General features: G+C 42.1%; 4 protein-coding genes across 10 annotated transcripts; 1 reads left to right on the top strand and 3 right to left on the bottom strand.

The window, feature by feature from the left end:
* Positions 1 to 15282: 15282 nt before the first annotated feature.
* LOC103286268 (S-adenosyl-L-methionine-dependent tRNA 4-demethylwyosine synthase TYW1) lies at positions 15283 to 137552 on the bottom strand. The gene is made up of 13 exons (XM_028145385.2): positions 137423 to 137552; positions 133692 to 133793; positions 131416 to 131610; positions 130203 to 130490; positions 114225 to 114342; positions 108079 to 108131; positions 87358 to 87476; positions 83677 to 83786; positions 64796 to 64973; positions 60509 to 60644; positions 37377 to 37487; positions 30093 to 30260; positions 15283 to 16431 (listed from the first exon to the last, which is right to left on the bottom strand). The coding sequence occupies exons 1-13, from the start codon at positions 137510 to 137512 to the stop codon at positions 16210 to 16212; spliced, it is 1890 nt and encodes a 629-aa protein (XP_028001186.2). The 5' UTR covers positions 137513 to 137552; the 3' UTR covers positions 15283 to 16209.
* Positions 137553 to 140956: 3404 nt separating this feature from the next.
* On the top strand, positions 140957 to 147668 carry SBDS (SBDS ribosome maturation factor). The gene is made up of 5 exons (XM_008141505.3): positions 140957 to 141293; positions 141933 to 142062; positions 142917 to 143117; positions 144490 to 144654; positions 145923 to 147668. Exons 1-5 carry the CDS (start codon positions 141166 to 141168, stop codon positions 146049 to 146051), a joined length of 753 nt encoding a protein of 250 aa, XP_008139727.1. The 5' UTR covers positions 140957 to 141165; the 3' UTR covers positions 146052 to 147668.
* Positions 147669 to 160577: 12909 nt separating this feature from the next.
* Positions 160578 to 182737, bottom strand: TMEM248 (transmembrane protein 248). Of its 2 annotated transcripts, XM_054714815.1 has the most exons (7): positions 182461 to 182737; positions 172299 to 172473; positions 168900 to 169185; positions 166788 to 166938; positions 165570 to 165753; positions 164065 to 164208; positions 160578 to 163554 (listed from the first exon to the last, which is right to left on the bottom strand). In XM_054714815.1, the coding sequence occupies exons 2-7, from the start codon at positions 172455 to 172457 to the stop codon at positions 163534 to 163536; spliced, it is 945 nt and encodes a 314-aa protein (XP_054570790.1). In that variant the 5' UTR covers positions 172458 to 172473; positions 182461 to 182737; the 3' UTR covers positions 160578 to 163533. The 2 variants fall into 2 exon arrangements, with proteins under 2 accessions (XP_054570790.1, XP_054570791.1); XM_054714816.1 differs by lacking the exon at positions 164065 to 164208.
* Positions 182738 to 192895: 10158 nt separating this feature from the next.
* Positions 192896 to 279127, bottom strand: RABGEF1 (RAB guanine nucleotide exchange factor 1). 6 transcript variants are annotated; one of them, XM_054714811.1, is made up of 12 exons: positions 278817 to 279127; positions 276232 to 276401; positions 272499 to 272677; positions 271692 to 272064; positions 227839 to 228024; positions 225123 to 225289; positions 216654 to 216823; positions 208488 to 208569; positions 207479 to 207611; positions 205201 to 205292; positions 199739 to 199995; positions 192896 to 195701 (listed from the first exon to the last, which is right to left on the bottom strand). In XM_054714811.1, exons 1-12 carry the CDS (start codon positions 278958 to 278960, stop codon positions 195303 to 195305), a joined length of 2352 nt encoding a protein of 783 aa, XP_054570786.1. In that variant the 5' UTR covers positions 278961 to 279127; the 3' UTR covers positions 192896 to 195302. The 6 variants fall into 6 exon arrangements, with proteins under 6 accessions (XP_054570786.1, XP_008139729.1, XP_054570787.1 ...); XM_008141507.3 differs by lacking the exons at positions 271692 to 272064; positions 272499 to 272677; positions 276232 to 276401; positions 278817 to 279127 and adding an exon at positions 255929 to 256024; XM_054714812.1 differs by lacking the exons at positions 271692 to 272064; positions 272499 to 272677; positions 276232 to 276401; positions 278817 to 279127 and adding an exon at positions 255296 to 255419.
* Positions 279128 to 288358: the final 9231 nt, after the last annotated feature.

Below are 288358 nucleotides of genomic sequence, written 5' to 3'. Positions count from 1 at the left end.
GGAAAACAAAGTTGCGATTTAGAGAAAATGTCCAGTTATTTGGAGGAAAGCTGAGATAGTGAGGGTCGGGGCCAGGGCTCATAAAATGGAAAAATCATTTGAAAGCTTTTTAACAATAGAGGGAGGGTGGCAGGGTAGGGGAGACTCAACCCCCCAAGGAGTGACTTGTCCCCACCAAAACTGCCAGGGCCAGGACACACGCCTGCCTCTCCTCCCCAACGAGTTCGAGTCAGGATCACCGCAGGCCGGGAAGCGGTCCCTGAAGGAGATAAAATCTACCACATTATAAACATACCTTCTTTTATTTTTTTCCTTTAAAGGGGGTGTTTGTGTGAGACAGTGATTTTTTGGTGTTTTCTTATTTTCCAATGAAATTATACACACACACACACACACACACACACACACACACACACACACAGTGTTAGCAAACAGACAGTAAAATGCGTGTGCAGGGAGGAGGGTTTGGTGTGACTTCCCCTGGTTTGTATGAAATAAGTTTTAGTCCTTCTGGTCACCCAGCCCTGCTGCAAACAGCACACCGATACTCTGCCTCCAGGATAGTCCGCCTCCTCAGTACGCCCTGTCATAAGATGAATGACATCAGCGTCCCCTCCTGGAACATGGCCTGACGGAGGGCGTGCTGGGAAGAGTGGCGCAGGACGCAGTGGCCAAAGAAATGACCAATTTGAGACTCTGAGTCCATGAGTTGTCATAATAGAAGGCAGACAGGGCCCGTTGCTGTTGCTGTAGGTGCTGCCTGTCCCCTGTGAAAGCTTTGGGAATTAAAATAATAGGCTTTTAAGAGCCTGTAGAGATCTACTTCCCTCTGGCAACACTCTCAGGGTGACATCCTTACAGGTCAGCAACTCACATTCTCCATCAGCCAGACCCTGGCCTGGCCCAGCTCAGCACGAGCTCAGCATGTCACATTGGAGACTCTGAGAAGGGAAGGGAGGGCGGGGTGGGGGATGCCAGACCTCGCCTCCTTCCAGGCTCCACCCAACAACCGGAGCCTTTTTACAGGCCCCATGGGTGCCCTCCCCATCCCGGCTTCCAAAGGAGTTTCCTTGGGTTCCCAGCTTTCTGACCCACCTCCTTGGCCACCCACCAGGCTCGCCTCCTCCCACAGGGCATGGAGAAGTGCATGGAGCCCCAACATTGAGCTGCACCCCCTGCCCGACTCCGCATCTCGCTCCTCCAATGCACCGTCTACAGGGCGTGACTTGGCCTGGGGCCTTAGAGTCCCCTTTCCCAATGGCCACCTGGCGCGGTAGCTGCCGCGGCTGCAGCTCCCCATCTTGCTAGCACTGGTTTTGCTCAGGTGCCAGTCAGCGTTCCCTCTTGGCAGGAGGCAGGCTGGGTCCCTGGCCTAATGGGCCTGCGAAAGGCGGCTCTGGCCAAGGAGATGCACGGGGAGGTCCGCGTGGAGCCTCTGGGGAAGGCATCCCTCCCTGAAAAGGGCGAGAGCCGCGCAATGTAGTCCTCTGCTGCCCCGGCCTTCCTGCCTTTGACGCTGGAGCGATGGTGACTGTGTTGTGAGGACAGTGACATGGGAGGCGAGAGAGGGCCTGGGTCTCGGTGACATTGCTGAGCCGCCGAAGCACACGCGGAACACCCGCCATCTGAGAGGGTAAATGTCTTCTGTTCAAGACACAGCTCAGAGGCCACCTGCTCGGTGCAGCTCTCAGTTCTCCGAGACCAAGGCATTTCTCGGTCCTGCTCCCTGTTTCCGAGAGTATTTTGCGTTGACCTCACTGAATTTTAATCTCTGCCTGGTGGGTGCTGCTCTCTCCTTGGAGAGGGTAGGGGTTGAGTCTGACAGTGTGAGGCGCCTCTTCCAGCTCCCAGAACAAGAACGCGGCCCTCACCACCGGCGCTCCATACCTGCTGGGTGTGCGGATGAGCTGCACAGGCAAGAACAGGTGTTCTGTGGCCCATGGCGTTGTTGTACACCTTCCGTCCTGAAAGAACCCACTTCCCAGTTCAGAGGCTGAAAACGTGCTCTCAGCCTCTCTTGCCGCTGGGGGTTGCCAAGTGACCCATTTCTGATAAATAAAACTTAAAGAGAAGTCTCCAGGGGACTTTCCCCCTTCTCAATAAGTAGCACAGCTCGAGAGACAAGAGCTTTCTTGTCCCTTTCCTTCCTGCCTTTGAACACAGCCATGAGAATGTGATGCCAGAGCTGTGGCAGCCCTGTTGAGACCATGGGGCCAACAGCCTGAAGAGAAAACCCAATCCTATATAATAAAAGGCTAAAATGCAAATTGACCGAACGGCAGAACAACCGGTCGCTATGATGCACACTGACTACCAGGGGGCAGACGCTCAGCACAGGAGCTGCCCCCTGGTGGTCAGTGCGCTCCCACAGGGGGAGCGCCGCTCAGCCAGAAGCCGGGCTCACGGCTGGCGAACCCAGCGGGAGTGGTGGGAGCTTCTCCTGCTTCCGCAGCAGCGCTAAGTGTGTCTCCTTCAAACTTGCCTACAGGATTGAAGGAGACAGAGGTACATCAGGCAGCAGAGGGAGAGTGTGGGCAGCCGTGTCAGGCCGAGGGGCCTGCACTTGCCTACAGGTTAGAAGGAGACGGGGGAGGGTTTGGGTGGGTGGGACATGCTCAGATGTGCACTCGGGAACTCTCACTCGGGCTAGACAAAAGGGGGAAGATGGAGTTTGGGGTGAGGCATAGTGACAGTTATGACCAGTGCCTGTCATTTCAACCCTGAATCTGGAGGGTGTAGGCCATGCACCATGCCTGGCACACAGGCACAGCTCAATCAATGGCCGCTGATAATATTTTTACGACAATGAGCCCACCAGCTCCATCTGCAGGCTGACGGAACTCACCCAGGGGGCTGCTGCCGCTGCCAGGCTCTGTCAGTGACGCCAAACACCCAACCCAGGGCCACAGCAAACACTTGCCAATAACCCACTGCCACAGGCCTGTAGCTGTGCCTTCCCCTCTACCAGACTCTACCCCCACATTCGCCTCCACATTCTACCAGACTCACGAGGGCCTTGCTTTTCACCCTGAAGCCCAGCTCCCAGCACTGACTCGGGCTCAGAAGCACTGATTTCAGGTTAACTGGGGAGGGTCCAGGTCAGAGAAAAGGCAGAGAAACCCAAGTCCCAATGTCCCAGGTGCCTCGGGGCCTTTCACCAGGAATTCTGTGCAGCAATACATGGCAAGAGTGCCAAGACCACCCTTCGCCCTGCAGACAGCACAACCTCATCTCAGTTCTCTTGCTAAACTCAGATGTGCTGAATGCCCTCAACACAGTGCTCAGTTCACCGTTTTAAAGGTCTAGGCCAGCCCTAACCAGTTTGGCTCAGTGGATAGAGATGACTCAAGGGTCCCAGGTTCGATTCCATCAAGGGCATGTACCTTGGTTGCAGGAACATCCCCAGTAGAGGGTGTGCATGAGGCAGCTGATCGGTTTCTCTCTCATCGATGTTTCACTCTCTCTCCCTCTCCCTTCCTCTGTGTAAAAAATCAATAAAATATAATAAATAAATAAATAAATAAATAAATAAATAAATAAAGGTCTAGGCCAGTGGTCAGCAAACTGCGGCTCGTGAGCCACATGCGGCTCTTTGGCCCCTTGAGTGTGGCTCTTCCACAAAATACCACGTGCGGGCGCACACGTACAGTGCGATTGAAACTTCGTGGTCCATGCGCAGAAGTCGGTTTTCAGCTCTCAAAAGAAATTTCAATCGTTGTACTGTTGATATTTGGCTCTGACGACTAATGAGTTTGCCGACCACTGGGCTAGGCTTACCCTGTTGCCGTGTAATCATGAAGCTGCTCCGGAGCGAACTGGACTGTGGTTGCGCTCCTGGGCCCTTCTCTCTGCCCCCACTCACCCCTTCTCCAAAGGGGAGGTCAGGGGTTCCCATGTTGGGGGACAGCCAGGCCATCGAACTGCCCAAGTGACAGGCAGATCAATGAACTCCTTGTAGGAAAGGGGAGGGGAAGAACTTAGCCAATATAGAGTATAACTTTCTAGTAGTTCTCACCGAGCCAATTAAGTGGCTACGCAGTTATCTTCTCAGTAAGGAGGAAGGTGAAGGCATTATCAGGGCTTCATGGCGTCTTGATAAGAATTTGCAAAAACCAGAGACAGAATTGCAGGACGTTTGCCTGTTCCGATTTTCTACAATACACGCTGTCTCTGCTTGTCCAGAGTCGTTTCCCTGAGTCAGTTGCAAACATATTTGCCTCACAGTGAGCTCTGTGGTCGCTCTCAGTCTGTCTTTCTCTAACGTCCAGGCCAGAATTCCCATGAATACAACTCTAAGTGTATGAGGTTCCTCCTAAACGAGAGGGTCTTTTCCTCTGGAAAATTAATGAATTTACAACCCTGTACCCAACATCTGCAAAACCTAGTCATGAAAGTAACAGGATTTACTGTAAAGGGCGAAAGCACCAAGCAGGCTGCTAGCCAACAAGACTTGTCTCTGCCAACTCCCATCAAGTCAGTGGGCCCAGGAAGAGTTCATCAATCTGTGTTTAAATGAAAAGTGAGAAAAATAACCCAGCACACTGAGATAACAAAAAAGATTAAATAATCTTCCAGCTTTAAAAATATGCTATTTTGAATATATTCAACTCCAACTATAGGCTGAATTCCAATTTCAGCACCTTACTTAAGGAAAAGGTTAGAGGCTTACTCCACAATTAGTACAATATACATTTCCTTATGAGGAGAAACCAAGATGGCGCCATAGGTTAAACACCTAACCCGCAGCCGGGCACAACAATTTCAAAAATACAACTAGAGGTCAGAACGGTCATCGTCCAGAACCACAGGAAAGCTGGCGGACTGAAATGCCCACAGCTGGGGAGAAGGAGAAGGCCACGGGGACAGTCGGGGGAGCCGCAAAAGCCTGAGGTATGGAGAAACGGACGGAGACACGAGCACGCGCGCCTGCGGGGAGGATAGAGCCGGAGAGGAAGGGGCGGCTGACGGCCTGGCCGGCGCTCACTGGCAGGAAGGAGATAAAGGCTCCGGATTGCGCTGAGCGCCGGCTCCGACTGCACTGAACCCCGTTCCGGGCGAAACCCTGGGAAGCCAGGCGCAGGCTGGGGGAATGAATCTGGGCTGTGGGGCGCAGGCACAGAGGAGCGGCGGAAGGCAGAGCTCCAGAGGCGCGCACAGGAAGGGGCGCAAAGGACGGACTGTTGCCTGCGCCACTGAACTGCCCTAGCGGGAAGGAGACAAGGGCTCCGGACCGTGCTGAACCCCAGTTCCGACTGCACTGAACCCCAGTTCCGGGCGAAACCCTGGGAAGCCAGGCACATGCTGGGGGAATGAATTTGGGCTGTGGGGCAGAGGCACAGAGGAGCGGCGGCTCCAGAGGCGCGCACGGGAAGGCGCGCAGAGGACGGACTGTTGCCTGTGCCACTGAATGGCCCTGCTGGGAAGGAGACAAAGGCGCCAGACTGCGCTGAGACCCAGTTCCAACTACATTGAAACCCAGTTCCAGGCAGCGGGCGAAACTCCAGGGCGCGTTTCTCTCAGAGGTGTTTGCAAGGAATACAGAGGGACACAGACACAGGAGCCTCATGTCTCCTGCACAGCAACTCTTCCTATATAGACAAAGAGGGTCCTCATGGACAATTGGCCTGGAGGACAATTCCTCCTAGTGACACCAACAACAATCAAGACTTAACTGTAGATACTCACTCAGTTTCGCAACTGTGCCGCCCCCGCAGGCCGCCCGGCCCGGGGCACTGGGGACGCCGCGGCGGCAGCGGCGCCCGGAGCCCGGCGGCCGCCCAGCGCCCATCCCCGCCGCGAGGCCCCCGCGCGCCTGGTTCCGCGGGCCGCGCGCCCCGCACACCGGACGGAGGCCCGGGCGCCCTCTCCGTGCACCTCCCGGCGCCACTAGACCTCAGTAGAGTTGACTGAATTCAAGGGATTAAGAAGAACAAATTGGGGAATTCGAAAAAGATGACGGCGGAGGTGAAGGCTGATGTGTTGCCTCACATGGCAGTTTCGGAAATACAACTGGAACATGGACTAGTGAGGGTGGCGACTGCTGCTCGCGTCTCCCCAGACCGGGCGGCTGCTCCTCTCAGTCAGCACCGCAGCCGGGGCCATGGGCTCGTGGGCGCCGCAGCAGCTGCTGTGGCGGCGGCCGCGGACTCGGCGCAGCGGCTCTCTGTGAAGGAAGAGACCATCATTCTGCAGGAGGGGCGCATCCGCGCCACCGACCTGGCCGAACTGCGCAGTGAGATCCTCGAGACCCCGGAGGCCGCCAACACCGATTTGGAGGATTCTTAGGAGTTCTCATCTTACATTCAAGCCCTTTAAGCCATTTTGACAGAGGAGAATCAAGAAGGCGGCTAAGTTAAACAAAGGAACTGCGAACTCCACCGCGCACAGCAATTTCAGGGGCACGAATGGAGGACAGAGCCTCTGCCATCCAGAACTACAGGAGAGATGGCTGAATGGTAGATTTATAGCTAAGAGGGAAGAGGAAACCAGCGAAATCGGAGGGGATGAGGTGTGGAGGCGCGTGGGTCTGGTTGGTGGCGGGGGAAAGGAGCTTTTGTTCCAAACCTAGGGGAGATTAGCTCTCCATCACACTGAAATCCAGCTTCTGGGGACCCGTGGGAGACCCAGATGCCTGCGGGGAGAGGCGGGACTCTTGCGGAGGTGCCAAGCGCCCCTGGGTCTGGGGGAGGCCGCGCTCCCCTGGGTCCGAGTGAGGCCAGGGGTCCATAGATCCAGGTGAGGCCTCGCGCATCTAGGCCCGGGTGAGCCCAAGTGGCCCTGGGTCTGGGAGAGGCCAAACATCCCTGCGACCAGGTGAGACCATGTGTCCCTGGATCGGGTGAGGCCTCGTGAACCTAGGCCCGGGTGAGCCCAAGTGGCCCTGGGTCAGGGAGAGGCCAAGCGTCCCTGGGTCCGGGTGAGACCATGTGTCCCTGGATCCGGGTGAGGCCTCGTGCACCTAGGCCCGGGTGAGCCCAAGTGGCCCTGGGTCTGGGAGAGGCCAAGCGTCCCTGTGTCCGGGTGAGACCATGTGTCCCTGGATACGGGTGAGGCCTCGTGCACCTAGGCCCGGGTGAGCCCAAGTGGCCCTGGGTCTGGGAGAGGCCAATCGTCCCTGGGTCCGGGTGAGACCATGTGTCCCTGGATCCAGATGAGGCCTCGTGCACCTAGGCCCGGGTGAGCCCAAGTGGCCCTGGGTCTGGGAGAGGCCAAGCGTCCCTGGGTCCGGGTGAGACCATGTGTCCCTGGATCCGGGTGAGGCCTCGAGCACCTAGGCCCGGGTGAGGCCACGTGCCCCTGGGTCTGGAAAAGACCAAGCGCCCCTGGGTCCAGGTGAGACCATGTGTCCCTGGATCCGGGTGAGGCCTCGTGCACCTAGGTCCGGGTGAGCCCAAGTCGCCCTGGGTCTGGGAGAGGCCAAGCGTCCCTGGGTCCGGGTGAGACCATGCGTCCCTGGATCCGGATGAGGCCTCGTGCACCTAGGTCCGGGTGAGCCCAAGTCGCCCTGGGTCTGGGAGAGGCCAAGCGTCCCTGGGTCCGGGTGCGACCATGTGTCCCTGGATCCAGATGAGGCCTCATGCACCTAGGCCCGGGTGAGCCCAAGTGGCCCTGGGTCTGGGAGAGGCCAAGTGTCCCTGGGTCCGGGTGAAGCCAGAGCCTGGGTCCGGGTGAGGCCGTGTGCCCCTGGATCCATCCGGGTGAGGCTGGGTCCCAGGCCCGGGTGAGACCACGCGCCCCTTGGGTATGGGTGAGGCCACGTGCCCCTTAGTCCGGGTGACGCCGTGCCCCTGGGTTCGGCCGAGACCAAACCAGAGGGAGTCGGACCTCCGTTACCGCCATTTGTCCACCATCCAGAGCTGGGGGGTCAGTGCTGACATGTACACATAAGGAACTACTGGACATTGAAATTGAGTCTCAAAAGAACTGTTGGTCCAGGGGGAAGCTCGCTACAGACTGATTCATTTGCCTGTCAGCATAACTATTATTGCTCGTCTCACATTCAGTGCTTATTAGTATATATCTAGTGACATATGATCTCGCTCATCTAGGGGAAATGATGAACAACATAGACTGAGGAACAAGAACAGAACCAGAAGCAAGGAGGCATCGATCGGACTATCGGGCCTCAGAGGGAGGATAGGGGAGGGTAGGGGGAGGGTGGGGGGAGGGGGAGAGTTCAACCAAAGGACCTGTATGCATGCATATAAGCCTATCCAACGGTTAAGTTCAACAGGGGATTGGGGCATGCGTGGGGAGAGGGGTGGGATGGGAATGGGGGGATGAGGACAAATATGTGACACCTTAATCAATAAAGAAATTTAAAAAAAAAAAAAAAACAATATACATTTCCTTATGCCGTTTAGCATTAGTCATTAAAATAATACATACCCAGCCGTATGTTTCTTCACACAAATGGTTTTTGCATAATTAAGATAACTGTGAGTTTGGAGTCTCTGTTTTAAACTTGGAATTACATCATACGCTTCTGTGATTAGAAATCCTTCAAAAACGTTCCCTGGTGCCAGCGCCCCACTGAGAGTTGGTGAGGTCTCCGATGGCCCGCACCCTCTGGCCATTTTCCTGTCCCATCCCTAGTTCACCTGTCCCTGGCTTCTGGCGCCCTTGGCAGTCTTTTCTTGACCCGCCCTCCTCCCTGAGTTGCTGTGACTGATGGCTGGTTTCCCTCCTGTCTGTCTCCCCGACTATTCCCCCAGCTTTCCCTGCCTGGCCACTACCTGCTGCGGCTCCTGGAGGCGTGGCCTCTCCTCTTCTCACTTTATTGCGTCTCCTCAGGTCATCTCAGGCCTCCTTGAGGCTCTGAAGATAACTTGCGATGATGATTTACACATTTCACCTTCCACCCCAGACCTGTATGCCTGACAAGTGTCTCCACCTTCCCCTTGGAAGTCAACGCCTGTGTGTCCACAAATGAACCCAAGATCTCCCCCAGGCCTGGCCCTTCCAGGATCAGCCAGCGGGAGAATGGCACTATCTCCGTTCTGTTCAAGCCAGAAAGCCAGGAGTCACCCTGGACATTTCATCCCTCCTCCCCAATCTAACCGATTTGTGGCCAAATCCCTGTCACCTTCTAAGGTCCCTTTCAAACCCATCCTCTGGTCTCCATCCCAACCCCCAGCGTCAGCATGCAGGGGTGTGCACTGCGCAGATGCCACCACCCACGCCTGTTCTACAAGAATACTTAGCAACCCACCTTCCTGTTAGGTCTCTCCAAGCCATTTTCAACCTGCAGCTAGTGACCTTATGAACATGCAAATCTAACCATGCTGTTCCTTTGCATCATTGCTCTTAGGGCCTGGCTGGGTCTAGTCTCTCTGGGTCATCATCACCCACCATGTTCCCCTGGTTTCCCCGCATGGCCTGGCCCTTTCCAGCATCCTCCAGCCACTGTGGCCTTCCTGCAGCTGCTCAAATGTGCCGGGACCCTCCCCCACAGGGCCTTTACCAGCAATGTCCTTCTTCCCCACCCACATCTGGGATCAGGATTCTTCACATAGAAGAATCCTGATCCCAGCACAGTCAGTGCACCCCTCTCAAATTAGGAAATCTCTCAGTTACAGTCAAAGAGACTGTCCCTCTCCAGAGCATTATGATGGTGATTAACACTTATTTGTGTGAATCTTTGTCTTTGGTGAATGTCTGTGAGCATCATAATGGTAAGAATTATGTTTCCCTCTTTTTTTCTTTTTCCAATGAAACCTGTTGAGAACCGCTGTTGTAGAGCCTAAGACCATCGGAAAACACAGATATTTACATTACGATTCATTAACAGTAGCAAAATTACAGTTATGAAGTAGTAACGAAAATAATTTTATGGTTGGGGGTCACCACAACATGAGGAACTGTATTAAAGGGTCGCGGCATTAGGAAGGTTGAGAACCACTGCTATAGAGGAACACAGGCGAGTGCAAGAAAGCCGGAACAAGAGAGTGCCATGAGCCATGAGAGAGAAATCCTTTGGGGAATGATGTATCCCCAAGTTTTCACGGGCTTGTATTGGCTCCACCTCTTCTAGCAATGATTTCTGACCCCGGGTTTGACAAGCACCTTCCCTAGGTCACCCTAATTTCACTGCACAAACATCCATCCTCCCTTTTTTCCAGTCCTTTCTTCCAGGGATCTGCAGGGAGTGGACTGGTGGTCCCCTGGGGAGTGCAAACTTACAGCTTCCTGGTGAAGCTACCCAATGACAGGCCTATAATGTCTGGCCTTCCCTTTGCTCCTTTCCTGTTATTAATAACCAGCTAATTACAACAGTGTCAATTTTATATTTAGGTTTCCTGGCTTTTGCCATTATAATATGCTATAAAAATAACTTTAAATGTATCTTTTTCTTTAAAATTATTCTGTCATTTGTTAAAAATAAAGGCTGTTGGGACCTGGCTGGGTAGCTCAGTTGGTTAGAGCATGGTCCTGATATACCCAGTCAGAACACACACGAATCAACTAAAGAATGCATAAATTAATAAACAACAAATTGATTTCTCTCTTTCCCTTCCTCTCGCTCTCTAAAATTAATTTTTTTTAAAGTTAATAAGTGAAGGAAGAAAGGAAGAAAGGAAGGAAGGAAGGGAGGAAGGGAGACAGATAGAAAGACAGGCTCTTGACGCTGAAACTGGTTTGGCTCAGTGGATAGAGCGTCGGCCTGCGGACTGAAAGGTCCCAGGTTCGATTCCGGTCAAGGGCATGTACCTTGATTGCCGGCACATCCCCAGTGGGGGGTGTGCAGGAGGCAGCTGATTGATGTTTCTAACTCTCTATCCCTCTCCCTTCCTCTCTGTAAAAAATCAATAAAATGTTTTTAAAAAAAGAAAAGAAAGACAGGCTCTTGGTATACATTGCCAAACAGCTTTTGAAACGCCTATATTCTACCTTAATATAATGATAGAAAAACTATGCTAATTTAATGAAAAAATACTTTAATTTGCATCTTTGTTTTGTAGCTACCTGTACTTCCTCATTGATAAAACTTTATGCCCTATGTCTTTTGTTTATTTAACCAGCCAGGTCTTCAATTTTTTACATTAAATTATATGAGATTTTAGAGTAAGGATTTGTCAATTATATTTTATGCAAATTATTGTTCCAAATTTTTGCCTTTTAGTTTATGTTTGATATTAGATACTTAAACATACCCCACAAAGAGTTTTTGACCTTTCCTTTATGAGTTCTTTGTTTTTATAGTGGTTCTGAAAGTGTGGTCTCTTAGCATCATTTGCATAACCCAAGCCTGACAGAAATGCAAAATATTCACCATTCGCACCTACAATATCAGAAACTCGGTTGGGGGCCCCAAAATCTGTTTTAACAAGCCCTCCAGGTGATTCTAAGACATGAGGAAGTTTGGGAGCCACTGGTCAAGAAAGGCCTTCCTCACCTAAGTGTTTTTGTTTCATTTTACTCTTTTTTGGTATTTAGTATAAACAACAGAACTACTTTTTCTTCCCAATCCCCATTGATTTATGATGCTTCCTTTGTCCCATATTGGTTTTTATAAGCACATTCAGGTTTACCTCTGCTTTCTTTTACAGCTTTTCTGAGTTGTATTTCACATATCATAAAATTCTCTCATTGAAAGTGTATAGTGTAGTTTTCTGAATAGCCTTGAGAAGGCTAAAAGGGGCTAATTCTAATGTAACCCTGATATTTGGGGGCTAATGATCTGAATCCATGCCAGCAAGCTCAGTGTACATTCTTGATAACCTATAATTAAGTCACTACCTCCTTCCCAGATACTGGCCTTGCAAAACCTGTTACTGTGAACAGTGCACTGCCCCGGAGGGAGGGTTATTAACGCTGGCGCCAGGCTAGACCATCAGATATGGCCTGGAGACCCCCAACATCTGGGGGCCTTCTTGCAAGGCCTGAAAAAGGACCAGAAGCATAATCCATATTTTCGGGACAAAGACCACAGGGAAATATAAAGGAAAGCCCCATGCATGTTTCTGCACTCAGATTTGGAAGGCTATTCCCTGAGTCCGCTGGTGTATTAAACAGTGTCCCTCCTCTTCTTTAAAAGCATCACTTGGTTTTCTTTGGTCTTCTGCAACAGTCACAAGGCTGTGCATAGTTACTTAAATCTGATTTTAGTTACTTATATCTTTTGTCCTTGGTGAGACTACCTGAAGGTTTGTCAATTCTGATTCTTTACAAAGAACCAACTATTAAGTTTCACTGTTGTTTTTTTCTATTGGTTTTCTTTCTATTTCATTATTTCTGCACCAACATTTATTATTTTCTTGCTTTTCCTTCCAGTTTAGTTGTTCTGTGAGGGGGCTGCTTCCATGCCGGAGCTGGCCCTGCCCACCCTGGTCTGGAAACTTTCGAGTGTCAGCCCACCTCCAGGTCCTTGACTCCCCCAGGAAAGATTTCAAGGACAAATCAGAGTGTGAATAAAGCAAGTTTTATTCAAGTAGAAAGAGAGAGGCCACGGTGAGGGCACAGCTGTGAAAGAAGCGAAAGTAAGCATCCAGGGGAGCGTGAGCCAACTGGTGAGTTTGCGCATGCAGTCCGTTAGTTCTTGGGCTTTTATGTTCCCAGGATGGCCTCCAAGCTTTGTGGCGCCGAGTTCTGACTCTGTCGTCTGGTTGGGAGGCGGTTGGGTTCCTAATATGGTCCCTTCTGGTAGTGTCATGGTGTTTGTCCCACTCCGCCCCTTCTACTTGTGATGTCAGTTTTCTTTTTTCTTTAAATATATTTTATTGATTTTTTTACAGAGAGGAAGGGAGAGGGATAGAGAGTCAGAAACATTGATGAGAGAGAAACATCGATCAACTGCCTCCTGCACACTCCCCACTGGGTATGTGCCCACAACCAAGGCACATGCCCCTGACCAGAATCGAACCTGGGACCCTTGAGTCCGCAGGCCAACACTCTATCCACTGAGCCAAACCCGTTAGGGCTCAGTTTTCATTATAATGATGGTACAATGAGCTTTGGTTGATCTCTGATCAATATTACCTCCATCCTGGGATGATCTGGTTCTAGCCAGTCCTAGTTGTTCCCCTCTACAACCAAAACGGGTTTCCTGCCATAAAATGTTTCCTCTTTGATCAGAGGTGGGGGCTTTGGTGAGAAGATGTGGGCTCCTACTTCATTCCATTTGTCTGGATTTTTTCCCTAACTTCTTTCTATCCTGCCTCAGTATTTTTTCTAGTTCCTTAAGATGGACAGTTAGGTTATAGATTTGAGGTATCTATTTTAATACAGGCATTTACAGTTATAAATTTCCCTCTAGCAACATTCCATGTTTTGGTATGTTGTGTTTTCATTTTCTATGATCTCAAAGTTTTTTCTAATTTCCTTGACCCATAAAGGTGTCTTCTGTTATGTTAATGAGCTGGCTTTTGCTAAAGCAGCGGTTGCCAACCAGTGGTCTGCGGACCACTGGTTATCCATGAGGTCCGAAAGGTTGGCAACTGCAAGTCTAAAGGCCAATTCCCAGGGCAGGGCGTGTCATTCAATCATTCGATCAGACCTAACAGTTACTTTTACCAGTGCTCTTTACTTCTTCATGTGGCTTGGAGTTAGTTTCCGGTGTATTTCCATTAAAGCTTGAATGGTTCCCTTTAGTATTTCCTGTAGGGTAGGAGTGCTAGTGATAAATTCTCTTGTTTTTGTTTATCTTTTAATGTCTTGACTTCTCCTATGTCTTTGAAGGAGGATTTAGCTATAGAATTTTTGGTTGAAAGTCTTTTCTTTCAGCACTGGGAAGGTATCAGCCCACTGACTTCTGCCCTCCATGTTTCTGATGAGAATTCAAGTTCATTTTATTGTGGTTCAGTAATTTCTCTTAATAACGATTTTCAGTTTGTTGTGCAGCTTTAGTTAAATGATAGAATTCTAAAAGTCTTTTATTTTAGTTCATATTTTTATTGTTTTAGAGGGAGAGTTGAGTTCACTAAAGTCCTTTCCCTGTCATTTTGGAAGTTGCTCTCTTCATAGTTTTAATTATTTTAGATAACATGTTTTAATATCTTGTAAAGCAATTTTCCTTTAATAATTATTTTCCTGTAAGTTTGTAACTATTCATACCCATTTGGGTAATTTTTCAGGTGAATGTTAGAATCATTGGCTCAAGCTCCAATGACAATTTCCAGTGGTCATTTAGGAGGCTATTTTTAAAACAAGTCACCTTCTTGGAATATTCAGGCTTCCCATCCTCTCCTACTTTAATACTGCTCAGGGAACGTAATGAATTTTTTTCATGTGGATTTCACTGTAGTTTTCCTAGGCATTTCAATTTTGTTGTTGTGACTGTGAACTGTGATTAATATGCCATGTCATTTTTTTTTAAATATAAAGCAAACATTTCCTGGGGGGAATAAAAACAACTCATTTGTGTACCTAAGGTTAATGAAGTCAGGAGGGCTCTAAATGCAACTGAAAGGTTTTTTTGTTTTGTTTTTTCTTTGAAGCAACAGAGTATCATTCTCCAAGTTAAATCTTGAGCAGAATCTCATACATAAAAAATAAAAGCGTAGTTGCCTGGTTGAAGAAGATGAGGGCGCCAGCTGGTTTTTCTCAGTGGTTAGAGCATCGGCCCATGGACTGAAGGATGCAGGTTCGATTCCAGCCAAGGGCATGTACCTGGGTTTCAGGTTCAATCCCCGGACCCGGTTGGGGTGCTTTCCAGAGGCAACCAATAGATGTTTCTCTCTCACATCGCATGTTTCTCTCTCTCTTCCCCACCTTCCTCCCTCCCTTCCACTCTCTCTAAAAATCGATGGAAAAAATATCCTCGAGTGATGATTAACCAAAATATTTTAAAAAAGAAATGGAGGATGAGGGATGGTCCAAAGCCCTGCAGGCTCTGCCTCCTGCCTCCTCCTTACTGCAGTCTCTGCAGTATTTTCCAACAACTGGCTGCCTGGTTACCTGTCACAAATAGGAGCTCATACCTGAGTTTCAATGAGATCCTGCCTCCCTGAGCTAGGCCACTCTCAGCTCGTCTCTCGTAAGTCAACAGAACAGGAAACTGAACATAGGCTTGAAGATGTGGTCGGTTCAAGAAAGAACATGTGATTTCTGTGATAATTTGTCACTATCCCATCCTATGTCACAAAAGAGAGAAGTGTTTTGACTCTATGACTTAGAAATACAGGGCCAATGTGCAACTAAATAAGTAGGTGGATTATATTATGTGTGAATTTTACTCCAGCAGAGAATAGAGATATTAATGAAATACTGATAAGGAGAAAATATTTCTGATAGGATTAGAAGCATCTTTAAAACAAACACTCAAGAAAATCTGTGTTCTAAATGTCTACAAAAGATTTTTATTACTAAAATTTTTAGGATAAAGAAATTTTAAAAATAACTATAATACTTTAAAAAGCTATTATTTCATGTTTACAATGAGAAAAAACTTGAACCTTAAAGAACAGACTGAGTCAAGTACTTAGGGCAACAAGAGTGAAAGAAGATGGTCAGACCTGCTATACATGTACTCATACGAGGCTTAAACACTGACTTCTTAAACAAAAAGCAAATTGTACTCATGTTTCCAAGTGTGTGAGACTAACTATTCAATGACATCAGATGGCAATTCTTCTTACAGAAAAGAGCTTTTACTCTAATTCAGCCCATATATTACCCTCTCTGGCAATTTGGGAACAGAATGATATCTAGTCCAGTTTTAAAACCCATTCAGTTTCTAAAGGGTTGGTACTAAACAAAAATTTGAAGTAATATATGCAGTATTTTAAAATAACTGAGAATTATGACAACTTAAGTTAGTTTCAGATATAAGATCTTAGAGGGAGTGGATACACTTACCTCAGGGCCGTACAACCCACAAGGGCTATAGCCGCAAGGGGAAGAGGAAGATACTCATTCCGTACAACCTCAATAGCATTCTAAGGAGGGTTACTAATTATAACTCAAAACTGTCAGTTAAATCCTAATAATGAGTGTGTATACTCCCCCTCGCTCCCATGTGAATTTCTTCTCAGAAGGAAAATCAGAAAAGGGACTGAGTTCTGGAAAGAAATGGCAAGGCTATGGAACTCCAAGAGTGATGCTGTCTCCTCAGTCTCAGGACATGACTTGTATCCTCAGGTTCTGCCTTACAGTCTCCTGGGTATGAAAATATAATTTGTGTAATTTGTCCTTGAAAAAAATCACGGTGGAGTCTGAGAACCCTCTGGGGCCGTTAGTTTTTGTCCTTCAGTATCCTAAATGCACATAATCTCAACATCCAGAAATATTCTTTGATTTGTTCTTCCTCTGAAATCTTGTGTCCTTGGGATCAAAGCCTCTTTCATTAGCACCAAATAAAGCCCAGTGAGGAGTTTTGGCCATGTAATCCTCTGTGCTGAAAGTTTTTAATCCACCACTGTCTTCATATTCCTGGATAAGCTCCTGGAAGCGGTTATAATCAATCCACGTCCACCATTCTCTATCAATCTTAAACTAGAAAGGAAAAAAGTAAACAGGTCAGAAGTAAAAACATCCATTAAAAAAAATCAAATAAATACCAAAAAAGTTAAAAATGAGCCTGATCTTTCATCCCTATTGTGATAAAGAAAATTTTGTCATGCTTACATATCAAAGCAAAATAGTCAAAGGAGAATTTCTGTTACCTTAGGACTCTAGCCAAACTGAACCTGGAAGACCAAATTGCTGAATCAAGAATACATTCTGGAATTGAAAGTCAAGTTTATCTTGAGCAATATCAATGAAAGAAGATTAAAATTTCACTTTCAGTTAGTTTATATTCAATATTATTTTGTATTAGTTTCAGATGTACAAGTATATACTTTGCAACTATCCCCCCAATAGTTCAAGTATCCACCTGGAACCATATATAGTTATTACAATATTACTGACTATATTCCCTATGGTTTACTCTACCTCCCCATAACTATTTTCTAATTACCAATTTGCCCCCAACTGCCCTCCCCTGCTGGCCTGGTCACCCCCAACTGCCCTACCCTGCTGACCTGGTTGCCCCTAACTGTCCTCCCTGCCAGTCTCATCACCCCCAACTGCCCTCCCCTGCAGGCCTGGTCCACCCCTGCAACTGTCCTCCCCCACCGGCCTCGTCACCCCCAACTGCCCTCCCCTGCAGGCCTGGTCCCCTCCCCCCCACCGCCAACTGCCCTGCCCTGCAGGCCTGATCACCCCCAACTGCCCTCTCCTGTAGGCCTGGTCACCCCAACTGCCCTCCCCTGTAGACCTGTTCCCTCCCAACTACCATCCTTGCAGGCTTGGTTTCCCCCACACACACACACAACTGCCCTCCCTTACAGGCCTTGTCCCTCCCAACTGCCCTCCCTTACAGGCCTTGTCCCTCCCAACTGCCCTCCCCTGCAGGCCTGGTCCCCACCCCCCAACTGCCCTCCCCTGCAGGCCTGATCACCCCCAACTGCCCTCTCCTGCAGGCCTGGTCACCCCCAACTGCCCTCTTCTGCAGGCCTGTTCCCCCCCAACTACCCTCCCCTGCAGGCTTGCCCCCCCCCCCACAACTGCCCTCCCTTACAGGCCTTGTCCCTCCCAACTTCCCTCCCCTGCAGGCCTGGTCCCCCACAGCTGCCCTCCTGTGCTGGCCCATAACTATTTTCACCCTGGTCACCCCTAACTGCCCTCCCCCTGCAGGCCTGATCGCCCACAACTGCCCTCCCCTGCTGGCCCAATCACCCCTAACTGCTCTCCCCTGCAGGCCTGATTGCCCACAACTGCCCTCCCCTGCTAGCCATCTTGTGGTGGCCATCTTGTGTCCACATCGGGGTGGCCATCTTTGACCACATGGGGGTGGCCATCTTGTGTGTTGGAGTGATGGTCAATTTGCATATTACCTCTTTATTACATAGGATGATTTTTACCCTTCATTTCGTTTATGTGGTGTATCATATGAAATGATTTGCAGATATTGAAACTTGCATCCTCTGAATAAATCCCACTTCATCATAATGTATGATCTTTTTAATATATTACTGAATTCAGTTTGCTAATATTTTGTTGAGGATATTTGCATCTATGTTCATCAGGGATACTGGCCTATAATTTCCTTTCTTTGTAATGTCTTTATCTGGTTTTTGAATCAGGATAATGCTGGCCTTGTAAAATGAGCTTGGGAGTCTTTCCTCCTCTCGAAGTATTTGGAGAAGTTTGAGGATAGGTGTTAGTTCTTCTTTGAATGTTTGGTAAAATTCACCTGTGAAGTCATCCAGTCTATGACTTGTGTTTGTTGGGAGTTTTTTATTACTGCTTCGATTTCATTGGTTATAATCAGTCTGCTCAGAATTTCTGTTTCTTCTTGTTTTTTAATCTTGGAAGATTGTACGTTTCTAGAAATTTATCCATTCCTTTCAGATTATTCAGTATGTTGGCATATAATTGTTCATACTATTTTTTTATACTCCTTTGTATTTCTGTGGTGTCAGTTGACACTTGTCTTTCATTTCTGCTTTTATTTGGGTCCTCTCTTTTTTTCTTGATGTGTCTGGTTAAAGGTTCATCAATCTTGTTCATCTTTTCAAAGAAGCACCTCTTGATTTCCTTGATCTTTTGTATTGTATTTTAAACTCTATTTTATTTCCACTCTAAACTTGATTTCCTTTCTGCTATTCACTTTGGGCTTAGTTTGTTGTTCTTTTACTGGTTCTTTTAGGTGTAAATACATTGTTTATTTGAAATTTTTCTTGTTTCTTAAGGTATGTCAGTATTGCTATAAATTTCCCTCTTAGAACTGATTTTGTTGTGTCCCATAGATTTTGGTTCTTGTGTTTCATTTTCATTTGTCTCAAGGTATCTCTTTTGATATCTTCTTTGACCTCATTGTTAACCCATTTATTGTTTAGTAGCATTTTATTTAGCCTCCATGTGTTTGTATGTTTCTCTGTGGTTTTTCATCTTGTATTTAATTTCTAGTTTCATACCATTGTAGTTGAAGAAGATGCTTGATATGATTTCAATCTTCTTAAATTTATTGAGACTTTTTTTGTGTCTTAACATGTGGTCTATCCTGGAAAATGTTCCATGTGCATTTGAAAGGAATGTATATTCTGCTGCTTTGGGTTGAAATGCTCTGAAAATATAAATTAAATCCACCTGCTCTAATGTGTCATTTAAAGCTGATGTTTCCTTGTTAATTTTCATTCTGGAAGATCTATCCATTGATGTTAATGGATTGTTAAATTCACTACTATGACTGTATTACTGCTGATCTCTCCTTTATGTCCATCAAAACTTGCTTTATATATTTGGATACTCCTATGTTGCATGCATGTCCTTGTGTCTTATAGCCTTTATTTTAAAGCTATTTTTTCTTATATAAGTATTGCTACCCCAGCTTTTTGTTCATTTCAATTTGCATGAAATATCTTTTTCCATCTCTTTACTTTTAGTTTGTATATGTCTTTTGATCTAAAGGGAGTTTCTTGTACACAACATATACATGGGCATTTGTTTTCTTATTCATTCAGCTACCCTATGTCTTTTGATTGGAGCATTTAACTCACTTACATTTAAAGTTATTATTGATAGGTATGTATTTATTGCCATTTTATTATTAATACTTATGTCCTCTTCTTCTCTTCTTCTTAAATAGAAGTACCTTTAACATTTCTTTTAATACTGGTTTAATGGTGGTGAATCCCTTTAGCTTTTCCTTGTCTGGGAAGCTCTTTATTTCTCCTTCAATTTCATATGACAGCCTTGATGGGTAGAATAGTCTTGGTTGTAAGTCCTTGCTTGTCATCATTTTGAATATTTCATGCCAGTGAATATTTCTGGCATGAAAAGTTTCTGTTGCAAAACTCATCTGACAGTCTTTTGGGAGCTCCCTTGTACTGTAACTCCCTCTTGACATCACTGGATAAATCCTGTAGACAAAAAATCAGCAAGGAAACAGCAATCCTAAACGACTCACTAGATCAGATAAATTTAATTGGCCTCTTCAAAACACTTCACCCCAAAGCTTCAGAATATACATTCTTCTCAAGTGCACAAGGGACATTTTCAAATAGACCACATATTGGGACACAGGCAAAGTCTCTTCAAATTTAAGAAGGTTGAAATCATATCAAGCATTTTCTCAGACTACAACGGCATAATATTAGAAACAAACTACAATAAGAACAATCTAAAATATTCAAATACTTTGAGGCTAAATAGCATGTTATTAAATAACTAGAGGCCTGGTGCATGAAATTAGTGCATGGGTGCGGGGGTCCCCTCCGCCCAGCCTGCACCCTCTCCAATCCAGGACCCCTTGGAGGATGTCCGACTGCCGGTTTAGGCCTGATCTCAGGGATTGGGCCTAAATTGGCAGTCAGACATCCCTCTTACACTCCGGAACTGCTGGCTCCTAACTGCTCACCTGCGTGCCTGCCTGATCACCCCTAACTGCCCCCCCCCGCCAGCCTGATCACCCCTAACTGCCCCCCCTGCCAGCATGGTCGCCCCCAACTGCCCCCCCACACTGGCCTGGTTGCTCCCAACTGCCCCCTGCTGGCCTGGTCGCCCCTAACTGCCCCCATGCCAGCCTGGTCACCCCCAAATGCCCCCTACAGCCAGCCTGGTCACCCCTCACTGCCCCCCCCCGCCATCTGGTTGCCCCCAACTGCCCCCACTGCTGGCCTGGTCACCCCTAACTGACCCCCTGCTGGCCTGGTCACCCACAATGGCCCCCCCACCAACCTAGTTGCCCCCAATTGCCCCCCCTGCCAGCCAGGTCATTCCAACTGCCCCCCCCCCACTAGCCTGGTTGCCCCATGCAGCCTGCTGTTCAGTCATTTGGTCATCCCTCACTAACCCCTCTGCCAGCCTAGTCACCCCACGCAGCCTGCTGTTCAGTCATCCATCCTGTTGTTTCAGTCGTGACGGCCCCTGGTTTTTTAGATATTGGGATGCTTGGGTTACTAAGGAGATCAAAGAAGAAATAAAAAAAAAACAGCCTGTAAACAAATAACAATGAAAACAAAACAATCCAAAATCTATGGGACACAATGAAAGCAGTCCTGAGAAGAAAGTTCATAACATTACAGGCCTACCTCAAAAAACAAGAAAAATTGCTATTAAATTATCTAATTCTACAACTTAAAGAATTAGAGAGAAACAATAAAAGCCCAGTGTGAGCAGAAGGCAGGAAATAATAAAGATCAGAGCAGAAATAAATGACATAGAGACCAAAAAAATAATACAAAAGATCAATAAAACCAAGAGCTGGTATTAAAGGATAAACAAGATTGATGAACCTCTAACCAGGACCACCAGAAAGCAAAGAGAGAGGACCCAAATAAACAAAATCAGTAATGAAAAAGGTGAAATAACAACAGACCCCACAGAAATACAAAGGATTGTAAAAAAATATATATATATACTATGAACAACTCTATTCCAACTAACTGGTCAACCTAGAAGAAATGGACATATTCCTAGAAAAATATGCTCTTCCAAAACTCAATCAAGAAGAATCAAAAAATCTGAATAGGCTGATAACTATGGAAGAAATTGAGGCAGTAATCAAAAAACTCCCAGCAAACAAAAGCCCTGGACCAGACGGCTTCACAGGGGAGTGTTACCAAACATTCAAAGAAGAACTAAAACTTATCCTCCTCAGACTATCCCAAAAAATTCAAGAGAAGGAACACTTCCAAGCTCTCTCTATGAAGCCAGTATTACCCTACTCCCCAAACCAGATAAAGACACTATAAAGAAAGAGAATTACAGGTCAATATATCTGCTAACATAGATGCTAAAATCCTCAACAAAATCCAGCAAATCGGATCCAGCACTACATTAGAAAGATCATACACCATGACCAAGTGGGATTTATTCTGGGGATGCAAGGATGGTACAATATCCATAAATCAATAAATGTGATACATCACATAAACAAATTGAGAGATAAAAATCACAAACTCATATCAATTGATGCAGAAAAAAAATTTGACAAACTCCAACATCATTTCTTGATATAAACTCTCAGCAAAGTGCAAATAGAGGGATCATACCTAAACATAATAAAAGCCTTTTATGAAAAACCTATAGCCAACATCATATTCAATGGGCAAAAACTAAAACCATTTCCCCTAAGAACAGGGATGCCCACTCTCACCACTTCTGTTCGACATAGTACTGGACGTGCTAGCCATAGCAATCAGACAAGAAGAAGAAATAAAATGCATCCAAATTGAAAAAGAAGAAGTAAAACTGTCATTATTAGCAGATGATATGCTATTGTACATAGAAAACCCTAAAGACGCCATAAAAAAACTACTAGATTTAATAAATGAATTTGGCAATGTAGCAGGATACAAAATTAACACCCAGAAATCTATGGCTTTTTTATACACCAATAATGAACACACAGAAAGAGAAAATAAAATAACAATCCCATTTACCATTGCACCAAAAAAATTAAGATACCTAGGAATAAACTTAACTAAGGAGGTAAAAGACCTGTACTCAGAAAACAACAGGACGCTGAAAAAAAGAGATAGAGGAAGACAAAAACAAATGGAAAACTATACTGTGTTCATGGATTGGTAGAATCAACATCATTAAAATGTCCATACTATCCAAAGGAATCTATAGATTTAATGCAATCCCATTAAAATACCAATGGCATATGTCACATACCTAGAACAAACTTTCTAAAAATTCATATGGAATAAAAATAGGCCCCGAATAGCCACAGCAATCTTGAGAAAGAACAACAAAGTTGGAAGGATCACAGTACCAGATATCAAGCTATATTACAAAGCCACTGTTCTCAAAACTGCCTGGTATTGGCACAAGAACAGACATATAGATCAATGGAACAGAACAGAGAATCCAGAAATCAACCCAAGACATTTTGTTGGATTAAATTTGACAAAGGAGTCAAGAGCATACAATGGAGTCAAGATAGTCTCTTCAATAAATAGTGCTGGGAAAATTGGACAGGTACATGCAAAAAAATGAAACTAGACCATACACAAAAATAAACTCAAAATGGATAAAAGACTTAAACATAAGATGGGAAGCCATAAAAATCTTAGAAGAATCCAAAGGCAGCAAAATACCAAACATATGTCATAGCAATATCTTTACCAAACAGCTACTAAGGCATTGGAAACTAAAGAGAAAATAAACAAATGGGACTACATCAAAATAAAAAGCTCCTGCAGCCGAAACCGGTTTGGCTCAGTGGATAGAGCGTCGGCCTGCGGACTCAAGGGTCCCGGGTTCGATTCCGGTCAAGGGCATGTACCTTGGTTGCGGGCACATCCCCAGTAGGGGGTGTGCAAGAGGCAGCTGATGGATGTTTCTCTCTCATCGATGTTTCTAACTCTCTATCCCTCTCTCTTCCTCTCTGTAAAAATCAATAAAATATATTAAAAAAAAAAAAAAAGCTCCTGCACAGCAAAAGAAACCATCAACAAAACAACAAGAAAGCCCACTGCAGAGGAGAACCTATTTGCCAATGTTACATCTGATAAGGGCCTAAACTCCAAAATCTATAGGGAACTCATACATCTTAACAAAAGGAAGATAAACAATCCAATCAAAAAATGGGCAACGGACCTAAATAGAATCTTTTAGAAAGAAGACAGAAGGAAGACCAAGAGACACATGAAAACATGCTCAAAGTCACTAATTATCCGAGAGATGCAAATCAAAACGACAATGCGGTACCATCTCACACCTGTCAGAATGGCTATCATCAACAAATCAAACGACAAGTGTTGGCGAGGATGCGGAGAAAAAGGAACCCTCGTGCACTGCTGGTGGGAATGCAGACTGGTGCAGCCACTGTGGAGAACAGTATGGAGTGTCCTCAAAAAACTAAAAATGGAACTCCCATTTGACCTAGTAATCCCACTCCTAGGAATATATCCTAAGAAACTAGAAACACCAATCAGAAAGGATATATGCACCCCTATGTTCATAGCAGCACAATTTACAATAGCTAAGATTTGGAAACAGCCTAGGTGCCCGTCAGCAGATGAATGGATCAGAAAACTATGGTATATCTACACAATGGAATATTATGCTGCCATAAAAAAGAAGGAATTCTTACCATTTGCAGCAACCTGGATGGAACTGGAGAGCATTATGCTAAGTGAAATAAGCCAGTCAATGAAAGAAAAATACCACATGATCTCACTCATTTGTGGATAATAAAGAACATTATAAACTGATGAACAAAAAGATAGATACAGAGACAGTAAAGCATCAAACAGACTGTCAAATTACAGGGGGAAGGTTAGGGAGAGGTGGGGGAGATAAGAGATCAACCGAAGGACTTGTATGCATGCATATAAGCATAACCAATGGACGCAAGACAGTGGAGGGTGAGGGCATGTATGGGAGTGGGGTGGAGGGGGCAATGGGAAGATACGTACACATGTAATACCTTAATAAAAAAAATGAAGAAAAAAATGGGCAAAGGACTTAAAGAGACACTTTTTGAAAGAGGACATACAGAAGGCCAAGAGACATATGAAAACATGCTCAAAGTCACTAAACATCCAAGAGATGCAAATCAAAATGATAATGAGATACCATCTCACACCTGTCAGAATGGCTATCAACAAATTGACAAGTGCTGGTGAGGATGCGGAGAAAAAGGAACCCTCTTGCACTACTGGTGGGAATGCATACTTGTGCAGCCACCGTGGAAAACATTATTGAGTTTCCTCAAAATATTAAAAATGGAACTCCGATTTGTCCCAGTAATTCCACTTTTAGGAATATATCCCAAGAAATCAGAAACACCAATCAGAAAGGACATATGCACCCCTATGTTCATAGCAGCACAATTTACAATAGCTAAAATTTGGAAACAGCCTAAATGCCCATCAGCAGATGAGTGGATTAAAAAAAATTGTGGTACATCTATACAACGGAATACTATGCTGCTGTAAAAAAGAAAGAAGTCTTACCATTCCCAACAGCATGGATGCTAAGCGAAATAAGCCAGTCAGAGAAAGATAAATATCGCATGATCGCACTCATTTGTGGAATACAATGAACATAAACTGATAAACAAAAGTAGAGCCAGGGACAGAGAAGCAACAAGCAGAACATCAAACATCAGAGGGAAGGCAGGGGTGGGGGTGGGGGTAAGAGATCAACCAAAGGACTTGTATGCAAGCTTATAAGCATAACCAATGGACACAGACACTAGGGGGATGAGGGCATGTGCTGGGTGGCTGGGGAGAGGTTAATGGAGGAAAAGGGAGACATATGTATACCATATGTAATACTTTAAACAATAAAGAATTTAAAAAGAAAAAAAGAATGTCAATTCAATAAAGGGAAATAATCCAATTTGCACTCTCAGAAAATTGCTTCTCAAAAGTAATCCTATATAATAAAAACCTAATATGCTAAGTGTCCGGTCATCTGGTCATCCATTCAACCAATCAAATCATAATATGCTAATGATATGCTAAGACCTCTCAACCGCTCGCTAGGACAGGCACTGATCACCAGGAGGCAGATAGTGACCGGCTGACCAGTTGCTGTGATGTGCACTGACCACCAGGGGGCAGACGCTCCGATTGGTAGGTTAGCTTGCTGCTGGGATCTGGCCAATCAGGACTGAGCGAGACAGACCGGACATGCCCTGGAGCCTTCCTGCGGTTCCTCCCTGGCTGGCCAACCTCGTGCACCGATGGGGTCCCTCGGCCTGGCCTGCACCCTCTCGCAATCAGGGACCCCTCGGGGGATGTCAGAGAGCTGGTTTTGGCCCGATCCCGCAGGCCCGGCCGAGGGACCCCACTGGTGCATAAATTTGTGCACCGGGCCTCTAGTTATAGAATAATGACCAGTAGTTAAGAAAACAGAACGTACATTAAGAAAAACTACTAATTGAACTGTGGAGGCTTTTAATTCACAGTATTTATTTGATACTCATTCATGTAAATGTGTAATATGTTGACACTTGATTTATATACAGACAAATCTTGTTATGCCACTGTCTTTTTAAAAAGAACCTGATTATAAACCAAGTTAACAACTAACAATTTCATATCCTAGTTGAGAAAAATATTAAAAATGCATAGCTTCCTGGATAAAGAATATTACAATATGCTGAGTTTAACTGACATCTGATTTTTAAATATTTTTTATTATAGTTGGCACAAATATTATATTAGTTTCAGGTATATAACATAGTGATTCAACATTTATATACCTGATGTGATCACCACGAAAAGTCTAGTAACCATCTGTCACTGTGCAAACTTATTGCAATATTATTGACTATATTCCCTGTGCTGTAATGACATGTGATTTTTTTTTTAACCAAAAGCTAAGAGCTTTAGGAGGGAAAATGCCAAACTAATGAAAGACTTTATCGATGAATTATGAGAAATTTTTTTCTAATAAGATCATTTTTTTAAATGGTGCCCCAAGGGCTCTTTGAACTCTAAAATTCAAGATGTAAAGTCTATATTTCCTGTCATTTTCCCTCCCAAGACCGACTGCTCTTGAATGTTCTCTAGTGCTACGAAAGCAATCACTGTCAGCTCCAGGTGCTGAACCTCAAAACTAGAGCCCTCCCTTCCCTGACCCCTCATATCCAAAATATGACGAAGCCCCATCAATTCTTCCTTAGCAGCATTTCACTATGCCCTGACACAGCCCTAACACAGGCCCTCACTTCTAGGACTCAGCAACAGTCTTCCAATTCCAGTGTTTGAGGTTTCCAAATTCTGTAGACTGCTTGAGATTACTATGCAAACTGTAGAATAGAGCCCCATTATCTAGGACATATGGCCTAAATATCAAACCTCCATCTAGAGGCTTTTCATGAAGTAGTTCTGTCATATGACTTCCATGCTATTTCCTGTCTTATTAACACCTACTTAAGCCTCAGGTCTCCTCATTAATGTCCTTTGCTCTGGGAAGATTTTTCCGAATCACCTGAGACTGTGACAGTTCCTCTACCACAGGACTTCACTGTACCTTGAACTTGCCCAACAAGAGCATATTATAATTGCTTCAGAAGTTACCTCCCTCATCCTACTCAACCCTGTCAAGACTGCTTGCTTTGTGAATATATACCAGGCCAGGGCTTCTCATAGTTCTAGATGCTAGAATTCTAAGACAAAGGTTCCAGCAAACAGCCATCTTCTCTCTATGGCTTCACGTGGCCTTTTCTAAGGGTGTACACAAGGTTGGGTTGGGAGGTTGGGGGTGGGCATGCTCTAGTGTCTCTTCATAAAAGAAAACCAATCCTATCAGATTAGAGCCCCACCCTTATGGCTTCCTTTAGCATTAATTACTTTCTTAGAGGCCCCATCTCAAATACAGCTACACTAAGGGATCAGGACTTCAACACATGAATTTTGAAATGACATAAACATTCTGTCTATAACAGTAGGCGACCCTTAAATTAGCCATCAGGAGGAGAACCAAGATGGTGGCATAAGTAAATGCCTGTACTTGCTGCCTCCCACAACCACATCAAAATTACAACTAAAATACAGAACTATCATCCAGAACCGAGGGAAAGCTGGCTGAGTGGAAGTACTACAACTAGAGAGGTAAAGAAGAAAGCACAGAGACTGGTAGGAGGTGCAGAGGCGTGGAATAGGCTGGTCTGGCACCCAGGTGTGCCGCTTTTTTTAACTGGGACAACATCAAATGTAACAACATTCACATCATAGGCGTTTCAGAAGGATAAGAAAGAGGGGACGATATGAAAACCTAATCCTATCTAATAAAGAGTCCTGGCTGGTTTGGCTCAGTGGATAGAGCGTCGGCCTGCAGACTGAAGGGTCCCAGGTTCAATTTCAGTCAAGGGCATGTACCTTGGTTGTGGGCACATCCCCAGTAGGGGGTGTGCAGGAGGCAGCTGATCAATGTTTCTCTCTCATCGATGTTTCGAACTCTCTATCCCTCTCCCTTCCGCTCTGTAAAAAATCAATAAAATATATTTAAAATAATAAGAATAGCTGAAACCAGTTTGGCTCAGTGGATAGAGCGTCGACCTGCAGACTGGAGGGTCCCAGGTTTGATTCCGGTCAAGGGCATGTACCTTGGTTGCGGGCACATCCCCAGTGGGGGGTGTGCAGGAGGCAGCTGGTTGATGTTTCTCTCTCATCGATGTTTCTGGCTCTTTATCCCTCTCCTCTCCTCTCTGTGAAAAATCAATAAAATATATTTTAAAAATAAATAATAATAATAATAATAATAATGATGAGGGAATATGCTAATTGACCCTCATGCCATCGCAATGATGGAGGTGCCCACAGCCAATAAGGAGGGAATATGTTAATTGACTGCCACACCCTCAAAGATGGTGGTGCCCACAGCCACAAGATGGTGGCGCCCAGTCCCCTCAGCCCCGCTGGGGCACCTGCCTCTGGAGTCCCCCAGTCCCCTCAACCCCCCAGCCACCCAGGGCCTCCCGAGACAGGTAACCAGGGCCAGCCGAGGCTTGCGCTGCCGGCAGTGGCAGCAGCAGAGGTGAGATGAGGTGTCGCCTTCCCCTGATCGCCGGGTTGCCTCCTGCCCCTGATGACTCCTGGACTGTGAGAGGGGGCAGGCCAGGCTGAGGGACCCTCCCTCCAGTGCATGACTTTTCATGCACTGGGCCTCTAGTTGTAGAAATAACGATGGAAAATTTCCCTAACCTGTTGAATGAAACAGACACAAAAGTCCAGGAAGTACATAGAGTCCCAAACAAGATGAATACAAAGAGGCCCATCCCAAGACATGTCATAATTAAAATATAAAAGGTTAAAGACAAAGAGAATCTTCAAAGTAACAAGAGAAAAGCATTAGTTGTGTACAAGGGAGCGCCCATAGACTATCAACTGATTCTGCAACAAAAACTTTGCAGGCCAGAAGAGACTGACATAAAACATTCAAAGTGATGAAAAGCAAGTACCTACAACCAAGATTACTCTAACCAGCAAGGCTATCATTTAGAATAGGACAAATAAAGGGTTTCCCACATAAGAAAACACTAAAGGACATGAGTTCATCACCACCAAACCAGTATGACAGTAGCCCACCCTTGATCTTTCTAATTTTTTGGTATTAATCTACCTTTATGGTGATATAATTCACATACCATAAAATTCAACCTTTTAAAGTACACAATTCAGTAGCATAATGAACATGTGCAACCAACACCACCATATAATTCAAGAACATTCTCATCACCCCAAAAAGAAATCCCATAGATATCAGCAATCACTTCCCAATCTGTTCTTCCCCTAGTCCCTGGCAACCACCAATCTACTTCCTATCTCTATGGGTTTACCTATTCTGAACATTTCCTATAAATGAAATCATACAATATGTGGCCTTTTGTGTCGGGCTTTTTTCACCTACCACAGTGTTTTCAAGGTTCATCCATGTCTACTACTTTAAAAAAGCATTTTTAATGGAGAATTTGAATTAGAAACTAGGCAGAGTAGTATAAACCTCTATGTATCCATCATCTAGCCTCAACAACCCCCAACCCATCCACACATCACGTACCTCACCTAAATTGCATTCCAGATACTATATTGTTTCTGTGTAAATATTTCCATAAGGACATTTTATAATAGCTGTTCTAACACTTAGCCTCCTGATCAGTTTCCCTTCTTATTTTAATGGCCTGCATCTACAAAGAGCTGAATTTTTTCTTTGCTAGGCTTTATTTACTTAAGAAATACACTGGATTCATATATCCTGCCTAATAAAAGCAGCAAAGGGGTAAAATGGAAATAGAGTCATGAACCAAAATCTCTGATCTAAAATATGATAAATACCTCAGTATTTCTTGACAGTCAGAAACACTCATATGGAGGTTGTTTACTGTTTAGTTTTCCCTCGTCACTCCGGAAAAGGCCTAGAGGTTATCACAAGCAGTTTTGCTTTTGTTTTTTAGCATGCACCCATTACAATCCAGAAAGAACTTCAAATGCCTATGTGAGGACTAAATACAAAGTAATTTCACACAAAAGAGCGTTTATGAGCCCAACAGACAGACTTTAGGGTTTTTTAAATTATTGTTTTAGGAAAGGTAGCAAACAAGCAGATATTCACTGTTATAAGGTGAGGGGGAAATTAAGAGGAAAGAGAAGAAAGGAGAAGGAGAAGGGTGGCAGAAGAATTCATATTCAAATTACTTTTACCTTTTTGTGAGCAATCAGGAGGCAATTGGAATGTTCATGTTCACAAGCAATTTCATAGTCAGGGATCAGATCCACCAATTCACGGACAAAGCGTACTACTTCCTCATGCCAGGGCACGTTGGCCATGGTAAGACTGCTTGCTGAACTCTCTCCACAGTAGGTAACACCCTGTGGAAACATTACAATAGTTAGAGACAATTACAGACCTGTTTAAATGTCATAGAGAAAACTTCAGAGCTAAAAAGGCTTCTAGAGTTCATCCAAATCAATCCCATCTGTATTTTAAAGTGAAGAAGGTGATACAAAGATGATAAAATTGCTTGGGAACTAATACAAGGAGTTAGTGACAAGGACAGCACTGGCGCTCCCGGGCTGATCGATGTTCTTTTCACTCTATGACAGTGCTGGTGCTTGAGTACCTGTGCTTTGTGTCATGTATCACAATATTATTTGAACCAATAACATATCTTTCCATTCAGATTCATTTGGGATCTATAATAGATTAATTCTCAAGGGATGACAGTCCCCTAGAATAATAATGCAGGCATAGTTGACACCCATAAAAATTCACTGAACAATTTATTCACTGGGAAAATAAATTGAGCTCCCATTTTACGGTACAGTTTAGATTTGAGGATGGTAAATTTTATGTTAAAGGCTGGATAGGGATCCCATTATTAGTATTTATTCTTTAAAGATATCACTTTGTAATGCATTTTGTACACACACACACACACACACACACACACACACACACACACAATCACACACACACATTCATGCCAAATAGGGAAATACTTATGTGGATGTGTATACATGCATTTAAGCACACCTACATGTATCTCACCTCTATAGAAATTCTTATTCAGTGAGATAACTTTGGTTCTGTTTTGAACTCTACCTGACAGCCCAGTCATATAAAATCCAAAAGTTTCATAACTAAGTTCTCTACTGGTAGATTACATAATGATAAATAATTCATTTTTAAATAATATTGGATATCTTAACTCTGTAGGCTCTTCAAATACCCCAGAATCAAACTTTCTTAACAAATGGTTTGAATATTCTAGATATGCTACTACTAAGTAGGGAATACTGAAATAAAAAACGTGCACCACACACACACACAACCTCTCTCTCTCTCTCTCTCTCTCCCTCTCTCTCTCTCTCTCTCTCTCACACACACACATACACACACACACACACACACACACACACACACACACACACACACACACACTATCATTAAAGGGGGTAGAATGACATTAATGAAAAATCCACAAATGAACTCTGCAGAGTGACCCTGACCCTACAGATGGCAGAGCCAGGACTTGGCTGAAAACTCAGATGAGCTCTGCAGAATGCTCTGTTCCAGATGGCTGTGCAAGAAGATTGCTGGTCTACTAGACTGAGATGACCTTTGCTGGACACAAACCTTAGGTGACCCAGCTTAGTTCTAGCAAACAAGAGAATCTTCTCTATTAGCCCAATAATTTATTGACTTCATTAAATTGAGTCTGAGTTGTCAGTGAATTAAAAAAGCAAGTAGTTTTAAAAAATCTTTAAGAAAGCATGGCTGAAAAATTATGCTAAACATACCCAAATGTATGAAAATGATTTATTGATTGATAAAATTGGTCACAAAAACAAACTTTACTTCAATTTAAATACTGTTTATGATGCATGAATTATATGAACAGCCATGTATGAAACAGTTATTTCAAAGGAATTTATTTTAATATTTAAAAAGCAAGTTCATTGAAGCAGAGGTTTTTAGATAAGATCTTATATTCATGACAATGGATTTGGAAAATGTTTAATATTTCTTATTCAGCAATAAATCATGAAATATTAAGGATATATTTGGCTTGGAAATGAAATTAGAGAATGAATACCACACAGTTCATTATTATGTCTTCACATAATATTTCTCTACACATTCGCATGATGCTTTATAGCACTTTCCAAAGCACTTTCACATAAAAGTTCTCATTTTAACCAAACCAAATCTGCTGGCGTCGGCAGTACGGGTAGCTTGAACCACACAGAGCCTGAGCCTTCACCACGACAGAAATGCTATGGGCAGAAACTGGTTTCAGTGAACTGGTCTGTGAAGTCACTTTCGGGAACCCCTGAGCCCTCACTAGCATAGCTCCTAATGCCTCACTCTATGGTGCTCTCTGCCTTGGCTTATTCACTTCTTCCAAACTCTGGTCTACCAATGACTTGTGCTGACTTTATTCCTGCTCACTTAACCCTGAACTATCTAAAACCACTATCAGTCTCCCTCATATCACGGCTATCCTTCTCACCTCACCACCACACCCCACACCCTCCCCATTTATTACCAACATCACGTTCTTTCCTCACAACTTTGAAAAAAGAACAACCTTAAGAAAACAGATGGCACAATGTGGCAACTGGAAAGTAGTCCTTCACTCCAGAATCTACAGGTTGAGGAGTAACAAGCATACCCAAAGAAAGTTCCCAAAGAACAGGACCATTTGTACATCTTCACGTTTGTAGTGAAAAGCATAGCCCACACCATTTTCAGGGTATAGGAATGACATGTTTTGGGTATAATGCTGCAGAATGTCATTAAAAAACAAACAGCCCAAGCTTCTCAACATGGCTTCGAGGCCTCTTCTTCTCTGGACCCCCAACCAATCTATGCTGAATGACCTAAAGATCAAGTAACAAACTCTTCTATGATAAGAAACCCCAGAACTCTTTTCTGATCTAATATAAAATTTCATTCATATTACGCAGAATTTGTCTCCTCTTTAATGATCATGAACCAACTGATAAACACTAGTTAGGTATTACCATGTACATGAACAACTGGTACTATTCCTTATCTTCACAGAAAGAGTGAGGCTATGCTAACCCATTTGTTTTGCAAGATGCATTCTGCAAGGATTGAGTTCTTATAGACAGTTACAGTGCAAAGGGTAAGAGAGTCTTGTATCATTTGGCAGTACAAGTAATTACTGAGTACTTACTATTCTCAAGGTACAATGCCAGGAGAGAATACAAAGGCAGTATTTCATTTATAAATAGTGTTATAAAAGTTTTTCAATGAGACAAATGTTTGTAACATGAAACACATTTTCACAAACAAGCAAGCCAATAATGCTGGTTGAGATTCTCGGGATAGCAAATAAAGGCCTATTTAAGCCTAACAAAGCTAAAATATATGTTAATTTACTGGGCATATAATAGAAAAAAATACTTTACAAGACTAGCACTGAAAGAAAAGAGGAAATCAATGTAATAAATAGCTTCTATTGATTTAGTTTAAATAAATGTGCTTAATGGAAAGTGAGTTAAACATTTACTGAATCCAGGCATACCCATTACCCCAATGAATTTCTCAAAATAAAGCTATTACATTGCTACTATTATTCTAATTTTAATCTTGAGGAAGTTTAGACTCAAGGAAGATAGTAACCTGTCCTAGCTCCTTCAGCACCTTTCAGGAATGTATCAAACCTGTGCTCTTGCCCTAGCCGGTTTGGCTCAGTGGATAGAGCATCGGCCTGCGGACTGAAGGGTCCCAGGTTCGATTCTGGTCAAGAGCACATGCACAGGTTACGGGCTCGATCCCTAGTAGGGGGCATGCAGGAGGCAGCCAGTCAGTGATTCCCTCTCATCATTGGTGTTTCTATCTCTCCTTCTCCTCTCTGAAATCAATAAAAATATATTTTTAAAAAGCTGTGCTGTTCCCTCTTCCCCACTTGAGACACCAGTGTGCACAGACTATGAGGGACTCTGGCACCCACCACATACACACACATCCAGGAAATACAGACAAAGGATATGAACAGTACTGTGTTTGCTTCTGCAAAGAGCCCCAGGCATATCACTAACCCAGGGTCAACTGGCACTATCCATTTCACATCTTCAGAGCCTTTTTGTGACCTGGAGGCACTATTAAATTTTAACACCAACCCCTTTTGAGGGATAGGTCCTAGAAAACTTTTTCACCAACAGCATAGGTAAGGGATAAGTCTCCAAGTGCCATTCTGTGCCAGTGGGTAAATTTTGTCCTAATTCAGTCTTCAACTGAAGTTAAAAGCACCTAGTCTTCTGTGCTTTAAGCCCAAGTCCTGTCTCTGCCAGAGCTGACCTCCACACTTACACTGAGTGGCCAGATTATTATGATCTCTGAACACATAATAATCTGGCCACTCAGTGTATATCCTATGTAATAAAAGGCTAATATGCAAATTGTCCCCTCGACCAGGAGTTCGACCAGCAGGCAGGCCAGCCAACCGTCCATGTCCCCTCCCCCTGGCCAGGCTGGCCGGACCCCACCCATGCACGAATTCATGCACCGGGCCTCATAACTGTTTAAGCTAAAAATCCAGTGCTATTATTGATTCCTTTTGTTCTTTCACTCCCTACATATCATCATCTAGCAATAAGTTCTGTTGGTTCTACTTCCAAAATTTATCCTAAATGCAGCAACATTTCTCCAACATATATTACCAATGACCTTCTCCAATCCATCACATGTCTTGTTTGGACTAAGCAATAGCTTTGTAACTGGTCTGCCTCCTTCTATTACTGCCCTCTATACTCTATTTAAGACAGCAGCAAGGTATTGTTTTACAATCATAAATCAGACACATGATTCTCCAGCTTAAAACACTTTGGAAGTACACCTAGTATAAAGAAAAGCTTATCATGAAATTTGGTATAAAATCCAATTCTCTTACCCTTGCTTGAAAGACCTAACAAAATCTAGCCCCAGCCCACTTCTCTGATTCATCTTCTGTCACTGCCAACTCCAGCCGCCCCACAGAGATCACATAGGACCTCCATATACTATCTGTGCCATTTGCTCAAATGCTCTAATCCCAAGCCTTTGCATATTATGTTGCTTCTTAGTATTTAGATACCAGTTTTGAAAGTCATCTTCTCAGAAAAGCCTTCTGGCTTATGATATCTAGAACAGCCAACCACAATATCAGCAAAACAATATATGCGTCAACCCACTTATAGGAATCCATCCCAAAGAAACACTGGCAAAGCCCTGGCTGGAGTGGCTCAATTGGTTGGATTCCCAATCAGGGCACATATCTAGGTTGCCGGTTCAATCTCTGGTCAGGGATGCATACAGGAGGCAGCCGATTGATGTATTTCTCTCACATTGCTGTTTCTCTGTCTCTCTCTCTCCTCTCTTCCCTCTCCTCTCCTCTCCTCTCCTCTCCTCTCCTCTCCTCTCCTCTCCTCTCCTCTCCTCTCCTCTCCTTTCTCTTTCTCTTTCTCTCTCTCTCTCTCTCTCTCTCTCTCTCTCTCTCTCTCTCTCTCTCTCTCTCTCTCTCTCCCCCCCCCTTTGCTCCCTCTCTAGAATAAAAATAAATAAACCCAATAAATAAAATAAATGAAATATTGGCAAAACCATGACACAGATAACCAGACATTACATGCCTCCTGCTGGAAGTATACAATACCACCAATGAAATAATCTTGAAATGCAAACACACACACACACACACACACACACACACACACACACACACAAGAATCTGATCAATCTTCTCTTTTCTTATTTTATTTTATTTTTTCCATCTCCGTTTATCACCTAGATAAATCAATCTTTTCTTGATCTAACTACCAATCCACAGGAAATATAGAAAACATAGGAAAATACAATCAGCAGAATCTAAAATATAAATATGGGGAACAAGCCAGGATAAATAATCACTTTCTTCAACAAAATAAATTACAAAGAGGAAAAAGCTTATGGAAGAGAAACTAGATTAAAAGACATTTAAGAGAAAAATAATGTATTTACAATGAATGGTCCTTTTTGGATCCAGATTTAAAAATACCGTTGAGCCCAACCAGCATGGCTCAGTGGTTGAGTGTCGCCCTATGAACCAGGAGGTCACAGTTCCATTCTGGTCAGGGCACATGTCCAGATGCAGGCTCCATTCCCAGTGTGGGGCATGCAGGCTCTCTCTCCCTTTCCCTTCCACTCTGAAATCCATATATATATAGTTTAAAAAATACTGTTGAAATAATTGGTACAGTTTGAAACCTAACATGTGCTAATACTTAAAAATGATTGTTAAAGTTGTTTATTTATGAGAACAGTATTTTGAATAAGTGTTTAAAATGAATATACATCTTTCAGAGTTATATATTTAAACAATTATGAATCAATGATATAATGTGGGGATTTGCTTCTAATAATATGGTAAAGTGAGAAAATGGGTAAGAATATAGCTGAAACATGAGATGACAATTTTTGAAGCTGGGTGATGGATAAAGGGAGTAAATTAAACCAGTTTCTCCACTTCTTATATGTTTGAAATTTTCCATAATAGAAATTTATTTAAAAGCCAACCAATTATTCACTATAACACTTCAATTTCCCAGCATATTAATGTTACTACACTTGACCCTTGAACAGTACAGGTTTGAACTGCACAGGTCCATTTATTGACACAATTTTCTCAGTAAATACCATAAATGTATTTTCTCATCCTTATGATTTTCTTAATAAAATTTTCTTTCCTCTAGCTTATTTTATTTTAAGAATATAGTATATAACATATATAACATATTATATACACTGAGTGGCCAGATTATTATGATTTCTGAACGCATAATAATCTGGCCACTTAGTGTGTGTGTGTGTGTGTGTGTGTGTGTGTGTGTGTAAATATATATATATTAGAGGCCCGGTGCATGAATTCGTGCATGGGTGGGGTCCAGCCAGCCTGGCCAGGGGGAGGGGACATGGGCAGTTGGCCAGCCTGCCTGCTGGTCAAACTCCTGGTCTAGGGGACAATTTGCATATTAGCCTTTTATTATATAGGATATACAATAAGTGGCCAGATTATTATATGTTCAGAGATCATAATAACCTGGCCATTCATTATATATCTTAATCAATTGTTTATATTATTAATAAGGCTCTGGTCTTAGTAGGCTTTTGGTAGTTAAGCTTATGGGGAATTAAAAGTTATACACGAATTTTCAAGTGTGCTCCTAACCCCGCATTGTTCACTGGTCAACCGTATGTAGTTTCTAATTACTCAGTTTGTGATGATTGTCTACCTCTCACCAAAATAATATTTTTGTGAGAACTAATGCTCAGTTTTTACTGCTACTATCTCCAATGACTAGAACAGTGCCTGGTTCTTGATTAATATTTCTGAATGAATACATAAACATCTGGGCCTCCCACAGAATCTAAAAATGTTAACTCGAGGATGATTAACAAAGCGTCACAGGAAAAGGGCACAGCAGTGGCCAGCAGGGGCTTACCTTCACTTCGATGAAGTCAGGACGCCCTAGAGACACCAGCTCAGCATAGGCTTGGAGTTCATCCACATTCCATGCTTTAACTAGAGTCAGTCTGTAGACAGTCCGCTGTTGCTAAAACAAAGGAAAAGCCAACTTTGTTTTATCTCAGTAGAAGTGATACCTAGGAAGACTTTCAAATTCCTTCAACCCATAGAGAACCCAGGTAAGGTGAAATCCAGCATGAACTTCTATAAATTGAACTCATATCTTTTAGAAAAATGGAAAAGGTATAAACAAAGTAATAAGATTCCCATAAGCCTTACAAAGGCAAAGATTAGCATATTTCTTTTCTTTCACTCACAATATCTAACAATATTAGGCACCCAAAAGGTTCTTGACAAAGACCCATTGAATGAGATTTAGTAAAGAACAATAAGTTGACCACATAGTTTTAGATTGTGAAAAAAAATTAGATTAAGGAAAAGTAGCCAGTTACCAAAGGAAAAAAAAATGAGCAGCTTTCCTGGCATAGAGTGTGAATATTTATCTATATTTTTTGAAGTATGGTATGAGACAGGGATTCTTTCTCTTCTATGTGGAAATTGAACGAGTGTTAAACATTGAATAATTCATTCCCTACTCCATGATTTGTAATGTCTGCTCATTGTAATCAAGTTTTCATATATTCATGGATGTTTCTGAACTTTCTACTCTGTGATATTAGTTTTGTTATCTTGTCACAGTACCACACTAACTATAGCTTTATAATAAGACTTGATATTTAGCACAAACAACCTTGGTTCTTCAAAATTGTTTTTCTTCAAAATCAACTTGCTTGTTCTTGGCCCCTTAATTCTTTTTCATATTTATTTTAGAACTAGAGGCCCATTGCAGGAAGATTCCTGCAATAGGGCTTCCTGCGGCCTTCTCCGCCACCCCGTCTACTTCCCTCCCATCTCCACAGCCCTGCCTGCTTCCCACCCTCCTGCTTCCCTCCCTTCTCCGCAGCCCCACCTGCTTCCCCGCAGCTTCACTCCCTTCTTCAGTGCTTGGCTTCCTTCTACACTGTCCTCAGTCTTCGCTCTGTGCCTGAATATGCAAATTAACTGCCATCTTGGTTGGGTTAATTTGCATACTAGCTCCTGATTGGCTGGTGGGCGTGGCTTGTGGGAGTAGCGGAGGTATGGTCAATTTGCATGTTTCTCTTTTATTAGATAGGATTACACACACACACACACACACACACACACACACACACACACACACCTTTCCTTTTCCTTGCATTCTCATGTTGTAAATTTCTGTGTTAGCATGTTAGTAGTTCTCAGGGCACTGGTCGTTTTTACACTGTGAAACCTGTGCTGTTCAATATGCCAATAGAGCCACCCCTTCCAACCTACCACCTCCAAAGGATGGAGAAATACTGCTCTGTATTACTCCTTTGCTTTCCTGGAATGTAAATACTGCTGCTTTTTAAATTCTCTAGAGTGTTTACTTACAATCTCTTACTTACCCTGTTGGCTGCTAGTGCGCCTAGCCTGTTCTGTCTGTGCATTTTGTACTTCTCAGCTTTCTCTGTGGTTTTTCAAGCAATCAAGTTAAGTATCCCTTTGACCATATGTCCATTAGATACATTATAATATACAGTTGTGTGTGGGTATTTATGTATTTATATAAAATACTAAAGGCCCGGTGCAGGAAATTCATGCATGGGGGGGGGGGGGGTGTGCCTCAGCCCAGCCTGCACCCTCTCCAATCTGGAACCCCTTGAGGGATGTCCAACAGCCCTCTCACAATCCAGGACTGCTGGCTCCCAACTGTCCTCCCCTGCAGGCATGGCCCCCCCAACTGCCCTCCCCTGCTGGCCTGGTCCCCCCCAAATGTCCTCCCCTGCAGGCCCTGTCCCCCCGCCAACTGCCCTCCCCTGCAGGTGTGGTCCCCCCCCAACTGCCCTCCACTGCAGGTGTGGTTCCCCCCCCCAACAGTCCTCCCCTGCTGGCCTGGTCCCCAACTGTCCTCCCCTGCAGGCCTTGTCCCCCCCAACTGTCCTCCCCTGCAGGCCTTGTCCCCCCCCAACTGCCCTCCCCTGCTGGCCTTGTCCCCCCCAACTGTCCTCCCCTGCAGGCCTTGTCCCCCCCCAACTTCCCTCCGCTGCAGGCCTGGTCCCCCCCAACTGCCCTCCCCTGAAGGGCTGGTCCCCAACTGCCCTCCCCTACAGGGCTTGTCCCCCCCGAACTGCCCTCCCCTGCAAGCCTGGTCCCCCACCCCACAACTGCCCTCCCCTGCAAGCCTGGTCCCCCCCCCCAACTGCTCTCCCCTGGAGGCCTTGCCCCCCCAAGTGCCCTCCCCTGCAGGCCTGGGTCCCCCCCAACTGTCCTCTCCTGCAGGCCTTGTTTCCCCGCAACTGCTCTCCCCTGCAGGTCTAGCCCCCCCTCCCCAACTGCCCTCCCCTGCAGGCCTGGGTTCCCCCCCCCAACTGTCCTCTACTGCAGGCCAGGTCTCCCCCCCCCAACTGCCCTCCCCTGCAGGCCTGGGTCCCCTCCCCAACTGTCCTCTACTGCAGGCCGGGTCTCCCCCCCAACTGCCCTCCACTGCAGTCCTGGTCCCCTGAACTGCCCTCCCCTGCATGTCTGGGTCCCCCACAACTGCCCTTCCCTGCAGGCTTGGGTCCGCCCCAACTGCCCTCCTCTGCTGGCCTAGTCACCCCCACAACTGCCCTCCCCTGCAGGCCTGGTGTCCCCCACAACTGGCCTCCCTTGCTGGCCTGGTCACCCCCAACTGCCCTCCTCTGCTGGCCTGGTCACCCCTAACGTCCCACAACTGCCCTCCCCTGCAGGCCATCTTGTGACAGTCATCTTGTGTCCACATGGGGGCAGCCATCTTTGACCACATGGGAGTGGCCATCTTGTATCTTGGTGTGACAGTCAATTTGCATATTACTCTTTTATTAGATAGGATATGTGTGGTTTCACCCTCCTCCTACTACTACACAGAGGCAACATCTTCCTGCATATTGACCACGTTTCCAGGAGGATGTCAAGCCCTTCTTTTCTTTTTGCTACTGGAAGTAACTTATGGAAGTGCATGAATCTTCAAATTAACTCTGGCCACACTCTGTCTCATATTGTTGCTGATATGCATGGTCTTCTGAGGCTCTGCTGAACCTAAGGCAAATATTTTCCCACTTCCTTTACTACTAGTAAGTTTCTGGTCTTTGAGCAGGAGAATTTTTTTAAAGCACTTGCTATGATTGATAGCTGAGATCAGGCATGCCAAGTGACTGATAAACTGATCCAATCTCAAGAGTCAGAACAATTAAAAGATGTGTGTGTATGTATATATGTTTTCTGATCCCACAGTTTTTGTTGTCTTTCCTTGCAAGCCTTTTTTTCTGTGTATATACATATATATGTGCCGTTAATACTATGACACATGTACAATTTTGTTTTTAGCTTTTTAAAAATGTAACACTATTACATTAAAATTACCTTTTATCATTTCTTCTAAAATAGTTATTCTCCATGGAAACAAGGAAGCAAACAAACAAAAACCACACACCCCTCCCCCCTCTGTACTCCTCCCTGAGAATCACACCTGCATGAGCTCTTCTTTTGGTAGGAGTGTGTTTCTTTGCTGTGTTGGGATGCACATCAGTGTTTTGAAATGTCATCTTCAGTGTTAGTTCAATAGTGATATCATAAATCGTGTAGCCATTTCTTGGGATTGAACATCTTGAGACCTTATAATATATCATTATTATAAATAAAGCTGGAACAAGCATTCTTATTCATCAGTATTTGTCCACAATTTTAATTATTTCCAAAGGTTAAATTTTTCCAAAAGCAATTATTGGGTCAATAGATTTGAATATTTTTCAGATTCTTTAATCATGTTGCCATGTTACTTTCTAAAATGTTTGTACTGAATTACATTTACCATCAGTGAATTAGTATGTCTTTCTTGCTAACTCTAAGCAGTATTGAATATTGCTATTACAAAAAAAGAAAAAAATCTGTGCCAATTAGATAAGCCAAAGCGGTACCTAATTACTGCTTCAATTTGCATTTCTTTGATTACTAATAACTTGGTGCCATATTTTAGAAGTCCATTTTATCTTGTTTTGACATAACTTCAACTCAAGTTCATCTTCAGTTGCAACTATCATGATAAATCATTGAAATGAAGAGCTGTAGCCCTGGGATAAACTAATATTATCCAGAATGTATAGCATTGAAAGCTGTCTAATTAGAAGCAACAGAATTCTAACTCATAACTGTATATTTTTAACATTTTATTATAAATTTTTAAAACACCCAAGAAAAGAAATAATATCATAAATTTCTGTATAACCATGATTTTAGCTTTGACAGCTGTCAGCATTCTACATTTCTTATTTCATCCATCTTCCTACTTTTTTTGGTGTAGGGAAGACATTGGCATATTTCAAGTTAAATAACAAACAATATTATTTTATCCATGAATACTTGTGTAAACAATATATATAAGGACCTTTAAAATTTGAATGCCTCCCCCAGCACTTCGTATATAGGTTTTTTTAAATAGGATTTATTATTAGAGGATATCAAATATACAGAAAAGTGTACAGAGCTTAAATGAATAGCTTGATGAATTATTACCATTGTAATCTCTAACCTCAAGAATTTCCCTTCTAGAATTAATTCTAAGTAATTCATCAGAAATGTGAGCAAAGATGTGCATAGGTTTTCACAGTGATATTAAACAATAGACAAGTTAAGAAAATAATGTCAAATCCACTTTATGAATGACTATGTGCCAATTAAACTTGATGTAATAGAATACTTACACAAAGGACTGCAATATAGTTCTCAGTGAAAAAAAATCAATAAGCTAAATAAGCTTCCACTTTAGGGAAGTAGAGAAACAAGAGCAATTTAAGCCTATGCCAAGTAAAAGAGAAAAATAATAAAAATTAGAGCTGAAAGTAACAGAAAACCAATAGAGAAAAATCAACAAAATCAAAACCTTGGTCTTTGAAGAAAAAAAAATCAAATTGACAAATCTCTACTGAGGCTAACCAAAAAGAGAGAGAGAGAGAGAGAGAGAGAGAGAGAGAGAGAGAGAGAGAGAGAGAGAAAGAAGATATAATTTATCAATATTAAAAGTAAAAATAGAGATCTCATCACTACTGATCCCCTGGACAATAAAATGATAATAAAGGAATACTAAAAACAACACTATTGCCAGCGAATTTTGAAAACATAGATGAAAAAAAAACACACAAATTCCTTAAACACAAAATGCACACAAGAAGAAACAGATCAACTGGATGGGAAAGTATATATATTTTTGAAATTGAATCAATACTTAATAACCTCCCAAAACAGAAAGCAGCAAACCCAGATGGGTTCTACCCAACATTGAAAAAATAAATTATGTCAATCCACCACAATCTCTTCCAGATAACAGAAGCAGAAGGAATACTTCTCAACTCACTCTGAGGCTAGCGTTACTCTAATGCCAAAAACAGATAAAGGCATTTAAAAAAAGAAATATATCTTTCATAAGCATAGATTTTCTTTTTTTTTTAAATATATTTTATTGATTCTTCACAGAGAGGAAGGGAGAGGGATAGAGAGTTAGAAACATCGATGAGAGAGAAACATTGATCAGCTGCCTCCTGCACACCTCCCACTGGGGATGTGCCCGCAACCAAGGTACATGCCCTTGACTGGAATCGAACCTGGGACCCTTGAGTCCACAGGCCGAAGCTCTATCCACTGAGCCAACCCGACTAGGGCTAGATTTTCTTTAAATCCTCAATTTATAAGTAAATTGAATCCAACAATGTATAAAAATAATATACACATGTTCACCAGTTGAGATTTATTCCAGGTATTCAAAACTGGTTCAATATTCAAAAAGTTACTTAATATCACATATCAACAGACTAGTGTAGAAAAATCATGTTATATCATCATATGAATTGATGCAGAAAAGCATTTGACAAATGCCAACACTTTTTCATGATAAATTTCTCAACAAACTAGGAATTAGAGGCATTTCCTTAACATTATAAAAAAATACTTATAGAAAATCCTCAGCTAATATCACACTTAATTGTGAAAAACTGAATACTTTGTCCCTCAGATTGGGATAGGCAAGGATGTCCCCTCTTACCACTCCTATCATGGTACCAGAAGACTTAACTAGTACAACTGACAAGAAAAGAAAAAAAAAGTATAAAAGTTGGAAAAAATAAATAAAGCTGTTTTTCTTTGCAAATGACATGATACATAGGAAATCTGAAAAAAAAATGACAAAATAACTTCTAGAACTATTATGTAAGAATAACAAGATCATGATACAAAGTTCATAAACAAAAATCAATTGCTTTCCTATATATTATCAATGAACAATTAGAATATTAAATTTTTTTAAAATACCATACAATAGCACCAAAAAATAAAATACTTATATATAATCTAACAAAGCTATGTGTAAGTTCTATATGTAAAAAACGATATAGATCTCATTAAAGAAAATCTAAATAAATAAGAGATATTTCATGTTCATGAATTGGAAGACTCAATACTGTTAAGAAGTCACTTCTTCCCAACTTGATCTACAGATTCAATACCAACTTGATCTACAGATTCAACCAAAATCTCAGCAAACTAGTCCTATATAATAAAGAGCTAATATGCTAATGGTCATCATGCCATCACGCCGTAACAACTGATCAGCAGGAGGCTGCATGTGCAGCAGGCATGCACAGGTGGGCGGGGACTTGACACTGCGTCCTTCCGGACAAAGCCACAGCGGCTGCCTGAGGCTCAGGCAAGCCGTGGATGGCGACTGCTGCTGCCCAGGGCCAGCCCAAGGCTCAGCAAGCTGTGGATGGCAGCCACTGCTGCCCAGGGCCTGCCCAAGGCTCAGGCAAGCCGCGGATAGCAGCTGCCACTGCCCAGGGCCCAAGGCTCAGGCAGCTGCGCGGCTGGCAGTGGCAGCAGCAGAGGCATGATAGGGGTGTCGCCTTACCCTGATCATTGGGTCGCCTCCCGCAGAGGGAGGACAGAGGCAGCAATAGCAAGAGGGTGATGGGGGCAGTGCCTTCCCCTGATTGGCCTCAGGGAGTGGGCCTAAGCTGTCAGTAGGACATCCCCTAAGGGCTCCTGGACAGTGAGAGGGGGCAGGCCGGCCTGAGGGAGCCCCCCCCCCAAGTGCATGAATTTTTGTGCACTGAGCCTCTTGTTTGTAGATAAGGGACAAACTGACTGTAAGGTTAATATGGAATGGTTACAGACTTACAATAGCCAACACTGTACTGTAGAAGAACAAAGTTGAAGGATTCACACTACCCATTTTCAGGGCTTACCATAAAGCTACAGTAATTAAGACAAAATGGTATTGGTGAAAGAAGACGTTTAGATGAATGGAATAGCCAAGAAATGGACCATATAAATATTGTCAACTGGTCTTTGACAAAGGCGTGAAGGCAATTCAACATTTTGTCTTTTCAGCAAAATGGTCGTAGAACCTTTGGACATCATCCTATATAATAAAACCCTAACATGCAAATTAGGAGGAGAAACCAAGATGGCGGCAAAGGTAAACAACTAAACTTCTGCCTCGCACAACAATTTCAAAACTACAACTAAAAGACAAAACGTCTATCAGCCAGAACCACAGGAAAGCTGGCTGAGTGGAAGTTTTACAACTAGAAGGAAAGAGAAAGGAGCATAAACGCTGAAAAGCTGAGGTACGAAGGCACGCGAATCGGGCTGGTGGCGGGCAACGGGACGCACGGCTTTTTTTCAACCCGAAGGGAGACAAGCTCCCAATCACTCTGAACTCCAGTTTCTGGGGACACGCGGGGGACCCAGACACCTACGAGGAGAAGCTGGACTGTCGGCCATCGGGTCGGAAAGTGAGGGTGACTTTTTGCAGAGGTGCGCCAAGCAATCAGTGTTTACTGCGCTGGAGCGCGGGATGCGGGGACTTGGAAACACGGAAGGGCAGAGAAGGCTGGCTGGCAGCCATCACTGTTTGCCACACCCTAGCCTAGTGACACCCTGAGACCCCGCCCCGCACATTCTACAAACCTGCCCAGGCTCAACACAGTGGCTTTTGCATATAAATGGCCTGCCCTGTGGCAGCTTAACCAAATAAACTGCAGCTCCAGTCAGACTGCTCTAAAACTGCCAAATCCCAAGCAAAGAGGAGAAAACTGTAGTTCTTTTTTTTTTTATTTTTTTTAATTAAGGTATTATATGTGTAAAACTGTAGTTCTTGCTGTAGCTCCTGCTGGGTGGCCTCAGACAGTAGCTGACCTGCACCCCATTGGAGATCCAGGAGCTAGTGTATCTAGTGGTCTGTGTGAGACGACACCAGATTTCAACTACTCTCATAAGGGACACATTCAAGAGGCAGACTCAGTGAGCACCAAAGCCCTACTAGAACAAGTCCTGCCCCATAAACATGTCTCCAGCACAGCAATTTTTCCGTTATAGACACAGCAGGTCCTCACAGCCAATTGGCCTGGAGGTCAATTCCTCCCAGTGACACGAACAACAATCAAGACTTAACTACAACAAGGCTGTACACACAGTCCACAAAGGGGTGCACCAACCATATAGGACACCTAACACACAAAGCTACCCTACCAACTCAGGGAAGCAGCGAAAATGAGGAGACAAGGAAACAGATCAGAAACAAAAGAAATGGAGGAGAACAAATGACTGGACATAGAGTTCCAAACCACGGTTATAAGGTTTTTCAAGAATTTCCTAGAAAAGGCCAATAAATTTAACGAGACCCTCGAGGGTATGAAAAAGGACCAACTAGAAATTAAACATACACTGACTGAAATAAAAAATATTATACAGCCCTGACTGGTTTGGCTCAGTGGATAGTGTCGGCCTGTGCACTCAAGGGTCCCAGGTTCGATTCCGGTCAAGGGCATGTACCTTGGTTGTGGGCACATCCGCATTAGGGGGTGTGCAGGAGGCAGCTGATCGGTGTTTCTCTCTCATCGACGTTTCTGACTCTCTGTCCCTCTCCCTTCCTCTCTGTAAAAAAATCAATAAAATATATTTAAAATATATATATATATATATATATATATATATATATATATATATATATATATTATACAGAGACCCAACAGCAGACTAGAGGAACACAAGAATCAAGTCAAAGATTTGGAATACAAAGAGGCAAAGGTCACTCCTCCAGAGAAGCAAGAAGAGAAGAGAATCCAGAAAGTTGAAGATAGTGTAAGAAGCCTCTGGGACAACTTCAAGCGTACCAACATCAGAATTATGGCGGTGCCAGAAGAAGAGAGAGAGCAAGACACTGAAAACCTATTTGAAGAAATAATGACCAAAAACTTCCCCCACCTGGTGAAAGAAATAGACTTACAAGTCCAGGAAGCGCACAGAACCCCAAACAAAAGGAATCCAAAGAGGACCACACCAAGACACATCATAATTAAAATGCCAAGGGCAAAAGACAAAGAGAGAATCTTACAAGCAGCAAGAAAAAAACAGTTAATTACCTACAAGGGAGCACCCATACAATTATCAGCTGATTTCTCAACAGAAACTATGCAGGCCAGATGGGAGTGGCAAGAAATAGTCAAAGTGATGAATAGCAAGAACCTACAACCAAGATTACTCTACCCAGCCAAGTTATCATTCAGAATTGAAGAGCAGATAAAGAGCTTCAAAGATAAGAAAAAGCTAAAGGAATTCATCACCACCAAACCAGTATTATATGAAATGCTGAAAGGTATTCTCTACAAAGAGGAAAAAGAAGAAAAAAGTAAAGATAAAAATTATGAACAACAAATACACATCTATCAGTAAGTGAATCTAAAAATCAAGTGAATTAAAAATATGAGGAACAGAATAAACTGGTGAATATAATAGAATCAGGGGCATAGAATGGGAGTGGATTGATAATTCTCAGGGGGAAAGGGGTGTCTGTGTGGGGGGTACTGGAAGAGACTGGCCAAAATCATACACCTATGGATGAAGACAGTGGGGGGAGGTAAGGGCAGAGGGAGGGGTGGGAACTAGGTGGAGGGGAGCTATAGGGGAAAAAAGGAGAAACAACTGTAATAATCTGAATAAAGATTTATTTTAAAAAATGCAAATTAACCGAACGGTGGAACAACTAGTCGCTATGTCGTGCACTGACCACCAGGGGCAGACGCTCAATGCAGGAGCTACCCCCTTGTGGTCTGTGCGCTCCCACAGGGGGAGCAGGGCTTGCGGCTGGCGAGCGCAGTGGCAGTGGCGGGAGCCTTTCCCGCCCCACTGCAGGCAGGCGGTCAGGAGCAAGGGGTCTCGGACTGAAAGAGCCCCAGACTGCAAGAGGAATGTCTAACTGCAGGCTTAGACCTGATCCCTGGGGGGAGTGGGCCTAAGCCAGCAGGAGAACATCCACCGAGGGGTCCTGGACTGTGAGAGTGCACAGGCCGGGCTGAGGAACAACCCCCCAACAAGTGCACGATTTTCGTGCACCGGGCCTCTAGTATTAAATAAACAAACAAACCTAGATACAGACCTTACACCTCTTACAAAAATTAACTAAAGGAAATCATAAACCTAAATGTAAAATACAAAACTATAATACTTCTAGAAAAAAAACACAAAAGAAAATCTATGTGAACTTTGAAATAAGTTCATAGATCCAATAAAAACACAATTCATAAAAGAAAAAAATTGGTATGTTTGACTTTAATACTAAAAGCTTCTGTTCTGAGAAAGATAATGTTAAGAGAATATAAGACACACAGAAAAAGAAAGAATTCACTGACATGGACAACAGTGTGGTGATTGCATGAGGGGGGAGGATGGGTGAAGTAGATGAGGGTATATAGAGGATAAATACTGAGGGGAAAAATAATAAAATAAAGGGAAAGAGTGAGAGAATATAAGATAAATCAAACTGAGAGAAAATATTTGCAAAACATACATCTGATAAAGATTTTATATCCAAACGATACAAAGAAGTCTTGAAAGTCAACAATTAAAAAAGAAAGCAATTAAGAAATGGGCAAAAGATCTGAACACACAACTCAAGAAACAAGATACATGGATGGCCAATACGCATATTAAAAGATGCTCAACATCATTTACCATTAGAAACCTGCACATTAAAACAAGATGGCACTGTGTGACTGTTAGAATGGATGAAACTAAACAACTAACAATACAAAATGCTGATGAGGATTCAGTACAACAGGAACTCTCCATGGCTAGGGGAAATGCAAAATTCTACATCCACTTTTGAAAACAGTTTGTTATAAAGTTAAACATAGACTTATCAACACAGCAATGGCACTCCTAAGTATTTACTCAACTAATTTGAAACTTATATTCACACAAATGTTTATGGCAGCTATACTCATAATCACTCAAAACTGGAAGCAACCAAAATGTCCTTCAGCAAGCAAACATATCATCTGTGTTCCACTCATACAAATATTATCCTATCTAATAAAGAGGGAATATGCTAATTGACCCTCACACCATCGCAAAGATGGTGGTACCCACAGCCAATAAGGAGGGAATATGCTAATTGACTGTCCCGCCCTCAAAGATGGCAGCGCCTACAGCCAATAAGGAGGGAATATGCTAACTGACTGCCTTGCCCTCAAAGATGGTGGTGCCCACAGCCAATAAGGAGGAAATATGCTAATTGACTGCCACACCCTCAAAGATAGCAGTGCCCACAACCACAAGATGGCAGCGTCCAGTCCCCTCAGCCTCCCAGCCGCCCAGGACCGGCCCAAGGTGCAGGCAAGCCTCGGATGGTGGCTGCTCAGCCACCCAGGGCTGGCCTGAGGGACGACAAAATGACTGAACATGCAGGCTATGTGGGGCGACCAGGTCGGTGGTGGGGGGGGTCCATGAGGGGCAACCAGGCTGGCAGGGGGGGCAGTTGGGGGCGATCAGGCCGGCATGCAGAGGCAGTGAGGGGCGATCAGGCCAGCAGGGGGTGGCCAGTTAGGGGCGACCAGGCAGGCAGGCAGGTGAGCGATTAGGAGCCAGCGGTCCAGATTGGAGAGGGTGCAGGCTGGCTGAGGGGACCCCCCCTCCCCCGCACCCTGTGCATGAATTTCGTGCACCGGGCCTCTAGTTAGTGATAAAAAGAAATGAGGTATCAAGCCATGAAAGGACATGGGACCTTAAATGCATATATGTAAGCAGAAAAAAACCATCTGAAAAGGCTGCATACTATATGATTCTAATGATATGACATACTGGAAAATGCAAAACTATAGAGAGTAAAAAGATCATTGGTTGCCAGGGATTTGGGCAGAGATGTGGAAACTTGAACAGGTGATGCACAGGAGATTTTTTAGATCAGTGAAACTGTTTTATATGATACTATCATAGTAGATACAAGGCACCATGCACTAATCAAAACCAGAGAACTTTACAGGACAATGTTAACCTTAATGTATACAAACTTAAACTCTGTGGTCTTCTTCCCCAAAACCCATAACCACAGTCAAATCATGAGAAAAACATCAGACAAATCCCAGGTGAGAGATATTCTAGAAAGTACCTGACCAGTATTCCTCAAAACTGTTAAGGCATCAAAAACAAGGGAAGTTGGGAAAAAGAACCGCCAAGATAATCCTACCTAGAAGAGACTAGTGAATGTAATGTAGTACCCTGGAAGGAATCCTGGAACAGAAAAACGAAATCTGAATGAAGTATGTATTTAATGCATCAATATGGGTTCATTAATTAAAATAAACGTACCACAGAAATATAAAATGTTAATAATAGAGGAAAATGGGAAGGGGAAGGAACTCTCTATACTGTCTTTGCAATTTTCCTATAAATCTAAGTGTTCTAAAATACAAGTTCATTTAAAAAATTAAAACATGTTCAACTGTTTATAATAAACAAATGGAAATAATTATCAATCAGGAAATGCTTAAATAAATGATGAAATAACCATAATATAAGGTGCTATTTAAAAGAATGAGGTAAAATTATTTGTATTCAAACAGAAAGAAGTACAAAATCTATAATAATAAAAGCGTAATATGCTAATTAGACCAGACAGCCGAAAAGACCTTCCGGACATCCTTCCAGACAACCTTCCAGGCGAAGCCGGGGCTGTGAGGGCCGAGGCAAGCCGCTGCAGCTGCGAGGGCCGAGCCCCTTGCACTAATTTTGTGCCTCGGGCCTCTAGTATATTGATAAACAAAAAAAGCAACCTGTGCAGTACAGGGGTGGGCAAAAGTAGGTGTATACTTGAATTCAAGTATAGTTTACATAAACGAAACATGTCAATGAAGGTAATTCCTAAAGTAAACAGAGATCCTTTTGGGAAATAACATTTAAGGGGAAAGGGGGTAGGGGCTCAAACAGGGCAGTTTTAGTTTTTATACTTCTGTACTTTACATGAAAGTAATTTTGACAAAGTAATTCTTTTCTTAAAGCAACATATAATAAAACATATACAGTATAATGCCTATAAAAATATATATACATTGCTTTTATAATTAGGGGAGAACCCAAGAAACAGAAGACAAACATCATCTAGCAACTATGAAAAGTGTGAATTAAAAGTAAAAATGAATTCCTCCTGAGGAAGAGTGGTTAGAGAATAGCAGGGCTGATAAGAGCAGGGAGAGGAGGAAAGCAAGCCTGCGAAGGCAGCTCAGTGAAGCTGCAGAACCAGTCTAAACTGGCCCTGTCCTCTTCCTAAGGAGACACTAAGTTGTTTTTCAGAGATAACAGAACAAGGCCGCAAATCAGGCAGTCGGACAGTCAGTCGTGCACTAGAGGAAGAATTTGTCCTAGAATAACATTTCAATGTCATCAGGTAGAAAGCCAGCCTGTACTACATACTAAACACCCTCCCCGCCCCAAAATTCATGGGACGCATGAAACACCATGATCTCCTAGTGCCTATGCACTGAGCTCTCTTCATGCTGGAATAACGGAACTCTATAGCATATGCATAACTTCCCCGCATCTTCTTTAAATGTAACTCCAAACCCTCGGTGGGGTAGACAGATTTGAGTCTTGCCTCCTATCTCCATGCCATGGACTTCACAATAAAAGCTTTTTCTTTTCTCAAAAACCAAGACTGTAGTATGTTTCTACACACTTGCTTGGTAGCAAGTGTCACTCATTTAGATTCCAACGTGCCAACAAAACCACCAAGCAGTGAGTGTGTCTAGGAGACACATTCAGTTAGAAAACAGGAAACAGAGTTCAGGAGGGGTAACAGGGAAGGGCTGGGGAAGAGGGAGAGGAAAGAAAAATGTACTCAAGCAGAATCATAATATCAAGAATGAAACCTGCCGAAACCGGTTTGGCTCAGTGGATAGAGCGTCGGCCTGCGGACTCAAGGGTCCCAGGTTCGATTCCGGTCAAGGGCATGTACCTTGGCTGTGGGCACATCCCCAGTAGGGGGTGTGCAAGAGGCAGCTGATCGATGTTTCTCTCTCATCGATGTTTCTAACTGTCTATCCCTCTCTCTTCCTCTCTGTAAAAAATCAATAAAATACATTTAAAAAAAAAAAAAAGAATGAAACCTGAGGACTAAAACTTGGGAGACACTTCCCATTGAGAGGATGGAAGAAGCTTAAAGGGGGAGAAGGCGGCAAAGAACAAGAAAGAAAATGAGAAGAGTGCAATGTCCTAAGAAACCACAGGAGGAGAGTTTGAACAGTACTCATTACTAATTTAAGATTTGTAAGATGGTATCAATATTTTCTATTCAATGACTTCCTTTGTCCTTTTATTTAATAAACATAGTATTTATTTAATGAGCACAGTATTTAGAAGGGCTTTCACTGATTCACTAAAATTCCCAACTTCAATCTAAATTTTCCTTTAAGCACTAAATTCTTCAAACTTGACTTTTCCTACTACATGAATTTTTAGAATATAGTCTTTACCTATGGTAAAGAAACCACTGTATTCAAAATGCAATTCCATTTAGGCTCACTTGGTTGGGCATCATCCAGTACATCAAAAAGTTGCCAGTTCAATTCTAGTCAGGGCACATGCCCAGGTTGCGGGCTTCGACAGGGGGCAGCCAATGGATGTTTCGCTCTCACGTAGATGCTTCTCCCTCTCTCTCTCCTCTCGCTCTCTCTCTCTCTCAAATGCAACTCCACTAAATGGGACCATCTAGAAAGGTGACTGGGATATGGTTTTGTGGGCTGTATTTCTCTACTTCCCTCTCAGAGATTTTTATAAAGAGTTAAGTTCTGAAAAATAATGTGGTCTCCAGGCTTCTGTCCTCAGTCCCTACCTCCTACCACCTCTAGAAACTGGCAACCAGGAGTCCCAAAATAATCACTGCCTTTCCCGTGGGGAAAATGGGGAAGATGCACTTGAATGGGGTTCTAAATATACAAGTGGACCTACAACTGCAGGATTCTCCAGTGTCTTCGGTGACAACCAGATATGTTCAAAGTACATAAGTCAAAATATGGCAATTTTCCATCATGAGCCAGGAATAGGAAAAAATAAAAATGCTTCTTAGGGTAATATAAAATGAAGGCTTCCTTCAGTTGATGAACTGAGCCTCCCAACATCTTGAGATACATTTCACAAGTTAGGAGGAAGATAACTAATATATCCCTCCACCCACCCCACCCCCCTCAGATTTTTAATACAGGCCTAGAGATTTGTGGGGGGTTTTTGGAGGGGGGAGTATTTTATTTTATCAACCTCCAAATCTAGAAGCTACCTCATCAGAAAAACTCTAAAAACTGATGGAAATAAAGCTAATATACTCCAAGGGTTACTCAAATTGTATTTACATGATTTTTAACATTTCTAACTTGTCAAAGGTAAAACACCTTTTTTACCCACTGTGTGGCTGGATGAAGTGAAAGTGCAAATGACTGAATATAAATAGTATGTATCTCAATCCAATATCTCAAGAGTATGAATGAACTAATGGCATACTTTTTTTATTCCTATGAAGGTGGCAAATGAATGTTTGCCACATATACTAGCTTCTTAAGGGCCATGTCAGAAAAGCAAGTTATCTTCACATTGCCATAAATCAAATATAAGTCATAGTTTCCACAATCTCATTTCCCTAATGCACTAATAAGGGCCTTCAAATGTCAATTTGAGAAAGTGCTTCCTTTTTTCTGGGTTCAATAAGCAAAAGAAATTCGCTTCTGACCATTCTTTTTAATTTCCCTTTCTCCCAAACTCTTTTCATAAATCAAACACAATGATTCTCATAAAATGGTTCCATTCTAATCTCCAAAATGGCAATACCTAAGCTAAAATTTTAAAGATAAGCCTTGAGATGAATGGCCTTGAATGATTCCATTTGGAAGAAATTGAAGAGGATGAAATCTATGGCATGGCAGGCAAAAAGGCCCATTGGTCTCTTAATGATGGGAGAATGAAGACTTTTTTTTTTAATTTAATAAGTCTTTATTGTTCAGATTATACAGTTGTTCCTCTTTTTTCCCCCCATAGCTCCCTTCCACCTGGTTCCCATCCCACCCTTTCCCCTTACCCCCCCCCCTCCACTGTCCTCATCCATAGGTGTACGATTTTTGTCCAGTCTCTTCCCGCACCCCTCACACCCCTTTACCCCTGAGAGTTGTCAGTCCACTCCCTTTCTATGCCTCTGATTCTATTATATTCACCAGTTTATTCTGTATATCATATTTTTAATTCACTTGGTTTTTAGATTCACTTGTTGATAGATATGTATTTGTTATTCATAATTTTTATCTTTACCTTTTTCTTCTTCTTCCTCTTCTTAGAGAATACCTTTCAGCATTTCATATAATACTGGTTTGGCGGTGATGAACTCCTTTAGCTTTTTCTTACCTGTCAAGCTCTTTAGCTGCCCTTCAATTCTGAATGTCAGCTTGGCTGGGTAGAGTAATCTTGGTTGTAGGTTCTTGCTATTCATCACTTTGAATATTTCTTGCCACTCCCGTCTGGCCTGCATAGTTTCTGTTGAGAAATCAGCTGACAATCGTATGGGTGCTCCCTTGTAGGTAATTAACTGTTTTTCTCCAGCTGCTTTTAATATTCTCTCTTTGTCTTTTGCTCTTGGCATTTTAATTATGATGTGTCTTGGTGTGGTCCTCTTTGGATTCCTTTTGTTTGGGGTTCTGTGCGCTTCCTGGACTTGTAAGTCTATTTCTTTCATGAGGTGGGGGAAGTTTTTGGTCATTATTTCTTCAAGTAGGTTTTCAGTATCTTGTTCTCTCTCTTCTTCTGGCACCGCCATAATTCTGATGTTGGTACGCCTGAAGTTGTCCCAGAGGCTTCTTACACTATCTTCAAATTTTTGGACTCTTTTAGCTTTTCCAGTTGAGTGATTTTTGCTTCTTTGTATTTCAAATCTTTGACTTGATTCTTGTATTCCTCTAGTTTGCTGTTGGGTGTCTGTATAATATTTTTTATTTCAGTCAGTGTATGTTTAATTTCTACTTGGTCCTTTTCCATATCCTCGAGGGTCTCTCTCATATCCTCGAGGGTCTCGCTAAATTTATCAGCCTTTTCTAGGAAATTCTTGAAAAACCTTATAACCGTGGTTTTGAACTCTATGTCCAGTCGTTTGTTCTCCTCCATTTCTTTGGTTTGTGATCTGTTTGTCTCCCCATTTTCGCTGCTTCCCTGAGTTGGTAGGATAGCTTTGTGTGCTAGTTGTCCTATATGGGCCAGTGGCTTGGCCTCCCCGGTTACCTGAGGTGGACACTCTTGGTGCACCCCTTTTTGGACTGTGTGTACAGCCTTATTGTAGTTAAGTCTTGATTGTTGTTGGTATCAGTGGGAGAAGTTGACCTCCAGGCCAATTTGCTGTGAGGATCAGCTGTGTCTATGCCGGGAGACAGCCTTATTTGACTAGACTTGCAAAATTGTAAAAGCTTCTGTGCTCAGCTTGGATGGGGCGGAGTTTCAGGATGGAGCTTCAGGGTGGAGCCTACAGCCTTGGCTTCCCGTTGGCCCTGCCCTATAAGGTTCCTGGGTCTCAGTGTCCCTCGGTACTCGCTGCAAGCACCTCTGAGAGAAAGGCACCCTCGAGTTTCGCCCACTGCCAAACAGTCTAGTCTCTCCCTCAATGAATCTGGATTCCCAGATTCTTGCCCGGAACTGGGGTTCAGTGCAGTCGGAACTGGGGTTTAGCGCAGTGTCGGGCTTTTGTCTCCTTCCTGCTAGAGCAATCCTGTGGCACACTCAACAGTCCGTCCTCTGCGCGCATTCACGTGCGCACCTCCGGAGCTCTGCCTTTTGCTGCTCCCTTGAGATTCCGCCTTACAGCCCAGATTCCCCCAGTATGAGCCTGGGTTCCCAGGGTCTCGCCCAGTACTGGGGTTCAGTGCAGTCTGGAGCTTTTATCTCCTTCCTGCTAGAGAATGCCAGCCAGGCACTCAGCCACCCATCCTCTCTGGCTGCGTCCTCTCCGCACGCGCACGCCCGTGTCTCCATACCTCAGTCTTTTACAGCTCCTCTGATTTTCCTTATGGTTTTCTCTTTCCTTCTAGTTGTAGGATTTCCAGTCAGCCAGCTTTCCTGTGGTTCTGGATGATGTCCATTTTGTCTTTTAGTTGTATTTTTGAAATTGTTGTGCGAGGCTGCAGTTTAGGTGTTTACCTATGCCGCCATCTTGGTTTCTCCCCATGAAGACTTTTTTGATATCCATTTGTGGCAATAGGTCTCAATCATTTTTAGCCCGACAGCACTTTTGATAAACATAGAAATTTAGCTTTAATGCTATTTGAAATTTCAAAGTAAGCAGCACTAAAAAGAAATGGAAAGTAATGGTCATTTTTTAAAATGTCTGTTCAAACTACCTAGGTCCCTTAGAGCCATGGTCGGCAAATTGCAGCTCACGAACCACATGTGGCTCTTTGGCCCCTTGAGTGTGGCTCTTTCACAAAATACCATGGCCTGGGTGAGTCCATTTTGAAGAAGTGGTGTTAGAAAAAGTTTAAAAAATTTGGCTCTCAAAAGAAATTTCAATTGTTGTACTGTTGATATTTGGCTCTGTTGACTAATGAGTTTGCCGACCACTGCCTTAGAGTGTCCCTCGCCAACCCTCTGCCAGATGAAAATCTATGTGCATAGATCACTAGGAATAACTCTACCTTTCAAATAGGCCTTGTTAAGTGACTGTAGTTTCAAGTTGGTGTCCACACTATCACTAATTCTTTTTAATCTTACTAAAAACATTGTGCTGAATGAGTATAAAGAATCCCGAGGCACTAATGAAACCATTACTCTAGAAATTAGGAATAAGGAATAAAACATACCTCTAAGATACAAAACGATCAACTATCTCTTACATCTTCCTTTCTACCTACATGTTCATGTTCAAACCTCCTACACTTCAAGCAATCAATAACACCTCCCAAACAAACCCCAAAGGCTCCTGTCTTGTCTCCTTTCTAAGATACCATTTGTTCTTTGTCCTTCTTACAAGCATTATGCAATCTGTCTCCACCAAACCATTGAGATTATTTGGTAATGAGGATCAATAACTTTCTATATGTACAATATTTTAATCTCCCTCACCACTAATTGATTTGTTCTTTTATCTTGATTATTTCCTTCTTCTCAATAGATTCATTTTGTTGTTACCTGTCTAATATTTGAATTTAATGCTTAGTTCACTGATGGGAGATAGCTAGTTGCCTTCCAGTACTTTCCCCTTCTTCTTCATTAGCAGAATGCCTAAACTATGTAGAGACACAGTACACTCAGCAAAAATATTATACTTCCTAGCCTTCCTCAGCAGGATGTGACTAAGAGACTCAGTTCTGACCAATAAGAGCTAAATGGAAGTGTTATGAAAATCATCTTAAAAAGAAGAGTGCCCTTCTTGTACCCATCCTTGTACTGCCTGCTCAAAATGAAAGCTGTAATGCCAACATAATGACTGGAGCGCTAGCAAATATTTTGGACCAGGAAGAAAGTCATATGTTGACTGTCAGGAGAAAGACAGGAACCTAGGTCTCTGATGATTCTGTGGAGCTAATGAGCAGGAAAAAACTCGCCTTCTCTCCTGTGTTTCTCCTTTACTCTCACACTGCTATCACATTCACAACACCTCTGAACCTAGTTGTGTGGGGGCTTTTCCCACACCAAGCAATTGTGTGACACCCACTGGGTATCCTACCATTTAACTCAATTCTGGCACTATCTGGAGACAGTGTCGGATCCCGCAGGTTAAGGACTCAGTCCACAAGTCTGCTCCCACCCCACTTTAGATGACAATTGCAAGTCCAGGTTGTTACCTGTGCAGAAGCTGATCAGCTGGAGGTTCCCACAATCCCCATCTTGGCTTCAATTAATTTGTTAGAGTGGCTCACAGAACTCAAGTAAACAGTTTATTTACTGTCTATCGGTTTATTATAAAAGAATATGATAAAGGGTACAGATTAACATCCAGATGGATGAGATGTGTAGGGCAAGGTATATATGTGGCAAGGACTGAGGAGCTTCCATGCCCCTTCCCAGCACCTCCCTATGTTCAGTAGCCCAGAAGCTCCCTGAATCCTTGGGAGTTTTATGGAGGCTTAACCATATAAGCATGACTGATCATTAACTTAAATTTCCTACTACTCTCCTCTCTCTAGAGAAGTGGGGAAGGGGGGACTGAAAATTTCAAGCTTCTAATTGTGGCTTGGTCTTTCTGGTGACCAATCCCCATCCAACAGCCATACAGGAGCCCACCCAGAGCTATCTGATTAAAACAAGAGATGCTCCTGGTACTCGCATCAATTAGGAATTTACAAGGGTCTTAGCGGCTCTGTGTTAGGAACCAGGGGGGGCAGGCGTGTGTGAGCGCGTGCGCGCGCGCACATACACACACACACACACACACACACACACACACACACACACATCTCACAGTGAGTAAGATGAAAAGACTAAGCTATCTTTAACATGAAAGTCATGGAAAAATTTTAATAGCATGACAGAATGCTTATGTCCCAACATTAACAAAAATAAGACGCATATAAAATTGAATCATAATCATACGTAAGAAAGCACTCCTGTCCTCACTATCCCCAAAAAAGGATTAAATAGTACTTCAAAATGTCTCAAAGTCCATGAATTACAGGTAATTTCTTTCCTTGCTCCTTTACATTTCTCTTTACTTCCCCAAAGTTTCTATAATCAACATGTAATATTTTTATAATCAGAACTAGAGGTGGGGTCCCTCGGCCTGGCCTGTGCCCTCTCACAATCTGGGACTCCTCAGGGGATGTTGGAGGCCTGGTGCACAGATTCAGCCTGATCCCCACAGGCCAGGCTGATGGACCCCACCAGTGCACGAATCTTTGCATATAAGATCTTTGGTTAATCTCTTCCTGCCCTCTCCCCTTCCCCCTGAGATTCATCAGTCTGCTCCGTGTTTCCATGCCTGTGCTTTGAGCATCTGCCCTCTGGTGGTCAGTGCATGTCATAGCTACCAGTCGAACGGCAGAAGGGTCAAATGGTCGGTCACTTAGCACAGTGGTCAGCAAAGCGCGGCTCGCGAGCCACATGCGGCTCTTTGGCCCCTTGAGTGTGGCTCTTCCACAAAATACTACGTGCGGGCACACACATACAGTGTGATTGAAACTTTGTGACCCATGTGCAGAAGTCGGTTTTCGGCTCTCAAAAGAAATTTCAATCGTTGTACTGTTGATATTTGGCTCTGTTGACTAATGAGTTTGCCAACCACTGACTTAGCATATTAGCCTTTTATATATAGAAAGATATTTTTATAATAAGGTTTAATAGTAAATGTTTATTTAATCTGAAAATTGTTGGCCACATGGATACACTGGTCTATTGAAATATTAGATACAGAGTGATCTCATTAATGTACAACAATGACACATTACTCCAATAATGTCAGGTCAGAGCATGATCACATTTGTAGAAAGAGGGCTAATGTTCAGTTTTTATATGCAAACATGTATAAGACAGAGAATTATTTTTGTCTTTTTTATTTTCAAAAATGAGATTTCAAGAATATTGATTTTATTGCTTAAACTTGAAAAAGGATTAATTACTTCAACTTCCTACTAGATCTTCAATTTGGCATAATAATAGGCCAACAGAAACACGTCTGGTCACACTGCTGATAAAAGTCTACTGCCAAAGGTAGACAGTGTTGTCTTGTACAAGATGGATTTCTCTTTTTTAAAAACAGAACTGTATGACAAATAGTTGTAGTGAACGGAAATTGAAGCTAACACATTTTTTTGCTGTTATCTAGAAGGAATTGCTTTTTAGCCCCACATACTCAAGTACCAATAGATTTCTGGCCTCATATTTGAAAAGAAACATTTTGACAAAGGATAAAGATCTGGAAAAATAAATATCATACTTTCTAAGTGTAAAAACACAAAATATGCTACCTTCTACTTTGGGTTGCACTAGCTCATAAACACACTTGAGACAAATCAAAATTCTTTCTTTATAAAGTTCAAGAAATTATCTTCAAATGCCTTTCCTTGTTCAGGTATACGAAAAGACTAAACAAGTAACATAACAGTATAGATGTTCTAATTAAAATACCTGGAATAGTACTTTTTAAAAAAAACTGAAATGATATCAGATTATATTAGTAATATATTTGACCTACCTAATATAGTTACAGCATACAAGTTTTCTTTTTGAGTTTTAAACAACAGTAAAACAGACCTTTCGTGATAGTATCTACTATACCAATAATATCAAATATTCAAAAGGCAATAACAGCCCAGCCAGTGTGGCTTAGTGGCTGAGTGTTGACCTATGAACCAGGAGGTCACGGTTCAGTTCCCATTCAGGACACATGCTCAGGTTGTGAGCTCGATCCCCATTAGGGGGCATGCAGGAGGTAGCCAGTCAATGATTCTCTCTCATCATTGATGTTTCTATCTCTCTCTCTCCCTCTCCCTTCCTCTCTGAAATCAATTAAAAAAATATATTTAAAAAAACAAACAAACATATACTATATGCTGACACCTCTTCTAGGGTTGCTATGAACTGCTATTCTCTCCCCAAATACATGAAGGACATATATATTACAAACTTAAAAACTCAAATATTTGTTAAACAATAAAAGCTGAAGATTTTATTTAGTCTTTTTCCTTTAAACAAAAAAGAAAAAAACCTCTACTTCATTTCATTTTCTTTTAAAGATGTCATAATTTTTACCTTTGCTGCCAAGGCTTTCAAACTGTCCAGGAATCTTTGCCAGAAGTCCTTGAAGAGTGGGCGGTCAATTTTCTTCAGGCTGTCTTTGCTGCTGGCATCCACACTGACGTATAGCTGGGTAACCGGTTTAAGATTCCTTGGTAATTTAAAATTAAAAACAATAAACATAACAATAAAAAAGTGTTATGCCTATATCAGGCTTTTCGTGACGTAAAATTTACAATCTGTAATAGATGTGGCTATTAAACATTTCACTGCGTCTAGAGGCTTCTACTTCTCCCAGAAGACTGAAACAAGGATTTTAATCATGTGACAGAATGGGATGTTAGTTGATTGTTTTTTAAAATGACTGGTCACCATCCCTAATAAACTGAAAACATTCAATTACTTAAAACTGGTCCCTCTTCAAACAATAGGTATTAGCGGAAAATACACAAAAGAAGATCTGGCTTAGTCAAGGCTTACACATTTGAAATCTCACAACTATGTGGGGTCTGTGCTGATGGACCACCTTCCATCATCAATTCACTCATGGAAGTTTTCTAAGGAACAAGAAACAACCCCAAAAACCCAAGCCTTCTTTAAAGGGCAGAAAAACCACACAATGCCTCACCTATACCTGAGGGCAGAATTGGGTTCAAAGCCAAGCTTGCGTGGGCAATGACTATTCCGGGAGCTTTAAGCAATGCAGAGCTAGAACAGCAACCAAGCACTTACAAAGGACTCATTCATTTCATAATGTCATTCTTATCTACTAGATTTCTTGCCAGTTTTGTTTTAAGCCCAGATTGTACTTTTTCCAAAGTCTCTCTGTTCTCCCTTCAAATGGGCTTCATAATTCATTTTCTTCAATAAATTTAGACCTAGAAGGAAGGAAATCCCCCTTTAATTATCCTATGACCAAATCCTTCCACTATTAATTTTCTATAACTATTCTACAATTTGTATTTACCACTAAAATCTTACTCAAGCATTTTTGTTTCAAAGTCTATGCATTTTTAAAAACTGAAATATAATTCACATGCCATAAAATTCACCATTAAAATGGTTTATGTGCTTTTTATGTCTATCAGTACCAGCCTTATCAATCTTTGAGTGTAAGACCTTGAAGGATAGGAACCATATTTTTCTTTTTATCCAGCCATAGAGGCAGACACTGAAAGCTACCTTTTAGGTGACTTCAGCTGACAGCACTTTTAAGGGCATGAAGGCCAAACAAATTATTGCAATGATCTGGCTAAGTGACATATGGAAAAATCAGAAAGGTCTCATTGAAGGTAGAGAAGCTCTAAGCAAAGTTAGAAAAGAAGTGATTAAAATATTGGCAGACTCGCATTGCTTTAATCCCTCTTCAGCACTGAGATTCAAAGGAAATCCTTAAAAGTTCAGTAATGTGTCACTACTGAGCAAAGGATATCAATTACTAAAAATGCGAAACAATAGCATATGTAATGACAGCATCCTGCCTCATCACTATTTTGCTGCCACCTCTTTAACAACAAATAAGCTATGCTACCTTAACGGTACTTTATGTTCCACAAAAAATAAAAAAGACTACTTTAATGGATACTACTGGCTATCATTATCTGATACTTATGAGACTTTGTTATAAAGCTGTCTGATGCAAAATGGGATCTGGCCTGACCTCTTCACTATGACTCCATAACTACTTAAGATTATGAACAGTAAAATTCCAAAGGCCATGGTTATTTTACAAACCTCCATCATTTGCAAAAAAGGAAGCCCTGGACACTGACAGTACCAATAAGAGACTTTGTCAATACTAAATGTCTGAGGTGCCATAATGAAGGAAGTCTACAGATCTCTTGCCAGGGAGCAGAGAAAGAACGGAGAAGAGGGAACATCCCTGGGAATTATAACTCATTCAAAAGCAGTAAAAGGACCTTGGAAAAATTTTCTGAACTCAGTATCTAATGTTTGTCTGGTATGGGCCTCTATTCCCCAGGACAGGAGGAATTAGACTCGCAACATAGTCATTTGTCCATTCTATACAGAGACAGCATCATTTTAATTCCCCAAAACAAAAGATGTTTTATCCTTAAAATCATCAAAATAATTGCTGTGCCTGAGAATCTCACGTTGCTGCTGAGAACAATATAAAGGATTATACCAATATCATCCTAGCCCAATATCCAGTGAAAATGCCCAATGAATTGTGAAATGATTATTGTGATGACCCTTCATCCTGCTAATTTTAATTCCAAGTTGAGAATGATCATATATGAAATGCATTGTAATTGAACATAAAAATCCCTCTCCCTTTTTCTCCCCTATAGAGATGTAGGCCTACTAATTTCTACAGAAAGGAAAAAAGGGAGAGGGATTTATGTTTGTAAGAAATCAAATGGATTAAATAGTAAGTTTGATTGGACAAAAAAAAAAAATCCCGAAATGACCCAAACTTTCAATTCCAGATTCCCTAAGACAATTGGGAGTTGTCACATCAAGCCAAATAATTTGGGAGGAAGAGAGAATGAGAAGATTTACTGAGTACTCATCATGTACTGAGTGCATTGTCCTATGTTTGACCTTTCCTGTTCAGTTCACTGAATCCTCAGAATAAACAAGGTAGTTGCTACTTATGCCCATTTTAGAGATGATGAAACTAAGGTTCAAAGAGATTAAGGAGCTTGTTCAAGGATCCACAAAAAAGATGTGGATAATCTTGTATTTAATAATCTCAACAACTAGATTCAAGCCAAGAAGTACTCCAGAGCCTGTTTTCCTAGCCTTGTGCCACAAGGCCTCCATCAAAATGGCCAGATCACAGGCAGTGCAGACGGAGCCTCTCATCACAGAAACCCAAAAGTAGTATTTCAAGCCTCACAGCAGTATATCTCTAAGTGTGCTCGGAGCCATCTGGATCAGCAGCACGTGGAGCCCTGGCCAGCGTGGCTAAATGATGAGAGTGTTGGCCTGTACACTGAAGGGTCTCAGGTTCAATTACCAGTCAAGGGTAATTACCTCAGTTTCGGATTCACTCCTGTCCCCTGTCAGGGCATGTGTGGGAATCAACCAGTCGATGTGTCTCTCTCACATGGATGTTTTTCTCTCTCTCTCTTTTTCCCTCCCTCCCTTCCAGTCTCTCTGAAAAGCAATGGGAAAAATATCCTCAGGTGAGGATTAATAAATGATTTAAAAAAAAAAGGAAGCACATGAAAATGCAAGTTCTTGGGCCTCCCCCAAGAATGAATCAGCCTCCAGAAATGGGGCCTTAAAAAGTATATCATTATTTTAGTTTCAAGAACATCTCAACATTGATGAAAGAAATTGAAGACACAAATAGATGGGAAGATATCCCATGTTCTCAGATCAGAAAAATTAATATTGTTAAAATGTCTATAATACCCAAAACCATATTTAGATTCAATAAAATCCCTATCAAAATTCCACTGGCAACTTTTTACAGAAATAGAAAGAACAATCTTAAAATTCATCTGGAACTATAAAAGATGCCGAATAGCCAAAGTAATCCTGAGAAAGAATAAAACTGGAGGCATTATTTCCTAATTTCAAACTATACTACAAAGCTATAGCATTCAAAACAATAGGATATTGGCATTAAAAACAAAAACAAACAAACAAACAAAAAACACCCACATATGTTTATGGAACAAATCGAGAGTCCAAAAAATAAACCCATCCATGTATGGTCAACTCATATTTGACAAGGGAGCCAAGAATTCTCAATGTGAAAAGGATAGTCTCTTCCAGAAATGATGCTGGGGCAACTGAATATTCACATGAAAAAAAATGAAATTGGACCCCTATATTATACCACTCAGAAAAATTAAGTCAAAATGAATGAAAAACTTAAATATAATACCTGAAACTGTAAAAGTCCTAGAGGAAAACACAGGGAAAAGCTTGACATTTTGGTCTTGGCAAAAATGTTTTGAATATGACACCAAAAGTGCAAGCAACAAAAGCAAAAATAAGTAAGTGGAACTATATCAAACTAAAAAGCTTCTGCACAGCAAAAGATATGGTCAACAAAATGAAAAGGAAACCTACAGAATGGGGAAAATATTTGCAAATCAATATCCAAAATATATAAAATCTTCAAAAAATTAAAAATAGAACTACCATATGATCCAGCAATCCCCCTTTTGGGTATATATCCGAAGGAAATGAAATCAGTATCTTGAAGAGATATATGCACCCCAAACTTCAATACAGCATGATTCACAACAGCAAGCCATGGAAACAACCTAAGCATCTGTTCACAGGTTCAAGCAGCATATCTTAATAAGCTGGGTCACTCACCTGATTTCCACAGGGAATTGTGCATTTGTGACCAGGAAACTGGATATTTTACACTCATGGAGTAGCTTCAAAAACCTGTTGATTTCTGGGTACATGATGGGTTCTCCCACAAGGGACAATGCACAGTGCTTTACTGTCATTCCTTCTTTAAAACGTTCTTCTTTGACACCTGGTACACCTGGAAAACACAGTGAAAATGATCGTGCTCAGTAAGGCATATATAGAGGATAACTACTTTTATTTTTCTTTATTAAAATGTTTACATTTTTCCAAATGGTTCCTCGATTTTAGAAGGTGAATTTATTTTTTATACCAGCCAGATAATAAAAAATGAGGGCCCAAGGGAAAAGAAAATCTAGAATTACTGAAACAGGAAAATCAGTCAGCAATCTCGTTCTTAGTTTAAGTACTAATTAAACTACGTCAATACAAGCAGGCAAAACTAACTTTATTAGCTAGTTATTGAGAAACACAGAACATATTACATTCCTTAATTTGCTTAGCTCTGCATTCTTTCATGTTTGTTTAAGTAAATGAACTCAATATATCTACACTAGATGCCCGGTGCATGAAACTCATGCATTGGGGTGGGGGTTGTCCCTCAGCACAGCCTGCACCCTCTCCAATCTGGGACCTCTCAGGGGATGTCCAATTGCCAGTTTAGGCCTGATCCCTAAACCGGCAGTCAGACATCCCTCTCACAATCCAAGACTGCTGGCTCCCAACCGCTCACCTGCCTTCCTGCCTGCCTGCCTGCCTGCCTGCCTGCCTGATTACTCCTAACCATTTCTGCCTGCCAGCCTGATCACCACCTAACCACTCCCCTGCATGCCTGATCAACGCCTAATTGCTCCCCTACTGACCCAATTGCCCCCAACTGCCCTCCCTTGTTGGCCCGGTCACCCCTAACTGCCCTCCCCTGCCAGCCCGATTGCCCCTAACTGCCCTCCCCTGCAGGCTTGGTCCCCCCCAACTGCCCTCCCTCCCCTGCAGGCCCAGTCACCCCCAACTGCCTTCCCCTGCTGGCCTGGTCACCCCCAATTGCCCTCCCCTGCTGACCTGGTTGCCCCTAATTGCCCTCCCCTGCTGGCCTGATCGCCCACAACTGCCCTTCCCTGCCAGCCATCTTGTGGTGGCCATCTTGTGATGACATGGGTGTGGCCATCTTGTGACCACATGGGGCGGCCATCTTGTGTGAGCATGTGATGGTCTATTTGCATATTACCTCTTTATTATAAAGAATAAGGAAAAGCCTTGTCTAGACCATTCACTTCCCCCTTCATTTCTCAAACTGTTACTTTGCAAATATTAATAAAATTGAAAACCTCTAGCTAGACTCACTAAGGAAAAAAAGAGAAAAGACTTAAATAAACAAAATCAGAAATAAAAGAGAGACTTTGTAATAGACACGACAGAAATAAAAAGAGCTATACAATAATACTATGGAAGTCTATATGCCACCAAATTTGATAACCTAGAAGAAATGGCAAGTTCTTAGAAATATATAACTTTCCTAGACTGAACCATGAAGAACTGGAAAATCTAAACAGACCAATCAACAGTAAAGAAATTGAAACAGTCATCAAGGCGTCCCAAAAAGTAAAGTCCAAGACCATATGGCTTCAATAGTGAATTCTACCGAACATTCAAAGAAGATTTAATACCTATCCTTTTCAAACTCTTCCAAATAATTAAAGAGAGGCAACACTTTTAACTCATTTTATGAGGCCAACATTACCCTCATACCAAAACCTGGCAGGACAACTCAATGAAAGAAAATTACAGACCAATATCTCTGATGAATATATCATATCAAATATAACAATACATTAAAAAGATAATAAACCACAATTAATTGTGGTTCATCCAGGGGCACAAGGATGGTTCAACATATGCAAATTGATCCATGTGATACACATTAACAAAATAAAAGATAAAAAATCATATGATCATATCAAAAAATGCTGAAAAATCATTTGACAAGTGACATCTATTTATGATGAAAACACCCAATAAAATGGGTAAAAAAAGGAAAGTACCTCAATATAATAAAAGCCATATATGATAAACCCTCACGTAATACACTCAATGGCAAAAAACTGAAAGCTTTTCCTCTGCAATCAGGAGAAAGACAAAGTGCTCACTCTCATCACTGTTATTCAACATAGAACTGCAAGTCCTAGCCAGAGCAATCAGGTAAAAGAAAGAAATAAAAGGTATCCAAGTTGGGAATGAAGAAGTAAAACTGTCACCTTCTACAAGATGACATGATTCTTCATATAGAAAACCCTAAGGACTCCACCAAAAGACTACTAGAAATGATAAACAAATACAGTAAAGTTGCAGAATGCAAAATCAATATACCAAATCCATTGTGTTCTTATATACCAACAACAAATATCAGAAAGGAAAATAAAGACAACAATCCCATTTACACTTTTAACAAAAATGCCTAGGAATAAACTAAACAAAGAGAGTAAAGGACCTGTACACTGAAAAACTATAAGACATTGTTGGTGGGGGAGAGTAGGGGGGGGATTGAAGAAGACACAAAGAAATGGGAAGATATTCCATGTTCACGATTTGGAAGAATTAACATTGTTTAAATGGCCATATTAGCTAAAACAATCTACATATTTAAGCATTCCCCATAAAAAATCCCAATTGTATTATTAAAAGATATACAACAACAAAATCATAAAATATGTATGGAATCACAAAAAACACTGACTGGATAGCCAAAGCAATCTTGGGGGTGCGGGGGAGAAGAGGTGGGGAGGGAGCGACAAAGCTGGAGGCATCAGACTCCCTGACTTCAAATTATACGACAAAGTTGCAATAATCAAAACAGTAGAAAAACAGACCAATGAGACAGAACCTAGAGCCCAGAAATATGCCCATATTTATGGGCAACTGATTTTTTATAAAGAAGTCAAAAACATACAATGGAAAAAAATAAAGCCTCTTCAATAAATGGTGGGAAAATTAGAAAGCCACATTCAAAAGAATGAAACTAGACTTTTATTTGACATCATACACAAAAATTAACTCAAAATGAATCAAAAACCTAAAACAATAAATAGAAGAAAATATGCCGAAACCGGTTTGGCTCAGTGGATAGAGCGTCGGCCTGCGGACTCAAGGGTCCCGGGTTCGATTCCGGTCAAGGGCATGTACCTTGGTTGCAGGCACATCCCCAGTAGGGGGTGTGCAGGAGGCAGCTGATCGATGTTTCTCTCTCATCGATGTTTCTAGCTCTCTATCCCTCTCTCTTCCTCTCTGTAAAAAATCAATAAAATATATTAAAAAAGAAAATAAAGGTACTAAACTTATGGACCTTGGTCTCAAAGAGGATATAGAAATTTGACACCAAAGGCAGAAAAATAAAAGTGAAAATAAATAAATGGAACTATATCAAACCTAAAAGCTTCTGCAAAAGAAACCATCAACAAAACAAAAGAAACCATCAATAAAACAAAAAGGCAACCAACTAAATAGGAGAAAATATTTGCAAATAATACTTCCCTTTAGGGACTAGAGAATATCCAAATTATATAAAGAACTCAACCAACTCAACAATAAAAAAACCAAACAATCCAATTTTAAAAATGGGCAGAGGATTTAAAACAGACACTTTTCTCAAATGCCCAACAAATATATGAAAACATGGTCAACTTCACTAGCTATAAAGAAAACATAAATCAAAACCACAATGAGATATTAACTCACATCTGTTAGAATGGTTGTTACCAATAAGACAAGAAATAAGTATTAGAGAGGATGTGGAGAAAAAGGAGCCCTCATACACTGCTGATGAGAGCGTAAAATGTTACAGCCACTACAGAAAAGAGTATGGAGGTTCCTCAAATATTAAGAATATATCTAACTACCAATATTACCCAGCAATCTGTTCTTCTGGGTATATAACTGGAAAATTTGAAAACATGTATTCATTCAGATACATGTAACCCTATGTTCATTGCAGTATTATTCATGGTATCTAAGACATGGAAAAATCATAAATACTGGATAAAGATATATACAATGGAATATGACTCAGCTTTAAGAAAGGATGCCAGACATATAGATCAATGGAATAGAATAGAGAACCCAGGGAAAAAAAAAGAAAGGATGAAATGCTGACATTTGGGACAATGTGGGAGATCTTGACAGTATCATGATAAGGGAAATAAGTCAAACATGGTGATAAAGGAGACTAGATTTTGGGTAGTGAGCACACAATAGAATATACAGATGATGTATTACGGAATTGTACACTTGAAACTTATATAATGTTATTAACAAATATCACCCTAATAATTTTAAAAGAATCAATTGATGAAATATTCACATTAAGCAGATTAAACAAAAACATAGATAATTTCATTTTTAAAAAACCTTGTGGGTAAACTTTTTAAAGTAATAATTCTGGGATTTAACAACTTCCCGTTTTCTTTTTACTGAAAAGGTCTTATCATGCACAGAGGGGGAGGAAGCTAATTTTTTCAAAAGTAAGGCCTTGAGAATAAAGCCTTGATTCTCTCATTCAAAAAGCACAATGCTATTTTGTGCTGAATGCCAGAAGCTATTCCAGTGTTCCTCTCAAAAACAAGGTCCTGGGGGACTCAACTTCATGCCTTCCTTCACTGTCCTCAAAGAAATGTGTCAGAAAATAAGACATCCTCTAAATTTCTAATGGAAAGAAGTCCTGGAGCAGGAAGACAGTCCAGGGAACAGTAGACATTACATTTCATTAGGAATCTATTCCTCACTGTCTGTCTGGGTCTTTCTGTATCTCTCTCTAGCACAATCTGTTCTCTTGCTTCCCTATACTATATCCCTTTCACAACTAAACCCTGCTTTGTTATTCTGATTTATTTTTATTGTTTTTTTCTGAAGTATGTTTTCTGGCCTTTCTCTTAACCTGAACAGCCACATGATCCTGGACAATCACTAGTCATCAGATCAACTATGAAGCATACCGCATCCTCATTTCACTGAAAGATTCCAAAGTAGTAACTTCAGATTCCAGGCATTTCATTCTAATGTTATAGCAATAAGCTACATAACACAGAAATAAACATGATATATTAAGCATAGAGTATGTCTATTTCTTATGGGGGGGGTGGTTAATAATAAATATTTGTTCTGAATACTTTCTTATGTATTTTTTATCTACACTAATAAAAGAGTAAGATGCAAATTGACCATACCTTCATGACGCACACCAGCCAATCAGGAGTGAGTATGCAAATTAACCCAACAAAGATGGTGGGTTAATATGCATACACAGGCACCAACATGGCGATGACACAGGTGTTCTACACCACCCCAGCTGCTCCAGGCCTCTGGGCAGCGTAGGAAGACGAAAAGGTGGCTCCAGGCCGGAGCAAAGGCAGTGCCAGCAGCCAGAAGAAGGAAGGCCCATTCTTGCACGAATCTCGTGCATTGGGCCTCTAGTTGAGTTATAATTGACATATGAATATTCCTATTTTTAAAGATTGAACCAATTTTTAAAAAATATTCCCTACTTTCTTTTTATAACAACACAGTTCCTGACCAAAGATCTCCTAAGAAACCCTCCTGGCTGAACATCATATACTATATGTTTGCCATAGCAACTGCCACTGTGAGGTGTTTCATAAATAAGCTTTAGAAAACAATTAGCAGGCAGTGTTCTCTTCCCCGCCTCCACACTTCTTTTGGATGTGTACTTCAGCATACCTCCTTTGTGAAAACTTTTTGGAGATCTTTTATTTTTGCCTTACTTCACTTTCAGCTTAAACTATAGATAAAAACATCTAGCAACAAATGATGTCTTTTCATCTTTCACCTTCAGCACTGAGGCCATTCTAATAAGGGTTCATTCATGCGATGTCTGTTGAACTGATGGGAAACTGAGCTAAAGAAACCGAAACCCAGCCCCAGCCCCAGCCCCAGCCCCTAATGGTTTAGCTCAGTAAATAAGAGTGTTGGCCTTCAGACCAAAGGGTCCCGGGTTCAATTCCAGTCAAGGGCATGTACCTCAGTTGTAGGCCCCTCCCTCCTACAGGAGGCAACCAATCAATGTGTTTCTCTCACATCAATGTTTCTCTCTTTCCCTCTCTCTTCTAATCTCCCTAAAAATTGATGGAAAATATCCTCTGGTGAGGATTAAAAAAAAAAAAGAAACCCAGCCCCATTCTCTAATATTTGGTGGTGAGGGTGGGATGGGGCAGGCAGCATTATAAAAAGATGCTGAGTTGCACTAAAATCTGACCCATTTGTAATCAATATAAAGTTAATTCTGCATATGTATAAAGTGAAAGCTAATAAAGGTCATGAAAAGAAAGATGGTTTAATGATCCCATGAAATAACTGAAAAGACTGATTGCCCTCAGAAATGAGAACAGAAGCACAAAAGGAAGCATTTAAAACATCAAAATATCTTCAAAGTCTGTTCAAGGCTGGCCACTCAGCTAAAGCTGGAAACTCAGAGGCAACAATACCCACAAGTATCATCCTCACAAAAATAAGATAATAAAATGACTGGACCAGATGCAGGGGAGAGAGCAGGTGTTCATCCTGGGGGTGGGAAAGCACCCTATGAAACAAAGGACTCCATGCCAGAGTAGGGGAAAGTGTTAATGAGTTAAGAGTGGACCTCTAAAGAGAAACTCAAGTGAAGAAACCCAGAATATAACAAACTAAGAAGAAAATCGCTTTAAGCTTTTGAGAATTACCTGTAATTTCCAATTTAAAGAAATTCTGTTCTAAGCCTTTCTGTTTCTTTTTTTTTTTTTAATATATTTTATTGATTTTTTACAGAGAGGAAGAGAGAGAGATAGAGAGTTAGAAACATCGATGACAGAGAAACATCGATCAGCCGCCTCCTGCACAACCCCAACTGGGGATGAGCCCGCAACCAAGGCACATGCCCTTGACCGGAATCGAACCTGGGACCCTTCAGTCCGCAGGCCGACGCTCTATCCACTGAGCCAAACCGGTCTCAGCTAAGCCTTTCTGTTTCAACATGAAATTCATTACTAAAGATTAAGTTAATTGTTCAAACCTCCAAATATCAAATTACTGTGTTATATACCTGAACTATAGTACTAATAAATCTATTTCAATCTCACCTAATCAAATTCAAATATCTTTTCTATAGGAAAATGTATCCCAAGTTTCAACCAAGGAAACCAAAAATACTTTTCCTTTTTTTTATTTTTTTGTTTGTTTTAGCTTTTTAAGCCACAAGGGGACACAGGGTATAGTACTGGGGCTCTAATAAGGAAATTTTAATACGGGTTTGGAAGAACACAAAGGGGAACTAGTTTCCTGCAGGGCATCTGTGAGTAATGAGATGAGCCACTTCTCCAGGCCAATCTCTATTGAGTTCAGATTTGGAGAAGACAGAGAACAGACTCTCCACCAGGAGCTGAAATTAGATCTAGGCTTACATTTCTGCACCTTTAGAGTTGAAAAGTAGGATGCATGTCAGAGCTGCACCCAAAGGGGTATTGGATTCAGAAGAGGTAGAGTGACTTACATGAGCCTCATCATCCTCAGTCTGAGGCTGACTATCCAGAAATGAGGGTGACCTGTTCTATTTATACCCTGTCCCCTAGATATGAAAGAAAGATAGAACACAGAGATTTCACTGACTGCAGGAGGAATTCAAGTTCATAAAAAAGAGAATTTCAGACTATAACCATTGATAGACTGAAGTTATAAAATTTCCCCCTTAGAGATTCTAACTGCTATTCAGGATTCATTTGGCCATAGACATACTCTCTATTCTTTCTCTTGACAATCCAAAAATCCTATATCTGTCATCCCCCTTCAAGACCATATTTTTTAATAGAGAGGAAGGGAGAGAGAGAAACACTGATTGGTGCCTCCCGTATGTGCCCCGAACAGGGATCGAACCCACAACCTGGGTATGTCCCCTGACAGGGAATCAAACCCACAAATTTTGGTGTATAGGATGATGCTCCAGCCAACTAAGCCAACCAGCCAGGGCAAGACAATATATTTTTGAAAACTCGTTTCTTAGGCCATGTGAACTTGAAGACAAACCATTTGAGGTGTCTACTGATTAAAGTAAGCACAAGGTTACTAATGAGATACACCTTTCTGCATAGGATAAGGCTCCCTAACAAGTTAGTCAGACAACAGTCAACTGAAGGTCATCACCACCAATTCACTGTCAAAGGAGACCTTACGTTGGAGTGGGGTGAGGGGGAAGATTTTATTCAGTGAAAACAGCTCAATTGTGAAACAACTCTGTTGTGAGACAGCTCAGACATGAAATAGCAGTCAAAGTGGCTCTGGCGTTACAACACCAGCTCCAGTATTACAGCTTTGGCTGGTGAAATAGTCTTTGATGGTAACAAAGTATGCTCTGTTGAGGTAGAGGTGAAGCTGGCTTATATAGAGAAGACTGCCCACACCCTGGTCCCTGATTGGACCATTTCTATGCAAATAACACTAAATCCACAGTTTGACCAATCCAAACAGCATTTTCTTGGTTGGAAAAGAGCCACTCTGATTGGTTGGTAAAGATGGAAATGAAGATTTAGTGGCAAAGCCCCAATTGGCTGGGGCAGTTCTTCAGCTCATTGGTTGATTTATGAGCCAAGGAACTTATTTAAAAGGTCCAGGAACATGGTACAGAAGGTAGGCAGCGTAGTGTAGCTTTTTTCATAGGTGCAAAGAGCATAAGAGGCCTCTGATAAGCTATGACTATAGTCTCTGTTTATAAATTTGAGACAAATTAAACATTAAGAGTCCTTTTTAACAGGCACATTCATTCTCAGGGTCAACATAACAAAGAGCATGTGCACACTGAGCTCACCTAACACATGCTATAATGTGAATAAGTCTGCCTCATGAATTATTCATTACTTATTTCCATTTAAAGTGCATTTGCAAAAGTGTTCCTGTCAGAAGAATTACTATCAAAACTTAGATTGTCATTCTGTGTCAAGGACATCTCAGAATGGAAAAATGAATGTCTACTCCTCAGGGCTGCTTTCTCCCCACACAAACTGCCTGGGACATAATTCATTTAGGAAGATTCTCAGATGTCCAGAAAACATACATCCTCAGTCAGCATCCCATTGTTTAAGGGTTCAATTAGCTCTTTAAATGTCACCACAAAAGGCCCTGGCCCTGAGCGGGTCTGCCTAAGCTGGCCTATAGTATTGGGTTCCTGACTTCATGCAGGAAAGATTTTGCAATAAGAGTCCAGGTGATTTTGAGAGTATGTTTATTAAAGCTGGAGACAGTGAAACTGAAGAAGGGCTTAGGATAGAACAAGCGACAGGTGAGAGCCTAAATGGGGCTGCTTTGGCTCCCTAGAAATGTTATAGGAAGGGAAGTGAGCCAAGACGGGGCTGTGGTCAGCTGGGAAGTAATAGTCACAGTGACAGGAGTGAGCCAAGGCTGGGCTGACGTTAACTCAATGAAAAGTCAGAGAAAAGAGGGCCTTGGACACAGGTTTGGGGGTAAATCTGGGCCAAGCTGATGATGCCTGCTGCTCTCCTGGGTTGCAAGTCTGGTGGGGACCCTTAGAGTTTAGGTGAAAGTTCATTCTCGAGAAAAAAAGGGCAGGAGCCAGACCAATGTGTGGCTCAGTGATTGAGTGTCATCCCATGTACCAAGAGGTTACTGATTCAATTCCTGATCAGGGAACATGCCCAGGTTGTGGGCTCGATCCCCAGTAGGGGGAGTTCAGGAGGCAGCCCATAGATGTTTCTCTCTCTCTCTCTCCCTCCCTCTCCCTTCCTCTCTATCAATAAAAACAGAAGCAGGCAAATTAGCTGGACCATGATACCCAGATATTTAGTTAAACTTTATTCTGGATGTTTCTGTGAAGGTGACTTTTGGATGAGATTAACATTTAAGTCAGGGAACTCTGAGTAAAGCAGAGGCCCTTCACAATGTGGATAAACTTCATCCAATCTGTTGAAAACCTTGACAGAACAACGGCTGACCTCCCTTAAGCAAGAAGGAATACTGCCAGGAGACAGCCTTTAGATTCAAACTGCAACTCTTTCCAAGGTCCCCAACCTGCTAGTATATACCACCACATTTTTTTTTCCCTGGACAATCATGTGAGCAAATTCCTTAAATCAATCTCCCCATCAATCTCTCTCTCTCTATCTACACAAACACCCACCAACACAAGATTCTGTTGACTCTGTTTCTCTGGAGAATTCTGACAATACATTATCCAAAGGAAAACACAACTTTGCCTTAAAATTTATTTAAAAGTATACAGTTTATTTGAAGAGCAACAATACTATTATCTAAGTCAACAATAGTCTAAGACAGTGATGGCGAACCTATGACACACGTGTCAGCACTGACACGCATAGCCATTTCCGATGACACGCGGCCACTAAGGCGGCCGCATGCCAAGGATAAAACATTTGCTGCTCCTGAGGATGAAACATTTGCGAAATAATGTTTTTTTCCTCAAAGTGACACACTACCCGAGTTATGCTCAGTTTTTTGGTGAAGTTTGTCACACCAAGCTCAAAAGGTTGCCCCTCACTGGTCTAAGAAAAGCTATTCAAACTCCAGATGTGGAGACTTACTAGTAGTTTCATTTAACTTTCCCAAAGACTGATAAAAGACACTACTTTATCCAAATAAGAGAAAGTAATGTTTTTAAAAAGTTGTTGAGATTAAAAAATCAAGATGAAATATTAAAACATTTATTAACATCTTTGAAGATGTACAAAATTATATCACAGATAAACTTTCCCCAGAAAATTCATATTTATTATAGAATTGTATACCTGAAATTATATAGTTTTATTAACCAATGTCACCCCAATAAATTCAATTTTTAAAATAAATTAATTTTAGCCTGGTCACTTGTGTGATTCCCAGTCAGGGAACATGCCCAAGTTTCATGCTTGATTCCCAGTAGGAACCGTGCAGGATGTTTCTCTCTCCCTCATCGATGTGTCTATCTCTATCACTCTCCCTTCCTCTCTCTCTAAAAATCAATAAAGTGGAAAAATTAAAAATAAAGAGTAAAGGTATAATAATTGACTATACATTATTACTGATCTTAAATCACTATTTGCATTACTTCCCTCAATTTCTCATAAGAAATAAGAACAATGATAAGAAGTACTATCCTATATAATAAAGAGCTAATATGCAAATGGTTGTCACACCCTCATGCCATTACACCTTAATGGCTCAGACACTCAACGCTGGGGAGAGAGGAATGGGGACCAGCCAGGCACAAATGAGCTCACGAGAGAGGAATGGGGACAACCAGGCTGTGGCCCAGGAGAGGGACAAGCTGCCCGCCCCATGGTCCCGGGCACCAGCAGCTGTGCCTGCGCCTGTGGCCCGGGAAAGGGACAATCCACACGCCTCATGGTCCCCGCAGTCCCAGGCACCAGTGGCTGTGCCTGTGGCCCCGAAGAGGAACAAGCCGCCTGCCCTGCAGTCCTGGGCACCAGCAGATACATTTACACCTGTGGCCCGGGAGAGGAACAAGCCGCTCGCCCCACGGTCCCAGGTGCCAACGGCTGCGCCTACGCCTGCAACCCAAGAGAGGGACAAACTGCCCGCCCCATGGTCCCAGGCGCCTACGGCTACGGCCCGGGCAAAGCCGCCTGCCCACGGTCCCTTGCAACTGTGACCAGCCTGGGCGAAGCTGGCCTGGGTCCTGGGTGCCTGCAACCAGCCAGAGGAGAAAATCCTGGGTCCTCGGTACAGGGCAAGGCAGAGCCATTAGGGGCAATCAGGCCAGCAGGGGAGCAGTTAGGGCGAACAGGCTGGTAGGGGAGCAGCTAGGAGCGATCAGGCAGGTAGGCAGGTGAGTGATTAGGAGCCAGCGGTCCTGGATTGCAAGAGGCAGTGGGGGATCCCCCGAGGGGTCGCAGATTGGAGAGGGTGCAGGCCAGGCTTAGGGACCCCCCCACCATGCACAAATTTTGTGCACCAGGCCTCTAGTCTTATATAATAAAAAACTAATATGCAAATCGACCAAACAGTGGAACGACCAGTCGCCATGACATGCACTGACCACCAGGGGGCAGACGCTCAACACAGGAGCTGCCCCATGGTGATTAGTGTGCTCCCACAGTGGGAGTGCCACTCAGCCAAAAACCGAGCTCACAGCTGGCAAGTGCAGTGGCAGTGGCATGAGCCTCCTGTGCCTCTGCAGCAGTGCTAAGGACTCCTCAGGGGATGTCCAACTGCCAGCTTAGGCCTGCTCCCCAGCAGATGAACATCCCCCAAGGGTTCCCAGACTACGAGAGGGCACCGGGCCTCTAGTCCTATATAATCCTACCTAATAAAAGAGTAATATGCAAATTAACCAAATTAACCACTACACCTACAAGCCACGCCCACCAGCCGATCAGAGCAAGTATGCAAATTAACCCCAACCAAGATGGCTGCTGCCACAGAGAGGAGGAGGGAGGTTTGGGTTTCCCTGGCAATGGAGGAAGCCAAGCTTTCCACACACCCTGGCTGGCCCAGGCCTCCACTCAAGGCTACAAAGTTTCAATTATACAAGATAAATTCCAACAGAAATGGCGGCAGCCACAGAGCTGCAGAGAGCAGGAGGCTAGGGTTGCCCCCGGCAATCGAGGAAGCCAAGTTTCTGCAGCCCTGGCCAGCCCAGGCCTCCGCTTAAGGCTACAAAGTTTCAATTATAGAAGATAAATAAAGCCCAGATACCAGGGTCTCCACTTGGGTCGCCAGGGGGCGTGGCCAGCCTGCAAACCACCACAGGCCCCTCAACCAGGCTGCCCACGCCCCAAGGGAACCCCCACCCTGATCTGGGACACCCTTGAGGGCAAACCAGCTGGCCCCCACCCATGCATCAGGCCTCTATCCTATCTAATAAAAGAGTAATATGCAGATTGACCATTACTTCAACACATAAGATTGCTGCCCCCATGGGGTCAAAGATCCTTCCCCCATGTGGACACAAGATTGCCACCACAAGATGGCCAGCAGGGGAGGGCAGTTGGGGGCGATCAACCTGCAGAGGAGGGCAGTTAGGGGTGACCAGGCTGGCAGAGAAGGGAAGTTGGGGGTGACCGGGCCTGCAGGGAAGGGCAGTTGCAGGGGACCCAGGCCTGCAGGAGAGAGCAGTTGGGGGGGGAGCAGGCCTGCAGGGAAGGGCAGTTAGGGGTGACCAGGCCTACAGGGGAGGGCAGTTAGGGGCAAACAGGCTGGCAGAGGAGCAGTTAGGCATCAATCAGGCTGGCAGGGGAGTGATTAAGGTGTGATAAGGCTGGCAGGCAGAAGCGGTTAGGAGCAATCAGGAAGGCAGGCAGGTAAGCAGTTGGGAGCCAGCAGTCCTGGATTGTGAGAGGGATGTCCGACTGCCTGTTTAGACCCGATCCCAGTGGGCCCACTCCCGGGGGGATCGGGCCTAAACAGGCAGTCAGACATCTCCCGAGGGGTCCCAGATTGGAGAGGGTGCAGCCTGGGCTGAGGGACACACCCCCCACCCCGTGCACAAATTTCATGCACTGGGCCTCTAGTTCTATATAATAAAGAGCTAATATGCTAATTAGACCAGAACAACTGTCTGGACATCCTTCCAAATGAAGCTGGGGCTGTGAGGGCAAGCCAGGGCTGTGAGAGGCTGTGAGGGCCAGCCAAGGCAGCCGGGACTGCGAGGGCCGAGCCCCTTGCACGAATTTCATGCATTGGACCTCTAGTAAAAGAATAATATGCAAATCAACCGAACAGCGGAACAACCAGTCACTATGACGCACACTGATCACCAGGGGGCAGACACTCAATGCAGGAGCTTCCCCCTGGTGGTCAGTGCGCTCCCACCAGGGGAGCGATGCTCAGCCAGAAGCCGGGCTCATGGCTGGCGAGTGCCGCGGCAGTGGTGGGAGCCTCTCTTGCCTTCACGGCAGCTCTAAGGATGTCCAAGGGCCAGCTTAGGCCAACTTCCTAAGCCATCAGTCGGACATCCCTCAAGGGCTCCCAGACTCCGAGAGGGCACAGGCCAGACTGAGGGACCCCCCTGTCCCAGTGCATGACATTCAGGCCAGCAGGGGAGGGAAGTTGGGAGGGACCAGGCCTGCAAGAGAGGGCAGTTGGGGGCAATCAAGCCTGCAGGGGAGGGCAGTTAGGGGTGAGCAGGCCAGCAGAGGAGGGAAGTTGGGGCCTCTAGTCCTCTATAATATCCCTTACAATAAACATAATTACAGCAGGTTCTTGGATAACATAGTTTCATTCAACGTCCTTTTGTTATAACATTGATGAGAGAAAAAAACTTGATTCCCAGCTGAGGCTACTGTCATGTGGAGTTTACACATGCAGCCCATGTCAGTATGAATTTACTCTGGGTACTCCGATTTCCTCCCACATCCCAAATATGTACTGTATATGGTAGGTGAATTGGCATGTCTACATTGTCCTAGTCTGAGTCAGTGTGGTTGTGTGTGAATATGTGACAGGAGAGTAAGAAGCTAGGAAAGTTCCTGGGCAAGTGGGATAGAGAAACTGAAACAAGAAAATAAAAAAAGGACACACAGTTTAGACACCTTGCAGCCAACTTGTGAATCACAAGACCTTATCTTCCCCAGCCATGGACACATGAGAGCAAATGGTTAATACCTCTCCCTCTCCTCCCTAACCAGAGAATATATAACTTCAATCACCCTGGGGGGAAAGGAAAAGGAAAAAGGGGGAATTTTATCTCACCCACTGAACAAGAAGTTAGCCATCTAGGACATGCCAAACAAGATGACCAGGTTTATGTACAAACATCCCAAGAAAAGTCACAACAAAGGAAAAGGGATTTTGAAACCTAACCTGCTACCCAAGATATCCACCAGAGGAACCTTGAAACCTATGAGAAGATGGATATAAAACTCCATGAATCACCCCCGGGTGCATGCTCAGATTAGCTAAGTGGGCCCCTGGTGCTACATGGCAAGTATCTATACTAATAATAGACTAGGGCCGTCACAACCAGACGGACGACCCATCCATGCCGGAGCTCTGCGCAGGTGCACTGGGCCAACCGTCAGGCCCAGGAAAGCAGAGTCCGGGCAGGAGCTCCGCGCAGGCGCACTGAGCCAACCATCAGGCACAGGAAAGCGGAGTCCGAATGGGAGCTCTGCGCAGGCGCACTGGGCCCACCCCACCGCCAGGTGCAGGGAAAGCAGTCTGAGTGGGAGTGGCCCAAGCACATGTGGCCAGGTGGCCTCGGGGGGGCATGTAGGTGGACGGACCACACTAGACGGTGCCAGCAAGCTGCACGGAGCGCCGCAGAGGTACAGAGCTGTTAGGGCAGCAGCCCACGGGGGCAGCGAGGCTGGGGTGCCAGGTAGGCCCCAGGTCCTCAAGGTGCCACCAGGGGAACATAGCCATCCAGAATGGGAGAAAAAGCCCTTCTTTCCAGAAGAACACGGATGGTTTAAATGTGCATAGAGAAACTGTAGCGGTATCAAAATGGCTAATCTGTTCCCTGAGCCACCTATCAGTACCCGACCACAGGCTTCACTGTGTGGCGTAGGCCTGGATGTGGGCCAGGACGTGGCCTTGGCAGCCGGACTCACCCATGGCGTCGCCTCAGCATCACAACTTCATGACATCACCCACAAAGGCCATCGCTGCTGGTCTGTGGGCCCCGGTGAGCTGGCCCCGTGCATGCTCGGGGCAGCGCTCTCTGTGTTTCCGTTGAAAGGACACCATATGTGATGGATGCTGTTGATCCCTTAAGGTTGAAACGGGCAGCCTAAACTTGCTTATGACGTAATTTTTTCTCCGTATTTTACCGCACAGTCTTCTCAGGCTCAGGGAACCGGCAGCCACTGGAGCGCCAGCTTGGCCATCCTACACAGCCAGATGCCACCAAGAAGCACAGAAATGCCAAAGCCCCAATGGAACCCGTTGCAAAACAGACCCCAGTTCACATACTGAAGCAAAAACAAGAAAACAGTGGCACCTGTTGAACCTCAGCTGAGACTGTGTCCGTGGGTCTGTCTGCAGGGTTCCTGCACCCTGGCTGTGGCCCAATGGCCAAGGAAGCTCTGCAAGCCTTGATTCTGGAGTTACGGATCTTAGCAAGTAGGCAGGTGCACAAAGGTGGAGTCGAAAATAGTAAAGTTAGACTGTGTGTGAGTGTGTGCATTTATACACATATATGCCCATTTCCCCTAGTCTTTTTCTGAGCTGTTTGAGCACATGCTCTACACATGACAGGATGCCTGGATACTCCCCTGTGTATTTCCCAAAAGCAGACACTCCTACACAACAATTCTCCACCCAACCACGTAAGGAAATCGCCATTCAAATGGTATTAAGGTTCAATCCACAGACCCCATTTGAATTCTGACACCTGTGTCAACAATGTTCCCATTCCCCACCTAGGATGGGTCCTCTGTCATTCCTGTCCCTGACAGTTTTTCAGTTTTAATTACAAATCATAGACTTTTGCCCTAAAAAAATTAAAGAAATCAAAATAAAGAAAGACCTGCTGTCACTCTGATTTAGAAGCCAGCGATCCCGGATTGTGAGCAGTCAGACATCCCCTGAGGGGTCCCATATTGGAGAGGGTGCAGGCCGGACTGAGGGACACCCCCCACCACCGTGCACGAATTTCGTGCACTGGGCCACTAGTATTTTTAATAAATTTGCTTGCCTTGCTTCATTAATAAATTCGCTTGCTTTGCTACAATGTTATTATCTGTCACTCGTCTAAAGTCTTTCTTACCAGACTGACAAGAATTGAGGAGAGGACATCCCTCTCCCTCTGACTCAGGGGGCTGTCCATTAACATCTTTTCTAGGTCCAATAACAAGTGGCCCTGTGATGGAAGGGCATTCTGTCCAGGATTGATTCCCACCATGTGCCCTGAACTGCTAGGAGAGGCTCCAGACACTCATGACTTTGAACAGGAATAAGCAGGTTGGAAAATAATTATCTCACTTGTTTTTATTAATCTTTTCTAAATATATGTATAATTCACATTTATTTCAATGTTTAATAATAAAAATGTTTTGATTTTTTTATTCAGAATTTTGGTGCCTGGTCAGTGAGGCTCAGTGGTTGACAGTCAACCTATGAACCATGAAGTCACAGTTCAATTCCCATTAAGGGCACATGCCACAATTGCAGGTTCAATTCCCAGTGGGGGGCATGCAGGACACAGCTAATCAATGATTCTGATCATTGTTGTTTCTATCTTTCTATCCTCTGAAATCAATAAAAATATTTTTTTTAAAGAAGTTTGGTGATGTTTTTGTGACTAGAAATATGCCATAGGAACTAAACTCTTGCTTATTTCAGTTGGTCTATGGTAAAACTCGTTTCATTATACACTGTTTCACATAAAGGCACCGTTTCGAAGAACTTATCGACAACTTATTGCAATGAGGACTTACTGTAAATGTTATGCTGAGTTCTTATGTGAGCCTCTCTAACAAACTAACTGAATCTGAGGAGGAGGTTTTGGAAACTTCCCACTTACAGCCAGTCAGTCAGTCAGTCAGTCAGAAATACAGGTAACAACCTGGACTTGCAACTGGCGTCTGAAGTGGGGGCAGTTTTGTCGGACTGAAGCCTTAACCTGTGGGGAACAATGCTATCCCCAGATAGTGTCAGAATTGAATTAAATTGCAGCACAGCTAGTCAGTGTCTACTGAGAACTGCTTGGTGGTATTGGGAAAAACACACTTCAGAAGCACTATAATCTCAAGAAGCAGTGAACTGACAGAACAAATTTCTTTGCATAAAAGAATCCCTTCATCTTAAAAACACTAATTACTGGGGTTTATAAATATGATGTTAGTACCACAAGAGTGCCCACATCAAAATAACCTTGGTTGGAATTAATTTTTTATTGTTGCATATGAAAGGAAAGAATATCAGAGATAAGGACTTACAAGTGGTAGGTGGAGACAGAAGCACAGAGATTTATTTAAAAGAGAGCCTAACAAATTTCAATTCATCATACATAGCTGCCTTTATAAAACCATCACTTCATACATTCACCTATCTACAGCAGTGGGTCTCAAAGTGTGATCCCCAGTTCAACCACAGCATCACCTGTCAGAAATGTGTATTCCAGGTCCTCACCTCAGACTTACTGAATCATTCTCTGGGGATGGAGACCAGGAATCTGTGTTTTAACAAGCACCCCAGATGATTCTGATGCTCACTAAAGCTTGAGAACCAGTAATCTCCAGTAAAGTCAAATACCTTTAAGATAAGGCAAAACAAAATCAGGAAATTCTAGAAACTGAGTAGCAGAATTTTACTACATTATTATGGGTCATGTGGAGGAAACATTTATCCCTCCTTTTTTATAAGACATTTAATAAAAAATGCTTTCTGAATACCATCTAACTGACATTACTTAAGAATTTTTCCAGAGATCAACCAAAGGACTTGAATGCATGCATATAAGCATAACCAATGGACGCAAGACACTGGTGGGTGAGGGCATGTATGGGAGTGGGGTGAGGGTGGGGGCAATGGGAAGATATGTACACATGTAATACCTTAATAAAAAAATGGGGCGGGGGAGAATTTTTCCATGATCTAAAATTTTCAGTTCACTCATAGGTTGCTTTGTGATCAACAAAACAAAACAAAGCAAAAGTTTTCAGAGAGGACAATGATACATTCCCAGGCAAAACGTGCAGGCTGAGGCACCATATTATAAATTGCTAAGCTTAAAATTAAGTTTTTTAGTTCTTCCATCACATGGGACATAAAACTCATCAGTAAAAACTAAAAAGGGCCAATGTATATAATATTTCTATAAAACCTGCACTTATCATATGAAAATTTGCCAAAAGGGACAAAATCCTACCAAAGAAGCAATTCCTCTGCCAATTTAATTCAGGCTATTAGCATTTCTTCCTACAGGAAAAAATAAATACCTTTAAACTGCTTGATCATGTTCTGATGGTTTTCAATGGCTTCCTTTAAGATCACTTCAGGCTGGTCCATCTTCCACCGCCATTCAGTGCCCACTGGATTGGTGTGGTGCCTAGGAAAAAGAGGCAAAAGTTCTAAAGTACTCTGTAATAAGATCTCAACTACTCATCTACTATGATGAAGTAGTTAATAAAATCATAAAATCAGGGTTGATTTCCCCCTAAATACTTGGCTGTTTATAGCTGTATTTTCTTATTTAATTAGAAATGAATTTAAGTCATGACACCTAGAAGAGAGCGATGGCTAGAGAAGTGCCTGGCTGAGACTGAGGTTTAACCATAACAATATCAAATGTGCACCCCTCTCTCCCAGCCACCCACTACCAGGTTAACAAGCATCTAATAACAGTAGAATATTGCCAGAATAGTTGTAAGATCATAGTGACAGACCCTTCCTGAGAGGCATTGCGATGGGAAGACCTAGAGCTTAGGAAGGATCAGATATTGGAAAAAAAACCTCTGGCAGACCAACCTCCATGCTATATACAAAGTAACCCTAAAGGAAATTTAAGGCAGTGATACACTGATGGTATTCACAGAAACATCAAACCTTAATTCATTCCCAAAATCTTGATTAAATTAACTCAAACTCCAAGAAGAAAGGCCTAGCAGAAAGAAAATGCGGGCCAACTTCAAACTACAGAAAACATTTACCTCAGTCTCCAATGCACTAAACAAAGTGTCTCACTTGAAACAAAAACTTATAAGGTATACAAAAAGGCAAGAAAAACAATACACTTCCAATAGAAAGCGTCAACAAAACCAAACTCTTTATTTACATACTAGAGGCCCGGTGCATGAAATTCGTGCATGGGGGGGCAGTGTCCCTCAGCCCAGCCTGCACCCTCTCCAATCTGGGACCCCTCGAGAGATGTCCGACTGCCCATTTAGGCCAGATCCCACTGGACGGGCAGTCGGACATCCCTCTCACAATCCAGGACTGCTGGCTCCCAACTGCTTGCCTGCCTGCCTTCTTGATTGCCCCTAACCGCTTCTGCCTGCCAGCCTGATCACCCCCTAACCATCCCCCTGCCAGCCTGATTGATGTCTAACTGTTCCCCTGCCAGCCTGTTTGCCCCTAACTGCCCTCCCCTTCAGGCCTGGTCCCCACCAACTGCTCTCCACTGCAGGCCTGGGTCCCCCCCAACTGCCCTCCCCTGCTGGCCACCTTGTGTCCACATGGGGGCAGGATCTTTGACCACATGGGGGCAGCAATCTTGTGTGTTGGAGTGATGGTCAATCAGCATATTTCTCTTTTATTAGATAGGATAGAGGCCTGGTGCACGGGTGGGGGCCGGCTGGTTTTCCCTGAAGGGTGTCCCGGATCAGGGTGGGGGTTCCCTTGGGGCGTGGGACGGCTTGGTCGAGGGGCCTGTGGTGGTTTTCAGGCCGGCCACGCGCCCTGGTGACCCAAGCGGAGGCCCTGGTATCTGGGGTTTATCTTCTACAATTGAAACTTTGTAGCCTGGAGTGCAGCCAAGCCTTCTGCTTGCTCTGTGGCAGCAGCCATTTCTGTTGGGGTTTATGTATCTTCTATAATTGAAACTTTGTAGCCTTAAGCGAAGGCCTGGGCAGGCCAGGGTGTGTGGAAAGCTTGGCTTCCTCCATTGCCAGGGGCAACCCTAGCCTCCCGCTCTTTCCAGCTCCGTGGCTGCTGCCATTTCTGTTTGGATTTGTTTACCTTCTATAGTTGAAACTTTGTAGCCTTGAGTGGAGGCCTAGGCTGGCAAGGGCAGGCGGAAAGCTTGGTTTCCTCCATTGCCTGGGAAACCCAAGCCTCCCTCCTGCTCTCTGTGGCTGTAGCCATCTTGGTTGGGTTTATTTGCATATTCACTCCTGATTGGCTAGTGGGCGTGGCTTGTGGGTATAGCAGAGTGATGGTTAATTTGCATATTACTCTTTTATTAGATATGCTATGTATTTTTAATTGATTTCAGAGAGGAAGGGAGAGGGGGAGAGAGATAGAAACAGCAATGATGAGAGGGAATCATTGATCAGCTGCCTCCCCTTAGGATTGAGCCTGCAATCCAGGCATGTGCCCTGACCTGGAATTGAACCGTGACCTCCTTGTTCATAGGTCAACGCTCAACCACTGAGCCATGCCAGTTGAGCAAAACCAAACTCATTTGATATAAGTGTTGGCACTATCTGACAGGAAATTTTTTTAAACTACGATGAATATGTTAAAAACTCTAATAGAAAAGGTAAGCAACATGCAGGACACTAACACCAGGGGGGGTGAAGGCATGAGTGGGGGGGGGTTGGAGGGGGCAATGGGGGGATAAGGACAAATATGTAATACCTTAATCAATAAAAGAAAAAAAAACATCACTGTAAGACCAACTAAACAACACCAGTTAAAAGACAGATTGTCCAAACTGACTTTTAAAAATCCAGCAATTCTATGCACAGGTGTTTAACCAAGAGAAATGAAAATATCTGTCTACAAAAAACTAATGTCCACAGAAGCTTTATTCATAATTTAGTCAAAACCTTGAAACAACTCAAATAGTACTCAACTAGAGGTGCACAGATAAACAAATGGTGCTAAACCATACAACAAAAAGAAACGAACTACTGATAAACCTAAAAACATGGATGAATCTCAAAAATATTTTACTGAGGAAAAATAACAGACATACAACTGCATACTGAATGATTCATTTTTATATAGTCTATACTAGTATAAAAAGCACAGTAATATATATCGTCAAAAAACAAATCAGAAAATGACTAGAAGTGGGGCACAAGGGAATTCCAGGGATAATGAAAATGTTCTATGTCTTGATTATAGTCACAGTCACACAGGTATACACATTTACCAACATTCATTGAGATGTATATTTTAAATAGGTGCATTTGGTTGTATGTAAATAAAACTTCAATAAAGTTGCTTTTTTAAAACTGATCCAGCCAAACACTTGTTTATAAGAAACACGACTAAAATATACAGACACATAAAGGTTGACGTTGCATAAAGAAAGAAAAAAGATCTGGCAATTGTTAATAACAAAAAAGAAATCTAATAGAGTTATATTACAATCAGAAAACACACATTTTAAGGCAACAAACATTACTATGGGTAAAGAGGACCACTAAATAAGGACTACAAAATAATGATAAAACAAACAGTAACAAAGAATAGAATTTATGGCTATTTTAATATATGACCATTAAAAATATAATCAAAAAATATTTACAATTGAATAATTAACTAATCAAAATCGATGGAGTGTAGCTAAAGAATACTTAGAGGGAAATTTACAATTAAAGACTTATAGAAGATTGAATATTACTGAGTTAATGGTCCAATTTAAGTTAGAATAAGAACAGAGAAACAAAAACTATAGTTAGTAGATTAGTAAACAAAAAAGTAAAAGTATAATGAAGAGAATACACAAAGCTAAAATCAAGTTATTCAAAAAGACTAAAAAACTTGACAAGCCCCTGATAAACTGGTCAAGAAAAACAAACATATGCATTAATATATAATATTAGGAATGGAAAAGGGATTAATTACAGGAACATCAAAGCTTTAGGTACATTTGAGCGCCGTGTTGGGCAGAAATTGATTATTACAGATCATTATATATTTGGCCACCATGGCCATTTATTTTTACTTACCGCCAACAGAAGACACATTTATTTGCACATGCTAAGCTCGGGGTGGTTTCCATGCAACGATGGCTTTCAATACCATAGAATGTATGTTTATAGCAACCTCCTCTTCCTCGGAGCATTGACTGTAAGAAAAAAAAAAATGATAATTTAAATAAAATCCTCAAATCACAGAAACACCAAGGCATCATTTTTAGGAAACCATGTGTTTTATAACCATAAATAGTCCTAATAGCATCTGCACGATGCATAACATTAACACTATAGTATTATAGTGTTCTGATAATGATTTGCATTTTCTAAAACTCAGTGAAATAAACCTAAGATTCATTAACTCTGAAAGCTCTATAGAAAGGATCATTTATACTTTTATTTTTCAAATCCATCCAACTGTCTCAAATATTATCAGTTCAAAAATACTGAATGCAAAGGGATAGATAACACAGACTCCAGAAAATGCAGAAGCCGGTCATATGAAAGAGTATCTCTGCTTTGAATAAAGAAGGGTGGGTAAGGGAATCCATCCGGGAGCATATTCCATGTCAACTGAACAGTAGAATTTGAACATATTGAAACTGTTGAGGAGACAAGCCACATGTATAACAAGTAGATTTTTAAAAAAACAACACCACTGTTTAATACGTGAGTGGTAAAACCACAACAGTAAGAAAGGGTAATCTGATGAAATACTGCAAGATATCAAGCTTTATAAGGTATCATAAGAAAGATTTGTCCGAAAGCTCTGAGTAAGATTGGCTTGATTTCAGTAAAAGGGAAATTTGTGAGGAGTTTACGCAAGAGAAGTCCTAATGACAGCCCATAATATCAATGGAGGAGAGGAATAGGGTACTAAAGAGGTACAACCACTGGCATTCCCGATCAGAGGGGCGAAACAGAGGAAGTCATCTAAGATAAATGAGAATTTAAGCCTAAGTAAATGAAATATCATGGTATTAACAACAGCAACAACAAACACAATTAGGTAGTCTTTATACATATGTTTGTGTATACACATTACATTTCACATGTCAGTGTACTAATATTATAATGCTGTTCACAATGAAAGAAAATTATATATAAAATCTATCAGCTTGATTACTATGTCAGTTGATTAGGAAGTCTTTTACTTTTTTGTCCTGATAAAAGGACTTCCCCCTCTATCTCAATACAGTTGACCCTTGAACAAAACAGGTTTGAAATGTGCAGGTTCACTTAGATGAGAAATTTTTTTTTCAATAAATATTGCATATGTGCTTTCTCTTCCTTATAATTTTCTTAATAACATTTGATTTTCTCTAGCTTATTTTGTGGTGAGAATACAGTATATAATACATATAACATACAATATATGTGTTAATTGACTGTGTTATTGGTAAGGCTTCCAGTTAATAATAGGCTATTAGTAGTTTAAGTTTTGGGGAAGTCAAAAGTTGCACGCAGGTTTTTGACTGTCAGGGTTGGGGAACAACCTCCATGTTGTTCAAGGGTCAAATGTACTTGCATTAAGAGCAAAAAAAGGAGTGAAGGAAGAAAAATATTGTTCAGAATAATAGTGTTTACAAACTCCTCAAAATTTCCAATAAAATATTCAAGAAGGCAAAGAAAACATTCAAGTCTTGTAAATAGCACTGAAAACTGAAAGTCCAACAAATCCCAAACACTGAGTAATTTCCACTATCATGCCAATGGAGAAACAGTTGAAGACGTGCATATTTTCATTGTTTACTGAGTAGTGAATATACCCAAGCATACTGTGTACATGGTGAATAAGATACAGCCTCCAGTCGCCATGTTATCCCTCAGTGAAGGAAGGAAGCCTCAGGCCCAGCAGGAAAGCAGAGCATTTCTCCGGCCAGGTCACTTGTTACAAGGATAGGGTGGTGGGGAGGGATCTCTATCATTTCACTTTCACTTGGCTACCCTGATATCTTTTGGCAGGAGCTGGGAACTGCATGTCTAGCAGGAAAGGAGAGTACTTGTCCAACTGCTTATTGTTAGGGGGGCTCCCAATCGAACCCCTTTCCCAGTGGTGCTGGTCTCCCCTGATCTTGTCGAAGAGATTCCCATTCTATACTGGGGAAGAATGAGCCTCCCTGGTGGCCATCTGTTGCAAGATCGAGGATCAGGACATTGGGGTTAGAGTTGCCTTCTTCTTTAGGTGGGAGATGTAAGACATCCTGCTGCTGTTGTCCCTCTGTCCTGGGTCCCAAACCAGCCAGGCTTCCTCTAACCGCCTTTCAGAGTTCTTGTTTGGATCCCTTTTGTGTTTTTCATGGTTTAGAATTGTGCGTCTTAGGAAGGAGCAGGAAGTAAAGAGTTGATGCCATCTTGTCCAAACCAGAAGTCCTCAGACATTACATTTTCAAAGGAAGTTCTCCCACATCTGAAAATTAGTGGAGGATCAAGGTAGAAAAGGAAAAGACTGGAGAGCAACACATGCATAGAATTCATGTTAAGAATCGAGAAGAAAAAAATATAGATAGCCTCAGATTCAATAATCAATGAATTCTTATCCTTGAGGTAAATAAGAGCCTGAGAAAATACAACTGTAGCCTTGCAGAGCCACAGTGAATGAAGGCAAGATACCACAAGGCAGGCTCTGTGCACATCAATTTGGAAACAGAGGTACAGGGAGAAGGATGGAGGCATACAATGTTCGATGGGTCTCTTTGAATGTCTTGAGAGAAGAGGCACTGACTGTCTTTATTCTAGACTCTCTCTTCAAAAGGGTTTGTACAGTGAATAGCCTTGGAAGATAGTGTCTCTTTCTGCAGCAAAATGATAGCTATGCCTACTGTCCAGTATAATAAAAATGTGTCTCTCAAAGGGAAAAGCCAAGCCGAATTATTCCCAATTATAAAAGATTCATATTCCCTAAGTGTGGGGGGTCCGCTCCTATAACGTACGTATAGATGTTATCTGGTCCCCACAGTGCTGCTTTATTGGAACTAGGGCTCAAGAACCAGAGAAAATGATGATATTCTGGCTACTGCTATTAGTATGAGTAACAAACTGTCCTTATCCTCTGCCACTATCCATGAAACTGTGGCAGGCTAACTCGTTAGCTTTCAAGTACAGTAAAATTTCAGACTCTTCAATTTTTGACAGGGATGAAGAGCTCAGTGCAGAGGTCGATAAACTCCATACAGCCTATGCATCAAATCCAGTCCACTGTCTGTTACTGTAAATAAAGCTTCTTGAGATAGTGTCACTGCATTTATTTATTTGTTTGTTTGTTTGTTTGTTTATTGTCTATGGCTGCTTTTGTGCTACAATGGCAGAGCTGAGAAGCTGCAGCACAGGTCATATGACCCACAAGCTTAAAAGAGTCACTATCTGGCCCTTTAAGAAAAAGTTTGCTCACCCTTGTCTTAGGTACTTTTTTCATACTATAGTGCAAAATAAATTCCAAACTGTTTAAACACACACACACACACACACACACACACACACACACACACACACACACACACGATTTGGGGAAGATGGAGGAGCAAGAAGCACCATGAATCTGTTCTCCACCTAGACAATTACACTGTTTGAAACTCTGGGATCTGTTGAAGGCTTGCCAACTTTCAGGGGAAGGCTTGGATGGTTCATTTCTGTCAAGTATAGCTCTTAGCACAGTAGGAGCTACCCATACACCACCACCAGACACAGGGCAGGCAGCTGTGCACTCTTCCTGGAACAGCTTGCACACAGCTTGTGGGAGCTAAGGTAGGTAAAAATGACCCTGTCCTCCAATATTGGGGATCTGCACTCTGATTCCTGATTGCTGCTTCTAAACATAGAGGTGCAGACAAAGAGGTGGGCAGATGTTGCACCTCCTCCCATTTTTGTAAGCACTCCCCCTCCAGCTGACGTGACTTCCAGGAGATTTAAAGGGACACTCCCTCTTCTTAATTGCCCTTCATTTGTTGTTTTCTCCTTTCAGGAGCTACACATTAAAGACTAGAACATTCTGCCCTAGCTGGTTTGGCTCAGTGGATGAAGCGTTGGCCTGCAGAATGAAGAGTCCCGGGTTTGATTCCGGTCAAGGGCACATGCCCGGGTTGCAGACTCAATCTCCAATAGGAGGCATGCAGGAGGCAACCAATCGATGGGTCTCTCTCATCATTGATGTTTCTGTCTCTCCCTCTCCCTTCCTCTCTGAGCTCAATAATATATATATATATATATATATATATATATATATATATATATATATATATATATATACACACACACACACACACATATATATATATATATATATGAAGACTAGAACATTCAAAAACAACTACATATTTGGGAAAAAATTAAAAGTGACTGTACATGCCTAAGGAAAGGCTCAGAATAAAACTTAAGATGACATTAGGTTTACAACTCAGCCTGATCCTCAGTACAGAAACAGTCTACAAAAATAAAACAAAAAAATAACAAAAAACAAAAACTCTGGGAGTTACCACATTACTAGATTCAACTGTCCAATGTTCAAAAACAATAAAATCATAATACATACAAAAACACAGAAAAACATGGCCCATCAAAGGAAAATCAAAATTCAACAGAATTTGTCCCTGAAAAATACTTTATGGCAGATATAATAGACAGACTTAAAAAAAAAAAAAAACTGTTCTCAAGATGCTCAAAGAATTAAAAGAAGATGTGGAAAAAGTCAAGAAAATGATGTGTGAACAAAATGAAAATATCAATAAAGAGATGAAAAAGCCTTAAGAAAAAAACAAAGAAATTCTGGAGTAGAAAAGAATAATAATTTAAATTAAAAATTCACTAGAGGGATTCAAAGGCCTATTTGAGTTCACACAAGAATCCATAACATGAAGATAAGACCGTGGAAATTATCAAGGCTGAAGAGCAGAAATAAAAAAGAATGAAGAAAAGCAGAGAGCTCATCTAACCTGAGGGACATCATCAAGTGGAACAACATGTGCATCACGAGTGTCCTGGAAGGAGAAGAGAGAAAGAGGCAGAGAGAATATATAAAGAAATAATGGCTAAAAATTTCCCATCTTTGATAATAGACATGAATATAAATATCCAAGAGGCTTAACAAACACCAAGTATGATGAACTCAAAGAGACCCACACCAAGACACATTATAATCAAATTTTCAAAAGACAACAACGAAGATCAAATCTTGAAAGTGGCGAGAACAAAACGAATCATCATATACTAGTACAAGGGACCATCTACAAATTATAAAATTATCTACAAATTTATCATCAGAAACTTTGGAAGCCAGAATACAATGGACCAATATACTGAATGCTAAGTGAAAAAAACTATCAACCAAGAAATCTATATCTGGCAAAGCTGTCCTTCAAAAGTGAGGGAGAAATCAAGACATTCCCAGATAAACAAAAGTTGAGGTAGTTCCTGACTACTAGACCGGCCCTGAAAGAAATGCTCAAGTCCTTCAAGAAGAAATGAACATTAGACAGTACCCCAAAGGCATATAGAGAAATAAAGAGCTCAAAAAAGGTAAATTACATGGGCAATTATAAAAGCTGGTATTATTATAACAATGTTTGTAACTGAACTTTTTGTTTTCTATATGATTTAAGAGTCTAACATATATTTTTAATTAGTGAAAAGTTTGCATTACTATAACTTTGGTTCAATCTTCTTTTCAACATAATTTAGGAGGTTAATGCATTTAAAGAAATTATTAGTTTATGTTTTAGGGCTCAGTAATTTTGTGACACCAACAACCAAAAGGGATGGTGACAACGCTATAAAAGAACAGAGTTTCTGTATGTTGTTGAAGTTAAACTTCTATAAATTCAAGTTAAATGTTATAACTTTAGGGTGTTACATGTAATCCCCATGGTAACCACAAAGAAAAATAGCTATCATATACACAAAATAAAACTAGGAAGAAATTTTAAAATTTCACTAGAAAAAAAATCAACAAAACACAAAAGAAGACAAGAATGCAAGGAATGAGGAACAAAAAAGCAATAAGGCTTATAGAAAACAAATATCACAATGACAAGTCCCTCCTTACCAATAATTACTTTAAATGTAAATGGGTTAAACTCTACAATCGAATGATTAACAGGATGGATAAGAACACATGATCCAACTCTATGGTGTCTACAAGAGACTCACTTTACATCCAAAGACACACATAGGTTGAAAGTTAAAAGATGGAAGATATCATATGCAACTAGTAACCCAAAGAGACCACAAGAGGCTATACTAGTATCAGACAAAACAGACTTTAAGTAAATAAATAAAAAGACACAAGAGGGGAAGAAGGACATTATGTTAATAAAAGCTTCAATACAGCAAAAAGTAATAATAATAACAGTTATAAACATTTACACACCTAATGATAGACCATCAAAATATATGAAGCAAAAAAATGAACAGAATTTAAGGGAGAAATAGACAGCTCTAAAATAATAGTTGGAAATTTCAATATCCCACTCACAATAATGGAATAAACAACACAGAAGATAAGTTAGGAAAGAGATGACTTAAACACAATAAATCAACTAGATCTAACAGACATATACAGAACACTACACCCAACAACAACAGCATACACATTTTTCTCAAGTGCACAAAGGACATTTTCCAGGACAGAACATATGTTAGGCCACAAATTAAGTCTCAATAGATTTTAAAAGATAAATATCATACAAAGTATCTTCTCTGATCACAACAGAATGAAGTTAGAAATCAAAAACATTTTTTTTAATCTGTAAAGTTCACAAAATTGTGAAAATTAAACAAAACACTTTTAAACAACCAATGGATCAAAGAAGAAATCACAAGGGAAATTAGAAAATACTTGAGATGAATAAAAACAAAGATATACCAAACTTATGGGATGCAGCAAAAGCAGTTGCTAAGGGGGAAATTTATAGCTATAAATGCTTAAGAGAATGAAAGCAAAACAGAGGCATTCTCAGGTGAAGAAAAAAACAGAATGAAAGCAAAACAGAGACATTCTCAGGTGAAGAAAAAAACAGAATGAAAGCAAAACATAAACATTCTCAGGTGAAGAAAAACTAAGAGAACCCATTGCCAACAAACCTGCTCCAAGAGAAATGCTAAAGGAAATTAAAGCAAAAGGATGGGGAATGTACAGTATGCAAACACTAATCAAAAGAAAGCTGAGATGGCTATATTAATATCAGATAATGTAAATTTCAAGGACTCTTACCACAGATAAAGAGGGACATTACATAATGGTAAAAGGATATATTCACCAAGAAGACATAACAATCTTAAATGTGTATGCACCTAACATCAGAGTTTCAAAGTACATGAGGCAAAAACTGATAGAACTGAAATGAGAAATGGGCAAATTTCACAATTAGGGTTGGAGTCTTCAACATTAGTTTCTAAGAAATAGAACAAATAGACAGAAAATCACCAAGGATATAAAAAGGCTATTATCAAATCAACTTCTGATCTGGGTTTGGGTTTATTGGAGTTCTATTTGGGGCCAGGGAGAGGGAAACAGGAAAAAACAGGCAAGTCCCCTCCATCAGCATCCTTAGGGTAATGTTTTTCTGGCTGAAAGAATCTCCTACTCTCCAGTATTCCATTCAAATGATACAGGTTTAAAAAATGAAGATAGCAAAGCCACAAAGCACTTGGTAGAATGCTTGCCAGGCCCTTAATCTTTCCAGCAAATACTCCTTGACATAGAACTGGGAAAAGAAAAAAAAGTCCAGCTCAGTGGTTAAGCATCGACCTATGAACCAAGAGGTCACGGTTCGATTCCCAGTCAGTGCATGTGACTGGGTTGCAGCCTCAATCTCCAGTGTGGGGCATGTAGGAGGCAGCCAATCAATGATTCTCTCTCATCACTGATGTTTCTATCTCGCTCTCCCTCTCACTTCCTCTCTGAAATCAATAAAAAAATATTTTTAATAAAAGAAGAAAAAATCACACTTCCTGTGCTTTTCTTAGCATTCTCATCTAAATCCCTATCCATTGTAAGTTGCCTCAGTTTGGCTCAGGACTTTGCACAGTTCAAATTTTGTCATTCTTCTTTATGACTGTTTTCCCTGCCACACCTACCAAATCAGCAGCAAACCATGACCACTTTCTTATAAGTAGCCAATATCATCTGGTTCAGGTACCTACTGTTGCATAACACACTGCCCCAACACTCAGAGGCTTAATATGACACATGTATTATTTTTTCTATTAATTCTGTGGGTCAGCTCAGTGTTTTATCCATGCCTTGCGGTGTGCATTGAAGTCACTCATGGAACTGCATTCAGACGGAGTTTGGCTGGGGTTGTGCATTCAGATTTCTGACAGTTGATGCTAGCTAGCTAGGGCACCTTGCTCCTCCTTCACTCGGGTACTAGACTGGCTTCTTTATAGCACAGTAGCTGGGTTCCCAGAGGAAGCATTCCAAGAGGACAAGCCTCAATGTGCAAGTGCTTATCAAGCCTCTGCTTGCATCGTGCTTGCTGATACCCCAATGACCAAGGCTGGTCGCATTGCCAAGCCTAGAGAATTAACTAAGCGTGTGAATACTGGGAGTCATGGCTCATGGAGGGCTACCCAGTTAATGGACTCCTACATCATTTATACTAATTATGTTCACCTCCAAGCCTTAAGGCAAAATGCCTCACATTAGTGAAATTTTATTAGTTTTCAAAAAGCTTTTACACTCAATGTAACAGCTAACAGCTCTGGATCAATTTTTTAGCTTAGTACAGTGGTCGGCAAAGCCGCGGTTTGCCGCTCTGTTGACTAATGAGTTTGCCGACCACTGGCTTAGTATAACAAAATCCTTTTAACATTTGGTGATTACTGCAGTTCTCTGGATAGGCAAATATCCTGATTCTAGATATTTAATACATGTTTACCATATTCTGTGATAAGTGATCCAGAGGAAAAAATGATTATACTTCAACTGTATACACCTTTTTTATAGAAATCTATAGTTTTTACCTAGAAAATCAAGTTTAACCTATTCAAAAAAACAAATTTTTTAATTCTTTAAATTGAAATCAAACTGAACTATATCAACCAAATATCAAATTATTACCATAAGCACACAAGTATACAATTTATTCAAACAACTTGAGAACATATTTGAATGTACACTTAATGAAATGCATTCTACAAATGGAAGGAGGTACAAAGAACGACTTTCCCTCTTAAAAATTATCAAGACCACAAAGAACTTTTACTTATGTGGTTTATATCAACCAATATATACATATTAGATATTAGGACCTAACTTTATACTATTTCATTTAAGATAATTATAAGCCTATTACACAGTAAAACAAAAAATAGTATAAATCAGCTGGATTCTACATAAGTTTCTGCATTCCAACTACTGTGATATGTTGTTTCAGTTAAGCTATATGAACAAAATCAGGCCTCACATAGATACGCAACTGAGTAACAAGGAGGAGTACTTTTAAGAACTTTTTCAGAAAATTGTGAATACTACACCAACACTTGTCAAGTGGTAGTTTCATAAAGATTAGCTGCACTGTAGAATCTGAAGCCATATTAATGAACATTTCATATGTTGTTATATTAAAAGCTACTTGCCTATCTTGTACTTTGAATATGATTTTATAACATCATGCATTGATCATTTGAAAAATATTGGGTCATTAAGTTATGCATATCTTCCAAATATTAATACATTTCATTGTATAACATTTTAAAAATCACACTTTTTAATATCACAATTATCTCTTCATTATTGGGAGGCTTTCAAACTTATGACAGCTATTGTAAGTTTTCCAAAATTTTAATTTTCATTTTAAAACTCAAATTTATTACTAGCAACAAATACTTTCAGTTGTTTCTTTAAGTGGCAGGTTCACTTTATCTTTAAAAAAGCACTTGCCAAATAAATAAGCCTCAATAACCATAGTTGTTCTTTGATATAAAAATGACATTCCATGAAAACAGCAACTTACAACTTCAGTGCACAAATGCTTTTCCTGAAAACAACTATATACTTTGTTATGCAACAAAAATGCTTATGCATATTTTCAATATCTTCATACAAAACATTAAAAGTACAGATACTCAAAGGTAGAGATTTTTTTAGTTAATAATTTTTGCTACTTCATCAAGGTAATTCTTACGTGAAACTGGCATTTAAAAATAAACAGGGAGCACATGTACCTTGACTACTAGTACAGTATGGTACACGGCCTTAATTCATTCTAAACGGTCAGCACATTTATGCACCATTGCTTTTGCACTATTAGTTCAACTGTCTCACAGCAAAAAAAAGACAATATTACAGAAATATTATAAAAACAGTTTGACCTCCAGTACCCCAAAGGGAATGCAGATCACACTTTAAGAACCAATGTTTTAAGTTAATGGCAATAAGTATGTCAATGATAGAAATCAAGAATTTTGTGGAGGGGAAAAAAGTGGTATAATTATAAAATCAAAGATTTTAACTGAAAACTAATGTTAAAATTGAAATAAGAGTTCAACAACTTTGGAAAACTGTTCATATAATACCTACTAAAGCTAAACATATGATTAAACAATTCCACTCCAAGGTGTATACCCAAGAAAAATGAGTGTTATGTCCAAAGACTTGTACATAAGTGTTCACAGAACTGACTTTATATAAAACAGCAAAAAACTTGAAACAATCTACATGTCCATTAATAAATGAATAAACAAATTATGGGCATATCCATACAATGTAATATATTTAGCAAGAAATGAAGCATTGATACACATAAAACATGCATGAATCTCAAAATAATTATGCCAAATAAAGGCAGGCATATCAAAAAATATGCATTAATATATTAAATTCCAGAAAAAATAAATTTACATACAGAGACAGAAAGCAAGTCAGCAGTTGCCTGGGCACAGGAGCAAAGAGAAAGTTGGTTTACAAAGAAACACAGGAAACTTGAGGTGGTGTTTGTTATCTTGATTTTGGTGATGGTTTCACTACTACATATATACATATATACATATATATGTATATATTCCAATGGGCAATAAGGCATAACATTTGTATAATGAGGAAGAAACTGGCAACTGCTTTCTGAGAGATACAGAAAAAGAGCTTTGGAATCAAAAAATAGTCAAAAGCTACTTCCTGTTATAGGAAAAAAGGAAAGCTGCTTTAGTTATGAATTTTGGTAAAAAGGTCAATTGTACCATCCCATATGGTACCCACTAGGCATGTGTGGCTATTTAAATTTAAATGAATTAAAATTAAATAAAATTTAAAATTCAATTCCCTTGTCACACCAACCACAGTTCAAGTGTTAAATAGCTACATGGTTAGTAGCTGTATGAGTTACATGGTGAGGCAGGTATGTGGCAAGGTATCAAGTAATAAGTATTGGGTTAGGTGTTAGATATACAGTTAGTAAACTGTACTGTATAATGCAGATATAGAACATTCCCACCACTGCAGAAAGTCCTACTGGACAGAGCTATAGAGATGGATGTATATGTGGCTCCTCTCACTATTACCACCAGTACACCACTCACTCCACTGCTGCCTTCCATCCACAGAACGCTGACTCTAGTTTGTAAGTTCCCAAGGGAAGAATGCTTCCACCATATTCCAGAGAAGATGTATCAATGAACAATTCTCTATGGTGGTTTTGCACCTCTTAACTCAACTTTAGTTCCAGACAATCTATAGGGCAAACAGCCTTGGAAGATAGGGTATATCCATCCAGTGTAGAGGGCGGATTTGCTTTTTGACCAGCAAAATAAAGATAATGTCTCCCAAATGAAAAGATGCTCAACATCACTAATCATCAGAGAAATGCAAATTAAAACCACAATGAGATACCACCTCACACCTCTGAGAATGGCTATCATCAATAAATCAACAAATAACAAGTGTTGGTAAGAATGTGGAGAAAAGGGAATCCTCGTGCACTGTTGGTGGGATTGCAAATTGATGCAGCCACTATAGAAAACAATATGGAGGTTCCTCAAAATATTAAAAACTAGTAGCCCGTTTGCACGATGATTCGTGCAATAGACCTTCATACACCTGGCTGCCTGCACCAGTTTTCTGCTGGCACTGGGGACCCAGGCCTTGGCTGTGGCCACCGCCTTCTACCTTCTTTCAGGATCCCGGCTTGGCCCTGGGTGGTGGCCTTGGGCTGGCTGCACCCAGCATCCCTGCTACCCGATCTCAGGAGCAAGCCGACCCCCCAGGTCGGCTCGCTCCTGCCATCGATGGGAGCAGGCACCCGGCTGGCGCCCAAGGCCCGGAAAGCCCCAGGCGGCTTTCCGGGCCTTTGGCTCCTCCGCACCCCAGCTTCCCTGCGACCCGATCGCAGGAGCGAGCCATCCCCCCAGGTCGGCGCAGACGCTTCCCTGCAATGGTTTCCTGGTGGGCGTGGTTGGTGGGTATGGCTTGGTTGGTGGGCGTGGCTTGGGCGTAGCGAAGGTACGGTCAATTTGCATATTTGTCTATTATAATGAAAGATAGAACTACCTTATGACCCAACAATTCCACTTCTAGGTATATATACAAAGAAATTCAAAACCTTAATTCAAAAGGATATATGCACCCTTATGTTTCCTGCAGCATTATTTACAATAATCAAGATATGGAAGCAACCCAAATACCCATCAATAGATGACTAGTTAAAGAACATACATACAGTAGAATATTACTCAACCATAAAAAAGAATGAAATCTTACCATTTGCAACAATATGGATGAACCTAGAAGGTATTATACTAAGTGAAATAAGTCAGACAAAGACAAATACCGTATTATTTCACTTACTAGTATATATGAAATCTAAAGAACAAAATGAACAAACAAAACAGATTCAGACTCATAGATACAGAGAACAAACTGAGGGTTGCCAGATGTGAGGGGGGTTGGGTGGGCTGGGTAAAACGGGTAAAGGAATTAAGAAGTACAAATTGATATTTACAAAATAGTCATGGGATGTAAAGTACAGCACAGAGAATACAGTAAATAATATTGTAATGACTATGTATGGTGCCTAGTGAAACTAGATTTATTGGGGGGGGGAATCACTTCATAAATTATAAAATTGTCTGACCACTATGCTTCATACTTGAAACTAATATAAAATAATATTGAATGTCAACTATAATTGAAAATTTTAAAAAGATAATGTCTCCCTCCCAGTTAAAGGTAGACAGGTTTGCAAGGAACGCTTTTATAAGATTGGGGGTTTCCTAAGCTCCAGGTTTCTCAGCTGCAACGTAAATGCACTGTGCACCCAGCATTCCCCTGGGCCCACCTACACATCACCCTCATAGCATTTGGAGGGCAAAGGAATCAATGTGAACATAGAAGCTCAAGATGTCTGCTGTGCTTTGTCTTTAACCCAGGAGTCCTGTGCCCTCTGTCAACACTATGAAACTCTGCCAGGCTAACGTGTTAGCTTGTGAGTAGGGTAAAATAGCAAACCCTCCAAAGTTCTTGATAGTGAACTCTATAGCCGGGCTCCTCTGAGCTCCTCATGCCATAGAAACAAACATTCTGTCAGGAACCAAGGGGATCTCCGGGGCATCTCTTAGTACTCCCCTAAACAGCAGTAAAAGTTAGGATTGCAGGAAGGGCCACTATTGGCTCAATTCTTCATTGACAGACTGGATTACCCACCTGATAAGGAAGAATCATACTGTGAGATATTGATGGAACACAAAGGAAACATGGCCTAGTTAGTGAAAGAAAAAAAGTGATAAAATACCAACTATGACCAGGTGACCAGGTACAAATATGAGGAGAGCTGTATCAATCCATAATGTCTTCCTTGCTTTGATATATATGTTCACCCTCTCCTCCAACTAACCTATATAATAAAAGGTTAATATGCAAATCGACCGAACGGCAGAACAACCAGTCACTATGACGCGCACTGACCACCAGGGGACAGACACTCAACGCAGGAGCTGCCCCCTGGTGGTCAGTGTGCTCCCACAGGGGGAGCGCCACTTAGCCAGAAGCCCTGAGCCGGGCTCACGGCTGGCAAGCAGAGGGGCAGTGGCAGGAGACTCTCCCGCCTCTGTGGCAGCACTAAAGATGTCCGACTGATGGCTTAGGACCGCTCCCCACGGGGAGGGGGCCTAAGCCATCAGTCGGACATCCCCTGAGGGCTCCCAGACTGTGAGAGGGCACAGGCTGGGCTAAGGCACTTCCGGAGTGCACAAATTCCAGGCACCGGGCCTCTAGTTTTATATAAGACTAGAGGCCCAGTGCACGAAATCTGTGCACAGGGGGGGGGGGTCCCCTCAGCCCAGAATGCACCCTCTCCAATCTGGGACCCCTCGGGGGAAGTCTGACTGCCGGTTTAGGCCCAACCATTTGGATCGGGCCTAAACCAGCAGTCGGACATCCCTCTCACAATCCAGGACCACTGGCTCCTAACTGCTCACCTGCCTGCCTGCCTGATAGGCCCTAACCGGCCTCCCTGCCAGCCTGATCACCCCTAACTACCTCTGCCTGCCAACCTGATCACACCTAACTGCCCCCCCCCCGCCGGCCTAGTCGCCCCAACTGCCCCCCCTGCTGGACTGATCACCCCTCACTGGCCCCCCTGCTGGCCTAGTCACCCCTAACTGCCCCCCTGCCAGCCTGGTCGCCCCTTACGGCCCCCCTGCCGGCCTGGTCACCCCCAACTTCCCCCCCCGCCAGCTTGGTCACCCCTCACGGCCCCCCATACTGGCCTGGTTGCTGCCAACTGTGCCCCTTGCCAGCCTGGGCGCCCCTCACTGCCCCCACCCCCGCTGGCATGGTCGCACAACGCAGCCTGCTGTTCGGTCATTTGGTCGTCCCTCACTGCCCCCCGTGCCAGCCTGGTCACCCCATTCAGCCTGCTGTTCAGTCATTTGGTCATCCCTCACTAACACCCCTGCTGACCTAGTCACCCCACATAGCCTGCTGCTCAGTTGTTTAGTTATCCCTCACTAACCCCCTTGCCAGCCTGGTCACCCCACGCAGCTTGCTGTTCAGTGGTTTGGTTGTCCCTCACTAACCCCCCTGCTAGCCTTGTCACCCCACTCAGCCTGTTCGGTCGTCCGTTCAGTTGTTTTGGATGTGACGGTCCCTGGCTCTTTATATATATAGATGGGTCAGTGGTAGTTATCCGTATATTACCATTCAGGCATAGGATCTCAAGAGTATTCTCCCTTTTAAAGGCAGAGTGAATGCATCTTCCCTTGTATGTGTAATAGTTGCAACAAGTTAGGCAGAAGCAAATGTTTTACAGGTAGAAGGGTGTGATTAGATGCTGAGTATCCAAAGAGGTAATCTGTGCTGTTAATACTCAGCCCTGCCTGCCCTTCTAAGCAGCGACTAGTAACCCTAACACAGTATTTCTGATTCCCTGTCTGAAGGATTCTGATTTAGACTCCACCAATGAGAAGAAAATGGATTTAGAAGGCAAAAAGGAGAAACTATTATTCATCTCTGGCAGCAGCTGGCAGACACAAGGGCATACAGCAAACATCGGTCTGCAGCAGCTTCCAAGGAAGTTCCTGGGAGACATTCGCTTTAATGTTGCCAGCAGCTCGGGTCACTTGAAGCAGTGTCCTGGGAGTCTAACACTGTTTCATTTTCTCAAAGCAAAGCAGTTCTCTTTGACCTTCACTACCCCAGGTCTTCCAATGGCTTGGTCAGCGTATTAAATCTCTTCTTGCTAAAATATCCAGGGTGTTTTCTGTTTTCCTGACTGACACAGATGGGCAGGGTTTGGTCAGGTGGAGATTAGAGTGGGGAAGAGAAGCAGGACACATTGTATGAAGGTTAAATGGAAAATAAAGCTGAACACGTGGGTCAGAACTTGTCCAGCTAAGGAGGGTCTGGATGAAGACAGAATACAAGCAGCGTAGAGAATAAGAGGGAAGGTTGCTATTTCACAGGAAAGCCTCTCTGCCAAGCTCTCTGAGCAGAGAACTAAGAGAGCAGACAGAGGCCAGAAAGCCAGAGAGGACTTTGGGCTCCACATATTCAGGGAATAATAGCAGGAAGGCTAGTATGGTTAAACTGAAGCCGGAAGAGCAGATCACACAGGGCCTTGAGGACTTGGGCTTTTGTTCTGAGTGAGATGGGAACCCCTGAAGGTTCTGAGAGCAGTGACATGACCTGAAACATCTGGCTGCTGTGTAGAAAACAGACAGTGGATGATGGCAAGAGCGGACCCAGGATAGCAGTTAGGAGATCACTGAAATAAAAAGGACATATTACAGTAATTTGGACCAAGGTATGGCAGTATAATTGGTAAAAAGAAGTTGCATTCTGGATATGTCTCGAAAAAATTTGCTCATGGAATAAATGTGGGAGGGTAATAAAAAAGAAGAAGAGTAAAAAGGACTCCCAAGTTTCTGGCCTGAGCAATTAAAGGATAGTTGCCATTAACTAATGAGTGAGGACTGAGGAGAACAGATTTAGGAGAGGAAATAGGGAATTCAGTTTTGACATGTTAAGTTCAAGATGCTTATTACACGTCCAGCTGGGTATGTTGAGTTAGAAATAATGGAAAGTCACTGTAGGCTTCCAGAAAGGAGCAGCAGGATGGGACCTGTACTTCAGAGATTAATCTGGTTAATGTCAGATAAACTGGGCAGGGAGACAGTGTGGAGAGGTTCACTGAAAGCCAGGAGTAGAGGGAGGAAACTAACTGCACTGCAGAGAGCTTGAATCTCAGGGGTGGCAATAAAAACAGACTGGGGCAGAGGTTCTCAATGGGGCCCACACCATCCCAGGGGGTATTTTGGAAATCCCTGGAACTATTTTTGTTCTCATGATGGTTAGGAGGCACTCTTGGCAATAAGCAGGAGGGGCCAAGGTTTTCACATCTTATGCAACGCTCAGGAGAGTCCAATGCAAAAAAAAAAGAAAGAAAAGAAAGTGGGGAAAAAGTCTACTTCCTTTCAAACTACTCACCAGAACTCCATACTTGTGAAAAACCTGATTATAATTATTTAAACCTAGATACCGACTTCATTTTACAAATAAAGTATTTTCTGCACAATTTATCCATATACTGAATTTTCTAGTAATGCAGCTGCTATACAAACTGAGGAAAGAAGACACCTTTTTATAATGTAAAATTTCGCAAGAAATTTCACCAGTCTGGAAAAAAATGCCACAGAAAACAATACTGTTTCTAGTATTTAAGTCACTAACCAAATAACCGCATATCTGCATAATATGTGTAGGCATCACCTACAAATACATTATAGAAGAGATCTGAGATGCTTTGGTAGACTTGGAACCAAATATTTAATTAGACATGAAATGCAGGGTTCTCACTAATCAAAGTTGTTTTAAAAAGTACTATCGTCATTCTATATATTGTTAATTTTTATAGCACAATGATGAGAAATCTGTCTTGCAATAATTATTTGAAATTGAATTTGCTTATTTTAGGGTTGTCTGTCATTTTTAAATCTTACTCTGAAACTATCACCACACTTCTCTCAGCCACTCTTACTACCATTTCTGTTTCCAATCCATCCTCTATTCCCATTGTCACTTAAAGGATATTGTTACCAAAGTTTTGTTATAAATTAATGACAGAATGCAGATCTCAACTCAACAAGATGTGGAATTTCAAGACAGGCAATATATTTTCAGTAACAATACATCACTACTCCTTCTAAGTCACAACATAGAAATTGTCCTGATTCAACACAGAAATGAAGACCCATTCATTTGCAAGGACATCCGACTTTCTCATTTTCCCATTCTGAAAGTCTGTGACTTGCTGTTGTGTTAGCCCTATTTCAATTAGGGCTATTTCCCTCTTTCCCTGTTATTTTACATAAAATAAGTCTGGCTTGTTTTGTGTGTGTGTGTGTGTGGAGGGGGGGGGAGGTGTTGTTTCTTGTTTTGTTTTTTTCAGAGAGGAAGGGAGAGGGAGAGAGAGATAGAAACATCAATGATGAGAGAGAATCATTGACTGGCTGCCTCCTGCATGTCCCCTACTGGGGATCAAGCCAGCAACTGGGCATGTGCCCTTGACCAAAACAGAACCTGGGACCATTCAGTCTGCAGGCCGATGCTCTATCCACTGAACCAAACTGGTTAGGGCTAGTCTGGCTTGTTATTAATTATTGTACAGAATAACTTCTAGACTGTTTATAAACATCTCTTAAACTTATCCTATATAATAAAGAGCTAATATGCTAATTAAACTGAACAGCAGAATGACCGTCTGGACGACCTTCCGGACAAAGCTGGGGCTGCGAGGGCCGGCTGAGGCTGCAAGGGGCTGCGAGAGGCTGCAAGGGCTGGCTGAGGCAGCTGGGGCTGCGAGGGCCAAGCCCCTTGCATGAATTTCGTGCATCGGGCCTCTAGTCTATATATATGAAAGGCTAATATGCTAAATGTCCGACTGTTCGACCGGTAGCTATGACATGCACTGACTCCCAGGGGGCAGACGCTCAATGCACAGGCATGGAAAAATGAAACAGACTAATGAATCTCAGAGGGAAGGGGGTAGGGAGGAGGGTGGGAAGAGATTAACCAAAGATTTTATATGCATACTAGAGGCCCAGTGCACAGATTCGCACACGGGTGAGGTCCCATGGCCTGGCCTGTGGGGATTGGGCTGAAACTAGCAGTCCGACATCCCCTGAGGGGTTCCAGATTGCGAGAGGGTGCAGGCCAGGCCGAGGGACCCCACTGGTGCATGAATCGTGCACTGGGCCTCTAGTTCATCATAAAAGCTGATGGTTTCATTATCCCTTCTAATGTAACAGTGTCTTAGCATTTCATACAGAAATACAAACTATCCTAAATAATAAAAGGCTAATATGCAGATTGACCAAATAGCAGAATGACTGGTCGCTATGACGCACACTTGACCACCGGGGGGCAGACGCTCAATGCAGGAGCTGCCCCCTGGTGGTCAGTGTGCTCCCATAGGGGGAGCACTGCTCAGCCAGAAGCCCTGAGCAGGGCTCACGGCTGGCGAGCACAGCGGCAGTGGCAGGAGCCTCTCTCGCCTCCACGGCAGGGCTAAGGATGTCCAACTGCCGGCTTAGGCCTGCTTTGGGGAGCAGGCCTAAGCCATCAGTCAGACACCCCCCAAGTGCTCCTGGACTGCGAGAGGGCACAGACTAGGCTGAGGGACCCCCTCCCCGCAAGTGCACATCTCGTGCACCAGACCTCTAGTTTTAATATAAAGTACTTCCTTTTTTCTCTCTTTATGTTATAGCTAGGGGAGAACACTGATTCTTTTAAAAATTATGTAGGTGAGATTATATTTGTAAATCTGTAAATTTAACCTAGCTATATAGTAAAAGGGATATTACAAAATACTGGTTATCAGCAGAAGGCATTGAGTCTGACATTACTGAAAATCACTGGATTGGAAGAAACAAATGTGGGATGTTAGAAGCATTACAAAAAAAAAAAAAAAGACACTGACGAGTATGTTGAATGACAGGTGTTGGAAGTGTCATCAGTTGGAATGTTCAAATCCCTCATGATGAAAGCAGAGGAATAGGAGTGAAAAAAGGAAGAAAAGTTTCTCAGATATCCACAAATGATAGCAACTGGCTTAGGGAGCAGATGGCACTAAAAGGATACAGCAGAGAAATGCTGAGAATATACAATATTCTGAAAACAACAGGCTATGGAGAAGCGGATTCCCTTGGAGAGGACCAGCAAGGCAGTTGAAGTAGTAAGCAAAGGTCAGCTGTGGATTATGGCATTGAGGGCAGAGGCATTCCAGGAAAAATAAAATAAAACAAAACAAAACCACAATGCTACCACTTCACACTCACTAGAATGGCTAAAATTAAAAAGACCTGCAATACCACATGATGGTGAGAATATGTAGCAACTGGAACTTTCATGCATTTTTGATGCAAGTATAAAATAGTACAACCACACTGAAAACAGATTGGGAGCTTCTTATAAAGTTAAATATATAGCTAGTAAGTCCACTCCTAAGTATGTACCAAAGGAAATTAAAATGTACGTTCACAAAAAACCATTGTACGAAAATATTTATAGCAATTTTATTCATTAATAGCCCAAAACTGAAAAACAACCCAAATGTCTACCAAGAGATTAAAAAGTGATATGTTCATATTACTGAATAGTACTGAGCAATAAAAAGGCATGAAATGATACATACTACAACATGAACAAATCTAAGATACATTATGCTGAGTTTAAAAAGCTACTTGGCAAAAATAAAAACTACACATGATATAATTCCATTCATATGAAATTCTAGAAAAGGCAAAATTAAACTATAGTGAGCGACTAGAACAACTGTTTCCTGACTGTGGAGGAGAGGGTATTGACTAGAAATAAGCACAAGTAAACTTATGGGATAAGAAAAATAGTCTATATCTTTTCTTCTAATCTTTATGTTTATTATTGACACTATTACCAATACCCCCATTTTCCTCCCCTTTGCCCACCTCTACCCAACTCCCAGGCCCCCTTCCTCTGGCCATCACCACACTGTATTCTGTCTCTATGGGTTATGCATATATGTTCTTTAGCTAACCCCTTCATCTTCTTTCATCCAGCCCCCCTCCCCTCCCCTCTGATAGCTAGCTGTCAGTCTGTTCCATGTATCCATGCCTCCGTTTCTATTTTGGAGTGGTGGATAGGGTTTCTTACATCCATAAAAATTTGCTGAACTCATTTAACAAATTCATTCAAAATCATTATATTTTATTAAATGTAAATTGTACCTTTAAAATGGTAAAATTCATTGATTGCATATAATAGCCACACAAAAAGTGCATAAAGACAAATACCTTTGTCCACCTGCAAAGTTTCACACCAGAATGGCTCCCAATCAACTGATAACCTAAATGGAAAAACAGTGAACACAAAATTGAATTGATTCAAAGCCTTATATCAGAAGGTGCTTATAAAAGAAGCAAAATCTTTTTCCATTGCTTAAATAATGGTAGACAACAATCCAGTGGCAGAAATCATTAAAAGTTTAATTCACCAAGATGATAAAACAATTTAAAATGTGTATGCATCTAATAACATACTCTCAAAATACATAAAGAAACAACAGGCTAATCTAAAATCATAGGGAGAGATTTTACTATCTCTCAGTATCTAACAGATCTCACAGACCAAACTCAGTAGAGCTTTAAGATCTGAGCAGCACAGCAAACCTAATCAAGGACACACAGCACTGCACTTAACAACCACAGAAATGCTTTTCAAAGATGCAAGGAACAGCTATAAAAATGAACCACAGGCTGTGCCATAAAGTAAAAGTAAGTAACAATATATTTGAAATGAAGAATCAGCCTGGCCGGTTTGGCTCAGTGTTTGAGCATCAACCTATGAATCAGGAGATCATGGTTCAATTTCTAGTCAGGGCACATGCCCAGGTTGTGGGGTCAATCCTCAGTAGGGGGCATGCAGGAAGCAGCTGATCAATGATTCCCTCTCATCATTGCTGTTTCTACCTTCCTCTCCCTTCCTCTCTGTAATCAATAAAAAATTAAAAAAAAAAAAAGAAGAAGAAGAATCAGAGGGACAACAGGAGATTAAAATAAAGAAATATTACTCAAAAAAGTGGAAAAATCAAATTCTAGGACCTAACGTGAATTTTCAGCACCACTCTACAACCTATCATTTAAAATTTTTGAAACACATAAGACATGAAAAGCACGGAAAAGCCATGCCAAAACAATCATTATTTCCTTTTATAACAAACTAGTAGAGCAAACAAGTAGAACATTCTGACTTCCAAAAACATTTAATAAAGCTTCTCATGAGGCTTCAAGTAATAAGCCATAATTATGAGTCTCTTGCACAAAAAGACTCTTGACTTCCAGACAAATGAGGTAAATGGAGAAATACAGTCTGGATGATGGCATAAGTAGATCAGTGGCTGGTTAAACATCCATGCTCACAGTAATGATTAATGAAACAATGTCAATTTGGATTACAAGTCTCTAGTGGCAACATTACAGGGCTTTGTCTTTTATCCTCTTCCACATTTATGTAAACATCCCGAATATAAATAAACAAAGCACTGCTTATCTAGTTGAAGATGAAACCATGTCTAACTGAATAGCTAATCTCAGATAGAGAATAAACATTTAAAAGATTCCCAGAGAAAATTCTAGTTCTTTTGGATTCCTACATTATGTGTTGTTCATATCACTATTTTAGAAACTAAACTCTATATTATATTAGTTATTTATATCATTCTCTTCCAAGATATATAGGGCTCTACAAAATTTTGCATTTAGCTAGGTATAAAAAAAAAAAACTACACAGTACAGAAACGAGAAACCTGTGGCTGACCACAGTGCCAAGATAATCCAACATGCAGTTGCTTCTAAACAAGATGAGTAACAGATGGTTTACGCTCGCACCTGCAATACCAAAAAATGGATAATAAAATATGTAAAACAACAGTTTTCAAGATAAGAAACGTCAGGCAACAAAGAAGGATGATCCCAGAGATGGAAACCAAAGAAGATGAACCCTACCATTACCCAAGCTTACTGTCTTAAAAGTGTCAAGGCCCTGCAGTAAGGCGGAAACCCACATAAAGCTCAGTGTTCTCCCTTAGTTGAGGACATGGAAATAAGAGTATGAGGAGCCCATATGGCTAGAGTTAGCAGGATTGAGTACCTGAGAAACAAAAGTTACACAGAGATTGAACTCAAGAGTCTGCAGAGGATTCCTATAAGTATTTGCATGAGTCCTGCTTAGTGCATATGCGAAAGAAAAACTACCCAAGAATGGGAAAGAACCATCTGACAGGATTAGAGGTGTACCTGGTGCTCACAGCCAGCTGGGAACTGTGCCAACCAGACAGAAAAACTTCCAGATTCACAAGGCTTTGGGCAGAGTACATAGAAGTATTTTGCCTCAATATGGGGAAATAATTAGCTGTATAGAGCTGGGTCTGGTCTCACCTAACAAGCCATAAAAGATTAAAAGGTTCAAAACTGCTTCCAAGTAATTTATTTTACTCCCAGAACAAAGCTCAAGAATTTTTATAGAAATGCAAAAATATATAGTAACCAATAAGGTAAAATTAGATCTAGCATCCAATAAAAGATTACCAAGCAAGCAAACAGATAGGAAAACATGGCCAATAACGAGGAAAATTATCCAGTAACCAGAAATAACACATATTTTAGCAGATTAGGACATTAAAACACTTATAACTATGTTCCCTAGGCTTGAAAATGTAAGTAGAAACATGGAAGATATAAAAAGACGCAAACTGAACTTCTAGAGATGAAAATTACAATGTCTACGCTACAAAAAAACAAATAAACATTGAATAGAATTAATGGAAGATTAGACATTAGGGAAGAAATGATTGCTAAATTAAATTTGGAGACATAGCATTAGAAACTATCCAAAATGTAAAATGGGACAGAAAAAAAGAATTTTAAAAGATGGAAAGATCAGCCCTGGCCAGTGTGGCCCAGTTGGTGGGGAGTCATCGTGTGCACCAAAGGATTGCAGGTTTGATTTCCAGTCAGGGCACATGCCCAGGTTCTGGGCTCGATCCCCAGTAGGGGGCATGCAGGAGGCAGCTGATCGATGTTTCTGTCTCATCAATGTTTCTATCTCTCTCTCCCTCTCCCTTCTTCTATCAATAAAATCATATTTTTTTTAAAAAGGTGAAAATAAACATCTGTGAGCTGTGGGTCAATTTCAAGTGGCCTATGATATATGTAATTGGAATCCCCAAAGAAGAGGAGAGAGAAGGAGTGACAAAACATATTTGAATAACAGCCAAAATTTGTCCAAATTTAACTAAAACTACAAATCCATAGAACCAAGAAGTTCAACAAATCCCAAGTAAAAGAAACATGAAAAAAAAACTACACTGAGATACACTAAAAAGAAATTGCTCAAAATCAGTAATTAAGAGGAAATCTTACAAATAGCCAGGGTTTAAAAACATTTCATTCAGAGGATCAAATAGAAGATGACTGCAGAGCCCTCATCAGAAGCAATGTAAACAAACAGTAGAACAACATGACAGGAAAAAAGCTGACAACCTACAATTCTATATCCATCAGAAATATCCTTCAAAAATGAAAGCAAAATAAAGTCTTTTTGAGATATACAAAAGCTGAAATATGTCATCACCAATAAACCAACACCACAAGAAATGCTTAAATAAGTCCTTCAGGCAGAAGGAAAAGCTATCAGAGAGGACTCAGATCTACACAAAGGCATGAAAAGCATCAAAAGTGGTAACTACATAAGTTAATATATTGTTTCTAATTATTTAAATATTTAATAGATAATCCACTAAACCGAAATAAATAATAACAATGTAGCATAGGGTTTATAACATATGTAAAAAGTAAAACATATGATAACAACTGCATAGAAGTTAAGGAGAAAATATACTATTGAAGGTTGCTCTACTATGCATGAAGTGGTGTACCACCACACAAAGACATACTATGATATGATAAAGAGATCTAGTATAAAACCTCAAGTAACCACTAAATAACAAACAGTGCAATAAATAATAAGCTAACATCCTATCTAATAAAATTGTAATATGCAAATTAACCATCACTCTGCTACACCCGCAAGCCATGCCCACCAGCCAATCAGGAGTCAGTATGCAAATTAACCCAACCAAGATGGCTGCAGTCACAGAGAGAGCAGGAGGCTTGGGTTTCCCCAGCAATGGAGAAAGCCAAGCTTTCCACACACCCTGGCTGGCCTAGGCCTCCACTCAAGGCTACAAAGTTTCAATTATAGAAGATAAATCCAAACAAAAATGGCGGCAGCCACTGAGCTGAAGAGAGCAGGAGGCTTGAGTTGCCCCCGGAGATGGAGGAAGCCAAGCTTCTGCAGGCCTGGCCTGCCTTGGCCTCCTCTTGAGGCTACAAAGTTTCAATTATAGAAGATAAATAAATCCCAACAAAAATGCCTGCAGCCACAGAGCAAGCAGGAGGCTTGGCTCCGCTCAAGGCTACAAAGTTTCAATTATAGAAGATAAATAAATCCCAGATCCCAGGGCCTCCGCTTGGGTCACCGGGGGGTGTGGCCAGACTGCAAACCACCACAGGCCCCTCACCTAGGCCGCTCCACGCCCCAAGGGAACCCCCACCCTGATCCGGGACACTCTTCAGGGCAAACCAGCTGGCCCCCACCCATGTACCAGGCCTCTATCCTATCTAATAAAAGAGTAATATGCAAATTGGCCATCACTCCAACACATAAGATGGCTGCCCCTATGTGATCAAATATCCTGCCCCCATTTGGATACAAGATGACCGCCATAAGATGGCCGGCAGGGGAGGGCAGTTGGGAGGGACCAGGGGAGGGCAGTTGGGAGGGACCAGGCCTGCAAGAGAGGGCAGTTAGGAGCGATCAAACCTGCAGGGGAGGGTAGTTAGGGGTGACCAGTTCGGCAGAGGAGGGAAGTTGGAGGTGACAGGGCCTACAGAGAAGGGCATTTGGGGGGGGGACCCAGGCCTGCAGGGGAGAGCAGTTGAGGAGGACCAGGCCTGCAGGGGAGGGCAGTTAGGGGCAAACAGGCTGGCAGGGGAACAGTTAGGCATCAATGAGGCTGGCAGGGGAGTGGTTAGGGGGTGATCAGGCTGGCAGGCAGAAGTAGTTAGGGGCAATCAGGAAGGTAGGCAGGCGAGCAGTTGGAAGCCAGCAGTCTTGGATTGTGAGAGGGATGTCCGACTGCCCGTTTAGGCCCAATCCTACCATGATCGGGCCTAAACAGGCAGTCGGACATCCCTCAAGGGGTCCCAGATTGGAGAGGGTGCAGGCTGGGCTGAGGGACACACCCCCCATGCATGAATTTCATACACCGGGCCTCTAGTAGGATATAAAACAGAATTATTGCCCTGGCTGGTTTGGCTCAGTGGATAGAGCGTTGGACTACGGACTAGAGGGTCCCAGGTTTGATTCCGGTCAAGGACACATGCTCGAGTTGTGGGCTCAATTTTCAGTGGGGGTGTGCAGGAGGCAGCTGATCAATGATTCTCTCTCATCATTGATGTTTCTATTTCTCTCTCCCTCTCCTTCCTCTCTAAAATCAATAAAAATATATTTAAAAAAACAAAAACAGAATTATTAAAAAATTAATCTAAAAAGCAGGAAAACAGGAAAAAGAAGATAAAAGAACAGGAGACAAGCAAAAAATGAACAGCAACATGATAGATTTAAACATACCATAAAATCACTTTAAATAGTCTATATATCCCAATTAAAAGACAAACATATATATTTTATATATAATAATATTTATGTATATTTAACACTTTTATATATATAAACAGGTTTATATATAAAATCTGCATATACTTGTCTGTCTCCTCTAATAGACTAAAAGCTCCTTGAAGGAGATAATGTATTACGTTCCTCTGCATCGTCATAACCATCACATAAAAGGTTCTCACTAAAGAGGGAGAGAGGAGAGGAAGTCAGTCTATTGACTCTTGTCTTTCTTCCATAGAAAATATAATTCAACAATATTATTTGTACATTCGACTACAGCCTCCTTAATAAGGTATAACCATAAAAATCCAGATATACTTCTAGATAAAACACTTCTAATTAACCCAGCATAATATCAATATGTTCTTTTTTCTGTGTTTAATAATTTTCCCTTAATAAACAATGATTTGTAAAGAAGCCAGTAATGGCATTTCCTTTCTGTATACCTGAGCCACACAGGTGCTAACATCCCAATAAATCACGCAAAGAGGAATTTGCTGGCCGAGGCAGCCAACACACAGTGATCCACAGCAACAAGGCCCCCTAGACAGCTACAACCGGCACAGTCACACAGACGCTGCTAGAGAAGGACTTCACGACCTACTTTCCCCTGGGCAATCCCAATTTTATGCTTCTGCTTTCAGGTATTAAATTAGAATGCTTAAAGCATAGTATTATAACAACAATTCTTAAGGGCTTTCACCTTGTTTAGTAAGGGCTTCTCGGAGAGCAGGAGTTATCATAGCTCTTCTCTCACTGGCTTCATTCTTCACGGTGTTCCTGAACAAACCAGTTTTCTCTTCCTGCTGTTCCTTTTCTCTCTGCGTTAAAATAAAAAGAGTGAAAGCCAGAAATGGTAATGCACAATGAAAAGAACAGCACAGATAGATACAGAGACAGTAAAGCATCAAACAGACTGTCAAATTACAGGGGGAAAGTTAGGGAGAGGTGGGGGAGATAAGAGATCAATCAAAGGACTTGTATGCATGCATATAAGCATAACCAATGGATGCAAAACTCTGGGGGGTGAGGGCATATATGGGAGTGGGGTGGGGGGTGGCAATGGTAAGATATGTACACATATAATACCTTAATAATAAAAAAATTGAAAAAAAAAAATAACAGCCCAACATTCATGAACAGGTAGCATGAACAAAAAGACTCATCATGAACCATGGCCCCACAACCGTTCTCACTAAAATGATCCCATTTCCAGGCAGACAATAATCTAAAGACAAGCCAGTCTTTTTTTTTTTAAGTAGCTACATACACCCACAAAACATAAATCAATAATCATGTATCTACATGTCAAATATTTTAGCACACTGAGTACAAACCGCTACATAATTTCAGCAAGTTATTTCTCTGAGGTTCAATTTCCTCACCTGAAAAAGGGGGAAAGTAGTATCTATGGAGCAGGAATGGATTGAAGATTAATTGAAATAAAATCACCTGGCACAATGCCTGACACATAATCGAGTTCAATAAATTATAGCTACTGCAGGTTACTGAATCTGCAAACCCCGAATACAAGTCAAAAAAAGAACTCTGGGCTTCCCAGACAACCGTCTGCTCAGAGACCAAGTTACTCCACGACCTCCACCTGATGCCCCAGTAGCTCCTTTAGAAAAGCAGTCGCCAACCGGTGGTCTGCGGACCACTGATGGACCGTGAGATCCGAAAGGTTGGCAAACGCTGCTTTACAAGATCCCATGAGGAAAATTTGTCTTCACTAACAGGAAGAAATCTGAAGGATAAAACGGATTGTGTTTCCTTTTGACTTTGACCACTAGAAAATTCCACAGCACACCGCTGATCACTGTGTAAGGTCTTATAGTTTCTATAAGTGGCTTCGTATTAGAAGATGAACCTCATTCGGTTTTTTCATGGGCTTTTCCTCTCTTTTTAAATCTTAGTATATGTACATTTAAATTTTTTAAAGTTATCGCAATGTCTTTTTGAAAGATGGTAAAGAGCAAATTAATATTTTCAGACAATACACAAAGTCTGTGCTACACTTTAAAGGAAACACTCATCAGATTTTAATAAAAACTGCAGAAATTCAAAATAATTCCCCTTGACAGCAGCCCTACCACCAAGCCCTAGACTGCCTTTTTCTAATGTCCAGCCCCCAGTGAATCAGTGAGCAGAACTCACAGTAGTACCCTTTCCACCTGAAAATGAAAACACCTCACAGATGACAAGATGTCTGAGATCTGCATCAAACTAATACAGAAGAGAGGACAGTCCATGGTTGAAGCTGGGCAACAGCTGATAGGGATTCAGTCTATCATTCTGTCTACTTTTGTGAATGTTCAATGTTCTCTAGACATAAAACGTGAAACAGACTAAATATTTATTTTAATAGAGAAAGGTAAACAGATGAAATTCAGAGCTAATTTCTCTACCTTCTCTGTTACCATAGGGACTTACTCTGAAGTAGGAACTCAGTGGAAAAGTGCTTTAGAATCAAATGTACCAAATGAGAAACAAACCCAGTTCATTCTATCTGTCCTAAAAGTCAGCATTCCAAACCACTAAATATAATCTAAATGCAAAGTTAAGAGAAAATCTGCTTCTGTTAGTAGAGTTCTCAACTGCATATTTTCAGATGGAATTGAAAAAACTTATAAACAAAATTCATCTGTTCTTATCTATTATAAAAATAACTAGAGGATTCGTGCACATTGAAAGGAAATTAATTAGAAGAAATATTTTAGAGGCGGGCAGGGTGGAGGGGGACCACGGGAGGTTGGCTCCAGGGCATGTCTGGTCAATCTCGCCCAGTCTGGATCGAGAGGAACCCAGCAGCAAGCTAACCTACCAGTTGGAGCGTCTGCCCCCTGGCGGTCAGTGCACATCAGTGCAGTCGAATGGTCGGACACTTGGCTTTTATATATATAGATCAGTCTGACACAGGGCATTTTTGATAAATTAAAAGGATCCGGTTATTTTAAGGTATATGTTTTAAAAAAAAAAGAGTCCTTTGGCTTTTTAAAAGTCTATTTCAGACCTAAAATCAAAGAAGTGAGCTAAAAAGGAAGACTTGCGGTGGAGCTAAAGGAAACAACCTTGACCTTGACCACATTTAAATGTCTGAAATAATTCCGCAGCAGTTACTGTAAGTTGCTACTAATGATGCAAGAATTGAAAGGTGGCAGTATTTACTCTTGAAAGCCACTGTCACCACAAAACATCACTCAGCTTATTTGCTTACCACAAAGGCCACATAAACCCAAAATTGGAGCCAGCCCATGACACTGGCCTCTGAGCATTGTGTTCAGAACTCTACAAACACCCTCTTGTGGTTAAAAACACAAACAAAAAACTTCTGACCATTATGTAATGAATACAATGTACTCTTCAAAGAATGGCATGAACATCATCCATGCCCCATCACTAGAGAAATTATCTATTATAAAATGTGAGTATAACTACTCCAGATTCAATACTTTGGACACAAAGTTTACATGGAAAAAGATCAGAGGCAATTATTAAGAGGCTTGAGCAATAAGGATAAACAACATTTATCATTCTTGGCCTCTATGGCAGTTTGGGCCTATGTTCCATATGTAACAGCAACTTCATTTCTAAAGTGAAATGCAATGGTTCCTAACACCTGCAAAGGAAATGCAACGCACCATTCAAATTCTAATCTCCTAGCTGCAGACATGGTTCACTGTTTGCCTAGAATATAACTACATAGGACCTATGTATTTTTATTTTTTTACTAGAGGCCCAGTGCACTGATTCGTGCATGGGTGGGGTCCCTCGGCCTGACTGGCGATTGGGGCTAATCGGGGGGTGGGGGGGAGAAAGCAGCCGGCTGGCAGAAGGGACTGCAAGAGGTTGGCCAGCCAGCCCCCCACATAGGGGCCAATTGTGGGGGGGGGGGGCAGCTGGCTGGGGGGAGGGGCCATGGGAGGTTGGCCTCAGCAGCAAGCTAACCAACGGCCGATTCTGCGAGGAATCGGGCTCCCTCCTCCCTCCTGTCTGGGTCTGGGGTGCAGGTAAAACAGATTCGGGGCTGTCATGGCCCCAGCAGCACACTAACCAACAGCTGATTCCACGAGGAATTGGGTTCCCTACTCCCTCCTGTCTGGGTCCGAGGTGTGGGTGAACCAGATTCGAGGCTGTCAGTGCGCGTCATAGCTGCCAGTCAGTCGTCTGGTCGTTCTGGTTGTAACAGTCGCTTAGGCTTTTATATATATAGATAGCTGTTATATAGCCTAAACAGAAATAAATGAAGATCCCAGAATTGGTCAACCTTTATTCCTCCCTCTCATGTATACTACATTTAACACGGTTTTAATTCCCAACATACTGGTTTTCCCCATCTGTAATGACACCACTGTTGCCCAAAGCCTTGATTTCTTCTACGAGACAACTGCAACAACCAAACTAAATGGTCTGCCTGTCTCCAACCTCTACTTCTACCCCTTCTCCAACTCTCAAACCTATAACACTTGCCTTGAAAGAAAAATCCCTCTCCAAGCTACTGTTTTCCAACATGCAAAAAGAAAACCCAATTATACACTAACTTCCTAGGCACTTGAGAAAATGATCCTATATAATAAAAGGCTAACATGCAAATAGACCAAATGGTGGAACAACCGAACAATCGGTCGCTATGACATGCACTGACCACCAGGGGGTGCACATGGAACATGGTGGACGTCAGCAGGAGGTGGCAGAGTGCAGAACATGGAGGGCGTTGGCCACGGCGGGATGGTGGAGCAGGTGAGCGGGGACGCCAGACCAAGGCAGGGCGCTGGTCACTGTCATCAGGGCAAGCCTCTGGTGATTACTGAAAATTCTTTGCTCCCACGTGTCGCAGTCCCGCACAGCCCTTGCACCTGCTGCCAGTGCCAGCCCCAACGCTCGAACCCGCTGCCCATGCCTGGCACCAGCCCCGATCGCTCAGGACCATCAGCGGGTGTGAGTGGTGGCTGCCGGCAGACAGGGGACCGGGGGCCACAGCGGGAGGGGCCCGGCAGGGGCGTGGAGGATGGGCCGAGACCCGCCCCTGTGCCCACCGCAGCCTCACAGTCCACAGTTCTTTTCAAGGTGCACAATTCGTGCACTGGGCCCCTAGTTATATATAAGTGGGAAGTTCTTACTAAACAGAATAGACTATATGAATCATATGTAATAAAGAGAGCAAAGAGTGGTACTAATTTTCTTTTTTTTTTTAAAGACATTATACAATATTACCTAACTCATTTTTACATCATCATCCCAGACATCACAGTACCACCCCAAAATTGCCTAGGATTTATAAAAAAAAAAAAAAGGCAAAGTGATTTGTTAAATATCTTAAGGTAAAATGCCACCTAGTTGTGATACTGTTGTAATTAACTAGTTATTAATAACAGAAAAGGAGCAAAGGGAAGGCCAGACATTATAGACATGTTCCCTAGAAAACGCTGGGAAGGGAACCACATACGGAAGATACTTGCTTGTCAATCACACCCGGGGACCGAGATGGTTGGCCAGAATGGGCATGGCCACTGCAAGTGCTCAGAAATTTGGGATATATAATCCTCTGAACAAAGAAACTCACTCCCCTGTTCTCTTGGTTCATCGTGGCACACTTGGCTCATGGCTCATGCTTAGCTTCCTAGCATTCTCCCGTGTGGTCCACAGCCATGTGGACCCCCACACACAATGGCCTAATAAACTGCAACTAGCCTAATGCTGTATTGGACCTGGCTGCAACCTGGACCAGAAACTCTTGCCACTGGCTCTAATTTTAGTCCTACTGAAACCCCAGCTACACTTCTTCTATGACTGGACTAAGAGAAATGGGACTTTGGAAATCCAGGGATGTAATTGCACAGAAATAAAGCTTTCTGTCATACCTCATCCTCCCACGGAAATCCTTATGCCAGCGGTACCCCAAGAACCTCAATCTCACTAGCAACAGTAGAAGACAAGACACATTTTTCTCCAATAACAGCTGGACAATGACAACAGGTGTTTTGCAACAAAAAATACTTTCATTACCAAAGCACACATTTCTTCTGTGGGGGTGGGGAAGTGTTTCTGATTATTTGTTTAAATCTGTTTCTTTTTATTTATCCTTGTTTACCATCAGGTGATCCCCTTCCTTACCAATTCACACAGAAGATGCTGGATACAGAATCCCCAGGTCATTTTTCTATACAGTCAGCTTGTGTAGGCCTGTAGCCACAGTAGCACAGGGTAAATATTCAGTAGATATTGGCCAAATAAAGGAATAAATGCCTCAAAACTACCAGACAGGTATTTCTAGCTCTAGAAAAACAGAGCTCACTTCTTTTAGTAACTCATTCTAGATCTCGAAACTTTCAATATTAAAGTCTTCTTCAGGTGTAATTAAAACTCCACCTGCTGCAATTTAACCCCATTTCTGCAGGATCCAATTTGTCTAATAAACAAATCCCCTATATACCACTCACTTGTCAGAGCTCAGTTTTTAAATGACCAATTTTCAACAGGACTCAAAGCTTTTTGTGTATACTAGATTTTAAGGATGCTGTGTGAACTTTTTGCAAAGCAGCTTGACCAGGCGTGTCAAGAGCTCTAAAATGGTTTTCCTCTGACCCAATGATTCTATTTTGGATAGCCTGACTAAAGGAATTTACTATTAAGACGGCCTGCACAGGCCACGGCTGAGTAGGCTGATTTAAAGGCAGTGTCCTGGAGTTGAAGGGATGTCACCTTTTGTTTCTGTGTGAGTTAAACACTGGAAACCTTAAAAATAATTATGAAAGAACTAGCTTCATGTTATTCCACTGCAGTCTTATGCAACTTTATAATCGGAACTGGAAACACTGAAATCCTTTTGTAAATGCAAATGTTCCTCTGGTGAGTAATTACCAAGCACTCACCATTTATTTCCAATACTAATGATACTGATATCACTGCCTGTCTGCTTAACCAGAACATGCTGTGGGGAGTGTTTAACAATATTTACTTACTGCAGGAAAAAAATAGCAATTCCTTTTACATTTACAAATCATAAATGAAAGAAAAAATAAACAACCTAAGAATTATCAGGCTCTTCCTGACTCACTGTTCTCTACCCGAATTTTTCTAACTTCCCTTCTGGGAACTACTTCTCCCCTGGAGAGGCAGCAAAGGGGCATGAAACAGAGATGAGTCTAGGCTTGATTCCCACCACTTACCAGCCAGCCCTCTGACTTTGAACAAATGCTATAATTCTCCAAGCCTGCTTCTTTCCCTGTGAAATGGTAAAGTGAGGATGATAATAGTACAGATATCAGTGTCATTTTGAGGACTGAATGAGATAACCCAATGTGTACTCTGATTTCTCCTAATACTCCAAACCTACACACTGGAACTCCCTCTCTCCCCACAACTCAACACACTCATCCTATTCAATCAAATGAACACATTGTTTCCCATTGCCTTTAGGATAAAGCTCACATGCCCCTGACAGAGCACGCAAGGCCTCCAGAACCCTGCCCTTGCCTTACTTCTCTATTTCACCTCTCCACACATCCCCATCCCCATTCAACTCTACACATACAAAACTATTTAGTTCCCTAAAACATGCTATGCTCCCTAGCACACCATCCCCTCTGCATCTGTCTTCCTAACTTTCCAATGTTTCAAACTCTAGCTCTCTTGTTCTTGAACATCACTCCCACCCTTCAAATTCCTTTCAGCCCTAGAATTAGTCTTACACCTTACTACCAAGGGAAGAAGGTAGAAAATCACGGTGGTATACTAGTTGAACCATACCTAGCCCATTTGAAGGCATCTTCTTACAACGATAACTAGAGGTCCAGTGCACGAAATTTGTGCACAAGTAGGGTCCCTAGGCCTGGCCAGCAATCAGGGCCGATCGGGGCCTTATGGCTGCCGATCGGGGCCTCCCTTCCCCGGCTGCCGGCTGCTGGCCAGGGCCTTCCTTCATTCCGCACCACCCCCTGGTGGTCAGCACACGTCATAGTGAGTGATCGAACTCCCAGTCTCCTTGTCAAACTCCTGAGAGGACACTTTGCATATTAGCTATATATATATATATATATATATATACACACACACACACACACACACACACACACACATATATATATATACACACACACACACACACATATATATATATATATATCACACACACACACACACACACACACACACACACAAATATATATATATATCACACACACACACACACACACACACACACACACACACACACACATATACTAGAGGCCCGATGCACGAATTTTCGTACAAGAGTAGGCATTCCTTCCCCCAGCTGCTGACATCGGCTTTCCTCCAGCACCCGGGACCCAGGCTTCCCTCCTCCAGCTGGCTGCAAGCAACCGGGACCCGGGCTTCCCTCCCTCTGGCCAGTCACAGGCACCCAGAACCCGGGCTTCCCTCCCTCTGGCCAACCGCAGGCACCCAGGACCCAGGCCAGCTTCCCCCAGGCCAGGCACAGGCACCTGGGACCCTGGGCAACATCGCCCTGGCTGGCCACAGGCTCCTGGGACCCAGGGTGGCTTCGCCCAGGCCCCAGCTTTGTCAGGAAGGATGTCTGGAATGATGTCTGGAAGATGTCTGGTCTATCCGGTCTAATTAGCATATTACCCTTTTATTAGTATGGATAGTAGAAGATAGTTAATAGCTATCAAGTACATACTGTGTGGCAGGCAAAAAAATAAAGGCTTTAGATGGATGAACTTGTTTACTCTAGTAGACACCGTGAAGGGCTCCTGGTGGCTACCTGGGCTCAAATTTAAAAAGCAGAGCCTAGCAGCAGGGCCTCTCACACAAGCCACGCTTCAGCAGGGAGAAGCCTGCACTAAGTTGCCTGCCTTCCACACTGAACTGCCTGCTGCACTGTGTTCCTACAATGTGAGCCAACCTTTATAAAGGAGTTTCTGGAATCATATTTCAACCAATAGACTAAGACTTTCACCAACCAATCAGAGCTGCCCAGCTATATTCTCATTAACATCTTCACCAACCAATCAGAGCAATCCATTCTAACCAATCAGGACAGTGTTTTGTGAACCAATTAAACAGTGAGGATTTGGAGTCCTCATTTGCATGAACCCCAAAGAAAGCAATAATAACATCCATCACTGCGTTTAGTATACTACATCTAATATATAATGAAAACACAAGCAGAGAGAGACCAGAAGCAGGGACTTCTCTCTACATAAGTCAGTTCCTCTCTGATTCTGGTAGCACACTTTCCCTTTCCCCCCAAGACTAAATACTATGTTTCCCCACTGGAGCAGAAACGCCAAAGTCATCTTACAGGACCAGAGAAGGGTAAACCAAGGCAGAGCAGAGTGAGCTAGAGCAGAGCTGTCGGAGAGAGGCCTCACCTAAGGGCCACCTCACAGCTGTGCTATTCCATAGCTACGCTGTTCATAATTGAGTTGTATCATGATTGAGCTGTTTGCATTGAATCAAGTTTCCTTCTTCACTACACTCCAAATTGGGGATTCCTGTTGGTGTTGAATTGGTGCCAAAGACCATTGGTAGACAATCTTCATAAAAACTTGAGAAGGCAGTTGCCATTATTATCTCCCACTTTAGAGATGAGAAAACTGAAGCACAGAGAATGAAATAACTCGCCAAGAGACACACAAGCTGAGACAGTGTAACTCCATTGAAGTTAGTATTATTCAAAAAGAGGTCTTATAATAGGAGTACTTTGGCCCTAGAGCTAAGTACTAGAGCTTCCTAACAACTCAGGAAATTTAGTGTAATACATAACGATGATCCAGCTGAAAGAGCTCAGGAATAAGTGTGAACGAACCCCAAAGAAAGCAGTAATAACATCCATCACTGCATTTAGTATACTACATCTAATATATAATGAAAACACAAGACATATTTGGAAACTCTGCCATAACCAAACAATAATGTAAAACAAAAATGAGTGGCTTATTTTCAAACCATAATGAAGTTGGAAAAAATACATATATTTTATCCAAGATCTAATGGTTTTATGAGAGATTTTTTTTTTTTAGTCACCTGAAATGTCATCAACCAACTTCTTTTTTTAAATATATATTTTATTGATTTCAGAGAGGAAGGGAGAGAGAGAGATAAAAATATCAATGATGACAGAGAATCACTGATCGGCTGCCTCCTGCATGCCCCACACAGGGAAGCCCGCAACCTGGGTATGTGCCCTGACCGGCACCCATGACCTCCTGGTTCATAGGTCAAAGCTCAACCACTGAGCCATGACAGCCGGGCTAAACCACCTTCTTAAAGTTCACAAAGTTCAAAATCACTTCGTTTCAAACAATACTTTACATGGCTATCCAAATTTTTCTTTAGTACTTTTCTTCAGTGCCCTCTAATGGACATAAGATAAATAAGCAAAGAAAAAGTGAAATAAGCCAGTCAGTGAAAGAAAAATACCACATGATCTCACTCATTTATGGATAATAAAGAACAGTATAAAATGATGAACAAAAATAGATACAGAGTCAGAGAAGCATCGAACAGACTGTCAAACGACAGTGGGAAAGCTGGGGAGAGTTGGGGGGAGGTAGGAGATCAACCAAAGGACTTGTATGCATGCATATAAGCATAACCAATGGATGCAAGACACTGGGAGGGGAGTGAGGGCATGTGTCGGGGGGTAGAGGAGGCTGGGGGAAGGTCAATTGGGAAAATAAAAAAGGAGACATATGTACTACTATTTGTAATACTTTAAACAATAAAAAAAATGAACCCACATATTATTCCAAACTCTTCAAGTGTATACTTGAAATTTGTTGAGATTAGATCTTAAGTGTTCTCAAGACACACACAAAAAAAGGTAACTATGTGAGTTGATGGATGTGTTAATTTGATTGTGGCAATCATTTCACAATGTATACATATATCAAATCATCATATTATAATCTTATCAAAAATCATGCTATACAACCTAAATATATACTTTTTTTGTCAATTATACCTCAATAGAGTTGAGGGGAAAACTATTCCAAATTCTTCATTCACTACAAATAAAGCTTTAAATATCTTTTCTAAATCTGGTGGGAAAATCCAGAAATCTATCTATATCAGTTATCTCATGCACTGAAATCTATTCTGTCTCAAGTCAGTTTTACCACTGAAAATTACTGAGTTTTTTAATCAAGGGCCATAAAATTATACATTTGTTTTAATCTACTATATCAACTTTGGAAAAATATAACCTAAGAAAATATTAACATATTTTTAAAAGTAAAAATGGTCTAGACCAGTGGTTGGCTCTGTTGACTAATGGATTGCCGACCACTGACCTAGACTCTCGATTCCAATAATTACAGGCTGTTATTGTTCCTTGTGATTAAGCCCCTATCCCAGGGGTCGGCAAACTCATTCGTCAACAGAGCCAAATATCAACAGTACAACAATTGAAATTTCTTTTGAGAGCCAAATTTTTTAAACTTAAACTTCTTCTAACGCCACTTCTTAAAAATACACTCGCCCAGGCCGTGGTATTTTGTGGAAGAGCCACACTCAAGGGGCCAAAGAGCCGCATGTGGCTCGCGAGCCGCAGTTTGCCAACCACGGGTCTAGACCCATGCTAGTTATAACAGCAGAAAACCTGAAACAGACTAACTAATCTACTCTAGAAAAACATATACTAGTAAACCAAGTTAAAATGTCTAAGCAAACTTAGTGCTCATTCTAACATTTGTCAGGCTTTTAGAGATTTGACACATTTTCACATTAATGATATGGATACACCTTATGTTTCACAACTGCACAACAATATTGTATTTTGTGGATATACCATGCTTTTTTCAACCAATATCTGACAGTTGTTTGGTATATATGCTGTGAGGCATAACCTGGTGCAGATGCTGTTTTGTATTTGTGAAGATTTATCTTCAAGGCAAATTCATACAACTGGGACTGCTGAATCATGGGTAAATCTGTGTAAATTTGGTCAAGACTGCCAAAAGGCACTCCATACAATTCTGGACCCCCTTTGGCAAGGTGTGAATGCCTATTTCCCCAGAGCCTTCACTAATTGTGTGTGCTGCCCAATTTTTGAATTTTTGTTATTTTGCTAGGTGAGAAATGTAGGTCACTGCAGTTTTAATTTGAGCACTTTTTTCATATGTTTTTAAGTCTATTTGTAGAGCTTTTTCTGAGACTTACCTATTCATGTTTTTGCCATTTTTTCTATTAGGTGTAGGTCTTCTTTTTTTTAATTCAAATATTTTCCCTCACTTTATCATTTGTCTTTTGATTTTGTTTATAGCCATATAAATCTTTATAAAAATCACTGGTAAATTCAATCTTTTATAGCTTCTGGATTTTGAATCATATTGAAAACCTTTCTCTAAGTTAAAAAATAGCACATCTAATTCTACTATTTATATATGTTTTCAACATTTAGATCTCTGACCCAATTAGAGTCAAATACCTGTACGTGATGTATGTATAAGTACAGAGCCAGTTTCATCTTTTCACAACTAGTATCTAGTAGTCAACATCATTTATTTTAAAAGTATATTTTCACACTAGGGAAAAGAGATGCCACCTTTCTCATATACGCAATTTCTGTATATACCTGGGTCTATTCCTAGAATTTTACTGTTCCCTTGGTCTGTCTGTCTCATCAGGAGCTAGTACCAGATGTCTTGTAGTAAGATTCAATATCTGGTATATCTGGCCTTTCTCATTACTACTTTTCCCACAAGGTTTTTCTAGCTATTCTTGCATGTTTATTTTTCCACATGAATCAACCAGTCTATCTCCAGAAAAAAAAATTTATTAAAATTTTTAATGAATTGCATCATACTTATGTATGTATTAACTTAAAAGAAGTGACATATTTGCAGTACTGAGTCATCATACCCCAAAACAAGATGTCTTTCCACTTGTTCAGGGCACTGCCATATCTTTCAGAAATGTTTTAAAGTTTTCCTCACATAGAATTAGGGTATTTTTTAAATGTATTTCTATGTAGTCATTTTTTTTTTTAATGTGGTCTTTCCTTCCATGACAAGTTCTAAGTGGTTATTGTTTGGAAATACAAAAACTTTTTTACTTTTTACCTATGATATCCTGCTACCTTATTAAATTCTCTTCATTTGAGTTTGTATTAATTTTATGATTGATTTTCTTGGATTTTTCCATAGTTTTACTTATTTTGTTTCTAAAACTTATGCACTTGATACATTTTTAGTTTAGAATATTCTCATTTCCCAAAACTCACACATAAATTGAGATTTTATATTTTTATATAATTGTATATTTTATGTTATTTCAATTTTAGATCACTGGAATCTGCCCAAAATCCTACATTCTCGCATTTGTTTAGTCACTGAGACAATGACAACTCACAGGAAATTTCCTAGATTCTTAGGGCCTCCACCCACGCTGATCTCAACACCTGCAGACTGAGCCGCCATCATCCCTAAGCCCAACATGCTCAGTCTGTAAAACAGGAAAGCAACTACACATAAGAGCTCCACTTGAAATCCTAACACTTGTCAATCTTACCACACAGTCATCCTGTCACCTTCAGCTACACAATGAAGTCCCCCTACCATCTAGCCTTTCCTCAGTTCTTGTGCTAAAAATCTTCTGCCTATCCTACTACGAACTCATTTTCACAGGGCCAAGAGGGAAGACTTTCACAGAGTTCATGTAAAAGTAGCAAAAAAGTATAAAACTCACAAGACAGGAGGCAAATAAATAAAACTGTCCAATTATGAGCTCAGGTGGACTATACACCAATACAGAATGTTAGATGTTAATCCACTGAAAGATCCCAGTTCACTATTTCCCAAAATTACAGTACCTTTTCTTTCTTGACATGATTCATAATGTTGCCGAGGTCCTCAACATCAACCACAGAAGTCAGACTCTGGTGGTCCTCAGTACCAGACTCTTCCTCACTGGAACTCTCAAAGGGCTCCTCCTCCTGGAACATCAATGCTTTAGAAATATATTGCTCAAAGTAGCAAACCATCTACTACCCCCCCTCTGAAATTCTGAGGTGACTAGATGGATATCAAATATTTTTGGCTAGAGGTCAGCAAACTATGACCCACAGGCCAAATCCAGCCAGCCTCCAGTCAAATCTGAAGGTGCCTATCATTTACATAGTAACTATGGATACTTTCTTGATACAACAGCAGAAGTAATAGTTGCAAAAGAAACTACATGGCCCACAAATACCTGTACATGAATGCCACAGCAGCATTATTCACAATAACCAAAAGGAAGAAATAATCAAAATGTCTATCAACAGGTAAATGGATCAATAAAATGTGACATATCCATATAATGAAATATTATTCAGCCATAAAAAGTAATGAAGTACTGATCCATGTATAACATGGATGAATCTCCAAAACATTATATTAACACGTTAAGCGCCCAGTCAGTCACCGGTGACTGACACTATATTTTCCGTCCGGAAGACAAAACAGGCTGGGCACTTAACATGTTAAGTAAAAGAAGCCAGACAAAAAGAGGTCACATATTATATTATTCCATTTGTATGAAATATCCAGAATAAGTAAGTCCATAGAGACAGAAAGCAAGTTGGAGGTTGTCAAGGGTGGGGGGAAGGTGGGGAAGAGTGCCCGCTTCATGGTTTCCTTCTGAAACAATGAAAAGGTATTGAAACTTGATATAGGTAGTGGTTGCACAAAATTGTGACTGTACTAAATACCACTGGATTATATACTTTAAAATGATAATTTCATTATGTGAATTTTACCTCAGTACTTTAAAAAGTTTTAAAATATATTCAAAGTGAATTATAGGGGAAAATAAGCAAAAAGACTGACTAGAAAAAGAGAACAGAAAAATGAAACAGCAGCTGAAAGACAGAACAAAGGAAAGGTTTGTTGTTTACTTCTCTTTGTTTAAACATAGGTGATTCCAGAGCATGTTCATATATTTACTAGAGGCCCAGTGCACGAAAATTCATGCACTGGGGGGTGGGAGCAGGTCCCTCAGCATGGCCCTGCCACCTCTCAGTCAGGGAGCCCTCAGGAGATGTCCTACTGATGACTTAGACCCGCTCCCCTCTGGCCTCTCTCTGCGGGAGGCAACCAGCCAATCAGGGTTAGGCGCCGCCCCCATCACCCCACTGCTGCTGCCACTGCCGGCTGCCAGCCCTCCTCAGCCCTCGTAGCCGCTGCAGCTTTGTCCAGAAGGACATCTGGAAGACATCTGGTCTATCCGGTCTAATTAGCATATTACCCTTTTATTAGTATAGATGGGAGCGATCTAGTAGAGAGGAAAAGATTAACAATTCAGGAGAGAGAAATGCAATGAACAAAGGAACCAAAGTCCTTGATTTCAAAGCATACACAGAAAGTGGTCTTTGAAAAACCCAGATACCTGTCTTCTGGGACAGAAAAGATGGTGAGGATTTGTAGAAAAGGCAGGGGCTCTAAGAGAATTCTTCTCTAATGGCTCCATCTGAGAGCTGGAGGAAGGGGTAGGGAGAAAGAGGTATTAAACAGTCATCTTAGAGAGTGAGAAAGGGAACTTACAAGAGAATGCAGGAGACTGCTGGGAAGTTCTTAATTCATACTTGAATATGTGGTCATGAATCTGTGGTCAAATAGCAAGCAGCAGGCAATGGAGAAGGCACACAGCAGGTTTCAGCATGGCTTGGAGTTCAGCCAATTGTGTTGTAAAATGGAGTGGAAGGCAAGGCAACTGAAGATGTTTATAAAAGAATAAGTATACAATCTAAATTGGGTAAGGACAGAAGTAAAACAGTCCAGTGAAAATGTATAAAATCAAAAGAATGTTAAGTAGGAGCACCAGAAAGAGGTTAGAGTTTGGGTCACAAGAACATGCAATTTCAGAGGTGACCACGGAAGTGAGAGGCCAGTCAGTGAGAGGCCACGTTGTTAGATAAATCATCAACATGTATGACTAGCCACTAAGAATAATGATAGGAACAGTGTGGAGAGTAAGACAATGAGAGTCAGAATGTGAAGTTGTTACTGAATGACACAAGTGACAGGTGGCCAATGCACAACAGCTGTGATACAGCCTAAAGACATGGCCTTCAATGAACTCGGGGGTATCTGAAGAAAGAAGAAAGAAAAACATTTAGAAGGAATGAAAGAGATGAATCTAGGATGACGTACAGCCTTTAAGTTAGAGTGACTAATAGTCATTAAATAAGAGCAGTCAGGAGGAATATGTGGTTTGATGATAAAAAAGATAAGAGTTCAGGCCAGGACATATTTAATTTCTCTGGGCCTCTGTTTCCTAACCTGCAAATTGTGGTAGAAATCTATTTGACTCTAGCAATGAAACCATTACAGAAGAGATACCAGAAAGCATCCAGCACAACACTCTCTAAGACAGGCGTCCTCAAACTATGGCCCGCGGGCCACATGCAGGTGTTTTTGCTGTTTTGTTTTTTTACTTCAAAATAAGATATGTGCAGTGTGCATAGGAATTTGTTCCTAGTTTTTTTTTAAACTATAGTCCGGCCCTCCAACGGTCTGAGGGACAGTGAACTGGCCCCCTGTTTAAAAGTTTGAGGACCCCTCCTCTAAGACCACACTCTCTAAAACACCCCCACATGGGTTCCAGATCTTCCTTCCAACCAGTAGTCAAATAAATAGTTTCTCAGGGCAGAGGTGAGGTTTAGCATCTCCAAACACAGGAGGAAAGCAGAGACATGGACACACAGGCTACACACCTCAGGGTCTCTCTGATGCAATCCATCCTGAGGATGAGATCCTAGCTCCATTTCCTCTGAGCTACGCTGATTAGATTCACATTTGCCTTTCTTGCAATTGCCATCACAGGATTTCTTCTCTCCTTTACAAAGCACCTGGAGCTGGGAGATGAACTTGGTCTTCCAAGCTCTGAAGTCGGCTTCAATGCTGCCATGTTTGCTTTTAACGACATTGCAGTCGCCCTCCCCTCGAGTCATCACGCGATGAGCACCGAGCATCCAGAGCCACTTATCAACATTCTTGCCAACCTGCAGGAAAAATGGATGAGCTAAAAACACAATATAAATCAGCCTGGAGTACCTGTGGGACCCCTGCTGCTGCTGGGAAGAGGGAACTGCTTAGCCAAAAGGCTCCGGGCCCTCTGTCCCCAGCCATAACCCACAAGGGCACTAGGGCTGCAGTTGATACATTATAAGATTCTGCAAAAGGTTTTTTTTAACAAAGGGACAAACCTTTTTAGTAAACTAAGAGTTAATGCCTTAAAAATAATTGAAAACCACTATTCTAAATAATGTCAGAATAAAATAACTAATTAGCAAAACAAATTTGTTCCAAAATGTAACAAAGTCTATGGGGCAAAAGCTCATTTAATAACAACGTGCACATGGAGTGCATTTAGCAAGACCCATAATTTCATAAACTCAGAAATTTATTGTATTGCAATATGAAGCAATGAGGCTGAGGAACAGGGGCTATCAAGCACAGCTAAGAGTTTAAAAGCTTAACAGACTTCCTGAGTGGGAAGGCATTCAACAAAATACTTACGTATCTGAATTTTATCATTCTTTGTCTAATTCCTTTGAAAATACGGAGTAAATATACATCTTGATGTAATAATTCCATCCACAAGGTCCTGCCTGGGGACAGAAGGCTGAACTCAAAGCCTACAAATCTAGGCCCCTAAGACACTAGATAATAGCAGGCATATTCATTTATTTTATTCAGTAAAAATGTATTCAATAAAAATTTACTGAGAGCCTATACACCAGGATTGGATACATATGTGTAGCAATCCCCAGATATAAAGAATAACACAATAAGTTTATTATTAAGTACCAAAGTTTGTGGATTATTTCACATGCACATACATACGTGTATGTTATGTGTGTTAAATTTTGTTAACTAAGAGAATTTATCCTTATAATTCAACATAGATATCTACCTTGTACCTACCTTGTTGAAGTGGCTCGCATAGGCAGAATTTCCCAGGCCAAACACTGCATATCTCATACCCTTCAGGTAAGTTTTGCCAAATCGAAAATCATTGGACGCTTCCTCTAACCATTTGCAGAACCACTCTGCACTCTCAGTTGGTCGGCCATCAGTATATGTAGCAACCAGGAAGGCACAAACATTTTTACTAGTAACCTAACCAAGAAAGTAATTATTTCAGAAAAATATTCAAGAAGAAAAACTTCTTTTAAGTGTTGACATTCCTATCATACTAATTTCTGAGGACAAAGGGTGCTTTCATAAACAATCTTTTTTTAAGGTGAAGGAAAACACAGCAAGGACACCTTGTACAGGGGAAAAACCCAGTCCCTTGCCAATATACCTCCTGCTGCCCTTCATCATTTACTCCATTCCATTTCTCAGACTCTCAATTCCAATCATATCCAACTTGTAATACTGGAAACAAACTACACTGAGTGGGCAGATTATTATGATCTCTGAATGCATAAAAATCTGGCCACTCAGTGTATATCCTATCTAATAAAAGGCTAATATGCAAATTGTCCCCTCAACCAGGAGTTTGACCAGCAGGCAGGCCGGCCAACTATGCATGTCCCCTCCCCCTGGCCAGACTGGCCGGACCCCCACCCCTGCACGAATTCATGCACCGGGCCTCTAATACACACACACACACACACACACACACACACACACACACATACACACACACACACACACACACACACTGAGTGGCCAGATTATTATGCGTTCAGAAATCATAATAATCTGGCCACTCAGTGTATAAGTCAGTCAGAAAAATACACTAAGATCTCTAAAAAATTACTTGAAAAATTAAAGCAATAAAACTTTTTAAACATAAACTTGGCACCACCATCTACATGGGGAAACAAAATACATACTAGTCAAAGTATTTCATCTACTTGAATGTTTCTTGTAACAGTTCCAAGTCATAAAGTTACAAGTAACCCCTTACAATTACTATCAAATTTGCTAATAATTTTTCACATACAATTTAGCACAGATTTGAGCTCACTCATTTGCACTCCAGTGTTTTTTTTGGGGGGGAGGGGGAGGAAACAATGGACAATTACAGTTAGAAGTTTACACACTACGAAGGGGCTGGCAACCTATAGCCTACAGGCCCAATCCAACTTGCTACCTATTTTTGTCAATAAAGTTTTATTGGAACCCAGTCATACTCATTCGTTTACATATTGTCTATGGCTGATTTGTGCCTCAAAGGCAGACCTGTAGCTGCATGGCCCACAAAGCTGAAGATGTTTACTATCTAGCTCTCTATAGAAAAAGTTTGTCCACCCATGCTGTAAGTCAGTGATGGCGAACCTATGACACACGTGTCAGCACTGACACGCGTAGCCATTTCTGATGACACGCAGCCGCTGAGGCGGCCACATGCTGAGGATGAAACATTTGCTGCTCCTGAGGATGAAACATTTGCGAAATAATGTTTTTTTCCTCAAAGTGACACACTACCCGAGTTATGCTCAGTTTTTTGGCAAAGTTTGACACACCAAGCTCAAAAGGTTGCCCATCACTGCTGTAAGTGCTTCTCTAACTCCAGCTGCTTCAGAATCATCTTGGGCACTTGTTAACACAGTCCCTGCAGCCAGACTTTGGGTCAGCAGGACGGGGCTAGAACCTGAGAATATGCATTTCTAACACATCCCCAGGCTGATACTGCTGGTTCAAGGGCCACAATTTGAGAACAACTACTATAAGGCAAACTTCCCTAACTGGTTAGGACTAGAGGACAACCAGGGGCATTTCTCAGATGAAGAAATTAAACTCTCATAGACATTAAGTAATGTAGGAAGGTACACAACTAGTAAGAGATTTCTCTAACTCTAAAGCCCATACTTCTTCTGCTACCCAAGTGGCTCCTGACCTTTCCGTAGGCTTACACATGGCTCACATGCATGGCACTGTGCCAGCAATAACAATCCTCCTTGATTATGAGATTCGAAGCAGGAGGGCGTTGGGAACTTCAAACCACCCAGCTTCTCCACCTTTACCCCCGCCCCGGGAGAGTCCACACACCAGAGGGACAGGCTCCACCCACTTCAGAATCAGCATACCACACCACACATTCAACACCTCTGCCTGACACCGAAAGCTCAACCAACTGAAATCTCTTAGAATGAAAATTAAATTTATTCTGAAGATTCTATTTATCTCAGAACACAGGTCAATTAAATGTGAGTTTTGACTGAGGAAAAAATGAAACAATTACCAACCTCTTCTACTAGATTATCATCTGGATCATATTCTTTCAGATTAATAATTGCCACAGGCAGATATAGGGAGGTAACAGCTTCAGCAAGAATTGTTGCAAATTCCTAATAGAGAAAAAAAAAAGTCAGTCTTCAGTAAGCTAGATAAACAAAATACTGTCTTCATTTACCCCTTGTTAGCAAGGGAATGAGGCATTTCTTATGAAAAACTTTTCCACTGACTGACATTTGTCATCAAAAACACAAATACTGTCTGGCTGGTGTGGCTCAGTGGTTGAGCATGGACCTATGAACTAGGAAGTCACGGTTCGATTCCCAGTTAGGGCACATGCCTGGATTGTGGGTTCAATCCCCAGTGAGGGGCATGCAGGAGTCAGCCAATCAATGATTCTCTCTGATCATTGATGTTTCTATCTCTCTCCCTTTCTCTTCCTCTCTCTGAAATCAATAAAAATGTACATATATTTTTTTAATCTAGCCCTTTACAGAAAAAGTTTGCCAAACTCTATCTAGTAGAATTTAAAGCTCTAGTAACAAGATCCCTTAGAAAGCAAAGTGAGTGCAGAGAGAGAAAGACAGTCTCAAGGCCTATGAACCCTGAGACACTCCTATCTTTACAGGCCAAGGAGGTGGGGAGAAATCAGCAAAGAGTGAGGAAGACTGGCCCCAACAAAGTAGGAGGAGAACCTAGAGAACAATGACCTGAAAGTGGAAGGAAGAAAGCACTTGAAGAAGAAAGAAGTGGTCAAGTAAGATGAAGACTGAGAATTAATTAGCAAAATGGAAATCACAGGGAGCATGTCGGGGCATGCAAGCCTAACTGAAGTGGTTCAAGAAAAACAGGAGTAGAGAAATTGGAGATCACAAACACAACACTTCCAAGGAGTTTTACTAAAAAAAAGAGATGGTAATTAGAGGGACATGTGGGGCCAATTCTCACAGAGCATCCAGTGAGAATTTACAATTATAGGAAACAAATCTGTCCACAGAGTAATAGAGAAAATCCACACCAACTACCCCATCATTCTGTCCTAAATATGAACAGAAAACTATGGATCACCAAGAACATGATGAGAACAAGAAGCAGGAAAGAGAAGTACCAGCAGCAGAAAAACTGAGAAAGCAGGTAACTAAGGAAACAGAAAACAGAATTCATTAAACTATATTGCTAAATTGTGAATAAAATGTTATAAAAATTGAGCAAAATAGAATTTTTTAATTAATATATAATAGCTGACATAAAACATTCAAAAAATATTTGGAATTTTAAAACCTAAGAACACAGAATGAAAAGAAAAAGTTACAAAAAAGTATGAGAGAAAAGGTTTGAGACATAGAAGAACATCCAAAAGCTCCAACATCCAACTAATAGCAGTTAGACCCACAAAAACGGAAATGAAAAAAATTTACCCAAAAAATATTAGCAGAATTAATGCAAACAAATCCTCAAAACTAAAGAGCTCCCCCCCCCCAAAAAAAAAAAGCTAAAGACCCCAAGAGTCCAGCACGATGGCTAAGAAAAGATCCAACCTAAACATCCTCTCATTTAAGATCTGATTCTAAAAGCTTCCAAAAACAAAAAAATCAAGTCATCTTCAAAATGTCATCAGCAAACCTGCTTAGTAGAAGACAATGAAGTGATGCCTTCAAAGTTGTAAAGAAAAAATTTTGACACAGTCTTCTATAACCAGCCAAATATGAATCAATCAAATGTGAAAGCAGAATAAAGAAAATTGAGGTGGCACAGCTTTAAGGTGAGCCAACTAACCCATACCGACTATGATGTGGGCAACAATATTAACTGAGATCTGAGGAATGTTTGTGTGAACCAACTAATATAAGGAGTTAATAACTTTTATCTAAAATTGAAAAAATCTAGAAACATAGCACAAGAAGGTTAAAGAAATAACCATCAGAGGAACTAAAATAGAACTAGTTAAGATATTCCCTGGAGAGCACTTTTCATTATGAACTCTCTGTTCATAATGATCTGGATCTATTACTATCTGCAAGGATTAATTTGATCTTTAATGTGTGTTTCTTTAATTTATTTTAGAGAGGAAGGCAGAGGGAGGGAGGGAGAGGGGGAGAGAGAGAGAGAGAGAGAGAGACAGAGAGAGAGAGAGAGACAGATATGGGATCAAATCCGCAACCTGGGTATGTGCCCTGACCGAGAATCAAACCGGTGAACTTTTAGCGCATAGGATGATGCTCAGCCAATTGAGCCATACCGGCCAGAACAATCTTAAAAAACTTTTTAAACATTCATAAGATCTTTTATGAGTAACATAAAAGGACTTTGTTTTGGTTGTTCACATGCTTTTTTTGTTTTTCTCTCAGTTTCCCACTTCTGTTGCCTAAAGCTAATGTTGAGCAAAGTACTATACCTGCACTGGAGTACTAAAAAATTAAAGTATTATTCTACAAAATACCCACAAGAGGTCAGTAGAACCCACTTTTGTACAGTACTATACAAAAATCATTGACACCGAATTTTCTTAAAGCCATTTTCATGTCAGCCTTAGAATCCTTTCCTAGAAAGCACTAAATAGCTGTGACTGACCTTCATAACAAAGAAGCAGGCAGCATCTAGATACAATTAAAGAATGGAAAGTATCTTTCAGCTACATATCTGAAGCGTATGTACTTTAAACAGTATTCCATGTCTATCATTAATACTTTTTTTTTAATCCTCACCCGAATAGTGAGGATATTTTTTCCATTGATTTCTAACGAGAGTGGAAGGGAGGAGGGAAAGGGAGAGACAGAGAGAGGAGAGAGAGAGAGAAAGAAAGAGAGAGAGAGGTACGCTAATTGATTGCCTCCCATACATGCCCCCACCAGAGCAAGGGATTGGAACTGCAACCCAGGTACGTGCTCTTGACTGGGAATTGAACCTGCGACCCTCCAGTATGCAGGCTGACATTCTAACCACTGAACCATGCCAGCCAGGGCAATTATTGATACTTTTTTTTTTTAATATATTTTATTGATTTTCCAGAGAGAGGAAGGGAGAGAGATAGAGAGCTAGAAACATCGATGAGAGAGAAACACCGATCAGCTGCCTCCTGCACTCCCCCCACTGGGGATGCGCCCGCAACCAAGGTACATGCCCTTGACCGGAATCGAACCCGGGACCTTTCAGTCCACAGGCCGACGCTCTAACCACTGAACCAAACCGGTTTCGGCAAATTATTGATACTTTTTACACTTGACTGGGAATTGAACCTGCGACCCTCCAGTGTGCAGGCTGATGTTCTAACCACTGAACCATGCCGGCCAGGGCAATCATTTATACTTTTTACACTTTTCAAAATCAAAATACATTTAACACTTTTCAAAATCAAAATCCATTTCATTAAACAAATGTGTGAAGTTGTGAAATTCAGGACCCGTATTGAACTAGTGCTGCCATCCTCTTTTCACTATCTCCTACTTCTATACCAACAGGCATCAATAATGGACTTGCAAGTCTCTCCATTCTGCCGAGATAGAAGCAAGCTTCACAACAAAACAGCTCATGACAGTGACCACCAGACACCACTAATCAGCTGGAATTGGATACAAGAAATAAAACCTACCTACCATTCCAGAAAGGAAAAATGGATGCTGGAAAGGGGGAAAAGATGAAAGAAGACTGGAAGACCAATTCCGTTCACTGCTAAAAGGCACTTTTCAGGGATTTTTCTTAAAGATCAGGAAATCCAAGAGAAAGTGACATAAAAAGTTCTTACCTTTGCTGTACCAGTCTGGGAACCATAGAAAATCTTCACTCCAGACACAAAGACTTCCTTCTTGTGAAGAGAGATATAACCATTTGTCATCAAATCCTGTGCTGCTTTTGGAATTGATTTCTCCTGTGAGTTCTTGTCCTTGAAGATAAACAACCACAATCTACTTTGAATATTTTCCCAACTTCAGTAGGAATGAAAATTAGCACAGATACTGACCCATTTTATTATTCTCTTAATCTTTCTGGTTGTACTCCTCAAATACTAACTCCTTGGTATAATTAGGTCCTTACAAGGCAGGACCCATATTTCTTAAGACCATAATGATTCCTATTACCTATACTAATAAAAGGGTAATGTGCTAATTAGACTGGACGTCTTCCAGACATCCTTCCAGACAAAGCCACAGTGGCGGGGGCCAAGAGAGAGGTGGTTTGGGGAGATCAGGCCGGCAGGGGAGAGAAGTTGGGGGCCATTAGGCCGGCAGGGGAGGGCATTTGGGGGCCATCAGGTCAGCAGGGGAAGGCAGTTGGGGGCCATCAGGCCGGCAGGGGAGGGCAGTTGGGGGCCATCAGGCTGGCAGGGGAGGGCAGTTGGGGGCCATCAGGCCGGCAGGGGAGGGCAGTTGGGGGCCATCAGGCCGGCAGGGGAGGGCAGTTGGGAGCCATCAGGCCGGCAGGGGAGGGCAGTTGGGGGCCATCAGGCCGACAGGGGAGAGAAGTTGGGGGCCATCAGGCCGGCAGGGGAGGGCAGTTGGGGGCCATCAGGCCTGCAGGGGAGCAGTTAGGGGGCCAGCAGACCAGCAGGGGAGCAGTTAGGGGTGATCAGGCAGGCAGGCAGGCGAGCAGTTAGGAGCCAGTGGTCCCAGATTGCAAGAGGAATGTCCTGGATTGGAGAGGGTGCAGGCCGGGCTGAGGGACCACCGTCTCCCCGCCACCCCATGCACAAATTTTGTGCACTGGGCCTCTAGTAGTATTATATGCATGAAAGTATTATTCAAAGATAAAACTGTACATACTTTCATTCCTAATGTATTTTAGTGGGACAAGAGTAGAAACCTTTTTTGATTGTTAATTAGGGGAAAGAAAAGACTACTAGCCCTTAAAGATGCAAACCAAATTTCGTTTTTTACAAAAGTTTAATTTTTCATTAAAAAATCTTTCTGTACCTTAAGAATGAGACATCCACACCCCACCAAAGAAAAAGTAAATATAATTTAGTTCAAGGTAACTTAGTATGCAAAAAAACAGAGAATAAACTTTTTTAGGCATTAAGAAAAATGTCTAAAGATTAAACATAAAAGTGATTTAAAGTTCCTTTTAGCTCTTCTGCATTTTTCTGAATGTCTTAGAAATTCTGCACTCTAAATTCTCTATAAAATGTAATGCTTCAATACTCTCCTATAAAAAAATAATTCCACTTACCTGCTTCCTGATAACAATCTGGAAACAAATCCAAAGGCCAATACCAAAGGCAAAGCCCAAATATATATAATATCTGTTTATCCATAATGATATTAAAGGTGAGAAGTCCCATGTAAACGAAGAAGGATCTAAATTTAAAATGATACATATATGTAATTGTATTTAAAGCTACATATACAAACAGGTCCACTCTTATTTTAAATTAAAAAAAAAAAAAACCAACCTCCATATTCAACAACAAGGCTAAGAACTCTATAGAGAATCAACTCTAGTGAAATAATACATGCGCTGGCTCATGTGGCTCACTCGGTTGGTTGGAGCGTCGCCCCCGTACACCCAAAGGTGGCCGGTTTCCGTTCAGGGCACACACCCAGGACTGGGTTCCATCCCTGGTCTGGGCACCTGCGGAGGCAACCGATCGATATTCCTCTCTCACATCGATGTCTGTCTGTCTGTCTCCCCCCACCCCCACCTCCCTCTAAAATAAAAAATAAATATATAAAATAATAATACATGGTGGCAACGTGATAAAATTATGATAATCGCTGTGTTTCCACACGATATATATATAACCTTTATTTGGATACAGCATTTGGGAGCAAAAGAAGGGAACAGAGTCAAAACACTTTATGGGGAATTATGAGTTGATTTCGCTTTGTTATGCTAGCTCCGTAAGAAAAGCTTTAAAAAAGTACTAAAACTATTCCCTTTTTTCTAAGTTTATTTTTAAAGAACCTTTACAGGGGTAAAGGGTTCTTAAATAACTGACCTCACACTTCATTTTGAAGGGAGATACGGGTGAACCTGGCCTCAAATGTTACACCAGGGATCAATTTCAAAAGGCGAAGCCTAACCGGTTCACAGGTGCCGCTCCACCCTGGAAAGACCCTCAATACACGTGGGTAAGGGGAGGGGGTGGCAGCTGTCTCTGCCCTTTACTAGAGGTTAGAAGCAAAAGGGAAAAGCCAAGTCAAAAGCAGAGATAATCCTCCCGCGCCCACAGCGGTCGCCGTGCTGAAAAGTGCAGCGACCTCAGAAGGGTCCTGGGAACGCCGCTCCGCCGGGACTGGGTCTCGGTAAACCTCCCTCCCGCCTCACGATCGCTGTCCACCGGGACCCTTACCCATCCTCCTCCGAGCCCGGGCTCTGCGGCCCGAAAGGGGACTAGGAGCGCGGACCTGGGAAACCGGGCGCCTCGTCTCGGTACTGGGGGGCCGTCAGAACCACCTCGCGGCGTTAGTTGTAAAACCTGAGAGCGCCGAGCTGGGGGAAGCCATGCCACTCGCAGGCTCGTCGGGATTGGCTCAGAAGGAAGAGGCGGGCCCAGGGGAAGCACCACCTACAGCTCGGGGCGAGGAAGCCGGACTTCGATGGTCCTGCTCGGATTGGCTGCGATGGGGAAGGGGCGGGCCTAAAAGGAAGCCCCGCCCAGAACTCTGGGCGGGGCCTCCGGAGAGCTCGGCCCCTCCGAGTTGGGTCAGAGGAGGAAAACTCTGGTCTGTCAAAACACTGTGAAAACCCTAGTGGAATTGGAAAAAGGGGGGATGCGGGGGAGGGAGCTAAAGAGACTAAGGATGTCATCAACCAAATGCAATCTGTAGGCCCGTTTGGATCTCTGTTGAAATACACCGACTGCAAACATTATGTAGGGGAAATTTGGTTATGGACTGGCTCTTAAATGATACGAAGGAATTATGGTGAATCTTGTTGGGTGTATTTTAAGATAGACTGAAGTATTTAAAGCTAAACCTTATCGTGATTTGCTTTAAAATACTTCCAACAAAAAATGAGGGAGAAAGAATGAAAGCAATAATGGCAAAATGTTGATAATTATTGAAACGGATTGGTGGGAGCGTTCATTACACACTTTTTTCTGTTTTGTCTGTTGAAATTTTCCTGTAAAAAAAAATCTGTAATGAAGGGTTAAGGTGGGTGTGGATGGCCCTGAACTCTGCGGAACTATAAGGCATCGGCGCTGTGTTTCCACCCGATCTGCAAATATCAGCTTCAATGGCTAATCAGGGCTCTTAGCTCATTGGCGAAATCACATTACCGCAGGAAATGCGCCTGTATTTTCGGGCACGCAACGACGTCGTCAAAGCCGCAATGCGCATGCGCCATTGCTCACTCTTCCGGGTGGGGTTGTCTGCGCAGTAAGTCCGCCGAGTAGTTGTAGCCCCCTAGGCCGTTAATCGCGAGGCTGTGCACGCCGCGGGCGGCACTGTCCCGCGCGCCGCCTGCTCGTTACTGCGAGGCAGGTGGCTCTCAGGCCGGCGCAGGTCCGCCGCGGTTCGTCGGACCCAAGGTCTGTGAGCAGCCACGATGTCGATCTTCACCCCCACCAACCAGATCCGCCTAACAAATGTGGCCGTGGTACGCATGAAGCGCGCCGGGAAGCGTTTCGAAATCGCCTGCTACAAAAACAAAGTCGTCGGCTGGCGGAGCGGCGTGTGAGTGACCCTCCCCGCGGGCCGGCGGGGCCTGGTAACCCTGAGGCGGATGCATGGGCCAGCCTGGGGTCTGGTCAGGGAAGGAAATGGACAACTTTTTCTTGCTGTGGGCCTGAGAAGTGTCAGTTCTTCCCGAGCTTAGCGCCTGAACTAAGCGTTCCTGTTTGGTTTGGGTTTGGGCTGTTGGTTTGGAGTTTGGTTTTGCTTTCCTTTATGCTGTCACAAGAAACCTCCATAATTATGGTCCTTTGGCCAGAGTAATGAAGGCAAAGGGCCTAGTCTTAAAAATATTCTAGTACATCTCGTGTCACAGATGTTAGCCCAGTATCACCCAAGTGCGTAGTGTCTTCACTGCTGCCATCTGGCGACCGGCACTCAGCGGCAGAAGCCAGACCCGGACCCGGACCCAGGCCCGCCAGGGTCCCATACATCCTCCCACGACGTTTTTCTCCAATGAGTAAATGCGAATACATATGTGGTTCTGCGTGTGCGTTTTTTAATGTTCATTCGGTACCTCGGGGCTTTTATTAGGAGTATTGATTGTTTCTTGCTATTTATTTCGTTGCCATCTCATATTTAAATGTGAATTTCCAAGCTTCAAGTGTATTCACTTGGGGCTCTCTCTCCTGTCCTCACAAGGGAAAAAGACCTTGATGAAGTTCTACAGACCCACTCGGTGTTTGTAAATGTTTCTAAAGGTCAGGTTGCGAAGAAGGAAGATCTCATCAGTGCATTTGGAACAGATGATCAGACTGAAATCTGTAAGCAGGTGGGTTTTAACAGCTGCAGCATAACGGACCCATCTGTAGTGTGAGTACTTAGATCTGTAGTGTAAGTACTTAGATCTGTAGTGTAAGTACTTTAAAATTTTTTTTGGAGTGGTCAGTTACCACGCAATAATTTGACCTGCACAATATCACTTTTAATCATTCAGGACATGGTTTTTTTTAAATTGACGTATAGTTGACAAAATATTATGTTTCAGGTGTACAACATAGTGATTCAATATTTATAAACCTTATGAAATGATCACCACAAGAAATCACCATACATAGTTAGGAAATGGATTTTTATTTTTTGCCAAAGCCTCTAGAAATTAAATTTTCTACTTAATTCCCTTATTTTGTTCCTTTATGTATTTTTAATGTAATATGCCTGAAAGTAGAGTTTCTTTTCAAGTAGTTCATCATTTAAACCCTTTGCTAAGATTGCCTTTTCTCCTCCTAATCCTAAATAAGTGCTATTTTGCTTGAAATATTAATTTTTATTGCATGTAATATATTTAAAATCGTTTTTCTTGAAGTATTAATGTTTATTGCATGTAACATTCTTAAAATAATCATTTTTCTTGGAATATTAATGTTTATTGCATGTAACATTATTATATTTAAAATCAATTTTCTTGAAAATAACTAAAATTTAGGATAGTAACCCTTTAAAAAAAAGTGATATTTTGGAGCACAAGATAATCCAGTGCATTCTTTAGGCAAAGCTCAAATTTTAGTAGCTCTCTAGAGAGGATTAAATTTAATTTTCTCCTTAGTTATTCTGGTGGTTAGTTAACAAATAGTATGTAATAAAGACATTGCTTAAATTTGATGGGATTTTTTTTTTTTTTTTTAGATTTTGACTAAAGGGGAGGTTCAAGTATCAGATAAAGAACGGCACACACAGCTGGAGCAGATGTTTAGGGACATTGCAACTATTGTAGCTGACAAATGTGTGAACCCTGAAACAAAGAGACCATACACTGTTATCCTTATTGAGAGAGCAATGAAGGACATCCACTATTCAGTCAACACCAACAAGAGTACAAAACAACAGGTTAGTAGTTTTTAATGTCATCAAAAAGTATCCATGAAAATCAGTTTTCTCTGAGGAAATCATTAAAATAATTGATCTGTAATAATAAACTGATACTACTTGAAAGCAAGATTTGGGGAGAGGGGAATGAAAGGATGTATATTGTAGAGAAGAGAAATGGAATGTTTTTTAACTGCATACAAATATACATAGGACTCACCTTTCTATCCAAATCAAACCTTTAAAGATAAAACTTGGATTTCTAAAGAAAGAGTCTTTGTAACGCTTTAGATTTTTTAAAAAACACATAATTCACATACCATAAAAGTCACCCTTTTAAAGTATACACGTCATTGGTATATTCACAAAGTTTTGCAACCTTTCTTACTACCTAATTTGAGAACATTTTCATTACTCAAGAAACCCTGAACCCATTATCTGTCACTCCTTATCTTTCACAAGCCGTTAGCAACCTCTGTCTCTATGGATTTGTTTATTCTGGACATTTCATATAATTGGAATTGTGTAACATGTGGCCTTTGCAAGGTTCATCCATGTTGTAACGTACTAGTATCAGTACTTTACCCTTGTTACTTATATTGTTTTTACAGACAAAATATTAACATTTTATGGCTGAATCATATCCCATTGTATGGAAATACCACATTTTATTTATTCATTCAACAATAGATGGACATTTGGGTTGTTGCCACTTCTTACCCATTGTGAATAATACTATGGAATTCATTACAGGTTTTCTATGGACACATATTTTCATTCTCTGTACCCAGCAATGAAATTGCTATATCATATGATAACTGTTTAACCTTTTGAGGAACTGCAAAATCATATTCCAAAACAGGTGTACCATTTTCTATTCCCACAATCAATGTATAAGGATTCCAATTTTTCCATGTTCTTGGCAATATTTGTTATTTTCTGCCATTTTGATTATAGCCATCCTGGGGTTAACGTTCTGGTTTTGATTTGCATTTCCCTCATGACTAATGATTTGAGCATATTTTCATGTGCTTATTGACCTTTAATCTCTCTGGAGAAATCAATGTTCGGATCCTTTGACCACTTTTTAGTATTGAGTTGTAACAGTTTTTCTATATTCTGAATACTAGTACCTTATCAAAAGTGATTTGTTAATATTTTCCCCTATTCTTTAGGTTGTCTTTTCACTTTCTTCATAGTTTTTTGAAGAACAAAAGTTTTTTATCTTCAAGTCCAATTTACCTATTCTCTGTTTGCTTATGCTCATGTCATAGATCTAAGAAACCATTGCCTAATGCAGCTAGATGGCAACAGCTTTGTTATGAATACCTTATGAAATAAGGCAGCAGAAACAGCAAAGAAATTTCAAGCATTTTCAATTTTGTCTTAATAGGCTTTGGAAGTGATAAAGCAGTTAAAGGAGAAAATGAAGATAGAACGTGCTCACATGAGACTTCGGTTCATTCTTCCAGTGAATGAAGGAAAAAAGCTGAAAGAAAAACTCAAGCCACTGATCAAGGTTATAGAAAGTGAGGACTACAATCAACAATTAGAAATTGTAAGATTAAAAATTACTTCTGTTCCTCGTGTTAACAAAATAGTTTATTCTCTGATTATAAATGTGTAACAAACATTTAGAAGGTGTGAACAGTAAGACATTCTCAGAAACATCTTACCTAGAATTAGGTAAAAATATTAAGGTCTAAGTAGAACTAAATTGTAGTTAAACACACTTACGATATTTTTGTTGTTTTCCAGTTAAATTATTTATGATAAAATCATGTTGGTCATGTGACAAGGCATTAACCTCCTTGTTTAAAGACTTACCCAGATTTTAGGTGAGAATATATTTTACAGTGATTCTTACATTATGAGGAAATAAAAGACTAAAAGGTGGTCAGCCTCATGGGTTTTTTGAGAGAGAGAGAGAGAGAGAGAGAGAGAGATTGATTGATTTGTTGCTCCACTTATTTATGCATTCATTGGTTGATTCTTGTATGTGCCCTGACCAGGGATTGAACCAGCAGTCTTGGTATATCTGGATGACACTCTAACCAACTGTGCTACTGAGCTGGGGCACCACAGAACATTTTTAAAAGGCAGCAAAGCCCTAGCCGGTTTGGCTCAGTGGATAGAGCGTCGGCCTGCGAACTGAAAGGTCCCAGGTTCAATTCTGGTCAAGGGCACATGCCCAGGTTGTGGGCTCGATCCCCAGTGGGGGACTTGCAGGAGGCAGCCAATCCATGATTCTCTCTCATCATGGATGTTTCTCTCTCCCTCTTCCTTCCTCTCTAAAATCAATAAAAATACATTAAAAAAAAAAAAAAAGCAGCAAAGATACCATGTCTTTGAGTCCTCACCCAATAGCTTCAGACATAGTATAAAATCAGGTTTGTGCAAATTCTAGTCCCTAGATTTTGCAGCAACTTTATAGTTTCTGTATAGGCCTTCAAACTTCTTTCTCTCCTTCAACTTGGATAAAAAGAGGCAATTTTATTGAACTATAAAATTCAATGCTGTTTTTGTATGAAAAGAACCATAGTCTTCTAATTCAACCACTTCAACTTACGGCTGAAGAATCCAGATATGTCTTTTAAACAAGGAGGCTAATGCCTTGTCACAGGAGCCTCCATGCATACTTCAGGGCAGGGCCTGGACTAGTCTGCCGCCCTGTGCGTCGTCTTTGTGTTGCACTGAAGAGCTGTAGTAGTAGAGACATCTGGAAAGTATTGTGTGCTTGTCTTAGACTTAGAGGAAGTTAAAGTTGTGTTGATTCTATTGAATTGCTCCTCTTCATGTGGTAAACAGCTGTGTTAAATGTTTCAGGTGTGTCTAATTGACCCAGGCTGCTTCAGAGAAATTGATGAGCTAATACAAAAGGAGACAAAAGGCAAAGGTTCTTTGGAAGTGCTCAATCTGAAAGATGTGGAAGAAGGAGATGAGAAATTTGAATGACATTCATCAGTCTCTTCCGCTTTGAAACACTAAAACGTTTTCATTTCCCACGGTCCTGTTTTCTTTCTGTGGTCTGCCAAATACTTGCTCAAATTTGTTTTCTACCTTTGTGTTAAAAAAGACTTTGCTAAATTATAATTGTGGTTAATTTAGTTTTATTTGTAAATTGGGATTTTAGGGGAAAATGAAAAATTCAAGACACAGAAGTCCAGAGTAGCATTTGGCTGTCTCATGCCATTGTAGCTTCCCAAGGTGAAAGTTATTTGAGGCAGCTTTTGTGGATAAAAAGTTGTTTTGTACATTATAATAAGAGTAATTTCGGAAAGATATGTCTATATAATCAAAAGGGAGTATTTGCTGAAAAAGAAAACAGTGCTTATTTCTACGTAATGAAATGCATGTATAGGGGTAACTATATCTTGGCCTAAAATACAGCTTGGATAATGGCTTCCTGATCAGCTGAAAAATACATATGATGACTGTGCAACACATAATTTTCATTAAACATGCTGGCATAACATAGATTATTCCTGGTTAAAAAATATATAGTCATTTATTTCTAATTCTTAAAGTTTATAATATATGTTAATATAGCCAAAATTATGAAATCAATAAAGCCACTCTTTATTGTTACTAAACTATGGCTTGAGTTTCTGGACAGCTTCCTCACTCCCTTTTTTTTCCTTCTGCCTCTTACCTGGTCAAGTTGGAGAGCTGTTAGCAGGATTAAATAATCAGTATGAGCAATACTTAGAATAGGGCTGTTCTGATAAACACCTGGTATATCTTAGCTGATATTATCGGAGATGTAATTGCATTTATTTTAGTATTAACACTTAAATGAACAGTGTGCATTTTTAAATCTATTTGTCCTCAAAAGAGATATTCTAGAATGTAAATTTATGTTTCACTCAAAATAAACATACAGATGTGTTTTGTGGACAGAAATTTTCAACTGAAAAAGAGTTCTTGACTTGAACATGACGCGGAAGCATGTAGAATCACTGCTAATCCAAATTCCCAGAAATGTCCCATCCGATATAATAAAAGGCTAATATGCAAATTGTCCCTTCGGGAGTTCAACCAACTGGGAGTTCGACCGCTCGCTTTGACGTGTGCTGACCACCAGAGGGTGGTGCAGAATGGAGGAAGGCCCCAGCCAGCAGCTGGAAGGCCCCAATCGGCCAGGCCTAGGGACCCTACCCGTGCACAAATTTCCAAATTTCGTGCACCAGGCCTCTAGTTTCAAAATAACTGCCCAGTCCCCTCCCTGCACCCTGTCCATGGTAACCATCACTTTGTATCTAAGAGTTTGTTTCTGTTTCATTTTAATATATAAATGAAATCATATGGTATTTGTCTTTGACTTATTTCACTTAACATAATATTCTAGGTCCATTCAAGTTGTCACTAATTGCAAGATTTCATTTTTTATGGCCAAGTAATATTTCATTGTATATATGTACAACATCATCTTTACCCATTCATCTTTCAAATGACATCTAAGTTGCCTCCATATCTTGGCTATTATAAACAATGCTGCAATGAATATAAGAGTGCATAAATCTTTTTGAATTATTGTGTCAGTTTTCTTCAAATAAATAACCAGAAGTGGAACTGTTGGGTCATACTTTTATTTATTTTTTTAGTTTTCCATAGTGGCTACACTAATTTGCAATCCCAGCAGTACACAAGGGTTCCCTTTTCTCCATATTCTTGCCAACAATTGTTATTTTTTGTCTTATTGATAATAGCCATTCTGACAGGTGTGAGCTGACATTTTGTTGCAGTTTTGAATTGCATTTCCCGGGTTGAAAATACTAATTTTAAATTGTGTCTTGAATACTAGTGTACTCAAGTTTTAAGTAAATTAAATAATCAAAAATTTCAACTCATAAAATGCAAATAAATTGGGGGTGGATAACTTCACAGAATAAAATGATTCACCACAAGACATTTTTTAAAGCCCTTTGGTAAATTTAAAGCGACATTCAATCCTTTTTCTCAAGGTTCATTTTCAAGGATCTCTTCTGCCTTGCCCTTAGGAAATTGTGAGAAACTTCCCTGGTTCTGGGAACTTGAACTGCCCCATAGCAGGTGGCCCTGGCCCTGAGAAGGTGTGAGAGCAGGAAGCCCAGCAAGGAGCTGTAGATGAGCTGTTTCAAGTTGAGGTCGGTCTTGCACTGGACCATGGGAGCTGCACCTTTTACACCCTTTTTAGGGATACCTTTTTGTGCATGGCTAAGCTATAAAGAGGTTTATTGGTTTTAAGCCATATTTGGAATTGGAACAGGTATACATTTGAAGGTCCTCTGGGAAAAACAAAGACTTGAATACAGCCAGAAGAATTTGCTGTTTGTCTTGGCCTGGTGTCTGATAAGACATTTGCAAGGGTTTTTTTTAAAGGGCTCTCACCCTAAAACAAATGCCCCATTGGTACCTATGTGAAGATCAAATTAAAAGAAAGACAAAGTAGTATCATGGCTAGCCTAGGATACAGTCTCTTAACAAAACTAAAAACAGAAATCAGACTTGGAACAAAAATTAAAATCTATTTACACTATCAACCCACCTACTATATTACACTGCAGTCATGCAATCTTCCAGACAGGCCCATAGGGGAAATCCTCACCATCACAAATGGCCAGACCCTTTGCCAGGTCCTTCTGCTAATGGTCGGAACTTGGCTCCGTTGGAGGCTGATATTCAGGACCTGATAAGAGCTATTTTAAGGCCTCTTCTAAGACTAACTGGACCAAAATGAAACTAAGTACTGCAAGGGAAAGAAAACATGTATAAACATTTGTGGGAGGATCCCACATTCCACATCCAAAGGTACACAGCTCTAAATCCAGGCATAGGAACGTTTTCATTTCCACTTTAGTTGTAATTCTCCTTGATAGAAAGAAGCAAATTCAAGATGATGTAGTTGGCCAAAACCAGTTTGGCTCAGTGGATAGAGCGTCGGCCTGCGGACTCAAGGGTCCCAGGTTTGATTCTGGTCAAGGGCATGTACCTTGGTTGCAGGCACATCCCCAGTAGTGGGTGTGCAAGAGGCAGCTGATCGATGTTTCTCTCTCATCGATGTTTCTAACTCTCTATCCCTCTCTCTTCCTCTCTGTAAAAAATCAATAAAATATATTTTTTTAAAAAGATGATGTAGTTGGATGGGCAGGAGAGATCTTGATGTTATCAGAGGATGAGATGCAATTCTTTCAAGAATTAAAAATAAGCATTCTTGTTTTACTAATTAATTCACCTGATAAGTGCAATTAACACTCCCATCCAACAAATTCCCACTGTCCTTTTCCTTTTTTAATTTTGAAGTATTTTTATTTTATTATTTTTATTTCATTCATCACCTCCTCCCCATTGGCAACCATCATCAGTTTCTCTACATCTCTGAGTCAGTTTCTGTTTTGTTTTGTTTATTCATTTGTTACGTGTTTTTCTGTACTATTTAGAATGAGTTTGGAAGCATTTCTTCCTCTTCAGTTTTTTGAGACCGTTTAAGGATAGGAATTCATTCTTAGAATGTTTGGTAGAATTCACCTGTGAAGTCGTCTGATCCTTTTATTTGTTGAAAGCTTTTTGATTGCTGTTTTTATTTCATTTTTAGTAATTGGTCTCTTCAGATATTCTATTTCTTCCTGGTTCAATCTTGAAAGGTTATATTCTTCTAGAAATGTATCCTTTTCTTCTAGAAGGTTGAATATGTTGGCATATAATTGTTTGTAGTATTCTTTAATGATTCTTGTATTTCTGTTGTGTTGACTATAACTTTACGATCTTATTTATTTAAACTTTTTTTTTTAATGCGTTTAGCTAAAGTTTTTGTCAGTTTTGTTTCTTTTCAGAGAACCAGCTGTTAGTTTAGTTGATCTTTTCTATTTTTAAATTTCTGTTTTATTTATTTCCACTCTGGTCTTAATTCCTTTTTTTTTTCTGTTTATTTTGCATTTTGTTTGTTCTTTTCCTAGTTCCTTCAGGTGTAGAGTTAGACTGTTTGACATTTTTCATGTTTCCTGTGTGCTGGTTCTAGGGCCATGAGAGGGACAGGCCGGGGGCCACCTGGTATGAGCTACAAAGTGATCTGCAGATTGCGCTGGGCTAGGAGGTGCCTGGGCTACGCTGTGAATTGAGTCTGACTGCCATTAGTGCCAAGCTTGTGGCCACTTAGCAACAGGCATGGGGCATGCCAGATATACTTGTTAGGAGTTGGTGAAGCAATGCAAACTCTCAAGCTTTGTTAACTGGGAATGTCTTTATTTCAGTTTCACTTTTAAAGGATAATCTTTCTGCATATAGGATTCTTAGTTGGCAATCGGGGTTTGGTGTTTAGGATTTTGACGATGCCGCTCCACTGTATTCTTCCTCCATTGCTCTGAGAAGTTAATTGCATTGTTGTTTCCCTGAATCATTTTTCTCTTGCTGCTTTCAAGATTTTTCTCTTTATCAGTCAGTTTTACTATAATGTGTTTAGGTGTGACCTCTTTGAATTTATCCTACTTGGGATTCATTGAGATTCTTGGATCTGTGGATTAATGATATCAAATTTGTGAAAGTTTGGGGCCATTCTTCAAATATTCCTTTGGTCCCTTTCTTTCCCTCCTCTTCTTCTATGACAACCATTTATTTCCCTATGTTAGTTAGTATGCTTGATGTTGCACACAGATCCTACAGCTCTATATTCATTTTGCTTCATTTGGTTTTTTCTCTCTAATCGTCAGGATTGGGTAATTTTTATGACATACATTCAAGTTCACTCATTCTTCCTTCTATCTCAAATCTACTGGTAAGACCATCTAGTAAATATTTTATTCAACTTACTGCAGTTTTCAACGTGAGAATTTCCATTTGGTTCTTTTTTTTTTTTTTTTTCATGGTTTTCATTGAGATTCCCTTCTTTTTTAGTTATAATTATATTTTGCTTCCATCTTTAATCATAATTTGCTTTAATTCTCTGAGGATATCTGCTTTGAAACCTTTGTCTGCTAAATCTAACATCTGAATTCATTTAGAGACAGCTTCTACTGACTGTTTTTCCCTAAATATAAATTATATTTTCTTGTTTGTATATACGCCTCATACTTTTTTGTTTTAAAAAATGGACATTTTAGATAATATATTGTAGCAACTTTGTATTCTGATTTCTCCCCAGAGTTGCTATTGTTTTATTTTTAGTAACTTGCCTAAACTCCATAGTGTGAGGAAAATTGATTTCTGCTTAGTTTTTCAATTGATATTTTTAGATAACTTATTTTTAGATAATTGTAGACTCACGTGCCATTTTAAGAAATAATACAGAGGGAAACCAAGATGGCGGCATAGGTTGAACACCTAACCTGCAGCCTGGCAAAACAATTTCAAAAATACAACTAAAAGTCAGAACGGACATCATCCAGAACCACAGGAAAGCTGGCTGACTGAAATGCCCACAACTAGAAGGAAAGAGAAAACCACAGGCAAAATCAGAGGAGCCATAGGAGCCTGAGGTATGGAGACACGGGCGGAGACATGAGCACGCGCGTGTGCGGGGAGGACGGAGCTGCAGAGGATAGGGCGGCTGACGGCCTGGCCGGCGTTCTCTAGCGGGAAGGAGATAAAAGCTCCAGATTGCGTTGAACCCCAGCTCCGACTTTACTGAACCCCAGTTCCGGGCGAGACCCTGGGAAGCCAGGTGCATGCTGGGGGAATCTGGGCTGTGGGGCGGAGGCACAGAGGAGCGGTGAAAGGCAGAGCTCCGGAGGTGCGCACAGGAATGCGCGCAGAGGACGGACTGTTGCCTGTGCCGCTGAATTGCCCTGGCAGGGAGGAGACAGGGGCTCCGGACCGTGCTGAACCCCAGTTCCAGCTGCGCTGGGCCCCGGTTCCAGGCGAGACCCTGAGAAGCCAGGCTCATGCTGGGGGAACCTGGGCTGTGAGGCGGAGACGCAGGGGAGCGGCGGAAGGCAGAGCACCGGAGGCGCACACAGGAATGCGCGCAGAGGATGGTCTGTTGACTGTGCCGCTGAATTGCCCTGGTGGGAAGGAGACAAAGGCCCCAGACTGCGCTGAGCCCCAGTTCCGAATACACTGAAACCCAGTTCCGGGCAAGAATCTGGGAGTCCAGATCCATTGGGGGAGAGACTAGACTGTTTGGCGGCGGGCGAAGCTCCAGGGCGCTTTTCTCTCAGAGGTGTTTGCAGGGAGTACAGAGGGACACTGAGACCCAGGAACCTCATAGGGCGGGGCTGACGGGAAGCCAAGGCTGCTCCACCCTGAAACTCCGCCCCATCCAAGCTGAGCACAGAGGCTTTTACAGTTTTGCAAGTCTAGTTGAATAAGGCGGTCTCCCGGCATAGACACAGCTGATCCTCACAGCCAATTGGACTGGAGGTCAAATCCTCCCAGTGTACCAACAGCAATCAAGGCTTAACAACACCAAGACTTTGCACTCAGCCCACAAAGAGGGGTACCAAGAGCGACCACCTAGGGAGATTGGGGAAGCTGAGCTACCAGCCCCTATAGGTCACTGACCACACAAAGCCACTCCATCAACATAGGGAGGCAGCCAAAAGGTGGAGACACCGAAGCAGGTCACGAATAGAAGGGATGAAAGAAAGTAAACTAATGGACGACACAGTGTTCAGAGCCACATTTATAGGGTTGCTTGGGAGTCTTCTGCAGGACCAAGATGGCGGCGTGGGGCGAATGCCTGATTGTTGCCTACCACAACAATTTTGAAAATACAGCTGGAGGGCAGAGCGGACACCGTCCAGAGCAATGGCCGGGGGAATTGCTGAGAAGGAATTGACCGATGGGAGTTGGGATCGGGAAGACGGGGCCCCGCTGGGTCCCGGATCCGGGAGCACTCGCCCGGCGACTGGTCGCCGCTGCAGGCCCGAGTGCCACCGCAGCGACCTTGGACCAGCCTGCCGCCGTGCACCAGGTGCACCGGAGCTTCGCCGAGCCCACCACCCAGCGAGTTCCGTGGCAGCCGCCCCGGAGCTTTGAGAAAATGGCCGAAGGAATTGCTGAGAGGGAAATGACCGACAGGAATTGGGATCAAGAGGACGAAGCCCCGCTGGGTCCCGGGTCCGGGTGAGGCCGCATGCCCCTGGGTCCGGGCGAGGCCACACGCCCCTGGATCCGGGTGAGGCTGCACACCCCTGGGTCCGGGTGAGGCTGGGTCCCGGGTCTGGGCGAGGTTGCGTGCCCCTGGGTCTGGGTGAGGCCATGCGCCCCTGGGTCCGGGGGAGGCCACACGCCCCTGGGCCCGGGTGAGGCTGGGTCTCAGGTCCGGGTGAGGCCGTGCCCCTGGGTCCGGGTGAGGCCATGCGCCCCTGGGTCCGGGTGAGGCTGGGTCCCGGGTCTGGGTGAGGCCGCGCCTCTGGGTCCGGGAGAGGCCATGCGCCCCCGGGTCTGGGTGAGGCCGCGTGCCCCTGGGTCCGGGTGAAGCTGGATCCTGGGTCCGGGTGAGGCCGTGCGCCCCTGGATCCGGGTGGTGCTGGGTCCCGGGTCCGGGTGAGGCCGTGCGCCCCTAGATCCGGGTGAGGCTGGGTCCCGGGTCCAGGTGAGGCCGCACCCCTGGGTCCAGGAGAGGCCACACGCCCCTGGGTCCGGGTGAGGCCACACGCCCCTGGATCCGGGTAAGGCTGGGTCCCGGGTCCGGGTGAGGCCACGCCCCAGGGTCCAGGAGAGGCCACGCGCCCCTGGGTCCAGGTGAGGCCATGTGCCCCTGGGTCCGGGTGTAGCTGGATCCCGGGTCCGGGTGAGGCCGTGCGCCCCTGGATCCGGGTGAGGCTGGGTCCTGGGGCCGGGCGAGGTGGGGTCTTTGGGAAGTGATTTGGTTTTGAGGGTGGGACCCTTATAAAGGAGACTCCAAAAGCTCCTTTGTCCTTTCTGCCATGTGAGGTCACAGCAAGATGACCATCTATGAACAGAAACCAGGCCCTCACCAGACAGTGAATCTGTTAGAATGTAGATCTTGGACTTCCCAGTCTCCAAAACTGTGAGAAATAAATCTCTGTGGTTTATAAGTTACTCAGTCTATGGTACTTTGTTAGAGCAACCCAAAATGACTAAGACACACAATTTGTTTAACCATTCACCCACTGAAGAACATCTAGGGTTATTTCCAGTTTTTTGTTTTTATGAATAAAGCTATGAGCATTCATGCGGAGCTTTGTTTTTTTAATATTTTTCTAACTGATTTCAGAGAGGAAGGGAAAGGGAGAGATAGAAACATCAATGATGAGAGAGAATTATATAGTTGGTATGCCTCCCGCACAACCCACACTGGGGATCAAGCCCATAACCCAGGCATGTGCCCTTGACCGAAATTGAACATGGGACCCTTCAGTCTGCAGGCCGACGTTCTATCCACTAAGCCAAACCAGCTAGGGCAGGTTTTTTTATTTTATAAAAATACATTTTTATTTCTCTGGGATAAATGCCCAGAAATACAAATCTGGGTAGTATGGTAGTTACATGTTTAGTTTTATAAGAAACTTCAGTTTTCCAGAGTGGGTTTGCTACTTTACATTCCCATCAGCAAAGTATGAATAATTCAGTTTCTCTGTGTTCTCACCAGCATTTGATGTTACCACTACTTTTTATTTTAGCAATTCTGATGTGTAGTAATAACTTACTGTGGTTTTAATCTGCATTACTCTCAAAAACCACCCACATCCACACATGTGCATATTACTTCTATTTGTTGCCTATACTTTCAGATTCTGGGCAGAGCACCTCAAGGTATTTTTGTTTTGTTTTGTTTTGCTTGCCTTGCTTAAGCTTTTAACATCTCTCATTTATTCCGAGTCCAATCCAGGCCAAAATCTCTAACATCACTATAGCCAACAGTTGCATAGCCCACATTCTTCAAATACTGCACACTTCTGGCCAAACTCTTGGTTTTCCACTGTGTGTTTTTGGCTTGTTTCCAGTTCATACTACTTCTACCCCATGAATCATCCAACACAAGCCACCCACCCAGTCCAACTCACAGCATGTTTCTATAATAGCTACAGGCTATTATTATCTTTGTATCTGGGTATGGTGAAAATGTGCAGGACTGTGGGTAAGATCAGTTACTCCCTTTTCTAGCTCCCATGGCATCCTGTGCATCGGGGTGGAAGGTGGACAGAAAATGCACCACTTGTCTCCCTACCCCAATGCCTGCCTAGTGGTACCTGGGCTCCCATGAATACCAAATGGACATCTTTGGGGCAGTAGGCGAATCAAGGACTGTCCTCTGGGACCGACCCCTCTTCCTCCTGCAGTGCTAGGGGCAAGGCCCCCACATCAGCTTGAAGTTGGGCCACAGCCAGGCAAACCGGAGAGGAAGAGGCACAGATCACAGGCTGGAGGACTTGCCCTGTAGGGGCTGGGGGATGACAGCTGCTCTAAGCACCCAGAGTGGCTTAAAAGCCAAAAGCTGAGGCATCGGGAATCTTTCAGTCTAGGGTGAATATGCTGGAGCCTGGGTTTTCAACAAGGTGATGCCACCCCTAGGGGACACTTTGGAAATTTAGGGAATGCTTTTGGTCATCATAATAACAGGGGAACACTCCCTGGATGCGGAGGCCAAACAGTCATAGACTTGTCACATTTCACATGGCTTCCAGTGTCTTATTCAACATTCACATAGAGGTGGGAAATCTTCATAATCACTTGGGCCTGGAACCTTATGCTATTTTGCACAAATATTTATTTCACATACACAGTATTCTCTAGAAATGCAACTCAACTGAGGGAAGAGTGCACTTTGTTTTGTTGAGAAACAACAAAAATCATTCTTCAGCAGCCCCATCACAGGAGTCTGAGTGGCCCATTCAACACCTCGCCTGTCACACTGCATGTAGAGCTGTCCCATTCACAGCAATCCCCTAGCAGGTACAAGCACCTAATCCAGTCGTCATCACTTCCAAGAGCAGTCGTGCCCAGGCCATTACTTACTGAAATACATGAGTTCATTAGGTACCTTTCCTTTTATTCTTTATTTTTCAGTTAGTCCTGTATTTTCCTTAAATTACATGTTGGTAGATGATGTTATCTCTTTCCAGGATAGTAAAATTTACAAAAGGAGGGTGAGACTGATAAGGTTGAGCTCAAGGAGCTAGAAAAGGCCAAAGGGTCCCTGATGCCCTAAGTGTGACTTTGAGTCTGCTCTTCTTTGTGCTCACTGGTGGCCTGCAGCTGCCCAGCACTAGTGGCCCTTGGCAGTCCTAGAGCAGGAAAGCAGCCAGAGGAAAAAGGAGAGTCCCATTCCAGGTAACAGACCACTGCAGTGTCCATCACAGGTGCCCAAGTGTGAACCCCCGGGCCGAGGAGAGGTGGATTACCCAGCTTCTCCACAGATGTGGCATGTGAACCAGTCACATGGTCATGGATTTGGTATGAGGTAGACGCCAAGATTTGGTTGAAGGATAAGGACAAAAGGATCAAGAGTCAGACACCTCTGAGAGGGATTTCCAGATCCAGGCTGGTGATTGAAGGGGCAGGAGAGTGATGAATGGTTGAATGGAGAAAGCATTTAAAGACACAGAGGTTTTAATTAGGAGTATCCTTTGTTTGTTTTTGATTAATGGCTTCTTCATCTTTAAAATGAAGTTCTGGTCAATGTGATTTCAAGATGTCAGGCTCCAAAATTCTGAGACTAGAGAGACTGTAACTTGCTCAAAATGACAAAATTAGTTCTTGATAACTAGCATCTTGGAGTTTAGACTCAGAAATCTCTCAGCTGTAAGGGCTCTCATAAATCATCTATATCAGTGTTTTTAAAATCACAGGCTGCCTGCCAGTAGTTGGCCGAGCAATCAATTTAGAGGTCCAGGCCAGTTTTTTAAATAGAAAAGACTAAAATTAGAGTATCAGTGTGTATCACATGCAGGGCAATGATCATTTTATAAACTTTATATAAACACTAGAGGCCCGGTGCACGAAATTCATGCATGGAGGGGGATTGTCCCTCAGCCCAGCCTATCCAATTTGGGACCCCTGAAGGGATGTCCGACTGCCCGTTTAGGCCACTCAACTGAGGGAAGAGTGCACTTTGTTTTGTTGAGAAACGGGCAGTCGGACATCTCTCTCACAATCCAGGACTGATCAGGCCTAAACGGGCAGTCGGACATCTCTCTCACAATCCAGGACTGCTGGCTCCCAACTGCTTGCCTGCCTGCCTGCCTTCCTAATTGCCCCTAACCGCTTCTGCCTGCCAGCCTGATCACCCCCTAACCACTCTGCTGCCAGCCTGTTTGCCCCCAACTTCCCTCCTCTGCTGGCCTGGTCACCCCTAACTGCCCTCTCCTGCAGGGTTGATCACCTCCAACTGCCCTCCCTTGCAGGCCTGGTCCCTCTCAACTGCCCTCCCTTGCAGGCAGGGTGTCTTCCAACTGCCCTCTCCTGCTGGCCATCTTGTGGTGGCCATCTTGTGTCCACATGGGGGCAGGATCTTTGACCACATGGGGGCAGCTATATTGTGTGTTGCAGTGATGATCAATCTGCATATTACTCTTTTATTAGATAGGATAGAGGCCTGGTACAGGGGTGGGGGCCAGCTGGTTTGCCCTGAAGGGTGTCCCTGATCAGGGTGGGGTTCCCTTGGGGCATGGGACGGCCTGAGTGAGGGGCCTGTGGTGGTTTGCAGGCCAGCCACGCCCCCTGGCAACGCAAGCGGAGGCCCTGGTATCTGGAATTTATTTTCCTTCTACAATTGAAACTTTGTAGCCTGGAGCGGAGCCAAGCCTGGGGCTCCCTCTGCGACCGGCAGCCATTTCTGTTGGGGTTATAATTGAAACTTTGTAGCCTTAAGTGGAGGCCTGGGCCCGGCCAGGGTGTGCAGAAAGCTTTGCTTCCCCTGGTGCCGGGGCAACCCTGGCCTGCTCTCTCACGCTCCATTCTGCCGCCATTTCTGTTTGAATTTGTTTACCTTCTATAATTGAAACTTTGTAGCTTGAGTGGAGGCTTAGGCCTGGCAAGAGCAGGCAGAAAGCTTGGCTTCCTCTGTTATCTAGGAAACCTTGCTCTCTGTGGCTGTAGCCATCTTGGCTGGGTTAATTTGCATACTCGCTCTGATTGGATGGTGGGCATGGCTTGTGGGTGTGTCAGAGGTATGGTCAATTTGCATATTTGTCTATTATTCGGTAGGATCCTTTCAGGCATCAATTCTCATACACTCAATGAACACTATGAATCCATGGCATAGGCAGCACCACTGTTAACGGAAGACTAAAGCCGGGGGAGATTATCTTTGCTTTCTTAGTTCTCATCTACCAAAAGGTGACCACAGGTGACCCACCAGCCTCACTTGTGAACACCTCCCCTCACTCACTTATTATAATGTTCCATTATAATGAACACTAGGGGCCCAGTGCACTAATTGAAAGAAACTGTGGGCCGTGAGGCTGTGGTGGGCACAGGGGCGGGTCTCGGCCCATCCTCCGCGGGCCGCGCACCACCCCCCCCTGTGGCCCTGGTCCCATCTGCCAGCAGCCCTGCTCCTGCCACCGCCACTCCCACACGCTGATGGCACCAGCCCTGCTCACACCCGCTGACTGCGCAGAGCAATTGGGGCCAGTGCCAGTGACGACTGCTGCCCCGATCACCCCTCAGGAGCAGAGGGAGGTGGAGAAGCCCTCAGGGGCCATCAGGACCAGGCACCAGCAGTGAATGCTAGGGGAGCCGGCACCGGCAGTGGGTGTGAGAGGTGGCTGCTGGTCCCAATCATCCCAGCAGGCCTAAACCAACAGTCGGACATCCCTCTCACAATCTGGGATCGCTGGCTCCTAACCACTCGCCTGCCTGCCTGCCTGCCTGCCTGATGACCCCTAACCACTCCCCTGCCAGCCTGATTGATGCCTACCTGCTCCTCTGCCGACCTGGTCGCCCTCAACTGCCCTCTCCCGCTGGCCTGATCACCCACAACTGCCTTCCCCTGCCGCGACCCGCCTCCTCTGCCGGGACCCACCTCCTCCACGTGAGGCGGCGGGGATGCCAGGACCGGCCTCCTCTGCACCACACAGAGCTGTGGAACCCCCAGGCCACACCTCGAAGAGCGGCCACTGGGCCCACCTCCACTGTGTGTGCGGCCATCTTGTGACAGCCATCTTGTGATGGCCATCTTGTGACAACATGAGGGTGTGACACCACCTAGGCTATTATTAGTATAGATTACAGAGTGCCAGACACTGTTCCATACACTCTGTAGTAACTGACCTGCTGAATCCTCATCATATTCCAGTAGGTACTATTATCCTTTTTTCTATAGATGAGGAAACTGGGGCACAGAGAGGTTCAGCCACTCGGCCAAAGTTACATGGCCTGCAGGAGTTGGAGCAGGGCTTGTACCTGCCATGCTGAACTTCAGTTCAGAGAACTCCCTTCCTGGACCAGATGGTGGCAGAGCATCTCCCTGCACAGCCCCCCGCAGGCCACCCCAAATGGGGCCACTCTGGCAGCAACCTGGGGGCATCTTGTCCTCAGGTGGGGAAACAAGTTCTTACACAACTCCTATTCTCCACCTAGCACTAAGCCAAGACCCCTAGAGTTTAGCCTCTGCACCAGGGCCAAGCCATGTCTTCTGCATGGAATGCCCAGTGCAAAATCCCTTCTTTTGCATGTGCCTTCAAATTGTACCTCTTCCAAGATGCCTTCTGCAATCACCCCAACAAAAGCATCATAGCCATCATCCTCTATCTTTACCTCGTCACTATCTGCCGACAGATTATATACTGAGTGAGCAAGAGGAAAGGGGCTAAATAATATCAAAGGCAAAACTCAATCCCTTTTCTCCCCTTAGACGTAATATAATTGACCAGCCATCTATCCTTGCAATGGTCAAACAACTCTATTTTCCCATCAACAACTAAGTGCAGAGGATGCAGTGCCCTGGCAAAGAAAGTCTAGCAGATGCAGGAGCTCTGTAACAGAAGGCAGAGCCAACGAGGAGTCTGCTTCTGGTAACTAAGGCCAGACACACACACGAAGGGTTTATGTAACTGAAAAGGATGTCTTTGCACTCCCACACCTATTCCATGTTCCCTACTGGCCTGTATCACTTCTTTTGGAGAGGATCTGGGTCAGGTCTGCAAACACTAGCTGGTCCAACACTACAAGAGATTTTGTGCTCTCAGGAAGGCCTGTGTGCTTGATGAGACCAGCTTAGTAGTAAACATTGCCCACTCCTCATTCTGATGATAGGTGACACTTTGAAAGAACTACTTTAAAAACCCTCAATTATCACATACTAGAGGCCTGATATACAAAATTCGTGCAAGAGTAGCCTTCCTTCCCCTGGCTGCCGGCACCAGCTTCCCTCCAGCACTCGGGAGCTGCCGGCAGGCACCCGGGACCTGGGCTGCTTCTATCCTCCGGCCGCCCACAGGCACCCAGGACCCGGGCTGGCTTTCCTCCAGCCCCAGCTTCGTTAGGAAGGACGTCCGAAATGACGTCGGGTCTAATTACCATATTACCCTTTTATTATTAAAGATGTTCTTGCCTTAGAAAACACCATCAGACAGGAGGAAACAGAGACACAGCAAATAAACTCAGATGTTTTATTCGGTAAAGCACATATGCACACATTTCAAACATGGAAAATTAATCTGGGAGTGAATGCCATAACATCAGCTACTGACCATCATGCAACAAGAGAAGTGAAATGGATCCGCTGGCCCTTGTGACCCCACAGTGCCTGCAGGAGGGTTGAAAAACCAGGATGCTGAATCCCTACAGACTGCCAAAGAAAACGCAACAGAAATGGCAGGTTCCTAATGATGAGAAAAACTTACAAATAGAATCAAAACTGATTCAAGTCATACAGTGAAAGGACAAAAGGAAAAAGAAAAGAGATCAATATGATCTGAAACAACCACTTTAATAGTAAGTTGCTGACCTTTCATTGGACTTCCAGTCCAAGATGCCTGAGGACGAGCCAGTGCTCCTGGGTGAGGTCACCCTGAATGGCAAACAGGCCCTGCCTGTGACACTCTTGTAATCCTGGAGCCCCCAACAAGACACTGCAGAGGCCTTGTCTGCAAGTGCCCACAGCAACAGGTCCCCTGGACTTCCTAGATCCAGTGGAAGTCTCTTCAGTTACGAGGCCTCTTCACCTAGCAGGTACACAGTCTCCCTCCTCCACCCCAGCCTTTCTTTATATAACTGACTGACTCTGGGTTTCCACAAGATCTTTGAGATGTGCCTTCTAGGGGAAAGGCCGGATTTTAAAGTGTGTGTCCAAGCCTCACGACAAATCATACTGTCCAGGCATTTTTGGCACTTCCTTTCCTCACACCTAACAGTGCTTTTCCTCCCCTGGCTACAGATTCCAGCCATTCCCTGTAATTAAAATAAGGGCAATTAATATTAGCTACAAGTTGTATTGAATAAACCAGTGAAACTGACTTTTTCCACCTGTCTGTCTCCTTTTATATTACTCTGCCAGTTATAAATCTATCCCTAGAACTCCATTCACTGGGATTTTATTAATTCAGTAGCAGCTTAACCTAAAATCTGTTGGTCTTAAAGATAGTGATGTTTCTAAAGGCCAAGCCCAAAGGCTTTCACAATCTTATTTCTTAAGATCCTCAAAGTCTCCAAACAGAAAACTAAACTAACAAGTTAGCCATGCATCATGGAAGTAACTCATGTCATACAAATAACTGGATAGGCAAGTCTGATTATTGTGCTTAAAATGTACTAAAAGGAAAACATATATATTAACATATTTTAATAATTATTTTAACAATCTTTAGTAAAAGCCCACAATTGTTTTCCATTCAAGAATGCCTGGTTTAAAATGTTCCAGGCCAATCTACATTCCAGACTGCAGGGCTGATTCTAACTGAGAACAGACTATGCAGGCCTGGAATTAAGGGAAGAAGTACTGACAGTCATGCCCACGGTTTTACTTGCCCTTCTGCTACAGCACTGCTTGCAAGAACACAGAAGTCATTAATGACAATGAGGCAAAGAGCTATAAAAAAAAAAACAAACTAACAGAATACAAGTAACAAAAGAGGACTAGAAAAGATAACACGTAATTTTTTTAATGAAGATGGATTAGAAGGAAAAAGGAGTAAAGGAACCAGATCATCAAAATGTTATAGCAAAGAAAAATGCTTTGGGTTTTCCTGATAAATGGCAAATCAGAATTGCTTTCATTCAAATTTCACAGGCATCATTTTTGTAATGTTAGTAATCTACTAGTTGCCATTTTCCTTCTGAAAATATGTTAACTGCATAGAAATAAATGTAAAAATAAATAAATAAATAAATAAATAAAGGAAGAAAGAAAAACCACTCCCTTTTCAAAGAAAATAAGAAATCCTTTCATTACTATTAGACCAAATCATCATTCTCTTTCCATAGTATCATCTGCATTCCAGAATATAGAACAGCTAATTTTTACTCTACTCTAGCAACATTTACTTAATTTTTACGCCCTTTTTTTTTAAATCCTCACCCAAGGTTATTTTTTTCCATTGATTTCCAAAGAGAGTGGAAGAAAGGATGAGAGAGGGAGAGAGAGAGAGGGAGGGAGAGAAACATAGATGTGAGAGAGACAAATCGTTTGGTTGCCTCCTACACATGCCCCAACCAGGGCCAGGGATCAAACCTGCAATCCAGGTATGTGCCCTTAACTTGAAATTGAAGCTGCAACCCTTCTGGGGGCGGACCAACACTCTAACCACTAAGAAAACCGGCCAGGGTTTTTTAAGCCCTTTTGAGTGAGGAAGCTCCTTTAACTTTTATAATGAAGGAAAGGGACAACAGAGGAGAAAAAGACAGTGGAACTTTCTGTGCCAACTAAACTCCACAAGACCAGGTTCCTCACAACTCCTGTGGGAAATGAAACTTAAATCTTTACCATGTTAGGTGACTTTTAAATATTGAACCTTTTACTCAAGATTCTGAAAGAAACAAGTCTGTCTTACCTAGAGTAGTATTAAAATGTGACTATTTTTTTTAAAAAAGAAAAAAGAAAATTTAGAAAGATATGTGTTTCCTTGCAAGCAAAACAGAGAAAAGGGTATTATTGTTGGTACTATGATTATTAAGCCACAGACACATAAAATCCACAAAATGGATTGGTGGCTTGGGAAATGCAGTATCATGTCAAAGGTGCAGACTGTTTCAAATCAAAGCAAACCTCAACCCCTCCAGCAATGAACTGCCCCTGAGATCTTGGTAAAGACAGCATGGCCTGCTCTGAGGCAGGGAGATCGCCGCTGGCGCTACGTGGATCATCCCACCAAGTCCACAGGGGAGGCTGCGGGGTTCGGACTGCACCAAGTGTGAAGCACGTGCATCATTGGACCAATTTCTGAATAGATTTTTATAAATATATACAAATCAGTTACAGGCACTTGAAATGTCTTTGGCTGGAATAACCCAACATTGCAAGAGAATGTATTCACAGAGTGTCCAGGCCCAGGCTGGCGTCAGCAGGCAATGCTTAGTTTGCTCGGTCTCTCTCAGAAAACGGGCAGTTGTGGGATTAGGCATCAGCCAAAGCAACCTAGAAGAGAGCAAGACAAGCAACCCAGTCACACAACAGAGTCCAGGAAGCCGCACCACATGCATCTGTCCAAGAGGGGAATTATTAAAGCCCTAAGGAAAAAAACAAAAAAACAAAACTCATCTAGGTGGGCGTGAATAGAAATTTAAGTCTCCTGCCAGAAGCAGCTGATCTAGAGGAACCACTGTGCTGAGCCCAAGGGTTAACTGTTTCCAAACCTTGATCAGCACTGTGTGAGATTATTTATCAAGCTGATGAAGTGGAGGGGGCAGCTGCTCTCCAGTGGGGATTTGAAAGCAATTCGCATAGACAGTACTTTTTACAGCTAAGGTTTGGGTTGAAAACCCAATACCATAATTTAGACTGAGGGTAGACTACTTCTGATAAAAAGACAGAAGCTAATTTCTCTGCAGGAAAACTGCCACTCACAATCAGCACAATAAGGACTGAGAAATTCTGTCCACAGACACCTCTAGCCAAATGCTGGGCCAGACCCCATCCGATGCTCACCTTCTCAGGACAAAATTCAGGACTGCTCTGACGCAATTTGCTAGGTCTGCCCTTGATAACCGCATAGCAAAACATTGTTATCACCATCACGAAGAGGAAGTAACTGGTGTGCATGAGATGCAAATTTATTAATGAACGGTCATCCTAGAGGGAATAAACCAGAAACATCAGCACTGAGTTACTGAAAGTTTTATGCTGGATTTCTGGAGATACAGTTCATCACCTCCAGATATGCTTTAATTCTTAAACTGGAACAGAAGTTTCTCCTTCTAAACTATTAGAGCTGGCTCTCATTCAGTGAAGACGTAATGTTCCTGAGACCACCTCACCTCCCTTCCTAAAGCAGTCCTCTGCCCTGGCTTCTGCACCCCACACTGCCTGAGCGCCTTCCTCTTCCCCTCACTTGGTCTCCTCCCCTGAGAAGGCTCCTGCACCTGTAATCCCCACTCTTTCTTATGTCCTCTTCCTCTGACTACCTTCAGGGTGCATGGCTGACATCCCAAGCCTGTGTTCCTAACCCCTCATAACTACCCCACCAGGAAGGCCTCTGTATCACTTCTCCCCAGAGGCAGCTTCCTTCCTTCTGCCTTTTCCCCACTTTTACAAGTCTCTGCCTGAAAACATCTTTTGACCTCCCACATACAATCAATCACCCTGCCAGCTGTTGAGAGATCCTGGCCATGCTTCCGTTCCTTTTCCTTCCCAAATCTCTAGGCCCCATGACATTTACACTAATCAGGTGGGCAGACCAGTCTTGCTAACACACTGCTTTACAAATCCCCCTACAGCCCAACACAGGTAGGGATTGCCTCCTCTGAGGGAAAAGTCTTAAATGCCTCAAGTGAGGCACAAAGGACTTTCTGGAACCTGACCTCCACTGATCACTCCGGCAGGCTCCTGGCCTATCAACTTCTACAACTTGATAAAAGGGCCAGGCAAAAAGGCAAGAAATCCATCTAACTGACAGGAAGAGGGCATTTATAAAAAAAATCAGTGTAGTCTGTAAAAGCAGGCTCAAGTGTACTAGTAAGCCAGAAGCTAAACTAGCATGTTAACCAATCTATAGTCTAGATTATAGTGTTTTCCTCCCTTTTTCTCCTCCTCAACATCCTATTCAGCCCTCACTATCTATCCAAAGATTTACTTTTACCCTTATGAATTCTGAACCACTCCCTGCTCATACTAACACTAACCAAATATTCTCCTGAGTGGCTGTGTGCATGAGTAAGACTACAAGCATTTCTTGTAACCCCCATGGGTTAGGCACACAACAGCTGCTCAATAAGTAACTGCTGCTGAGCAAAGCAGAAAACGAAGATCAGAAACAGTTTTCTTAACCAAAAAAGTGGCATGTTTTTCCAAGTGTCCACCACTCCTCCTAGCCTTTTATTAACTCAGCTGGGAATCTGGAATATCAGGGGCTAAGCTAACCCAAGCATGTAAACACCACCTACTCTAACAGTTCCTGGACGCACACGCACACACACGTGATTTTTCTCACTTACATCTGGAACAACAACTGTAAGCTTGGGATTTAAAGTGTGATAGACTTTTCCAATGGCCCCCTTATAACACCAGAAAGGATTGTAATCTTGAGCATATTTTGTGTTGGCATCTCTAGCAGTCATGAAGATCTTGTACCAGAGCGTGGCATTGCTGTATGTGTCCGGAACACAGTGCGGTGGCTGTCTGCAGGGGGAGACGGGGAAAGACATGCTCAGTGGCCTGAGACATTTACTGTGTCTTCCCCACATCCCCTAGCCCAACACTGACCACAGCCTAACATGTGGAAGAAATAGAAGACATAAACGTTTCAGATAAATACCATGTTTTTCATTCAGGGACCTTTTATTATTTATTTAATAAGCATATAAGAAATAGGCATTTGGCATTTGAGAGTTTACGTGTTAGATTTTTGCCTTCATAGTCCTCTTGCATATGATGTGGCCAAAGAAGAACCTGCTCCTTTTAAGCCCATTTTCCCAAACTGTCCCAATTCTCAATTACAACAGGAAGTTTGACATACAAACTTCTCCAGCAGATTTACAACCAACAGCAAACAATGTTTAACTTATCTGATATTGTCCTAAAAACCTCCAAATGTCTAAATTAGACAAATACCTGACTAATTATTCTTACTGAAAAAGGATTCACCATAGGATTTTTAAAATAGGCTACATCTTGCGTATTTCATGTATTTATAGATCATTATCTCCTTCGCAGAAAAAGGAGAGGCAAAAAAAATGTAAAGGCAAAACGATAATACTGACAGTTTTACAACTGCTCAAAATATAAGAAGCAAAAGTTCCAGAAATAGTAACCGTTTCATAGAAAATAAGATTTTACTTATGCTCTCAATTTTAAAAATAACTCTTTCTGGATAATGGACATGAACAAAACCTTTATCTTTTGGGAGCCTTAACTCTGGGTCATTCTAGTCATGGGATCCATTCTTCCTATCTTTTCTGTGACGTGCTTCTTCTACCAACAGGAGAGGCAGCCTTAGGACAAGCGACAACAACTAACCTTGCTGAGGAACTAACTCTCTGCTATTTACACGAGAAGTTCTACCTCAGAATTCCAAACTAAACTTAAAGAACTCGTTAGGTCCAGGTAAAGGGATGCAGTGTGAGCCCCCCTGACAACTTGCTGCCAAAGCACCCCAGTCATATTCATGGTCAGTGGAGCTTCTCATACACCTGTGGGCGCAGGAAACCACTTACACTGTGACGGGGAACACACCAGGGTTGGCTGTGAGCGTCATGCAGGCTGTGAACACCACCTGCTCACAGTGACTGTGAAGGGCACAGTCATCCGAGCTCCAAGCCGCTGGCAGGGTAAACGTAATGTTTATCTCTTCATGGGCTTCCCTGCCTAGGGAAGAGAAATCAGGGTGGATTTATTTTTCTTTTGATAAAGGCAAGAATCCATATTTATTATTCTCTTGGATTTGAATGAATCCTGACATCAAACCCACCCAGGAATCACCTTTCAACCCACCAAAGCAGGACTCCTGCCTCTGTGGGATTTCAGGAACAACACCAGTTCTGAGCTGGACTCTGAAGCCTGCTCACCTGGCAGAGCTACCAAAAGGCAAGCAGAGAGAGGGGCCACTTTCAGCCAGGCCTAGGGGTGCTTAAGCAAGAACCAAGGCAGTGCCCCAGCTGGAAAGCTGGGGGCTGGGTGGGTTATTATCACCACTGTGTTAGCATTTGCACAGCACCTTTCCATTTTCAAACTGCTTTTATATTTATTACTTCACTTAAAATGTACCACTACCCTATGACATGACCAAGGAAGTGTTACTGCTCCGCTTTTACATATGAGCAAACTGAGGGTCGGAGGATCTAACAGACTTAAGTAAGGTCATGGACCAGTAAGTGATGAAGCTTAAATGAAAACCAAGGTTATACAACACCACAGCAGAGGAGAAAGAGCTACTTGTAATATAGAAAACCCAGAAGTTGCCCTTACCTTATTTCCATGGGAACAGCTCTCACCTATAACAACCAATAGGAGGCTGGCAGGCACTCCCAAGTCTTCCGGGACTTGAAAAGGCTCTTGGTAACCCAAGATTATTCTTTCAAGGCCCAGCATGCAGCCTTTCCTGATTAGTCCCTCTTCCACTACTCTCTCACCTTGTCCTGAATCACTTACAGTCGATCATGGGTTTGGTTCTGATGAAAGGGTAGTGCTCAATGTTTTATAGGTATTTCGTTTTATTATTATTTAACAAGCACTTACAGTCAAACCTCAGTTCTCCAACGTCTCCCATCTCAAACAATTCGGTTCTTGACCAAGTTGTTCACGGAAAAATGTCTCAGTTGTCGAACCAAACTTCAGTTTTTAACCTGACAACCCTTTCATGCTGACACCTCAGCATGACAGAAAGTGTCTCTCAGGCAACAAAGAAAGGAGAGAATGCTTTTGTTGCTGGAGAAATCTATGGTTAGCACAATTTTAAAACATAAAGAGGCCATCAAGAGTATTAATGTTGCTAAGGGTGTGAAAGAAACAATGAACACAGGCAAATGAAGAGGTAGAAGAACTGTTGTTGATTTGGGTAAATGAATTAGTCAGTGACAGCATTTCGGAGGCAGCCATATATAAAAAGGCGAAGATGCCACATGCTTCCTGAAAGATATCCCTAGAACATGTGCTAAAAGTGATTCGTCTAAGGCTAGTAAGGAGGGTGGCTCGATACATTTAAGAAAAGAAGTGTTTGTTTATAGATTGAACAGTACATTAGACATGTACTGTATATAAGAAAGGTTAAAACAGGGAATCAATCTGTGGGTTGGGAACAGATTAATTCAATTTACATTATTTCTAATGGGAAAAATGATTCTGTTTTCGAACAAATAGCCTCTCCGACAGCCTTCCAGAACCAATTAAGTTCAAGAACCAAGGTTCCACTGTATATAGAGCATTTGCTTTGTGCCAAGAACTACTGTAAGCACTTGATAAATATTAATTTATGTTATCCTTGTCTCTTCCATAATCCCAAAATGCCAATGGGAAGAGACCAGATCTTAGGCTTATGCTAGTTCATTCCATAAGCTGAGCTAATGGTGGACGTTCAAGTTTGTAAACTAACAGCAATATTTATAGTATGTATTGCCATCTCCAACATGATAGCATTGTGTTTGTAAACCAGAAATAGACCTTGTAGTTTCTTCCCAGTTTCTCATTTTCATAGGCTTTTTACTGAGAGCCTACTGCGTGCCGAGTACTTTATTAAGGGCACTCACATGCAAAAATCAAAAACAGTCTAAAACCATGTGCCAGTTGTTGCTTGAGAAAGTCTGAAAGGAAACTGGTGAACACACACATACCTGAAAGTCCAATCTGATGCCCTAAGATGGTCGAGTACAGATGAGTGACATTGCGAGAGTACCCTCCAAAGGGTTTGAGCGGGTCCAGGGTGAGGGTGATTGCAACTGAGATATTAACCGGGCCTGAATCCTCCAGTGCCTGTGGGGACTGGGTGGACACTCTGGCCTGCCCACTGGTCATTGTGCTTTCTGGAGTTGTAGTGTCATTTGTGAGATGCTTTAATGTTTCATTCTCTGATACACACAAGTCCAAATCATTAAACCGCAGCAGAAAAGTATTCCAATCCTTCCGTAAAATGAAACAGAGAGAAAAAAGTGTGAGCAGTCTGAAATGCTGCCATGGCCTTCGAGGTCACATCACAAGGTGGGGACACCAGCTTCAGAGTCAATCATTTAAAATAACAGAGACAATAAAGCCATCAGCCTCTTGCATTGCCACAATAGTGTGGTTTTCCAAACCACTCTCATATTCATAACCAAAAATATGAACTCTTCACTGGTATGAGATATTAAATAAGCTGTGGGATTAAATAAACTTATACAAGAAAATATGTAAGAAAACAAAACAGTGTATTATACTTACAGAAAATGATTTAGCCTCAAAAACATGAAAAGAAAGCTTGAACAAAAGTAGTAAAACATTAAAAGCATTAATCTAAACTCACTTAGCAGTTGCAATTAGTTTTGTTGTGTTGTTTTTTTTAAATAAGGCTGCCTCAAAATAATTCCTCAAAAGGTCAATTCTAGCCTCAGCTGGTTTGGCTCAGTGCATAGAGCCTTGGCCCACAGACTGAAGGGTATCGGGTTTGATTCCGGTCAAGGGCATACACCTTGGTTGCAGGCTTGAGGCAACCAATCTAAGTTTCTCTGTCTCTCCCCTCCATTCTCTCTAAAAATCAAGGGAAAAATAAAAATTATTTTTCTTAAAAAAAAGGTCAATTCTATACACCTTGCCTTCTCTCTCGAGAATGTGAAACCAAGTAAATATCAATATGTGGGATTTTTCCTCCGTCGTCATGAACTTTGGATGCTATCTTAGAACAGAAACAATTTCCAAAGGGAGAAAAAAAGAAAAAGATGTTTTCAGGCTTCTCTTAATATCTACACCCTGTATTAGTGGCTTACATCATAAGTAGTTTTAAAAACACAGATAGCTTATTATGTCATGGTTAAACTGATATCAACATAGTAAATTACCCATCAGGATTTATTTTAATTTTAGCAGAAACAGCAATAACAAACCTAACCTAGGTTGCGACATTCTCCCAGGCAACATTGGTCTACAAAAAGTTGCCAAATGTGAAGACAAACGAAGTGACACTTCCAATTACACTTATACTAGCATGAATTAAATGCCATTTGAGCAATCCCCAAGCAGTCAAGTGAGTCTACCTCTATAGCATCAGTAAATCAGTATATGGCATTTAGTAAGATTATACAAGTTATACAACTGGATGTATCAAATTACATTTTCCCTAACACCTACAAACATTCTAGTGTCATCCCTTCATACTCCAGACATGAGGAAACTGAAGTCCAGTGCAAATTACAGACTCTCTAATTCCACAGTTGAAGGCAGAATCAGAATTAAGTTTCCTAACAAGTTATACAACTGGATGTATCAAATTACATTTTCCCTAACACCTACAAACATTCTAGTGTCATCCCTTCATACTCCAGACATGAGGAAACTGAAGTCCAGTGCAAATTACGGACTCTCTAATTCCATAGTTGAAGGCAGAATCAGAATTAAGTTTCCTAGGATCCTCACTTGAAAATAAAATCACTAAATTAATCATAGCCAAAGTTCTGCAGCATCTGGCAATGCTTTCCTGTAGAGCTCCATTCCATTTTGAACAGTCTGCCAAAGCCAATGTCAGGCCCCACTTTGATTTAAGGGCTAATTTTCCAGGCGACATCTTAACCACTAGCCTTGGCTGAGTGTTCAACATACACTCCAGCTCTGAGGAGAAGCAATGCCAGTATACAGCAGAGCTGGGGTTATGACTAGAATGTTCATTTCAGCACAGTCGGTGTGGCTCCGTGGTTGAGCGTCGACCTATGAACCAGGAGATCACAGTTTGATTCCTGGTCAGGGCATGTGCCTGGGTTGTGAGCTCGATCCCCAGTGTGGGTCATGCAGGAGGCAGCCAATCAATGATTCTCTCTCATCTCTGATGTTTCTATCTCTCTCTCCCTCTCCCTTCCTCTCTGAAATCAATAAAAATATATATTTTTTAAAAGAGAATGTTCGTTTCATAGGTATTGTAGATATATCCTGTTTGCACAACCTTTAAAAATTCAGGCAGGGTCAGAGAAGAGGGAAAATTAGCCAGTGAGTATGTCTCTTGTAAGAAACTCTTTGAAAGGGATTCATGGTGGAAATAGTTTAAACGTGTTACTTTAACTGTTAGGGAGCTCACATGTGAAGGTGGTCCTTCCACCTGAAAGGAATTAATCACTATGATCTAGAATGCCACAGAGCACAAGACAAAACAATGACTCCTGTACACTGAGTAGAACTCTCCTCTCCTTCACAAGGCACACCCAGTACAGCAACAACGCAATTCCAGTGTCTACTCCCATCCCACTCCCAACAACAAACATACACAAGAAAGTGTAAGAGGAGGCACTCAGGGAATCTACTAAGAGAAGAACAATTCTATCCTAAAAGAAAACTTATCCACCAATAAATTCACCTTTTCATTAATTGAACATAATTTCTAACATGCAAACAAATTTACTGATAGGTAATATTGTCATTCACCTCTATTAAACAAGAATTATTAACTTTTTGTTTTTTGATATGCAAAAATACACATCATTGTAAATCTGTGTTATGAGTGTTCACACCATTATGTGCTTAGATTAAGGATTAAAAGGCACAGTCCTAATAATTTAAATTGCCCAAAATGTAAAATCTAGAAGGCAAGTTTGTAGACAACAGAAGTTTTCCTGGATAAAAAAAGGCAAATGTATTTGAAAATAAGATGCCACTTACTAATTTCTTGAAGATCCCTTCTTATCTATATACTCCATGGTGATGATGTGGGCTTTAAAATAACAAATGTTTACAGTTGTTAAAAACTGCAATGAGCTAATTTCATAGGAATGTAAGAAGCTATTCTCGAGCTTCTTTACATAAACATTTTGCAAATATACTTTCCACATCTGAATCAGTAACTATCTGAAAGGGAGAGAAAGACAAAAATTCTGTATACTGACCTTTCTCACTGGGATAAAAAGTCACAACCAAAGAAAAGGGTGTGAAGAGCCCAAAGGGGTTATTCCCTTGTATAAGGTCGAGCCAGCCTGAAAGAACTTAGAATGTACCATACCTCCATATGTAATACTTTCAACAATAAAGATTAAAAAAAAAAAAAAAAGAATATACTATACCTCTGCCATTCCCGGTGACTTAATCTCCTTGATTTTGAAGAAATAGCCCAAGGTCAGGAAAGCTATTGCCATGGCGCTTACACTGATCATAAAGACCACCAGGGGAGGCCGACTGCTGATGTACAGCTTCAGGTTCTCCAGGGGGTTGATGTTGAACATTATTCTGATTGTCCACCTGAAAGGAATTAATCAGGAGATACTGACTTGTCAAAAGAAAACCCAAGATTCTCACTTTTTCCTTTCATGATGTTGGAGGGCAGTGAGGGGGGGGTCACTGATTACTGAACTTGAGAAATATTTGATCAGAAATCTTCAAAAGACTAGCAAGAAAAAACACATTAACTGTCATCATTTCCAAATGGTAATCTCTTGAAAGATAGGCATTCCCTTTCAGTTTAATCTTCTAATTATTCTATAAAGAATATTTGTTACTTCCATGTTACTTAAGGAAATATTTAAGTAGGTTAGTAACATGACACAAATACATGCCAACACATTACAAAACTAAATTGAGGCCCTAACCAGTTTGGCTCAGTAGATAAGAGCGTCGGCCTGCGGACTGAGGGGTCCCAGGTTCGATTCCGGTCAAGGGCATGTACCTTGATTGTGGGCACATCCCCAGTGGGAGGTGTGCAGGAGGCAGCTGATCGATGTTTCTATCTCATCGATGTTTCTAACTCTCTATCCTTCTCCCTTCCTCTCTGTAAAAAATCAATAAAATATATATTTTTTAAAAACACAACAAAAACTAAATTGAGGATGCTCTCATTTCCTACCACCGAAAGCTGAATACCATCTACTCCATCTACTCAACACTGCCCTGTTCACTGCCATACTCTTGTCCATTCCAGCACCAGGCATAGAGAGGCAACCAATAAATATTTCACCCTTATTTTAAATTGCATCTACTTGAAACCAAACTTTAATACCCCCCCCCCGATATATGAAACTTTTATTCCATCTGTAAAATATTGCAAATAAGTATGACAATTCATTTGGTATCTTGCTGTTTCTATAGCTGGACAACTTGGATATTCATCAGCCTGTTGAACTGTTCCTTTTTCAGAAACATAGATACCATCCAAAAATTTTCTGATATCCTGTTGTGACTTGCTGAATCAAAGCAGCTGATTTTGATACAAGTTCAATGTCATTTCCTTCAAGAATTAACTCATCTTTCTGAGCTTGACACTGAACAAGCAATGCCTTACCTCATCCAAATTCTGCGGATATATTTTTTCACCCAAGAAATTTCTGATTTCAACAAGAGAATCATTCTCCTGAATAATGACACTGATGGGAAAGTGAGCATACACAGACCTTATCTTGTAACGGAAGCCCAGTGGAACACCCTTGATCATGTTCTGTACATGACTGCAGATAGTGCAAACTGTGGCCAGCTCCTTTCTATTTCCCCACCATTTGTCAACCTAGAGCCTCTTCTTTTTCTTTCCCAGGAGACAGAGTTCTACATTGATATGATTGAAGTCCCTCTGAAGGGTGGAGCATTCAGAGTGATGTCCAAATATTCTGGGATGTTAACAGTCTGCTGAGAATGGTCTTCATCCTTGCAGTATATAAGAGCAAACCAAACTTCTTTATCAACCATTTATATGTCTTTCTAGGTGAACTGCCTAAATCTTTACTATAAGATGTTTGTCAATTTCTTATTAATGTTTAGGAGTTCCTTTTATATTCTGGAAACTGAGTCTTTACCAACTTTATATGTTATACTACTCATCTGTGGATTTTCTTTAATATGGTTCATGGTATCTTTTGCCATATGAAAGGGTCTTGATTTTTTTAAACAGCTTATAAGATCTAATCCACCTACCATACAATTCACACATTTAAAGTATACAATTTAATTAACAGAATTGAGCAAACCATCACTATAATAAATTTTTACACATTTTCATCATTTCATAAAAAAAACCATACTTTATAGCAAATAACCCCTTATTTCTCTTAGCTCTCAAGCAACCACTAATGTACTTTCTGTCTCTATAGATTTGCCTATTCTGAATATTTCAAGTAAATGAAATAATATAATGTGATCTTTTGTGTCTGACCTCTTTCACTTAGCATTATGTTTTCAAGATTCATCCATGTAGCATATATCAGTACTTCATTCTTATCTATTGCCAAAACTATTTCATGGTATGAAGTATTTTATTTATTCATACACATTTTATTTATCCATATCAAAAGTTGGGGGATACAAGTAGCAAAAGTAGTAATAAGAGGGGAGCTTAAAGCATTACAGGCCTATCTCAAGAAACAAAAACCACAAATAAATAACTTAGCATTTCACCTTAAAGAACTAGAAAAAGAACAAATGAAGCCCAATGTCAGTAGAAAAAAAAATTACAGCAGAATTAAACTACATAGAGCACAAGACAATAGAAAAATTACTGCAACAAAGAGCTAGTTCTTTAAAAGGGTTAGTAAAATTGACAAACCTCCTCTAACTAGACTCACTAAAAAAAAAAAAGACACAAAATTCAGAAATGAAAGAGAACTTACAACAGACTCCACAGAAATAAAAAGGACTACACAAGATACTATGAAGGCTATGCACCACCAAATTTGATAACCTAGAAGAAATGGACAAGTTCTTGGAAATATATAACCTTCCTAGACTGAACCATGAAGAACTGGAAAATCTAAATAGACCAATCAACAATAAAGAAATTGAAACATTCACTAAAGCATGTCAAAAAGTAAAAGTCCAGGACCATGTAGCTTCACTAGTGAATCCCACCAAGCATTCAAAGAAAATTTAATACCTATCCTTCTAAAACTCTTCCAAATAATTGAAGAAGAGGCAATACTTCCTAACCCATTTTATGAGGCCAATATTACCCTGATACCAAAACCTGGCAAGGATCACACACACATATACACACACACAAACACACACACACACACACACACACACACACACACACACACACACACTACAGACCCATACCTCTGATGAATGTAGATGCAAAGTCCTAAATAAAACACTAACAAATGGAATACAACAATACATTAAATAGATAACACATCATGATCAACCACATTAACAAAACAAAGGATAAAAATCACATGATCATTGCCCTAACCCAGTGGTCAGCAAACTCATTAGTCAACAGAGCCAAATATCAACAGTACAACAATTGAAATTTCTTTTGAGAGCCAAATTTTTTAAACTTAAACTTCTTCTAATGCCACTTCTTCAAAATAGACTCGCCCAGGCCGTGGTATTTTGTGGAAGAGCCACACTCAAGGGGCCAAAGAGCAGCATGTGGCTCGCAAGCCGCAGTTTGCCGACCACGGCCCTAACCGGTTTGGCTCAGTGGATAGAGCGTCAGCCTGCGGACTGAAAGGTCCCAGGTTCGATTCCAGTCAAGGGCATGTATCTTGGTTGCAGGCACATCCCCAGTAGGGAGTGTGCAGGAGGCAGCTGATCGATGTTTCTAACACTCTATCCCTCTCCCTTCCTCTCTGTAAAAAATCAATAAAATACATTTAAAAAAAATAACATGATCATATCAAAAGATGCAGAAAAAGCATCTGACAAGATATAACATCCATTTATAATTAAAACACTCAATAAACTGGGTATAAGAGGAAGGTACCTAAACATAATAAAAGCCACATATCATATTCAACGACAAAAAAAAAATGAAAGCTTTTCCTCTAAGATCAGGAACAAAATGAGATTGCATACTCTCATCACTGTTATTCAACATACAGTACTGAAAGTCCTAGCCAAAGCAATCAAGCAAGAGAAAGAAATTTTTTTAAAGGCATCTAAATTGGGAATAAGTAAAATTGTCACTTTTTGCAGCTGACATGATTCTTTATGTAGAAAACCCCAAAATCTTCACCAAAAAAACTACTAGAAACAATAAACAAATACAGTAAACTTGCAAGATACAAAATCAATGTACAAAAACCCATTGCTTTCCTATAGACTAGACTCACAATAAAATTTCAGAAAAATAAATGAAAAAATAATTCTATTTGCTACTGCAACAACAACAACAAAAGAATAAAATACCTAGGAATAAACAAAGGATGTAAAGGACCGATACATTGAAAACTACCAAACACTGTTGAGAGAAACTGTTGAAACATTGTTGAAGAAGACACAAAGAAATGGAAAGATACTAGGTGTACCAGTTAATAATGTGGATTTTTTTCAATAGATGGAGTTACACATATGTTGATATATATGCGATTTGATATGTATGCTATTTTGTTGTATTGACAACAAGCTTCAAAACTTCATATGTCAAATTTTCTGAAGGTGTTACCATCATAGATATTTTTATGCTTAAAAATGTCGAATTTCATGCCAAAAAAAAGAGCATTTGCGGGAAGTTTTAATTCATTATTTTGAAGAAAAAGTTATCGTATACTTCAAGAAGCTTATGGTGAACATGCTCCATCTCAAGATACTTGTGAACATTGGTTTAAATGCTTTAACAGTGATTTCAATGTGAAAGACAAAGAATGTCCAGGTCAACGGAAAAAGTTTGAAGACCAACAATTACAAGCATTATTGGATGAAGATGCATGTCAAACTCAAAAACAACTTACAGAAAGATTAAACGTTGCTCAGCAAACACTATTTGACACCATACACAAAAATTAACTCAAAATGGATCAAAGACATAAATATAAGATCTGAAACAATAACAGTCATATAAAAAATCACTAAACTTATGAATCTTAGTCTCAGAGGATTTTAAGAATTTGACACCAAAGGCAAGGAAAGTAAAAGCAAAAATAAATGGCTGGAGCTATAACAAACTAAAAAGCTTCTATACAGCAAAATAAACTAGCAACAAAACAAAAAGGAAACTAACTGAACAGAAGAAGGTATTTGCAAACATTACGTCTAATAAGCGGCTAATATCCAAAATCTATATATAGAAAAGGCTAAGCAACCAGCAGACTGGTCAACCAGCCGGTAGGTATGATGCATACTGACCACCGGGGGGGCAGACGCTCAATGCAGGAGTTGCTGAGCTTCAGTGACTTGGCAGTGGCGGTTCTCAGGTGACACATCCCGGAACCAGAGAGGAGGGAGCCCGATTCCAGGGTGCATCACCCGAGAACCGCCCTCTCGCAATCCAGTACCCCTCGGGGGATGTCGGAGAGCCAGTTTTGGCCCGATACCCACAGGCCAGATCGAGGGACCCCACCTGCTGGAGGGACCCCGCTCACTTCACAGAAGCCCTTAGAGCCACGGCACTGCCCCAGGTGCAGGTGGCCGGGGAGGGACCACAAGAGGTTGGTTCCAGGGCGTATCCGGCCTGTGTCGCCTAGTCCCACCCCGCCAGCCACCTTCTAATTAATTTTCTTTCAATGTGCATGAGTCCATGCACTGGGGCACTAGTATATAAATAATATCCATAAAGAACTCATACAACTAAACAATAAAACAAACAATCCAATTTGAAAGTGGGCAGAGGGCTTTTCTGTTCCAATAAGGCTCTTGCAAACATGGTGAACATTCCTAAAACCCACTAGACTTTCTGTAAGAGGTGTGGCAAGCATCAAGCTTACAAAGTAACACAGTACAAGAAGGGCAAGGATTCTCTGTATGCTCAGAGAAAACAGAGTTATGACAGGAAGCAGAGTGGCTCTGGTGGGCAGACTAAGCTAATTTTCAGCAAAAGGCTAAAACTGCTGAGGGTTGAATGCATTAAGCCCAACTGCAGATTTAAGAGAATGCTGGCTATTAAGAGATGCAAACATTTTGAACTGGGAGGAGATAGGAAGAGAAAGGATCAAGTGGTCTAGTTCTAAGCTTCATATTTTGTTTTATCATGTGACAACAAAATCTTGAGGATATGTGCACTTAAAAAAAAAGGGGGGTGGGGGCTGAGGACCTAGAAGACATACAACAGATATATGAAAGGTTGCTCAACTTCACTTGCTATAAGGGAAATCCAAATTTTTAAAAAATGAGATATCACCTCACAACTGTTAGAATGCCTACTATCAATAAGACAAGAAATAACAAGTGTTGGAAAGGCTATGGGGAAAAAAGAAACCCTTTACACTGTTGTTCCTAAAAAATGAGGACTAGAGTTACCATATCCCCCAACAATCCCTCTTCTGGGTCTCTACCTGAAAATTTTGAAAACACTTATTTGTAAAGATGTATGTACCCCATGTTCACTGTAGCATTATTCATGGTAACTAAGACATGAAACAACCTAAGTATTCTTTGATGGATAATAGCATAAAGATGTGATACATATATACAATGGAATACTACTCAGCCATTAGAAAGGATGAAATAATGCCATTTGCGACAATATGGCTGGGTCTTGAGAGTATCATGCTAAGCAATGTAAGACAGAAAAGAACAAGAACCATATAATTTCATTTATATGTGGGATATAAAACAGAAAGCAACAAATTCATAGTCACAGACAACTAACAGTATGGTGGTTACCAGAGGAGAGGAGTGTGGGAAGACTGAAGAGGGTAAAAGGGGTTAAATATATGGTGATGGAAGGAGACTAGGCTTGAAGTGGTAAGCATACAATGCAATATACAGATGATTTATTACAGAATTGTACACTTGAAACTTATATAATGTTATTAACCAATAAACTTTTTAAAAGAAAAAAATTATAACTACATGTGATGATGGATGTTAATTAGACTCCCTGTGATGATCATTTTTCAATATATACAAATATCAAATCATTATTTGTACACCTGAAATTAGTATATGTCAATTATAGCTCAATTAAAAGATATTTAAGAAAACAATCACAAAAAAGGAAAACAAATCATGAGCAATGACAAGATTAAGTGAACACTAAAAGTTCATTATGAAATCATATAACAAACTCAGTTTAAAGACTGAGAGATGTTTCAAAAAACAGGACCTCTAACCAAATAGCAAAGTTCAACTGGCAAATGACAGCACTTTGCACACTATCATCACCAAAGGTTGTAATGTAGTCCCCAGGACTACAGTTAGGTATGTAATTATACACAGTGAATGAGCTACAGACTTCTTGTCAAATTTATTCAATATGTATCTGGGAAAGAACATTTAAGGATTTCTATGTTTATCAAAATAAATCCTTAGTGGAAATTCAATTTGCTAAAAACTCTATCTTTCCTCCATTTTCTTTTCTTTTTTTTATTTTAATTGGAATGTCATAGTAAAAAATAAATAAATAAAAATTTAAAAACCCTCTTACATGGCAATGGAATTCTGTGGCATGCGAACACTGACAAAAACATCCCAAAGATCTAGCATCCCTGGATTGTCATGCTGTCAGGAGATAAAGAAGTGGGTTAGGAGTAAACAGTCAAAAAGAAGCATTAACAAGTTAAGATGGGCCCTAACCCATCTTAACTTGTTAAAGCATCGGCCTGTGGACTCAAGGGTCCCAGGTTCAATTCCAGTCAAGGGCATGTACCTTGGTTGTGAGCACATCCCCTATAGGGGTGTGCAGGAGGCAGCTGATTGATTTTTCTCTCTCATCGATGTTTCTAACTATCTATCCCTCTCCCTTCCTTTCTATAAAATAATCAATAAAATATATATTTAAAAAATAAAAGTTAAGATGGTGCAGTGTGGAACTTGTTTAAAGAAAGGCTAAGGATGTGGTGTATATATACACAATTCAGCCATAAAAAAGAATGAAATCTTGTAATTTCCAACAACAAAAATGGCCCTTGATGGAATTATTCCAATAGAAAAAAAGCCAGACAATGACAAATACCTTATCTAACTTATATGTGGAATCTAAAACAAAACTCCTCCCCCAAAGCAAAACAAGCTCTTAGATACAGAAAATATATTGGTGGTAGCCAGAGGTAGGGGGCAGGGGTGCCAAAATGGGTGAAAGGAATTAAAAGGTACCAACTTCCAGTTATAAAATAAGTCATAGGGATGTAATGTACAGCATGGTGAATATAGTTAATAATACTATATTGCATATTTGGAAGTTGCTAAGGGAGTTTGCTTTACCAGAAAAAATTCTGTAACTATGTATGGTGACAGTTGTTAATTGTGGTGATCATTGTGCAATATGTACAATATTGAGCCATTATGATGTACACCTGAAACTAATATAATGTTGTATGTCAATTCTATCTCATGAAAACAAACGGCTAAGGTTGAAGCCAGTGAGGTCCTGAGACTAGTCATGATGTTCCAGAGCAATTGCAAGGCATCCTGTTTCAATGGCTTCAAAGGTTTCTTCAACAATGTTGGTAAGAGAAACAAATAGCAACTCTGTGAACTAGATGGCATTAAAAACACTCAGAAAATGGCTAAAGAGCTTGTCATATTGCACTTGGCTGTAGCCACAGTGGCAGAGCTGTGCTCCTTAAAACTAAACACTGGCACTGAAATACCTCACAGACAGCAAATTTAATTTCCTGATTGTTAATACCAAACAGCAATTACAATGAACATCTTTTTTTATTGTCCTTAAAATAAGTTAGGCAGTGATTTATGTAACTGGCTGGCTAAAAGAACAAGAGAAACTCATCAAATGAAAACCATTCCTTAGAACCCAGAAAACTACCAAAAGCCAGACTGCGTAGCCCATGCTTTTCTATCTCAGAAAAGCATTTAACCCTTAAACGGTTGCCTCTGTCAGTATTTCCAGACACCTACTGCCGCGCTAACTAATCTGGGTGCTGTTGCACCAACTAGCCCTACCTTTTTCATTTTCCAGCTAATTCTGAATGACCCAAATCCGCTGATCCTTTAAGGTCCACCTCAAAAGTCACTTCCTTTATGAGGCCTTTTCGGATCATAATCGTAACAAAATCCCTAATAGGTGGTAACTCCATATGCAATTAATTCCTGCAACATTCTGTAGTCTAATTCTTTCTCTAAGTTCTTTGCCGGCAGAAGCTATACTTGTACTTAGGTCTGTTTCTCTTCCCTGCAGCTGCAGGTAGAGCCCACATAGAGAAGGTGTGCTCCGTGGGCAGTTGGTGATCTCAGTACCCAGAAGTGGGTGGCAGCAGCCCTGATTCCAGTCCACCTCAACTGGGCCACAGAAATTCTTCCTCTACCTTTACTAGGAAATCAACACACTGCCTCCTTACTCCTAGACAGTCAATAGGCTTGGAGTCATGACGTATATCTTAGTTGCACAACAGGTCTATTTCCTTTCAAAACCCTTAGATGAGATGAGGAAGCAGGAAGGTGCTCTTATCCTTCAAGCACTGAGGGAGCATTCATCTACAGATGGGATACAAATGCACAGACCCCAAGCCGACCAAAGAAAGTGCTACAGGGACAACTAATGGATCAAATATTCATCACCAGCCTTGTAGTTTTTCCTCCACTACCTCCCCTAGCGGCTCACCTATGAGTCAGGAAAGTAGCAGTTCAGGAAGAGCCACAATCTTTCCAGCCGAAGCAGGCTGCAAAGAAGCCCATCATTCACCACTCAAGTGAGGGCTGTAATCGCTAGTTGAGAGCTAAACTACAGACATCTGATTCTTCAGCAGAAGCCTCCTCACCAGCTGTCCACCGGTTATGGTTATTCACACGATTCAAAACAGCACAACAGGCCTCGTTTCATTCCTGATGGTGCCTATCCAGGGAACTGGGTCTAAATGCCCCTAGATTACCTTGAAGCCGTTCCGTAATTTACTTTAGGAAAATATAAGTGAAGGTAATAATCCACCCATCTCTGAACAGTTACCAAGCTTGACACATCAAATGCCACGATTTCACTTTAAGTTTCTGCGTGTACCTGGATCTCTACCTCCCATCTTCTGTCTGACATGTGTATATAATGTGCAAACGGAGAATAACGGAAACACGACCCAAAGTCAAAACATGGCAAACTACCAAAATGCTCCCTAGGCCAAATCCAAATCATCCCAGCCTCAGCTCCGTACGTGGGAAATCCAGCCCATCTCGAGGGCAGGAAGGGAACTGTGCTCCCGGGATGCGGTGGACAAACCCCGGTGCCGGTGACCAGGCCAAGGCCACCAGCGCCGGCTAAGGCGGGACGACCCCCGCCGGCAGCTGGGGCGGGAGCTGCACCCCGACAGGCGAGGAACAAACCCGACCCGAAGCGCCGCCCCAACCAGCGCGGCCTCTCCCGGCCCCGCGGTCAGCCCCGCCGAACCCAGACCCGGGCCGCGCGCCCCGGCTCACCTCGCGCCGGCGGAGAGCGGCGCGCCCCGGGCCCAGCCCGGCCAGCTGCTCGGCGGACGCCCGTGGCCGCTCCAACCTCACTCGCGGCGGCGAGCGGCGGGCCTGGGGCCGCTCGGCACCATCCTCCCCGCCGCTCCGGGAGCAGTGTCCGGCTCCGCGGGGCCCACGCGAGGACCAGAGGCCGGCCCGGCGCACGCAACCACCACACGGGTTACTCGGGTCCGGCAGCCGTGCTTTCCGGTAGGAAAAAAAAAATGCCACCGCCAACGATGCCGTGACCTCTGACCCCTGGCGTCCGACGGCAGCGCGACCGGGACAAGATTCCTCCGTTGCGGGCGGCGGAGACCGCGCTTCCGGATTGGATCATCTGAGGGGCTGCGTGGGCTCTGCGCATGCACGCGTGGAGTGTGACGTACGTTTGTGTGTCTGAGTGTGTCTGGGGTGTCGTGCTGTGGTACGTGTGTGGTGCACGGAGGTGGATCTTTTTATGGGTCTGTGCACGTGTTTAGTGTGTTGCGCGCGAAGGGTGGGAGTATAGGGCTGTGTGTCTCTGTGCTCGCGTACTAATCACTGCTGATGATAGTATGATTGGGTACTATCACTTTGTAGAATAATTTGAAGTGGAAGATACACACCCGCCCTGAAGAATATATTACCCTGGAGAAACACTTGTATCTGGCCTCTAGTCTATAATAATCTATAATAATAAAACATAATATGCCAATTAGACTGGACGACCTTCCTGAGGAAGCTGCGCAGGCGGGAGCGGAGGCTGTCACCACAGCAGGGGGGTGGGGGGTGGGAGGGGCTGAGCCCCTTGCACAAATTTCTTGCATCGGGCCTCTAGTTTATTTATAATCACTAAGAACGGAGGGGGCAAATGCCCATACAGTAAAATGTAAAAATAAATTTTTGTATATTCATATGTAATCGAATACCAAAGAGCAGTGAAAATGATTGAAAACAGCTGACACAACAGTGGGGCTCAATCTCAGAATGGAATATGCTGGGGAAGCAAATCACAAAACGATATACTGCAGCATAATCCCATCACACAAAAATCCCAAAACATGCTAATCTAATCATACTCTTGGAGATACATACATAAGTGGTAGGGCTGTGACAAAATAAAAAAAAAAAAAATGCACAAACTTCACGTCACAGCTTAGAATTAATCTGCATTTAAAGGAAGAACATTTGGTCCTGGCAAGTAGCTCAGTTGGTTGAAGCATTGTCCTTATAGAACCGGACAGGGCACATTCAAGAATCAACCACTGAATGCATAAATAAGTGGAACAACAAATTGATGTGTTTCTCTCTCTCTCAAATCAATAAATAAAAAAATGTAAAAGAAAGAACATTCAACAGACCACCTACCCCAGCTCCCACTTGATTGGTTGATCCAAACACATAGACTGGGCTTTCAGAATGAGGCCCTGCTATTGACAAAGTGATAAGAGAAATATTCCACTTCAAATAGTAATCCCGTCCACCCACCCGTCTTACTTTTCAAACCAGGAGAAAATGATCAGACACCTCCCACATCCCACCTGTTAATCCCAAAGTAGGTGCCTCCAGACCTTCAGGTTAAATCTTAATGCTTAGGTGAAATTCCTTCAGATTTAGGAATGCTTACCAGTCTTCTGGCTGCCACCCAGATCCAAAAAATTAGATACCTTTCAGCTTCATTGACTTTTTATTAAGAGGGCAAGCGTTCAGCAAGCGTGTACTTCTGTAGAGGAAATTTAAACCAGACACCCAGTCCTGCAGACAACTCATTATTTTTTTAAAAGAGAAGCAGGCCTCAGAACTTTCCAAGGGGGCGACGCTATCCCTAAGGTCACATTCTGCATTGGCAAGCAGAGAGGTTGCCCAGGAAATTCTGCTCAGAGACAGCTGTGTCACTTTTCTTAATTTAGCAATTATTTATATATTTTAATTTTTATTAAAGTATATTAGTTTCAGGAGTACAACATAGTGATTCAACATTTACATACCTTACAAGGTGATCACCACACTAAGTCTAGTAACGATCTGTCACCATGCAAAGTTATCACACTATTATTGACTGTATTCCCCTTCTCCTTTTTTACCCATTCTTCTACCCTCTGCCCTCTGGCAACCATCAGTTTGTTCTTTGTTTCTAGGGCTCTGTTTTAGTTTTGTTTGGTTTGTTCATTTGTTTTATTTTTAAAATTTCACATGTTAAGTGAAACCATACCGTATTGTCTTTCTCTGACTTATTTCACCTAGCATAATGCCCTCTAGGTCCATCCACATTGTCACAAATGGCAAGATTTCATTCTTTTTTATTGCTGAATAATATTCTAATTCTGTGTTGTACAGTAATTTGGATAGCTTTCGTTTTATAGTCTTAAAATATTTTTTCTAATTTTCTAGTTATAAAACAACCATAATATTAGATTAAGTTTAAAATTTTAGAAAATATTGAAAAGGAAAATTAAAACCACCTGCAATTCTCAAATCCAATGGTAACTACTGGTAAGATTTTGCTGCATTTATTTCTCTCTCTCTCTTTTTTTTGCTGCATTTATTTCCCTCTCCCCTGCCCCCCGGCTTTTTCCCCCCTAAGCATTGAATGGGATTTTAAAACAAATTTGGAACTATGCTTAATATTATCCTAGGATAGTTTTTTGCATAATTATCCTTCAATTTAAACATTCCCCTCTACAACAATTTACACTGAAAATTTTCAACTTTGGTAGTCAATATTTTTACATAAAATGTTATTGTGTTTACTACTTTTCTTAGCATTGCTTTCTAGAAATGAGATTACTGTGCCAAAAAGTAAAAAACATTTGTTGTTGTTGTTGTTGTTCCTCACTCAAGGATATTTTTCCATTGATTTTTAGGGAGAGTGGAAGAGAGAGAGGAAGATAGAAACATCAATGTGAGAGAGACCCATCGATTGGTTGCCTCCTGCATGAACCCTGACCAGGGCCTGGGCCAGGGAGGAGCCCGCAACCAAGATACATGCCCCTTGCCAGGGGGTAGGGGAAGCTGGAGGACGATCAATGGGGGAAAAAAAGGAGACATATGTACTACTATTTGTAATACTTTAAACAATAAAATAAAAAAAAGAAAAAGAAAGAATATTTCCCCACTTAAAAAACAAAAAATACATGCCCTTGATCAGAATCGAACCTAGAACCCTTTGATCCGCAGGCCTACGCTCTAACCACTGAGTAGCCAGCTAGGGCCTTTAAATTTGAATTTTATGCATTTTTAAATGATTAAAATGTTTTCTAATTTTTTATTTGAAAAAGTACTTTCCACTTATATTTGTACCCTGATAACTTTTTTTTTTTTTTTGGTAAATGTTTATTCCTACAAATATCTTAGCAAAATCACCTGGGGAACTTTTAAGAAAACAAAAGGAAAGCTGCTAAAATCATGTACAGTGTATTGTCCTTAAAGCACATCTACTTTAGATAATAGTAACCTCAAGAAAAGACCAGTCTTAGAGTAAATGCCATAATTCAGCCTGGAGAAGTGGTTTGAAAAATTTTACATGCGACCAATGAGCTATTTTGATATTTTATTGCTTTATAGAGATATAACTCATCATAAAATTCATTCTTTTTTTTTTTCTTTATTGATTTCAGAGAGGAAGGGAGAGAAAAAGAGAGAGAGAAACATCAGTGATGGGAGAGAATCATTGGTTGGTTGCCTCCTGCACAAAACCCAGGCATATGCCCTTGACCGGAATTGAACCTGGGACCCTTCAGGCCAACGCTCTCTCCACTGAGCCAAACCAGTTAGGGCAAAATTCATTCTTTAAAGTGTACAATTCAGGGACTCTTTTCCCCTCCCCACGTGAGAGTCTGTTCTGTGGGACTTTTTCCGCATCCCCATGTGCGAGTCTGTGCTGTGAGATTCTTTGCCCTTCCCCACGTGGGAGTCTGTACTTGTTCTTCAGTAAAATTTCCACCTTTGCTATACCAAAAAATAATAATAAAAATAAAGTGTACAATTCAGCGTTTTGTGTATATTCGCAATGTTGTAAAACCATTATCACTATTTAATTCCAGAACATTTTTATCATCCTGTACTCGCTAGCAGTCACTCCCCTTGCTCTCCTCCACCCAGTCCCTGGCACACTAATCTACTTTCTGTCTCTATAGATTTGCCTATTTTGTACATTTATATATATATAAAAAGCCAGCGACTGTAACAGCCATAATGACCGTGACGACCTGTTGCTATGACACCAACTGTGGCCAGCAAACTTGCCAATCAAGGGGTGGGGCCGGCCAGCCTACCTTGCAGCCCCTCACCCCTGCTGGCCTGCCCCTGATCGGACTCTCCCACACCCATCAAGAGCTCCCTCCGGCCGAAACCGGTTTAGCTCAGTGGATAGAGCATCGGCCTGTGGACTGAAAGGTCCCAGGTTCGATTCCGGTCAAGGGCATGTACCTTGGTTGTGGGCACATCCCCAGTAGGGGTTGTGCAAGAGGCAACTGATCGATGTTTCTCTTTCATCGATGTTTCTAACTCTCTATCCCTCTCTCTTCCTCTCTGTAAAAAAAAAAAAAAGAGCTCCCTCCGCCTCCCTGGCCAGCCCCGCCCCTGATCAGCCTGCCCCATCACAATAGGCTCACAGCCTCTCCCCCTGGCCACCCACCCCTGATTGCAGCCCCCACACCAATAGGGGGCAGGGCTGGCCCACCAACCTCCTGAAGCCTCTCCCCCCACCCGGCCCCACCCCAGATCAGCCGCCCCAACCCCAATCGGGGGCAGGGCCCGCCAGCCAATCACCCACAGCCCCTTCCCCCAGCTGGCCTAGCCCTGATCGGGCCCCATTCAGGGTGGGCCCGTGGGCTGGCTGGCCGGCCAACCTCCCACCATCTTCTCCTCTGACAGGCCCAGCCCCAATCCGCCCCAATCCACCCCAACTGGGGCCAGGCCAGCCGGACCCCACCCATGCACGAATTCATGCACTGGGCCTCTAGTTTTAAATAAATGGAATCATACATTACATGATTCTATTTATATAAGTGGTATTTTGTTTTACTTCTTTATCACTTAGTGTAATGTCATCCTTGTTATAGAGCAGAGGTCCTCAAACTTTTTAAACAGGGGCCAGTTCACTGTCCCTCAGACAGTTGGAGGGCCGGACTATAGTTTAAAAAAAAAAAACTATGAACAAATTCCTATGCACACTGCTAAGTTGGCTGCTAAGCAGGACAGGCAGCGGTGGCAAAAACACCCGGTGGGCCGGATAAATGTCCTCGGCGGGCCGCATGTGGCCCGTGGGCTGTAGTTTGAGGACCCCTGTTATAGAGTATATCAGTATTTCCTTCTTTGTATGGCTGATTAATTTTCCATTGTTTGATGGAATACCACTCAGCCATAAGAAAAAATGAAATACTGCCATTTGCAACAACATGGATGGCCCTTGAGAATATTATGCTAAGTGACATAAGCCAGGCAGAAAAATCTAAGAACCATATGATTTCATCATATGTGGGATATAACACTGAAACTCGTGGACACAAACAGTAGTGTGTTGGTTGCCAGAGGGAAGGGGGTAGGGAGGGTGAAGGGGGCTCAATATATGGTGATGGAAGGTGATTTGACTTTGGGTGGTGGGCACAGTGCAATACACAGATTTGTATAATAGAAATCCATATCTGAAACCTATATGATTTTATTAACCAATGTTACTCCAATAAATTTAATAAAGATTTGGACATCACCCATATGGTCATGGGCAATCTTTTTCTTCAATCTAATGATAATAAGGTATGGGGGAGAGATCAACCAAAGGACTTATATGCATGCACATAAGCCTAACCAATGGACACAGACACCAGGGGGGTGAGGGCATGAGGGAGGGGGGTGAGGGGCAATGGGGTGATAAGGACACATATGTAATACCTTAATCAATAAAGAAAAATATTTTTTTAAAGAGCAAAAATAAATAAATAAATAAGGTTAATTCACACACAAAAATTCCATTTTTTGTTTTTCTATTCATTCATTACTTGACGGGCTCGGGGTTGTTTCCATATGATTTAATAGATTTTAAAAATCCAACTTTTTATTTCAAGATAAACGCCAATTCACATGCAGGAGTAAGAAATAATAGGTAGAGATCCATGTACTTTTCTCCCAGGTCCCCCCAATGGTAACATCTTACATTGTACAATACCACAACCAGGAAATTTACACTGATTTTATACAGATTTCACCAGTTTTACATAATGTCATTTATGGTTTAACATCTATGGTTTACATGTGTAAACTTGTATAATCACCGTGATAGTCAAGATGCAGAACAATTTCACATGAGTAGGAACCATTGTGCTGCCCTTTTATAACAACACTCAGCTCCCTCCTCAACCCTTTCTGAATCCCTGTAAGCCACTAATTTGTTCTCCATCTCTATAACTGTTTTATATAGATATCTACACTAATAAAAGAGAAACATGCAAATTGACTGTACCTTCATGATGCCCACCAGCCAATCAGGAGTGAGTATGCAAATTAACCCAACAAAGCTGGTGGGTTGATTTGCATACGTAGTTGCTGAGCGGCTGGGGGCAGGGCAGGATGCTTGTGTCGTCTCCATGGTGATGACGCAGGCCTTCCATACCGTCCCAGCAGCTCCGGGCCGCTGGGCAGTGTGGGAAGGCAGAAAGGCAGCTCTGGGCCGGAGTGAAGGCAGTGCCAGTAGCCAGGGGAAGGAAGGCCCATTCTTGCAAGAATCTTCATGCATCGGGCCTCTAATATATATATATGAAATCATACAATATGTAACCTTTTGGGATTGAAGATTTTTACTTAGTGCTTATCTTTTAAGATACATCCAAGACATTGTACCAATAGCTTATTCCTTCTTATTGAGTAGTAGTCTGTTGTATAACTGTCCCACAGTTTAACTATCACCTGTTGCAGGATATTTGGATTGTTTCCACTGTGGGGCTATCATAAATAAAGTGCTGTGAGCATTTGTATACATGCTTTTGTGTAAAACATACATTTTTCATTTCTCTGTGATAAATGAAATAAATGTTCAAAACATACATTTTTCATTTCTCTGTGATAAATGAAATAAATGTTCAACAATGCAGTTGGTGGGATTTGTATGATAATTACATGTTTAGTTTTATAAGAAGTAGCCAAACTATTTCCCAGAGTAGCTATACCACATTAGTTTCCCATCAGGATTGTACGAGTGATCTACTTTCTCCACATCCTTGTCAGCATTTCCTTCTGGCCTCCATGGTTTCTAATTAGAAATCCAATGTCATTTAAATCATTGCTCTAGCCCTGACCGGTTTGGCTTAGTGGATAGAATGTCGGCCTGCGGACTGAAGGGTCCCAGGTTTGATTCCGGTCAAGGGCATGTACCTGGGTTGCAGGCACATCCCCAGTAGGAGGTGTGCAGGAGGCAGCTGATGGATGTTTCTCTCTCATTGATGTTTCTAACTCTCTATCCCTCTCCCTTCCTCTCTGTAAAAAATCAATAAAATATATATTTTTAAAAAATAAATCATTGCTCTAGGCAACGTGTCCTTGCTGACTACTTTCAAGATTTTTTGTCTTTAATTTTGAGAAATTTGTGACATGTCTTTGAATAGTTTTATTGGGTTCCTTCCGTTTGGGGTTCATGCAGCTTTTTGAATCTATAGATTTATGCTGTTGGCCAAATTTGGTCAACTTTCAGCCACTATTTATTTAAAAAATTTTTTAGCCATAGTACTTTCCTTCTCTTTCTGGGACTCCAATGACAAGAATGCTAGAACTTTCATTATTGTTCCAGAGATCCCTCCTAAGGCTACATTCAGTTTTTAATTTCAGTCTATTTTCTCCCTGCTGATCAGATTTATTTCTATCTTTAGTTCACAAATTCATTCCTCTGTCATTTCCATTCTGATATGGAGCCCAATGGTGAGGTGTTTTTTTTTTTTTAAAAATTCAGTTATTGTAATTTTCAGTTCTAACATTCCCTTCTGGTTCTTTTTTAAAATATATATATTTTATTGATTTTTTTACAGAGAGGGAGAGGGATAGAGTTAGAAATAGCGACGAGAGGGAAACATTGATCAGCTGCCTCCTGCACACCCCCTTACTGGGGATGTGCCCGCAACCAAGGTACATGCCCTTGACCGGAATCGAACCTGGGACCCTTCCATCTGCAGGCCATAGCTCTATCCACCGAGCCAAACCAACTAGGGCTTGCTTCTTTTTTATATCTTTGATTATTTTGCTGGGGTTTTCTGCTTTTTTTTCAAGCACATTCATCTTTCTCCTTAATATATATATTTTTTTAATGATAGTGTCTTTAAAATTCTTGCCAGATAATCCCAACATGTGTCATCTTGAATAGAAGTGGTGAAAACAGGCAACCTTGTCTTCTTCCTGGTCTTAGAGGAAAAGTTTTGTCTTTCACCATATAGTGTTAGCTTTGGGATTTTTTTTTTATATACACTTTACCCTTCAATATGTTGTGGTAGTTTCCTTCTATTTCCTTCAATTTTGTTATTTAACAAAATTTTCTGTATCAATTGAGATAATCATATTATGTTTTCCTTTCATTCTGTTAATGTGATATTGCATGGATTATCAAATGTTGAACCATTCTTGCATTCCAGGAATATAATCCTTTTAGTGTGTGGTAGAATTATATTTGCTAATACTTCGTTGAGAATTTTTTTGCATCTATATTCATCAGGGAAATTGGTCTCTAGTTTTCTTTTCTTGGTGTCCCTATATAGGTTTAGTGTCAGGGCAATTCAGGCCTCATAAGAATGAATTAAGAAATTTTTTTCTCTTCAGCTGTTTAGAAAAGTTTGAGAAGGACTGATGTTAATTCTTCACCGATAAAGTTATCCTGACCTGGCTAAAGCAATGATTTTTTAAATTCTATTATTTTTTCTACATTTACTAAGCATTTTTCTGTGAAGAAGGCTTTTCCTCCATCAATTAGGTGTCAACTATAGTCCTTCCCAAATGGGTTGGTATAAAGGTAACCTCCAATATGTGAAGGTTGTTTTGTGTGTTTTTTTCATTAAGAAAAAACCCCAACAGTATTTACTTAATGTTTTTCACAATTAAATGCTGTTTATTTTGTTCAAACTGTCCCAGATTTGGCCAGTGGGAACCCTTTCAAGCTGATTCAGGTCCTATTGAGATATTCCTATTAGTCTTAAATTACTTCCTTACTTCCTGACCATAAAAGATATTTCTCACACCATTTTTTCCCCATCCCCAGCCCTAGGTTCAGCCTTTTCTCCAAAGAGCACACAAGATCAAGGGTGGGCAGGAGATGTGTCCCTGCCCCCCACTGACCAAGATGCAGCTCCCAGCCAGCTATCCACATGTGCCATCAAGCTTTGCCCCAAGACACCACAGGTATGCACGCTCAGCCCCAACTAAATGTGAGTGTCCAGGCCCTGGTTAGACTGGCCACAGGGTGGGAGTGGGGAGACCAAGAAGCCATCCTGTGGGGTGATAGGAGGAGGTTTCCAGCCCTTATCCCATCACCCTGCCACCATGCTTCATTGTCCCATCACACTTCACTTAAAAGCACAAATTCAAGTATAAAATTAAGAATTTCAAGATGGCAGACAAAACATTAAAGCCCTAGCACAGGGACCTTCTGAGCACAGGACCCTATGCAACCACAGAGGCCCTGTGTATTTCTCTCTATTCTTTTGTTTCTTACTCAAATTTGTAATTTCTTTTCATATAAATCCCAAAAGCTCTTGTTACTTCCAGGTGATTTATATGTGTATCTATTATGAATAAATTTTTCCCATTATATTTGCTAAGTGACTAGTAAGGAGATAAGAAAAGTCATTTTGTGCAGTTACTTCTAATGGCTATTTTAACATTTCATGTCTCATAACTTCAGTGAAATTTAATAATAGTTTCAATATCAATTAATTCTCTTAGGTTTTCTACATAGAAAAATCACCTACAAATAGGTATCACTTGAGCACTTAGCATTGCTATGTGGTGTTCTGAGTCATTTAATCCTTACAATAACCCCTTGAAGCTTGTACTATTATTATCCCACTTCACAGATGAAGTGTATGAAACACGAGAGACTTGCCCAAAGTCAAAGAGCTGTAAGGTAAGTGGCAGAGTCAAAATTCAAAACCAAATTCAAGCCTTCTAGCTCAAGTTCATGTCCTCAACCACCAGGTTATAACAGCTCTATATTAGACTAACTCCTTTCCCCTCTATCTTTATTTCTGCTTGAAGACTGAGTATCTTGGATGAAACTTTCAGAACAGCATTAAATGTAGTGATAACAAACATCCTTCTCTTGCTATTTTTCCCTCCCACTGGATGTCTCTTAATTTTTCAAAGTATGACAATGATGTCTGTAGCTTAAAAGGAAAACCTTTTTAATGTGAAAAACATTAATAGTGTATATTTTCCTAAGATGAAGAACCAAAAATCAGTTTGGAAAAGGAATGGATCATGAAATTTTATTGATAAGGGACTTCTGTTCCCAAGGTTTATTCCAATCACATTTGTAGTACATGAAATATCAATACTTTCTGGTTGAGAAAACAGAAACTCTGGCCATAGTATTGATACTTAAGAGAAATATAAGCCTCTACCTAAGGCAAGAGTCCACATCTGAAGAATTCAACCAATATGATATATATAAACAAGTCAATTCAACACATTGCTTTAAGATACGTAAGAAATCAAAAGACTGCTTTAGTGGGAGGCTGATATACACATTTCATTTAACAGACATACTGTACAATGACTAAAAGAACTATATATTCCCAGGAGAATTAAGAGTGTGCATATCTGGGTTAGCACCTAGAAAGTACATAGAAAATAAAAACAGAAAAACAGAGAAAAGCCTTGTGTGAAAATCGTGTGGACCCACGTTTCTAAGAGCAAGTTCTCATTCATATTTGACAGTAACTCATTCCATTCCATAGGAACTTGGTGATCAGCTGACTCATGTCTTCAGTGCTTTATGACAATAGACTTGTCAACTTGACGGATTTTATATGTAAATTTAAGGGTAAAATGTTTTATACGCACCCTAGTTTTATTCCAAAATTTGTAATTGACTACAAATTTGTGGTACATTATTAGCAAGATATTGGGAAAACAGAGGAAATTTTCTTTACTGCTTGTGTGATGTGATCTTGTTCAAGAATGGTGCCCTGGGATTTACTCACAATTTCACAGGTACACTGATAATTTGTAGAAATGATTGCTGGGAAGGAGAATCATAAGCGGTGTATTTAAGTTATGAAAGGCTCCATTAGAATTAGAAAAGGCTTTGCACGGATGGTGACTGTAAAGCCTCCCTGGGAGAGAGGTCAGTTAACAGTATGGTGTGCACTTCATGCAATACTCTTTGGTTACAGCATATCAACCACCAGGAGAACTAACTCGCTTACAATATAGACCAGTGGTTCTTAATTGGGGGCAATTTTGCTCCCCGCCCCCGGTAACATTTGGCAATGTCTACGATGATTTTTCACAACTTTGGAGGTGGGGGCGGGGAGGGGGCGCGGGCGGGGAGAGGGGTGCTACTAGCAACTAGTGGGTATAGAGGCTAGGGATGTTGCAGCCTCACAACAAAAACTCCTCAGGCCCCAAATGTCAATAGTGCTGAAGTTGAGAACCCCAAAAAGAGGTTTACATGACATGTGCCTGGGTTGTCCACAAAGTCAAAAGTACACTATGAAGGCAAAAGGTACCACCTGCCCTTTATAGCTCTAAGAGCTCCCTGTCAGCTCTCATCAGCAGAGTCCTGGTCCCTGCTGTCCTTTGACGCAGAGCAAGGTCTCCTTTACATCCATGAACTCAATAAATATTTGCTGAATAGATAGAGGAAAGAGGTGAGAGAAGCATGGCTCAAAGCCTTCAACTGAGTATACTGAACAGTGAATTTATAAACTTAATATTATCCTGAACCTCAATGGTGTCATAGTCTCTGACTATACAGGATCTTAAAATCAGGGTTACCATGCCCTAAATGGTTTGGCTCAGTGGATAGAGCGTCGGCCTGCAGACTCAAGGATCCCAGGTTCGATTTCGGTCAAGGGCATGTACCTTGGTTGCAGTAGGGGGTGTGCAGGAGGCAGCTGATTGATGTTTCTCTCTCATAGATGTTTCTAACTCTCTCTCCCTCTCCCTTCCTCTCTATAAAAAATCAATAAAATATATTTTTTAAAAAATCAGGGTTACCATAGTGTCAAAATGGAGTCAACATTTTAAGAGAAGTATGTCTAAAAACTTTTACATTCATTTTAGTGGCACAAACCAAGTAAAATGGTGTAAAGGCAAACATTCAATACAACATTTTAAACCCAAAAAATGAACATATGAAATGCCATGCACAGCACACACCATTCCTTTTTTTTACATATTTACAATTTTATATACTTACTTATCAATATATCTTCTATCTTTACAATTATAAAATTATTTTAAATTATATAATAGTGGTACCATTGAATTCCCTTAAACATACATTTTGTAGCATTCATTTGTTTTACCCTTTACGAGGCAATTGTTTACCCAAATCTAAACCACATTGAATACCACGTGGAAGCACATAGGAAAATCGTGGAGAAAAAATAGATTTAGACAAAAATTTCACACAAGCCTTAAATGAATCTATTTCAGTAACTCAAATAAATAGTACTTTATTATTTACTAAACTTCCCCTGCCAGGAAAACAAAACAAAACAATCCCCACAAACTGTACCTTGAAAAATGTTCTGACACTTAGAAGCAATTAAGTTATATTCTATATCTCAATCAGTGGACTGTAGTAAGGACTAGCTACAATTTAGGCTCAAATAAATACTATCTGTACATTTTCATCATCCTGCATAAACTTGAGGTTGCAATGGTGGAGGAAGTTTATCATTTTCAACATTTTCAGAGTCAATAGCTGCTAAAGACTGATTTGGGGGCTTAATTTCAAGTGGACATTTCTCAACAATGTCTTGAACCTTTTTTGCAATTCCATCTGTCCAATCTATTAGGTCTTTTTCAAGTTTCTTGGCTTCATTCATAATCCTTTCCTGTCGTTCATTCAATTGAGACAGGAGATCCAAGTTCTTATACATTTGCTTAACACCTAAACAAGCATCAGGAGACCAATTCTCAGATTCTTGCTTTCTGGGAGAAGTCTGGCCAGACATGTATCGATCAAAGTCTTCCTGACTTAAATTCAAAGACTGAGCGTCTAACTTCTCAATGAAAGTCACAGCACAGCACTACGAAAAGAAGAGAATGTTATTATAATCATATGAGCAAAGCCACAGATATTAAAATAAATTTTTAAAAATCCTTTCATTATGGAGAATTTAAAACTGAAGCATAAGTAGACAAAACAGTCTAATGAACCTCCATGGACTTCAGCTTCAAAAACTATTAACACATAGCCGATCATGTTTCCTTTATGCTCTCATCTGAAACTACATTTCTTCTTTAAAAAAGCAAAAGACAATTAAATCGAATTGCCAACTCCCGTTGAGCCTGTCAGAAATCCAGTTCTCCATTTAGGGTTTTCCAAGATGCTAGAGTCTTGAACAGAGTGAAGTACTGAGGAGGCACCTGCAATGTTGGTTCCACCGTGGCTGCCACAGAGCTTCCTACACACAGAAACTGAATGATTCCTTGGAGTCGGGGGCTTTCTGCTTCTCTGCCGTTGCAGGGCAGAGGAATCCTTGTTGAGGACGGGAGCTCCAGGGCCAAGTCCCTGGGGGGCACACCCCATAAAACCATTTTGTTTTAGGGTCTTGCCAGCCCCACAAGGCCTACTTGGACATGGCCAGACATTGGGAGTGTCCTCAGGGACCCCTGTGGCACACAGACCACCAGTTCCCAAAGAGGTATTTTAAATCACATGGTTAAAAAGACAAGTTTTTTGTTTTGTTTTTTTGGTTAATCCTCACCAGAGGATATTTTTCTATTGATTTTTAGAGAGAGTGGGAGGGGGAGAGACAGAGAAAGAAACATTGACCGGTTGCCTCCCGCACCCTTGCGGAGGGGTCTAGGGGAAGCAAACCCACAACTTAGGTATATGTCTTTGACCAGAATCGAACCCAAGGCCCTTCAATCTGTGGGCTGACGCTCTATCCACTGAGCCAAACCGGCCAGGTCAAAAGTATAAGTTTTAAAACCAGACAACCTGAGTTGTCACCTCTGTTACTGGACAGTCAAGAGTTGTGTGATCCTAGGAAAATCACCTAGGCTCTGTGAGGTTTCCACATGAGTAAAATGGGGGAAATAGCAGATTTACTGTGAGAATTAAACACCATAACACATGTAATGTGCTTAGCTCATAGATCTGTAGTAAGCAATGAATAAATGGCAACAATTATTAGTATAGAAATGCTAGGACAAACACTCAGTGAAACAGACTTCTATCAGTTACACATTCTTATATTGATTAAATTTTTCTACAATGAGCACGCACCACTTTTGTATTTTAAAAAAGCTATTTTTACAAAAATCCTCACACGAATCTTTAAAAAAAAATAAAATTCTCACCCAAGGATATATTTTTACTTATTTTTAGAGAGAGAGGAAGTGGGAGAGAGATATATTGGTCCGCTGCCTTTCGTATACTCCTCAAGCAGGGATTGAACCCAATATAACTTCTGACTCCCCCAAAAGTTAACTACTAATAGCCTACTGTTGACCGGATGCCTTACTCATAACATAAACAGTTGATTGATAAATATTTTGTATGTTATATGTACTGAATACTGTATTATTATAATACAGTAAGTCACAGAAAAAATATTATTAAGAAAATAATAAGAAAGTCCAGCCGGTGTGGCTCAGTGGTTGAGCATCGACCTATGCACCAAGAAGTGACTGGATCTATTCCCAGTCAGGGCACATGCCTGGGTTGTAGGCTTAATCCCCAGTAGGAGACAGGCAGAGGTAGCCAACCAATGATGCTTCTCTTTCCATGCTGTTTCTATCTTTCTATTCCTCTCCCTTCCTCTCTTTCTAAAAAAGAATCAATGAAAACACAATTAAAAAAATTTTTAAAAACAAAATCAGCCCTAGCTGGTTTGGCTCAGTGGATAGAGCATTGGCCTGCAGACTGAAGGGCCCTGGGTTCGATTCTGGTCAAGGGCACGTGCCCGGTTGCGGGCTTGATCCCCATTATGGGGTGTGCAGGAGGCAGCCAATTAATGGTTCTCTCTCATCATTGATGTTTCTATCTCTTTCTTTCTCTCCCTTCCTCTCTGAAATCAATTTAAAAAATATTTTTTTTAAAAAAGAAAACTATCAGGAAGAGAAAATACAGTTACAGTATTTATTGAAAAAATCTGCATTTAAGTGGACCTGTGCAGTTCAAACCTATATTGTTCAAGGATCAACTGTATACAGAAAAGAGAAAAGACATCTGATGGGGAAGCAGTTTCAGTTTTGAACAAATTAAATCTGAGGAACAACAAATAGCTGGAATGGAGTTCAGCATGATGTCAAAACAGGTGACACAAACCTGTAGGTCATCGCTGTACAGGTGACCAGCAGAGCTGTGACCAGAGGAGACAGCCTAGGGAGAGAGATGCACAGAGGAAAGAACCCAGGGAGTGACACAAATCAAGAGGAAGTAGAGGACACAAAGCCTACAGAGACAAGAAGGGGTGGAATTGTAGAAGCCAAGAGATATAAGTTCCAGAACAAAGGATCCGTCAAGAATGTTAAAGAAGTAAGATGAAGACTGAGAGTTCCCCATGGGATTTGCCAACTGGCATATTTTTGACTTTTGCCAGAGCATTTTTATTGGAAAAGTGAGCATAGAAGCTGACTCTGAGTCCAGCAAGAACAGGATGAAGAAAGAAGGTGCAAACATAGTTAAGGGTGTAGGTCAAGGCACCGGGAAGCTGCAGAGTATAGGTGAACCAGCAGCCTCCAGTTTCAACAATGAAGGCCCCTCAAATACTTCCTGGTCTTGCTTCATTTCTCCTAATACCATGTCTCTCCATCTCTAGTCTTCTCAGGATTTTCAGATCATCTAATCCTCTCTAGATAACAACTGACTCCAAAAGGCTCTTTCTTCTCTAGTAGTTAAGTGCATGCTTCCTTTATGTTAAGAAATAGTGCTCCAAATAAGGGAGCAAGCATCATTTTGAAAAAGTAGTCCCAAATCCCTCCACTTGCAAACCACACTTCCCAGATGCTGGCACTACAGTGACAGGTGGGGGGGACACAGTGTAACAAGGGTGATGTGTAACAAGGGCAATCCAGGTTTTGAGGGACCTGAAGCTTATACGCTTTTGGGAACTCATTTAAAGGAAAATAAATAAAAGACGAACATAAAATTAGGTACAAAAGTGAATGCTTATCTATATATCTAAAAGCCTAATGTGCAAATTGTCCATGCGGGAGTTCAATAGGGAGACTGATTGCTTGCTATGACGTGCGCTGACCACCAGGGGGTAGCGCCGGAAAGAAGGAATGCCCCGGTTGCCAGCCAGAAGGCCCTGATCAGCCCTGATCTGCCGGCCAGGCCTAGGGACCCTACCCTTGCACGAATTTCGTGCACTGAGCCTCTAGTGTAAAAATAAATCTGATCAAATTTTGGGAGGCTTGGAGATTCCTTACCCTGGCTTCTTCTCCCTACCTATTACCCTGTACAACTTCCAGAACAGGAAACAAAGCACTTAAGGTGCTGAGGTTCAAATTCATTGTTTGACAGTATATCTTGTCTAAGCAAACAAGCAGAAGTTTAGTGGTCAGTAAAAGGAATTATTATGCCTTATAACTTAGATATATGTACTTCAATCTTGTCCTGCCTAGAATTAATTAGCACTGTAGCAAAACAATAGTTGAAAATCATTTCACATTCTCTAAACTGACCCTTTCTTAAAATATCTTAGTATTCAGTTCTAAGCAGTAACTTGTAGAAATACATCAAAAAATAAATCTTTTAATAAAGGAATCAAAGTCTAGGATCTGACTTATTCATGGTTGAAACAAGCCACCTAAGTGAATGGCTCTTATATCCAGGGCCCTGGCGAGTGATGGCCAAAAGCAGCAGACTCCTCAATGTGGTTATCATGTTTCCCATACAAGCACTATAATCTCTGGTCAAGTATTGGGAGGTGGGTATTTGCATGGCCTGGTCACCTGTGCTCTGTGGCACCAAGCAAACATCTGCAGTTATGTTGACTCCTCAACTCAGGAGCAATTAACATGTCACAGGCCTATGAGTGACTGGTCATATCCCTAAACTCAATACCTTCATGGTTCTTCTCCATAACACCAAGAAATGACAAATACTCACCAGATTGGTGAAATAGTAGCCATCCTCTCCAGACATTAATCGGCTTGGGTTGCAGAAGCGGGTGATATACTGAATATTAGACTGAAGGCGTGGGGGATTACCCTTCAAAACAATGTAGATGAGAGTGGGTAAGAAGTCATCAGCTGAAGCTGGCTCATCCTTGGTGACCTTGATGGCATTGAAGATATGCTTGCTGCACTTGGTGATGCAGGCCAACTTATCTCTAGGTACACGCTTCGAATCCATTTCAATAATATCTGTAAAACAGAAAACACAGTGCTTCCAATGAGAAAATAATTACATAAAATAAGCATTAGGATAATCACTTTATCCTATTAAGTTGGCGAGGTAACCTCGCTAACCCCATCTCCACCAGTTACCTTAGTGTATATTGTTATGGGGTAACCCTCAAGAGATGACCACCAGAGACAGAGATCAAAATTTATGAGTCTTTATTAAACTGCCAGTGACTGCAGTTGCAGCACTCTTCCGCGGTAAAGGCCGAACTGCAGTGCAGAGCACAGGTGTTATAGCAAATTTATACTCAGAAACCACAAGAGGGAGTTAGGACAGTTACAATGACAACCCAAAGGTTACAAAAGCTATTTCAGCCAAGAAACTCAGGGCACAGGTGCAAAGCCTGGGCACGCTTGGCCGGAGCTTGAACCTCCACCTCCCTCTAAACTCCAACCAACCCATTGTTCAGTGACCTACCCTACCTCCCTCTGTCCCAAGGCATCCTGACTCCAGGCAACGGGGGAGCTGTGCAATGTTTGCAGCCCAGAACATCTATAAAACTTAAATCAGGGTGTGGGGAGAAGGGGGTGATAAAAAATAAAACTTAAACCAGTTGTAGCTGGTTTGGCTCAGTGGTTAGAGTGTTTGCCCGAGGACTGAAAGGTCTTGAATTTGATTCCAGTCAAGGGCACGCACCTTGGTTGCAGGCTGGATCCCTGGCCCTGGTTGGGGCGCTGTAGGAGGCAACCAATTGATGTGTCTGTCTCACATCGACATTTCTCTCTCTGTCTTTTCCCCTCCCTTTCACTCTCCTTAAAAATCAATGGGAGAAATATTATTGGGCAAGGATTAACAAAAATAAATAAATAAATAAAAACTTAGATCGCACAAACAGTAAATACCAGCTCATACTTACTAGTATAGAACACGTGACCATGACCTAGCACTACACATAATGCTCTACAAATTCTTTTCATCCTCAGATGATGCAAGTGATACTTTTTAAAAAATATGCTTAACTGATTTTGAGAAGAGAAGAAGAAGGAAGAGGGAGACAGAGATATAAACACCGATGTAAAAGCAACATCGATTAGCTGCCTCCTGCATGCCCCCTACTGGGAATCAAGCCCAAAACCTGGTCATGTGCCCTGACCAGGAATCGAACTGGTAACCTTTCAGTGCATGGGTTGACGCTCAACCAACTGAGTCACACTGGCTAGGGCAGAGATAATATTATTATTAAGAGAATTGAGGTTCAGAGAAGTTTAATGACCTGCCCAAGATCATACACATTGCAAGTAACAGAGGGGGGATTTGAAACCAAGTCTGACTCTAATGCCCAGTCTTTTAATCCTGATGTAAAACTACTTATGAGTTCCATGGAGAAATAAGTCTCTTAACTGCTTCTTAATGTATTGTAAAACTCAATTTAGAAATCCTCAATTTGCATACTGCTTTTTAGCAATGTGGCTATTATACAAAGCATATTTCTCAGAAAAAAATTGCTTCACTGCCCTTCACTACCACTAAGTCCAACTGGTGGGCTCTTTTTTTAAAAAAATATATTTTATTGATTTTTTACAGAGAGGAAGAGAGAGGGATAGAGAGTTAGAAACATCGATGAGAGAGAAACATTGATCAGCTGCCTCTTGCACACCCCCTACTGGGGATGTGCCCGCAACCAAGGTACATGCCCTTGACCGGAATCGAACCTGGGACTCTTGAGTCCGCAGGCCGATGCTCTATCCACTGAGCCAACCGGGTTTCGGCTGGTGGGCTCTTTTTTTAAAAAAATATATTTTTATTGATTTCAGAGAGGAAGGAAAAGGGGGAGAGAGAGAGAGAGAAACATCAATGATGAGAGAGAATCATTGATTGGCTGCCTCCTGCACGCCCCACATTGGGGATCGAGCCCACAACCCAGGCAAGTGCCCTTGACTGGAATCGAACCTGGGACCCTTCAGTCCACAGGAGGTCGGCACTCTATCCACTGAGCCAAACCAGCTAGGGCCAACTGGTGGACTCTTATATGCACACACGCATTTGTCAGAGGACTAGGAGATAGTGAGGGAAAGTTAGGTACAAACTCTGTGCCAGAACAATGCAAGCCAGGGAGGAAGCGTGCCTTTGGATGCACATATATGCTTGCCATCTGGAATATCATCAAAGTAAACAGCTGAGGCAGCTGAATTTGATACCGGTTCTTGCCACGAGCAGGAATAAAAGTTTCAGATTTAGGTGACATGGTGGTACGGGCCAGCGAGTTCTTTTTGCTCAACTCCTATCCATGAAGTAAGCTACTTGAGGGACCCTCACAGGACCATTAACCATGTATCGGAGACAGAAACACTGGACAGTGCAGAGGCCTTATTTTAACTTACTAATGCTTTTATTCTCTTTACTTGTGCACCTATATTGTGAAGTATATAATCTTCACTTTTTTTATAATTAGTTCCTTTACTTATTTATTTCTGGATTATAATATATGTGTCAGTCTATTTTTCTTTTCGTATTTAAATAGAACTTATTACAAAAAAGATACTGGGGAAGATTTTTTTTATACTTTCAAAGCCTTTTATTGTTGTTTTTTATTCACTATTTTAAACATTTAACCATTTTCTTATTAATTTTTATTGTTTATGTTTTAAAGTATTATCTGAATGCATGTGTAACTGCCACTGCCAAGGGACAGGGCCAAGAGTGTAAAGAAGAGAATATAATGGGGGAGGGGGGGTGATTTCTCCCACTCTCTTCATCCTGCAGCACTCCTCCATCTCCTCCCTGAGTATCATTCAGCTTAAAAGAAGTTTCTCTGTTGGACTCCTTTGGACCCCCACATCCCAACATGCAGTTCCATGATTTACACTGTCCTAAAGTCTAAACTAGGAGATGCAGGAGGAAAATAAACAAAACAGGAAACTCGCCATTGTATTAGCTGTTCTTCTAGTAATGATTTCCCTCCCCAGTCTGCCTGCTATTTACTTTTCAGAGTTCTTGCTTGGGTCTCCCGTCCCTGGCTTTTACTTCTAATCAGTAGGAAAGGTAGGGTTGAGTGTGCCTACCCTATCTTAGCAGATGTCTAGCCTTATCTTTAACGGAGTTTTGAAACAAAGTAGTCTGTACTTCTAGGTTATGTTTGATATTTGGACTGGAAAATTCCATGTTGCAGGATTGTCCCGTGTACTGCAGGATGTTTAGTAGCATTCCTGGCCTCCACCCACTAGATGCCAGATGTCAACTAAAATGGAAAAGGCCCTATGCAGTGTAGTTATAAACAAAAATGATAGTGCTGATTAGTAGCACATGGGATGACTTGGAGAAACTGAGCTGATATCTCTATATTTAAGAACTATATTATTTTTAAAAAGGATGAGTATTATAGACTGTCCTATAAATACTCCTGTACTTACACTGACAATTTTAAAGATTAGGAAGAAAGTGATTATATAATCTTTGGTTCTCAAAGAGACAGAATATTGCACTTGGATTGGCAAGATATCAGGGCTAAAATGAGAAAGAGTAAGAAGGTGTTTAAAATTTTGTGGCTGAATTTTTACTATCAAAAGACCTCTTGAAACATCATCTCAGGTGCCTTGAAAGAAAATTTTTACCTCTCAAATTCTATTAACAAATGGTTGATGTATTGAAATCCTCTTTCTTAGTTCTATTTTTAAGTAAACAACAGTTGGGTACTTGCAGTTTCTGGTTTTGCAAGGTCTGTCCTGTGACTTTTCAGAAAAGAGTTCTCAACATAAATTCCTATGGAGTACTTTAAACATAAACCAGTTGGTCTTGAACTTGGTAAAAGTCTAAAAGGTGCACATTGAGGCTTTTGAGAGGCTGTCACCTTCAATCTTCTATAATGTTACCTGAGCAGAAAGTAGGCCTTGACCAAAAGAACTCAATTCACTGGACCTATGACATAGCCTAGCAGAAAGGCTCTGAACAAAGATAACAGCATTTAGCTACGTCATTTAGACTCTTAATGGGGAATTAAAAACAACAATTCATGTAACAACAGGAATTGAAATGCAAAGATAAGCAGAACCTGAGAAAGTGGGAAAGAATCATGTTAACAGGAGATAACCCAGTCTCTAGAGAGGCCTTGGAGCTGTTTCTAAGTCCTGCCTCCCTTCCGACCCTCATAATATCTTAAGCAAACCCCCATTTCTTCTTGTTACTCCTTGAGGAAGTCTCTGGTTCTTATAACCAAAGGAGCCAGCCTACTTCACAGCCTGCCTCCAACACCGCTACCGGCAACTGGCCTACTTTCCTTCCCGGCAGAATTTCATTAACAATCTCTAAATAAGCAAATTTTTCCAACTCTTCTTAATTAAGGAGAAGTTGTCCAAGTTGGATGTCTTTTCCTTTAGGAGTTTTTTTTTTGTTTCTTGTTTGTTTTTTAAATGTTTGTGTTGCACTTCTACTCGGTTATTCCTATGACTAAGAAACAGAAACCTATTAGGTGCCTATACCTGTCCAGAAATGGCAGAACCACATCAACATGGGGCACTTCATAGACTTTCTGAACAAACCAGAAAAGTAATTCAAAGCACATCTCTGATTAACAACCAATTAGAAGCATCATTTTAATATGTAACTCTAGTTTGGGTATGACCTTGCCTCACCAATTCCCTCCCTCTCTCCAAACTTACTTTGAGTATATAAATGCAAATGAGCCCAGCTCAGTGGTTGAGCGTTGACCTCTGAACCAGGAGTTCGTGGTTCAATTCCTGGTCAGGGCACATGCCCGGGTTGCAGGCTCAATCCCCAGTAGGGGGCATGCAGGAGGCAGCCGATCAGTGATTCTCATCATTGATGTTTCTCTCTCTCTCTATCCTTCTCCCTTCTTCTCTGAAATCAATAAAAATATTTTAAAAAAGAATTAATGCAACTGAGTTTTAGGAAATTTATTCTATCTGTATTTGATCTTAGTTTAGTTCAATACCCAAGAAATAAAGAATCCTGGGTCCTGGAAAGTGAAGGGGAAAAGTAGTTTACCTGCTAATCAGAATGCTTTCAATTCATAAAACTAACATTCCTGAAAATCATTTTTACCACATTCCAATATATCTTTGCAGTCTGAATTTTAGAAATAATTTACTATCTTTTTGCTCACCGAAATAAGTATGGGTTTCTAAAACATAGTGTTAACTTCAAGGGAAAAATATCCAAATATAAAATATACACACACACACATATATATATATGAAAGTTTCACTGACCTGTAATTGCTTTCACCACCATATCAGACACTTCGGGAATTTCTTCATTAACAGGGACACAAAGCATCTGAGGTGTAACCCAGTGCAGGGCTCTACAAGAAAGAAAGACAGTAAAAAACATTTAAAGAATAGACTTTTTAGCCTGGCCTGTTGGTTAGAGCATTGACCCAAGGACTGAAGGGTCTCAGGTTCGATTCCAGTCTACATACCTTGGTTGTAGACTTGATCCCTGACCCTGGTCGGGATGTGTGCAGGAGGCAACCAATCGATGTGTCTTTCTCACATCAATGTTTCTCTCTCTTGCATCAATGTTTCTCTCTCTTGCTCTGTCTCTCCCCTCCCTTCCAATCTCTCTATAAAAATCAATGGAAAAATATCCTTGAGTGAGGATTAACAAAAAACAAACAGATAAAAAAAGAATGAACTGTAGCCATTTATCTTATCATTTCCATCAGTTATAAGAAAATAAGGGACAACACTGATTAATCGGGCAATTCTAGGCCTAGCCACATCACCCCTGCACAGATCAGAAGCTCAGCTGATGTGACAAAGTAACTGGAATCCTAAAATGAGGCTTCTCTTCTGCACTTATCACAAGAAAAGCAAAAGACAATTTTACTGGTTGTAATGAGATTATACTAAGTCTGAAAGCACTAGATATCTGAGAATAAATACTTGAGAAGAACCTGCTGCTCTCTGTCCTGTCCACCACCATTAATGTCCTTGTAGGCTCTGCCCTCAACTTCTGGAGCATACCTGAGCTTGTGTAAGAGGTCAACAAGCACGTGTTACCTCAGCCTGAATCACTGAGTTCGATCACATCGCAGCTTCACTCCAGAGATTCTGTTGCCTACCCCCACCATTTACTGGAATCTCAGTCAAAAGCCCATTTAGGTCTATCTTCTATCTTCCCAAGATCAACTTCTCACTTCTAGTGTGACACCAGCAAGCACTGATCCATCAATCATCAGCCTCACTGTCTAGGAACTCCATTTGAAATTCCTTGGCCCCTCTCCTCCAGAAACACCTCGTATGCTCAGTCTTTGTGTGGTTCCCAAATTTGATAGCCTATTCTCTGTGTTTCACTGCCATTGGAATGCAGAACACTGAGGCTCACTCTACTGGCCATGAAAGACCGGATATGCTGCAAAGTATTATCTATCCAGTGCTAGCAGAAAGATGTGACTGGAGGAATGGCTGAATAATGAGCACCACTGGTAGAGATGAGAAAAAAATGATACCCATCACCTTGATATGGATATTTACAGCTTCCTACCTAACAAGATAGTTAGTACAATGAAATGAGAAAATAATGACATTTCCTCCTTAGAAAATTTGGATATTAAAAAAAATCAGAAACATCAAAAATGGTTCTTACCTAAAACTGCTGGCAGTCAGATGGATAAGCGAAATGGTGCCTTGAGCTCTTTCCTCCTATCAATGTACCATATTCCTTTTCTTTCCGACCCCACAAAGAAGCTCATATGCTTATATGCTAAGGATGGCAGGTACCTTAGCTTGCTCTCAAGGTCTGAAATTCAAATGCCCTGTTTTCCTACAATGTGTTCTCCCAACAGTTGGTAGTAAATACAGTGGCAAATTAAATCCCTTCTTGTTCACAGTTTCGCTTTCCTCAGTTTCAGTTACCCATAGTAACTGTGCTCCGAAAATACTAAGTGGAAAACTCCAGAAATAAATAATTCATAAGTTTTAAATTGCTGTTCTGTGTGATGAAACCTTGCATGGTCCCGCTCGAGATGTGAATCATCCCTTTGTCCAGCATATCTACACTGTATACTTTACCTGTCCATTGGTCACTAGTATGTCACTCAGTAACTGTCTCAGCTATGAGATTGATTGTCACAGTATCGCAGTGCTTGTGTTCAAGTGAACCTTATTTTACTTAATAATGGCCCCATAGTACAAGAGTAGTGATGCTGGTAACTCAAATATGCCAAAGAGAAGCCATAAAGTTCTTCCTTTAAGTGAAAAGGTGGAAGTTCTCAACTTAGTAAGATATATTGGGAGAGAGAAAGACCAAATAACTTTTACTATAGTTCATTGTAATTCTTCTTCTTTATTCATTATTGTTGTTAATCTCTTATGTGCCTAATTTATAAATTAAACTTTATCATAGGTATATGTGTATAGGAGGGAAAAATATATATAGGGTTCAGCACTACCTGCAGTTTCAGGTTTTCACTTGGGGTCTTAGAACAAATCCCCTGCAGATAAGGGGGACTACTATACAACAAGACAAAGCAAAACAATCAACTACCTGATCCTCTTTTGAACAGCAAGATCTTTCTTCTCATCATCAGTAGTTTCTGGACAAAACACATACTTATAGAGACGAGTCATGATATACTTTTCAATCTGATCCATTATCTTCTCAACTCTTTCAGGAGGCACTGAAATATCCAAATGGAAATAAAAGCCCAAGATGAGGATGGACATTTAAAATTAAGAATTATTTTCATAGTACTTTTTACATAGCAGAAAACTAACTTGCTAAAAATACATTAAACACACCCAAAAAGAAAAGTATGAGATGTTACATTGAAAAATACCTTTAAAAAATTTACCTGACTTTTGGGACTGCCTTTTACATAATCCCCACTTCTAACTTAAGCTGTTTTGGCAAAACCTAACAGGTGTTAGGTCTTCCTCACACCCAAGTGGGAAGATTCAGCATGGGTCCCTCTCTATTGCTACCTTAGAAAAGCACTTGAAATTCCCAGACTGATGGGAATTTCACTTTTCTGAGGTTTACTATAAAACCTTAGAGATCTCTCCCAAGTATTTACATGGGGTAGATTTCTCAAATGTACATGTATGCTAAGTACATCCTAAAATATAACATCAATGGAAGTTAAATTCAAGAAGAATCCCTATAAACCTAAAGTAAATCAGTGGTTCTCAATTTTTCTCCTCCCTTAACCTATAAGAAATGTATAATCATGACCAAATAACTCACCAAGATGGTAATTCCAAAATGGGGGTTTCATTTAGAAGCCTCCCAAAGAGTTTTTAATCAGCTCTGCCCCAACCCCTAATGAAGTTATTAAACCTTGCTCATAAATTACCCTATTGCTTTGATTATCTTGGACCAGTACACATGGTGGTATTCAATGGCACTGCTAAGTGTAAGACCAGCTACCAAAATGCTGGAGTTGGGCACACCAGCCAGGCCTTCAGAGAAAGAGAGAAACTGCTAAGAGATCCAGCAGTCTGGCCCTGTGCAACTACCAGCAATCCCTCAATTTGGGCTAGCTAACAAATATTACCTTTCCCACGAGTCTGCATTCTTTCAGCCACATTCTGGTAAAAATCCTGAGTGCACTCTGACTGTTCCTCAATGCTTAAATCCTAAAACAAAGGGACAAAGAGGCTGCTTGGTAGCTGAAGAAAGATCAGGAGTAAAACTTTAAATTTTATATAGTCTCCAAACCCACTCCTTTAACTGGTACCAATCTCAAAAGTACTCACAAATTATATTAATTGTGCAGGGGAGAAACGCCTATTCCTAAATATTAATTATAACACTCTATGACCTCTCATTTCCTTTTACTATATATATATTAAATGAGTATAATGCATATTTTGATAATTTACATGTTTATGTACATTTCTATTTATCTAACCTACTTAACAATTTTTGATGGCTTTATTATAGTAACCAATTTTTTAGACCATCCTCTACTACTGTGCATTTGGGTTCCTTCCCCCTTTACACTCCTATGTACTATAGCTATAAACAATTATGTGAAAGCTGTTTCTTTTGGGTTATTTCTTTGCGATACATTTTCAAAAGTGTCACTAATAGTTTCTAAGATAGCTTTGAGTATCTATCACTAGATATAATCCTCAGAAACTGCAATGTACAGTCATCAGCCATATATGTGTGCTTATTCCTCCATGACCCCTACAACATTGCGATTCATTAATTTTTATTTGGTTTTACTGATTTTTAGGTGTAAATACATATATGTATGTCTCACTTTCTTCCAAAGAATATTTGAAGGGTACATAAAAGATAAACATAGTTCACCACAATAAACTGGAAGGCGATAAAAAAAGAAAAACAAAAACAAAACATGGAGAGAAACAGAAAGCGAGCCAGGAATGACAACACAAAAATGTATTCCTTGAAGATACAAAACTTAATTTAACAGTCAATCCATAAATTTGTCTTTCAACTTTCTAGCAATCACTAAGATGAAAATAGTCACATAATTAAGAGTCCAAAGTATAGAAACAAACTAATTTTTTAGGTGAAATTCTGATACCAAAATTAGAAACTTCTCTCAAGGGTTCTCATAAAAATCTCACTGTAAAAAGGTAAACTCCATAGGACTCTCTCACAGACTGCCTCTGCAGAGGCCCAGGATGATATACACCAAGGGCTAACAAAGCCCTGGTAAAGCATGTGGACCCTGATGCTCTGGCTTAATTCAGAAAGGATGTTCTGGTGTCAGGGAAAGTGACCAAACCTGACTTATCTCCTTTACAATGTCTCTCCCTTTCATTCTTTCCTGGTTTGGGCCTTCATTACCGCTCACCTGTTTAGCTGCTCTCCCCACCTTTCATCTCTCTCACATTTCAATCCATCTTTAACATACCACAGTCCAACTGATCATGCTAGAATGTGCCTCAAATCTCCAACAGTTGTCCATCAGATGCTGCCTTCAAAAGCTGCCCAAGAAAGTCCCCAATAGTTACTGCCTTTAAGGCTCAGTTCATACCGTTCTCCTCTAAAATACTCTCATTTCTTTAGTAAAAAAAAAAAAAAAAAAACAAAAAAAAACCCACCTTGTAGGTCTCACAGCATTTGCAGCACTCTGTGACCACCTTGACAACAGTTCTTTACTGTCTTGATTTGTTATTTATATAAGAGCCATTTGGTTGAATTAGAATTGTCTAGTAAGGACTAGGTACAACCTTAGTAAATTTTATACATTTTGTAATGTTAAGCTTTTATTTATATTCACCACAATTTCCCACTGTTTCCTTCCACTTTACCTAATTTTTCATTGCACAGATGTTTAAAAGTTAATAGCATTCTTCATTTCACCTGGTTATTAAGAACAATTCTTCAACGATTCAATTTTAGCTAAGTTGTTTCATATTTAGCTCTTTTATTTGGCTAAAATGTAAGGTGAATAGTATGAGACACAAGACCTTAAATAATCTGTAAACAAGCTTCCTGTCTTTTTTAGCAGCAATTAGTAAAAAGCAACTCTGTTCTCCTTTGTTTTCCAGTTGTCACATAATTTGCTCCTGAGAAACTGAATCCACTTCTGGAATCCTGGTTTATTTCACTGCTTTATATAGTATACTAGAGGCCCGGCACACAAAAATTCGTGCACTCAGGGGGGGTCCCTCAGCCTGGCCTGTGACCTATCACAGCCTGGCTTCCCTCTGCGGGAGGGGACCATCGGGCTGATCAGGGAACAGCGGCGGCCAGCCCCACCCCCCATCACCCCACTGCCACCGCCGCCAGTGGCCTACCTCTGCAGGAGGCGACCGGCGGGGCAATTGGGGGATGGCGCCAGTAAGCGGCTGGCCCCACCCCCTGGATCACCCCTCCACTGACGCAGGTCACCACTGCCCCCTGATCACTGTCCCTTCCCTCTGCCCGCTGGTACCCACCTTGGCTGGCCTGGTGCCACCTGCTCACCAGCCCCACCCCCCACCAAATGGTCATTCTGCCACTAGGTCAATTTGCATATTAGGCTTTTACTATATAGGATACTAGAGGCCCAGTGCACGAATTCGTGCATGGGTTGGAGGGAGAACTGCGGGAGGTTGGCCACTGGCCCCAAGGAGGGAGCCGGCTCTCGACCCCCTTGGGAAAGGGGCCATGTCCACCGCCATCCACCCCTGGTTCCCCATCCCAGCCCAGGCCCTAAGGCTCTGGCGGGGTCAGGAGAGGAGGCGATTGTTGCCCTGCCGGGTGTGGAAGGAACAGACACTGAATGCCACTGCCGCCATTGGCACCCCATCACTGCGCAGTTCCCTGCCTCCCCCCCTCCGCCTTCCCTCATGGCTGAGCTGCCACCTCGGCGGGTGAGCGGACCCTGGGGAAGGGAAGAGGATGGGAGTGAGACAAACCCTTGTGTCAAGGGCTGATTGCAGCAAGGGAGCTGCTCTGCTATGTACGAAACCCCGACCCAGAAGCAGGTCTCTAGGAATGGTTTAGCACCAGGGGCCGATGGGGGACACCCGGCCGGGGGAGGGGCTGTGGGCAATTGGTTGTGAGAGCACACTGACCACCAGAGGGCAGCTCCTGCATCGAGTGTTTGCCCCCTGGTGGTCAGTGCATGTCATAGCAACTAGTCGACTGGTCATTCCGGTCGTTCCGTCATAATGGTGGCTTAGGCTTTTATATATATAGATAGATATTTTTTAACATCAAAATCACATATAGTTGTAGAGGGTCAAACTAGTGAAGGTTAATTAAACACCTTAATTTTCCAAATTGTTCTACATTTTGATTCTGAAAAGAACGCTGGCTTTTGCCCATTTCTTATTTAAAAAACACTTGAAAATCATATAAAGTTCATTTTAGAATATATTTTGAAGATTGCAAACTTTAGAAACCTCCTCTCTGAAATCCTTGCATTCCATCCCCCAAAGATTACATGGTATACTTGCTCCCTTGTTTTTCTAGAATAAACAATATAACACTGTAATTTAAATGATATCTTAAGTGTTCATATTAACCTGAAAAATATTTGTAAATTTATTTTTCTCGGCTAGAGCCCAGTTACAATCCTTAATCTTTTAATTCATTGAATAAACCTCTAACTTTCTATATTAGATTAAGTTATTAATATTTAATTTTATTTATTGCTATTGTCTTTAAAATTGCTAGTTTTAAAGAATGTGCTAGGGTTGTTGTTGTTTTTTATCACTGGAATGTTGTATTGTAACTGAATTTTGTGGACTTTTATATTGCCATATTGCCAAATTTATACCTCTATTAGTTTTCTGTTTTCCCTTGGATTTTCCTGACAAATTTTCCTGAATATCCTGAAAATTATATTTCTATCTATTCTAAAAACATTTATTACATTATTAGAATTCCCACAACTGCTAATACTGTATAAGCAATAACATGAAACATTAATAAAATGCTCAGAGAGCATTCAGTTTAAATGGGGGACAATGCAAATAATTATCTTCTATGATAAATATAAGCCTGAAGGATAAAATGTCATAGGACATATAGTAAATCTCACTTCTTTTTCTTATTCTATCTCCACTGATCATCTCGAAACAGATAGGGTGGTAGCAGCAGCAAATATTTTTGTTTTATACTAATACCCGTATGAGATGGTAGTGATAGTCATGAGGAAGGTCGTTTCCTTCATGCTCCGTTGTGTGAACTCAAGTAGACCCATCTTCTCACAAAACCTGATCTCCAGAAAAATATATCCCTGGACAAAACAAGTTTAGGTCCACTGAAAACATTTCTTCAAAGAACTAGTTTTAATATTATGCTTGGACTTCCAGGTGGATAGTCATAGTAGCAGCTACATGAAGAGCATGTCCATAAGAACATATTTACAAATTCTAAATATAAATCCTAAACTCAAGCCCATTATAAAAGATTTTTTTCTCTAACATAAAACACTGCATTCACAGGCATTGCCCTGTGGGAAGTGATACTCAAGGAATTGGTGCAAATGCTGATTCACTCTGGCTTACTACTGTTATAAACTGGCCTTTATTTCTGACCCAAGAGACTTATGTCTTCTGCCAGTATCCATGAAACTATGGCAGGCTAATTTGTTAACTTGCAAGTAAGGTAAATCTCAGATCCTTCATAGTTCTTGTCAAAGGGCTAAATGATAGTAGATTTGTGTTGGTTAATTCTTTCAGGTTCTATAAAATTCCAAATGTGTTTTTTTTTTTTTTTTATATTTTCCTAAGAAAAAACACTTACAGTATAAAGTCTTAAGTATTCTTTAAACATGGCCTGGGATCATCTTTTCTATAAAGTCTGTATAAAGTCATTTTACTTTTTTTTCCCTAAAACTATTTTTCTTTGTAGTTTAAAAAGTTTTGACAAGTGGTCCTGGCCAGGTGGCTCAGTTGGCTGGAGCATCATCATGTACACCAAAATGTTGTAAGTTTGATTCCTGGTTGGGGGGAGTACGGGAGGCAACTGATTGATGTTTCCTAATCACAATGATGTTTCTCTCTCTCCTCCCTCTTTTCCTCTCTCTTAAAAAATTTTTTTTTTCTTTTTTTAAATATATTTTATTGACCTTTCACAGAGAGGAAGGGAGAGGGATAGAGAGTTAGAAACATCGACCCGCTGCCTCCAGCACACCCCCTACTGGGGATGTGCCCGCAACCAAGGTACATGCCCTTGACCGGAATCGAACCTGGGACCCTTCAGTCCGCAGGCCGATGCTCTATCCACTGAGCCAAACCGGTTAGGGCAAAAAATTTTTTTTCAATAAAAACATATCCTTGGGTGAGGACTTTTTAAAAATTGAAAAAAAATTGTTTGACAAGTGGATATATTCCTTTGAATATTAATACTGAGAGGTTCTCTGTATACATTTCCTAGTTGTCTAGTTAAAATCTTTTTTTATTCACCTCCAGTTTTGAAAATCTGACTATTTCTATAATTATGTTTTCTGTATATATTATTTGGAACTCCCCATCTACAGAAATTGGATCTCCGTGATCATTTTCTGAATTCATTAACTGTTGTACTACAGTTAACTGTTTTAATGAATTTAGGTTTTTAGTTTTGATGTCCATATTTTCTGTATGGCTGGTTTCTGCTGCCTCCATTAATGTGTGATCTTACACGTCCTTGGATCGTGCCACACTTTGACCTAATTGAAGTTTGGTTCGTACAGTTAGATTCTTATAGTTATTTTGTAATAATAAGAAGTTTAAAAAACTAAACCTTGTAAATTCTTCTTAGCTTTTTCTTCATACACCATCTCCTCCACCCCCAATCCTCTGGCCATTTCTACAATTTAAAATCTTGCTATGATGATTTTTAAGAAGAGAAAAATAGCTGATTATAACTGTATGTTCAACCTGAATGGATTGTATATAATTGATGTAGCTGCCTGTCTCATTTACAATAGAAATATATCTTCTTTTAAAGAATATGAAAAGGGATTACAAGACAATACATACCTTAATATTAAGTATCTAATAAGATTAAGCAAAAAGAAAAAAAAGGGGAAAATAAACCAGTCTTAGCAAATGATAGTATCTGTTGAACAGAAAAGCATTACATTTCAATAATGCAGTGTTGTATAAATAAAATTTTAGCCAAATTTCTCTTTTGGAATGAGAAAAATTCTTTTTTAAGTTTAAGTGCAGATAAAGTACTTCCTTATTGGTAAAGATAAAATGGCTGAAAAATTTTAACATAATTATGAAAACATGTATTTCATTTTCTAGACTTGACCCATATGCAGAAAAGGCTGCTCTCCACTGGCATACACTAGGGTTGGAGACAACAGGAATAAAGTTAAAAAAAAAAAAAAGATGTAGGCAAGAATGGTTCAGTGTTCTGAAACTCACAAATTTGAAGAATAATATTGTGGGGGTACAGTAGGAAGAATTATCAATGAATGGCAATGAGGCAGTTTCAAACAGATAAGACTGTATTTTCATAATGAGTAGATCATAAGAATAAGAAGCCTAGAAAGTTTAGTTGGTGAGAATAACATTAACTTGAGATTTTTAAGCAGTTTTGATAAATTGAGTACCTCTCAGAGGGCACTTGCAGTGTGATATATTTCATTATATCACAGGAACTATCCCAGGTTGTACTCAACCAAATTCTCTCAAGAAATTTATATAATTAAATGATTTGAAGCTAGTTAGATAAGGTTGCTTCATTCAGGTGTAAAAACTGTTTTATTTATTTGAAACAACATTAACTTGCAGCTAAAGACTAGAAAGGCTTCCCCAGAGACATTCAGTTTAACAAACTTCTGTTCAGTATCAGGTATGTGTCAGGTATCGTGCTAGATGCAGAGCATACATGCATAGGACCTAGCCACTTAAACATAAAACAGTGCTGGTGTAGAAATGGAAACTAGGTTGCAAAGTGGTTCTTCAACAAGGAGGACTTTGAGGCTGTATTGAGGTCTCTAATATCAATTAGTGGTGCCTTGAAAACAATTAAGTATGGCAGTATCTGGACCTATTAATTACCTCTTTACTTTAGTATATTGAGTCAAAAGTCAAATTATTACAGAAAAAGGGAACAATACACTTCTGAGCAAAATAAAAATAAACAAATCTGAGCTCAGCAGTTTTTAAAAATATAGTGCTATGTGCTATGGGTACTATATAGTATATATTCCAATACAGTATATATAGCAAGTAAATATTTCATATGGGCTGAAGAATAAATAACTACAAAACTTTAGTTTTTACTTCTTATAAAAGTGAAAGTTGTATATCACATGATATCTGAATTTTTCATATTAAAGAAGTCTATCATTACTTCTAACTCAAAATGTAAATGATATCTTGCTTGCTTTATTTAACTTTCACTATTTGCTTGCAAACACTTTCAGGGGGGGAAATAGAAGCCTGTTTATTTATTTTCAGTGTAAGTGCACACCAAAAAAACAAGAAAGAAAGCTTAATTTCTCCTCTACTAACTGAATTCAATATTTAAAAATATTTTGACAAGAGCTAATTCTAAGTTTAATGGATAAGGTATATTACTTCCTCATGACCATCACTACCATCTCATACGGGTATTAGTCGGCTCATAAGGTATTTACAAAATGAGCCCCTTTATAGGTGGTCTTATGAATTATTATAACTGAAATTATCGGTTAGAAATTACAGGTAAAAGACACAAATGTGAAACACAAGTACTAGTTCTGACATTGGCAGAAGCTAGCTGTTAACCTTGGACAAGTGACTTTCCTCTCTGGCTCTCAACTTTCCCATCTATAAAATAAAAGGACTAAAGTCAGATCATTGCTAAGGTCCCTTTCAACATCTAAATTCTAGCTTTCCCTTCTCTACCTTAGCAAGGAGTGGAAAATTTAAAATCAAAATACAAAACAAAACAAAAACAAAAATACCCTAAAATGATTGCAACTGGTCTAACAATTGTTATTTAAGAGCTCAAGGTCTACTAACTGTGGTAGTTTATACTGTTTACAAGGTACAAGTTAGGAAGGCTTAGTACTAAAGTATACTATAAAAGTGTCTTGGATGTCACACTTTCCACATAAAGATGATCTAAATGCCATTGAGTTGTGCAATGGAAAAGTACTAGCCTGAGAGTCAGGTTTTAACTTTGTTCAGAGGCATTTCTTAGGTAACTTAATATCTCTGGGTCTTGATTTTCTCTTGTATAAAATGACAAAGTTGCGCTAAATTATCTTGAAGACCCTTCCTCAAACCAAAACTCTGTTTCTAAGTAGTCATTCTCAACCTACCCTTTTGTAATGCATTTGTTCCAAAAACATCTTGGTCTGCTTATAGATTTCTTGGCCTGTCTTGTGGAAGGTCTTGAGAAATTCTATGAACTCTTTAGACACTCTATCCGTTTCAATGCTGGTTTGCCGGTTTATGGAAGGACTGGGAGCTTTTGCTTCCTGAATTTCTGCTGGGAAAATTAAAAATAAGTTTCATTACACAGAAGAGCCATGCATGGAATTACTTTAAGTATCTAATTTAAGATTATTTAAATGACGCTTACTCAAAGTTAAACTTGACCTTAAATTATTTTATGTTTAAATATTTGGGCAACTTTCCTTAAAGTAAGCTAAATTTATTTTATGAGCAAAAATACAAATAGAAAAAAACCTGCATGATGTAAAAGATATCCCTATTCAAACAAAAGTTGCTTTATTTGTATTATCTTGGCCAAAATATATCATGCTTTGATCTATATATTTAATCATTAGTACTAAAATGGCACCACTGTCTTGAACAACTTTCTCAAAGGTTTGCATGAGTTTTAAAAACTAATCAAGTGAAATAATCAGAAGTACAAAAATTTAGATGACTTATAAAATATTAGACAATCTTTCCAAATCCATTTTACTTGCAAGAAATGGCAAAAGGCTAATTTGTTTATGTGGAAGTTAATAATTATTTATCCACCATTCGGTTTTCAAGTCAGACTGCTCAAAGTAAAAGAATGCATTAAAAGTAGCATAATGATCATGACAGAGCATACAGCTAAAAGGCAAGGGAAGCAAATAAGACTGTCCAATGAGTTGGTCACATACTCTTTATCTCTTCAATAAATACTCTAAAGCCCTAACCAGTTTGGCTCAGTGGATAGAGCGTCGGTCTGTGAACTAAAAGGTCCCAGGTTCGATTTCGGTCAAGGGCACATGCCCAGGTTGTGGGCATGATCCCCAGTCGGGGACTTGCAGGAGGCAGCTGATCAGTGATTCTCATCGTGGATGTTTCTATCTCTCTCTCCCTCTTCCTTCCTCTCTGAAATCAATAAAAATATATTTTAAAAAAACACCACAAATGTATAAAATAAATAAGTAAATAAGTAAGTAAATACACTAAAAGGAAAATGAAACAGTCATGCAACAGAGGTAAGGGAGATGTGAGAGTAAGCACTCTCAGAAAGTATGAACTATCACTTGTTCTCCTATCACATTCTAAACCTCCTACTTTTGAACTGTGCTCTCTAATTCAATACCTATAAAGAATTAGGTACCTTATACACCCATATTTCCCTTTAACACACACAAAAAAAGATAATTAAGAAGAAAAATAATCTTTTTAAGGTATGAAAAATCAACCTATTACATGTTTTCTTAGAGTAATTTCTTATAATCTTACTAGAGGACCGTTGCACGAAGATTCGTGCAATAGGCCTTCCTTCACCTGGCTGCCTGCACCAGTTTTCCACTGGCACCCAGGACCCAGGCCTTTGCTCTGGCTACCACCTTCCGTCTTCGCTCTGGCCGGAGCCTTCAGTCTTCGCTTTGGCCAAGCGCCGCTCCTGTAGCTCCCTCCGTCCTATAGCAGGCGTCCCGCCCTGCCTGGCCGCTTCGCACCTGCATGTGTGCTGCCCAGAGGCCTGGAGCGGCTGGGGGGCAAGGCCGCCGCCATCTTTGTCAAGTTTTATTTGCATACTCACTCCTATTTGGTTGGTGGGTGCCATGAAGTGACAGCAATTTGAATATTTATCTTTTATTAGTGTAGATTTTTTTAACTTTAGTACTTTAATACACATTTTAATGATTAAGTTAAAATAAAGTTTTTAAATATATATATTTTGATTGATTTGAGAGAAAAAGGGAGAGGGAGAGACATAGAAACATCAATGATGAAAGCGAATCATTGATAGACTGCCTCCTACATGCCCCCTACTGTGGATTGAGCCTGCAACCTGGGCATGTGCCCTTGACCGGAATCACACCTGGGACCTTTCAGTTTGCAGGCCGTCACTCTATCCACTAAGCCAAAGTGGTTAGGACAAAATAAAGTTTTAATAAAGGCATCATTCCTATTAGATTGCCTGGTTTATTCAAGTGAAATAAACACATATAGATTACCTAAAAATATACACTATTAACTGTAACAAATTAAAGACTCCACATCTCACTTATTACATAACTAGTTATTAAATGTGTTACTTAATTATTTGACTTATGCTCAAACTAGTGGCCCGGTGCATGAAATTTGTGAATGGGGGGGGGTGTCCCTCAGCCCAGCCTGCACCCTCTCCAATCTGGGACCCCTCGGGAGATGTCCAACTGCCGGCAATCAGACATCCCTCTCACAATCCGGGACTGCTGGTTCCCAACCACTTGCCTGCCTGCCTGCCTGATTGCCCCTAACCACTTCGGCCTGCCAGCCTGATCACCCCCTAACCACTCCCCTGCCAGCCTGTTCGATGCCTAACTGCTCCTCTGCCGGCCCGATTGCCCCCAACTGCCCTCTCCTCTCAGCCTGATCTCGACTGCAATGGCCCTCCCCTGCCGGGCTGATCTCGCCCCCAATGGCCCTCCTCTGACAGCCTGATTGCCCCTAACTGCCTCTGTCTGCCTCATCGCCCCTAACTGCCCTCCCCTGCTGGCCTGATCTCACCCCCAACTGCCCTCCCCTGCCGGCCTGATCTCACCCCCAACTGCCCTCCCCTGCAGGCCTGATCACCCCTAACTGCCTCTGCCTTGGCCCCTACCACCATGGCTTTGTCCGGAAGAAAGTCAGACGTCCAGAAGATGGCCAGTTGACCTGGTCTAATTAGCATATTACCCTTTTATTAGTATAGATAGGCTATATAGGATAGGATTCCTTAAATGGCAGGGGGGAAAGCCTTTTTCAACAGGAGGAGATGCTCTTGGCAGACAAAAATACAAAATCCCTATATCTGAACTGATAGCCAGCCATATGCACTATATTGACAAACTGGTCATTAAAAAATTGAACCGCTTTCTTACACCTTACACCAAACAGCCATTGCCCTTAAAACCCCTCCTTAGCCCCCACCATAGGTTCTGCCTTCGCAGTTCACCCAGATTAGGTTCTGATTGGTTGGTTTCTATGCCAGTCAACATCAAAAGCTCTGCCTCCTAGGCAGCCATTGGCTCCTCGCAGTTCACCCAGATTTGGTTCTGATTGGTCAGTTTCTATGCCAGTCAGCATCTCCAGGCCTGATCAGAGAGGCGGGGCTGATGGCAAGGCCTGGAGAAAAAGAGAGGCAAGGGCTGATCAACAGCTGCCATGGAGGCTGCAGATCAGACCCTGCTTCTCTTTCCAGGCCTCTCTCTGGGACTGATTCACAGCCCCCTTGGCAGTCAGTGCTGGGTCACTGCGTTGCCCGCAGTGCGGCAGTAAGTGCTGGGTCACCGCGGCGACCCAGCACTGACTGCAGGACTGACTTACAGTGTTCAGTCGTCCGTTCGGTAGTTTTGGACGTTACAGACCCTGGCTCTTTATATATATACACACACACACACACACACACACACACACACACACACACACACACATATATGTATGTATGTGTATATATATATATGTATATATATATATGTAGATTTATCTATTTTATTAGTTGGCTGGATAATGGATGATTATTTTAGTCAATCAGTTACACTCCATTTATTGTCCTTATTTATTTTGATACTCCAGTTTGGCCAGTGGGAACCCATTTAAACTTGCTTCTGGGTCTTTGACATGTCACCAACATTTTTGGGGGTCCTCTTTCCCTGTTCCAGCCCTGGAATCAGTCATTTCTCCAAGGAACCATAGTTCAGTTTAGTGAAGAACAATAATAGAATCTAATAACTAGGTCAGTGATGGGCAACCTTTTGAGCTTGGTGTGTCAAACTTCGCCAAAAAACTGAGCATAACTCGGGTAGTGTGTCACTTTGAGGAAAAAACTAACTCCAAGACTCTAGTCGCAAATGTTTCATCCTCAGGAGCAGCAAATGTTTCATCCTCGGCATGTGGCCGCGTGTCATCAGAAATGGCTATGCGTGTCAGTGCTGACACGCGTGTCATAGGTTCGCCTATGTGACTGAACTAGGTGGAAGACTAGTATTTTAATTCTAGGAGCATAAGCTTTAGATTAATTTGTAAACTGTTTACAAGTTTTTACTTAGGGTGACAACATCTACTTGAGCTATTAAAAAGTAGGAATTTTTAAATGTATGAGCAAGTATTTCCCCTTGGCCAATCCACTGTAATTTACTCTGTAAGCTTTAGCTCACTCAACCTTACTTTGGAGATTAGAAAACTATATGTAAACTCTCTAAGCTTTTACAGTCAACCATCTCATGCTTATTAAAATAGTCTTCAAATCTTTAGAAGGTTATTTGTGTTCTGTTTATTACCAAGCTGCCCTGGCTTAACAGCTTTCTTTTGTGCTACCAAAGAAGTAAAATATCAAGAGCAAGGGCATCATATATTAATGAAGTAAAATAAATAACACAAAACACAAAAGGTCTATTTTAGTTTAGACCCAATAAATCAAAACACATTTAGAATAGGCTGACCTCACCTACATGCAAAGGCCAAACAATCAGTCTAAAATGCTAAGTCCATCTAGCAAAGTTACATAAGCTTGTGAAAAAAAAGATCCAATAGCATCCTCTTTATGCACATTAATTTTTTCAATACTTTGAGGTCCTTTTCCCTGTATGCTTTCTATAAACAAACAATAAAAGTAACTAAAGATAAAAAATCAAAGTAAAAACCTATCATTCTAAAAGAAAAGATAATAAGAAATATTCTGTATAAAGGTTTTTTTTTAATTTATTTTTTGTTAATCCTCACCTGAGAATATTTTTCCATTGATTTTTAGAGAGAGTGGAAGGGAGCAGGAGAGATAGAGAGAAACATCAATGTGAGAGAGAGACATTGATTGGTTGCTTCCTGTATGCACCCTGACTAGGGCTGGGGATTGAACCCGCAACTGAGTCACATGCCCTTGACCAGAATCAAATCCGGGACCCTTCAGTCCAAGGGCCGACACTCTATCCATTGAGCCAAACCAGCTAGGGCCATGTAAAGGTTTTTAAAATAAAAATAACTTGGAATTGTTTCTTTTAAAGTACCAATCTTCTTTCTATACTATGATGCACATTGTCAGAAGCTCTTAGAACATTTTTCTAAAACTGTCAAGGATGGTTAGTGAATGCACATGATTATTATGCACTTCAGTAATAGAAACCTCATCAAATGTCTATACAGGTAAATATATGGGTAAACACACACACACACACACACACACACACACACACACACACACAGAGACACGAATTCAAGGAAAAACACTAAGCCAGGAGTTAGGAGACCTGAGCTCTAATACATCAACTCATATAACTTTGGGTAAATTAGATAACTTTTATGAGCTTTCATGTCATTTGTAAAATGAGGCAGTTAGAGCTGATGGTTTTATAATTTCAGTACTATTTCATCTGCTGTCATATGCCAATTCATTATCTATCATTCTATATAATAAAAGGGTAATATGCAAATTGACCCAAACGACAGAATGACCAGAATGACCGCTCAACCAGTCACTATGAGGCATGCTGACCACCTCTCAGTCCCTTTCCCTGGCCAGCAGTCTCAGGTCACCCAATGGCAAATGGGGAACCAGGGGTGGGTTGCAGGGGGTGTGGGTGGCGCCAGGCCAAGGCCCCCACCCCACTAGTCACTCCACACACACAGGGCAACCTGTGGCGGGGGCGGGGCCAGCAAGCGGGCAGAACGGCTGACCTCTTAGTTCCTCCCCTGGCCGGCAGGCTCCAATCACCCAATGGAGAATGGGGAACTGAGGGTGGGTGGCGGCAGGGGGCAGGGCCAGCTGCGGGCAGCTGGGGAAGATGGCCCTGATTGCAGGCCAGGCCTAGGGACCGTACCCATGCACGAATTTCGTGTGCCGGACCTCTAGTAAATTCATAAGATTAGTGAGACTTTTCCCAAAGCAGGAAACAGAATTTAAGCTAAATAGGAAAGAATGGCTTTGATCAATGCCCTTGAGCTCTCTACTAGCAGAGACTACTCTCTCAGAAAAACAGCATGTTTTAAAATAATTAACACTTCCTGTAGACTTACAATGTGTGTCAGGTACTGTGCTAAACTCTTTACACACATCAACTCATTTAACCTAAAGACATGCCTCTGGTAAGTATTACTGTCCTTCAGAACAGACAGGCTTAAAGAGATTAGCTTGCTCTGAGTCACACAGCCAGTAAATCGAAAAGCTGAGACTCAAACCAGGCTTACTCTGAAGCTTATGTTCTTAACCACCTTACTATACTACCTCCTAATAAATAAATCATGAGCAAATATATTCTTAATTTAATCTCCAGCAAGTATTGACTATTCTCCAAATTAATCATGTGAACTAAAAGATTATTTAAAGATTTACATTTATAAGAGAAATGCTGTGTTTCTGGTTATAAGCAACCTTTCCTCTAATAAAACTAAACAAGAGTCATTAAATTCAAGACCAGCAAAGATCTAAAGGAGTGATGTTATTCATTTCCCTGCCTTTAGGCAGGTCAAAAAACTTCATCCCAACTACTCCAAGTTGAGGGGCTGGGAGTGAGACAGGGCTCCCAAGAAAAGAGCTCTTTTGATAGCATCAGTGTTAGTTCCCATGACCCCTCACTATTCCAAATTTACTGCACAGCGGTTACCAACATAAATGTTCAGAGACTAAGTCCTAACAGCAGACATTCTCTCTTGCTTACTACTAGACTGCTCACTGGTAGAACAAGTGTGACTTTAGCGATAATCCTGTTGCTGGTTTATATAGCGACTAGAGGCCCGGTGCACGAAATTTGTGCACGGAGGGGGGTTGTCCCTCAGCCCAGCCTGTACTCTCTCCAATCTGGGACCCCTCGAGGGATGTCCGACTGCCCTCTCACAATCCAGGACTGCTGGCTCCCAACTGCTTGCCTGCCTGCCTTCCTGATTGCCCCTAACCGCTTCTGCCTGCCAGCCTGATCACCCCCTAACCACTCTGCTGCCAGCCTGTTTGCCCTCAACTTCCCTCCTCTGCCGGCCTGGTCACCCCTAACTGCCCTCTCCTGCAGGGTTGATCACCTCCAACTGCCCTCCCTTGCAGGCAGGGTGCCTCCCAACTGCCCTCTCCTGCTGGCCATCTTGTGGTGGCCATCTTGTGTCCACATGGGGCAGGATCTTTGGCCACATGGGGGCAGCTATATTGTGTGTTGCAGTGATGATCAATCTGTATAGTACTCTTTTATTAGATAGGATAGAGGCCTGGTACAGGGGTGGGGGCCAGCTGGTTTGCCCTGAAGGGCATCCCAGATCAGGTGGGGATTCCCTTGGGGTGTGGGGTGGCCTGAGCGAGGGGCCTGTGGTGGTTTGCAGGCCAGCCACGCCCCCTGGCAACCCAAGCAGAGGCCCTGGTATCTGGAATTTATTTTCCTTCTACAATTGAAACTTTGTAGCCTGGAGCAGAGCCAAGCCTGGGGCTCCCTCCCCAGCCAGGAGCCATTTGTGTTGGGGTTATAACTGAAACTTTGTTGCCTTAAGCGGGTGGGCCCGGCCAGGTTGTGTGGAAAGCTTTGCTTCCCCTGTTGCCGGCGGCAACCCTGGCCTGCTCTCTCAAGCTCCATTCTGCCGCCATTTGTTTGAATTTGTTTACCTTCTATAATTGAAACTTTGTAGCTTAAGTGGAGGCTTAGGCCTGGCCAGGGCAGGCAGAAAGCTTGGCTTCCTCTGTTACCTAGGAAACCTTGCTCTCTGTGGCTGTAGCCATCTTGGTTTGGGTTAATTTGCATACTCGCTCTGATTGGGTGATAGTCGTGGCTTGTGGGTGTGTCGGAGGTATGGTCAATTTGCATATTTGTCTATTATTAGATAGGATAATCCTGTTGCTGGTTTTATTTTAAGAAGTTGGATGAATAAGGTCAAGTACATAGACATCCATGCACTAGAAAATGCATACTATGGGTTATGTTCACCAATCTAAAAGCCCAAAGTGAGTCCTTTTGCATATGTTCTCCATATATTTCCTCAAATACTGTCTCTCAGATAAGCTCTCAGAAAACTTCCTTTTTAGATGACTTCAAGCCTAGAAACAGCCATTTCTGAGAAGACATGAATGGTAGGGACAACACATAAAGGAGAATAAACCAGGATCCAAAAATTAAAGGCACAAAAAAATAGAACATCCAAAAGACAGCCATTTAGATGGGAATGAATTTTATAAAAAAAAAAACAACTATATATTTCATTTCTCTTTATTTCTCCTAGAGTAAATAAACAAGTTTCTCTAAAAAAACAACCAGAGGTTTTTTGTTTCATATATTGCCTGACCCTCAAATCTGAGTTCACAGTCTCTAAAAGCTTTTCCAGAAATTAAAAGGCTGAGCTTACATGTATGTGGATCTACTCTGTACTTCATTTGGGCACAGAAGAAAAAAAGAGAATCCGAAAATTACCCTTCTTTGATCCAACCCTGGATGAAGCACTGAAGAACTTCTTCACTGTGGTAACCTTGCGAGTCTTCTCATTGGTTTTCTTTTCTTCAAACTTGGAAAATGTGAGGGACTGAGCCCCTTGGCTGGTCTGACTGCTGGCAAAGGCCTCTTCCTCCTCCCGCTGTAATCTGTAATTCAAGAGAGGATTAATGACCCAGATATTCTCCAAGTTTTCCTTGTATCTAAAGGTTATTACTCAACGAATTGAGGAGGATCTAAAATTTTTAGAACTAGAGGCTAAATACACCAAATAATAGATCTGGAGTTTCTGACATGAAACTATCCTACATGCTACTATAGACTTTAAAAGAGACTTTCTCCACAGATCATGTTCATTCAGCAACTGTACGAGGGTTACAGAAAAGAAAGTCCAGTCCTTTTCCCTAATAAGCTCAAGGTCAAAAAGAAGAAAAAGGTAAGTAAATAATTAAAATATAATGTAACAGCTCCTATAGTAGAGAGTAAAACACACGTGCTATGAGAACACAGGAAAGAACAACTAAATCTGCTGAAGGAGTCCAAGAAGGTTTCACAATGGTAACATTTAGGCATGTCTTAAAGGATGAATAAGATTCCACCAAGTCAAAAGGCATCCTGGGAAGAAGGAGCTACAAATGTGAAGGCATAAGGTTCTTGTTACAAATCAAGTCCAGTGTAGTCAGAGCACCGATGGTGTGATGAATATGAGGCTTATTTGTGTATAGGAACCAGATGGTAAGAAACCTTGGCTGCGGACCCACTATCATCCTGGATTTCACTATGTGGTGAGAAACCAAAAAGACTGTAAATCCAGTAAGTTACCATGATCAGATCTGTACTTAGAAAGATAATACTGGCAGTTGTGTGACAACGGGAGGGGCAAAGAGACTAGAGACAGGGACAATAATTTAGAATATATTACAAATATTTAAGTGAGAGAAAATAGGACCTAGAAAACAGGAGGCAAAATTAAAAAGACGTCTCTAAGCTCAAAAAAGTAGAACTTGCACAATTAGTTGTAGATAGTGTGAGAGGTGAAGGAGAAATTAAGAATACGCCAATGTTTTTTAGCCAACTGAATTAATGGTGATGTCATTAACTGATTCAGAAAGAGGTTAGGAGAAAATGTTGAAAATGGGGATTAGAGTAAATAAAAGCACTAATTTTGGCCTTAGACCTGCTGAATTTGAATTATTTATAATAAATCTCAAAATCTATCTATAGAACAATGGTTCTCAAAGTGTGATTCCCCAGACAGTAGCATCAGCATCACTTAGGAACTTGTCATAAATGCAAATTTTCAGGCCTCACTCCCAACCTAATAAAGTCAGAGACTCTGGGAATGAGGTCCAGCAATCATTGTTTTTACAAGATTTCCATCCAGGTGATTCTCATGCCTGTAGGAAACCTCAAGCGAGATTACAATTGGAAGGAGTAAGAAATAGCAACAAAATCACAGGGAGAGGTGGTTAGTCTGCGAATGGAGTAGAGATACAGCTTCCTCTGAAACAAAATAGGAGGTGCCGAAACCGGTTTGGCTCAGTGGATAGAGCGTCGGCCTGCGGACTGAAAGGTCCCGGGTTCGATTCCGGTCAAGGGCATGTACCTTGGTTGCAGGCACATCCCCAGTGGGGGGTGTGCAGGAGGCAACTGAATCGATGTTTCTCTCTCATTGATGTTTCTAACTCTCTATCCCTCTCTCTTCTTCTCTGTAAAAAATCAATAAAATATTTAAAAAAATAGAAGGTAATATAGGTATTAGTACATTTGGCAGTGAAGAGGGGAGAAAGCTAAGAGCTTTCATGTTTAGTATCCTCTACTTCTTCATGAAATAGATCAGCTACTGAGAATATCAGGAGTGCAGTGAGAAACCTGAAGGAATAGTTAATGTTCTATATATATTTTTTTTCTCTTTTTGATTGACCATGGAGTCACTGAAAGGAGTGAGTGTACTTTATAATTCTGTGAGTTCACCACAGATGTTAGAAAAGTGGTCACTCAAATGTGGCTAATTAGATATAAAACTAGCAAAAGTGGTCAGAGTTCAGCTTGACTTTCTTTTACTGAGAAGTTTCAGTTTCAAGTATGCTCTGGCAAAGGATTAACATTATTTGTGGCATTTTATTAGTTCCTATGCTCACCAGCTATGCCATCTTTTAATTTTTATCAATCATATTTCTGGATAATACAAACTTCTCAAATAATACTTCTGACCTACAAACCCCATTTTGGAAAAGTTAAATTTTCATAATTCAAGAACTACAAATTTGTTGATTTGTATATACTAAGTGTTTGTGATGTGCCAGATGCCATGCTGGTTTTAACATAAAATGGGGAAAAACAATGCTTGACGAGTGCCAAGTCCCTGCTAAGGACATCATAAATATTACCTCATTTAGCCTCCACCATGAAGTATGTTTACCTCCATTCTTCTACTCCCAAATGTTATGGTCTGAATTAGGAAACTCACACACCTCAAACACAAAATACTTAAATGGTAAGACAAAAGAGAAAATGAAGGCACTGAAGCTATTCATTAAATGCTGACTGAGAAGAAGAGGGGAAAATTTTTCTCTCTTAATATTAGTCTGCCTTGCTGATAGCTCAAGACAGAAGAGAAAAAAATGTATTCTGACAATAACAGTACTATGTATCCAGTTATATCACTGTAAAACCACCCCTAGTTAAGTCTTTTTACCGCTCTGCCAGTTCCCAATCTTCCTGAATCTGCTTCTGTCTGGCTTTGTGGTACTCCTCCCTCCAGCATTTGGAACAGAAACCCTGCCAAGCAGGGTTGCCGTAGTAACCACATCCTTTCTTGCACAGGAGCTCTGATTGATCCACATGAATTCCTCTGCGTTCAGACTTAAGGCTCATTTTCTTCCTGTTAATCAAATAACAAACAAGGAAGTGTTGTTGAAAATGAGTTATTCTATCAGCACAGCAATTAATACCCCAAAAACGATTCCATATCTTCAAGTTATAGGGGAAGGAAGAAGAGAAAGAAGAAAAGGGAGAGGAGGAGGAGGTAGGGAAGGAGAAAGGGAAGGAAGAAAGACAGTTTAAATAAAGCAAATTCTTGACATAGCCACACCCCCCCCCACTGGGGATTTGCCCACCACCAAGGCACATGCCCTTGACCGGAATCGAACCCGGGACCTCCCAGTCCGCAGGTCGACACTCCATCCACTGAGCCAAACCGGTCAGGGCAAAGAAAAGACTTTTTATTCCCTGCCCAGTTACATAATGAACACTTTAAGAAAGGACTAATGTTATATTAAAGACCTAACAGTAAAACACAAAATTATAAAACTCCTAGAAAAAAACATAGGGGGAAAACTTCATGACACTGAATTTGGCAATGATTTCTTGGATATTACACCAAAAGCACAAGTAACAAAATAGACAAATGGGACTACAGCAAACTTAAAAACATCTGCGCAGAAAAAAATCAACAGAGTGATATAAAAGTGAATATTTTGTCTCAAATAAAATAATTCAACATTTACCAAGAAAATGAATATAATTAAAGCATCAGAACAATCTAAATGCTTCAAGAAGGCATTCAGGGACCTCAGCAATCTAGGACAAATTAACATGAGCCCACTAGTTGTCACCACTCACTACATACACAATATTGTGACAGATACTTAATATAATTATTTATGGAATAAAAAACAAACAAACCCCAAGGTAGACATTTTCTCCATTTTATTAAATGTGAAATCTGAGGTTCAGAGAAATTTTCAAAAGTACGTAAACTCTACTGAAAACAAACAAAAGAGAAGGAATTCAAAACCAGGTGAGCTTCTAAAATCCTTGTACCACACTGTCCCCAATCTACTTGTCCAAACTCAACTCACATCCCTGAGCACAGTAATGTTCACATGACCATCTCCTAAACAAACCATGCATGTTTGTGCCTCAGCTTAGAATTCTTTCCTATACTTTTCTTCTGCTTTTTCAAAGATGATTCACTACTGAAAGCTCATTTTAAGGGTCGTCCCTTCAATGAAACTTCCCATGAGCTTCCTTCCACTCAGAATTAACTTTGAACCTCCATTCTTGAAACATTACTTATTTAGGAACCAGTTAAGTCCATTCTACTTCATCATAAAGGATCATTTCCGCCCTGCCTGGATGACTTGGTTGGAGCATCATCCCATAAACAAAAAGTTGGAGGTTTGATCTCTGGTCAGAGAACAAATGGGAAGCAACTGATTGATCCTTCTCTCTCACATTGCTGTTTCTCTCTCTCTCTAAAAAAAATAAAATAAAAAATTCAATAAAAACGTATCTTTGGGTGAGGATTAGAAAAAAAATCACCCTAACTGGTTTGGCTCAGTGGATAGAGCGTCAGCCTGTGGACTGAAAGGTCCCAGGTTCGATTCCAGTCAAGGGCATGTACCTTGGTTGCGGGCACATCCCCGGGGCGGGGGGGGGGGGGGGGGGTGTGTGCAGGAGGCAACTGAATCGATGTTTCTCTTCCATCGATGTTTCTAACTCTCTATCCCTCTCCCTTCCTCTCTGTAAAAAAATCAATAAAATATATATATTTTTTTTAAATCGCATGTTTGACTTCCTCTCACTTCGTCTAGAAGCATCTTGAGGAGCTGCTTTATATTCCCAACAGAACACAGCATGGTGCTAAGGTGCTCAATATGTGTTTTGAATTGCATATGGAGATAGGGCTGCTCTCTATTCAGCCTTCATTTGGACAGTGAATACGTTTTCCTCTAAGATTTGATGCAAATTATTTTTCTTTAATATATCTTTATTGATTTCAGAGTGGAAGGGAGAGATGGAAACATCAATGATGAGAGAGAATCATTGATCGGGTGCATCCTGCACCACCCCCACCCCCACCCAATGTGGATGGAGCCCACAACCTGGGCATGTGCCCTGATTGGGAATTGAACCATGACCTACTCGCTCATAGTTCGACAACCACTGAGCCACACCAACTGGGCAAGATCTGATACAAATTTGAGGACTTATGTAAGATATAAAGTCAGAAGGAGAAACCAATTTAAATATGTGTCATAAATTGATTAGGAAGCCAGAAAAAATTTTTAGCTATGACTTTCCTTTATAGACTATCAGCAAAATAATTTGAATTTTCTGCAAAGCTATTATCTAACAAGATTCCTTATTTGGTAAGGTAGTCTTCATCTCTGGCAATCAACTAGACCTTACTAATCCTGCTAGGTTGATTCATTTACCAATCTCTATTTTATTTTTGCTGCTACCACGTTATAGTTGTTAAGGGAGTGAGGAAGAACCACCCGAGAGCTCTGAAAAGGGGGTTGGGGTGGTCCTGTCTAATGTCACACATGTTAGAGTTAAAATTTGAAATAATACCTTAACAAGTCCCTACGTCTGTTTTCTTCTATTATACCGTGTCTTATTTGCTCATAGCACCAGGATAGTATTATAAATTGCTACTCACCAATTTCCATTTAAATTCACAGAATAAAATGGTCTTCATTCTTCTGCCCATAAACTAACTGCCAAACAAGCACAGGGAAAAGTGGCACTCCACAGCATGTATTCAAGAAGCTCACATGTCTAGAAAAAAGTAAGTCCTGTATCTTGTGGATCCTACCATAATTTACTAAGTGCCAACTGTGTGCACAGAACAGGCTAGATACCATTGTTAATACAACTGATAGAACATGTCCTTTCCCTCAGAAAGTTCATAACAAAAAAACAAAACAGAACAAAAAAATCCCACAAAAGGCATACTGAGCAATGCAGAAAGATATAGTGCTATGAAACTATGGGAAAGAAAAAGACAAGGTAATTCTGAATTAAGGAGCATGAAGAGAACACTTAGGCCAGGGGATGGAGGTGTAGGCCTTAAAGAGTTTTGAGTTGAACCTTAGAGGGTCTTGGAGGAATGATACAAAAGTGGAAGAACATTCTATACAGGAAGAACATCTTTTACAAAAAGCTTAGAAATAGGAAAGAAAATGATGTAGTAGAAATAGGAGGTTAACCGAAGAAGGTAAGTGTGAATTCAAATATGACGGCTTTTAAAAACTTCAGACTATACAGTCTGATTGAACCACCACTGAAAGTTCCAGAAAAGGGGAAATCATGATGAGATCTCTATTTTAAGACATTAAAACTTGAGAGATGAAGTTCTCTTTTATAAAGTGAGGTGGACAATAAATTCTCCTCCCCCAAAATCAACTATAAAAATGGACAAAACTTCCTTTATGCTGATGAGTCAATGTGTTAGCCAAGGAGTACATTTACACTGCAGGCCACCAGCTCTTTCTGCTGGCCTCTCTCTGTTTCCTGTGTGTATGCACAGGCTCTGTTGGCCAGAGTGGAAGGAAGCCTTACTGGCTAGCAGTGTTTGCGACAAATTCTTTGTCTGAACAAACAACAATCTTGGACTGAGCATTAAGGTATGCAAGCACAGGGGTGACCCTTAGAAGGAAGTCAAGCATAAAAATAAAAACAAGAAAAAGCAACAGACATCAAGGGCCATGTGAAGTCTTAGTCCAGCTATAAAATATGTATGATATACATTGAGCACTACTTTGGGGATTCTCAATAGCAAAAGGGAGGAGGAGAATTGGGGAAGAAGACCAGAATTCAATATATCACCAAACCCTGGGTAAGTTTATCATTTTTCCCTCCAGTATCACTGAGCCAACCCAGAAACGCACACCAAGGCACAGAGATAGATCCTCTAGTTCGGACTGAAGGGAAGGAGAAAGGGAACTTCTAACACAGAGGAAATATGAAAAATCTCTCTATTTTATTGTTTTTAATCTCTTCTCCTGAGACACAGCACCCAAGCAACCACATACAGCAATGCCTGAAAAGACAGATTGCAGAAATCAAACTCTGAGGAAGGGGAATTATCAATTTTCCCCCCTCTCTATCCTCCCATTTCTTGGCCCCAAATGTGAGACAGTCATGGAAGTACAGTGTATATGACAGAGTAGGATAACTAACTCCACTGTTTTCTGGCCAGAAAAGATGAGAACCTAGGAAACAAAAAACATATAGGAGAACACACTGACAAGAACTCAAGAAAACAACCTGAAAATGTTGTTTGTGAACTTCTGGGCTCATCCACTCCTAGCTGTGTATAATGGATCTGATGCTATTCAGGACAAAAGACTAAAATTCAAACTAACAGAGACACTGCACAAGTTTCAAACTGGCACATACATGAAACAGATCAAAATAGTACTGTAAAGGCTTTGAAAAATGAACCGACATTGGAAACACAGAGGGTGGGTTAGAACTTGCAGCCCGAACTGGACAACAAAACTAAAAAATTATGCTCTGCAAATGACACTATTAAGAAAAGGAAAAGCCGAAGCCGGTTTGGCTCAGTGGATAGAGCGTTGGCCTGCGGACTTGAAAGGTCCCAGTTCAATTCCGGTCAAGGGAGTGTACCTTGGTTGTGAGCACATCCCTGGTAGGGGTGTGCAGGAGGCGGCTGATTGATGTTTCTCTCTCATCGATGTTTCTGACTCTCTCTCTCCTTTCCTCTCTGTAAAAAATCAATAAAATATATTTTAAAAAAAAGAAAAAGAAAAGGAAAAGACAAACTACAGACTGGGAGAAAATACATGCAATCACAAATTTAACAAAGGACCTGTATCTAGATTATATTTTAAAATGCTCAAAAATCAACCGTAAGAAAAACCAACCAATTACAAAATGGGCAAAAGACTTGAAAGAGAGTGATCTAAAGAAAACATACATGCTGGAAGACAATTCTCACAGTTTCGTCCAAGAGGTCTTTGCAAGCATCCTTGAATATCTTAACATTCTTCAAAGAAACATAATTATCTCCCCCACTCCCACCCCAGCAGAGGACAAGTTTGTGTACTGTCCAGTAAAATAGATACAATGTTTCCCTCCAGGTCAAAGGTCAGGCAGGTCTGTTTGCTGCCTGTCGTAAAAGATTTGGGTTAAGTTTGGATTCCTCAGCTGTGACATCGCCCCTAAGCGACTTGGGAGTAAAGGTAGCCCATGGTGAAGATGAAGATTGTTTTATAAATGCCCTTTGAACAGTAAAGTACTTTGTCTCTGACTCAGGATCTTAAGTCTTCTGCCAGCATGCATTAAACTGTGGCAGGCTCACTTGTTACTTATAAGTAGAGTAAAAACTCAGGTCCTTCGCAGTTCTTAACAACATGGCAAATGAGCACATGTTGTTCAACATCATCATCCATTAGAGAAAAAAGTTGTTCAACGTCATCATCTATTAGAGAAATGTAAATTAAAACCACCACGAGATATCACTACACATTTATTAGAATGGCTGAAATTAAAAATACCAACAATACCTGCGGTAGCAAGGATGCAGAGCAACTCAACACTCATACATTCCTAGCTGGAATGCAAATAGTATAGCCACCATGAAAAGCAGCTTGATAGTTTAAAAAAAAAAAGTTAAACATATTCTTACCATACAACCCAGCAATCCCACTTCTGGTTATTTCCTCCAGAGAAATAAAATTGATGTTCACTCAAAAATCCATACACAAATATTTCTAGTAGCATTACTCAGGACCATTAAAAAAAGGAGACAACCAAAATATCCTTCAATCAGTGAATGGATAAACTGTGCTACATCCATGTAATGGCTGCTTCTCAGCAAAAAAAAAAAAGGAGGAGGGGGGGTGAGAGGAGCAGTACTGACAAAGCCAAAAATTGTATGAATCTCAAAGGCTTAATGATGAGTGAATGAAGCCAGTTTTAAAAGTTTACATATTGTATGATCAGTGTTTGTTAGGAATTAGAATTAGGGGGAGGGTATCTATCAAAAAAAAAAAAAAATAGCACAACCCAGCAATCCCACTTCTGGGACTATATCCTAAAAAACCCTAAATACCAATAAGAAAGAATATATGCACCCTTATGTTCATAGCACCATTGTTTACAATTAGAGGCACAGTGCACAAAATTCGTGCACTCAGGGGGGGGGGTGAGGGTGGTTCCTTAGCCAGGCCTGCGCCCTCTCACAGTCTAGGACCCCTCACGCCTTATCACCCGCCTGCTGGCTGCTCCTTACCACTCGGCTTGCTGCTCCTTAATGCTGTCACAAAGGCGGGAGAGGCTCCCGCCACGGCTGCTGCATTCGCCAGCCGTGAGCCTGGCTTCTGGCTGAGCGGCAGTTCCTCTGTGGGAGCTCACTGACCACCTGGGGACAGCTCCTGTGTTGAGCGTCTGCCCCCTGGTGGTCAGTGTGTATCATAGTGACTGGTCGAACAGTCGGACACTTAGCATATTGGGCTTTTATTATACAGGATATGCATAATCCATGGACACAGACAATAAAATAGAAAAGGTCTGGGGTAGGGTAGGGGTTGATGAAGGAGGGCAAAAAGGGAGAAAATTGGAGACATCTGTAATACTGTCAACAATAAAAACTATACACTCCCCAAAAATTCAATTTTACTGTATGATTAAAAATAAAAACTTGAGCCCCACCCTGTTTGCTCAATGATTAAAACATCAGCCTGCGAAGTGAAGGGTCTCGAGTTTAATTCCAGTCAAGAGCACACACTTTGGTTTCGGGCACAATCCTGGGCCCCAGTTGGGGGACATACAGGAGGCAACCAATCAATGTCTCTCTTTTATGCTGATGTTTCTCTCTCTCTCTCTCTCTCTCTCTCTCTCTCTCTCTCTCTCTCTCTCTCTCTCTCCCCCCCCCCCCCCCACCTCCACCATCTCTGAAAATCAATGGAAAAAATGTCCTCGGGTGAGGATTAAAAAAAATAAAAATAAATTTGAGAGGCAATTTCTAGGTTGGATTGGGGGAAAAGAACAGGAGACGGATAGTGTTCAACAGACAACTATAATAAGAAGGCAATGCAGTGGGAATGGAAAGGGGAGTAGTGGCAACACACTTTGCAGGTGGGATCTGTAAAAATTAACTAATGAGACATGGCAGAGAGACTTGCAAGTTTATAAAAACTCTTTACTGTCTCTACAAAATTAAAGCCCTCCAAGGACAGCATTTAGATTTAACATACTTATTTAGTAGATGAGGTTGAGGTAGAGAGGAAGAACTAAATCTACCCAGAATCTAGAATGTTAAATAAAAGAAACTTTAAAGACTTTTTGTTCCCTAGGTTCTTTCCTTTTACAATAAAGATGAAGACACCAAGACTGTGAAGTTTATGATCTATTCAATCAAAAAGGTAGTGCCTGGCCGGTGTGGCTCAGTGGTTGAGCATCGACCTATGGACCAGAAGGCTACGATTTGATTCCGGTCAGGGCACATGCCCGGGTTGTGGACTCGATCCCCAGTGTGAGGCATGCAGGAGGTAACCAATCAATGACTCCCTCATCATTGGTGTTTCTGTCTCTCTCTTCCTCTCCCTTCCTCTCTGAAATCAATAAAGAAATATATATATTTTTAAAAAGGTATTAAGTGGCAGGGACATCACTAGAGCCTATACGTATACTAATCCCAAATTCCATCAAACTATTTTGAGAGCCTAAGCTAATCTTTCACCATTATCATCCTGTGGTCCCTTTCTTCAATTCCAAGAGGAATGGACAAAATGAAATATCCATTTTTCCTTATATCAATTCAGTAAGTTTTTTAATTTTTATACTACAAATACTATAGCACAGGTCTGTGTTACAAAACAAAAATAAAAATAAAAAAATGAGGTTTTTTTAAAAATCCTCACCTGAGGATATTTTCCCACTGATTTTTAGAGAGAGTGGAAGGGAGAGGGAGAGACAGAGAGAAACACTGATATGAGAGAGACACATCAATTGGTTGCCTCCTGCATGCACCCAAGGTACGTGCCCTTGACCAGAATCAAACCTGGGACCCTTCAGTCCGCGGGCAATGCTAAAATTAACACATGTGCCATCGACCTTCCTTTTCTTGAGGAACTGTTACCCCAATCCACAAGGGTAGGCTGCCAGCAGCCATGTTTGTATACCTGCCACTTCAGGGCCACAGTTGACTGAATCAGAGATGGACATGTGACCCAAACAGAAGTTTTGGAAATGAGACTAATCTGGGCTGTTCTCTTGAATGATTGAGTAAGTGTGGCATGACCATTTCCATCAGGTGACCTGAGTAACAGGATAACAGGTCTGCAGAGTGAAATAGATACACACCAAGAAGCAGAGAAAAGTAGCAGAAGAAAAATACTCTCTAGGTCCTGAAAGGTTTCCATTTCTCAGTTTCAGTCCATTCTTAAGGTTCAGCTGCCTGCCTACCCTCAGATTCTGAGACACAATCCTGATTCCCCCACTGTTCTTTTCTTTTTTTCTTACACTTGTTCCAATACAGTCTATTTATCTGTACCCAAAGACTTGTCCAGGTACTATTCTAGAGCTAGAAAAATATAACATGATTTCTATGAAGTCTGCTTAGCATATACTAAGAGCTCAATAGGTATTAAGATAAAAACAATAATAGTTGCTATGAGTCTATAAAGACCAATTTGGTTTGGTCATAAGATCATAATGATTAGTCATATCTGCATTCAAATCTCAGTTCTGCCACTTATTAGAAATGTGACTTCAGACAAATTAATATTTCTACAACTTTCATTTATATCTCTCTGTCCAACTTCTGCTCCTACTCTTCTCAACCTTTTCACAAATCTCAGTCCCACAGGCTTTGTGCCCCATGACCTTTGCTCTCTGATATTTCACCTGTGATTATGTTACCTTACATGGCAAAAAAAAAAAAAAAGACTGCAGATAATTATGGATAATTATGTTTACTAATCAGCTGACTTTAAAATAGGGAGATTAACCCTGGCTGGTTTGGCTCCTTGATAGAGCATCGGCCTTCGGACTAAGGGGTCCCGGGTTTGACCTCCAGTCGGAGAAGTGCGGGAGGCAGCCAATAGATGATTCTCTCTCATCATTGATGTTTCTATCTTTCTCTCCATCTACCTTCCTCTCTGAAATCAATAAAAAATATTTTTTAAAAACATAAAGATTACCCTGGGTTATCCATGTGGGCACAATATAAGCACATGAACTCTAAATGCAAAAGAGGACAGGAACCAAGAATAAGCAAAAGAATCTTGAAAAAGAATGTAGAAGGACTTACACTTCCCCAACTTCAAAACTTACCACAAAGCCATGATAATCAAAGCAGTGTGGTATTAGTATAAGAAGAGACATATGAATCAATAAAATAGAATTATGAGAGAAGAAATAAACCCACCTATTTATAGTCACCACAAGGGTGCCAAGACTATTCAATGAAAAAGAAAAAATCTTTTCAACAAATGGCACTGGGATAATTGAATAGCCACATGCAAAAGAATTAAGTCAGACCCTAACCTCACACACTATACAAAAATTAGCTCAAAATGGATCAAAGGCCTAAATGCAAAAGCTAAAACTATAAAAACTCCCAGAAGAGGATACTTAGATATGACACCAAAAACAAGAGCAACAAAAGTCAAATAAATTGTACTTCATCAGAACTAAAACTTCTGTGCTTCCAAGGACCGCATCAAGAAAGTGAAGACAGGTAACAGTTTGGTGATTACCAGAGCAAAAGGCAAGTGGGGGGAGGTAGAAGAGGGTAAAGGGAAGATAACGGGTGATGGAAGGAGACTTAAGTTGGGGTGGTGAACACACAATACAATATACCGATGATGTATTATAGAATTGTACACCTGAAATACCTATATAATTTTATTAATGTCACTCCAATAAATTAAATTTTAAAAGTTTTTTTAAAAATATATTTTATTGTTTTTTACAGAGAGGAAGGGAGAGAGCTAGAGAGCCAGAAACATTGATGAGAGAGAAACATCAATCAGCTGCCTCCTGCACAGCCCCGACCGGGATGTGCCCGCAACCAAGGTACATGCCCTTGACTGGAATCGAACCCGGGACCCCTGAGTCCGCAGGCCAACACTCTATCCACTGAGCCAAACCGGCCAGGGCTAAAAATTTTTTTAAAAAGTAAAAAGAACCCACAGAATAGGAAAAAAATATTTGCAAGTCATATATCTGATAAAGAACTTATGCACAGAAATATAATATAAAGAACTGTTATAACTCAATTTTAAAAGATAAATAACCTTATTTTAAAAAATATATATTTTATTGATTTTTTACAAAGAGGAAGGGAGAGGGATAGAGAGTTAGAAACATCGATGAGAGAGAAACACCAATCAGCTGCCTCCTGCACACCCCATACTGGGGATGTGCCCGCAACCAAGGTACATGCCCTTGACCGGAATCGAACCTAGGACCCTTCAGTCTGCAGGCCAACGCTCTATCCACTGAGCCAAACCAGTTAAGGCAATAACCTGATTTTTTAATGGGTAAAAGATCTGAATAGACACTTCCTCAAGGAAGATATACAAATGGTCAATAAGCACACAAGAAAGCATGTTTGACTTCACTGATCATCAGGGAAATGTAAGTCAAAACCATGAGCTACCACTTCACATCCAGTAAGATAACAAAGTCAGATAATAGTAAGTGTTAACAAAGATGTGAAAAAATGAGAACCCCATTCACTGCTGGTGGGAATGTAAAATGGTGCAGCCATTTTTGAAAACCATCTGACAGTTCCTCAAACCATTGAACAGAGTTACCATATGACCCAGCAATTCCACTTCAAGGTATTTACCCAAGTGAAGCAAAGACTTATATCTACACAGAAAGTTGTACAGAATGTTTATAGCAGCATTATCCATAATAGCCAAAAGGTGGAAACAACCCAAATGTCCATCAGCTGATGAATGGAAAAACAAAATGCAGTATATCACACAATGTAGTTATTACTCAGTCATAAAGAGGAATTAAGAACCAATACATGCCACAATTAACCTTGAAAACGTGATGTTAAGTGAAAGAAGCCAGTCACAAAAGACTATGTATCATATGATCCCATTCATATGAAAGTCCAGAACAGGAAATCTACAAAGACAGAAAGTAGATTAATGGTTGCTTAGGACTGAAGGGGAGAGGATGGGAGTAAGGGAAATAGTTAAAGTGTCTGGAAATCTTTTTGAGGTGATGAAAATGTTCTACAGTTGGTCATAGTGATGACTACTATTGAATTGTGTCGTTTAAATGGGTGAATTATACCCCAATAAAATTGTTTTTAAAATAAAAATCAGAAGAGGAGCGCACAATGGGATGCCAGAGAACTACTGTTGGCTTTGAAGGTGGAGAAACCATAAGCCCAGGCATGTGGGTGGCTTCTAGAAGCTGAGAATGACCTCTGGCTGACAGCCAGCAAAGAAATGAAGAATTCTGTCCTATAATCACTTGGAATTCAATTCTGCCAACATGAGTATGTCTGGAAGCAGATTCTCCCCATAGCCTCCAGATAAAAGTCCAGGCTGGCTTACACCTTAATTTTGACCTCCGGAGATCCTTAACAGAGGATCTAACTGAGCTGGCCAGGATTTCTGATTCACAGAACTTTGAGATAGCAAATGGGTGTTGTTTTAAACTGCTAATAAGTTTGTGGTAATTTGTTATGACAACAACAGAAAACTGTTATAGGCCTCCTTTACATTGCTGTCACCTTTGCACAGGTGTTTTAATGCATAGAATGCTGTGCTATTAGCTGTTCATATGGTGATTCTCTCTCATCATTTAGGTCTCAGCTTTCACGTCACACTTTCAGAAAGGCCTTCCCTGGCCACTCTATCTAAAGTAGTAGCTACCCCAACCTACCCAACTCTCACCTCCACCTTAGGCCCAGCACAGTTTCTCCATATCCGATCTGTTTCTAACAAGGGAGGGTAAGGAAAGGTGTGCAGGAAAGAAGTAGCTAAGCAGGCCTGAGTTGCTCAAATCATGTACATTCTCAGAAGGGCATGCTTGTGTGATTGGCCCTTGGCCGGATCCTAGACACTGAGGTATTAAGAGTGCCCTTATGTAACTGATAAGGGTGTTTTATGCTTTGAGCCTTGAACCACACTGTGCCAACTTGTCTAGACCAGTTTATGCAAACAGTGTGATGTATGGAGAACACCTGCTTTCCTTCTGGGGCCCAAAGTTATAGCATGAAGGCACTTACGCTATAACTTTGTAATCAATCATGAAGGCACTTACGCCTATGTGGCCAGTCTCCAATAAAAAACCTGGAATCCTAGTTTAAGTCAGGTTCCCTAACAGAAACACATCACACGTGTTGCTACAGTTTGTTGCTGGAGAATTAAATGTACCCTGTACAGCTCCACTGAGAGAAGACTCCTCCTAGAAGTTCATACCTGGTATCCTCCAAACTCTGTTAATTCTACCATTTTCCTTTATTGATCATTTTTTTGTATCATTTCACTGTAATAAAAATAGCCGGGAGTACTTCTAGCAAATTAACAAACCTGAGAAAGTCTTGGAGACTACTGACACAGGTTGTGATTATGAAGGTGTGGCATGAGGGAGGCCTTACTGGTAATAGAATGGTTCTGGACTGGACTATGGTGGTGGTTACAGGAATCTAGACATGTGATAAAATGACAAAACTATACACACACACTTGGTTTTGATATTGCACAATAGTTATGTGTGATGTAACCATTGAGGGGAAACTGGATGAAGAGTACACAGTACCTCTCTGTACTTCCTTTGCAACTTCCTGTTCATCTGTAATTTCAAATTAAAGGGGTTTTTTTGTTTGTTTGTTTGTTTTTTAAATATTTTTTATTGATTTCAGAGAGGAAGGGAGAGGGAGAGATAGAAACATCAATGATGAGAGGGAATCATTCATAGGCTGCCTCCTGCACACTCCACACTGAGGATAGAGCCCTCAACCCAGGCATGTGCCCTGAATGGAATTGAACCTGTGACCTCCTGGTTCATAGGTTGATGCTCAACCGCTGAGCCATGCCAGCCAGGCTCAAATTAAAGTTTTTAAAAATTCCAATAAAATTTAAAAAATAAACACCTATGATTGAACCAATGTGTATCGACAGTTAAATATATCTTAAGATCATTTCTGTTTCTCAGTATGGAAAACAAAGCAAGCAAGTGAACCACCAAAAGTGCATGTTATGATTTGAAAGGATATGTAGTGGTAATGACAGCTCTGTTTCAGTGGGCAAAGCAGGCACAGTCCACATATACAGAGTAGGCACCAGAGCTACATAGTGTTTGCTTTTCAGTTAGGGAGATCAATGTTGAGACTCAATTCTGTTTTTCCTAGGCCAGTGGTCGGCAAACTCATTTGTCAACAGAGCCAAATATCAACAGTACAACGATTGAAATTTCTTTTGAGAGCCGAAAACCGACTTCTGCGCATGGGCCACGAAGTTTCAATCACACTGTACGTGTGCGCCCGCACGTGGTATTTTGTGGAAGAGCCACACTCAAGGGGCCAAAAAGCCGCACGTGGCTCGAGAGCCGCAGTTTGCCGACCACTGTCCTAGGCAGAAAAGACCTTCCAGAGGCAAGATACTGTCACCACTGCAGCCAGGAGAAAAATTAGAAGAGACACACCCAGTTCCCGTTTGAGCACTACACTTCAAGGCTTTTATTGAGCAACCTGGGCATTAAGAATGCATCATTCAATTGGCCCACTCACATTAAGGAGGGCAGAGTAAAAAACTATTTGAGATAGTTGAAATTCCTGTAAATTCTGCGCCAGGGCTAGGATTTAATGTGGGCTGGAGTACACCAAAAAGAGCCAGAGGAATACAAAGCCTAGAGCTGTGTGTGTTCTTCTTTACAGCTCTGCATGCAAACCAGATTCTTCACCTCATTAAAAAAAAAAAAAAAAGGGGGGGAGGGCGGGGGAAGATACCATCATGTGGATTTGAGTAGCTTCTCACTATCTTCCTTGTGAGAGTCCTGCTTTCCTTATTCTTGGGTTCAATGTCATGTTGTCACAGATCACTCCTCTAAGCAACTCACCTGGGATTTACAGGAAACATCAAATCAACTCTACCAAAATGATAACTATCCTTTGACCTCAGTTAAGAAATAAAACTTTTTTTCCTTAAATTTGCTTCTTTCCAATTATAATAAAAAACTATAGGCCTGGTGCACAGATTTGTGCATATTGAAAGGAAATAATTAGAAGGTGGCCGGCGGGGCGGGACTGGGTGAGATGGGCCAGACACTCCCAGGAGCCAAATTCCCGCGGTCCCTCCCCAGCCAGCCGCACCTGGGGTGATGCCGGGGCTCAAATGGTGTCTGTGGAGTGAGTGGAGTCCCTCTGGTAGGTGGGGTCCCTCGGCCTGGCCTGCGGGGATCAGGCCGAAACCAGTAGTCCGACAACCCCCAAGGGGTCCCAGAGTGCAAGAGGGCACTCTGCAAAGTTGCTGTCACTTGGCAGCTCCTGCATTGAGCGTCTTCCCCCTGGTGGTCAGTGTGCATCATACCTACTGGCCGGTTGGCCGGTCACTTATATATACATATAGATGTTTATCCTTTGAAAAACCAGAGCTAGCCATAGATGGTTTGGCTCAGTGGATAAAGCGTCGGCCTGCAGACTATAGGGTACCGGGTTTGATTCCAGTCAAGGGCACATGCTTGGGTTGCGGGCTCAATCCCAGAAGGAGGCGTGCAGGAGAGGTAGCCCATCAATGATTCTCTCTCATCATTGATGTTTCTATCTCTCTCTCCCTCTCGCTTCCTCTCTGAAGTCAATAAAAATATATTTAAAAAAAGAAAAAAGAAAAACCGGAGCTATATGGACAAGTAGATAATAAAGTAGAAAGAAAATAAAAACACCACCCAGAGACAGTCATTATATTCTTGTAGTACTTTCCCTACTTGTCACTCATCTATTCAACAAATATTTATATACTGATTTACACTATATGAGAGGCACTTGGAATCAAATTCTAGTATAAGTAAAGCAGTTTAAACCTCCATGGTGCTTACTGTCTAGTATGAAAGACATAAGAGAACTCATAAACAAAAGGAAGATAAATAATCCAATCAAAAAATGGGCAAAGGACCTAAATAGACACTTTTCAAAAGTGGACATACAGAAGGCCAAGAGACATATGAAAAAACTAGAGGCCCGATGCACGAAATTCATGCAAGAGAAGGCCTTCCTTCCCCTGGCTGCTAGCACCAGCTTCCCTCTGGCACCTGAGACCTGGGCTTCCCTCTGGCCACTAACAGGTACCTGAGACCTGGGCTTCCCTCTGGCCACTGACAGGTACCTGGGACCCAGGCTTCCCTCACAACCCCGGCTTCGTCCAGAAGGTTGTCCGGAAGGAGGTCTGGTCTAATTAGCATATTACACTATTATTATAGATGCTCAAAGTCACTAATCATCCCAGAGATGCAAATCAAAATGACAATGAGATACCATCTCACATCTGTCAGAATGGCTATCATCAACAAATCAACAAATGACAAGTGCTGGCAAGGATGTGGAGAAAAAGGAACCTCATACACTGCTGGTAGGAATGCAGACTGGTGCAGCCACTGTGGAGAACAGTATGGAGTTTCTTCAAAAAACTAAAAATGGAACTCCCATTTGACCCAGTAATCCCACTTCTAAGAATACTAGAGGCCCGGTGCACCCTCTCCAATCTGGGACTCCTCGGGGAATGTCTGACTGCCGGTTTGTGCCCGCACTTTTAACAGATGACAGCTCCATTGTTGTTTCTTTCTTTTCATGCTTACACCCACTGGAATTAGTAGGTATCCAAAGTGTGTATACATTTTGGGGGCACACCCTGTATATCTTTAGTCAGCGGTGAAAGGAACCAACGGCGGATTTGGAATCCCCAGACAGGGAACCTCGCTCACTCCCCGCATGTCTCCCCACTGCACTTTCCACCTTCGTGGGCAGCGGGAGAATCAATGTTTTCTCTCATTAACTCGGAAAAGCACGTCCTGTCACCCGCTGCCCAGCAGGAGTGCGCTAGGCCCCAAGCGAGCGAGGCTCAGTCAGGGCAGCCTTCGCTCATGGGTGCCGGCACCCAAAGTGCTCATTCCTCCTCTGCAGTTGCCCCGACTATCCCACCGTTTCACTGAGAGGACGGAACTCCTCACCTCCTCTGGGTTCCCGATCTTGAACGCTGACCAAAGGCACCTCAGCGAGGGCCGCCCGCGCCCACCAGGTGTGTCTGTTCACACCTGCTCCCGCCTCAGCACCTGCATTAGCCCCTCGGAGGTGATCTTGTCGCTGCACTGGCCTCCGCAGGAACAGGGCATCACCACTCCGCCCTCTCACTGTCATCTCACAGGCACCCACCCCCAGCACTCAGAACACCCAGACACTCTCCAAAGGACGTGAGTGTGTCAGAGGGGATGTGTGCACATCTTGTGGGGATCGTAGGCATGCTGGGGTTGATGGAAGTGTGGTGGAGGAGCGGGGGGTTGAGGGGGCTTGCGTGCACCATGGTCTGGGACTGTTGCAGGCGCATGTGGGTGACAGCGTGCTGGGGGACGTTCAGACGTCTGGCGGGGGGGGGGGGGGGGGGGGAGGGGAAAGGATGCATGCACCAGAGGCCTGCGGCTGCTCAGATCCGCAAACCCCTGTGGCGCAGCCAGGAAGACGTCAATCTGGCCCGGCATGGTGGCAGTCCCTGCGACCAAGGAAGCCAAGCCCCCAGCACGTGAGCACTCCAGCCGGCTTGGCTTCCTCGGTCGCTGGGGTGACGGAGGAAGCCAAGGCCCCCCTCACCCGCTCTGCTCTGGCCGCCACCATCTTTGTCGTGTCAATTTGCACATTCCCTCCTTATTGGCTGTGGGCACCGCCATCTTTATTGTGAAGTGATGGTCAATTTGCATATTCTTCTTTTATTAGATATCCCAAGAAATCAGAAACACCCATCAGAAAGAATATATGCACCCCTATGTTCATAGATGCACAATTTACCATAGCTAAGATTTGGAAACAGCCTAGGTGCCCATCAGCAGATGAGTGGATTAAAAAACTGTGGTATATCTACACAATGGAATACTACACTGCTGTAAAAAAAAAAGAACTCTTACCATTTGCAACAGCATGGATGGACCTGGAGAGCACTATGCTAAGCAAAATAAGCCAGTTGGAGAAAGATAAATATCACATGATCTCACTCATTTGTGGACTATAATGAACAACATAAACTGATGAACAAAAATAGATCCATCAAACAGAATGTCAAACCTCAGAGGGAAGGCGGGGGTGGATGGGGAGGTTAAGAGATCAACCAAAGGACGTGTATGCATGCATATAAGCTTAACCAATGGACACAGACAGTAGGTGAGCGAGGGCATATGCTGGGGGGCAGGAGCAGTCAGGGAGAGGTCAATGGGGGAAAAAGGAGACATATGTAATATTTTCAACAATAAAGAATTTTAATTAAAAAAAAAGACACATGGAAAATGTAAAAATAAACAAAAAGATCTCCATGGCGCTTACTGTCTAGTATGAAATTCATAACTCTATATCTATGCCTGAAGAAATTAAAACACTATGAACACTGAAGAATTAATTCATTTTAAAGTTTCACAAAAGAATTTGTTTATGTGAAACAAGCTAAATATATGTACATGAAATTTACAGAACTCATAATAGCCTACCAAATTAGGAAAATATAAAAAGAGGTCTCATTCACAATAGTATCAAAATGTAAAAACAACCAGGAAATATTTTAATAAAAAAAGTTATGTGTGCTACACAATAATACTGAGATATAAAAAAGGTTTAAGTAGTTGGTAAGGCATACACTAAGATACAAAATGAGAAAATTAAATATTATAAAAATGACACATGCTTCAAAATTTCTAAGTTTATTGCAAATGACAACAAAAATCCAAGACTTTTTTGAACTTGACAAAATTATTCCACATCTCATCAGCAAGATTTTTAAATTTTTTCTAAATTAATTTAACTTATTGATTCGAATTTTCTTCAAACTATTGTAGTTAAAATGCTGTGAACTCAGCCTGGCCAATGTGGCTCCATGGTTGAATGTAGACCTATGAACCAGGAGGTCAAGATTTACTACCCTGTCAGGGCACTTGCCTGGATTGCGGGCTCGATCCCCAGTAGGGGGCGTGCAGGAGGCAGCCCATCAATGATTCTCTCTCATCATTGATGTTTCTGTCTCCCACTCTCCTCCTCTCTGAAATCAATAAAAATATATTTTAAAAAGTACTGCAAGCCCTAGCCGGATTGTTTCAGTGGATAGAGTGTCAGCCTCAGACTGAAGGGTCCCGGGTTCGATTCCGGTCAAGGGCATGTACCTTGATTGCAGGCTCAATCCCCAGTAGGGTTGTGCTGGAGGCAGCTGATCGATGTTTTTCTCTCATCAATGTTTCTAATTCTCTAGCCCTCTCCCTTCCTCTGTGTAAAAATTAATAAAACATATATAAAAAAAATACTGCGAACTTAGCAACAAAACTGGCAAATCACTATACAACAAACTGACCCAAATGCTAACATAATATACAAAATACAAATGCTAACATAATATACAAAATAATTTAATATTGGAGAAAGGAGGAGAAGGGGAGAATTTTCAATAAACCGTGTTGGAATAACTTGGCCAGTAATCTGGTAGCCCCCAAATTAATTACAGGTCTCTTAAAGAGTTAAAATTTTTAAAGATAAATGAAAAAATTAAAAAAAAAACACTAAAATCAAGTATTTATGCAACTTTTTAAATTGATTTCAGAGAGGAAAGAAGAGGGAGAGAGAGAGAGAAACGTCAATGATGAGAGAGAATCATTGATTGGCCGCCTCCTGCAAGCCCCACACTGGGATCGAGCCTGAAACCCGAGCATGTGCCCTGACAGGAATCAAACCATGACCTCCTGGTTCATAGGTCGACACTCAACCACTGAGCCACGCCAGCTGGGCCATGCAACTTCTAAAGAGAAGAGTTCTATCTAAGCTTACATGCTACAGTAGAAATCAGAAAGAAAACAGATTTGAACACATAAATTGAAATTTCTATCTAATTTTTAAAAGGCCCCACTTAGAATCAAAATAGAAAAGCAAGCTCAGCCATGTGGCTAAGTGGATTGAGTGCCATCCCATGCACCAAAAGGTCACCAGTTTGATTCTAGGTCAGGGCACATGCCCAGGCTGTGGGCTGGGTCCCCAGTAGGGGTTTGTGCAGGAGACAGCGGATTGATGATGTTTCTCTCATTGATATTGATATCTCTATCTCTATCTCCCTCTTCCTTCCCCCCTCTCTCTAAGATCAATAAAAACATTTTTTAAAAAAAAAAGCAAGTAGGAGACTAAAAAAATATTTTAATAGGACAATTAAGAATTTTATCATACTTAGAAATTATGTTAATAATGATTTATAAATCTCTGAATACAGGATAAAGATATGAGCAGACCATTCACAAAATGGAAATAGCTTCCTAGAAACAGAAATGAAATGTCAAAGAGATTGTGCATTATATTTTACTTTATTTTTTAATTGATTTTAGAGAGAGAGGAATGGAGAGAGAGAAACATCAATGTGCGTGAGAAGCATGGACTGGTTGCCTCCTGTATGCAACCTGACTGGGAATTGAACTGGCAACCTGGGACCAGGAATCAAACCAGGGACCTTTCATGGCCTGGGGCGATGTTCAACCAACAGAGCCACACTGGCCAGGGTGGTTTGTGCATTTTAAATTTTGATATATACTACCAAGCTGGCCTCACAAAAAGATTATATCTATTTACATTCCCACCCTACAGTGTATGAAAGAATCTACTTTTCCACAAAGTCATAAACACTGGATTATTAACCTTTAATTTTTGCCAATCTGAAAAGCAAAAAATATATATCATTTATTGTTTTAATATGCATTTCCTTAAGAAGGCTAACCATCTTTATAGATATTTATCGGCCATTAGTATATTTTCCTTGAAGAATTTAACACTTTTCATGTTCTTTGCTCATTTTTCTGTCGTCCTTTTTCCTTTTTATAGGTGCTCTTTCAGTCCTTGACTGTATGTTATGAAGACACCATAGTTTGAATCAAAGACTTAGTGTTTCAGCAGTGGCCAGTGTAGCTTGGTTGGACCATAGTCTTACACAGTGAAAGGTCTCGGGTTTGATCCCTGGTCAGGGCACATACCTAGGTTGCAGGTTTGACCCCCGGTCGGTTGGGGTTCGTATCAGAGGCAACCAATCGATTTTTCTCTCTCACATCTATGTTTCTCTCTCTCTTAGGTGAGGATAAAAAAAAAAAAAAGGACAGTATTTCAAATCTGTACCCAAGTTTCACCAACTTTCATATCATTTAATACATTGCAAATGAATGTGAACCTCATGCAGAATATCAATGGCAAAGTTCCAATTTTAAATATAACAAAACAAAGTATCCAAACACTAGCCTGTCCAAATAATTCCAAATGATAATGAAACCCTGGAATAGAATGTAGAGTTTATTAACTGCTGGAATGAGCTGAACCAGCAGAGCAGCATTCTTAAGGAATGAGTTCTAGACAACAATTTTCTATTGTTCTAAATCAAACCCTTGTCTTCAAGTTAAGTGAAATTATAACTCTAATCTGAGCATGCCATATTTCAGGCTAATAACTCAAAATTACATGCAAAATAACCTAGCTGCATTAGTCCACGTCAACCATGTGCTACCCTTCTTCCACAGAAGCACTGCCAATCCCCCAACTAGTCTATTTATTCAATAATTTTATGACCAAACATTATCTTCTGACTCCACTTAAAGTAACAACAAACTGCAATATATAAAGTGGTTTCAACTATTTTTTTTTTAAGTTACATCTTAGTTTTAGCTTTGCTACAGCCATTTCATCCTTAGCCTATTGCTGTGGCTGGACAAAGTGACATACATCTCTCTGAGATAGGAAAAACAAAAAGCAATAGCCTGGATTGAACATATATTTATTCAGATTTGTTAGATAGCTCAAATAAATATTTGCATTATGTTTTAGGTTTTTTAGAGGTGCCTTGTATTTAACAAAATTTTAATCCAATTAAACTGCAGAAACTTTCAAAGGCTGCTAACACCATCTCATGTTGTCGGTTGAATTGTCTCTCCCTGAAAAAATAGATTGAACCTGAACACTGTGAATGTGGCCTGATTTGGAAATAGGATCTTTGCAGATATAATTAGTTAAAATGAGGTTATACTGGATTAGGGTGGGCCCTAATCAAACTGTGACCTCCTGGTTCATAGGTCGACACTCAACCACTGAGCCATGCTGGCTGAGTGAGAAACATTGGTATGAGAGACACATCGATTGGTTGCCATCCACATGCCCCTTCCCCACACCAGGGCCAGGGATTGAGTCTGCAACCAAGGGACATACCTTGACCAGAATCGAACCCGGGACCCTTCATTCCACGGGCCAACAATCCATTCACTGAGCCAAACCGGCTAGGACATGTTTTCATATTTTTTAATTTGCATCTTTTTATAATATCCTATTCAAAACTTTGGTCACTAGCCCAATTTTTTTTTTTCAGGAACACATTTAAAAAACAATGTCAAAAGCTCTATGGAAATGCAATTAAGGAATTGCTATGTTACATAACTATATTTAGGCAAGGAAAGTTCCACACATTGTTTACTGATTAAGGATGAATACGGGTGTTTTCTGTAGGAACTGTAATACCTCAAAATAAAATGATCTGGAATTACCTGGAATAGTCTCATATAAAAACTCACAATAAATAACGGTTTACTTATCTGTACAACTCTAATGCAATAGAATTCCTAATAAAACACAGAATGAGATTTACACAGCCCAGCTGGCGTGGCTCAGTGGTTGAGCTTCAACCTATGAACCAGGTTTTCACAGTTCGATTCCTGTCAGAGCACATACTCGGGTTGCGGGCTCCATCCCCAGTAGGGGGCGTACAGGAGGCAGCCTATCAATGATTCTCTCTCTTCATTGATGTTTCTCTCTCTCCCTCTCCCTTCCTCTCTGACATCAAAGAATATATATTTAAAACAAACACATACACCTAGCAATGTCACTACAAAAAGATAACCTAAATTCATACCAAATCATAGCAGTAAGGTCACCAGCTAAAATTTTTCTCTAATATATAAATACAAACCTCTTTTTCTAGAATGGCACACTATCATTGTGGTTTTCCTAATCTCATGGATGCCTGGAAGGTACATTTTTTTTCTTTATCTTTACAAACCACGGCCAAATGCCCTGAACTTGTAGCTCCCAGCCCATTTTCTGGATGGGAAGATCCAGAACCGTTCAAGGCCCTTTTGTAATGGTGGGTTCTGACACTTGCCAACGTGTTTACTTCTATTAACCATATGGGTCAGCCCCATCTTGGAGGCCCAGGCTAGTCCATCTCAGGTAGTAAAGTCATAGAGAGGCGCAGACCATTGAGTCAGCCCGACTGCCTGAGTTTAAGTATCATCTCTTGTATGACCTTGAACAAATTACTGCTATGAGTCACATTTGTTTATATTTTCTTTTAGGAAGGAAGGAGGGGAAAGGAGCAAGATAATGCGCATAAAGAGTTTATTATTAACACGGTGCTGGGCTCCTGCTAGCACGGGATAAATTTGAACTATTATTACTGAAAAGAGCAACTTTTTAGCTGATGTAAAATACAGACATATTAATCTACTGAACACTCCATCTACGATGAATGGATCTGTTTCCTTCTTAAAAATAAATTATATGCCAGGACTTTTCAAGTCAATGCTGTCTGTGCCAGAGCTAACACCCCAAACCTACTTCCAGAAATGAATCTTGGGTCTGTTGTTTGGAATTCCCCTCAGCCCATCTCTGTGTGGAGGTTAAGTGATTTTTCATTTCAATATTTGTCCTTGCCAGACTCCTCCATTTTCATACCGCCCTCACCCCCATGATAAAGCATGCCTGCTAAACATATGGCTCTGTGATTAACCAACAGCATAAAACATTGATGTATTCAAAAAACTTGTCAGGAAGCACAAACTCTAACCCCACTGCTGATAAATTCTTAACAAAAGCTCCACTGAGAAACAAGATATTTATGGAAGGTAACCTGAGGAATGTTTGATCCCCATCTACTTATCTAGATAATCTAAAATAGGTTCTTAAATTAAATCAGTCTAGAGATATAAGTACTCAGATCACATTATTTTGCCAGCACTGAAACTGCTTTTACTGAATTGTGTTTTGAGGTTATGTCATCAACCTACACAAGGAGACATGAGGAATTTTACTAAAAAACAAAGTAATAAAAAATTTTTTTAATTAAAAAATAGAAAACAAAGTAATACACAGCACAGTCCTTTGAGATGCATGCTGTATTTAGCTAAGAATGTAGTTGAAATTCTCAATAGGAGCCTTTGGGAATGCTAAGGAAGAAATTGTTTTTTTTTTTTTTCTCTTATGGTCACTGAACCATAACTAATTACGCAGGGTCAAGCAAAAGTAGGTTTACAGTTGTTCGTATGAAAAATAATACGTAGTGATACACAAATAAACTGTGTTTTGCATACTCACAATTGTAAACCTACTTTTGTTCCACCCTGTATTTCTCTCTGAACTGGCTACTAAAAAGCAGAATTAAATATCTGATCCTCTAACTGTTAATACAAATACTTACAAGTTCAGGCCATATCGTTTGTGTTCAGATCTTATTCCTGTTTCCATCTTAAGTTTTCTCCCTTAGTCCTGAATTCATCACCCCTGATTTTTGTATGTTACCAACAATATGTTGTATGTATCTCTATAAGTCATTATGAGTCCATTCTGGAACAAGATGGGAGATAAGTAAATATGATCCTCTTAAAAAACAATAAAATATTATCTTCCATTAACAAACATTGTATAAATTCAATTTCTAAGTCATTACCTTTTTTGTGCTCCAAAAGAAAAAAAACATGTTTTAGCAAATATTATATCTAAAATTAGGAAATTCTAACAACGGAGGAAATACAGAAATAAAACACTTTCATTATGTATTTTTAACTTTGGGGCACACAGAAAATTATAAATATATCCCTGTGTAAAAATCCCCCAAAGTCATTTTTTTTTAACTTTAAAATACAGACCAAATCGCCCAGCCAGCGTGGCTCAGGGGTTGAGCATCGACCTATGAACTAGGACAGTGGTCGGCAAACTCATTAGGCAACAGAGCCAAATATCAACAGTACAACGATTGAAATTTCTTCTGAAAGCCAAATTTTTTAAACTTAAACTTCTTCTAACGCCACTACTTCAAAATAGACTCGCCCAGGCCGTGGTATTTTATGGAAGAGCCACACTCAAGGGCCAAAGAGCCGCAGTTTGCCGACCACGGAACTAGGAGGTCACAGTTCAATTCCTAGTCAAGGCACACGCCAGGGTTCCATGCTCAACCATTGGTGTTTCTCTCTCTTTTCTCTCTCTCTCTCTCTCTCTCTCTCTTCTCTCTCTTCCTCTCTGAAATCAGTAATATATATATATATATTTTTTAAAAAGCAAGCAAATACAGACCAAATCCTCATAAATGTAATTACAACTGAGTATTTATTCTGAATGGGAACTGACCAGACTTGCTTCAGAAATGATTCACAAAATTTTTTTATAACTCTTGAGTTGCCCTGTGCCTAGCATAGAGGATGCTGCCAACCATTCCTTAATGTGAGACGCACAGAATTTAGAGGCCTAAAGGCTCTGGCTAAGTGCCTGCTTCAGAGATGTCAGCAATCTCCTTGCTGTCATTTAAGGAAAATAAAAAGCTTAAGACTCTCTTAATGTGGCCCTGGCTGGTGTGGCTCAGTGGTAAAGCATTGGCCTCAAAGAATCGTGGGTTCAAATTCCTGGTCAAGGGCACATACCTGGGTTGCAGGTTCCTTCCCTGTTCCCAGTCAGGGCATGAGGGAGGTAATCAATTGAATTATCTCTCTCACATGGATGTTTCTCTCTCTTTCCCCCGCCCCTCTCTTTTTCTCCCCCTTCCTCTCTTCCACACTCTCTAAAAATCAATAGGAAATATAAGCTCAGGTGAGAATCAAGAACAAAAAGACTCTCTTAGTGTGTAAAAATTTACCCATTCATGAACTCATACTTGTCATTCTGATAACTTTTGACTCACATATGTATTCTAATTAATTAATTATAATTACAGTTCTTCGGCTATCAGAAAAATGAAAAAAATGTTCTATACAATAAAAATTACAGAGTATGGCCGAAACTGGTTTGGCTCAGTGGATAGAGCGTCGGCCTGCGGACTGAAAGGTCCCAGGTTCGATTCCGGTCAAGGGCATGTACCTTGGTTGCGGGCACATCCCCAGTGGAGGTTGTGCAAGAGGCAGCTGATCTATGTTTCTCTATCATCGATATTTCTAACTCTCTATCCCTCTCTCTTCCTCTCTGTGAAAAATCAATAAAATATATTTAAATAAATAAATAAATAAAAATTACTGAGTATTTATTCTGAATGGGAACTGACTAGACTTGCTAGTCAGCAACTTTCTAACCCAACAGCAACTTTCATCAAAAACAGGAATCTCACTGAGTAATTTGAAAGCAGCACCATAAATGCAGCCTTTTCTGAAAGTATTTTAGCCTTACCCAAATATCAAACAGATAAAATATAAGTTACATAATATTAAGTAGGATAAAAATAAGGCAATTGTTGTTTATCCTGTTTTTTCAACAATAGTCTAGCTTATATCAAGATATTTCAGTCATATGAAACAACATAATGTCTCTATAATGCTTTATGAAAGAAATGAGCATTTAATAAGACTTTCAAAATGTTTGACCTCTATTGTGAAACTTATTTTTAGTGTGATGACTTTATTTATAGGTTAAGAAGCCACTTAATAGCATTTCTATTCTGAGTCACAGAATATACAGGTGTTATTATTACACAGGTATTGCCTACATTTTAGGAATGGGTAATCTCTGCCAGAGATGTTTCCTTTGCAACCAATAAAAACATACATGCCAAAAATTAAACTCACACTGTCAAGACTGAAATGCGATGTCTCTAGCCAAAGATTAACACAGTAAATCAAATAGGATCTTAGTTCTTCTGTATGTAGATATTAAAGTAAGTTAAGTACTAGAAGAAACATATTTAAAAAAATAAAGTACTGACTGAATTTTTTTTTCACTGAAAAATATCAGAAAGCAATGAATTCTCATCAAGTTAGCAGGTAGTCAAGTAGCACTTGTGAATGCCCAACTTGGATTAGAATGCTAAGAGGTACAAGCAGAATTCCTGTTTTATAGAAGTTTAAAAATTAGCAGGGATCAGTCACTCATACACAAAGAAACAATTAGTAAATAAATATACAATACAAACATTTAATGAGCAGAAAAGATGGCACATAAGCAAACACTATTGGGCACAATCCTCATCAACCATATAGCAGCCTGTGTGTTAAGATCTACGTAAAACTCCTTTTTAACCTCACTATAATCCTCCCTAAATCCCTTCCCTGGTTCTGTCATCATCAGCTAAAAGACCCGGTTCCAGCATCTCTGTCCCTATCTGCCCTGCACTTTGTTACTTTTCAAAGACCACCTCCAAGTAGTTATTGGCCTCTTCTCCATTAGTTGCTCCACCCCCACATTCCCACCTACCCCTAAAATTCCCACACCACTTTGTCAGTCTGAATGTTACTCATTCTTCATGGTACTCCGGAGAAGGTATTCCCTGATACCGTTCTCCACCCTCCACATCTGCAGTCACTGGGGATGAGGGGAGCCACTTAGGGTGCTCTATCTTAACTCCCGCTACTTACCACCTTGTATTCAAAGTATCTTCTCTCTCTCTCTTTCTTTCCTCTCTTCCCCTTCCTCCCTCCCTCCTAAACTGGCTAAGTTCTAGAGAGAAGAAACATAATTGTTTCCAAGGTCAGTAAAAACCCTGAACACTTCTTATTATTCGATATATAAGAACCAGTAACTTAAGTTAACGTTATACAATCAGATCTTGTACCTCTGCAAGCTTTCTTGATACAACTATTTTACATAATAGACTTCACGCAGTTTTAGGTTTACAGAAAAGCAGCACAATTATTTTCTATCTCAAAATCTGAAACAACTCTTCAGCTCCGAAGGAAGGAAGGGGAAAAAAGGAAGGAAAGAAAAAAGAAGAGACAAGACAAGACTACTTCCCAGGTGATGCTGTAAGCTCGTGCTGGCAAATTTCCACCTTTACTCTCTAGGAGCCCACCACCGCCCACGGACACATTCCCAGCCGCCGGCCTGGTCCCGGGCGCTGAGACACCACCCCGCGGTCGGTGACCTACGCTCTAAAGCGGCCGGGTGCCTCCCTCCCTCTCTACTCAACTTCCGTAATGGGCATCACCTCTGCTCTCCTCCCAGACGGCTGGGCAGCAGGGACTTCTGCTCCAGGTCCTCGGCCCCCGGGCCCAAGTGAGGACCCGTCTTCAAGTCTCCGCACCACGACAGTCAGCACCCTCCCAGCTCCGGGACGTGTCCCTCCCCGAGAACGACGCGGGCTCGGGAAGCCCGGCTCCCTGCCAAGGCCAGCCTGCGAGGTGGGGCCGAGCTTCCAATCCAGAAAAGTGCCCGAGGGTCCCAGGGCAGGACCCGGCGGGCCGCCACGACAGGTGTCCCTTTGGACTCCGCGGACTGGGCAGTGAGGAGGGCGCCGGCCAGAGGGAAGCCATCCCGCCGGGGGATGACCGGTGGCAGGAGGCGGCCAGGAAATAAGCGTCTGCCCGTCGGAGCTGGGTTGGGCCGTGGAGAACTTGGCGACCAGAGCCTGACACGGGTAGACTGAGCACCGAGAGGGTTATTAAGGGGGACGGCCAGGGGCCCGGGTTGGGACGGAGGAGGACAGGAGGCTCCGAACCGGCCCCGGCCGAGTGGACCGCACGGACCAACGACCCAGCAGCTCCAGCCCGGACGGCGCGCCGCCCCGCTGCCCGGAGCTGAGAGCAGCGCTGTCCTCGGCCCCCTTCCGTCAGCTCCGTACCTCGTTTGCGGATCCACCGGCGTCGAGACCGCCGCTCTCCCCGCGTCGATCGAGTGGGTCCCGGCCCCGCCAGTCCACAACCCGCCCTCACACCGGCCCACCCTCTCTCAGGCCCCGCCCCCGGCGCCGCGAGCGCGCGTCACGCACGCACGCACAGACGTCACTTCCGGGGCCCAGGACTCGAGGTGGGAGGATGCTCCTGCTGGTTCCCCTGGGATCTGCGCTGGGTGGAGCGAGGCCCAGGCCTGGCGTAAGTGACATCCTGGCAGTACCAACCAAGCCGGAGGGCATCAGGGGGGCGGCGGCCTGGAGGCTCGCTCTGGAGCGCCGACCTGGAGCGCTCGGGAGCCGGCGGAGAAGGCGGCCTTACTCTTGTCTTTTCCTCCGTCCTTGCTTTTGGGATCCGACTCGCAATAGCGTGAGGGCGACTGCCCCTTAGGTGCTGTCCGGCCCTGGGCGTGGGATAGGAGGCCGGAGAGGAGTCACTGGATCAGAAGACTGTTGCCAACCCATAGGATATGAGGCCGCCTGAAAAACGAAGGAATCCCATCCCTTCACGGACCTTCGGATTTTAAAAGTGTTCTTCAAGAGATTGGTTGATCCAGAAGCCGTTTTTTAATACCTGAGCATAAGTGGAATCAAAAGTTAAATAAGTTACCCAGTATCACACAGTATTAATGGTCGAGTCATAGATGGATTCCAGTTCTCGTGATTCCCATTTCAGGAATGTTGTGTTACAGTTGATCTTAGCCGAAAAGGCCAGAAGCGATAGGAATGTTAAAAAAACAAAAATAAAATAAAACTCAAGCCCTGACAGGGTGGCTCAGTTGATTGGAGCATCCTCCCTTTCACCAAAAGATGACAAGTTCGATTCCTGGTCAGGGTACATACCTAGGTTTTGGGTTTGATACTCAGGGAGCACATGGGAGGCAATAGATGGATGTTGCTCTCGCTCTCCCTAGAAATCAATGAAGGCATACCCTCGGGTGAGGGTTAAAAAAAATTTCTGGAGATCTAATTGGCTTTATTAAGTCATTCATGAATAGGGCAGCATCCCATCTAGTAACTAGAAGGGCGCTTTGAGGGGTTGTACAAAATGAAAGGATTTTATAAGAAGAAGGGTGGAGCAAGGAAGCTATTAACAAAACAAAAAAAAAAAAGAAAGGATTATTTTTGGACCTAGACATCTTTTCTTTGGGGGAAGAGAATGGGAAGGGTTTTTGTTTGTTTTGTTTTTAAATATATTTTATTGATATCAGAGAGGGAGAGAGAGAAACATCAATGTTGGAAGAGAATCATTGATTGGCTGCCTCCTGCACACTCCCTACTGGGGATTGAGCCCTCAACCCTGGCATGTGCCCTTGTCCAGAATCGAACCTGGGACCCTTCAGTCTGCAGGCCAACGCTCTATACACTGAGCCAAACCAGCTAGGGCAGGAAGAGTTTTTATCTTTAAGATTGCTTCTTCTTTCTATGAGGGATGGAGAGGTTCCATGTGACAGATTACCTTACTGGTGCTTGACCAGAAAATTCCAGACTGGTTATTAAGATTGTTTCTGGGAGAGGTTGAAACTGCAATTACATCATAGGCTTTCAGCACAAGTGACATTATATTGGGTCTGGTATTCTCTTTAACAGCTGGAAACACCAGCTGCCTCTATCCTGTGTCAAACGAACTCAGAATCTGGAGGCTTTGCCTAGAAATAAATATTTATTCAAGGGTCTTAGGGTTTGCAAATGGAAAACACAGGAAGGTAATACCCAGTGTTTTGCAGAGGAAAGAAAAACTAAGAGTTCTTGTAACAAAAAGTCCTAAGCAGAGCAAGCATGTTGGGCCGGGTACAGAAGGTCACCAGGTCGAAAGTCCCAGGTGCCCAACAAAGTACAATCGTAGGGTAGGCCCCGGTCCCCAGGGTGACTTTTCCTCCCCTAGCATATTGCAGGTCACGAGGTTTGGACCCCTTGACCTTTCCTCCCTAGAGATAACATCTAGACCTCAAGTTGTATTTTAGCTCCAGGCCCAGATAAGCAACAAAACCAGCCATGGCTGACTTCAGGACCAGCTGCAAGGAATAATGACCTCCTGCCCTGGTGCCTACCAATCAATCTGTGGAGACCACAACCCTGAAAGGACATACCGTACCTGGAAAACTGCTGAATATTTTATTGAGATCTTCCCCTGGAACCGCCCCTAAAATCTCCACTCAAAAAAACCCTTAGGACGGAAGACCCAGTGCACTCTCTCTCCCTCCCAGGATCACGCTCAGGCCTTCCCCTTTCTCATCCACTTCCCCCTCTCCCCCTCCAGGCCTCAGGCATGCTACCAATTGCTTCCTCACTCCCAAGCTCCAGGGGCCCTTCCTTTATCTCTAGAAGTTTGCTAAGTCCATTTCTTATAGGAATTACTTTCTCTACCTCTGTAATTTACCCAATAAATGTTCTCTTACAGTTTGGGTCTTGCTCTGAATTCTTTCCTAGCCAGAACCCAAGTACCGAGGTGGCTGAACCCTGGTTTGGTCTGACCCCACCAGTCAGACAATTGTTGCCATTCCCGCCTCCACCTACAACAGAAGCATTCTTAGCCTCTGGATTGGTCTGAAACAGAAATCCTCTAGATGACAGGTGGTCTGGATCCTGGATGTCAGGTAGTCTGGATACCTGAATATTATTTCCTTAGTCCAGGGTGTAATCAGAGGTTTATCTCAAAAGTTTGATGTATATCAAGGCATTGATTGGAAAGCTCAAAAGGTAAAGTTCCCAGGCTAGTTATGATGTGGGGGGAACCAAATCAGGTCTTTATCAGAAAAAGGGGGAATTCAAGAGCATGAAAGATTTACCAATGCACAGTAAATTAATTAAAGCCATAGTATGCACTCAAGAAATGAGAGTGGGTGGCCTCAGAGAATGAGATGCTAATGGGATCAAATGTGGGCAAGAGGGGTGGTAGGGTGGCCCAGTTTTCATGGCTCTGTGGTTGAGCATTTACCTTCGAGACAGGAGGTCATGGTTCGATTCTCTCTTTTCTCTAAAATATCAATTAAAAAAATTTTTAAAGAAAAGTTTGGTAGTTTTTAGTGTAAAAATATTTCATCTTAAGTTAGTTCCTAAGTATTTTATTCTTTTTAATGCTATTGTAAGTGGAATTATTTTTGAAGTTTCCTTTTCAGATTGTTCATTGTTCATGTATAGAAACACAACTGATTTTTAAAATATATATTTTATTGATTTTTTACAGAGAGGAAGGGAGAGGGAGAGAGAGTTAGAAACATCGATGAGCGTGAAACATCGATCAGCTGCCTCCTGCACACCCGCTGGGGATGTGCCCGAAACCAAGGTACATGCCCTTGACCGGAATCAAACCTGGGACCCTTGAGTCTGCAGGCCGATGCTCTATCTACTGAGCCAAACCGGTTAGGGCCGAAACTGATTTTTGTGTGTTGCTTCATATCTTGCTACTTTGCTGCATTTATTAGTTCTAACAGAGTATTTTGTATGTGTAGAATCCTTAGGGTTTTCTACGTATATCATATTATCTTCAAACAGAGATAATTTCATTCCTTTCTAATTTGGATGCTTTTTTTTTTCCCTTGCTTGGTTGCTCTGGCTATGACTTCCAGTACTGTGTTGAATAGAATTGGCATAAATGGGCATCCTTGTCTTGTTCCTGATCGTAATGGAAAAGCTTTCAGTCTTTCACCACTGACTATAATGTTAGTGTGGGTTTTTCTTTTTTTAATGAATCTTTATTGTTCAGATTACAATTGTTTCTCCTTTTTCCCCACATATCTCCCCACCACCCAGTTCCCACCCCCCTCTGCCCCTACCTCCCCCCTGCTGTCCTTATCCATAGGTGTATGATTTTTGTCCAGTCTCTTCCCATACTCTCCACACAGACACCCCTTTCCCCCTGAGAATTATCAATCCACTCCCATTCTATGCCTCTGATTCTATTAAGTTCACCAGTTTATTCTGTTCCTCAGATTTTTAATTCACTTGACTTTTAGATTCACTTGTTGATAGATATGTATTTGTTGTTCATAATTTTTATCTTTCTTCTTCTTTTTCCTCTTTTTAAAGAATACCTTTCAGCATTTCATATAATACTGGTTTGGTGGTGATGAACTCCTTTAGCTTTTTCTTATCTGTGAAGCTCTTTATCTGCCCTTCAATTCTGAATGATAACTTTGCTGGGTAGAGTAGTCTTGGTTGTAGGTTTCTGCTATTCATCACTTTGAATATTTCTTGCCACTCCCGTCTGGCCTGCATGGTTTCTATTGAGAAATTAGCTGATAATCGTATGGGAGCTCCCTTGTAGGTAACGAACTGTTTTTCTCTTGCTGCTTGTAAGATTCTCTCTTTGTCTTTTGCTCTTGGCATTTTAATTATGATGTGTCTTGGTGTGGTCCTCTTTGGATTTCTTTTGTTTGGGGTTCTGTGCGCTTCCTGGACTTGTAAGTCTATTTCTTTCATCAGGTGGGGGAAGTTTTCGTTCATTATTTCTTCAAATAGGTTTTCAGCATCTTGCTCTCTCTCTTCTTCTGGTACCCCCATAATTCTGATGTTGGTTCGCTTGAAGTTGTCCCAGAGGCTTCTTACACTATCTTCAACTTTCTGGATTCTCTTCTCTTCATGCTTCTCTGGAGGAGTGTCCTTGGCCTCTTTGTATTCCAAATCTTTGAGTTGATTCTTGCAATCCTCTAGTCTGCTTTTGGGTCTCTGTATAATATTTTTTATCTCAGTCAGTGTATGTTTAATTTCTAGTTGGTCCTTTTTCATATCCTCGAGGGTCTCATGGAATTTATCGGCCTTTTCCAGGAAATTCTTGAAAAACCTTATAACTGTGGTTTTGAACTCTATGTCCAGTCGCTTGTTCTCCTCCATTTCTTTGGTTTGTGATCTGTTTCCTTGCCTTCTCATATTCTCTGCTTCCCTGAGTTGGTAGGGTAGCTTTGTGTACCAGGTGTCCTATTGGTTCAACGGGTCAGCCTCCCAGTTACCTGAGGTGGACACTCTTGGTGTACCCTTGTGTACTGTGTGTCCCCCAGCAGGAGCTACAGCAAGGGCTAGTTTTCTCCTCCTTTGCTTGGGCGGTTTTGGAGCAGTCTGACTGGAGCTGCAGTTAATTTGGATGAGCTGCCACAGAACAGGCCATTTTTATGCAAAAGCCGCTGTGTGGAGCCTGGGCGAGTTTGTAGAATGTGCGGGGCGGGGCCTCAGGGCTGGGTGGGGTCTCAGGGCGTCACTAGGCTGGGGCGTGGCCAATGGCGATGGCTGCCATCAGCCTTCTCTGCCTTTCCACGTTTCCAAGTCCCTGCGCCCCTCGCTCCAGCGCAGTAAACAATGATTGCTGGGCGCACCACTGCAAAAAAGTCACTCTCACTTTCCGACCCGATGGCCGAGAGTCCAGCCTCTCCCCGTAGGTGTCTGGGTCCCCCGAGTGTCCCCAGAAACTGGATTTCACAGTGATCAGGAGCTTGTCTCCTTGCGGGTTGAAGAAAAACCGCGCGCCCAATCGCCTGCTGCCAGCCCGATTCGTGCGCCTCCGTACCTCAGCTCCCCAGCGTTTGTGCTCCTTTCTCTTCCTAGTTGTAAATCTTCCACTCAGCCAGCTTTCCCGTGGTTCTGGGTGGTAGACGCTCTGTCCCTTAGTTGTACCCTCAAAATTGTTGTGTGAGGCAGCAGATTAGCTGCTTAACTATGCCGCCATCTTGGTTCCTCCCCTCAGCTGTGGGTTTTTCATATGTGGCTTTCTTATATTGAGGTTGTTTCCCTATTTTCCTAGTTTGTTGAGTGTTTTTACCATGAAAAGCATTAAATTGTGTCACAATTTTTTTTTTTCTGTATTAACTGAAGAGATCAGGTAGTTTTCCCCTTTATTTTTCTAATATAGTGTATAACATTGATCAATTTTCATATGTTGAGCCATCCTTGTATTCCAGGAATATTCCCACATGGCCACAGTATATAATCCTTTTAATATGTTGCTAAATTCAGTATAGTATTCTGTTCAGTTTTTTTCTGTCATAGTTCATGTGGAATATTGGTCTGTCATTTTGTTTTCTTGTAGGTCTTTGCTTGGCTCAGTTATCAGGGCAATGCTGGCCTCATCGAATGAGTTAGAAAGCATTCCCTCCACTTAAGAATATATATATGTGTGTGTATATGTATATATAACATATATATATGTATATATGTATATACTAGTAATATATATACATATATATTACATTTTTAAAATTTATTTCAGAGAGGAAGGGAGAGGGCAACAGAGATAGAATCATCAATGATGAGAGAGAATCATTGGTTGGCTGCCTCTTGCACGCCCCCTACTCGGAATGGAGCCTGAAACCCAGGCATGTGCCCTGACCAGGAACTGAACTGTGACCTCCTGGTTCATAGGTTGATGATCAACCTCTGATCCACACCAGCCAGGGTCCACTTTTAATTTTTGGAAGAGTTTGAGAAGGATTGGTATTAGTTCTTCTTTAAATGTTTGGTAGAATTCACCAGGAAAGCCATTAAGTACAGGGGTTTCTTTGTTGGGAAGTTTTTGTGTGTTTCTTTAATCCTCACCTGAGGATATTTTTTCCATTGATTTCTAGAGAGAGTGGAAGGGAGGGAGGAGGGGGAAGAGAGAGAAACATCAATGTGAGAGAGACACATTGATTGGTTGCCTTCTGCACTGGCCCCTACCGGGGCTGGGGGAACCTGCAACAGAGGTAAGTACCCTTGACAGGGAATTGAACCCAAGACGCTTCAGTCTGCGGCTGACATTCTAACCACTTAGCAACACCAGCCAGGGCTGTTGGGAGATTTTTGATTACTCACTCAGTATTCTTATTAGTTATAGATCTACTCAGATTTTCTATTGTTTTGTGATTCAGACTTGGTAGGTTATGTTTCTAGGATTTAGTTCATTTAACTTGGTTATTCAATTTGTTGGTGTACATATATGTTTATAGTATTCTTATAACCCTTTTCATTAATGTAAAGTCAGTAGTAATGTCCCTCTTTCATTTCTGGTTTTAACTATTTGAATTTTCTCGTTTTGCTCAATCAGTCTAGCTAAAGATTTATCAATTCTGCTGATATTTTAAAAAACCAAGCTTTGGTTTTGCTGATTTTCTAGTCTCTTGTTTTCCTGTCCTCATTTCATTTATCTCCACTCTAATCTTTATTTCCTACCTTCTGCTATCTTTGTCATGGAGATGTAGAAACCAGGGACAGATGCTGCATGGGTTTGTGCCGCCTTGTGACCTCTACGAAGGCATTGAAGAGTGCCTTGCTGGTGTAGGACCAGATAGGAGAAAAGATGTACAGGGTTTTCAGCTGTTGGAATGCTGGGTCCATAACAAGGGATTGGGAGACCCCAACCCCTAAAAAGATAGAATGGTCAAGTGAGGAAGCTGAGGGTTATGAACCAGTGACCATTACTGCCTATAAGCCCCAGAAATCCTGGGGCACAGTTGAGTATCTGGAAAGCCTTCCACCTAAGAAACATCCTTGTATCATGCAGATACCTTGGTTGGACTTGTTTTATCTGGGAGTTCCACCTCTGATCTTAATCTACAAATTCAGGTTATCCCTAAGGTGCTGCTGCCATAAAGAGATCCGGATTGCCATCCTAGCAGGGAAGGGCACTGGCAAGGGTTCAAAATCAGGTAGTAAACTCCACCCCAGTGGAATTCTCTGGGCTAAAGGCCCAGCTAATGGAAGTGGTGGGATATTCCTGCAGGTGACTGCAGGGGGCGTTCCTAAATGTTTTGTGTCTCTGACCAATAGGAGTTCCCAAATAGAGCTGCACTTTGAAGAATAATATTAAACAATTGGGTGGAACATTCTCTGAATATGCTTAGGGGCAGATACATCCTGCCTTGATTTATGAGAGTGCCAAGTGAATAATGCCACCCTCATTTCAGCTAATAGTGATGTGGTCAGCTCACAAGGGAAGTTCATATTTTTGTTAGAAACCTATTAGTGAACTCGGTTTTCAGGTAAAGCATTTTTTTAAAAATATATTTCATTGATTTTTTTACAGAGAGGGAGAGGGAGAGAGAGTTAGAAACACCAATGAGAGAGAAACATCAATCAGCTGCCTCCTGCACCCGCCCCCCCCCCCCCCCCGCCCCTGGGGATGTGCCCGAAACCAAGGCACATGCCCTTGACTGGAATCAAACCTGTGACCCTTGAGTCCGCAGGCCAATGCTCTATCCACTGAGCCAAACCGATTAGGGCGGTAAAGCATTTTGATTCCTCCCTCTGGGATAGAGGAGGGTGAAGCTAACTTGTCTGCTCAGTGGGGTCCTGTGGCATCCTCTGTTGCTGCTGTGGAGGTGGACACAGAGCTTAGAGAGGGGGCTCAAAATGCTCTCCAAATCCTAGCAGGCCAGATGAGAAAGCTGAAATGGAAAGCTAGGGACCTCAGTGCAAACAAGCACTTACCTGCCTGAGAAGAAGAGGGCAACCCTGGGCACAGTATCACTGCCACCGCTGGCTAGCAGATGCCAATGAGGCATGGCCAGAAGTGGCCAACCACCTATAAAATGACATAGACAGGCCACTCATGAGCAGAGGGAGGTGAAACTGACATAGTAAGAGGAGGGAAAGTAAGCACCCAAAACATGTGCACACACAGATGAGACCCTGGGCAGACAGAATAAGCCAAGGTACAGCTGGTGATCAGGATGTAATGTTGAGAAACACACTAATAAAGGCATTTATAGAAGGTGACACACACTTAAGCCTTCTCATTACACCCTCCCACTCCCTCTACAAAAATAACAAAGGTATAAGATTTGACCCAACTTGTAAACTTCTAATGGAGGTCAAGCTCTAAGTTTTGTGGTATGTTGGGGTTCTATTTTTATTTTTTATTTTTTTTTGGGGGGGGTTCTATTTTTTTAAAAAATATGTATTTCTTATTGATTTCAGAGAGAAAGGGAGAGGGAGAGAAACATCAAATGATGAGAATCATTGATTGGCTGCCTCCTGCATGCCCCCTACTGGGGATCAAGCCTGCAACCCAGACATGTGCCTTGACCGAAATGGAACCTGGGACCTTTCAGTCCACAGGCTGACATTCTATCCACCGAGCCAAACCAGCTAGGGCAGGGGTTCTATTTCTTGATTTAAGTAATAACTGAGAGAAGTGTGGAAATGTCTATTCCAAAGGTCTACTGGAGCCAGGCCATCTGCCGAGGTCCCATGATATAGGAAAACATCAGGGTCTGTAATACATTAGCATCCTCTAAAAGTCATGGTTTGTTAAAGCGTGAATCAGGTTTCTGCTGAGATCACAGAAGGCTGGAAAATATGCATCGTAATCTGATTATAGGCCCTTTGTATGAAGTGCTTTTGCATGGTTTAAGGTGGTTTCATTCCGTCTTTCTTGCAGCTGTGTTGGATTTTTTCCTGGTGCACAACAGTCCTCTTTCCACTTGGTGTTAGGTGGTTGGAGGAGGTGGAATCCCAGGATCTCTGATCATGTCCACTGTCTGAGGGAAGAAGTCCTTAGCAGTCCAAAAATGGAACTGTCCTGTTCCTAAGGCTGTATTTACTGTTCTTTAGTGTAGGAGCGAGGCGACATTCTGGAGGGAGAGGTAAAAGTCTGGATATCTGGGTTATCTAGTAGATCTATAACTTTGATAATAACACTATCAGTTTTTCCTTGTATTTACATGTTAGAAGATATTTCTCTAAAGGGAAAAAATGAAGTACCTAATGTTCACAGCTAATAAGATCATTGTAGAAATTACCAGAGAAGGGGGAAAAAAGCACATAATTACTCTTGTTCAGAACAAGAACTACCTTCTTTGGTGTCCTATTCATGCATGTACTTAAAAGTTATGTTAGAAATAAAGTTTAGTGAAATAAATCAGAGAAGGACAAACACCCTATGATTTCACTGATGTGTAATCTAAAAAAATAAATTAACAATTGAAACAGAAATAAACTCATAGATACAGAGGACAATCTGATGGTAGCCAGATGGGAGGAGTTTGGGGGAATGGATGAAAAGTGGAAGGGATTAAGAAGTACAAATTGGCAGTTACAAAAAAGTCACGGGGATGCTAAGTACAGCATAGAGAATATAGTCAAATAATACAATAACCATTTATGGTGTCAGGTGGGTATAAGAGTTACTAGAGGATTACTTCATAAGTTATATAAATGTCTAATCACTATGTTATATACCTGAAAGTAATATAATATTGAATGGCAAGTGTAACTGAAAAGAATTTTTTAAAGCATAAGCTCTGACTTTTAAAAACAAGTTTCAAATCATGTTTTAAAAATAGAGAAAGGTAAAGTACATGACAGAAAAAAAACAAAACGATAAGGAATCAAAGGACAGAGAGTTAAAAGTAAGTAAATAAGAGCTAAAGGAATAGGCTACTAGTTAAACAAATAAAAAGTACATAAAGCCAGCTAAAAGGTCATCATCTTCAAAATGACGACAGAAAACACAGGCAGAATAGAGACCTGGAGTCCAAGGGCCATGAGTGTACAATGTCCCCTGAGCTAGAGTTTCCAATGCAATTATTCTCTTGACACCAGGGGCCCCTGAAGGAGGCCCATGACCCTGGGTGTACCTCCCCACATGGTCAAGCTGCATGGCACATCTGTGTGGTTAGACCTGTAGGCTACACGGGTCTGATTAACTCGGACTGTCCCAGATTATCCCACTACACTGTCCAGCCAGGAATCATCACTCACCTGCTACGTCATCCTCCACTCATTGTCCCATGAGTAGGGCCCTTCACCTCCTAGTGAACATTGGGGACCCCGTTATCTCCCTAATGCTCAGGGCTACTCGAGACCCACAGGTCTAAGTAAGTCTTTCTGATATTCCTTCCAGACTGTTTGCTTTTCAAATCTTTATAGGTTAGGCAGGGTGAAGCCCTGAGCCTCAGAGGTGGGACACTGAGCTGCCAAGTGGAAGGGAGGGCTCTGCGGTTGAACACCCATGAGGATTTCAGAAAAGGGCTCTGGGTTTACATCCTGGCTCTGCCACTTACTGGCTGCGTGCCCTTGGGGAAATTATACTTCTATGAGCTTCAGTTTCCAATTTATAAGATATTATTAGTGTATTCTTACTATGTGAGTGTTGCACAGTAATTAGGTCAGGAATTCATTTGGCACAGATGATACAGTGTTTTTGTTTAAAAGTTAGAATAATCAGAGATTAAAGATTTAAGTGTACAATTCTATAATACATCAGCTGTATATTGTATTGTGTGTTCATCACTCCAAGTCAAGTCTCCTTCCATTACAATTTACCCCTAACCCCCTTTACCCTCTTCTGCCTCCCTCTGCCCCCTTTTCCCTCTGGTAACCACCATATTTTTTTGTGTGTTTTTTTCTTTTTTGCTTAATCCCTTCACCATTTTTAAGGGAATCAGCTGGAGGGTAGCATAGCTATAGAACACTTCAGAACTCACCTTTCTGGGTTAATCCATGAAGTGACTCCAAGGGGCTTCTTGATGAGGACACTCATTAGCCAGGAAGGTGTCAAAACTCTGCTTTTGGAGGGAGGGCAACTTATACCCATTTTCCTCAAGCCAGGGTCTTAACTACTGAGGCTCACATACACTCAGACTCACTTACTTCCCCCTTGGAAAAAAGTGGTGATCTGACAGGAGGGATTTCTGTCCTAACTTCTAACGTAGTTGTGAGCCATACAAGAGACTGTACAATTGTGCTACCTTCTTCCCGTGGAGACCTCTCAGCAGGAGAGGGCGGAGCTGTCTGCCTAGGTGCACACCTACCTGGAACTGAGACAAGGCTAAAGTTACCGCAGAAGGACCTTCGTGGGCCCATCCCCCTTTAACTTCAAGTCAGGGCAGAAGTTCATCTGCCAATCTCAGGGAAGAGCCTGTTTTATTAAGTGTGCAACCCTAAACATACCACATTCTAAGGAGAAATCAACACATATCCGCTGGCAAAGTGGGGGTCCGAGGAGGGATGAGCGTAAGTCTCTAAAAAAGAAAGGCACAGCACCCAGGTTCTTATTGTTGACTTTAATGCCATGTGAGGGTACTGAGGCTCCATGTGCCAAAGCACTCACAGATAAGTAATGAAAGAACACAGGGAGTGCTTTACTGTGTACACAAACCCAACACCATACAGAAAGAAGACAATGAGCCCAGGTGACCTCCCACACTCCAGACTCATCACTGCACCCAGGCTTTGTTCCCACCTCCTCTAACCCCCTGCCACCCCACCCTTCCCCCAATCAACATATGTATACATATATGTTTATTCCAGAAAGTGCTTCTCCCACCCCAGTTCCCAATACTCCAGCTTCTGATGAATAAAGCCTCCCTCTTAAGGATCATGAGACCGGCACCACCTTCATGAAAGAGCCCCAGCAAAATGGTACCCAAGAAAGCTTAATCACTTATATCAGACTCAAATATGGACAGGAGGTATGCAGAAGGATGATGTTTGAAATTCTAACCTGGATCAAACTGCTCGGTGTGAGTAGTTTTTGTTCTGTTGTTACTGTGTATCTGAGCCTCTTCAGGTTCCAGCTTACACCAAGATCACACACTGAGGCTCACCCCACATTGTGGTTTGCAAAAGTCAATTTCCTACTCCTCCAATGAGCAACCCAGAACAGGAAGATTGTACCACCTGATTAGCCTGAGGCTCAGACAGTTCCCAGAATATCCTAAGCTCCGGGAAGAAAGAATAGAAGCTTTCAGAGCACAGCTGACTGCTTTCCAAACGCTAAGCACAGGACAGCCTGGAACTAACCAGAGGTAGAAAAAGGGTAGTGACGATTCCTCTATTTCTTCTATTTAGAGCATTGCCCAAAGAATTCCTCCACTGGGATGACGTAATGTGGTTCACTGTGGTTTTGTTTCTGTCTTTTTTGTTGCCATTAAGTTCTTCATTTTCATTGAATTTTGTTATGGCCTCCATTACACCATGCAGTCCTGTCTCCTAAAACTTCCACCTTCCCAACCAGTGAGCATGGCACCTGGGAGAGAAGGTGCCCAGAGTCAAAAGGGAAGCTGCAGAGGCAGTACTCTGACACATCACTAACCAGGGCCTGTCTCATGGCAGGGTGAATCTAGTCCGTTGTCAGGGTGAGAGGTATTTATTGACATTATGCACAAGAATTCTATAAAAATACACTTTCTTTCTATCAGAGAGAAGCATTCATCCTTTGGAACCTTCCTTCTGACCCAACCCTTCTTACACTCTGGGCCTGGCCATTTAGAGTTAAAAAGGGATCCAACTGGGAGAAGTCACTTTGTCAGAGACCACCTTTATTTGGAGGCCATCATCACAAACCACCACATCCAAAAGCACTGTTCAGACTGGCCTTGGCTTCTAGTCAGAGAATGGCCAAACTGGGCCATTGAATTCGTTCACTCCATTTAAAAAGAGCGCTAAGCTGGATGCCAGTGTCCTGGCTCTTTCTGGTCTACTGGCCTAGAACCTGTTTCCCCACAATGGCACAGAGCACACGACCTTGAGGACATCACAGAGGGACAGAGAAATGGGTGTCTCCAATGAGAGGCACAGGCGCAGTGTCCCTGTAGCCCCCCAAGCAAGTCTTCCAGGGCCTGTTTTTAGCAAACCTGCATTTGAGCACACCAGCTGCTTCGGGTCTTACATGCACGGACTCTAAATAACCAAGCACTGTGATGCGCTGTGCCAGGGGTGGGAAAGAGAAGGGGTCAAGGCCAGGTTACTGAAGGCAATGGGCTTAATTATCTGCTCTCTACTCACATTGACTTCCTCCTGAATAGCTTGCCTCAGTGTCTGTCAAAAAAATCAACTTGCATTAGGCTGTAACACCAATCAGAGCAACTTAAACCAAAGACTTTACTGTTAGAACAAGGCAAGAGGCATGTTGTTGAGCTAAACTCCAAGCAGGGACATCAGCTCCAGAAACGTGAAGATCCACTGTGGATGAGAACAATAGAAAGAACACATATCTTGGAACCAATGAGACTGACTACTTAACTCTTAGATCTCCATCTGTATCTCTGCTCCACTCATATAAGAATAGGATATAAGAGTGTAAAAGCCATGCCCTGAATCTCTGTTCCCACACAAGGGCCAGGAGGTCCTTGCCTCATGAAGGAATTCAGCCAAGGGTCCAGGGCTTGGCCTTCTCTTACTCAGAAGGATGCAGACGTTTTCAGCTCCCTCTTGCTCTACATCACCAATCTGGTCTTGTAAGACTTGAGATCAGTGAGGCTGTCCTCACCGGCTTTTCACATATAACAAAATCTCCCTACAAGAACACCCCAAAATAGTCAAGTACAATCATGAGTACAGAGAGGAACCCGTATTGCAGCACAGAAATGCTACCCTCCAAATACTGGTGCTGCAAAGTCTTCCGTTAGGAGATGCATGTCCCTACCCTGACTAGCTGCCCCAGGCTGCACACAGAGCGAGAAGGAGACGCAGTGGGAGCAGAACCTCGTGGATCTTTTAACACAACGGAGGTTTGCTGCTGTCTTCCTACAGCCCCTGGGATAGCTGTGCCTCTCACCCAGCCCTTCCATTTCTTCTCTAGAACAGATACTCTCCTAGAAGGAGAATGTTAGTGGCATAAAGCAAGGTTTCAAAAAGAGAGGGTTCCACCTGAAACGAATACAAAATAATATTGAATGTAAACTGTAATTGGAAAAAGAAAAATAGTCAAAGGGATGTAAAGTACAGCATAGGGCATATAGTCAAGAATGCTGTAATCATTGATGTCAGATGGGTACTTTGTAAGGTAGGTAAATGTCTAACCACTATGCTGTACACCTGAAATTAATATAATAAAATACGTCAACTGTAATTAAAACATAAAAATGTTTTTTTAAAAGAGGGGGCTCCCATCAAGGGGTTCACCACAAACTGGATCCTGACAGATGAAATGGCAGCCAAAGAGGTATTCTGAGCCTCCAGAAAGGATGTGACATCTCAAAGATAAGATGTAGACATCTTGCCTGCTTGACTGAGAGAATCTTCAAAAGGCGCCTCTGAAATGTATAATCCAGCCCTGTGAGAAGATAACCCTGCAAGCGCGGAAGGTTGGTGGGAGATAGAAGCAGCCAAGGCCCAAAGCAGGGCTGTAAACATTGTGCTTTTCTAAGGCCAACCCGGTGCATAGTTTTGGCAACTATGGTTACATCTCCAAAAAGTGGTGAAGAATACATTTTGGGCGGAAAGCGTCTTTTCACATCCTAAAACAAAGTTGGGGGCTATTCTTGGGGAAGGAGGGAGAGAAGGTGCTCCTTCTTCAGTCAGAGACCGGGGAGCGGCTATCTGGATAAAATCCCCCATCATGTCCTATGTTCACACCTATACACTGAGCACAAGGAAGGAATGCCTGCACAGGGTTGAGGAAGTGATTGTGCCTAGTACATTATTTTGGTAATGTGCCTCCAAAAAGGGCAGAAACTCTCTTGCAAAGTCAAGAAAGTAACAAAACCTCTCTGGACTTCCTGGCCAACCCCAAGCTAGCCAGACCCATTGGCCTCAGGTAAAGACTGCCCTGCCTGGAGGAAAGGCCAGGTAAGTTCAGGTACCAGGATCCCGTGGGCCACAAGCCCTGAGCCTGACCCCAAAGAATAGCAGGGGAGACTGGAGCTGCACCTCCGTCCACTTGGAGCTGTGCCTCCGGACTCAGTCCTCACCTCAGCAGGTTCTGGGGCAGTCAGGAGCCCTTCCAGGGATCTGACTCCCAGAGCCACGAAGGGGAATGGACACCCTCCCTGACGGGGCTCTATTCCCTACCAGGACTACTCACCACCACGTGATCTTGAACTCATAGATGGGGCGCTTGCAGTAGTAGTGGTTGATGAGGTGTTTGTCACACACCCCAATGCACTGGTGGTCCACGACAAGGCCCTGGGCTTTCAGGTCTGTGACCAGGCAGTGCAGCAGGTCATAAACATCAGCCACAGCCTCCCAGGGCCCGAAAGACACATCCACTTCACAGTGGTGCTCAAATAGCTGCCCATCACTCTCACTCCGTTCGAAGCGCAGAGAGTTGAGAAGTGGACACTCATAGGGGGTGATGGGCATCTCCTCCTTGAAGACACAGACCTTGAGCTTGGCAAAGCGGGCCTTCCGCTGGACTGCGCGTAGCCGGGCAATCTCCACAATCCGCTCCAAATGGTCTACGGGGATGAATACAGCGGCCATCACTGGGACGGGGCTTAACAGGTAGGGAGTGGGGCAAGGCAGTGGGAGGGCACCGAGCGCCCCAGTGACGGCAGGATCCAAGTGGGAAGAGCCAGATTCCTGGGGGAAGAGACTCTTTGGGCCTATGCAGGATACAAAGTTAAAGAGGGGTCATGGCTCTCCACTGCAAAAGGAAATTAAGGGGATGGGATGAGGACCATCCTTTTGAAATGTGATTACATGACAGTCACAGGCAAGGTGGGCCCCCCTGAACCCGTATCTTCCCAGTGTGACCAAGAAAGGGAGTTGGATTCTCTCGTGTCTCAAGTATACACGGGAACCTTGTTCTGGTAGCGAGCTGGGCACTGTCAGATGCCTTGCAACCCTCCTTCCCCACATACCCTGGCTGTCCCAGGACCTGACCCCTCACCTTTGTAATAGGGCATGAGTCCCAGAAACGCCTGACGCACTTTCTCCCCCTTCAGTGGCTGCATGTTCTCCAGCTGCTCCAGGAGGGGCCCAATGGCATAGTACTGGGCCTCTTTGTACACAGCCCGCACACGTTCCCGGGGCGGCAGGTCCCCGGAGCGCAGGAAATTCAGCACATCTCTAGCAGGAAGGAAAGAGGGTTGGTGAGAAGGAGATGATAGAACTGGGCAGTGCCACACAGTGGTTAGGACACAGAATCTGGAACCAGACCGCCAGCTGTGTAACCCTGGGTTTGTGAACTTAACCTTTCTGTGCCTTGATTTTCCCATCTGTGAAATGGGGGGAAATAAAAAAACTACTCCACAATATTATAGGATTAAATGAGTTAGTATATAAAAAGTGCTTAGAAAATACCTGGCTTGGAGTAAGTCCTCAGTAAGTATTAATAGTTCTTATTAGCAGTACCATTATTATAATTACAATTATTATTAGGCATATATAAGAATAATGGAAAGGTTACTAGTCTCTTAACATACAGGATTGGGCAAAAGTAGGCTTACAGTTGTGCGTACACAAAACACAATTTGTTTTCGTATTGTTATTTATTAATTCTTATATTACTTTCCATACGAACAACTGTAAACCTACTTTTGCCCATACAATCATTTACCCATTCTCCTGTTGATGGACATTTGAGTAGTTTCCAATTGGGGCTCTTAGGAGCAAAGCTGTGATGAACATTCCTGTATATAAGATGTGCTGAGAACACATGCACCCATTTCTCTTGGGCAGATGTTGGAAGTAGAATTGTTCAGTCATAGTGCATGTTTAACAAAGTGGCTGTAGCATTTTACATTCCCACTAGCAATGTAGAAAACTTCCACATCTTCTACATATCCTTGCCATTGGTATTACTCTGTAGCTATATGGAGGAGATCAAATGCCTAAACCTAACATCAGACCAAACTGGTTCCAGAATCTCAGAGTGAAGCGGGGAGGCCGAGGCAGGAAGAGATTAACCAAAGAACTTATATGCAAATATGCATAACCTATGGACACAGACAATAGTGCGTAGGCCTGGGCAGGGGAGGGTAGAGGGGGCTAATTGGTGGGGGGGGGTGACATCTGTAATACTTTCAACAATAAAGAGACATTCTTAAAAATCACATACTGCATTTTCTTAAAATAAAAATGCAGTTATTTTAATTCTCTTTTCAAATTCATATATATATATATATATATATATATATATATATATATATATATATATATTGATTTCAGAGAGGAAGGGAGAGGGAGAGAGAGATAGAAACATCAATGATGAGAGAGAATCATTGATTGGCTGCCTCTTGCAGGTCCCCTACTGGGGATCGAGGCCACAACCCGGGAATGTGCCCTTGACTAGAACCGAACCCAGGACCCTTTAGTCCGAAGGCCAATGCTCTATCAACTGAACCAAATCAGCTAGGGCTCTTTTCAAATTGTTTAGTGCTAAGAGTAATGCGATCCATCAATGGAAGGTGTGGCAAGGGCTTTTCTGTAAGGATATGTGAGTAAACTCCATGATTAAGCTGTCACTCCTCTAGTTAGTCTATGACTATAATGCAACACCAGCTAACACTCACTAAGTATTAATCTGTGTCAGCTACTATTATTTGTTATCACACTGAATCCTTTCAATAATGTTATGGGATAAGTACCATCTTATGTCCATTTTATAAATGAGGCAAAAGTGGAGGTTAAGGAACATTGTTGCTCAAGGAGCCACAATTAGCCAGAGGCTCAGATGCAGAAACAGCTGACTCCAAGTCCACACCCACAGTGGTCCAGACTGTAATCCAAAGCGCTCTTCATTGATCACAATGGGAAGCTGTCCCAAGTGGAGGCCCAAGCAGCCTCCGTGGCAGGTGCTAGGGGTGTGTGAGCTACACCAGCAGAGAAATTTACCCCAGCAAATGCCCTAAATTCCTACTTTACTTTATCTGAGTCTTTTTTTAAAATTGATTTTACAGAGAGAGAGAAACATCAATTTGATGTTTCCCTTACTTATGCATTAATTGGTTGCTTCTTGTATGTGCCCTGACCGGGGATCAAACCTGCAACCTTGGTATATTAGGACGATGCTCTAACCAATTGAGCTACCCGTCCAGGACACTTTATCTGAGTCAACAACTTCATCTGCTGATGATGAATCATAGGCCACTGGAGCCTAGCAGTCTGAGGATAAATGCCACAATATCCTACTTTTCTGCCCAACACCCTTGCCTGCTCTTTCTCCAGCTAAAGCCAAATCCTATTTCCCCTCCCCACAACCCCTCCTAAGACTGGTCCTCCAGGATCTTAAGCAAACCTTGGTAAGCTCTGAAAAACATATCCCTAGGGCAAGGCCCAGCCACGAGTGTTGTGGGAGCTGCCAGCTGGGGCCAGCACTTTCCTCCCCCAAACAGCCTGCAAACAAAAACCTTTTTATAGCTCTGCCGAGCGATGTGACACTTTTGTTTTCTCAGCATTGGAGGCTGCGGACAACCGGATGGAGAAACCCATATGCTTCAGGGCAAATTATTTGACCAGAGTCTCCTTTCTGAGGATGAAAATGACCTTCTCCCAATGTGGGAAATGCCACCTGGAGGCCATCACAGATGTAGTGACTGAGAGTTTCTGCCTCCCTGGTCGTTTTGTCCAAGGTCAAGGACCACGCTCGTTCTTTAGTCATCTCCAAAGTTAGACTGAAGGGGAAAAGAGCTTCCGCCATATCCTCTGAATGGACCAGGCCAGCGGTCACAGCAAGGCTCTCTATTTAATCCACATGACAGGCCTGCAAGGCCGCCATTATTGTTTCTCATTTCACAAACAAGGAAACTGAAAAAAGTCTTTAAATGGTTTAAGTGTAAGGTTGTCAGAAGTCCTTTTTTTGGGAAAGTCTACCTATTTTTTGAGAGTCTGTGTTTCCATGTTTTAGTGTTAAAATGACAGTAATAATTGAAGGTTGTTTTGGGGTGTTTTTTTTTTTTGAGACTTTTCTGGGCAATATTGAAGGATGGCAACCCTTTGTTGGCCCTTCCCACACCTTTTCTGTTTATTTGTTTTAAACTACTATGCCCAGCTGGTGTAGCTCAGCGGCTGAGCATTGACCCAGGAGGCAAGAGGTCACTGGTTCGATCCCTGGTCAGGGCACATGCCTGGGTTGTGATCCCCTGTGGGAGGCCTGCCGGAGGCAGCCGATCAATGATGTTTCTCTCTCGTTTCTATCTCTCTATCCTTCTCCCTTCCTCTCTCTCTAAAAAAATCAATAAAAACATTTTTTTTTAATCTATTGAAAGAAGTCAGGGAACTACTGTCACACAACCTGCTTCCTCCCTAAGGACAACGCTGACCCCGGAATCTGATCTGAGGGTATTCTCCAAAAAGTTGTTTTGGAACTCCCAAAACACCTAGAGGTGGGATCACACCTATTCCTTGCCACAAGATGACAGCTCCACAGTCTTAAATGACGTAGGATAGAAGCAGCTGCATCACAACCAGCCAGTGTGTGTTACCTGGGATTTCTCCAGCTGTCCTTGTCTCCTCTGGAAAAGAAACTAAAAATTTTGATCCATCTTAATAGACACATTTATTAAATTCTGTCAGTATATTCTCTCCTCTTCTAGGTACTATGGAAGGTACTAAAGCCCCATACCCACCCAGGTCCCTCATTTGCTAGGACTACAAAGATGATCGTAGAGGGAGGGACATACCCGAAGTGCGTGCCGTCCCGGTCAATGAAGTACCGGCCCTCAGCATCGGTGGGGATGTAATGCCGCCCACTGAACATGGCTGCCAGCATGGTGTCTTCGTAGCGCCGCAGGGTGGACAGGCGTGTAGTGAAGTGAGCCCCTCCAATGTTAAGGGGAACAACCTCAGGAAACTGGAAAAAACACACACACACAGCTGCATGTTCAGCCAGGCAAGGAAAATGACAGCCGGGCTGCTCCGTCTGCAGTCTTCTTGGGTCTGATCAAAGCCTCACCATTCACACAGTCACCCCAAACCAAAACCCAGGAGTCTTCCTGAACACTCCTCTCTCCTCCCTTTCCCCACACTCACCAGTTGCCAAGTCCTGTCCATCCTCCCAACAACTCCTAAATCAGGTCCCTCCACCCCAATGCTACTATTTCTGCTCTAGAGTTCAAAGCCTCCATTGTCCTCCTTTTACTTCCCGAATTTACCGTCTTTGTACCCTTGCAGATGCTGTCTTCTCTGTCCAAAATGCTCTTACCGCCATCCCTTTGTCCACCCAGCAACTGCGAGTGCCCCACTTGGTGGTGTACACTGTTCGTTGCAGGTGCCTGGAGGAGAGTAATCTGCTGGCCCAGATGTGTGTTCTTTTTCTAATTCACACCCAGGCACCATATAGGTTAGCCGCAGCCACTCATTCTAAGAGCTTCTATTCAAGTTCTACTTTGTGAGCATTTCTGCTCTATTGTCCCTTGCCAGCTCACAAGACAGAGTTAACTAAACACTCCTTCCATTGTTGCCTTCCCTGTATGCCACGTTCTCCTCTATTACAGTGCCTAGCACAATACATTGGTGATTTATTTTCTTCTGTCAGCCCCTTCGTCTAGAACCCAAGCTTCCCGCGGCAGGGACAGCATCTTGTTCACCCACCAGGAGGCCCCCCACAGCAGGGTTCGTGGATGTCTGTCGAATAAGTCCTTCTTCATCTGTAGTGTGAGATGAGTCCCCAGTCCAGCTAAGGGTGTGGAGGCAAGGACAGGGTGAAGAACAGGGAATGATGGAATAGAGGTGCCCTGAGAAGCTCTAGGTTCTCCCTAAATTGCTTGGGACGTTTTCTGTTCTTTTTCTTTTTTTGATATCTTTCACTCCTCGTGATGTTGAAAGGAACAAGGCCAGTTCTCTCTAATTTTCCAACTCTCCTCTTCCAGATTAACTAACATTTTGTCCCAGTGCATACTTTTCAATATTACGACATCTCTCAGGCTCCAGTGAAAGTCTATGTATATTTATCTAGTAAGTCCTTTTTCCCAGCTTTCAAATTCTTTGTGAATAAAGTAGGGTAAATATACTTTAAATAAAAGTTACCCAGGGTCTTGTGTAGTGCCTGACCCACAGTAAACACCCAAATAGGCATTGAATGGGTGAATGAAATAGTACTGACAGTTCCGTGTATATATGTGTACTGTTACTCTTCTGCACCCAAAGGACAGGAAATGCCTTCTGCTTATTCTATAGCTCCTCTAAAGCTATTCTATGTGCCTAGCAAGGACTCAAATGATCGGTGTGCATACCAAGGATATCTCATACCCATACCAATCCAAGTGTTTGCTCCATATTAGAGATGAAAAGACTGAGGCAGAGAGGAAAAAGCAACCAAAAACAGTTTTAGATCTCACATGGAGCCATGTACTCTGTGGGGAGCTGGCCCTGGAGTCTTGGCCTCCAGTCTCCGGGCCCTGGACTCTTTCCTCCAAACCACATCGTTCCCCCAAGGACAATGCACACAGAAACAGTACCACTGTGACTCTAATGGCTCCTTTGCCCCAACTGCAAAGAGTACTTCCAGAGTTTTGCTCATTTTCACAAGGGTCCCCTGACGTTAAAGCCATGGACTTCTAGCCCCCAAATAACACTGTCTGGTTCCCCAAAGCCTCACCTAGCCCTGCCCAGCCCCTCTGGGGCGCTGTCCATTCTCCTGTTTCCACACACCCCATTCTCCCACAGCTGACACTCCCTTAGCTCCTCCTCCTTCCTAGTCTCTATCTTCAGGGCCCTACAGGGCCAACCTCTCCCACTCTTCTCCCTCTTCTTAAGGGCCATTCCAGGTGTTAATATGATGCTGTCATGCACACTGAGCCCAGGGGAAGCCACTGTGCACCACAGCACTGCAGCTGGAGAGGGAAAGCCAGAGTGTTGTCCGATGAGTGTGGACACATCGACCAACTGGCCTGCTTTTTACCTGCACACAGTGCCTTACTCCACTGTCAGGGCAGCCGGACATTGGGTTTGGGTGACCACCAAGGCCTCCTGGATTTTCCAGAAGGCACTCTCATCTCTTGGGGCTCCAAGGTCCCCTTTCCGCGGACTAAATCAACCTTACTGGCAGTGAATACTGGAAGGCGGGGGCTCGGGGCCAGGTGACCTCTGTGGCAGGGAAGACACACCTGGTGCATTTTACAGGCGGGGGAGGGGGCAGCCCCTCTGGCGCCGCCCTCGACCCGACCCCTGATCTCCGAACCTAGCGGGCTTACATCCCAAGGTCAGCTCAGCCCTGCACCTGCTGACCCCCCTGCGTTCTCCCACCCAACCCCCTCCGTGCAGGTACCTCTTGGGGCAGCAGGGGCAGCGCGTGCCCCGACTGCGTGGCCGTCGGGGTGGCCGGCTCCAGAAAGTCGTCCTCGGCGTCGGAGCTGGACATGGCACCGTCCGGGCGACGGCTGTCTGGCTCCCGCCCCGTGACTACCACCATCCCTCTGGCTCTGGGTAGTGGGCGCGGCTTCGGGCAGGCGGGCAACGGACCCGGCGGCACTAGCGCGGAGCAGCGCCGGGCATGACGCGTGGCCGCCGACGGGCGGGGTGGGGCGGAGAGCGCGGCGCGGTGGGCTGGGGCCGCACTCCCTCAGCCTGCGGACCGGGTAGCGGGCCACCGCGGGGACCACCAGCTGGGCGCCTGACGCTACCACCTCCCGCTACTGGCCAAGCCCCGCTTGCCCCGCCCCTGATTGGCAGGCAGCTTGCCCAGTCCTAGGGCAGGAAGAGCGGTCAGCCTGCGCCTGAGTGGCTACTGGGGCCGGCCGGCTTGTCTGTCCTGCTGTGATTGGCCCTCTGACCAGCGGACACGCCTTCTCCCCATCACCGGTCCCCCAAGCAGCTGGGGGCACCGCCTCTGAGTGGGGGCACCACCTCTGAGTGGGGCCTAGTGGTTGGCTCAGAGGGTGGCTCCGTGGTAACCGGGTAGAAACCTTATTTTCTTTAATCTGTCCTTTTATTTTTATTTTTTTCCCTTTGACTCAAATTGGCCTCACAGCGCCCGGACTCACCCACCTCCCTCTCACTTGCTAGATCATTGAGCCCTCAGACAACGAGGTTCTGGGCCACATCAAATAATATTAAGAAGGAAGCCTCCGGTCTGTTGATCACAGAGAAAGAGTTTTGGTCAAACTAGAGATAACATCTAGGCCTCAGCTATGTTCCAGCTCCAGAACACCCCACCAAGGGAATCCTTGCAAAATGAGATGAATCAAGGCCATGGCTGACATCAAGACAAGATGCAATGATCAATTACCCCCTGCCCTAGCCTGACCAATCAGTAGAGACCACAACCCTGACCGTGACCCTACCTTATCTCCCTTCATCATTGATTAGTGACTTTTCCCCTATGTAACCGTCCACTAGAAGCCACAGGGGAGCCAGTGTTTTAAGCGTTAGCTATCTGTGACTCCGGGCATGGTGCCATCTCCTTAATAAATCTCCACTTTCGTGGCTGCCAACTCCAGTTTGTGTCTTATTGGGATTGATGCCCACAGGCAAATGGACCCCTTCAGTCTGGTAACGCCATAATGGGGGCAACACCTAGTAACGTGAGAGGCAGAAGGGCTCAAGACCTAGTCTTTAGTCTGCCTCCAGGGTACTGGGTCCTGTATCTCCTCTGGCGTGGAAGGCCAGGGAAACCCGGGGTAGGTGTGGGTGGATCACTTCAATAGAGGTGGGGTGGGGGAATACAGCTGAGGTTACTGAGGTTGTAAGACACAGAGGGTTCCTGTTCTTCCCAATTGCAGGAATAAAAAAAAAAACACCACAAACTCAAAATCAGGGCAACTGAGTTCAATTAAAAATGTCAAGTGAGTATTCACCTTCTCCCTGCCAGTTCCATCGCTGGGCATCTGGACACACAGATGGAAACGGGTCCTACACAAAGAAGCTCAGGCTGGTGGGGTGGGGTCCAGCCTGATCCCACACACCTGTTTGCAGCCTTGGATGCTGTGTCCACTGGTACAGCTGGGTCAGCTCAGGGACTCCCCTAGGGACCAAGGTTTTATCTCTCTCGAACCATTTTACACCCAGTTCTGCATCTGAGTCTCACATTGCTGTGACAGAAAAGGAAGACGAGGCCTAGAGGATTAGATCAGCATCTGGGAGGTTAGTAATGAGCTAGAGGCACAGCACTTACTCTATTGGACCAATCACACTCCCAGCTGTAGGTGTCTCCTAGGTTAGTGTTTTCTCCAACTTTAGTTGCATCAAAAGCGCTGCAGGGGGCCTTGTTAAAATACTAGTATAGATTGCCAGCCCCACTTCCAGAGAATCTGATTCGATAGGTCTGGCAGGTAGCCCTTGAAGTTGCAGTCCTACCAAACTGCTAGGTAACTCTGATGCTGCAGGCCCTTGAATCACACTTCGAGTGGCACCACTCTGGCCCCCAGAGGCCTTCTATCTGTCACTACCATTCCAGCCTTCCTCGAAAACATCTATAACAACAACACAAATCTATGACAAAAATTCCTTTTCATCCTATGACAATTAGGATGTCTTAGCTGTGACAGAAACCGCAACCAACAGTGGCTTAAATAATAAAAGAATTATATTATCTTGCATAACAAAAAGCCTGAGTAGATACTGGGTTCGTTCATTAAGTAACGTAACAAGGAGTTACCTGGACCAGCTTCCTTCCATTTACCCACTCTGCCCATGGCCTCTCCTTCCCTAGGAATCCATATGAGAAAACCATAAAACTAAGGGCTGTCAAGGAGACAATTATTCCAACACCTGAAATCAGGGTTATATCCAGAAAGTGAGAAGGAAACCCAGAGATTCAGGAGATAGGAAAGTCCATGTGCAATCAATTAGTTCTAGGTTGCTGAATGTGTTGGAGTTTTCATTTCCATTTCTGCCGAGAATTTCCTTCAGGAATGTAGTTCCCCAGTTGGTTGTGTTTACACAGCAGGGAGAAATCCAAGGTCAGCAGCCTGGAATGAGGACTTGCTGAGTGAGGAGGAAAGGGCTGGAGCAGGCTTCCTGGGAAAGCAGGGCAGTTTGCTTGGCAGCTGCTATCGCCACCTCCCAGTGGAATGACTTCCAGGCCAGTTCACACGAGGCCTGCAGGGAACGTCAGTGAGCCTTTGAGGGAGGGATGCCCACGCAGAGGTGGGGGATGCTCTCCGAACACAGGCAGTTACAACCCTGGGACTACTCTTCCAAGAGTCAACTGAACCAATAGTTCTATAGGCATCAAGCCCTGAGGTTCATAAACTGGATTCTATTTCCAATGCCTTCTCAAAGAAAAGAACTTTTCAATGCTGACAAATCTCCCAAGTGCCGATTTAGCTACTGAATTTTCTCTCCTGATTCTAATTTGTTGAATAAATAATTTAACAACAATAAAGGAAGTGGAAGTAGGAACAAAAGAATGTATTTTCTTTTAGTTTTAATTTTTATTTAAGTATTTTAGACATATAAATAATTATAGATATGATACATGAAAACCCAGGTACTCGGAAACTGGGGAGACTTACGGTCAAGATAGCTGAGTGGATAAATGTTGCGCTCACCTCCTCCACAACCACATCAAGTTACAACTAAACGACAGAACAATCATCATTAAGAACCACCTGAAGACTAGTTGGACAGAAATCCTATAACTAAGGATATTCAGAAGAAGCCACGTGGAAATTGGTAGGTGGGGCGGAGATGGTGAAGGAGCTGATCCTACACCCAGGTGTGGTGGTTAAAAATCAAAGGGATATCTCAGCCTCAAAGGCGCCCCATGAGGAGAGAGGGGTCCTGGCCCCTCGCTGGGCTTCCAGTGCTCAGAATAGACGTCTCCTTAATTTCTAGCTGTGAAAACCAGCAGGGATTATGGCTGAGTGAGACGGAGGCTGCTGGAGTCCCAGACGTTCCTCTAAAAGGGCCCAAGCACAGACTTACTCACTGACAGACTCACTCAATCTGTGCTCCAGCGCTGGGGCAGCCCCTTGGAAAGCACCAGAGACATACAGAGAGGAACTAACTTGTCTGGCTTGAGGGCAAGGACCGGAGGGCAGCGTTCTCCCAAATAGAAGTACTGGCAACTGACAGTATTCCTTTGTTGAGCCTTCCCCTCACCCAGCCTGCAGGCACAGACAGGTGCCAAGCCTGAGTCTCCATCAACTTGGCTAATACCACTTGCCCTGCCCTGGTGATTCCCTGAGACCCCACTCCACCCCACTTGCAGGCCCACCCAAACTGCTTCTAACAGCTATTCCATGCAAATGGCCTGTTTTTGCTCACACTTTGGACTTTCCTAAAAATCTTTCAAAGGTTCACAAACTGAAAACAAGCAGTCCTGGCCTCAGCATGCCCTGTATCTCTTGCTAAGCAGCCCCAAGCCTGGCATAGTTTGCAGCCAGCCTCAGTTTGCATCTTAGCCTCTCTCAGGTGCCTCCACGCCCAGCACAAATGAAATCCATCTGCAGATAACTGTGAAACTTATACCAGGTGGTCCCAGACCAGGCACAGGCAGTAGCTCACCTTGGCTTACACCAGAGCCCATTCCAAGAGGCCCCAGTACCAATACACCTGGTGGCCGATTTCACACCCACCAGAGCAACACCCAACCATCTCCACATACAACACAACCAAAGGGTGGACTTGTCGGGCACCAGAGCCCTGCTAAATGGAATCCTGCTCCATGGGGTCAGCCCCTGCACAACAATCCTCCACTGTAGTCATGGCCAGGCCTCACAACCAGTCAGCCTGAGGGTCAGTCGCTCCCATTGACATTCCAACAGCAATCAAAGCTCAACTACAATAAGGAGGCACCCACAAGAGACACACCTGGAGCAGCTGTGACCGGGGAGATATGTCACTGGGCACCACAAGACACCAACTATATAAGGTCCCTCTACCAAGCCTGGGAGACATACTAGATGTACCTAATACACAGAAACAAATGCAGGGAATAAGCCAAAATGAGAAGACAAAGAAACCTTCCCCAAATGAAAGAACAGAACAAAATTCTAGAAAATGAACTAACCAAAATGGAGACAAGCAATCTATCAGGTGCCGAGTTGAAAACACTGGTTATAAGGATCTCAATGAATTTAGGGGAAGAGTACATGAAGTCGGTGAGAATTTTAAGAAAGAGACAGGAAACATAAAGATGGAAATAGGAAACATAAGAAAGAACCAGTCAGAAATGAAGAATACAATAACTGAAATGAAGAATACATTAGAGGGGCCCTGGCTGGTGTGGCTCAGTTGGTTGGGCATTGTCCTGTGCACTGAATGATTGCTGGTTGATTTCCAGTCAGGGAACATACCTGGGTTGCAGGCTCGATCCCCAGTGGGTGCGTGCAGGAGGCAGCCAATCGATGTTTCGCTCTCACATGATGTTTCTCTCTCTCTCTCCCCCTCCCTTCCTCTCTCTCTAAAAATTAATAAAATATTTTTAAAAGAATACATTAGAGGGAATCAACAGTAAATTATATGAAGCAGAGGACTGAATCCAATTCCACATCTGGATATTTATTCCAAGAAACCCAAAACACTAATTAGAAAAGACATATGTAGACCTGTGTTTATTGCAGCATTATTTACAGCAGCCAATATATGGAAGCAACCTAAGTGTCCATTAATAGATGAATGGATAAAGGAGAAGCAGCATATGTATACAATGGAATATTACTCGGCTGTAAAAAAGAATGAACTATTGCCATCTGCCACAACATGGATGAATTTAGAGGGTATTGTGCTGAGTAAAATAAGTCAGACAGAGAAAGAAAAATACCATATGATTTCACTTATAGAGGGAATCTAAAATAACGATATAAATGAACAAAGAAAACATAAACAAACTCATAGATACAGAGAACATTTTGATGGTTGCCAGATGGGAGGGAGGTGGGGAATGGTTGAAAAAGAGTACGAAGTTAATATGTGCAAATTGCCAGTTACAAAAACAGTTCGGGGATGTAAAGTACAGCATGGGGAATATAGTCAATAACATTGTAATTACTATGTATGGTGGTAAGTGGGTTCTAGACTTATCAGGGTGACCACTTTGTACATAAGTTATATAAATTTGTAATCACTGTTTTATACCTGAAGCTAATATAATACTGTAGTGTATGTCAACTGTAATTGAAAAATAAATAAACCATTAAAAAAAAACACAGTTGTATCTGCATATGCCTTCCTAATCTCCGCTTCCTCCCCAAAATGGTGTCAGTCCATGCATGTTTTCTTTTGACCTGGGATATATGATGTAGAAAAGTGCAAAGTCATATGTGTACATTGTGAAGAATAATTATAAAGGAGAGACCCATATAACCACCACTCAATTAAGAAAGAGAACATTGCCAACTCCCTGGCTCTCTAAGAGCTCCTCCCTGATGAAGGCACCTCCATGCTCCAGAGGTCACCACTGTCCTCACTTTTCTAACCATCATTTTCTTGTTTTCCAAGCTTAACCACATGTGCATGCATCTCTGAGCAACGCAGCATAACTTTAGCTGTTTTGGGATTTTAAAGGAACGGAATATTATCCATGTCACTATTGATGGATAGTTAAATTATTTCTCAGTGTTGTTCTATGAACTTTATTTTTATGTCTCACATAAATATTTTATATCAGATCACATTCACTCCACCACTTAAAGTTTTTCAAGAGTGTCCTTGTTTCAGAAAGGGGTGAGGGAAAAAGTTTGGTTCTGAGTGGGGTTAGGGGAGAATGGGCAGCAAGAAAGAGAAAACAGCCAAGTGCAAATACTTTGCCGACAAGTTTTGCTAGCACCCAGAATTCTTCTTACACCCCAAGTTTATAACTTCAATATATTAATCTTTTATCACTAGGTTCTATCCTTCCCCCTCTCTCCCCAAACCTGATTTACTTGATTTTTTGCTTACTTGATTATCAGACTATCCTATGACTGATAGTCCCTTGCCCACCCACCCTTTTCTCTCAGGTATCCAATCATTTAATTATATTTTCTCCCCTCTCCTACCAAGACTCTATGTGTCCATTTAAGCATCTCTCTAGGGAACACCGACCCAACCCCTACAAAACCAAAACCTTAGATGAACCCATCAGCCTTCTGTGCTCTAACGCTGGGTGAGAACCACAACCATGAGAAATGATGCCACTCTCAATGCGTGATTAACTCACAGTGCCATTGGGGCATCTGTTCATAGGTTTCTTTTAGACAGTTCTTTTTTATTTTTTTTTTAAATTGAGATATAATTGACATATATTAGTTTTGGTGTACAACATATTGATTCGATATGTGTCTATATTCCAAAACGATTACCACAATGAACCTAGTCAACACCCACGTCAGCTCGCTTTTCTATTTCCAATATTACCATTTTAAAAAAATATATATATTTTTTTATTGATTTTTTACAGAGCAGAAGGGAGAGGGAGAGAGGGTTAGAAACATCGATGAGAGAGAAACATCAATCAGCTGCCTCCTGCACACTCCATACTGGGGATGTGCCTGCAACCAAGGTACATACCCCTGACCGGAATTGAACCGGGGACCCTTCAGTCCACAGGCCGACGCTCTATCCACTGAGCCAAACCAGTTAGGGCTACCATTCTTTTCAAGACCCCTCCTCACTCCAGGAAATGCCCCTCTCCTTCTGACAAATGGCAATCTGGCTTTTTCCTTGCATAAGAAATAGAGGCTCAGGCACAAAGAACTCCCTCAATTTCCTGCCAGCTCACCTGCGAGTTAACTGTATCTGCAAAATCTCGCTTTCCCTCCAGCTTTGCAGAAAGAAGTTTCTCCTCTCCGGGTCAGAGTCTACTTCTTTAGTGAGGCTCCTGCTTGTCCAGGTTTAGGCTTGCTCCATCAGTTAACACTTTTCCCTCCTGAATTTTCAGTCTCTCCCTCTATACTGTAGCCTATTTGATGTGCCAGTTTCTCCCATCAGAACAAACAACAATTCTTCCTCAAGTCTGCATCCTTTTCCAGGTAGCACACCTTTCTCTGTCCCTTTGCGGTCAATATATTCACTCGCATAGTCTGCACTTGCTTCCTCTACTTCCTTATCATCATCGCAAGTTAGATTTCTGACCCATCAAGTCCCTGAAACTGCTCTCCCAAGGATCAGTGTGGCCTCCTAATTGCCAAGTCAAACGACCTGTCCTTTTTGAACTCTCAGAAGCATGTCACTGCTGACCAGTTTCTCTCTCTCTTAAAACTCCTCCCTCCTTTGAATTTCATGACCCACTTCTGGCTCTCCTCTTCTCACCATCTCTTTTCCAACTCCTTTGCAGTGGTGTGGGATCCCAAAATTAGTCCTTGGCTTGCTTCTTTCCTAGTCTACATATGCTCTCAAGATGATTCCGTCTACTCCCTTGGTTTCAACCACATTAAAGATTCCCAAGTTTAAATGTCCAAAATAGCTCTTTCTCTTGAATTTCAGATCCTTATCGTACATAAAACTGACGACTTGACACTCGAACTGGAAGTCCCCAAGGGCACTTCAAACTTAACATGTCCAAAACCTAACTCAGCATCTTCCCACCAAATGTTTTCATCCTCCTTGATTTCCCCAATTTCCTCAACTCCTGTTCCTCATCCGTAAGATACAAAGGGGGAAATATCATGATTGAGAGGGCAGGTTGGAGGGTTGGCCTTCCTTTGCTCTCCCAGCCTGGAGGAGGAAACTATTTGCCAGCAGCTTCCCAAGGCACGAAAGCTTGGCTAAAGGCCCACTTGGTCTCAACCCAGCTCAGCTCTCTCTGCCAGCCACTAATGCACCCCCATTCATTAACCACTGCTATTCCTTAGCCTGGACTTGTCTCCCCACGGTCTGCTTGGTAACTGTGGCTGATGTGCAGATTAGCGCTCACCTATTTCTCACCCCCCTTTAAGTGTGCCTCACTGAATACTAGAAGCGGCCATCTAGAGCTGTTTTCCCCAGAGTACTTTGTAATCTGCTTGGTGAAAGTTGGGTCACCTATGGAAGCCAACTTTCAGCAAGCAGGTCAATGCCCTTGGTTGTGGAAAGGGGAAAGTGAACTCTGAATTGGAGGCCATGCTCCTTCTCTTTCAGTGGGCAAGCTTGGATGTGGACGTGTTAAAACTTTTCCTTCAGCTGTCATGGTGGCAGAGGTCCCAGTGTTAAGTTGTACTTTCCTGGATGTCAAAAAGCAGGGTGGTGGCATCATTTTTGCTGTTTTATTGATCTCTGTAAGATCTCCAAGGCCCAGTAAAATGCTTGGCATGTGATGGTAACTCAATAGGTGAATACATGAAAGAAATTTGTACTATGATCACGTTAAAATAATTACCTCTCTCCATAAAATTGTTTCTTGTGTATTTAATTGGTAATATTAGTATACTAGAGGCCCGGTGCATGAATTCGTGCATGGGTGGGGTCCCTCAGCCTGGCCAGCCATCAGGAGCCAATTGGGCCAGCTGGCCAAGGGGAGGAACCGAGGGAGGTTGGCTATAGGAGTGCACTCACCGCCAGGGGGCAGCTCCTCCATTGAGTGTCTGCCCCCTGGTGGTCAGTGCATGTCATAGCTACTGGCCGGTCACTTAGGCTTTTATATATATAGATAGGGGCATGGATAGCTATTATTAATATCTTAAAGGTAGAGAATTTCAGGATGCTGTCATCCCTGGGCTGTGGGGACTGGCTTCCCTCAAGTTGTAAGAGGTCCTAGGGGTCTTATTCAGAGCAGAACATGAAGGGAGGGCTCTTTGGTTTGGGGGGCACACTGGTAAGCATGGATACCTTTACTGAGGAAGAAGACATGGGCCCCAAAGTACTCTCATCCCAAGTTCTTCACATGTAGGCTTTTGGTGGGTGTTGTTTTATATTTTCATATATTATTTAATTAAATGAAACAAATAACAAAATACAGATGCCAAAATA

This window comes from Eptesicus fuscus, chromosome 4, assembly GCF_027574615.1.
Source record: "Eptesicus fuscus isolate TK198812 chromosome 4, DD_ASM_mEF_20220401, whole genome shotgun sequence".
In the NCBI taxonomy this organism is placed as follows: domain Eukaryota; kingdom Metazoa; phylum Chordata; class Mammalia; order Chiroptera; family Vespertilionidae; genus Eptesicus; species Eptesicus fuscus.
This window is presented reverse-complemented; position numbering and strand designations above follow the sequence as displayed.

Excerpts from the sequence above, each read along its gene's own strand:
- LOC103286268 (XM_028145385.2), bottom strand. The coding sequence starts at position 137,512 with ATGACAAATGGTTATATCTCTCTTCACAAGAAGGAAGTCTTTGTGTCT. Across the intron at positions 114,343-130,202 it reads TGCATCAGAGAGACCCTGAG|AGAGAAAAGGAACAGCAGGA; the intron begins GTGTGTAGCCTG and ends ATTTTAACGCAG. Across the intron at positions 30,261-37,376 it reads CTGACTTCATCGAAGTGAAG|GGTGTTACCTACTGTGGAGA; the intron begins GTAAGCCCCTGC and ends ATGTTTCCACAG.
- SBDS (XM_008141505.3), top strand. The coding sequence starts at position 141,166 with ATGTCGATCTTCACCCCCACCAACCAGATCCGCCTAACAAATGTGGCC. Across the intron at positions 141,294-141,932 it reads GTCGGCTGGCGGAGCGGCGT|GGAAAAAGACCTTGATGAAG; the intron begins GTGAGTGACCCT and ends TGTCCTCACAAG. Across the intron at positions 144,655-145,922 it reads ACAATCAACAATTAGAAATT|GTGTGTCTAATTGACCCAGG; the intron begins GTAAGATTAAAA and ends TAAATGTTTCAG.
- TMEM248 (XM_054714815.1), bottom strand. The coding sequence starts at position 172,457 with ATGTTCAACATCAACCCCCTGGAGAACCTGAAGCTGTACATCAGCAGT. Across the intron at positions 169,186-172,298 it reads AGTCACCGGGAATGGCAGAG|GATTGGAATACTTTTCTGCT; the intron begins GTATAGTATATT and ends ATTTTACGGAAG. Across the intron at positions 166,939-168,899 it reads GCATCAGATTGGACTTTCAG|GCAGGGAAGCCCATGAAGAG; the intron begins GTATGTGTGTGT and ends TCTCTTCCCTAG.
- RABGEF1 (XM_054714811.1), bottom strand. The coding sequence starts at position 278,960 with ATGGTGGTAGTCACGGGGCGGGAGCCAGACAGCCGTCGCCCGGACGGT. Across the intron at positions 207,612-208,487 it reads AATGCAGACTCGTGGGAAAG|TGCCTCCTGAAAGAGTTGAG; the intron begins GTAATATTTGTT and ends TGGATATTTCAG. Across the intron at positions 205,293-207,478 it reads GCTGTTCAAAAGAGGATCAG|AGCCCTGCACTGGGTTACAC; the intron begins GTAGTTGATTGT and ends TCTTTCTTGTAG.